The sequence below is a fragment of the Mytilus edulis genome, chromosome 13 (assembly GCF_963676685.1).
Source record: "Mytilus edulis chromosome 13, xbMytEdul2.2, whole genome shotgun sequence".
Classification (NCBI taxonomy): domain Eukaryota; kingdom Metazoa; phylum Mollusca; class Bivalvia; order Mytilida; family Mytilidae; genus Mytilus; species Mytilus edulis.
This window is the reverse complement of record NC_092356.1, coordinates 31,569,012-31,857,369: the sequence shown is the minus strand read 5'-3', so window position 1 is coordinate 31,857,369 and position 288,358 is coordinate 31,569,012. Positions and strand designations below refer to the sequence as shown.

At 32.2% G+C, this 288,358-nt stretch overlaps 8 protein-coding genes, 2 long non-coding RNA genes and 1 pseudogene across 18 annotated transcripts; 4 read left to right on the top strand and 7 right to left on the bottom strand.

Moving 5' to 3' along the window:
- Positions 1-57,702: 57,702 nt before the first annotated feature.
- LOC139499988 (TELO2-interacting protein 1 homolog) lies at positions 57,703-105,985 on the bottom strand. Of its 4 annotated transcripts, none has more exons than XM_071288667.1 (26): positions 105,880-105,985; positions 104,387-104,584; positions 101,849-101,988; positions 98,765-98,840; positions 97,903-98,054; positions 97,497-97,615; positions 96,362-96,455; positions 95,382-95,562; positions 94,258-94,466; positions 93,151-93,207; positions 92,510-92,641; positions 90,604-90,729; positions 89,273-89,389; positions 87,190-87,262; positions 86,306-86,501; positions 72,486-72,622; positions 70,982-71,147; positions 69,675-69,776; positions 69,164-69,376; positions 68,540-68,645; positions 67,433-67,515; positions 66,177-66,292; positions 65,450-65,537; positions 62,528-62,614; positions 59,663-59,785; positions 57,703-57,794 (listed from the first exon to the last, which is right to left on the bottom strand). In XM_071288667.1, coding segments are annotated over exons 1-26 (3,174 nt in total). In that variant the 5' UTR covers positions 105,882-105,985; the 3' UTR covers positions 57,703-57,713. The 4 variants fall into 4 exon arrangements, with proteins under 4 accessions (XP_071144768.1, XP_071144765.1, XP_071144769.1 ...); XM_071288664.1 differs by having other exon boundaries at positions 105,859-105,953; XM_071288668.1 differs by having other exon boundaries at positions 98,765-98,910; positions 105,880-105,947.
- LOC139499992 (uncharacterized) lies at positions 94,144-211,987 on the top strand. The gene is made up of 2 exons (XR_011658283.1): positions 94,144-94,181; positions 211,901-211,987. It is a non-coding gene; the product is annotated as an uncharacterized lncRNA (long non-coding RNA).
- LOC139501835 (uncharacterized) lies at positions 114,782-125,822 on the bottom strand. The gene is made up of 3 exons (XM_071291059.1): positions 124,952-125,822; positions 123,847-123,894; positions 114,782-115,676 (listed from the first exon to the last, which is right to left on the bottom strand). The coding sequence occupies exons 1-3, from the start codon at positions 125,694-125,696 to the stop codon at positions 114,916-114,918; spliced, it is 1,554 nt and encodes a 517-aa protein (XP_071147160.1). The 5' UTR covers positions 125,697-125,822; the 3' UTR covers positions 114,782-114,915.
- Positions 136,809-158,994, top strand: LOC139499989 (methylenetetrahydrofolate reductase (NADPH)-like). Its single transcript, XM_071288669.1, has 11 exons — positions 136,809-136,888; positions 144,328-144,551; positions 145,082-145,323; positions 145,885-146,001; positions 147,433-147,626; positions 150,765-151,331; positions 152,665-152,847; positions 154,241-154,339; positions 156,113-156,235; positions 156,949-157,166; positions 158,322-158,994. The coding sequence occupies exons 2-10, from the start codon at positions 144,346-144,348 to the stop codon at positions 157,162-157,164; spliced, it is 1,947 nt and encodes a 648-aa protein (XP_071144770.1). The 5' UTR covers positions 136,809-136,888; positions 144,328-144,345; the 3' UTR covers positions 157,165-157,166; positions 158,322-158,994.
- Positions 158,983-161,357, bottom strand: LOC139499991 (uncharacterized). The gene is made up of 2 exons (XR_011658282.1): positions 159,207-161,357; positions 158,983-159,036 (listed from the first exon to the last, which is right to left on the bottom strand). It is a non-coding gene; the product is annotated as an uncharacterized lncRNA (long non-coding RNA).
- Positions 179,738-186,771, bottom strand: LOC139500949 (skin secretory protein xP2-like). The gene is made up of 4 exons (XM_071289877.1): positions 186,706-186,771; positions 184,357-184,654; positions 181,526-181,600; positions 179,738-179,877 (listed from the first exon to the last, which is right to left on the bottom strand). The coding sequence occupies exons 1-4, from the start codon at positions 186,739-186,741 to the stop codon at positions 179,828-179,830; spliced, it is 459 nt and encodes a 152-aa protein (XP_071145978.1). The 5' UTR covers positions 186,742-186,771; the 3' UTR covers positions 179,738-179,827.
- A 583-nt stretch (positions 211,988-212,570) lies between the features above and the next one.
- On the bottom strand, positions 212,571-225,566 carry LOC139499990 (uncharacterized). The gene is made up of 4 exons (XM_071288670.1): positions 225,461-225,566; positions 220,560-221,171; positions 220,021-220,140; positions 212,571-216,077 (listed from the first exon to the last, which is right to left on the bottom strand). Exons 2-4 carry the CDS (start codon positions 221,049-221,051, stop codon positions 215,511-215,513), a joined length of 1,179 nt encoding a protein of 392 aa, XP_071144771.1. The 5' UTR covers positions 221,052-221,171; positions 225,461-225,566; the 3' UTR covers positions 212,571-215,510.
- Positions 225,567-225,575: 9 nt separating this feature from the next.
- Positions 225,576-253,156, top strand: LOC139499987 (cyclin N-terminal domain-containing protein 1-like). 4 transcript variants are annotated; one of them, XM_071288661.1, is made up of 9 exons: positions 225,576-225,694; positions 229,190-229,311; positions 229,789-229,968; positions 230,711-230,814; positions 237,631-237,796; positions 238,827-238,989; positions 241,582-241,726; positions 243,232-243,325; positions 246,739-253,156. In XM_071288661.1, exons 3-9 carry the CDS (start codon positions 229,828-229,830, stop codon positions 246,847-246,849), a joined length of 924 nt encoding a protein of 307 aa, XP_071144762.1. In that variant the 5' UTR covers positions 225,576-225,694; positions 229,190-229,311; positions 229,789-229,827; the 3' UTR covers positions 246,850-253,156. The 4 variants fall into 4 exon arrangements, with proteins under 4 accessions (XP_071144762.1, XP_071144764.1, XP_071144761.1 ...); XM_071288663.1 differs by having other exon boundaries at positions 225,628-225,694; positions 243,235-243,325; positions 246,739-246,981; XM_071288660.1 differs by having other exon boundaries at positions 225,629-225,797.
- A 7,273-nt stretch (positions 253,157-260,429) lies between these two features.
- Positions 260,430-266,715, bottom strand: LOC139500245 (methylenetetrahydrofolate reductase (NADPH)-like; annotated as a pseudogene).
- On the top strand, positions 263,674-278,733 carry LOC139499985 (cuticle protein 79-like). Of its 3 annotated transcripts, none has more exons than XM_071288659.1 (4): positions 263,674-263,772; positions 273,426-273,660; positions 276,413-276,493; positions 278,566-278,733. In XM_071288659.1, the coding sequence occupies exons 2-4, from the start codon at positions 273,426-273,428 to the stop codon at positions 278,643-278,645; spliced, it is 396 nt and encodes a 131-aa protein (XP_071144760.1). In that variant the 5' UTR covers positions 263,674-263,772; the 3' UTR covers positions 278,646-278,733. The 3 variants fall into 3 exon arrangements, with proteins under 3 accessions (XP_071144760.1, XP_071144759.1, XP_071144758.1); XM_071288658.1 differs by lacking the exon at positions 263,674-263,772 and adding an exon at positions 271,186-271,296 and having other exon boundaries at positions 278,569-278,733; XM_071288657.1 differs by lacking the exon at positions 263,674-263,772 and adding an exon at positions 271,186-271,296.
- A 577-nt stretch (positions 278,734-279,310) lies between these two features.
- Positions 279,311-280,095, bottom strand: LOC139500244 (uncharacterized). The gene is made up of 2 exons (XM_071288985.1): positions 280,082-280,095; positions 279,311-279,872 (listed from the first exon to the last, which is right to left on the bottom strand). The coding sequence occupies exons 1-2, from the start codon at positions 280,093-280,095 to the stop codon at positions 279,311-279,313; spliced, it is 576 nt and encodes a 191-aa protein (XP_071145086.1).
- Positions 280,096-288,358: the final 8,263 nt, after the last annotated feature.

The following is a 288,358-nucleotide window of genomic DNA, read 5'->3' as shown; positions in this document are numbered from 1 at the left end:
AAGTTCAGTCATTGCATTGAATAATGACTTTTACAATATTGACAAGGAGAACACTTCTGGTTGCCATTAGCTGGTTTAAATAGATTACATTGATGTCAAAACGAACCTTTAGAAACTATGAAGATTTCGCAATTGAAAACGTGCGCAACAAGAAAAAAACAATAGATTCGAATAAGCTTTATTTCCAATTCAATTTAAAAAGGGCGAAATATTCAAGATGGACAGTCAAACTAATAGATAGAAAATAAACTGACAATTCCATGGCTAACAAAGAAAAAGACAATCAGACAAATAAAGTACACGAGACACAACATTGAAAACTAAAGACTAAGCAAAAAATCGATCTCCAATTGCTTCTGTTGTCAATTAGGATATCAGAAAACGGGAATGATGCCAGATCGATTTTTAATAGGATTGCGCTATTTTTACAATCCCATATAATTAACTACCAAACAACTTGGTAGTTCATTCTAGTAATACGTCTTGCCCCAATCTAAGTATAATTTGCTTGTCAAATGATACATGACACGTCCAGGTATCTGATAATCTTTGTAAAAGTGCATTATGCAATTTAGGCGGGAAAAAAATGACATTGAAACAAACGCTCATAGTCCAACCAACTAGGTGCAATTTTAAAATATATACTTACACATCTCGCCATTGTGTTACTCTGCTCTTGTCAATTTTTGTATTCTTTTCTTTTCTTTTTACTTATATGCTTTGACATATGACATATGATTTTTTACATATTTGTTTGTTATATAGTGATTAAGTTCTAAACACAATATTGACCACCCCTGTCTTTAACAGAGGGACGAAAGATACCAAAGGGACAGTCAAACTCATAAATCTAAAACAAACTGACAACGCCATGGCTAAAAATAAAAAAGACAAACAGAAAAACAATAGTACACACGACACAACATAGAAAACTAAAGAATAAACAACACGAACCCCACCAAAAACTAGGGGTGATCTCAGGTGCTCCGGACGGGTAAGCAGATCCTGCTCCACATGTGGCACCCGTCGTGTCAGTTTTACCTATCAATTCTGTTTGTTTTGCTCACACATTGTTGTCAATACCGTCGTACATTTATAGGAGGTTTGGCTAGCTTTACAATCAGGTTCAATCCACGATTTTCAACTCAAGAAAATGCCTGTACCAAGTCAGGAATATGACAGTTATTTTCCATTTGTTTAATGTGTTTAAGAATTTAATTTTGCAATTTGATATAGGTCTATACGTCTTGAATTTTCCTTGGAGTTCGGTATTTTAGCTATTGTACCTTATATATTATTAAATGGCACGATGCAAATTTTATAATTAAAAATGAAAATGTAAAACGGAAAGTCCCTAATCAAATGGAAAAAATCTAAAGATTAAACGCATCAAACGATAGGATAGCAAATATCACTGTCCTGACTTGGTAGAGATATTTTCTTATGTAGAAAACGGCGGATAAAACCTGGTTTTTATGGCTAGCTAAACCTCTCATCTATATGACAGACGCATAAAATTACATTATATTGACAACGATGTGTGAACAAAACAAATATACAGATATCAAAATGTCAATAAAGCGATCTTTTGACTAAATATTAGTTAGCAAAAATTAATTGCATTTATGCATGAAGCCTTGGTTATCAAACAGTTTTCTATGACTATATCAACTATGATTATCATATCATTGATTTAAATTGTACGGATATAAAAGACTAAATAATGCTCAAAACTTAACTGCGTAATAAAAATATCATGGTAAAATGTCTAAATTAATTATGTATTGAAGTGCAAACACCCCCTGTCTTCACTTTGGGCAGTACAATTGTAAATTTCATATAATAAACAACTCAATGTAATTGCATGCGAGAAATACATTGTCAACATGTGTACCTATAATTATATATATTGTAATGTCTTCGTTGCATGTTAAATGTGCATAACGGTGTACTAGTATCTTATTTCGTCTTTTATATGTTTATTTCTATAATAATTTGTATTCACCAAAACTATGTTTATCGAAATTCATATAATAATGAAACTGTGTTACATCTGGTTGCAATCGAAAAACGAGACGAAAAAGGGGCGAAAAATTATTACCTTGAATTTGACAGTCGTAGGAAAATAATCGTACATTTCATGGCAGTAAAAAAAATCTGAGTCATAAACATATATCTAGGGTGTTTCAAAGCACCATTAATTTTTATTTGGTGTTCCTATAGAATGTTTTGGAAACTTGATTGTAGATGAGTACTTACGTTTGTACACAGGAAAAAAAGGGGTGAACTTTGATTAATTAACTTCCAGTGATGGTTACTTTCTTATATGCATAGAAATGTTATGTTAAATTTGTCTTTAGTTTTAGACAGAATGTAACGTTACTCGTGCCAAGTATTTCCTTCTTCAAAACAAAGACAAATCCTACAATTTTTTTAAAAATTGCAAATTCAACAAAGACTGATAGGGGAAATCAATCGTGGTATTACACCTTTAGTGGATACACATTTATATGTATTTGGCGCAATAGAAGTATAAAGGGATATTTTGATTCTCTAGTACAGGGAGGGCACCCTGCTGATGGACTGGTTTATCCCTGATGGTATAATAAGGTCATGAGTCTTTGGTTTATAACAAATATTTCCTAAATTTTCCATGAAATAGTAAGAAATATTTAGAAGGTAAGGTTTCGACTACCACTGACAAAGTTTACCTTGTGTCGTGTCGACTATCTCGGACAAAGTTTACCTTGTGTCGTGTCGACTACCACTGACAAAGTTTACCTTGTGTCGTGTCGACTACCACTGACAAAGTTTACCTTGTGTCGTGTCGACTATCTCGGACAAAGTTTACCTTGTGTCGTGTCGACTACCACTGACAAAGTTTACCTTGTGTCGTGTCGACTACCACTGACAAAGTTTACCTTGTGTCGTGTCGACTACCACTGACAAAGTTTACCTTGTGTCGTGTCGACTACCACTGACAAAGTTTACCTTGTGTCGTGTCGACTACCACTGACAAAGTTTACCTTGTGTCGTGTCGACTATCTCGGACAAAGTATACCTTAAGGAGGTAGACCTAGGTCAAGGGAAATAACTCTTAAAATCATTAGTACGTTTGTGTCAACCATTTTCATAGATATATTCTAAGCTTCTAGGTTACATAGATTATTTTCAATCTGTTTCAGGTAAATGCTTAAAATACATTGATAAACTTGACTTTTACAAACACTTAACTGATTTAAAGAGTTATCTCCCTGAACCAAGGTCTACTCTCTTAAGTGGTCTTGCCTACTGTGTTTGACCTTTGTTTGTATCCTCACATTTCTATATGTTAACAGCTTTCGAATTTCCGGTGTTAGCCTTATTTATCGAGTGTTTTTTTCTCAATTAATTATGCATTTCCATGTTTGTTAATATGTCTGTCTCAAATCAAGAATGCCGTGACTGGTTGTCTTTAACCGAATAAGTCCAAATAAACTTCACATCGTCCATACTTTAGGATCGATTTAGGAGTCAACATATCAATTTATCTTACCTCTCAAAGATTTATGGGTATGTGATTGGTTAATAGACAATACGTGGTGACTATATATATTTGGTATAGGGTGCCCTAAAAAATAACATGGTTAGTTACCATATAGGGTTAGCAACCATATGGGGTTAAAAAGGAGTTACTTCCCTTTCAAAACAAAAAAGAAATCTGAAAAGTTTAAACAGACGAAAAATTGATAATGAACGATTAAAATACATTCATAAAACAAATTTAAGAAGTAAGTTGTTTAACATGTTAAAACTAAGTATTGAAAACTTTATCATTTTGATAGGCCGATAGTCTTACTACCACATATGAAGACAGTCGGTAAGATAAATTCGTTACACGGTGTGCTAGTGACCTGATCCGATATATATGGGATCAGTAAATATCCTATGGGGATTCGAGCTTCGCTTTCACCCCATATGGAATTTACTGACTCTATATGTATCGTTTTAGGTCACTAATTAAACTCATCATAGATACCAGGACTAAATTTTGTATATACGCCAGACGCTCGTTTTGTCTTCAAAAGACTCATCAGTGACGCTCGAATCCAAAAAAGTTATAAGGGCCAAATAAAGTACGAACTTGAAGAGCATTAAGGACCAAAATTCCTAAAAGTTATGCCAAATACAGCTAAGGTGTTACTAATAATATTATGGTATACGTTTATAGACTTTAACCGATAAAGAGAATCTGACTAACATATATATAGCTCGTTTAATTTTCATAGAATTTTTACAAAATATTTACTTTGACCTGTTTACGATAATATAAATATTGAAATAGAAATTTGAACCACATAATTTTCAGGAATAATTTGGATATATAACAGTTTGACAAACACTTATTCTGATCATGTAGACGCTTATTAGTATGTGAATAAAACGTTCAACTGATTTTTCATGAGTGAACTCCCTTATGTGTTCTATACCCCTAATTGCCATTTCTTTGTGTGATTGTGTTTTGGATAGCTGTATTATTAACGCACAAGTATTTTCTTTCTTTCATTTACTTCATCTATTAGCCGAACAAATGAATTATGACTTCTACATTATTGATAAGGAGACGCTTTCTAGTTGTCATTAACTGGTTAAATCTGGTTTTTTTTTTCCTCTCTATCAAAACGAACATTTATAGAGAAACTTTAAAGCTTTTTACAAGGAAAAACACAAACAAAAGAAGATTTGACTGCTGTACCCCTATTTTTGACATTTTTACCTATTGTGTCTGTTTGTTTTGTTCACGCATCGGTGACAATATAATGGAATTTGATGCGACTTTCATAAAAGTGAGAGGTTTAGCTAGCTATGAAACCAGGTTCAATCCACCATTTTTCGACATTTGAAAATGCCTGTACCAAGTCAGGAATATGACAGTTCTTGTCCATTCGTTTTTGATGCGTTTTGTTATTTGATTTTGCCTTGTGATTATGGACTTTCCGAATTGATTTTCCTCTGAGTTCAGTATTTTTGTGATTTTACTCTTTTTTTTGAAAGACCTTTGTTACCAATGTTATTAGAAAATCTATCTTGCATTCCTCGCGATGCGAGTTCCATTTTTAACAAGATTGCGTTATTTTTACATTCCCATATAGTTAACAACCTGACAGGATGGCCGTTCATTCTAGTAGTACGTATTGCCGCCAACTAAAGTATGATATGCTTGTAAAAAATACACATGGCGCGTCCAAGTATCTGATTATTATTAAAACAACTTTGTACTTGATTGGCTTTATAAAGATTTTGATATGAGCGTCACTGATGAGTCTTATGTAGACGAAACGCGCGTCTGGCGTACTAAATAATAATCCTGGTACCTTTGATAACTATTTATACCACTGGGTCGATGCCACTGCTGGTGGACGTTTCTTCCCCGATGGTATCACCAGCCCAGTAGTCAATACTTCGGCGTTGACATGAATATCAATAATACGGTCATTTTTATAAATTTCCTGTTTGCAAAACTTTGAATTTACCGAAAAACTAAGGATTTTCTTATCTCAGGCATAGATTACCTTAGCCGTATTTGGCACATGTTTTGGAATTTTGAATCCTCAATGTTCTTCAACTTTGTTCTTTTTTTGGCTTTATAAATATTTTGATATGAGCGTCACTGGTGAGTCTTATGTAGACGAAACGTGCATCAGGCGTACTAAATTATAATTCTGGTTGATAACTATTGTTAATGTTCTTCTATCATAATTTTTTTTTATTTTAAAAAGTTGATTTTAACGTTTGACAGTTAATTCTTATAATACGTATCGCCACCACCTAAAGTATGATATGCTTGTTGAAAAAGACACATGGCGCTCCCAAGTATCTTATTGTTGTAAATATATTTTAATCATGACTTTTTTTTATTTTTGAAAGTTGATTTTTAACGTGCATGAAGCGAAAACAATTGCCTTTGAACCAAACGTCCATATTCAAAATCTATACATGGATATAAGAAGATGTGGTATGAGTGACAATGAGACAACTCTCCATCCAAGTAACAATTTATAAATGTAAACAATTATAGTCAAAGTATGGTTTTCCACACGGAGCCTTGGCTCACACCTAACAGCAAGCTACAAAGGGCCCAAAAATTACTAGTGTAAAACCATTCAAACGGGAAAACCAACGGTCTAATCTGTATATAACAAACCAGAAACAAAAAACACATATGAACCACATCAACAAAAGACAACTACTGAACATCAGATTTCTGAAATGGTTTACTTCCACCATGCCAGTCTGTTCCCAAATATTCATGGATTCGGATTGTGTTCCTAAAAGACGTCCAATCGGTAATTTTAAATTTCATATGGAGAATTTCTTTCTTATTATGTTAATTTGATTTTGATCTTATTTCTTCTTTAATATGTTATTTATTAAACTATGTTTTTCTTCTAAAAACCATAAATATCAAAATTCATATAATAAAACTGTCATATGCACGCACATTGGATACAGCTATAGTATACTTTTAAAACGCTTTAAAACTTGTTCTGTATGCTTAAAATTTGCATATAGTTACAAGGGCTTAAACAAAGTCGAACTATTTTATAAGATATCAAATTTATACCTGCTGTGACATGATAGACAATAAAAATAAAAATGTGTAAATTTCTCAATAAATTAAGTTCATGTGTTGTTGCATGCAGTCTTTATTATACACCCATTCAAACGGGAGGGATATTGAAGTTAACTTCTGTCCGTCCGTTCGTTCGTAAAACATTTTTTCGATTTCTATCTAAACAAATGAGAGCTAAATAACGATTAAATCCAAGTTTTTTATAAGTAAGCTTTTCCTTTTTTACCTACTTACACCTGTCGGTTATTCTATTCCTACTATATACTTATAGGTTATCGATGGGTTTTCCATTGAGTGTTTCTCTTCTACGATCTCATCGAAGGGCGACAGAAAATTGGATATGACCGTGAATCACTTTTTCGTTTGAAAGACTTTTGATAATCTGTTTATTGCTTTTTTGACCTGTGACATCGTGATGTTTAAATTGACAACGGCACGCTCAACATTAGTGATCACCTATAGTGTGTGATAACATTGTGTGAGGGAATTCGACGTTTGCTGTACCACTGTTCACTCCAACGCAATTTATGACAATACCACTGCATCAATCTGTATGATTATTTTTGCAGTGTTTTAGAAAATGATTTTACTTTGTTGTCGCGTATTATTTTTGAAACATTCAATGTTTTAAAAAGGCGAATTTTCTGTATAAAGTCAATAATTATGTTGACTTTTGAAGCCCAAACTTTTTACAGCCTTAAATACGCAAATAAAAGATCCAAAAACCATACCAATACAGAACGACATGTTTATGGAATTATAGCAAATCTTTTGGTTTACAAATTTTTATTCGTTATTGCAAAATAATGAACTTAAAATATCTGACATTTTCTCCCTACCCAGTTTAGGGATGTTTATGATGTGGACTGGTCATTGTTATTAATTCGTACGCAATTTGATTGGATTAACTTGTAATTAGTTTACCTTCAAACTTGTTTATTCTTTTCATACATGACTATTGATAATTTAAGAACGTGCATGCATGTGTACGGTAACTAAAATGACATTCAAACTGGACACTGGACGAGTCAATATTATGTTTTATCAATGAAAGTTAAGGTATGAAAGGTAAGAATTGCCACTTCTTCTATTTTCACAAAATTTTCCGACTACACAGTTGATAGATTATTTTTTAAAAGCCTATTGTGGAGATAAAAGAGAAAGTTAACAAATAAGACGTTTTGTTCCATTAAACAAGTCATTTTCTTAAGAGAAATGCCGAAATACATTTTACGCACAGCTACGGCAGGTAAAGTTATTATTTATCATAACAAAAAAAAGCATTATTCAGTCTCATTGGAATATGTTAATTACAATAACTCCCAAACTTAAGTAGTAGGTATATGAAGTCAAAATATGTCCGATCTGCCTATTTTTGGACATCAAAAGTCAATACGATCTTTTTAAAGTCAATTTCGTCTACCTCACAAAATCTTGTTAGGCACTATAAGCCCTCCATATATAATCTCAAGCGCGATATGGGAAATTATCTCAAAAAAGATCAAAGGAAAAATACACAAAATAACAATTAAAATATTCTTTACATTGATGCGCATGCTCAAAATTTTCTTCGGATAGTCTCTATCACTACACCAGAGCTTCTTGATAATTGTTGTTATGGATACAAACAATTTTTACACACATTGTTTTCTATCAATGTATACAAACAAATCGGATGAAAACCCTTAATTTTTATTTGAGCTGCTGATATATCAAAATCAGATTTTTCAGGAGAGCTACTTTCTTATAAAGTTATGGGATTTGTCTGTTTTTTGTTCAACCCAATCATGGGGCACACGTTGCATTCATCCTCTTTTTGCAATATTTAAAAGCAGATTAAATGCAGGTTGATGCAATTGATAAATACAAAACAAATATATGAAAAGTTTTCGATAACATGCATATGCACGTCTATAAGACTAGGCTACAAGTTAGAAGAAATTAAACAAAAAGGATCCTTTAGCTAATAATTATAAGAATCAATCTTATACTCCAATCTCGAGGTATTTTTATGAATGATTTACAACGTTTGACAGGGTTTAATAACCGCAAACGACCTAATAGCAATCAGTTATTCAAGGGACGTAATAGAATAAGCATTGTGACAAATAAATTGTACGAAAAAGTACTCTAAATCGTCGAATTTTAGTTACAGTACTACTAAATATTACAATGGCAAGATCAACGTTTTGTGAATTTTCAATTTAACACAAAGGTGATTTCTACCATTACAGATTAGCTAACAGATATTTGAACTCGATATCGCTGATTATCATTTGTCGTCCTTTAATCGACATAAACATATCAAACTCGCTAAATTACAAAACAATACATGTATATTTAAAATCTAGAAAATTTGTGTTAAAGATCCTAACGGGACATTGAAAACTCATAAGTTGAAAAAAACTGACAACGCCATGACAAACTCTCATATGGCCCTAAGCGCCACGCGAGTTATTTCCTTTATTTTAGATCAGATGTTTTTTTGTTTAGCTCTATTAAAATGTTTGTATATAAATAGCTATTAAGAATTAGATTTGAATTTTGTTTTTTAACGCCACTTTTAGGCTTTTTCGTGGCGGTGAGTTTTGTTTTTGGTGGAGGAAGCCAGAGTTTCCGGAGAAAACCACCAACCTTCGATAGGAAAACTGACGATCCTAGTCAATTAAGATTGGAGTCGAGTGCACCTGCACGAGCGGGGGTCGAACTCACAACCTTAGTGTTGACTGGCTAGTGATTACAGTAGTAACTACTTAGACCACTCCGCCACCGAGTCCCCCCACTATTAAGAATTAGGGATCATAAATCAGTTGTTCGCCACTTGTTTTAATATATAAGTTATAGTTGCTCCTAGATTGGCAAAGTTTCACACTGGGGGAAGGTTTCATTTTTCTAATCACTTCATTGAGTTATCTTCCTTAAAGCCAGGTAACTATAACTTGATAATAAGATATAAGTTAATCATGTAACTAATAATAGATGATATATCTTTTTGCATTACCTTTGACCTAACTAAGATCTTTGGACTTAAAACTAGTTTCATTAGAATGCATTGTTTTATGCTTTTTTATAATGTGTATTCAAATAGATTTAGGCGTTTTGAATAGCGGTAAACCACTTTCGCGTCTTAATTTGACAACCGTGGTTCAGAATTATGGGATGATATTTTGTATCCGGTTATAGAATTATTAATTGTGGAACAAACATCACGTATGATATTGTTAACGGACACAGAACATTCTCAAATTTCATTGCGTGAAAATATTTTTTTTTCATTAAATTTGTTTTAAGTTTTAATTTATTCAGAGAGGATTCACGGATGTAAATTGTACTTTCTAGAAAAATTATCGTTGAAAAAAAACTAACGGGGTCGAACACTGCGGTTGGATCGTGAAAGATCCGGTATAGGATAGTGAGTGCAATTGTGTGTAATTTTATTTCAAAATCTGTGAAATTTCTGTCATATTTCAAAAAGTGGAACGAATCAGCCAAAAAAGAAATATAAGTGTTATTTTACTTCCATAATAATACTGTGCCCTACGTTCAAAAACAAAAGCAGGACTTTTTAAGAAAACAGAAATGGCGACATCTTTACCAAAACGATACCTCTATTTTCAGATAGGACAAATCTACTGAAATAGAAACAAATGTGAAGCTGAATAAGTCATGCAAATTCAATATTTTGTCATACCAATTACAAATTTAATTTATCATGTGTTATGTAAAAAAAGATATGATAGTTTTCGTGGATTTCTTTTGCAAAAGCAAATAAGGTTCAACGGATCTTTCACCCCCCCTTTTTTCTACAAACAAAGTACGATACCCTATCTTTCACGACGAAAAGTTGATATTTGCTTTACAAATATTCCAAGTTGAAAAGGTTCAGTTTAAACTAAAACCAAATTTCTTTAACTAATTAAGACAGTTATATTGAACGATATAGTTCCTGGAAACGCATCTTATTGATAACAAATTTGAAAATCATCTTTGTTTATATTTTTCTTTCGATAAGGTCTCCTTCGCGATCCTCAACTAGATCTTTAACGATCCAATCGCTAAACTGGCCCACGATTACTAATTTGTTCACAATACTTTTTCTCGATATACCTACTGACAGCCGTAGGATTGAAAACAACCATAGATTCTGTTTTTATTTGAATCAATATCGCTGGCTAAATTTATTCGTACATTATTGCCCATACAGTTAAAAAAATTTGTAAAAGTGAACGGACGATGGACGCTGAACGACGACGAAGACGACGACGACGAAGACGACGACGACAGACGACAGACGACGGACAACAAGCAATGAGAAGACTACTCGGTCCATTAGTCCAGGTGAGCGAAAAAAGGTAAACGTTTGTACCTAAATTTACGACAAAGTCCAATTTGATTAAATAAGATAAATATAATAGACCTGATAGTGGAGTTTTCCTCCCTGGGGGCATCACCAGCCGTATAAATAACATTTTTGTATTGACATGAATTGATCTCTTCATCATTATAATTGAAATGTTTACAAAAGATTTTAATTTTTGGAATATTAATAACTTTCTTCCCAAGGAATATATCGGCGTATAATTGTATTTGTCATAATCTTTCGGAACTTTGGAGATTCAATGATCGCAAACACTTGTACAAAGTCCTCCGTTTGGTTTTTTTTATGTTTTTATTTTTATTAGAACTTTCTTGATGAATCTTTTGTAGGCGAAACGCGCATCGAGCGAACAAAATCCGGTTATCTATGAGGAGTTTATTGTTGATACAATGATAAACTGTCAACCCTCAAATAAATAAAGGCAACAATAGTTTAACGCTGTTAAAAAGTCATAAATAGACATGAAAATAGTTACAAAGTAATGAAAAGATTTTAATTTTACATCTATTTTCAGTAACTGTGTCATATCGGAACAAAGATGTTATTTAATGAAATTTGACAAGTATTTTAGTTCAGTTACAGATCATAATGGTGTCGATAAATATTTAGTTTTCATGTTACATGATTCATGAAAACCCATTTTCAAGTTTCGTTAATGATTTATCTTAACCTTGTACAAGCATGCTCCTATTTGTTTTGTAATGTTGTTTCGTTTGTGACTGTTGAACAGACCTTCTTTTGTAAAACGTCATAAAACAGTAAATATCAAAATCTTTGTACAAACGTGAATTTCTAAGACTATACGTAACTATTGCAGTAAAGGTAAAGCTTATTCTTACAGAGTTTTCCCGATATAAGTATATAAACTCGAATATTAATTCAAAAGTTAGTTTTTTTTCTTCTTAAATTTTTTGTGCATTAAACCAATAGACTGAAAAAAGTGATACAATCATAATATTGTATCTGTAACCATTGACAACCGGCTGAAATAAAACTAAGCACGAGTTCCAACAATTAACAGGTATACTGTAACAGGACGTTGTATGGTAGTGTCAAAAATTCAATAACAGGTAAGGATGCTTTTTCGTATTTTGCACATTTATAGTTTTATCAAACCATATATTTTGCATTTTCGTCATGTTCCACTTGCATTATATAGTTTATAAAGAAAAGAAGAAGAAAAGTGCGCAGTAAAAAAAAAATTAGAACTGCAAAAACCGTTTTTCATTAATTTTTATTTCTTATTATAATAATATATTTCACATTATTTTTTGTAAATGAATATATAAAAAAACTTTGCTTTAAAAATTAGTTGCAATCTTTATCAATACTAAGGAAGTCAAAATATATTTTTAATCTGTATTCATGCTCTCATCTTCAACGTTACTTACCAGAAATACTCTAAATTAAAGTTATTTGAAATTTAATTTCGATGTTGATAAACAATAAACACCTCAGAATAAACACTAACAAATATGGCTTTCACTTTGGAGGATATCGTTTCTGCATATTACATTTTTTGTTGAGTACCCATGTTTGACCAACTAGTACTTTCAGCAGTATCGAGTGTAAAAAGTAAAAAATCATTGTATAGAACATGTAGAAGTAAAAAAAAACGTTACAGTTTATGTCTACTATATAAAATAGGAAAATTCACAAATATTCTATAAAAGATAAATTTCTTTAATCTTTATAAATTAACTCAAAACTTCTTTGCATGTCAGTGTACAGTCAATATTTGATTTTTCGGTTCAATATCAGACAATCTTCCCGCTAGTAACTAAATTAATACATAAATGACTTCAGTAATCTTTACATCCGCCTCTGGGGGGATTGCCCCATAGTCGACATTACATAAAATTACAGTTTTAATGTGTTCGACTCAATCATTGACGTTAAGTGCTGCAGTTCTGACAGTCAATTTCCAGAAGGAACAGAAGAGCTTTAATTGCACAAAAATCGATTGATATTTTTGATACGTTTGCAGCTTGATCAGACAGATGCAGTCGCTGAAGCTTTAGTTGATTATTCATCATTTCCACGAATTTAGTAAAACTTCAGACTTCTAAGAAGGATCAATAATCTGTACTTTGCAGCGACACAGAAAATTAGGTTGACAGTAACTGAAGGCAAAAGAAGATTTACTGTTCACTGTCATGTGGTTCAAAATTAAATGTATAACAAAATCGGTTTCAACATGATTCCGGTGTTACGCAGGGTTTTCTGTAAAGTTAAATTCACATTAACATTCTTGGAATTCAGAAATTTGTCGGAGACTTGTAAATGACTAGAATCACGCATGCACTATATTAACCCACCATAGGGAACTACAGTTCATTGTAAGCTCTGATATAATTTTTTTCTTATATGATCAATACCTTTAAGTTCAAGTTTTGGTACACCAATTCAAAATTATAAAATTAATACAGTTGTGTCTAGTAATTTATAGTATGTTACATTAAAACTGCCTTGTACCAAGTCAGGAATATGGCAGTTGTTAACATTTCATGCGTTTTTGTGTATGTTGGCGTTTGTATTTGTTGCACTTCAGTGTTACTTTTGCTCCGTCTTTTATCTCTTATAGTTGATGTGTTTTCCGGTATTAATTTGCAACCGGGATTTGTTTTCACCCGAACGATTTATGTCTTTTGAACAGCATAACACTACTGTTGCCTGTATTTACCTTCTCAATTCAACCCGATGCTCTGCAAACCAACTAATTTTCGCGGGTAGAAGCGCTTAGCTCGAAATTAAGTATTCGCTAAAAAAAAGTTATTTTTCGGTAAGTTGGACATGAAAAAATTGTTTACGCATTCCCTTTGTATTACTGAAGTATGATAAATAAACGTAATCCTGTTTGTTAGTCTATCTGCGATCTGTCCGTCTGGCTCATGAAATTGTCATCTAATTTTCCCAAGAATTACGCTTCATATACTGAAACTTGGCAACATGCTTCGTATGAGCATACTCAACCATGTAATCAATTTTCACTAATTCACTTCCTAATTTCAAATACTTACTTCGGGTTCATCATTAATGAGCAAAAACTGAACGTTCATCTTTGTTTGTTTACGGTTTAACTCATATGTCAGAGTGTTTTTTTAAAGATAAGAATGTGAGTGAAAATAAAACGTAACCAACCTTAGTCACAATAATTATTAGTAAAACAATTGATTTCATGCCCGCGCTTGCCAACCAAGATGGCCGACATGGTTGGAAATAGTCACAGGGGTGAAACGCAAGCTTTTTCTTTTATTTTGAAAAAAAACGCTTTAAATCGAAAAAAATATGGATGAATTAGTTTGGTTTATATCAGCAGACAATTCATTTGTTTTTCTGCCTTTGTTATGTCTGTATCCGACATTGGTGCTTTTGTTTTTTTTATTAATAGTGCATCATGCGTTGCATAATTATTGAACACTTAATATTTGAACATGTTTAAGAGTTGCTTTCATATTTTGTGCACAATTTCCAACATTGTAAACATTATCATAATGACCTCAACATCATATAGCTGTATCATTTACATCTTGAAAATAATTAAACATGTGTTTGACAACAAAAACATGATTATATACGGTCTTATCTACACCCCCTGTGACTTATATTAGATTATATATAATTAAATTGACAAAGTGAATAAACAACCTTTTAAGTAATTTCAAACCTTTATATATAACTTGTTTGTTATGGTTTGTTACCATTTTGGTTTTTTAAAATTGATCTTTCAGCATTAAAGCGAACCAGAGCTGAAAACACATGTTACGGTTAACTGTATCAAATGACAATATATTGTGTATCATGCGATTTACATAATAAAAGTGTTTCTCGTTTCTCGTTTTTTATATAGATTAAACCGTTGTTTTCCCCGTTTGAATGGTTTTACACTAGTCATTTTTGGGGTCCTTTGTAGCTTGCTGTTTGGTAGGTGCCAAAGCTCCGAGTTAAAGTCCGTACTTTGACCTATAATGGTTTTCTTTGAAACGTTGTGACTTGGATGGAGAGTTGTCTCATTGGCACTCATCCAAAATCTTATTACAAGTATATCTATAAACGACAAATGCAAACCAACAGCGCTTATATAAAGTTTACTTGTTATGTCTAAAACAAGTTGGGATGAAATTTGAACATTTAAAAAACATTCAAATCCGTAGTAGATTACTTTTGATTTCGAACATTTAGATAACATTAACTGTGTCCTTCCCAAATTTGTTCCAAATACCAAAAAGTTTACATTTTCTTGATATTGACCTTATATTGTGTTATACTGCAACTTAAATTAATGAGGGCCCTCATGGGGTTTTTGATTATGTGATTACTTGGCCGTTTTTTTAATGATTATTTGATTATTAAGCCAAATATTTCATGATTATTTGATTACCTAGGACTGTATTTTTAGTTTATGATTATTTGATTACTAAAGATAAGCAAATATTTAATGATTATGTGATTATATTGGCAAAAAAATGGTGATTATGTGATTACTATGACCCCCCCCCCCCATGAGGGGCCTCATTAATACATTGATAGCTCTGTAGCTTGAAAATTTAATTACAAATAAATTATCATCTCTTAATGAACCTCTGATGGTAGAAAAAGTGATCCATGACGAAATTGAAATTGCACAAAATATAGCTGTGTTACTATATAAAGGAAATAAAAATAACTAGTTGTAGTATAAAATATACTATATATGTGTCTGTTTAAAGGGGCACTAGCTGCCAAATTCATGTTCACCGATTTGACTTATATTCTCATATTTTATTTATAACAATGTAAAACATTTTTCCAAACTATCAAAAGTATAAAATAAACAATTTACAGGACATGGTCTCAATAAGATGTAGCTTCGTTTCGTGTGAATTTTAGCCAAGACGCCATCTAATTAACTATCGAGTTGACCTTCTATGACCATATTAGTGATGTAAACATAAACATAGATATAAATAGAATTGGATTTCTATGGGTATTATAGAAAAAAAATTATGTCTATCGTCGTTTTTACCTTTATAAGAATGATTTTATGTGGATCGAATCAGTTAATCAAATTATTAACCTTTGTTTCACTTTCAATGTTGACATTCTTTTCCTTTAAATAACCGTACACGGACAATGCATGCGTTATTCTATCTCTTTCTACGGGGTTAAATTGGAGTTCACATGAATACGGATTTAATGAGGTCGAATTATTTACTTTCATTATCAATATTTATTAGCTTAATTTGACAAAATTGAACCATTTTAGCTGATAAAAGCAAATAAGTATTTCACTATTTCACTTTCATTAATGATTGAACAACAAAAATCATACTTTAGATTTTTTATATATCTCGTAGATAGTGCCCCTTTAACGTTTGTTTAAAACTCGGGGGGGGCCACTTGCTATATAATTAGTGGTAGGGATGAGCCGCTGGAATAGGTCACTTTTTCATGCTCTATGATATATGAAAAGGGTGAGAAATTCGGATGAAATATATCAATAGGTTGATATTATCACTTGCTTGATTATATCATAAGTATCTGAAATTAATCAGATGTCCGTATTTATTCTTGATGCGGTTAAACCACAGTCGTAAATGCATCAGTTATTTGTCAAACCAATTAAACTCTATTTATTCTGATGTGGTGTTTCCACTGATGCCAGTGATAGATGCAATAAATCCAACTATTTTGACATTTGCACCTAATTATCATTCAAGGGTTTGTATACATAAAACATGATAACAATTATTTAAAGAAATTCCATTGTGACAGCGTCCTTTACGAGGGAACGGCAATGAAACTGTTTCTCAGTTTTTAATTAATATTTAAACATGTTTAAATCAGTGAAGGTGTTACGCTCTGGGGTGATATTACATGTAATACCATCTATGATCTAACCAAATGTCTTTTATATGTATTGTTTTTTGGAATTGAAATATCTTTATAATGAAAGATGTAAAATGGGCAATAAGAAAAAAGTGTTTAAGATATATGACGAATTTATTGGAAAAGAAGGTGATTTTATTGCGACTATTTTGCTTCTTAACAAGAACGTAATGATGAGCGGTGAAAATATTGAAATATATCTATAGGTCTGTTTTTTGTTAATTAATATATGACAAGGTATATATTTTTGATTAACAAAATATATGAAAAGGGTGGGGTACTTGATGTCTCAGCTGCTCACCCCTACCAAAAAAAGTTTGAAGTGGCCCCCCCGAGGTTTAAAAAGTAGTCCTCTAAAAATACATTTAACTAGCGATTGTCGTTAACATTTAATAAGGTGTGCTTGTATCTTTATCATATAAATTATACGAAAATTATAGAATAAGATGATAGGAAATATCGTTCATGGTTCCATCTAGGACGATACACATAAGTATATGATTAAATTCATTAACGTTTTATCTACATGTCTTGTTTTCTCGTATCATTTGATTAAACGATTTGCTCGCATGATGGCCGAAATATAACGTTGTGAATAATCAAATTGAATTTGTAGGTCAACATACATTTTTAAACAACAGATAAATCCCTAAACAGTATATAAAACTATACCAAATGTTTTCACTATGTTCTCCATAATTATCCATAATTCGCCTTTTTCAGAATCTAAAGAACTTTTGATAATCTCAATGTTCGTACACAAAAACGAAAATAACGTTACGTCATTGGTTCAATCATTTATCAAATCATTTCCTTTAATGTAATTTTAATAAAGAGGGGCGAAAGATACCCGAGGGACCATGAGACTCATAGATCGAAAATAATATGACAACTTATGGCTAAAAGGAAAAAGACAAACAGACAAATAATAGTACACAAGACGCAACATAGATAGAAAACTAAAGACTTTGAAATTTTAACACTAGTAGAACATTTGATCAATAAACAATACAAATATAAAAAAGAAGATGTGGTGTGATCGCCAACTCTTCACAAGAGACCCAAATGACACAGAAATTCATCTTTGTATTTCATTTGGCACTTTAACTTTTATGTTTCGCGAGTCACTGCTGTGTCGTTTGTAAACGAAAAGCGAGTCTTGCGTTCACAATTACATGTTTGGTATCTTCAATAATTCGTTTTATACATTTATCTGCGCATTATTGCCTCGACATATAAACGTTTCTTCATTTAAATGTAAATGTTTTCAACGTTATTACAAGACAACCTAAATAACAACGTGTTGTTCTAAATATTTAAACCTTGCTCAAAAATCGGGATATTTTGGGGGTTTAATCCTTTTTTCAACTAATTCTGTAAAAACTGAAAACAGTTTTTTACTGAATTTCGGATAATTCTGTTCTTGTACTCTCTTAAACGCATTTTTAACTTGTGTGCATAATACTCTGTATGAAAACCATCCTTTATCAATAGAATCTTGGCATTTATACATACCCTTCACACACACACATATTTTTCTGTATACATGTCATAGATAATGAAAAACAATGCAGAAGGTTAAACAATTCTGGAAGTGATGTTATCATGCACTGTCGGACATAATAGGTGATACGTTACATCAATGTATTTATAACGATTTCATAATCTTACGTTGTTTGTATAACTATGAATTGTATAATAAAAGTGTCAAGCTAGTTGTAAAGTCTTTTGTTAAGCGTGTGAACTTAAAAGATATTTTTTTTTCAGTATGAAATGGAAAAAATTACTAATGTTAAACAAAATATACATCCGCTGACTAAACAAAGACTAGACTAAATCGACTCATAAAAAATGAGATAAATCTTAAATGCTGTATTTGATTAAACCTTTTTTAAGGAAATAAAATAATAGGACAAAACCGGGCGTGGTTATATCAAATGTTCCATTAGACTTGAAACACCTCTTTGCGAGATATTTGTGAATAACAAACTTAAGCTTAGTTGAAATAATAAAATTTGAAAAAACCTTCTTGTTATTATAACAGCTACAACTATTCAAACAAACTATAAGCTACGTTATGTGTTCTTGTGTATATTCAATATCTAGAATATGAGTTTGGTCATACAACTTGATCGATGTCAATCAAGTGTGACCAACTTTTTGAAGTATGTTTTGAACCAAAGATCCACCCTTTTCACGCGTAACATAGTAAAAGGTGCAAATTGATGTAAAATAAAAGCGTCCAATATGGGTCAGTAATGGATATTTGAAGATGGGGCTTTGTTAGTTTATGTCATTTTGTTTAGTTTCTTTTGTTATCTGTTCTGACATCGGAATTGGGCTTCTTCTGAACCGAGTTTTACTGTGGGTATTTCTGCGGGTTTCTTTATTCTACATTTGTTAGAGGTATATATAGGGAGAGGGTTGAAATCTCACAAAACATGTTTAACACCGCCGCAATTTTGTGCCTGTCCCAAGTCGGGAACCTCTGGCTTTTGTTAGTCTTGTATGGTTTTTTATATATTAGTTCATTTATATGTTTTTTGAGTTAAGTATGATATCCATTTTCGCTTAACTAGTACATTTTTATTAAGGGACAAGCTGAAGCCCACCTCCGGGTGCTGGATTTTCTTGTTGAAGACCCATTGGTTGACTTCCGCTGTTATCTGCTCTATGGTCCGGTTGTTGTTTCTCTGACATATTTCCCATTTCCATTTCCAATTTTATTCGATGTGCATATTAACCACTCTTTGATTATAGCTCACTTACGATAACAACTGGCATTTTTCTATGTAGAAAACAATGGACTAAACCAGGTTTTATACCTAGCTAAACCTCTCACCTGTATAACATTAAAAATTGTATAAATTAATTTATACATGGGTATTGACAGCGATGAAATGGGACGTTAAACTTAAACAAATTTTTGGGAGGTTGTCATCATCCAAAGTGTGCATCCTCGCTACATGTTCACAAAGTATATAAGAGTAGTAAAGCACCATTTATATTAAGAATTAAACGATGATATAAAAAATAAGAAATAAAACTTTATTAAAACATGCGAAGCGCTTTTCTTAATTACCCATCATTAGGAGCTCCAAAGCTCAATATATGAAACCCAAGGATGTATAAGAACCGAAACAATTGAAAAGCAATATGACCAAAAAGGATATAAGCATAATGGCCGAATCGAATTTAAGGTCAACTTTGCCTAAGGTAGTTGAAACCTTTACTTCTTCATAATTCGTTAATTTAGAAACAGTCAGTTTATGGAAAGGTTGTCATAAATCATGTTAGTACCGAAGTAGGATTAACTTCAAACTTCTATCTGAAATATTTTACGTATATTGTTTACAATAAAATGTTGATGTGGTGTTGAAATATAACGACGAAACGAGTCATATTTTTTGTTTGCTTTCCCATGACGTTACAGTCATCAATGACGTACTAGTACTTCGCAACACCTTGCTTTGACTTATAAAGTATGTGAATTGTCCTAGCTGTACAGGGTAAAATCAGTTCCCACAGAACTATAGGTTAAATTATGTAGAATTAAGGTTATATTTGTTTCTTGATTAAATACAGAGTCGTAAATTCAATTTGAAGAATGAGACTATTTATAATCAGAGCTTCTTAAAAGCAAATACTGCAGATTAAACATTCATTTCACTTGCAACTGAATGAGGTAGGATAATAATGTAAAAACAAACAAATATTGTTCTACAATGTTTGTTTTTTTTTCTTTTTCAGAGTTTTTGAAATACATTTAAGACTAATTAAACACAATTTTTTCACTTTCCTAACATAAACCATTGTAAAACAGAAACTATATTAATCAAAAATCAGCATTAACATTATGCAACAATTAACAGATTATATCTTAATGCTGGAAATTCAAAATTATTCACAAAAACATGAAACGAATGCAACCTGTTTTGAATGAAATGCTTCAAAATTTTATGCTGGAAATATATATCTAATCTATTTGAACATTGCTATACTACCTTTGTTTGTATTAATATTTTTTTAAATTTTATCATACAATTAGAAAAACGAGTGTGACATTTTGGCTGAATGTATTCGATTGATATGTGTTGTATGTATAGCAGGAAACGCTAGTCTTGTTGACCCACTTGGTCTAGCATACTTGTGTCTTTTTACCTTTATTGTCTTTTTACCTTTATTGTCTTTTTATGGCTTTGAACAGGGGTAACATGTGTTGTCTTAATTTTATTTGGCGTATGTACGTTTTCAGTAAATGAGTCTACATCATTTGGTTTCTGTTTGCACCTGTCCTTAGTCAGGAATCTGATGTTCTTTAGTTGTGGTTTGTTTAAGTGGTTCGTAAGTGTTTCTCGTTTTTAAATAGATTAGACCGTTGTTTTTCCCGTTTGAACAGTGTTACATTAGTATTTTTTGGGGGCCCTTTAAAGTTTGCTGTTCGGTGTGATCCAAGGCTCCATGTTGAAGACCGTACCTTGTCCTATAATGGTTCACTTTTATAAATTGTGACTTGGATGGAGATTTGTCTCATTGGCACCCATACCACATCGTCCTGTATCTATCAAAATACAAATTATAAGAAATTGTAAATCACATGTTATAAATTGAATGTAATGTTATCTTAAGGCATCTGAGGAACGAAGAATATGAGTGTTTGAAGTTTAAAACATAAGTCAGTATGACCTACATTTCGTTAGATGTTGTGCTATTGTCTTCAATTCGCCTTTTCACAATCGGGTTTTTGTTTGTGATAGCGTGCTTTAGTCCAAAAATGTATCCATATATAACAAGTAACGTGTTAACTTGTACATCATGTAGTTTCTGGTGGAGAGTTTTATCATCGGCAATCAACATATTCTTATATATTTATATGAATGATTGATTGTGACCCGGATCTATTTTCATTCAATCAATTTATGACTATTGAACAGTGGTACACTACTGTTGCCTCTATTGCAGATGCAAATCGAAATGAATAAAGCTTCAGATATATGTCACATAGTATCAGAAATCAGTCGGGCGTTAAACGGTTTCATGAAACGTTACATATAGGCCAGAATGATGTGTCTAAAGGGGAGGCTGAACTCCAAACGCTGAATCCACAAAACTTGTTCAATTATTATATGAGAACAATTCTCGGTTGTAAAATAATTATTTGGCTTTGTTATGATTATTTAGAGAGAAAAAATATAAGACTGATTCTTGATAGGTATTTTATTATGAACAAGTATGCATGTGAACGATACAATTTGTCAAGGAATACGAAAAGAAATGATTTCAAAAATAAGTGACTTGACAATGCTATAGGTATATTTCATCTTCGGTTTGAAATATAGTCCACGTATTCATAACAATAACATGTGAATATCGTCTTGAAATTCCCTGACTTAAAATGTCCGAAACCATTTGTCAATTGACCGACACATTATGTCAAAATTGACCGACGCAATGAGTCAGATTATAAGTATGATGTCGTACAACGCAAAATTAAATACTAGTCATTCACAACACATTATTAAGACTTTTTTAGGTATTTTTATTATGGCAGCTGGAAATTAAACCTCGATCGTAGTACTTCAGTCGCTCGAATTCCCACGGAACTATTGGTGCAATTATGTAGAATTGAGATTATAAATATATTTTGTTTAAATAAAATATCATAAATCTTTATTTGAAGAATGTTAATATTCATTAGTCAGATCTTCATAAAAGCAAATACTTCAGATCTAAGATAAAAAAAAAAAAAAAAAGTTTTCCCACTTTTAATTGAATAAGGTAGAAAAAATTGTTGAAGCAAACAAGCAACGTTCTACATTATTTCAGATTTGTGAAGTTGTTTTTAAGACTAAGACAAACAAATATTTCAATTTTCGTACAAGAATCAATCATAACAGCTTTCCCTTAGTTTTTGTCTATATTTTATTTTTTGTAATGGATTTATATAATTTGAACAGCGATAAACTTCTGGGCTAATTTCCATAAAACCATGTAAGATAAGATATCCAATCGTTGTTCTAATTCATGTTAGGACATCAAAGAAAACTGTCCGTTCGGAACAAATCTTCATTTAAGAAGATTTATAAATATCAGCCCCATTGCCGTAATTTAATGAGGTGTTTTTTCTCTAATTTTATTTTATTTTATAGGAAAATGAAGAAAGAAGTATACTACATTTTGGTTTTAAGCGTCCTATATTGTGCCCTCATTGCTGCCGGTGAAAATGATACTACTACAGATGGACCTACTACTGCAGGTTTGAATGTTTATCAGTTTTTGACATCCTAGTAGATTTAATAGATGAACGTCAACACAGGCCAAACAAAATTGGAGTACTTTGGCTCATTTTTAACCCATATATCACGAAACATTATATGCCGTCTGTTTTCTGCATCATACTTTTATACAATTTCACCCAAATAGAAAATGTAAAGAAATAATCTTAAATAGTATACGATTCAATATTGTGGATTAATTATTTATTGAGGTATACCAATTGTCGTAAATTTCTTGGGTAAATATTCTCCATTTTCACAACTCTGTTTTGTATCACCTTCTACGATAGTAAAAGAGGACATGTTGTCTGGTCTGTGGGTCCGTCGGCCCGTCGAGTATCATGTAAAAAAATGGTTTACGATAGTTTATGGTTACGTCAAAACTAAACTTATTCATCACTGTAAACAATTTAATGTTGTTTTTTCCTTAATTTAGGGTTTTGACTTGCATTTTGAGGTTTATCGAACATTGAAATATGATAGTGAAACAGGGGCATTTTGTCCTGTGCACACATATCGTTGTTCATAATGATTTTCAAAATGTGCAGTACATAAATAAATGAATTAAGTCTACTTTTAAGAGTATTTCACCATTTGATTGAAATCAAACGGATAAATACCGCTGATTAAGATTGAATTGAATCAAAAGAAAATATCTCCCTGTATGCAGACTATTTTTCTCATTCTAACCATGTAATAATTGTCTTACATACCTGATCTTCAAATCAAGAAATTTGGACAGTTTATTGATTTGACATTATAGCCTGTATTCGTGTTATCACTCTGTAAAATTGTATTAGACAACATTTTGATTTCCTGTACGTCATATTGGCATTTTGCTTGTATTACAATAATTGTGTCTTTTAATCTACAAACAAGCTGAGGATTTCCTATTTTGTCTCGGTATTGATTAGTCTATACGATAGATAACAAGGGCAATATATATTGTAAGGTTATAAACACTTCTTTTCGTTACAGTTTACCTTATATAAATTAAACAAACACTGTTTTAAATTGTGTGCCATAAAACGTTATTTGTAGCAATTAAGAAATTAGGAGAATTTAAATCAATGATGTTTAATCACTGTTATTTTAATTATTGTAAATTTACCATCTAGATTATACTAAAAACGCATATTGTTACAAAACATCGTTATATTCTTATCATTCATTTTGCTCCATGTCCTCAAATTGTGAATTCGAACAACAATCGTTTATAAGATGAACCTTTTCATTTTTTTATATATATAAAATGTAACATCTAAATTAGAGGTAGAAGTGCCGCCTTCTGAGAAAATTAAAAATATCAACGCATGTGATATAATGTTTGTAATGCTTTTTTTATCAGGAATTGCCTACATTTTCATTATAATAGAAAGCAAAAGACCATCATATACTGCATCTATATTCATTATTATATTAACTTTTTTTAATTTCTTATAGCTATGGACGATGCAAACAGCGGAAACAATACAGGTAAGAGTATATTATTTATAAGGGGTGGGGACATCTTCTATGAAATTTGAATTACAAAAATGAAAAAATCTGTTTTTAAAACTTAATTTTTATTTATTCTAATGCAGTGTTTCTTCATTTCTTTGAATCTTTTTCAGTAAAGCAAAAATACTGAATAAAATGCTTAATTTTGTTAAATTGCAAAGCAATGTATCTTTATCAGTTTTACAAAAATACTAAAAGAGGTAAACTACAAGGTGGCTTATTCAAATTTTTAAATCTGTCTTCTATCTACATTTCATAACACGTCAAACTAGACAGATGACTAATTAAAACTCTTTCTGTCACTACAGCTGGCAAATATTATTATTATACACAGAAAAAAACATTTTATTGCACAACAGTACGTTCCCGGCAATTTATAATCTGTGATGGTCTGTAATAGAAATGCACCGTGAACTCGCCTTTAAAATAATTTGCTATTTAGATCTTAAGATTTGTTCAAATGTAATTTTTCACGTTTTTGGTCTTTTGGAAAATGTTGTTTGTGCTGTATTTGGACGCCCCTACCAAGAGATGTGCTTAGCATGCACACGTATAAAAATTGCGGTTATTATCCAATGCAATCATAGGTTTGAACGTTGTTTTTATTTTATTCTTGTTTAGATCATAATTAGATGTATATATTTTATAAAAAAATATTTTTAATCTATATCTTATTACATTTTTTTTTTAAATTTTTTTTAGGGATTGGAAGTATACATGGATCACATAGCGGATACAACGCTTGGTATTTTCTGACAACAGTATCGATGGTCATTATGTTGTTGGTCAACCGTATGAATTTTTAAGGGAGCAGTTACATCAAATCATCATCATCTAAATGAACAAAATGAGCAGTAAATCCTATTTTATCTAGTGATAATATTACATTTTGACATCTGTGATACATATATACATATATTCTTTATACATTTCTATTATGAATTGGTTTTGAACTTTTGTATGATTTGACGACATCCTGAGAGTTAATGGCTTCATATATCTATGATCAACTCTATGACGGATACACATAAACGTGACCATCATCTTTAGAATAAAATTAGTGTTTTTTTTAATTGTTGTCTTACCTTTGTATGATAATATTATAGTTTTATTCAAGGTTCAGCATAATCTTACCTCCTATACATTTCTAGGAATATGAAACCAAGAAGCGACCGTATGTATTTAATACTTTGGTAGCAGGCGGGGCTTATTTCAATACACTGTTAGTAGAGTTGTTTCATCCCTTTGTTTAAACAGCACGGTTTTGAAGGGTAAAACAACAGACGAAGAAATTGATAATGAACGATTGCAATAAATTCATAAAAAGCATTTAAGGCTAACACGTTGTTCTCGTCGTCTTAATATGAACGGTATAATATTATTATGAATCAAACTTAGTAGAAAGATAGATCGACCTATCTGAATAGTCGACAAAAGAAATCAGCGGGGTCTAAAATATCCTGAGTTCACTATGAAATTTGAAGGTATAATTTTACAAATCATAACGTCATTATCCCAGATATTACTACAGCAATACGACGTGTGTCTAGTTTATTGTTTGACGCGGTTCTGTTTTTTTGCAAGATTATTAATTTTCAATTTTTATTGAGCCCGAATAATTTGTAAGTTTAGTTTTTAAAGTTCCCATGCCTACCTGTCCTTAGAATATCATATATCGTTTGCTTACATATTGCAAATTTCGAATTTCATTTTTTTTTTAATGCATAATTTTTACATACAAAATACTCTAAATACCCCAATAAGTGCTTATCATTTTGTTTTTCACCACTCAACTTATATGATTTAACGATTTCTACGACCACTTGATAGCAAAATCAACTTGAATTATAGCTGAACAAGATTCAAGTGGTTGAAATCGTTAATATTTGTCCACATTCAGATTTATGGAGCAATCCGATCAACTTCCAATATCATGTATTTAGGAACTTCAGTATATTGAAATATTCATATACGAATATCAATAAACAAGACAGATTCCGGGTTCATTTGTATTATTTTGTCTTGAGATCTATACATAAGTGCTTTGTTAATTGACCCTTTGCTGATAGTGTTAATAAATGGTGGTAATAATACCATCTTATACAATTCTACAATTCTAGTAATTGAACTTTTTTTGGCAATTTTGTCAAATATTATGTTTTTTGGTATAATTTCGTTTTATAATATTAACAAAATATAAAGGTTGAAAGGAATCTTCGTCATGAAAACGTATCTATATCTTGGATAAATGCACTGACTTATTTTTAAATACTATCTTACAATTACCTAGTGAACCAAAACAAATGATAGCTATTGTGGCTAGCCATTAAACCAGGTTTAAGCCACCTTTTGATCTCATGTACTGTACTAAGTCAGGAATGTGGTAGTTGTCACCAAATAGTCTGCTTCTATGTGTGTTGGCGTTTCTTTTTGTTGCTGTTTATTGTTTCTGTTATTCCTTTGTTTATCTCTAATAATTTATGAGTTTCCTATGGTTTAAGTGTGTAACCCGGATTAAGTTTGTAACCCGGATTTGATATCGTTTAATTAATTTATGACTGTTGAACAGAGGTATACTACTGTTGCTTTTAATGAGCAAGCTGATTGTTGACATAGACTTTATTGCCGATATGAATGGGACTTTGGTTTGTGTTCGTTTATGTTTCTTTTGTACTAATTTAATACTGATAAGTGTATATACAATATGTATATCATTCATATGAATATTTGCAGTTATTCAGAGCCTTGTGTTTTTGGTATTTAGTAAATGATTGTCTTTTTGACAACCAAACAACATGATATGTAAATATAAATAAACTCGTCATAGATACCAGGCTTAACATTTTGAACATCAAACGCTCATTTCCGTCTACAGCAGACTCATTCGAATAAAAAAAAAAAGGCCTAACAAAGAACGAATTTGAAGAGCGTTGAGGCCCAACCATTTCGAAATATTTTGTCATACCTGTCTCCGATTGTGACATAACAAAATGACTATACAGCGATTATTTTCTTAATTGAAGACAATCATGGTTAGGGTATCCATCCATGACACAAAATCAATAAATATTCAGCAAAAAAAAACATACAAAAAGCAAGGGAACACCAATTTGTCCGTAAGTAAACCAAGGCTGTAACATATGGCACAGGATAAGCTTAACCTTTATATATCACCCCTGGTTATGGGGGAGATTGTGTTGCTGACAGCTATTTGTCATTTCAATGTTTTTCGTTTTTGCCATGTTTTTGGCGATCTCTCTTCGTCGTTTGATTTTGAATCTCCCTTTGGTTTCTTTGGCTCCTCTGTCACTTTTTTTTTATACAATATCTCTTTATTCATCAAAAACAAAGTGTTATGTACTGTATTCCTGTATTCCTGTCGCGTAATGTTGTAATTTTTTAGCGTTTTGTTTTAACATTGCCATATAAGTAACCATAAAACCAGGTTCAACCCACCATTTTTTTCTACCATGTCAGGAATATGGCAGTTGTTATCAAATTTCGTTTTTATATATGATAGCGTTTGTTTTTGTCGCACTTCAGTGTTTCTGTTGTTCCGTTGTTTTCTTTAATTAGTTGATGTGTTTCTCTTGGTTTTAGTTCCTTTAAGGTAGATCGGGTGTTTAAATTTTCGCGAAACAAGTTGCGCATAGTGTTGTAAACTGTCGTAAAATTTATTACCTTGATCTATCTCCTAAATCTATGTATGAGATAAGAACATCGGTAATCTACTGTTGGCGATATGTACCTCTGATCTCCGTTAAAATCCACCATTTTCTTCATTTGAAAATGCCTGTACCGAGTCAGAAATATGATAGTTCTCGTCCATTCGTTTTTTATGTGTTTTGTCATTTGATTTTGCCATGTGATTATGGACTTTCCGATTGGATTTTCCTCTGAGTTCAGTATTTTTGTGATTTTACTTTTAAACGTTTCTGTCGCAGTTTTTCAGCATTTAAATGTCAAAGTTTTGTTTACTCATTAGGAAATGCCTGTACTAAGTCAGAAATATGACAGTTGTTTTCCATGCGTTTAATGTGTTTGAGCTTTTCATTTTGCCATTTGATAAGGGACTTTCCATTTAAAGATTTCCTTGACGTATATACTGCAAAATAGTCACTTATATTGACCAGGAGTATAATTAGTAATCTGTTTTTTTAATTATGTGACTGGCAAGTAACTCATGTGCAACTTCCTCAGGCAAAAAGTAAAATCACAAAAATACTGAACTCAGAGGAAAATAAATTCGGAAAGTCCATAATCACATGGCAAAATGATATAACAAAACGCATAAAAAACGAATGGACAAGAACTGTCATATTCCTGACTTAGTACAGGCATTTTCAAATGTAGAAATTGGTGGATTGAACCTGGTTTTATAGCTAGCTAAACCTCTCACTTGTATGACAATCGCATCAAATTCCATTATATTGTCACCGATTAATTCAAAGATTAATTTGACTAATATTATAGGTCCCTATTTGGTCATTTAGCTCTTCACGTGTTTCGGGTCTATACCATTCGGCAATCCTCGGTAGAATCCGGTACTCTCCTTCTAGATGAGTTGAGACGAATGGGGTCTATACACTATTGCCTTTCAACTTTTGGTTTTGAGTGATCTTTCAGGCAAAATTTACCATATTTGGATTGATTTAAAAATTATTTTTAAGTCATTTTTTGGTCATATATCTCTTCGAGAATTTAAATCTTCAAACATTCTTGGCTTCCGGATTTTGACTTTCGAACGTTCCCGAAGCGATAAATCATGAAAAGGATTTCGGATGAATCAAATTTATGAAGAGAAAACATTTGGAATATTGTATTCCTACTGCGTTTTTCTCATTAAGTGGAGATTGTAACACACACTTAGATTTAAATTTAGATTTACCTATTTATATATAATTCGTTTAAACCTTCGATTCATGTGTTTGAGCTTTTAATTTTGCGATTTAATTGTGTACTTTATGTTTTGAAATTTCTCCGCAGTGCAGTATTTTTTGTTATTTCACTTTTTAGCTAACTTTAAGATAAATCGAGATTATATGTGTTTTGTACAACCATGACTAAACATAACTTGGTTAAGGAAGTACATTTTTTTTTTATAAAACTGATAAAATCTTATACGATGCAATCATATAAAGTGCACATTAACTTTACATTACCATAGCATTTTAGTCACATGCATGATGTTACATAAAAGATATTTGTGTTAGTAAATCTATTGAAGCATGATTATTTGTGTCGTAAATATCATAACTGGTCTTTTAAATGTAAATGAAGAAAAATAAAAGTACTTTTTGCAAAATATATTCCTCTTTCCAATTCACTGACTAGAAACAGATTATTATATTTTATTGGTTAATCGACATTTAAAAAAAAAAGATATGCATGTAAATAGTTCTACTTAAAACCGAACCCTTTTCACAAGAATTGTCGATTTAAAACTTTTTAAGTTAAAGTTTTATTTTAGATTATTGGTATTTAAAATACGAAAAACTCAAATTAACTACTGTAATCTACACCAATGTGAAACATATATGAATAGCTTGTCATCATTTAAAACCTTGGTTCTAATCTCATGTTATGATGTCTACAGATATAACAAACACTCGTGTTAATTAAAAGGTTCATGTGAATCCTTTAGCTAAAATGGCTGCATTTTCACCCCAAAGTTTACTCTGAGATCAGACAAACCTAATTATCTGTAATAGCATAGCTACTCCAAATAAATAAAATCCAAGTACATGTTCTCTTTAAGAAATTAAAAAACTGAACTGGTTCTTATAGTGCTCTTTTTTTTCATTCCTCTTGAAGGTACAAAATCCATTTAAGTTTTAAATTTTCTAGAACATAAAATGCATATGAATTTTATTTATCTAGGGCATTTTAGCCATAGGGTCCGCAAGAACTTTAAAAGACTTCCAACACATAAGCATGGAATTAAAAATTTTGGAAAATTTAATTTATAAACTTTTTGCATTACAAAATCTAGAAAAGACTGAATTTAACAGCAAAGACTGTTTCGTGTCAACTTTGTTTACAGGAGTTGGTATACTGTACAAGTTTCGCCTCTCTTTTATAATTAAAAAAACTTCAATGAAATGAATTCTGTATATCCTGCCTGTATCGAGGGCTGGTAAATTTAAACTGCCACTTAAAAAAGGGGGTTGTGTTTAGTATGATTAACAGACTAGCTGCTGTTCAATGAGTTGTTGCAACGGTTCTCAGTGTACATAGAACGTGAAACTCTTCCTTAACCAGTTATCGGCATTAATTAACATCTCAGTTTCAACTGGGAGGACTGAGTTATTAAGTACCCTTCAATGACAAACGGACACTCCTCTGCATGTCTTTTACTACATGTCGTTGGAATCCAAGCGGCCGTAATCCTATACCCGCCATCCTTAAGGTTTCAAGTAGAGGACTTTTCTTGTTCATCTGTCTCTTACAGCTTCAAAATTGAGAACAATTGCACTTGTAGTTTCAGTGATTAAAACATAATGTCATTGTAAGAGTTCATCGACCGTAAAATGAAAAATAAAAGATTAAGAAGATGTATAATTGTCAATGACACAACTATATACACCAGAGACCAAATGATGGGGATGTAATTAATCAACTATAAGTCAGCATACGGTCTTCACAACAATTGACAAAATATAAATCGCGCAGTAAGCTATTAAAGGTCCCGATTAATATTTTATGTTTTTATGCTGTTATAATTGATTGTTATAATAACCATGTTCCTGCACATTACAAATTTGTAGAATTTACGCAGGAAAACCATTTATCATTAGAAAAAATTTATTAGGAATAAGTATTAAAATGCGTTGGAAAATACATGGTCACGTTTTACACGAAACACTGCATAGTTGGTCACGTATTCACATTGCACTCAAGAGATGTTCACGTTGTACACAAAAAATAGAAGCGTCAGTCACGTTCTACACAAAACACTGCAGAGTTGGTCACGTTTCATACAAAATACTTTATAGTTGATAACATTTTACACGAACGACTGTACAGTTCCAATTACGTATTGCACAAAACACTGTACAGTTCAGTTAACCAACAGGTGCCTGTTTTACAACCTTGACTGGCTGGAAAACACAGGCACTTGTCTCAGAGATTTTGGGTATATAGGATAAAAAGTAAAATCACAAAACTACTGAATTTAGAGGAAAATTCAAAACGGGAAGTCCCTAATCAAATGGCAAATTCAAATGATAAAACACCTCAAAGCATTGAGCGGTCTGCTAGTTGAGACTAAGGTCAAAATTATCCTGTCAACGATCTTATAATTCAATTTAGGCTCCCTTTTGTGCTACCAATTTTTTTAGTCTTGATGTTTTTGAATGGGTACTGTTTAGGAACATGCAATGTCTTGACTATGGTGGAATTTATTCCAGAAATAATAGGTATGCTCCCTTAAATCCGTAGCAATGTGTCTTTATTTCGTCAATGCATATGAAGATTAAGCAAACAAAGAGCCAAAAGAAACAAGAGCTTGTTTACACAATCATATTAAGCTTTTGATACTTATATTTGGAAAAAAACAAGGGGTTGTCACTATGGAACACCGTTAGATAACATAGAAATACATGTATAGTAGAAAAATGTGATAAGGCACAATCAATGCATACACTCAGTGGAGCAAAACACTATCAAGCATGCTATCAATAATAGAATAAAAACTATCCATACCGATCTGTGTCCACACGTGTTTACACAATAAATAAAATACCATACATGGATGTGTTTTATTATGTAAACTGTAATTGTATTCAACCCAAGGTGTAAACTTCGATAGACAAAGCTGATTGTTGGGGGTTGTTGATGCTTTTTTTATATTTTTTTGCAATGTGGTCATTTAAATTTTTATTAAGAATCAAGGTCAAAAGAGGGTAAATTTAATGAAACAAAAACACAATCTAATTAAAATGTGGATCTCTAATTTTGTTATGTATTATAACGAAATCCGAGATCTATATTCTAATTAGATTGACAAAAAAAATCATTTTTGAAAGTTAATGAACAAGAGTTTAATGAGGCATTTAACCAATATCTGATATTTACCATTTATTTTCTTATTTTAAGCAATTTATTGACTTGACTGAAAGAGATGATCTATTATCAACAAATTGAATGAGGATAACAGATAATAAATTTGGTGCATCCTCAGCGCTTTTCTGGATTTACCTTAAACAGGTGAGAAACAAATCCCAAAATTTGAAAGTCCTGCAAGGATGTCTAAATACGTATACCCTTGAGGAGCTGTTTGTCCAAAAAGACATAACATGAATGCTAGTTAGTTATTTCATGATGTTATGTTTGATTACGAGTGACGATTATTTGTACCAATTTTTACAAAAAAAATCACTTATGATTTTGTTTTTGACTTAGAAAAATATACATCAAAAACATGCCGGTTTTTTTTAAATCCTGAAATTTTGATAAATATTTTAACTGTATCGTATGCCCTTGAGCAAGGCATGTTATAAATCAGAGCGTCACTGTTCCATCAGAAACAGGCAGTTAATTAGCAGCGATATTGACCCAGTGCTAAAATTGAAAATAACAATTTAGATTCACTGTCATCATAGGCTGTGTATTTGTATGTTCTTGTCGAACTGTATTGAAATGAATACAATCAAGGATAGGATAGAAGATCATAGAAAACCATGCATTTGAAAGATTTCGTCAAACGTTTTTCAATGTATGCCATTTGACTACGGACTTTCCGTTTAGAGTTCGGTTATTTTTTGGTTATTTTACTTTTCAATGGAGATTCACTGCTACATTTCTAATTTGGTGAAGTTTATTTTTAACTATTACAGTAGATTGAACCAGGTTTAACACTGCACGCCAAGCATCCCCTTCTTGTATGAAAGACATGTCTCCAGTTTGCCTTTTTCTTCTTTGAGTTGACGAATCCTAACGGGTGTGACCGAAATACTCCTTAGGTCAACTATAGAATCCATTCATCAAAATGACATGGTATTCTTTTTTAGGCTCTAGTAAGTGCATAGACGTAGCCATATATTGCACACACTTTACATCTCCAGTAATGTTATTGCGTTTTGTATATCACGCACACCAAAAGAAACTGAAAAGGGGTGGTATAAAATAAAAAAGCTAAACACATGTACAATACGACAGCGAGTCTTATTTTAAACAACATATATTTTAGGACCAATCTTTGACAGAGATGGATGATAAATATATAAAAGAATATGTGTTATGATTGCCAATGAGACAACTCTCCACAAGAGACTAAATGACACAGAAATTGACAGCTATAGGCCACCGTACACGGCAAAGCCTTCAATATTGAGCAAGGGTAATTTGATTATTAAAACTACAAGTTAGAATAAGTAAAAATAGATATTAACAAACTGCAAAAAAAAAGGGAATGTCCATAAAAACTGACAAAATTCTGGTCGTTTCTTTTTGTTCTTTCATAGTTGTTCTTCCATTTCCCAAATAATTTGATTACTTCATGTATTGACATAGTTCCCTTCTGAATATGTTTTACAAAATGGTTTTTTTCTTTATGGTTTTTTTTTTTTTTTTGTGTGCACGTGTGTGTGCTTTAATTGTAGTTTGTATTTATATGTTGTTCATTTCTTGTAATTAGTATACTTGTGTTTAAAAATGTAAATCTTCAGTATATTGGAGGAAATAAAGAGAATCAATCAATTAATCAATCATAGTTCCCTCCTGAATATGTTTTATTATCGACCTGGATGGGGGTTCCTTTATTATCGACCTGGATGGGGTTCCTTTATTATCGACCTGGATGTGGATTCCTTTATTTCTTTATTCTCAATTTTTCTCTATTCTATGTTTTTTTTTAACATGATTCTCATATCTTTAAATTCCTGCACCACATTATTTTCTATTCTTTATTATTTTCAACTCATTTTTTTCTATTCTGTAATCTTTTTTGCCATTTATGTTGCGCTTTTTGTCCATAATTCGCTTGTCTGTAATACCCATCTAGACTCTCTGTAATGACATTAAGTATTATCTTTTTTTCTAATTAATATTCATATGTTGTATTCATTTACATTGATTTATAACCTTCTTATCGTTTATAGAAAACGAGAAGGGTTGCAATATACGTTCATCAAACGGTACCAGTTTAATGTTAAACTGCACTTGATGCTTAAATGCCTCGTTTGCAATGCTCGAGGTCAAACTATTTGAAAACCAGATCCTAAAAAAAAACGTAAAAGAGCTGGTAATATTTGAAAAGGAATATCTGTATTTGAATAAAGTGTATCCGATGAATAAAAGTGTTTTATTTACGCAGATGATTTATATAGAAGAATTGTGAATTGCTCGATCAAACGTGGACGAAGGACGCGTCATTTAACCTTCCAGGAAAAGGGTGTTATGGACAGAGTGGGAATTTTGCTTTGCTTCCAAACAGGCTCCCTCGAAGGACTTGTTATTAATGGTGTTAACGTGCTCAAAGCGTTAAAATATTTAAAAATAAATAGTGAGTCTTAAGCCTCGGTCACACCTTACTGGATAGCACGAACGGACTCCTAACAGATGAAAATAAAAGTTGTCCGTTGACAAAATTGTTATCCGTTGGGCGTCCGTTGATGTACCGACCGAATAAAACAGACGTGTAACGGATGCATAACAGACACACACCAGATATGCAACGTACGAGAAACGGAAACGTACCGGACAGAACGGATGTCGAACGTACACTCAACGGACGAGTACCGCATAAAACGTACACCTAACGGAAGCGTACCGGATAAAACGGATGAACAAGATATAATACATGTAAATCGCATAAATATTCAAAATGTTTCTGTGTAACTGGTTTTGGTTTAGTCTTCGAAATTCTGGCATGAATAAGAGCTGTTGATTGTGAAGACGTGCCTATACTCTAAGATCGATTATGAATAATAAGAATTCATGAACCTTAAGAAATCTGACATACCAATAATTGACGCGAAATTTTCAATTGGCATTTATCCGTTTCAGATCCGTTCATCATCCGTTTTATCCGTTATACGTCCGGTAGGAGTCCGTTTCTCATCCGTTCAACATCCGTTTTATCCGTTAAACGTCCAGTTGAAGTCCGTTGGTGAATTTATCTTCCAGACCACCAACGGATGTATAACTACGGACACGTAACGGATACAAAATGGAAACGAAACGGACGAGTACCGTACAAAACGGACGCCTAACGGACCTTCAACGGACATTTTATCCGTTGGACGTCCGTTCAAAGTTTTGAACATGCTCAAAATTTTCCACCGGACAAAACGGACGTCGACGGATAAAACGTACGCTTTAACGGACATGCAACGAATATGGACGGACGTCTAACGGATGAGAACGGACGTCTAACGGACATGAACGGATTGAAAAAAAGTTATCCGTTAAGCCTCGGTCACACCTTACCGGATAAGACGAACGGACACCTAACGGATGAAAATAAAAGTTGTCTGTTGACAAAATTGTTATCCGTTGGGAGTCCGTTGATGTACTGACCAACTAAAACGGACGCCTAACGAATGCATAACGGACATGCAACGGATGTGCAACGGACGAGAAACGGAGACGTACCGGACAGAACGGATGTCGAACGTACATCCAACGGACGAGTACCGCATAAAACGGACAACTTACGGAAGCGTACCGGATAAAACGGATAAACAAGATATACGAAAAAATTAAAGGCGACAATAATAATACATGTAAATCGCATTAATATTGAAAATGTTCTGTGTAACTGGTTTTGGTTTGTTCTTCAAAATGCCTCTAAATAGCAGTGTCTGACCTGAATAACAGCTGCTTGATTGTTAAGATGTGCCCTTATTCTAAGATCGATTATGAATAATAAGAATTCATGAACCTTAAGAAATCTAATTGGCATTTCTGACGAGAAATTTTCAATTGGCATGTATCCGTTTCAGATCCGTTCATCATCCGTTTTATCCGTTATACGTCCGGTAGACGTCCGTTTCACATTCGTTCAACATCCGTTTTATCCGTTAGACGTCCGTTAGAAGTCCGTTGGTGAATTTATCTGCCAGACCTCCAACGGATGTACTACGGACACGTAACGGATACAAAACGGAAACGAAACGGACGAGAACCGTACAAAACGGACGTCCAACGGACATTTTATCCGTTGGACGTCCGTTCAAAGTTTTGAACATGTTCAAAATTTTCCACCGGACAGAACGGACGTCGACGGATAAAACGTACGCTTAACGGACATGCAACGGATATGGACGGACGCCTAACGGATAAAAACGGACGTCTAACGGACATGAACGAATTGAAAAAAAGTTATCCGTTTAGGCGTCCGTTCGAGCTATCCGGTAAGGTGTGACCGAGGCTTTAGGCGTCCGTTCGACCTATCCGGTAAGGTGTGACCGAGGCTTAAGATTTAACGTCTCGTTTCAGACCGAAAGTAGTTGAACTGTTAATATCTATGATAGTTATTGGACATATTTCCACATGTAAAAACATTGACAAGATATTTGGAAACATGTCAAATTTCTTTTTTCCTTTTGATAATTAATTAAAACTTAAAAGACAATGTCGTTAACCAAACGTCGTTTGAAATTAGAAAATGAAAGCCTGATTTTGAAAAGATACATGATAGTTCAGTTTAAGAGCAATTTATTTCTTTGAGGAACATAATTAAACATGTATATAATAAGAAAAGAAAAAAAAGGCAAACTATTTATTTTATAATTTATGTAACACTTAATTTTTCCCTACATTTTATAACGTTTATCGGATTCGGGTATATATGGAAAGCATATTACAGCTTTATCAAATGATATCAATCTACAATTACGTTTTAATACTCTTTATTAATTAAAAAATTGCCAAAGTATGGCGTTTATTAACAAACTCTAATTGTGTATCAAAACATTACAATTTCGACAATCGATATCTTTTCGTTGATGCTCGAGTCGAAATATTTGAAAAGTCAAAAACAAAATATAAACGTTGAAGTCCTAATAAGCGTTAATAAGTGATGACTTCCACGTTATATGCCAAAGTATGGATTTTATTATATCACAAACTCTCTTTTTGATACATTACATTGCTATTTTAAGTACAAGCACAGCAACACAACCGCAATAAAACATCGATAATTATTGATTTGCTATTTGTCTGACTGAATTCAATTTATATTGAAACATGATACATGTAATATGAGAATATAGTTGGACAATTTTCGACAGTTCGTTTCGTATTTTATGGGCAACATAATCATGATAATAGGTGGTAACTTCCTAATCATTTGCGGGTGGAATATTTACAACGAGGATCTAAAGAGGAAGTCCTTCAATTCTGTATTCTTTATTTTTAAGGCTAAACCATTTTTCTCTATTCTTTAAAGTTTTGCCAATTATTCTACATTCTTTATTTTTTAACACCACATTATTGTCTATTTATATTTCTCGACCGTTCTTTTTTTCTGTCTACTCTTTATTTTTTGTCTGTAGTATTAGCCTATTAATATTCTCTATTCGATTATCTTATGCCAGGCAGAAATTTTACCTTAGCCGTATTTGGCACAACTTTTTGGAATTTTGGATCCTCAATGCTCTTCAACTTTGTATTTGTTTGGCTTTATAAATATTTTGATATGAGCGTCACTGATGAGTCTTATGTAGACGAAACGCGCGTCTGACGTACTAAATTATAATCCTGGTACCTTTGATAATTATTTACTGTAAACCCCATCCGAATCCTCTACAATAATTTCATTGATTGGAAAAACTGACACTGAAAAATATCAGACTAACAACAACTATAAAGATATATTCAAACTAGACAAGTAAAATAAGTTTTTCTTAAAGTATGCATTTAAATTTTTATTCTTCCTAAGGGAGCTACCATTTGATTTTTATGGGGGGGGGGGGGGGGGGGGGGGGGGGGGGCTAGGATGAAAAATTTTGTCCTGCATTTTTTTTAGTTGTAATCTCTGTCCTGCCTTTTTATTTTTCACTCTGTTCGGTCCTGCCTTCTTTTTTTTTAGTTTATCCTGACTTTTTTTTACCTAAATTGTCGTCCTGACTTTTTTTTTTTGCAAGTGTCTCATCCTGCCTTTTTTTTTTTACTCAAAACTCCTGTCCGGCCTATTTTTTTTTCAAATTACATCCTAGCCCCCCCATTTCATCCTAGCCCCCCACCCCCCACCCCCCATAAAAATCAAATGGTAGTTCCCTAACAACAACTATAAAGATATATTAAAACTAGACAAGTAAAATAAGTTATTCTTAAAAATAAAGTATGCATTTGAATTTTTATTCTTCCTATAACAAAGCTGCCAAGTCTGTATTTTGTTAGATGTTCTCTGCTTTGTATCGATCTGAAGACTTAAGCCCTTTTTCAACTGATTTTTATATAGTTTGTACTGTAACACCATATTTTCCCAAATAAGGGGGAAAGTTGGCACCAGCAAACGGTTGTCTATAATTACTTACATCCACATCATTTGAACTTTGATGGACAGTAGTCCAATTAGCAATCATACCACATCTCCAGTTTTTTTTATTAATATTAACGAACAACAGTACATAAAATCAAAGACTAAGCAACACTAACCACACTAAACATCGTAGTGATCTCAGGTGCCTATGAGGGTAAGCAGATTATTTATTTTCAATTGACCCTCGTTGTCAATTTCTAAATGTAAGTCAGGATTTGAGGCAGACTTTAAGACTGTATCTATTGTATCCTTTATTTCAAGTGCTATAGATAAATGGCTTCAAAATTACCACCAAACTTTGAATTATTTGGTGAGACCAATATTTTAATAATTCATGTTATCATTCTTTTATATTATATATTTGATCTGACATTTAAAAGTTTATTTATTTGTATTTTTTTTCAAAAATTTGTAGAACTCATTTTATTTTTCAGAAAATATCGTCTGTCAAAACGAAATGATTGGTTACAAGGCCAAACAATATAGCTACCTGCTCTCACCTTCGAATGCCGTCAACAACTACTTTATTATTCATTATAATATCAAAAGTCAAAACCTCATTGTAAGCCATGCCTTTGACACAATCTATCTTTTATTCTTATAATTATTGTTGTCGTTCGTGTAACAGGATGCTTAATTTCCAGACCTTTCCAAGAAGTGTCATAGTTCTGAATCAATGTATTTTAGATTATAGTCCTAATACTATCTGCCAAGAATCTGTAATTTATCAATCTCTTTGAGGGGAGAATGTTGTCGTAAAAGTATGTCTTTCAAGTCAATGTTTTATGCATCTCCTTGTGGAATTGAACTCGTAGTAATAAATGAGAATTTCATTATAGATAATGCAATATTGAAGCATTGCCAACTGTTTCTAAAGTTCATCATTTTGCTAATCGACAACCTATTGATAATAAGCCTGAATGATAGCCAGGATATGAATGCACTTTATTTGGTTTTGTTTGTACGGAGTAGAAGTATAGCCGGGAGGGACAGCGGTGGTATTTATTCGTCAATAAGCGACAATACTAACATCTTCTAAAACCACTTTTTATAATAAAATCCTTGACAAAACAGTTATGTTAGGTATTAGTACTTTATTATTATGTTTTAGAAATTGAACACAACTATCGAGTTGTTTTTTTCATAGAAAATTTAAAAAACTAAACAAAAATTCAGGTTATATAATTGTGTATACGTCAGACGCGTGTTTCGTCTACAAAGAATCACCAGTGCACTCGAATAAAAAAAGATAAAAGCCAAATTCAATACGAAGTTGACCAGCACTGAGGGTTAAAAAAAAATCAGAAAGTTTGTACAGTTACGAGGTAATTACTTACTTACTGCATTTTGGGTGCCTTTGTATATGGACAGCTACGGTAATCTGTTAAATAAAATATGTTCTGACGGAGAAAGTGTACATTTTACATGAGAGAGTAATTATACTCGCTAGATTTCGGAAAACAGGATTACAGTTAGAACCTCCAGGGTTTATGTGGGTTTTTTTTTTAAATAATCTGATTGATCGCGTCGAAAAACTAAATAAACTTGTTCGCGCTATGCTCGAAAAAAATTGTCTGACAGAGAGGATAAAAAAATACCCCCCCCCCCCCCGGCCTTTTTTGAATTTTAATGGTGACTCCCTAAGTGATCATACATGATTCCGAATTGAGTCCACAATAATCATAATATGTATGGCAGGGGCAGGGGAATCATTTTCATCCTGAATATGCAATGTACAAAACCACACTGTGTTGAAAAAAGGTAACCGATTTTTACTGCATAAGATGCTGAAATATCAATTGCAATGTTACGTGCAACCTATAGTGTTACATTTGTCAACTGCCGCCTGTGTTAGTAATTAAAAGTTATAATTTGTTGGTATTGATTTTGTGATCAGACAAAATTTCTTGTTGTTATTAGATTGTGTGCAAAATAATCAGCATGGCAACGTTATTTGTTTCTATGCACGATGCAGCAGTAATTCAAATATAAAAATTGTCACTACATGCATTAAAGTAATAAAATCAAACCTATATTAAAAGCAGCTTTCCTAACACACCCTATTAACGAACACGAAGTGTTGCTTTCCTAACACCCCCTGTTAAAGGAGGCAATAGTCAAACCTGATTAAAATTTAGGGAGCTACCATTTGATTTTTATGGGGGGGCTAGGATGAAAAATTTTGTCCTGCATTTTTTTTAGCTGTAATCTCTGTCCTGCCTTTTTATTTTTCACTCTAATCGGTCCTGCCTTCTTTTTTTTTTTAGTTTATCCTGACTTTTTTTTACCTAAATTGTCGTCCTGACTTTTTTTTTTGCAAGTGTCACATCCTGCCTTTTTTTTACTCAAAACTCCTGTCCTGCCTATTTTTTTCAAATTTCATCCTAGCCCCCCCCCCCCCCCTAAAAATCAAATGGTAGCTCCCTTACACGATTGAAAAATACATTGTATTGCAATTTGTTGCACACGATAGCCGAAACAATTATTTTGAAGAGCAATCGGGAACTAGCCACCTTCGCTAGTCTAAAGGAGGGAGCTGATCGTAACCCTTGGCTAGAGAAGATAGGAACTATAGCATAAGCAATTGCTTTAAATTGTAAACGGGAGTACATCTGTCATATCGATCGCCTTCGCTAGCCTAAATGAGGGAGCTGATCGTAACCCTTGGTTAGAGAAGATAGGAATTATAGCATAAGCAATTGCTTTAAATTGTAAACGGGAGTACATCCGCCATATCGATCGCCTATTAAGGTGATTTAAAAAATAGGCAGAATATATCGGAGAGACAAATTAGGACTCGTACATTTGTCTAAGAAAACGCCATATAACATGTTCAATATTTACATGGTACGATAATTTCTTTATACATCTCTACTTAAACCTTCATTAATGCTGAATTGATTTTTCCTCAAACTCAAATTTACAGTACTGTACATATCTTGTATATATGATATAGAAATTTTTAGCAAGTATTATGGCAGATTACAATGTTTTGTGTAACACGTTATAAACTCTTCAGTCACGTTTCATGTAAAATATGACAATATCTGTTGTTGTTTTTTTAAACTTGAAATGTTTTTATTATGTGTTTTGTGAAAAACGCGACCAGTTCTACCGTGTTTCGTTAAAAAAAACGCGACCATTTCTACAGGGTTTCGAGTGTAACGTGAACGTACTCTATCTAAAGTGATTGAATTCTTGTAAAACGTTGCCAAATCTAAAATGTTTCGTTTAAATGTGACCAACTAGTCGGCGGGTTGTGTAAAACTCCTTCAACTCTCGTTGTTTCGTGTAAAATGCTTTCAACTATACCGACCTGGTGAGGGATTTCCAGCCAGCCAAGGTTGTTTAACCATTCTTTGTGCAAAACGCTATTATAACTCTAAATTCGTTAGATTAAAATGTGACCAAATCTAGTGTTTTGTGTAATACGTGACTAACGATGCAGTGTTTTGTGTTTTACGTGACCAACTCTGAAGTGTTTTGTGTACATGACTATTTGCGTGTTTTTTTGTGTACAACATGACAAACACTATAGTGTTTTGTGTACAACGTGACCAACACTGTAGTGTTTTGTGTAAACGTGACCAACTATGCAGTGTTTTGTGTAAACGTGACCAACACTATAGTGTTTTGTGTACAACGTGACCAACACTGTAGTGTTTTGTGTAAACGTGACCAACTATGCAGTGTTTTGTGTAAACGTGACCAACACTGTAGTGTTTTGTGTAAACGTGACCAACTAAGCAGTGTTTTGTGTAAAACGTGACCAACACTGTAGTGTTTTGTGTAAACGTGACCAACTATGCAGTGTTTGTGTAAACGTGACCAACACTGTAGTGTTTTGTGTAAACGTGACCAACTAAGCAGTGTTTTGTGTAAAACGTGGCCAACACTGTAGTGTTTTGTGTAAACGTGACCAACTAAGCAGTGTTTTGTGTAAAACGTGACCAAGTCTAACGTGATATTCTCCAACGCATTTCAATACTAATTCCTAAAAATTCACTAAAACGTGACTGACGGCACGCTTCTATTTTTTGTGTACAACGTGAACATCTCTTGAGTGCAATGTGAATACGTGACCAACTATGCAGTGTTTCGTGTAAAACGTGACCATGTAATTTCAAACGCATTTTAATACTTATTCCTAATAAAAAAAAATTAATGATAAATGGCTTTCCTGCTTAAATTCTATAAAATTTGTAATGTGCAGGAACGGTGTTATTATAACAATCAATTATGACAGCATAAACCGCATTTCTAAAATATTAATCGGAATCTTTAAGCTGATGCCTCTTGTAAAAAGAGTGCAACGCTCTTTTCACGTTAAGAACTCGTGAAAAAACTATGTGAATTAAGTTTTTTATCCTTCATTGAACTTTTGATGTCGTCCCTAATACAAGACCTAACTATTGAATTAATTGTTAACTTGTTCTCGTACTGAACATGCATGCAATATTTGCCACTGGACGTTGAGCAATCATTAATCAATCAATCCATTGTTGAAGACCGTATGGTAACTTATAGTTGCTAAATTACATTCCCGTCATTTGATATCTGGTGTATATAGTGGTGTCATTGACAATTATGCCATATCTTCTAATTCTTATATTTGTTCATTTTACAGTCGATAAATTCGATCTATGACACAATGTAAATACAAAATCAATAAATTAAGGTTTTTTTTTGTTGTTCTGATACATACGGACCGGAAATAAGGTTGTTGTATTGTTGTTTCAATGCATACAGACCGTCGACTTTGTTTATATTATCAATATGTTTTATTGCATAGAACATTGACAAAGGATTGATTAGAAAATAACGTCTGTTCCCGTGTTACATTTTCATTGTACATGGTAATATCTTTAAGTAACAGCAATATAGTTTTATGTCAATTTTATTGACATTACATTTGCGAGACAGTAATAGCACCATACAATATTCGGATAGGTTAATGATTTTATATTTAGTTGCGGCACTGCGTTAACAAGGCAGAAGAACGTAAAACAAAGCTGAAAATGTCTTTATTTTGACAAAAACATCTGCTTTAACAAAAAAGTTATCTTTCCTTGAAGAAGGTCAACATTGGTTATATCCAATAAGGCAATTGTAATCGGTTTAAAACGTTTATCTCGATACCTGGTGCACTGGTGTCAGACCACAAGTTCAAAATTCCTATTTCTATCCAACCATTTTTATTCAATTTACACAGCATTCTAGATATTTTACCTTAATTTAACGTTCAAAGAAACCAGGTATATCCTGGTATATAATGCATTGTAAAATTGAGAATGGAAATGGGGAATGTGTCAAAGAGACAACAACCCGACCATAGAACAGACAACAACAGAAGGTCACCAATAGGTCTTCAATGCAGCGAGAAATTCCCGCAACCGGAGGCGTCCTTCAGCTGGCCCCTAAACAAATATATATACTAGTTCAGTGATAATGAGCACCATACTAAACTCCAAATTATACACAAGACACTTTAGCAATGTTCTACCAATTTTTAATGTCTTTTAATAAAATAAAAAAAAAGGCCGTTCGGAAGGCACCTTCTGTTGCAGTCTTGCATCTTGATTGACACGAAAAAATTGCACCTTGCTTGTAACGATAAAATTGAACCTTGCTTGTAACGATTTAACTGGTCACCTTACTCATTACGATAAAACTGGTTACCTTGATTGTTGATACAGACGGAGCACCTTGTTGTGAAATGATCACATTGCTTGTCACGATACTCCTGGGCTCCTTGCTCATTTCGATACAACTGGTCGCCTGGCTCGTTGATACAGATGAATGGTCACTTTGCTGGTTTCTATTCAACTGGGTACCTTGTTCTTTGTTTCTATTCAACTGAGCACCTTGTTGTTTGTTTCTATTCAACTGAGCCCCTTGTTGTTTGTTTCTATTCAACTGAGCACCTTATTGTTTGTTTCTATTCAACTGAGCACCTTAGTGTTTGTTTCTATTCAACTGAGTACCTAGTTGTTTGTTTCTATTCAACTGAGCACCTTGTTGTTTGTTTCTATTCAACTGAGCACCTTGTTCTTTGTTTCTATTCAACTGAGCACCTTGTTCTTTTTTTCTATTCAACGGAGCACCTTTTTGTTTGTTTCTATTCAACTGAGCACCTTGTTGTTTGTTTCTATTCAACTGAGCACCTTATTGTTTGTTTCTATTCAACTGAGTACCTTGTTCTTTGTTTCTATTCAACTGAGCACCTTAGTGTTTGTTTCTATTCAAATGAGCACATTGTTGTTTGTTTCTATTCAACTGAGCACATTGTTGTTTGTTTCTATTCAACTGAGCACCTTCTTGTTTGTTTCTATTCAAATGAGCACATTGTTGTTTGTTTCTATTCAACTGAGCACCTTAGTGTTTGTTTCTATTCAACTGAGCACCTTGTTGTTTGTTTCTATTCAACTGAGCACCTTGTTTGTTTCTATTCAACGGAGCACCTTGTTGTTTGTTTCTATTCAAATGAGCACATTGTTGTTTGTTTCTATTCAACTGAGTACCTTGTTGTTTGTTTCTATTCAACGGGGTACCTAGTTGTTTGTTTCTATTCAACTGAGCACCTTGTTGTTTGTTTCTATTCAACTGAGCACCTTGTTGTTTGTTTCTATTCAACTGAGCACCTTGTTGTTTGTTTCTATTCAACTGAGCACCTTGTTGTTTGTTTCTATTCAACTGAGCACCTTGTTTGTTTGTTTCTATTCAACTGAGTACCTTGTTGTTTGTTTCTATTCAACGGGGTACCTAGTTGTTTGTTTCTATTCAACTGAGCACCTTATTGTTTGTTTCTATTCAACGGAGCACCTTGTTGTGTTTTTTTCTATACAAATGGACATCTTGCCTGTTACTTTATACAACTGCGCATATCGCTTGTTCCGAAACAATTGGGCATCTTCATAGTTAGTATTAAATGAACTAATCATCGCTTCTTATAATGCAAATCTGCACCTTGCTTGTTGCTACAAATTGACACATTGTTTGTTTCAATTCAACTGAGTACCTTTCTTGGTGTGATAAATCTGGACACATTGCTTGAAAATATACAAATTTGGAAACTTGCGTGTTGCTACAACTAGAAGCCTTGCTCTTTTTCAATTCAGCTGAGCACCTTGCTTTTTTTATAAGACATTGTTTTTGTTAATATACAAATTTGGCACCTTGCTTAATTGGTACTATAAGAGCCGATGCTCCATTGTGCGAGAGTGTGACGTGTAGTACGTTGGCACAATATCTTTTAGGGATTCATAATGATGACTACTGGTATATGAAATCGGTGCAAGACCAAATTACTGCCCCTATCCAAAATACCCCCGTTTACAGTAGAAGTCGAAACTCCCACCCTTCATTACGGTCGACCCACATGCAAAATTTACCTATTGGACTTATTTGTTACTTTGTTATCGTCCTGAATGTGCATGAAACATTTGGCACTGGAGTTCTGTTGTTAAAAACAACCAATCAATCCTGAAACTTCAAAATATTCAAATATTAGAAAAATAACAGAAATGTAACTGAACACGATTTCCTCGATAAAATAATATAATAAAATTCGATAAATCATTCACTAATCAAAAGCGTTACAGGCTATATTTTGAAGTAATTATATATTCAATCAATTTATTGTTCTTTCTAAATTCAGTATCGTTTATTTGAATAAAGATGGCAATTCGTTTTTCACTATGTAGAGTTTAAACAAACATTTAGATGTTACCGAGATTACGTAATCGCTCAAAAGTCATTTATTTATTGCGTGCATATATTAATGACATTAATAACCATACCCATACCTAACCGACTTATAACAAATCCATCATTTATTGTAACCGTTTTTTTTAAATTTTATTTTGACCACAATAAAAAAAATAAAGGTTGCAGCAAGGATTTGTATAGAATTAAAGTTACTATACAAATCCTTGGTTGCAGTTTGTAAATAAAACTTTTACTCAAACCACGTTTTTTTTTGGAAAGATATATATAATATTCACAGATAACTTGATTTGTTAACGTATTGGTTTACTGATATGATTTCTAAGAGACATAACTTAGGATCGTTGCTAGTAGAAAAAAAGATAATGTTGCGGTTAAAATTGAATTCTGAAGTAGGCGCAGAGTTGAGGTATTGGTAGTATAGAATTTTAGTATAAGTTTAGAATCGAACAAGTTCCAGGCATATCAATGTTGAAAATATGCAGCAAAGCCATATGTTTTGACCTTTTAAAATAGAAGTGCGTATCAGTATTCCATTTTCGAATATAATTTTTACATAACTTCATAGTAAATGTGGCACAGTTTTAGCCGTTAAGGGAGTTCCTATGGGAAATTGCATTCTCTATATTTACAGAAATGCAACCTAAAGAAATAATAGAAAATTTCTCAATTGATTCTACAAATATATTAGGACTTGTAATGAAAAGAGTTGTTCGTTTTGAAGAAAGAAAATTAAGAAACACGACACCCACTTGCGTCTCAGTCCTATTGTGCTGACAAAATAACTTAATTATTTTTCATTGTAAATGTATCAATGTTAGTAAATCCTTATATTCTATAGAGTGTGTTTTTATTATATAAATATACACTTTCATATCTATGATGAGTCTATTTGAAACACAACTAAATTACCAACTGTTGACGTTTCGTATAATTTGATTCTGTTAACGTGCATGTTTAACAATTATTTTAAGCTGTACATGTATCATTATTCGAAATCTAATTAAAATATAAATCTCAGATTTCGTTATATGCTCATAAGAGTAAGCGAGTTACGATTAATATGAATTTTAATCAAATTGCTGTATTGGTAAGTCCTTACTTAAATTGTTTTTTTTATATATAAATCCTTTGAGATTAACTTAAATTACCAACTTTCGACATTTCCTGTTACTAGTAAGGCAGCAACCATTTGATTTTCTGGGGGGGGCTATGGTTTTTTTTGGAAAAAAAAGTTTGTTTCCAGTTTTTGGAGAAAAAAATAATTTGTTTTTGATTCTGAGAAAAAAAATTGTTTGTTTCACCCTCAGCTGCCACTATATGTAATGCTAAAATTGAAAGAAAAAAATTGTTTTCAACTTGTCGCGAAAAAAATAGATTGTTTTTCGCCGCAGGCGAAAAAAAAAGTTTGTACAGAAAAAAAAACCATAGCCCCCCCAGAAAATCAAATGGTTGCTGCCTAATTGATTTTTTTTTCTCAAATTTACTATATATTGACTTGGAATTACATCGTTATTTTCTTAACTATTTATATTGTTACTGCAGCCCATCCTGCATTCTGGTCGACTTTCTCGTTCTATGATGTATGGAGCATATTTCGCTGTCCGACGTCCAACGGCTGTTTTGCCAGACAACCACGACCTCAGCTTGTCTGGCAAAACAGTCGTTGGACGCCGGTCAGAGTAATTTCGGACTAGATATTATGAAAACAACAGTCTATCAAATATTCTAATGCAATTAATTGTAACAAGTCAACGGTTCTGATTGGATGACAGCAACCGTAAAATTCTCTATCTCCTTGTCTGTAACTAAGGAAGCCGACATTTTGAATTTCGGAATGTATTGACATGTTAAATCGATAAAAAAAAAATCAGAGTTACATTCACAAGTGCATGAAGCAATGATAGTACTTTTTTCATTTATTCTTAGCTTGAACTTTATTTCATCGTTCATTGAACAATATTTAGTTCTTGTGGTTGCATCCGATTTCTCAGATACTATAAGCAGGAGCACCAATATATCTGATGTTTGGTGTGATTGCAATTAAGGTGTTCATGTCTAATTAGCAGGTTTCGCATGACCTTGGACTTTATTTTATGGTTCATTGAACATGTTGTTTTTTTTTGTCCTTTTGATTTGTCTAATTTCTCAGATACTGTAGGCAAACGCAACACTATCTATATCTGATGTGTGATGTGATTGCAAGGTGTTCATGTTTAATTAGCAGGTTTCGCCTGACCTTGGCCTTTATTTCATGGTTCATTGAACAATGTTTTTTTTTGTCCTTGTGATTTGTCTAATTTCTCAGATACTATAAGCAAAAGCACCACTATATCTGATGTGTGGTGTGATTGTAAGGTGCTCATGTCCAATTATAAGGCTTCACCTGAACTTGACCTTTAAATTATTTCATGGTTCTTTGATCAATATTTTTTTAATCTTAGTGATTTGGTCAATTTCTCAGATACTATAAGCAAAAGCACCACTATATCTGATGTATGGTGTGATTGTAAAGTGTTCATGTCCAATTATTAGGTTTTACCTGACCATGACCTTTACTTCATGGTTCGTTAAATAATGTTAATTTTCATAGTTTTGTGAGTGAATCATATGATATCTTTAGAAAAATCGTTCAACAAAACCTTGGAATGATTAAAGGATGTACACGTCAGCCTGGCCTTGAACTCATTTTCATGGTTAGTTGGTAATTTTAAGTTTAAAGGGGTTTGTCTGTTTATCAGACATTATAATCAATAGGTCAACTATATTTTTAATGTACGTAATGATTGTAATGTGTACATGTCTGTCTGTCTGTCTTCATTATTTTTATTCTATTAAGAGCAGGTTAAAGATTTTAGCAAGTACTCTCATGTTAAAACATCTGTAGAGAAGTTCTTGTTAAATTGATAAACTACAACAAAGTCACTCAAACATAGTATGGTTTATATTAGGAAACATGTGATAATCCTCAAGTTCTTGCATGTTTCAGTAAATTTCCAAATCAGACTTTTGTACAGAATCTTTTATTATGTAATCCGTCTCATGTTCAAAAACTTCGACTATAACAAAAACTTCATGATTTATTTAAATATAATTGTGTAATGTGACGCAATTTTGCATGATACAATGGTCAAAGTTCACTAAAAAAGCTAGAGATAATTCTTTTCATCTTAGATGCTATAAAATATTATGCAATAGAAAGCATAAAATTGTTTACGTAAAATAATAGTTCCCCGTTATAACTTTACTAATGAAAACAGATAATTTGGGGATTTAAAGAAACATTCCATTAATATTTTATTTCCAATTAAGGCAAACTGGGCCAGACACATGACAAAATTATGCAATAGGACATAAAATTACTTACACATGACAAGTTTACGACATGCACATAGAAAAAGCTACGGGTTGAAAGAAGATATAAATGCATAATAAACCAGATAAACCAGATGCTCCGCAGGGCGCAGCTTTATACGACCGCAGAGGTTGAACCCTGAACGGTTGAGGCAAGTATGGACACAACATTCAAGCTGGATTCAGCTCTAAATTTGGATTGTGATTAAATAGTTGACACAGCATAGGTTTCGGACACAGAATGAATGTGGTCTTACTCTAATGAACTTTAAATATTTTTTTGCCTTTGAGCAATTCACTTTGCTGTTGAATATTAATCCTCTCAAAAAAATGTTTGAAGAAATTTTCTTTTTATTTATGAAATCTGAAATGAGAAAAATTTAACCCCCCCCCCCCCATTTTTTTTCACATCCCCCTTTCCCTTTTTCCAAAACTGATCTCAATTCAAATTTCTAATGGAGTTTGCAACAATAACTACTCATTTAAATACATCATAAAATATTAAAATGTAACAAAAGGTGCTTGTTATCACTGAATGGTAAAGATTGTTTTAATTTATCAGTTGCTAGTAAAAGTGAATATACATTGTATATTGTATAAAACAATGATTTAAGTTGATTCAACTACTATTCTGGACAAGGAAAGATAACTCCAATCAATTGAAAATTTCTTGCTATTGCACAATATTGTGCAATTAGATATTTCTTGCTATTGCACAATACTGTGCAATTGAAAATATTTGCTATTGCACAATACTGTGCAATTGAAGATTTCTTGCTATTGTTCAATACTGAGCAATTGAAAATTTCTTGCTATTGCACAATACTTAATATAATAATTTTGGATCCTGATTTGAACCAACTTGAAAACTGGGCCCATAATAAAAAATCTAAGTACATGTTTAGATTCAGCATATCAAAAAAGTCCAAAAATTCAATTTTTGTTAAAATCAAACTTAGTTTAATTTTGGACCCTTCGGACTTTAATGTAGACCAATTTGAAAACGGGACTTAAAATTAAGAATCTACAAACACAGTTAGATTCGGCATATCAAAGAACCCCAATTATTCATTTTTTGATGAAATCAAACAAAGTTCAATGTTGGACCCTTTGGGCCCCTTATTCCTAAACTGTTGGGACCAAAACACCCAAAATTAAACCCACCTTCCTTTAGTGGTCATAAACCTTGTTTAAATTTCATAGATTTCTATTCACTTATACTAAAGTTATGGTGCGAAAACCAAGAATAATGCTTACTTGGGCCCCTTTTTGGCCCCTAATTTCTAAACTGTTCAGACCTCAACTCCCAAAATCAATACCAACCTTCCTTTTGTGGTCATACACCTTGTGTCAAAATTTCATTGATTTCTATTAACTTATACTAAAGTTATTGTGCGAAAACCAAGAATAATGCTTATTTGGGTCCTTTTTTGGCCGCTAATTCCTAAACTGTTTGAACTAAAACTCCCAAAATCAATCCCAACTTTCCTTATGTGGTCATAAACCTTTTGTAAAAGAGAGGGACGAAAGATACCAAAGGGACAGTCAAACTCATAAATCTAAAACAAACTGACAACGCCATGGCTAAAAATGAAAAAGACAAACAGAAAAACAATAATACACATGACACAACATAGAAAACTAAAGAATAAACAACACGAACCCCACCAAAAACTAGGGGTGATCTCAGGTGCTCCGGAAGGGTAAGCAGATCCTGCTCCACATGTGGCACCCGTCGTATTGCTTATGTGATTACAAATCAGGTAAATAGTCTAATTCGGTAGGTCACATTCATGAAAGGGAAGGGGATTGTAGTTACGACGTAAAGGACATATCCGATATCATTTGTGAAACGGTTATTCCATAACGGTCAACCAACTCGTGATGGCGTCCGTAAAATTTACGAAGGGATGATTTCAACTTCACCATTTGGAACTCTTGGTTTCAAAGCTTCCTTGTGAGCAGTAACCCTCTATCAAGAAAATCATGATAGGAAATGCAAGCACGGGAATATCGTATCAATTGGGAGATATATACCCCGTATGCAGGTGCTGCTGGAATGTTGCTACTTAGAAATGGAAAGTTCACAATTGGAAAGCTGAAATCATCTCTTTTGTCGTAAAGTTTCGTTTTCAACCGACCCTAATTGTCAATTTCTAGATGTAAGTCAAGATATGAAGCCGACTTAACTGTATTCTGTAGTATCCTTTATCTCCAATTCGATGGGATAGATGCGTTCCACATAGTCACCAAATTTTGAATTGTTTAGTGAAAGAACGTCATCTATATAGCGGAAAGTAGAGTTAAAGGATATTGCTAACTTCTTATCTTTCTTCCTAAGAAGTTCCTGCATGAAGTCAGCCTCATAATAATAAAGAAACAAGTCGGCAAGTAGAGGGGCACAGTTTGTTCCCATTGGGATGCCGACAGTCTGTTGAAAAACACATCCTCCGAACGTACAAATATGTTGTCAACCAAGAAATCAAGCATCTTGATAATATCGGTTTCAGAGAATTTTTTGTTTGAATCAGAGTGATTCTTTACAAAGTATGATTTATTCCTCCCTAAGACAAGATACTTGTATCTACGTTGGCCATTCTTTTTTATGAAGCAAAGTAATACCAACTCTTTCAATTTGTCTTTTAGTTTGGAATGTGGAATACTTGTGTAAAGAGTAGAAAAGTCAAATGTTTTAATACTGTTACAAGATGAAAGGGAGTTAGATTGTATGTACTCTAAAAGATCTTTGGAATTTTTTAAGTATCCACATCTGATTCACGCCACCTCTAGAATAGGCAGTTTCACAATACTTATGAAGCCCGTCTTTGATTGCTGATAAAATAGATGTTAATAATTTAGAAAGAGGTTTAGTGGAGCACTTGGAAGACTCAGCAATATACCGTTGTTTATAAGGACACTTATGTAGTTTAGGTATCCAATACAGTGATGGAAGATCCAGTTCTTCATCTTTGGTTGAAATACCAAAGGAACAAAGAACAGACCTATGATTATCCAGGATTTCCTCTTTGGTAAATGTCGTGAGGGTATATGTTGAGTTTCCAAGTGAATTGTCTATACCTAATTCGTTTATCAAGCAATTAATGTAGTGACTTTTACAGACAAAAACGATGTTATTTGGGGCTTTGTCTGCGGGGACAACAACATATTTATCATGGAGGTCGGATAAGTGTTTAGCAACATTTGGGTCTTTAAAGATTGACGTAGCATGGGCATTGATGGACCCATTCAGTTTCTTGATTCTGATTTGTATTAACGACCTCACTGCCTTTATCCATTCGGATAGAGTGTCTACGTCTTCCTTTTCACGTTTAGCCCATTACCCTCTAAATGGTGATTTAAAAAAAAAATCACCATTTAAAGGGTAAAAATTTCATAGATTTCTATTTACTTAAACTAAAGTTATAGTGCGAAAACCAAGAAAATGCTTATTTGGGCCCTTTTTGGACCCTAATTCCTAAAATGTAAGGACCAAAACTCCCAAAATCAATCACAACCTTCCTTTTGTGGTCTAAACCTTGTGTTAAAATTTCATAGATTTCTATTCACTTTTACTAAAGTTAGAGTGCGAAAACTAAAAGTATTCCGACGACGATGACGCAGACGACGACGCCAACGTCATACCAATATACGACCAAAACATTTTCAATTTTTGCGGTCGTATAATAAAGTTTTACATTTTTTTATTACTACACTGAACATTTTACATTTCTTGATTGTGATGGTTCATTCTTCATGGACTATTTCCAAAACTTTACATCCTTCGTCAATCTGTTAAATTTATTTTACCAATTAGGTAAATTAGGTTTTAGTGCAAGAAAAACAATACAAATGTTCCAAGTCCATATTTGTTAGCCATACTTACATGTCTGTTGTTTTATGCTTAAGCATTGGATTGTCAAATTGGTTTTTTTCTCGCTCTTTTTTTTTCTGTGGCATTAATTGGTTGTTGTTGTTTATATCATATAAATTCTTCCAATACAGCTTTGTTAACTTTTTTTTGTAAATCTCCTCTAGCTGATCATTTTTGGTGTTTACAGTTTCTCTTGACCATTGACCTTTTTTGTAAATCAGTTCTTATACATTGATTTAAAAAAAAAAAATTTAAATCACCATTTAAATGGTAATAACTCCTATAAGGTGTAGTCTGACAGTTTTAGTGTAAATCTCAACATTCTGAATATTTCCCCTCTCTGTCAGATATTCAAAAGTGGTTTTCAAAATGGTACACACAAAAAAAGGCATTTTAACCATATGTACTATTTTTAACCATGTAGGCCATGTTGGTTGGAAAGCAGGATCATGAACATCTTTTTTTTAACTAGATACCTCAATGATGATTGTAGCCAAGTTCGGTTCAAATTGGTCCAGTTGTTTCAGAAAAGATATTTGTAAAGGAAATGGACACGACAACAAAGGATAACAGATTACAAGTGATGAGAAAGCTCACTATACCCTCTGTTGACATCCAGTGGCAAATGAAATGCATACTCAAGAGACCATGATTTAAAACACAACATGAAAATAAACTATGCCTTGAAGGCTTGGACTAAACCATCACTCTGTGCTTATTTTTTGGTTAAAGTGTAAGTTCACAGGGTAACAGTCAGAAGTTAGACATGTCACCGTATCTAAATACATTATTCACACTGTGAGTCAACCAGTCTTTTCTCCGCATAGAAGCACCAAACACCAACATTCAAGTCTTTGATTTGACCAAGATGAAAGCCATGACCTCCTGCACTCAAGGTGAGCACTCTACAAGACCACAGAAGTGGTTTGACAACTTAGTGCTTGACATATTGCAATAGATACCGGTCTACTGTTGAAGACTGTAAAGGTTTTGGAAGCTTTTGAGGTGATAGCTGACATTTTTAGGTCAATGAAACAGCAATAAGAATAACAAAAATGTGTTCATAGTACACGAATGCCCCACTCGCACTATAATTTTCCATGTTCAGTGGACCTTGAAATTGGGGTAAAAACTTTAATTTGGATTTAAATTAGAAAGTTAATATCATAGGGAACATGTGTACTAAGTTTCAAGTTGATGTGACTTTAATATAACTTTATCAAAAACTACCTTTACCTAAAAATTTTAACCAAAACTTTAACCTCAACTTCGCACTATCATTTTCTATGTTCAGTGGACCGTGAATTTGGGGTTAAAACTTAAATTTGGAATAAAATTAGAATGATCATATCATGGGGAACATGTGTACTAAGTTTCAAGTTGATGTGACTTTAAGTTCATCAAAAACTACCTTGACCAAAAACTTTTACCTGAAGCGGGACAAATGGACGCACTGACGTACCAACAGAGGCACAGACCAGAAAACATATAGCCCCTCTACTATCGTAGGTGGGGCATAAAAAATAACAACAAAAAATCTAAACGTTGATATTTAAACAGACTTATTAAGAAGGGATATAGTTACGATACTGTTGTCAGGTTATTAAAGATTGCATATTTTGGCTTTAATATTGAATCAGTTTTTTTAAACACATTCATTTTAAAACAAGTTGTTGGCATGATATGGGTTATGTTCTTCTCATATATTTTATGATGGTATAATACTAAACACCTAACAGGAGGGATTGTACTTGATATTCATATAATCAGTTTAATTGAGGTGTGGAACTTGAATGTCAGTAACTGCTAGTAGTCCTTTGTTAATGTTTGTATCATTGTCATTTTGTTTATTTCTTTTGTTACCTATTCTGACATTGGACTCCGACTTCTTTTGAACTGAGTTTTATTATACGTAGTGTTGTGTGTTTGCCTTTTCTACATTGGCTACAGGTATAGGGGGAGGGTTGAGATTTCCAAAAACATGTTAAACCCCACTGCATTTTTACACCTGTACCAAGTCAGGAGCCTCTGGCCTTTATTAGTCTTGTATGATTTTTAATTTCAGTTTCTTGGTTGTCTGCTCTATGGTCGAATTGTTGTCTCTTTGACACATTCCCCATTTCCATTCTCAATTTTACATATACATATATCTCCCAAATTCCTAATAAGATAAATGGGGAATGTTTCCATGGGATAGGACGATGACCCCGCTCACATATCATATAGAGTTATAAAGGGACATAACTGAAGTTCATTAAAAGTGCAACTATTTAATGTCAAACACCAAATAATACATCTATATTCATTGATCCTTATCCTCCAGAGTAACATCTATTAGTAACTGTGTTTTAGACAATAAATATATTTACAGGTGTCTCTGATTTTTCATTAAAAGCTGTTTTCTGAAGTCAAATATATGGTTAACAAGGGTCCTGTTTTAGCCCTTAAATGAAATTTTTTTATGATGTATAACTGCTGTTCTGAAATAAAAACATCAATGGTTTTATGACATTGCACAAAAATTGAAGTACCTTGAGTTAAAGACAATTCAAAACAAGCTTTTTGAGAGTAAACTAACTTGATCTATGGTGTAAAAGTCAATATCTTCAAGCATGACAAAAAAAAATGTGGAAAACTGATAATTTAAGTGAATTTCAAGTGAAGTCCAAGAACCATAATTCTGCACAAAATCATTAGACAGAAACAAAATTCAAACTTGGTCTGTTACTTGTCATGACAAAACTATCAGCCAATTATCCAATCAAAATCTTCAAGCATGAAGAAAAAAGTGTGGAAAACGGATTTGCCAGATTGGTGGATGGACAGACAGACAGACGGATGGAGTGGAGTGCAAACCTTGTCCCCTTCCACTTCATTGGTAGGGGACTAATAAGTATACATGTACCGGTACATGCAAAGTACTTGAAAACAGAAATTAAGTGTCTAGCAGATCCGAAAAGCGCACATACATTACTACTTTTCACTGTTAAAGAGATGACTATATATGAAGTTATTCTGTTAACTTGTATTGGAGAAAAGTGTCACAAATATTTTGAAGTTTATTATAAAACATTTTCAAAAATTCCAAGTATTGGCAAACAGGAAATACCCTGATAAGCAACTGCCAGATCCAAACAGTTTTCATACTTTACAACTTGTTACTTTTAAGTAGCTGACTAAATATGAAGTCATTCTATTTAGTATTTTCAATGAAAAACATGATGAAAATATTTACTGAAAAAATGAACAGGGGGAAAAGGTAATTGCAGGATAGCCGACTATTATAGGGTGGAATTGTAATTTTACCCAGCCAATCTAAAACAAGAGGCTGTCAGAGTGACAGCAAACCAGATTTTCCTAAAGAGGTCAAACCCTGAACTGTCACTTCATTTAAGCTTAAAACAGCTCTGAATTCGGATATTGATTGAATATTTGACACAGCATAGGTTTGTGACACAAAATGAATGTAGTCAAAGAACTGAAAAAATGGAGGAAAAAAAAATATCCCCAAATCAAGAATCATTTTTTTTTTAATATTTGGTTAAAAATCTCCATATGGAGCAACAAATTTTAGTAACCATGGCTACTGTACAATACAATTAAATGGCCTGATAAGGAAAGCAAATCAAATTCATAAAATATTATGTATTATCATATAAAGTAACAAATACAATCTTAACGTTGTCTGTGTACTCATTCCGGGACAGTGGTTGTGTCATAAACTGAAACAAAAATAAATAAAGTCATTATTAGAAACCAAGTCAATAAATTCAATTCAAAAATTAAGAATGCAAGAATGCAAGCTGGATTAATCTATCAACTACAAAAATAATTTACCGGTAGTTAACTGTTTTCTCCATTAAAATTTAATATTTTCAATTAGCTTTATTTAATTTCATGAATAATCAATAATGCGATTGTGAATACTAAATTGTTCAGGGACTGCTTTATATAGGAAATCAAATGTCACAGACATATTTATTGTATTGCATGACCCAATATAAAAATACTATCAACCTGTGAAAAAAAGGTTACCCTTGGGAATAAAGAAATGTAACCTTGTAAGAGAGGTTCAAATAGTTCTACAGGGGGACAAGAATAGGGTGATCAGACAATACAGAATACAGGTTTGTTGGTTTACTAGATGCAGTGGCGGTTCCAGGGGGGGGGGGGGGAGTGGAACCCCCCCTTTTGACAAATTTTGTTACAGTAATACATCTTTCTTAGTAAAGATTGGCTATTTAACCAGATGGTCAATATGTTCAGACTCCAAGCCATGGAAAATGCTTTTTTGTTTTATAAAATGATTGTCACAGATATATGTCACCCGTTTAGAGGATTCCATACATAGCTTCTGTAATGCTAAATTGACTTCTAACAAGTAGACAGGTTTAATAAGCAAAAAATGGATTTTTCTTTACATCCCTTGGTGTTTCACATGATCTTTAGTGAACTGACAGAAATTATAGCCGAATAGAACTTATTTTCTAGGCAGCAGTTTGGTTCAACATTTGATGGACATACCGTAAATGAAACATACCATTTCTTCTTTTTTTAATATTTTCTCTGAGAATGCTAACTTACTTTTACAGTTTCCAAGCTAGTATTTGATTGATTTTTGGTGTTTAATCCCACTTTTGGCACTACTGCCAGTCATTGCTGTATTAAATTTGTATTGGTGGAGGAAGCCAGAGCCAATCACAGACCTCTGGCAGGAAAATAATCCTAGTAAATTAAGATCAGTCATACCCGTGGCCAGGAGGGTTCCATCCCTGGAAACCTTTTCATGTTTACTCAAGTACATTGTCTAACATACATTTTTGTAAGCATTAATAAATACAATAGAATATTTTGTATATATCCAAGGTATAGTATGTTCATATCTAACGATAACAAAAATGTAAATCTAGAAATTATTGGCTGCATTTATTCATTTTAAACTGAATCACAATTTGAATTTTTGGGATATGGAGAAAAAATCCTGTTTATAAAAAATTTCAAAATGGAGAGTTTAAATCATTGCGTTTATAACCCTGTCCTATTTTTCGCAATAATTTGTGAATTTACAGTATACTGGGCATTCTATATTATTTGTTGGATACCAATTTTATGTTGATTTCGTGGGCAAATACAAACCATAAATTTAAAAATTTATCTAAAAAATGAATTTCCAAAAGGCTTATTATGAAATTTTTGTAAAACCACAAAATAAAGTGTCCACAAAATCACAATTTATCTTGAATCCACGAAAATTGGTATCCAGGAAAATAAATGAATTTGTACCTTGAGAGCACGCAATATGCAAGGAAATGGTAAAACATGAATGAAACTTACCTTATTCTGTGAGGAAGAAGAGTGAAATTTACCTTATTCTGTGAGCAAGATAAATAAAATTTACCTTATTCAGTGAGGAAGATGAGTGAAATTTACCTTATTCTGTGAGGAAGATGAATGAAATTTACCTTATTCTGTGAAGAAGAAGAGTGAAATTTACCTTATTCTGTGAGGAAGATGAATGAAATTTACCTTATTCTGTGAGGAAGCTGAATGAAATTTACCTTATTCTGTGAGGAAGATGAATATAACTTACCTTAACATTTTTCAAACAAGGACTTGGAGGGATGTACTCTACAGGACAGGCCATATCACACAACAATAACCACAATCTGTCTGGGTCTAATTTATAGAATGTACTACACAAGGAAATAGAAACCTGTAAAAATACCAAGTAAAAAATGTTTGAATTAGGAACATGCATTGTTGGGCTAAGCATACAGCAACTCATAATTCAAAATATTGTAAATTCAGATATTATTGTGAAGTTTTTATCAATGCGAATAACGCAACTAGGTGAGAATTGCAATGATAAGAATTCGCCTTCTGAAATCTGATACATATATCTGTTTGCTGATTTGCCTAAAATCGCAATAATCAGTCTTGCAATTTTGTCCATTCTTCAAAACATTGCAATAATTTCTGTATTTACAGTATCAGAAAACAGGAAGTAGTAGTCTGATACAATGCAACAAGAATACTAGTGATAAATGAAAACTGTGTGCACACAAATCTTGTCTTAGGATGAACTTCGGTAAAACATAGAATTTATAATTGAAACTACAAGTTAAAAGAGCATTTCCTCCATAATTACACCTTTTGACGCCTGTTTAATGCCTCCTCGCTCCTTATGGAGCATAGGGCTGCTACTGTCATATAAACTTAACATAAATTAACCAAAAAAACCCAAACATTGATCAATGAACCATGAAAATGATGTCAAGGTCAGATAAACATGATAAACAATGCCAGGCAGACATGTACAGCTAACAATTCTTCCATACAACAAATATAGTTGACCTATAGCTTATAGTTTAAGAAAAACAGACCAAAACACAAAAACTTTACACTGAGCAATGATCCGTGAGAATGAGGTCAAGGTCAAATAAAATATGTGCGACTGACATATAGATCATAAAATATTTACATACACCAAATATAGTTAGCCTATTGCTTATTGTATTAGAAAAATAGACCAAAACTCAAAAACTTAACTTTGACCACTGAACCATCAAAATGAGGTCAAGGTCAGATGACACCTACCAGCTAAACATGTACACCTTACAACCATTCCATACACCAAATATAGTAGACCAATCGCATACAGTATAAGCAAAACAGACCAAAACACAAAAACTTAACTATAACCACTGAACCATGAAAATGAGGTCAAGGTCAGATGACACCTGCCAGTTGGACATGTACAGCTTACAGTCCTTCCATACAATGAATATACTAGACCTATTGCTTATAGTATCTGAGATATGGACTTGACCACCAAAACTTAACCTTGTTCACTGATCCATGAAATGAGGTCAAGGTCAAGTGAAAACTGTCTGACGGGCTTGAGGACCTTGCAAGGTACGCACATACCAAATATAGTTATCCTACTACTTATAATAAGAGAGAACTTTACATTACAAAAAATTTTAACTTTTTTTTCAAGTAGTCGCTGAACCATGAAAATGAGGTCAAGGACATTTTACATGTGACTGACGGAAACTCCATAACATGAGGCCTCCATATACAAAGTATGAAGCATCCAGGTCTTCTACCTTCTAAAATATAAAGCTTTTAAGAAGTTAGCTAGCACCGCCGCAGCCGCCAGATCATTATCCCTACGTCGAGGCTCGACAAAAAAGTATCCATGGAGGAAAAGGTTAAGGAACAAAACAAGTTAAACTTATTGATGGGTTATGGACCTCCTAGCATGATATTCATTTTTTTAAGAATTGGGGGAACTGGCTGACTTAAAATTTTGGTAAATGACCTTTAATGAGCTACTGAAAACTTAATGAAAAGAGAAATGGGTGTTTTTGAGCAAAAATTTTTTATCCTGTAACATAGGAAATAATTTGCTTCATCAAGCGCAGCTGGATACAACCGCAAAGGTCCAACCCTGAACAGTTGGGGCAAAAATGGACACAATATTTGCACTTGATATAGGTCTGGATTTGGAACTGTTATTAAATATTAATAAAAAAAAGAGTAAAAATGAACCCCAAATTTTTGCTTTTGTGCAATACACTATGCTGTTGAGTATTGAACCTCCTTTGAAACTTTTTTTTGCAATGTTTGAAGAAGTATTGTTTGATTTCTGAAATCTGGAATGAAAAAAATTGCCCCCCCCCCTTTTTTCCAAAAATATGGTCATGATCTCAATTCATATTTCCAATAGAGTTTGCAACCATAATTTAAATACATCATAAAAGTCTAAAATAGATAATTTAAAAGCAGGTGTAAGGGAGGTAATCCAACACAAATTTGTTTTGGTATCATCTCCCTTACACTGCTTTTAAATTGTCCCTTAGCCAGGAAACCCTTGTTTTTCCTCTTTCAGTTAAGCCATAACCTCACCATCCCTGTGAGGTATGGGAACTTGTGGAATAATTTCAGAGAGATCCACACACCTTTCCACAAGTTATTGTCTAGAAACTAGAAAAAAATGCTTATTTGGGCCCTTTTATGGCCCCTTATTTCTAAACTGTTAGGACAATAACCCCCAAAATCAATGCCAACTTTCCTTTTGTTGCTATAAACCTTGCATTTAAATTTCATAGATTTCTATTTACTTTTCCTAAAGTTATTGTGCGAAAACAAAATGTCTTCAGATGACAACAAAAACATGATACCAAAAAACACATTTTTTTGTGTGATCATATAAAAATCAATGAATTCTGAACATCTGATGAAAATTCCTAAACCTCACCAAGGCACATGAACATATTTCATCCTTCAGAAGTATTTTGTTGGACTTTCTGTCAATCTTATAATGAGTTGATTTATGATTTCATTCATTTTTATATATATATATATGCATACATCAAGCTAATTGTTTAGGTCAGAAGATAAAACAAATTAAGAGGTTGAAGACTAGCTGGAATGACAACTGAAATTTTACCTGTTGTAATGTATGAGGCTGTCTGGCACTGAGGTATCTTGCACAAGTACACATCATCTCTTCCAAGTCATTACCACCAACCATTAACTGTAAAATATAATATCAAAGTTTTCAATAATTAAATATCAATATTCTACAGTTCTTTAATGCACAGAGAGTATGGCACTCTTTCAACACGGGTGACAAACTGACATCATATTTAATGTCCATATTCTGATTGGACACAGCTTGGAATATATAAATCCTGCATAGCAAAATAGATGCACCTGTTAGCATGGGTTTTACTACCAGTGGGAAGAAAGCATAAAAATTGCCATATTTCCAAACTCTAGTCACCAATGGAAATCGAAGTTGAATTCTGTTTTCAAGTGTACTTACAAAATCAACCCTCACCTTCTTTTAGGATCAACAAGAATGTGTCCAAAGTACATGGATGCCCCACTCACACTATCCTTTTCCATGTTCCATGGACCGTGAAATTGGGTAATTATCTAATTTGGCATTAAAATTAGAAATATCATATCATAAGCAACAAGTGTACTAAGTTTCAAGTTGATTGGACTTCAGCTTCATCAAAAACTACCTTGACCAAAAACTTTAACCTGAAACTCCCACTTTCATTTTCTATGTTCAGTGGACCATGAAATTGGGGTCAAAAGTCTAATTTGGCTTAAAAATTAGAAAGATCATCTCATAAGCAACAAGTGTACTAAGTTTCAAGTTGATTGGACTTCAGCTTCATCAAAAACTACCTTGACCAAAAACTTTAACCTGGACGGACGAACGGAACCACAGACAGACGGACGGACGAACGGAGCCACAGACCAGAAAACATAATGCCCCTCTACTATCGTAGGTTGGGCATAATTAAAAATCAAATATATATTACAATTGACCTTCAATTCCATGATTATAAGTCACTTTGCTATTCAAAGTCTATATTTTGTTATCTAATATAAAGTTAGCACAGGTTGTCTCAGTTAATACTTTAGAACTAGGAGATATATATATCACCTTATTTTATTATAAAATTACAAAGAAAACAAGAATGTGTCCATAGTACACGGATGCCCCACTCCCACTTTCATTTTCTATGTTCAGTGGACCGTCAAATTGGGGTCAAAACTTTAACTTGGAATTAAAATTAGAAATATCATATCATAGGGAACATGTGTACTAAGTTTCAAGTTGATGTAACTTTTAACTTCATCAAAAACTACCTTCACCAAAAACTTTAACCTGAACTTTGCACTATCATTTTCTATGTTCAGTGGACCATGAAATTGGGGTAAAAACTATAATTTGGCATTAAAATTAGAAAAATCATATCATGGGGAACATGTGTATTAAGTTTCACGTTGATTGGACTTCAGCTTCATCAAAAACTACCTCGACCAAAAACTTTAACCAGACGGACAAACGGAGGCACAGACAGACGGACGGAGGAACGGAGGCACAGACCAGAAAACTTAATGCCCCTCTACTATCGTAGGTGGGGCATAATAATAAGAGTGAAATATTGAATAAAACTGTGTGTAGATAGACAGTCCAAGTATACTAATCATATTGCAGATTATATTCACAACAAGAATGTGTCCATAGTACACGGATGCCCCACACACACTATCATTTTACATGTTCACTGGACCGTGAAATTGGGGTCAATACTGTAATTTGGCATTAAAATTAGAAAGATCATATCATAGTTTACATGTGTACTAAGTTTCAAGTTGATTGGACTTCAACTTCATCAAAAACTACCTTGACCAAAAACTTTAACCTGAGCTTCACACTATCTTTTTCTTTGTTTAGTGGACCATGAAATTGGGGTCAATACTTTAATTTGACATTAAAATTAGAAAGGTCATATCATAGGAAACATGTGTACTAAGTTTCAAATTGATTGGACTTCAACTTCATCAAAAACTACCTCGACCAAAAACTTTAACCTGAAGCGGGACGAACGAACAGACGAACGAACAGACGAACGAACGGATGAACGGAGGCACAGACCAGAAAACATAATGCCCCTCTACTATCGTAGGTGGGGCATAAAAATGGTCAGAATGAAAATTGAGTAATTTTTAAAATGTTTTATAACTTTGACCAGCCTGTGTTACTCACCTGGATTTGATATTGTTTTTAGATCATGTAAAATAGCGTTAAAATCATAATTATATAATATAGATTATAAGATATTAGATATGATTAGATACTGTTATAATAGTAACGATGATAATCAAAAACTGCAAAATTTCCTTAAAATTACTAATTCAGGGACAGCAACCAAACAACAGTGTTTCTGGTTCATCTGAAAATTTCAGTGCGGATAGATCTCAACCTAATAAACATTTTTACTCCGTCAGATTTGTTCTAAATGCTTAAGTTTCAAAGATATAAGCAAAAACTGCATTTTAACCCTATTTTCTATTTTAAGTCATGTCCGCTATCTTGGTTGGCGGGTGTGATAATCGGACACATATTTAAACAAGATACCTTAATGATGATTGTGGCTAAATTGGTTAAATTGGGCCCAATATTTTCAGGAGAGAAACATTTTTGTAAAAGTAAACAACAGCAAACACAGACGATAGAAGCAAAGTGATGAGAAAATATCATTTGGTCCTTCATGCTAGGTGAGCTACAAAGACAGTCCAATATACCACTTTTCAGTTTTGTCCTTCACTGGAAAGGTGTCAATTCTGCACCCCTTTTAGGTAATTCACCAGAAAAGGGGGATCGCCTATATCACTGCACTATTAAAGTTTTCCAAGGACTTTGTGAAGGTCATTATGCAGGATACAATAGAAAACTAGATGTGTCAAAGCGACAAAAATTTACGCCAAATGCAAGATTGATCTTCACTTTAACCAAAGTTTTGATGGAAATGCAACAAACTTGAAAGTGGTCTATTTTACTAACCTTATCACAGATTACACCAATATTGGTCAGTATGGAATGCTGTAGTTTGTATGCTACTGTATGTAGATAGGCTTTTCCAGTCTGGACACTAAAATGAAAATGTATTTTTTATAGAAGACACTACACTAGAGAAAAAGTGTTTATAGAATAATTTTCCTATATAATATCTGCTCTAGCCTACTGCATCATGACAAAACTGGTAAAACAAGTGAATTGGTGAGCTACTGCTCACTAATGATACCCCCAACGGCTAAACAGGAAGTTCTTGAGAGATGAATCTGAAAACGCATCACAAGGTACAGCTGACTTATACAAACCCTGAAACCAAATTTCAGAAATCCTTATGATGTAGTTCCTGGGAAAGGTGTGACAAAAAATATGTATGGACTAAGGGATGAACAGATAAACAGAGGTAAAACAACTTTTTTAAAGCGGGTATAAGCAGTAAAACAGTATACCCCCACTTTTTTAAAGGGGGGGTATAAATACATGGTGGCTGTTGCTGGGGAAGTGACAAAACAAATAAAAGTGTGAGTTTGTAATGCTTAGCATACATCTCACTTGTAATTCAAAGTTATCCATAGTATAACAAATATTTGAATAATATCAAACTGTACTTGTACATGTACATTTATACATGTAGGTTCTAAGAAATAGGAAAAATAAGTAACAGCATTAAAGACATTTGCTACTGAATCTATCTGATACTTATAGAAAATAAGATTACCTTATTTGAGCTTGTTTATCTAGGAAATGGATGAGTTTTGGGAAGACATCAGTCACATTTCTTCTCTTGATAAAATCACCGGTACATTCTGACATGATAACTAATGTCTCCAGGGCCTAAAATATAATCACTATATAGATAAGCATTTAAACTTTAAAAGCACAGGTGTTACTTCCCTTTGCAAAAACAAGCATGGGTGAAGGTTAATAACATTTATCAATATGTTTACAGGCTTATAAATTGTCATGGTCTGCTTTGAAGTTTGAAATATCAAAGATTGTGAAATAGTTATTAATCTTACCTCCTATACATTTCTAGGAATATTATTGGTTATTATCTCTGCTTCCCCAACAAAATTCCATACATTGGCCATTAAAATGAAATATCTTTTTTAATTCATCAGTGACTTATATTTTGTATTGGTTTATTCCACTAAGCTGTGCTTTAGCTTATTAACTGAGAGTTCTGATCAAAATCTTACAAAGACCTTTTTTCTTATTTCAATTTGAATTTCAACCCCTCAATTTCCATAGTACACGGATGCCCAATCTGCACTATCAATTTCTATGTTCAGTGGATTGTGAAAATGGTGTATAATCTCTATTTTAGCATTAAAATTAGAAAGATCATATCAAAGGGAACAGATTTACTTAGTTTCAAGTTGATTGAACTATAACTTCATCAAAAACTATCTCTACCTTAAAACTTTAACCTAATGCAGGACAGACGAACAAAAGGACAAACAGATGGACAGACAAACAGATGGATGGACAAACGGCGGCACAGACCAGAAAACATAATACCCATAAATGGGACATAAAAACAATTCACACAATATACTACTTTTGATGGCTATTTTTTCTTCATTTAAGCATAAATGAACATGGACGCCTTAAATACTTCAAAATTTTTAAAAACTGAAATTTGCTTTTACTGACATCAAGTTCCCTAGCCTCAAATATAAAGGTCAAAAGGATCAATGCATACAAGAAGTTTAAAGAATTTGCACTGTGGATTCGTCTATTTTTGTGGATTAGGGAAAACTTGCATGTTGTGGATATTTAATTTCGTGGTTTTGATCTTCATACAAGTCTATAGAATTTTAGTCATTCGTCGAACATTTGATTTCGTGGTTCACTTGTAATCAGTAAATACACGAAAATTGGTATCCCATAAAAATTAATGAATCCAAAGTATCTATTTCCAAAAACAGGAAAATGTTAAGTCAAGTATCATATTGAGTTGAATCTTCATACCCTTCTTATAACTAATTTTTCTTCATCTATAAACCTCTGTCTGTATGAAGGCCAAAGTTCATGAATTAAAGGCAACAGTTCATCTGAAAAATAAAGTAAAGCATGCTATATTAAAATTTTTAGCACAATGTCCATAATTTAAGAAAAATATCTGAAAATAACTGGTTCAATCCTTTTAATAACATTTTGTCCATGACTCAAAAGCATTTGTTCCCCTAATTTCTCCTGAGATTCTAAGAACAGTATCTTTTTAAATATTATTTGATCTGCACAATTTAAAGTAATGCAAAAAATCTATTCAGATTCATTTCAATCCAATGTAAAATGTTGTGAGTTGTCATCTTTGCCATAAATGGCAACTGAATTTTGCTCTACAGGTTACAAGAGCGTAATTATTCGTAATGCATTTTCCTTAGGTACCAGTGATGTTCCGTATTTTATTTCTGGAAGACTACACAAACTAGGAGTAAACACGTAGAAGTTCCTGTTTCTAGTTATACCAGTATTGCAAACAACCAAAACAAATATATATGGTGATGCCGCAAAAATTTACTTAAAATGCAGTTGAAAAAGATCGTCAATTTTTTTCACGTAATGAAAAAGGCATATTTTTTATGGCTCCGACGTGCAGAAATGGAAGATATTTTCTATACTTTGTAAGATGTGAATTTGATTTTCTAGTTTTTTAAAACCTAATTGGATAAACTTTCATTTAAAAGTATATCCAATCAGAAGCCATACAGTATTCTATTCTGAGCACCATCTTGAAAAAACTTGTTGGTAAACAAATAATTGTGTTCTTGACAGGTACAGTACATCAGTTTTACAGGAGTTGATTTTTTTTCACTGTTTACTTGTATCATTGTTTTTTTTTTTGTTAGAACGCATAAGGGTAAAATTGGTAAACAAATTTTCAATAAGGGCTAACTACTCGTACAAGAAGTTGCCTGAGGAAATATATTTAGACATTCTGAACATTGCTTATACCAGAAACAGTTAATATTTTCAGTACAAATGAAAAGGAACTCAAGATAGATCTGAACATTCTGAAAAAAAAATCCACATCAGATCTTCTGTAACAATTATGACTTATTTGCCTGTACATACCTGTGTGTGTCGATAAAGCTTGACAGGAATAGCCAATCGTATTCAATACCAGCAATCTCAGCCGAGGACTTTTGGAAGATAATAAGTGTTTACTTCTTGTCATAACCTGTCAAATAATTTAAAAGTTTCGTTGACAAAATAAAATGCAGAGGAAATACACTAAAAATAATTGTAAAAGTACAATTATTAAAAAAAAAATTCAATGCCTTTCCTTCCTCATGATTATAAAATAAGGAGATGTGGCTAGATTGCCAATAAGGCAACTATCAACAGAGTATAAATGAAGCTGATTTAGGCAACTCAGTGTTGCCTCAGGGCCATTACAACTATCCTTGGTCATTATCAATACCTTGGGCATGTTAAAGGGCCAATATAAAAAAAAGTCCATACATTAATACTAGAGTAATGTCTTAGTCATGGTCACTTTTTTTTTATGACATCAAATTATTAGCAAATTCAGAGGAAAACAAGCAAATTTGACATCATTATTGAATTTTGACCAAAAAGAAATGAGATCAACCAAACCCCACATGAATTATAAAATAATAATAACCTGGTCAAGGAAAGTATAAATCGGCTAAGATTGAGAGATATATCATATATAGTAGTAGATGCAAATTATACCTCTTTGACGACAACTACATGTTTGGGCAATGGAGGTTTTTTATCAGGGTCTGCACTATCATCCTCTTCTTCTTCCCGAGAAGGCTGATCATGTGACTCATCCACTTCCTCTTCCTGTCCTTCAGATACCCTCAGCGTTTTACAATATTCTAAGAGTTCATCCATTAAGCTCACACATTGGTTATGTGTTTTGGTTTCTTCAACTTTACATTTCTGTAAGGGATAACAAAAATCTTTTTTATCATAGTCTAACAATATCTATGGACCACTGAAAAAATAACCAACAGATCAAAGTTATTGTGTGTACTGAAGGGTATATATTGCTTCGATTTTACAATGTGAACTCATTAAATATAATTGTCAACACATTTAGACAAATTATATTTTTCAAATTTGAGTTATTTCCCCTTGATCATATTTGTACACAAGTAGTTGCCATATTTCACCTTTATAAAAACTAATCAATATTTATAAATTTTTGAATTTTCTGTTACTGTACAAAAAGTCCTACCAGACAAGGAAACCATCTGGACACAGCCTTGACCAGTTCATTCAATACTCCCATAAATAATGCTGCTTGGTCATCGTAATAATCATCTAAGGAGGATAACACCTACAAAAAAATATATAAATCTTTGTAAGAGATTCAAATAAAATGACCGCTTGAAACACAATTTAAAGCTTAAACTATGACAGATTCAATTTCAGATTTTTTTAAATAACTTTTTATCAGATAGAAAATAACCATTCCAGCAGACGATCTATGAAAATTTTAGTGTTGTTGTCTTTTGAGGCGACATAAAATACCAAAATGTAAAACCATTCGCAAAATTATGTCCCCTGTGTTTATATATTTATAAGTTTTCTGGTAGTCAGATATTTCTTATCAGTAAGGTGCTGTTGATTTATGTTATTTGGCTTAACCTATGATTTATATGCTACATATTTTTTTTCGCTGATCCACATAACTAATATGGCTTGAAATAACCAAAGTTTCATTTAGAGCTTCTGTGATTAGAGCTGTCTTGTCGGTATATCATTGGCAAGCCTTCAAAATAGTTTAAACTCGCCATATTCTGTAAGTGCCTGTCCCAAGTCAGGAGCATGTTATTCAGTGGTTGTCGTTTGTTGCTTTATATTATATTTGATTTTTGTTCATTATTTTGTACATAAATCAGGCCGTTAGTTATCTTGTTATACATTTGTCATCTCAGGGCATTTTATAGCTGACTATGCATTAGTTGGTTTTATTCATTGTTTAAGGCCATATGGTGACTTTATATTTTTAAATTTCTGTGTCATCATGTCTATTGTGGAGAGTTGTCTCATTGGCAGTCATACCACATCTTCATATCTATTGTGGAGAGATGTCTCATTGGCAGTCATATCACATCTTCATGTCTACTGTGGAGAGTTGTCTCATTGGCAGTCATACCACATCTTCATATATACTGTGGAGAGTTGTCTCATTGGCAGTCATACCACATCTTCATATCTACTGTGGAGAGTTGTCTCATTGGCAGTCATACCACATCTTCATATCTAATGTGGATTTTTTTTTTTCGTGGGTACTAATTTTCGTAAATTGAGGAAAACTTGTATATTCAGGGATATTTAATTTTGTGGTTTTGGCAAAGTCTGCATGAATTCCTTAAGAAAATTTGTAATTCGTTAAATAGTTAAATTTGTGGTTCATCGATACCCATGAAATCAAAGAAATTTGATATCCAACGAATATTAATGAAATCTACAGTATATTTCAATTACTTGTCTATTTCTTACCCAGTACTTTCGAGTAAGCCTCTAGAGTTTACTTACCTCCTGTATAGTATCATCAATCAATGGCAGTATTTCTACAGTACTGTACTGTAATATCACTTTTAACACCAGAGGACTCTGCTTATTTTGATCAAAGTGTCGAAGACGAAGCGATATAGCATTAACAAGATAATCAGCATTTTGCTTCAACAATTCATCTATTGACCTGTAAATTTTTATTTTGTTTTTAGAAGAAGAGTTAAGAAAATATTTCAATATATGACATTTAATGAGGGTTAAATCATTTTTCTATCCAACCATATATATAAAATCTGTTCTTTCCACCCAAAACTGAACAATATATACATAATTAAATTAAATCTTCTTTTTTCTTTTTTCCCTCCCCAAAAAAAAGCCTGATTTAAGTGATCATCTGTAATTTCATATTTACCCCCATCTACTGACAAAACAGACCTTACAATTTACTATTGATAAATAACGTTCAAAACATATCTTTAAACATAAAACTAAGTATCTCCAAACAATGTTCTTTTATTTTCATTATCTAATGTATTTTTTGTTATTTATTGTGGCAGCACAAAAAAATAAGTCAACTTAAATGAGTACAAACTGATTTTTCAAATTTGTTATGGTTTTCAATCTAATGTATCATTTGTAAACTTAACTTTTGCCAATTGCCAACAATTCGTACAATGATATTACTGCCTAATATTTTAAGCATACAGATGGTGATACATGTACTTAAAAATATTAGACAATGACAATTTGCATCAATTTACCAACGAAATGCAACTGTTGTATTCATGCAACCAAATGCACAACATGCAATAGTGTTTTATATACTACAAATAGAGTTTTATAAATTACTTTATGTTATTTCATATTCCAACCACAAAAAAAATATATTGTTTAGACAAATTATCAATTAAAGTTGAATTGCATTTTATAATTTGATAATGACTTCATCAGCTTGAAAATTCTTGTTGTTAAAAGTTAATATCATAAACAACAAGAATGTGTCCATAGTACATGGTACTCCCCCTATCATTTTCTATGTTTAGTAGACCGTGAAATTGCGGTCAAAACTCTAATTTGGCATTAAAATAAGATAGATCATATCATAGGGAACATGTGTACTAAGTTTCAAGTTGATTAGACTTCAACTACACTAAAAACTACCTTGACCAAAAACTTTAACCTGAAACTCCCACTTTCATTTTCTATGTTCAATGGACCATGAAATTGGGGTCAAAAGTCTAACTTGGCTTTAAAATTAGAAAAATCATATCATAAGCAACAAGTGTACTAAGTTTCACGTTGATTGGACATCATCAAAAACTACCTTGACCAAAAACTTTAACCTGAAGCGAGATGGACAAACCAACGGATGAACGAACGGACGGACGAACGAACGGACGGACGAACGGAGCCACAGACCAGAAAACATAATGCCCCTCTACTATCGTAGGTGGGGCATAAAAAACATAATGACCACAGGTGGAGCATAGAAATACCATTATTTTAAAAATACTATAGTACTTACCCATAGCTACAGACAGAACAAATATCACATAAACTTAAGTATGCTGTACTACTAATAAAAGCTGTTTCGTCTCCTAACTTCTCCAGTAATGGGTATAAAGTCTGGATTAAGAAAGGACAAAATCTCTTGCCAAGAACCTGCAAAAAAAATAAATTTACATAATGCTACATAAAAATTATTTAAAGAGTGGTTGCAGATTTCATTGTGAAAATTATAACAAATAGTATATCGAAAGATATAAGCAGAGGTAAGGGGACAGGTTTGTTGATTTTTGTCGAGCCTTCGACTTTTGTTAAAACAGACATAGCGATCCTACATCCGTTGGTGTCGGCAGCGTCCACAAATATTCACTCTGTGGTTAAAGATTTTGAAATTTTAATAACTTTCTTAAACTATCCTGGATTTCTAACAAACTTGGACAACTTGTTATGATGATAAGATAGTATCCAGAAGTAAATTTTGTAAAAAAAAAATCCACTTTTTCTGTATTTTACTTATAAATGGACTTAGTTTTTCTGCAGGAAACATTACATTTACTCTGTGGTTAAAGTTTTTCAAATTTTAATAACTTTCTTAAACTACCCTGGATTTCTACCAAACAAGGGACAAAAGCTTGTTTATGATCATTATATATATAGTCATACCTGCCAACTTTCACGATTTAGATGTGTATTACACGATTTTGACCCTTTGACACGATTGCACGATCGTGATCGTGAAAAACCCTCTAAAACACGATTTTGTGAAAATCTACACGAAAAAATATGATGGTTCCCGATTTTGAACTGTGTCCAAGGAAGACATTTGTGTTCAGCCAATCAAATTCTATGTTTCTCATGATCAAATTAATCAGCCAATCAAAAACGTTTTCTCTCAAGATAATTCTAACATCCTAGATTTTGAACTTGTGTTGATTTCCTCTGTGACCTTCAGTCACAGCAAACAGAGCTTAAAAGAGTATTTCAGCTTGCCAAGACATGCTGTATATGCCATACCCAAGACAACTCAAGCATGATAACCTGTAATTCTTGTAACAAATGGACTCATTACTCATGTACAAACTTACCACCTTATATCCTTTTTACTTTAAGCTCAACACAAAGAAAATACACGTGCCGAAAATGCGTTGTTATACCTGAAGATTTTATTCAAAAGTTGGAAAACAACAAAAATACATCGACCACCAACGCTTCATGTCAGACATCCATAGACAATCAACCGGATGGTTCATATCTAGACAGTGTAGCTAGCAGATTTCAAGAATCATTAGTTACATCAATCAATACATTAAATAGAGACTTACCTAATCGTGAAAGTGACTTGACAGCAACCATAGAGAAAGTAAACAACATAGAGCAAATTCTAAAAGAAAAACTTGCAACAATCATAACAATGTTAAGTCACTCAAATGAAGAAAGAGCACGAAGTGATGCTTCATTATTAGAAATGGGTAAAAAAGTAAAACAAACTTCTGTGAAGCTAGATCAAATTCAAAAAGACATTAAAGTACTTAATTCACTACAAGAGCCATCACTCTACGAGCTAGTAGAGAAAAGCTGTATGATGATCCCTATAATTAAGAATGCAACACAAGACTTACCAAAAGATAGGAAGAAAATGGACGTAGTCGTACAACAAGTTCAAAAATTAGGCAATCAAATCAAAACGTCATCTGAAGAACATAAAAGCAAACTTGAAGATATAAATGATACCATGCACGCGTTATCAGAAAATACAACTAAACCAATCTATGCATGCAAAGTTCAAAACAAATTTGAATTGTTAGAAAACGAAAAATTATGTACAAATATTGATGTTGAAAAGGTATCTGATAAAATATGTAATAGTGATGAAAATCTTTGTACCAATTTTAATGAAAAAAATGAACACAATGATACATTTACACCAGTAGTAAATTCGCCAAAGGGCAACACACAAAATAAAAATTCTGTAGGTAATTCACCAAAGGGCAACACACAAAACAGAATTTCAGGCCAAAGTAGTCAAACAACAAAAAACCCTGATCACACAAGGCAGAGTATAGATAAACAAACCAATAAAAGAGGTAGCATCAACAAACAAAACACACAAAAAAAGATTTTATTGTTAGGAAACTCTCACCTAAGACCAATTAGAACAAATGAGTTTATTAGAGGCTACTCAGTAAGAAAGCAGTTATGTTACACAATTGAAAAAACCAAATCATATATTAAATCTTGTACTGAGGTATTTGATTGTATAGCCTTGCACCTCTTCACAAATGATGTAAGAAACAAAGAAAACATGGAGAACGCCTGTGGAGAATTCGTTTCACTAGTTGATAGCATACATGTAAAATGGCCATCTGCTTCTATAGTAGTCTCATTGGGAATATGTCGAGGAGACTCTTATATCTTGAACCAAAAAATACAAGAATGCAATATAATCTTGCAGCATATATTCATGCATAAAAAGTACATACACCTTTGTGATAATTCTTCCTTGGGGTACAGAGGCAATGCAAACTATAGATTTCTAAATTTTGACAAGGTACACCTCAACTTTGAAGGAACCAAAGTGTTTGTCACAAACCTCAAATATGCATTATATAAAGCACTTAATATTAAGAGAAATAGAAACACTCAAGGTAGTTGGATATCAGATCAAAACAATTATGACTGGAATTATCCATACTTTAGATAATATGATTGAATAGGCACATATATGTAAAAATGTAACAAGACTTTAAATTGTTTATTATTTTTGCACTATTATAGATGTTTATATACTTATAGTTTCCTACATATACATGTACTTCTCTAGTTAAGAATTTAAGTACCATGGTCACTGTTTTTATGATCTGTATATGGATTATTATTTAATTTTTGTGAGATTAAAGACTCAAAACACTGGTGCAAATGATATGTGGTAATACAAAAGTTAAAAATATTGAAATCAGGACAGATAAAGTTAGTTAAAAAGACCATCATGACACTGACTTTTTATTTGTAAAACATGTTAAAAGATACATGAATGAGAACTAGATTTTAAAGAAAGAAAAAAAATTATTTTTTTTTTTTTTTTTTTTTATTATTAACTCTTCTCCTCTACAGAGAGAGTCTGTCTACAATATCTTCAGACATAAATATTGTGCAAGTCTATAAATTATAGAAATACATGTATGTACACACATGCAACAACTGATATATGTATACATTTCCTAAGAAAATGTACAATTTTTATGAATATAAACAAATGTATATGTACTTTATTTTATACATCACAAATCTCTGTAGTACACAGTTACATGCAACTCATATTTTTATGACTTATATTTACTGGTTTTAGTGTATGCTTATTCTATTGATCATTGTAAGCACACATGATTTATACAAAAAAAAACTTGAAAATTTCAACATGGAATATCAATGGTTATATTAGTAAGGGATTTAACAAATTTAAAGATGATATTTTTGTTGACAATCTTTTACAGCAAGACATTTTTTGCTTGCAAGAAACCCACTGTGATCTGGATAATTGTTTAGAACTTCCAAATTTTCAAAGACCGGTTCATCTTATAAGACCTAGAACCAAACCTAGTGGGAAAAGACATGGTGGCTTGTCAGTATATATACTTAATACAATAAGACCGGGTGTTAAATTTTTAGAACATGCCACAAATGATTTTATATGGTTAAAGTTAGACAGAACATTCTTCGGGTTTCAGGAAGATTTATACATTTGTTTTGTATACAATCCACCTGAAAATTCTTCCTACTATAGAAAATTGAATTACAATATTCTTGAAATGATTGAAAATGATATAGTAAAATATTCCCAATCAGGAAAAATCATGATAGCAGGAGATTTAAATGCAAGAACTGCTTGTGAAATTGATCATATCCAAATGGATTCAGACAAACATATTCCATTATTTGACAATTACAAATGTGATTCTAGTCTAATTCAAAGAAAAAGTAAAGATAGTTCTATTAACACTAGGGGCAGACAACTCCTATCTCTATGTATATCTTCATCATTGCGTATCCTTAATGGCAGAACAATGGGTGCACACACTTGCTTCCAACCTTTAGGAAGTAGTGTTGTCGATTATTTTTTAGCATCTGAGGAACTCTTACCAAATTTCACATATTTTCACACTCATAATTTTTTACCTGATTTCTCAGATCATTGTCAGATCTCATGCATGTTAAAATGCAACACAAAAATTTATGAAAGAAACTTAAATCTAGCTTTAATGCCAGATAAATATATATGGGATGATAACTCAGTCTCAGCATTTCAAGATGCCATAAATTCAAATGAAATCAAAAATTTTATTAGACAGTATAAAGATAAAATTTATGACCAAGATTCAATTAATAATGCCGCAGAAGATTTAAATAAGATTTTTCTAAAAGCCGCAGATTTATCACTAAAGAAAATTAATAGAAAACCAAAAAAAAGCAAGAAGAAGAAAATTAAAAAGAATAGAGAATGGCAAGATCAAGATATAATAAATTTAAAACAAAACTTATATCGAAAATACAAATTAATGCAAAATCACAACACAGATCCTTATGTACGAGGGTCCTTTTTTAAATGCCTGAAATCGTATCGAAAACAAAGAAGAGCAAAAATAAGAAAATTCAAACAAGACATCATGAATAAACTCGATAATTTATATGATCAAAATCCCAAAGCCTATTGGCAACTTCTAGATAAAATTAAAAATATCTCAAATAATAGTCAAAACAAATCTGAGAATACTATCGACCCATCTGAATGGCAAGAATACTTTCAAAAATTAAATAAGAATGAACAATATAGTGATGATTTGATTAAGAAGAAACTTGAATCATTCCATAATGAAAATGTTTTTAATGAACTTGACTACTTAATAACACCTGAGGAAATAGAAAAAGCAATAAAAAGTCTTAAGAATTCTAAATCGAGTGGATTCAGCATGATCTCGAATGAAATGATAAAATATAGCCAAACCATTTGTATCCCTCTAATACAAAAACTCTTTAATTTAGTATTTTCAAGTAGTATTTACCCAAAATTATGGGGCCAAGGCTTTATCACCCCCCTTCACAAGTCTGGATCTAATCATGATCCATCAAACTACAGGGGCATTACTATTGCAGATAACATAGGCAAGTTATTTAATTCAATTCTAAATAACAGGTTGACAAAATTTTTAAAAACTAGAAATATAATTAGAAGTGAGCAAATTGGTTTTACTAAAGGATGTCGCACAACAGACCATATGTATGTGTTAAATACCATCATTCAAAAATTTGTGAAAAATAATTCGAAGCCTCTATATGCATGCTTTGTAGATTTTAAGCGTGCATTTGATTCAGTTTCACATCTCCACCTTTTTTATAAACTTAAATGTATAGGTGTTGAAACAAAATTTTATGACATTATAAAATGTATGTATGAAAACACAGAAACTTGTGTAAAAATAGACCAACACAGGACAAACCTTTTTAAATCAAATATAGGAGTAAGACAAGGGGATAATCTCAGTCCCTGTCTCTTTAATATATATTTAAATGATTTGCCAACCTATTTTGACCAAACATGTGACCCAATCCCATTAAATACACATCCCTTAAATATTTTAATGTATGCTGATGATGTAGTTCTTTTATCATCATCAGAGCAAGGACTTCAAAATTGTGTTAACAAATTAAATAAATTTACAGTTGATTATAAAATGACAGTTAACACAAACTAGAGGCTCTAAAGAGCCTGTGTCGCTCACCTTGGTCTATGTGAATATTAAAGGAAGCAGATGGATTCATGACAAAATTGTGTTTTGGTGATGGTGATGTGTTTGTACATCTTACTTTACTGAACATTCTTGCTGCTTAAAATTATCTCTATCTATAATGAACTTGGCCCATTAGTTTCAGTTGAAAATGTTAGTAAAAATTTACAAATTTTATGAAAATTGTTAAAAATTGACTATAAAGAACAATAACTCCTAAGGGGGTCAATTGACCATTTCGGTCATGTTGACTTATTTGTAAATCTTACTTTGGTGAACATTATTGCTGTTTACAGTTTATCTCTATCTATAATAATATTCAAGATAATAACCAAAAAGAGCAAAATTTCCTTAAAATTACTAATTCAGGGCCAGCAACCCAACAAAAGGTTGTCCGATTCATCTAAAAATTTCAGAGCAGATAAATGTTGACCTGATTAACAATTTTACCCCATGTCAGATTTGCTCTAAATGCTTTGGGTTTTGAGTTATAAGCCAAAAACTGCATTTTACACCATGTTCTATTTTTAGCCATGGCGGCCATCTTGGTTGGATGGCCGGGTCACCGGACACATTTTTCAAACTACTAACCCAAAAGATCATTGTGGCCAAGTTTGGATTAATTTGGCCCAGTAGTTTCAGAGGAGAAGATTTTTGTAAAATATTACTAAGATTTATGAACTAGAGGCTCTAAAGAGCCTGTGTCGCTCACCTTGGTCTATGTGCATATTAAACAAAGGACACAAATGGATTCATGACAAAATTGTATTTTGGTGATGGTGATGTGTTTGAAGTTCTTACTTTACTGAACGATTTTGCTTCTTACAATTATATCTATAATGAACTTTGCCCATTAGTAACAGAGAACTATATTTGGTAAAAATTTACATATATTTACCAAATTAATGGAAATTGTTAAAAATTGACTATAAAGGGCAATAACTCCTTAAGGGGTCAATTGACCATTTAGGTCATGTTGACTTATTTGTAGATCTTACTTTGCTGAACATTATTGCTGTTTACAGTTTATCGCTATCTATAATAGTATTCAAGATAACCAAAAACGGCAAAATTTCTTTAAAAATTACCAATTGGAGGGCAGCAACCCAACAACCAGTTGTCCAATTCATCTGAAAAATTCAGGGCAGATAGATATTGACTTGATTAACAATTTAACTTCTTGTCAGATTTGCTCTAGATGCTTTGAATTCATAGTTATAAGCCAAAAACTGCATTTTACCCCTATGTTCTATTTTTAGCCGTGGCGGCCATCTTGGTTGAATGGCCAGGTCATCGGACACATTTTTCAAACTAGATACCCCAAAGATGATTGTGGCCTAGTAGTTTCAGTGGAGATTTTGTAAAAGATTACTTAGATTTATGAAAAATGGTTAAAGATTGACTATAAAGGGCAATAACTCCTAAAGGGGTCAACTGACCATTTTGGTCATGTTGACTTATTTGTAGATCTTACTTTGCTGAACATTATTGCTGTTTACAATTTATCTCTATCTATAATAATATTCAAGATAATAACCAAAAACAGCAAAATTTCCTCAAAATTACCAATTCAGGGGCAGCAACCCAACAACAGATTGACCGATTCATCTGAAAATTTCAGGGCAGATAGATCTTGACCTGATAAACATTTTTATCCCTTGTCAGATTTCCTCAAAATGCTTTGGTTTTTGAGTTATAAGCCAAAAACTGCATTTTACCCCTATGTTCTATTTTTAGCGGTGGCGGCCATCTTGGTTGGTTGACCAGGTCACGCCACACATTTTTTAAACTAGATACCCCAAAGATGATTGTGGCCAAGTTTGGATTAATTTGGCCCAGTAGTTTCAGAGGAGAAGATTTTTGTAAAAGATTAATTTAATTTATGAAAAATGGTTAAAATTGACTATAAAGGGCAATAACTCCTAAACGGGTCAACTGACCATTTTGGTCATGTAGACTTATTTGTAGATCTTACTTTGCTAAACATTATTGCTGTTTACAGTTTATCTCTATCTATAATAATATTCAAGATAATAACCAAAAACAGCAAAATTTCCTCAAAATTACCAATTCAGGGGCAGCAACCCAACAACCGATTGACTGATTCATCTGAAAATTTCAGGGCAGATAGATCTTGACCTGATAAACATTTTTATCCCGTCAGATTTCCTCAAAATGCTTTGGTTTTTGAGTTATAAGCCAAAAACTGCATTTTACCCCTTTGTTCTATTTTTAGCCGTAGCGGCCATCTTGATTGGTTGACCAGGTCACGCCACACATTTTTTAAACTAAATACCCCAAAGATGATTGTGGCCAAGTTTGGATTAATTTGGCCCAGTAGTTTCAGAGGAGAAGATTTTTGTAAAAGATTACTTAGATTAACGAAAAATGGTTAAAAATTGACTATAAAGGGCAATAACTCCTAAACGGGTCAACTGACCATTTTGGTCATGTTGACTTATTTGTAGATCTTACTTTGCTGAACATTATTGCTGTTTACAGTTTATCTCTATCTATAATAATATTCAAGATAATAACCAAAAACAGCAAAATTTCCTCAAAATTACCAATTCAGGGGCAGCAACCCAACAACCGATTGACCGATTCATCTGAAAATTTCAGGGCAGATAGATCTTGACCTGATAAACATTTTTACCCCATGTCAGATTTGCTCTAAATGCTTTGGTTTTTGAGTTATAAGCCAAAAACTGCATTTTACCCCTATGTTCTATTTTTAGCCGTGGCGGCCATCTTGGTTGGTTGACTGGGTCACGCCACACATTTTTTAAACTAGATACCCCAATGATGATTGTGGCCAAGTTTGGTTTGATTTGGCCAAGTAGTTTCAGAGGAGAAGATTTTTGTAAAAGTTAACGACGACGGACGACGACGGACGACGACGGACGACGACGGACGCCAAGTGATGAGAAAAGCTCACTTGGCCCTTCGGGCCAGGTGAGCTAAAAATGGTTAAAAATTGACTATAAAGGGCAATAACTCCTAAAGGGGTCAATTGACCATTTCGGTCATGTTGACTTATTTGTAAGTCTTACTTTGGTGAACATTATTGCTGTTTATAGTTTATCTCTATCTATTATTATATTCAAGATAATAACCAAAAAGAGCAAAATTTCCTTAAAATTACTAATTCAGGGCCAGCAACCCAAAATTCATCTAAAAATTTCAGAGCAGATAAATGTTGACCTGATAAACAATTTTTTCCCATGTCAGATTTGCTCTAAATGCTTTGGGTTTTGAGTTATAAGCCAAAAACTGCATTTTACACCATGTTCTATTTTTAGCCATGGCGGCCATCTTGGTTGGATGGCCGGGTCACCAGACACATTTTTCAAACTACTAACCCAAAAAATCATTGTGGCCAAGTTTGGATTAATTTGGCCCAGTAGTTTCAGAGGAGAAGATTTTTGTAAAATATTACTAAGATTTACGAAAAATGGTTAAAAATTGACTATAAAGGGCAATAACTCCTAAAGGGGTCAACTGACCATTTCAGTCATGTTGACTTATTTGTAAATCTTACTTTGCTGAACATTATTGCTGTTTATAGTTTATCTCTATCTATAATAATATTCAAGATAATAACCAAAAAGATCAAAATTTCCTTAAAATTACTAATTCAGGGCCAGCAACCCAACAACGGGTTGTCCGATTCATCTAAAAATTTCAGAGCAGATAAATTTTGACCTGATAAACAAATTTTTCCCATGTCAGATTTGCTCTAAATGCTTTGGGTTTTGAGTTATAAGCCAAAAACTGCATTTTACACCATGTTCTATTTTTAGCCATGGCGGCCATCTTGGTTGGATGGCCGGGTCACCGGACACATTTTTCAAACTACTAACCCAAAAGATCATTGTGGCCAAGTTTGGATTAATTTGGCCCAGTAGTTTCAGAGGAGAAGATTTTTGTAAAATATTACTAAGATTTACGAAAAATGGTTAAAAATTGACTATTAAGGGCAATAACTCCTAAAGGGGTCAACTGACCATTTCAGTCATGTTGACTTATTTGTAAATCTTACTTTGCTGAACATTATTGCTGTTTATAGTTTATCTCTATCTATAATAATATTCAAGATAATAACCAAAAACAGCAAAATTTCCTTAAAATTACTAATTCAGGGACAGCAACCCAACAACGGGTTATCCGATTCATCTGAAAATTTCAGGGCAGATAGATCTTCACCTGTTTAACAATTCTACCCCATGTCAGATTTGCTCTAAATGCTTTGGTTTTTGAGTTATAAGCCAAAAACTGCATTTTCCCCCTATGTTCTATTTTTAGCCATGGCGGCCATCTTGGATGGTTGGCCGGGTCACCGGACACATTTTTTAAACTACTAACCCAAAAGATCATTGTGGCCAAGTTTGGATTAATTTGGCCCAGTAGTTTCAGTGGAGAAGATTTTTGTAAAATATTACTAAGATTTATGAAAAATGGTTAAAAATTGCCTATAAAGGGCAATAACTCCTAAAGGGGTCAATTGACCATTTCGGTCATGTTGACTTATTTGTAAGTCTTACTTTGCTGAACATTATTGCTGTTTATAGTTTATCTCTATCTATAATAATATTCAAGATAATAACCAAAAACAGCAAAATTTCCTTAAAATTACTAATTCAGGGGCAGCAACCAAACAACGGGTTATCCGATTCATCTGAAAATTTCAGGGCAGATAGATCTTCACCTGTTTAACAATTCTACCCCATGTCAGATTTGCTCTAAATGCTTTGGTTTTTGAGTTATAAGCCAAAAACTGCATTTTACCCCTATGTTCTATTTTTAGCCATGGCGGCCATCTTGAATGGTTGGCCGGGTCACCGGACACATTTTTTAAACTAGATACCCCAATGATGATTGTTGCCAAGTTTGGTTTAATTTGGCCCAGTAGTTTCAGAGGAGAAGATTTTTGTAAAAGTTAACGACGGACGCCGGACGCCAAGTGATGAGAAAAGCTCACCTGGCCTTTTAGGCCAGGTGAGCTAAAAAGACCAAGGTTCTTGTATTTAACAAATCAGGAAGACTTAAAAATATTAAAATATCATTAGGAAACCAGACTTTAGAATGTGTACAGAACTACACATACTTAGGTATAAATTTTTCATCGTCTGGGAGTTTCCAAATAGCAAAGAAAGAACTTTATAACAAAGGAATTAAAGCATATTTCAAATTAAGGAAGACCTTTTCAGTGGAAAGCCCAAAACCTAGTACTTTATTACACATCTATAACCATACAATCCGACCAATCTTGTTGTATGGATCTGAAATTTGGGGTTATATACCACATAAGAAACAAATACATTTGGATAACTTTATATCAAAAGAAACTGATTATCTTGTACTAGAGAAAATTCATACTAAGCTTTGTAAATTTTCACTTGGAGTTAATATAAAAACATCAAATATGGCATGTAGAGGAGAATTAGGTTCACTACCTACACTGTATTATGTAATAATGAATATGGTAAAATATTGGATCCATCTTATGAAAGATATTGAACCTTCAAATATTATTCTAAGGGAAGCCATAAATCTATCTCATTCTATGGACAAACATAACCAGGAATCTTGGATAGGAAGCATTAAACATATATTTAAATTTCTAGACTTAGAATATCTATTTGTTAACCAGTCAAACTTTAAACAAAACCATATTCTAAAAAAAGTAAAAACATCTTTAACTATTAAATTTAAAGAAAGCTGGTTAGCTAGTTTAGAAAGCAATTCTGGGAAGTGTACTAATTTACAATCTGGTAATAAATTAAGAACTTACAGAAAATTTAAAAATATTTTTATGTTTGAACCATATTTAAAAATGAATTCAAAAAAAGACAGGCAAATAATCACAAGATTTAGAACTAGCTGTCATGATCTTGAAATCGAAAGAGGGAGGTATATTGGAATTAAAGCTGAAGACAGAAAGTGTAAGCTATGTAAGAACGCAGTTGAAGACGAACTACATTTTCTTTTAAAATGTCCTGTTCTAAAAGGTACTCGATCTCAACATCTATCTAATTTAAATTCAAAATTCAAAAATTTTTCAAGATTATCTGATGAAATGAAATTTGTTTGGATTCTTTCATCTGAAGATTTGTTTGTTACTTCAAACTTATCTAATTTATTGCACTCCCTTTTTGAAGAACGAAAGAAAATTATAGAAAATATTGTTGTTTGAAAAAGAAAAAAAAATAGAAGAAAAAAATATTTATAGATATATACATATATAGGAAATAAAATTGATCAGGAGTTGTCTCCCATAGACCTAGAACTATAAAGATTTATGTAATTTCTCCAGGTCACAGTGGCACCCATAACTATGTTTTGTCAATAACTTGATTTATATCAGGTTAATTAGTGTAAATGTGTATTCATGTGGTTTTGTTGTTTAAATGTACTTTAATCATTCTAATCATTTTCTGTGCTTTATTTTGTAATTCATTTGATTGTATAGCTCAAATTTTGGGCACCATGATTGGTTAATAAAATTATCTTATCTTATCTTATCCTCTGTTTTTTAAAATGGTGACCATGGCAAATGGTTTTTCATCTGCAAGGAGGTTCTTACACAGAATAAGAATAAAAGCATGGCTGATTGACAAACTTCAATGATGCAGTACTACCATAAAGATAATAAATAGTAGTTTATTCACTAATTTATTGATATTTCACTTGCTGTAGCAAATGATATGTATTTAATTAAAATACCAAATCATTTAATGTACTATTCTTTATTTTTCACACACATGGACAAAACAAAAAAAAAACACATGAGGAATCCCTTAAATGGGGGACTTCCCTTAGTCAAGGGGTCATTTTACTTCTGTGAAAAATAAAAATGAAAAAATGTAGATTTTTATTTAACTTAAAAATGGGAAATTCTGACATTATATTTAGAACTACTTTTCTAAATGTAGGGACTAATTATTTTGAAAAATAAAGAAGATATACTTGATATATTAGGCCATGAACATACCATAATACTTGGCCATATGTTGACCATATTATACCAGATAGATCATAATTAAGATGTATAATTCTTTGGGAAAAGTTACTTCAAATAATATGAATATCACTCAGAAAATGTGATCATTTTTAATTAAAAAGTGGTTTTTAATGTCCTTACATTGAGGGGATACCCCAAGGTGTTGTTCCCAACCTGATAAAGGTCTTTCTTTTTGCATAATTTTAAATTGAAAAAGTCAACAATTATTTAATATCCTTACACATGAAATTAATTCCTGGTCTTGCAGCTACATGTTCATCTTTTCTACTGATATATAATAACTAGAATCATGCAAATAAACTTTAGAAAAAGGCATGTAAGCTCATCTTACAAATATGACACTTTTTCTAGACCACAAAACAGCACATGCAAAATAGTCGTCGCAAAGAATTGTAACCTTTGAAATTGTTGTCGCGCACTAAAACCCCCATGGGCACTTTCAAAACTTGGCAGGTATGTATAGTATCCAGATTTTTTAATTTTTTTTTAAATTCCATTTTTTTCTGTATTTAACTTATAAATGGACTTAGTTTTTCTTCCAGTTAACATTACATTTAGTCTGCATTTAAAGTTTTTAAAACATTTATAAGATTCATAATCTATCCTGATTTTTTACCAAACTTGGACAGAACCTTCTTTCAATCAAAAGATAGTATCAAGAGGAATATTGTTATAAAATTTATTTCCTCATTTTTGTTGAGCCTGGGATTAACAGCAAAAGTAGGCAGGAAACTGGGTTCTGCGAAACCCTTACAAATTTTGTTTTAACTTCTGCCTCACTGTGTATGTGCCTGACCCAAGTCAGTAACCTGTAATTGAGTGGTTCTCGATTGAAGCTATATATCATACTTATTTATATTTATTATTTTGTACTAAAATCAGGCTATTCCTTTGTTATACTTCACATTGAAATGTTTAATATTTTGTCATGTTAGGGTATTCAAAATCTTACTGTGCGGTTAGGGTTTTGCTCATTGTTGAATACAATAAAGTTTTATTTTTACAATGATTAAATACTTAAACACATACACATACCTTGGCAAAATAGCCAATTCCCTCCAGGTACAAGCAAATCTGGATAATATTTCTGTTAAAACTGTTGACACTATTGTCATGTGACACAAGATTGATGGCAAGTAGGCGTGTCTCCGGTGTTGACATAGCACTATCATGTGATGCACTTGTGATTAAGTGAAAGTTAATAGGTGATAAATATTCCTCTATCAGCATCCTGAAAAATAAAATAATAAATGAAGAAAGCAACACAGATGTTGCCACCGCTTTCATAAAATATCCTAAAGGAAGTTTTATCATTGCGTTACCTATTCCTATACAAATTTTGCCAACTATAATATAGCAATAACTTCCTAATTAACAGTTAACCAAAATACATTTGTCTTTATTGATCAATGACTGTCAAGTTGCAATTTTGCATTTTACCATTGTAACTTTGTAGAACTCTTACAAGTGATTTTTAAATCAAGAACCTTTTCAGTGGTTGAACTTTAATTTATGGTTTATGAATTTTACCTTCCAAACATTTTCAGTGGTTGTTTTATGAAGGGACTGAGAGTTTATGACAAGTCTCTAATAGCTTTTGTTGAATTTATTCACATTTTTCTAGACTGGACAATTTACAGTTTTTATATATTGTGTGCCTTATGTTGAATCTATATGCTAACCTTTAGATGTCCTCAGATAATTTAGTGTCCTGTTGTTGTCTCTTATTAACATAACAATCCACATCTCCATTAATTTACCGGTAGTGTTTGGTCACTGTACCTTAACCAGATGTGTAAGTGTTCTCAGATTTGAAACGCTCCATCATACATGCATTTTTCCATTTCTAAAGAGGGATAACTGCTAACCTATTATGAAATGTACAAACTGATTCTTGTAAGACTAAGAATTTTACTTACTTAATTATTTCTTCAAGTACAGCTATTTTATGCTGAACTTCTTTGTCTTTTTTCTTTGTAATACCACGATGTACTAAAAAATAAATAAAACAAAAACTGTATTTTCAATCTTGTTTAAGGCTTTCCTTTTTTTTTTTAGCTAACATGGCTTGTGCTTTTTTCAAAGGTCTATAACTTATGCAATGTTTTCCTAAGAAATCTCATTCTAAGAGTAGAAAGGTCCTTTACAACCAATGTGAAACTATTTTCCTTTGTATAAATATAAAGAAATTAAGACTTACCTGCTAACCGATAAAATTTCAATCCCAAGCCATATTATGATGCAAATTTTTCTTATTTTTGTATAATAGAAAGAAAAATGTATTGTTTCTATAAAAATATATTTTACATGGTAAATTTTTTATTTTGCCTTGAGGCCACAATTAAAAATATTTTGGTTTGCCCAAACCCTACCCAAAGGTTGAGACAGTGGGTAGGTAGGTAGGCATTTTCTTTTTTTCCAAAAAGGAAATTGAAGTATCTGATGTTAATTAGTCTTCATGCCTATCTGATTAAAAAAAAACTTCTTCAAATCAGGACAATAAAAGAATTTGAGTAGGCAGCTTTTTTCTGGGTAGTGTTTGGGCAAACAAAACTATTTTTTTTTTATTTTGCCTTGATCTATTATGATCATTTTTTTTATCTCAAGCAACTCAACTGGTTTGGTTATTATAAGTGGAGTGAAATCATAAGCCTAGGTCAAATAGGGATGAACAAATTATCTTTGCTTTTTTCAACTCTAGGAAGTTTCTTCACTACATCTTATCTCAGGGCTCTCTACCCTTCAATGAAATTGTAGCTGAGAAAATCCTCCTTTAAACTAAAGATTATTTATAAATATCTGTTCATGGATCTACTTTGTATTGGCAAGTAACAATAAATCTTTAATATTTGTTGAAATTAGATTTAACAAGAGTTATCTCTCTTTAGATCTAAATTTGTTTACTTGACCAAGTATTAAAGATCACAAAGGTCCCCTGGAACTTATTCACAAAATTAAAGTGTTCCCCATCAGATATCAAATTTATATTTCTTTCAAAGATCTTCAATATCAAATGTCATTTTTAAGTTGAAATAAATCTGCAATATTGTTTCACCTGTATCTTAAATCAATAAGTTACATTTGTGGCCAGATTGTCAGGTATTTCATTAGGAATGTTTTAGGCCTTTGCAATAAATTAACCTGGATTATTTCACATTTTAATTCCTGAATGATACCAACATAAAGATTTTTCTGTGGTGTTGAACATGATGAAGACGATGACGATGGATAGCTTCCCATGGCTATTAAATGTATATTCAGGATGAGAACATGTCTATGTTATAATAATATCACCCTTACTTGTAACTAACATGCTGAGCTGGATTATTAACTTGTAAGTTCACCAGGTAACAGTTACATGCTGAGCTGGATTTTTAACTTGTAAGTTCACCAGGTACCAGTCCACAAGAAGACATGTACCCTACCTATTCTGAATTAGAGCTAAGATGCATGCTTAGTGGATTAGTAGCAAATACCAATTATAAAGTCTTTTGATTGATATAGCCAGTAATGGAACCCACAATCTCCTGCACTTGATCAAGGTACAAGAGACCACAGAGAAGGTTCATGGTTGAACCTGAGTGTTCAGTAAGGAAAAATGATAAAAATAGAAAATAAGAGTTAAAACAGAGAAATAAGAGGCTGAAGTCGGTCTCCAGGTACTGGATTTCTGGCTTTGTTGAAGATCCTTTTGGTGCCTATGGCTGTTTTTTTTTTAACTCTTTAATCAGGTTTGTTGTTTCTTTGAAACATTTCACATTTCCATTCTCTATTTATTATCAATCATTTCTAATATCTATTGTGCCATTATTCATTCAATTCTAATTCTCCTTCACAGCCTTCACGCTTTAGTTTTTTGAGTCCATAAGTTTTTTGAAAATTTAAGTTGGATTCTGTTGGCTTGTAGAGAAGTATTTTACATGCCTGAAAGCAATTTTACAGGCCAATGCCATAGAACTTGTGATTAAGTGTGAAGACTGCCTTCAAACTAGAGAACATTACCTCCATGGCCTGCTGCTCCCATAACCATTTCATTTAAGATCAGTGTAGCCTGCATCTTGTGAAGAATGGTGTCATGAAATATATCCAGGAAATGGTCTGTTATTAAATTTATATCACCTGCAGAAAAGAAATAAACAAGTAAAACTGTGAGCTACCCCCGCCCAAAATATAATAGTGTAAAAATATGTAAGTATTCAGCAAACAGAAAGTTGTTGAGTGATAAATTGAAAACACATCACAAGGTATAGCTAACTAATTTAAAACATGAAACCAAATTTCAGAAATCCTTATGATGTAGTTCCTGTGAAAGATGCGACTAAAAATATTCATGGTATGGATGGACGGACTGGCGGATGGATGGATGGACAGACAGATAGAGGTAAAACAGTATACCCCTTCTTATTTTTTTTAAGCAGGGGTATAATTAGAACTAAATAGTAAACATTCAGTTGCAGCTGAAATACTGTTAATTCTAAATAATTTCAAACTTAGATCTCGTTTCATATAAGTATCAATAGATTTAGAAAATTATGAAGTTCATTAGAAGTCTACTAGAAAGGGCTTAATATTTTAAAAAGTGATCTCCATAAATAGCTGTTTAATTGTTCAATCACGAAAAAGTTTTTTGGATTGTGCAGCTTTTTGATTAAAATTTTGCTTATTTACAGTATAGCAACCATGTCAATTTCTTATCTAAATCCCAAATCTGTTAAAGATTGTATCTATATTTCAGGATTTTACTTTCTATAGTTTGTACTTTAAACTTAAGTGAGACCTAAACAAAATCATTTCCTAACCTCCAATTCTAGAGAGTTGTATTTACCATGGGCTTCAAATCAGAGAAATGAATGAGGGTTTAGTGGATTTATCACCTGAGCTTGATACAATCTTTCATGGTTTTATGTTGGTATAGGAAAACAATAAATTTAAATGTTCAAATAAGTACAAATTAACTGTAAGCTTGAAAACAGACTAACACAAAACCACTAAATCAAATATCCATGAAATGTCATTTTTCTTAAATCCTCGAAAATTGGAACCTACGAAAATGGAGAAAACCAACAGTATACAAGAACCGCTTTTTCACAAGTTTCTTTTTAGGTAGGTTTCACAGTGTTTAACTGTCAGCTTAAACTCTCCATAAATCATCTCAGTGTTTAACTGTCAGCTTAAACTCTCCATAAATCATCTCAGTGTTTAACTGTCAGCTTAAACTCTCCATAAATCATCTCAGTGTTTAACTGTCAGCTTAAACTCTCCATAAATCATCTCAAAGTAATCTGATATATGTACACAGTATAAATATGAAATATGTTAAATATGAGAATTACCATAGTAACCCAATAATCTGCAAACATTTCTAAACTCATGGTATATCTTCTTATCATGGAAATGTCGGAAATATTTCTTTGGCTGTAATATATCTGGAATTTCTTTAGAATTGACAGCACTGGCGCCTGAAAGATAACAACTGAAAATATCAATCATAATTCAAAACCAGAACGTTCATGCACGGGTTTTCCTGTCTAATAACAGGACTTCTTCAACATAGTCAATCTATACCATGGATATGTGAAATTTTGTCTATAGAACTAGCCAGGATAAAACTTTACTCATCCAAAGTATTATTTTATATAAAACAAAGAAAAATTGTGTGCAATTTTTAAAAAGTTCATATTTAACAACAAGAGTGCACACGCTGAAATGTCTCGCCTTCTATACTAATCATTGATATTATGTTGATAGTCCTAAGTATAAAGCTAAGCTTTATTACAACTGTCACATAAACTTAACATTAACCAAGATAACTAAACAAAGACCAATGAACCTTGAAAAAGAGGTCCAGGTCAGATGAACCATGCCAGGCAGACAGGTACAGCTACAATGCTTCTATACAACATATATAGTTGACACATTACTTATAGTTTAAGAAAAATAGACCAAAACACAAAAACTTAACATTGTGCAATGAACCGTGAAAATGAGGTCACGGTTAAATAAAACCTGCTCGACTGACATAAAGATCATAAAATATTTCCATACACCAAATATAGTTGCCCTATATAGCATTAGATAAAAAGACCAAAACTCAAAAACTTAACTTTGACCACCGAACCATGAAATGAGGTCAAGGTCACATGACATCTGCCCGCTAGACATGCACTTAACAATCATTCCATACAACAAATATAGTAGACCTATTGCAAATGGTATGAGAAAAACAGACCAAAACACAAAAATTTAACTATAACCACTAAACCATGAAAATGAGGTCAAGGTCAGATGACACCTGCCAGTTGGACATGTACACCTTACAGTCCTTCCATACACTGAATATACTAGCCCTATTGCTTATAGTATCTGAGATATGGACTTGACCACCAAAACTTAACCTTGTTCACTGATCCATGAAATGAGGTCGAAAACTGTCTGACAGAAACGAGGACCTTGCAAGGTACGCACATATCAATTATAGTTATCCTATTACTTATAATAAGAGAGAATTCAACATTACAAAAAATTTGAACTTTTTTTTCAAGTGGTCACTGAACCATGAAAATGAGGTCAAGGACATTGGACATGTGACTGACGGAAACTTCGTAACATGAAGCATCTATATACAAAGTATGAAGTATCCAGGTCTTCCACCTTCTAAAATATAAAGCGTTTAAGAAATGAGCTAACGCTGCCGCCGTAGCCGCCGCCGTAGTCGCCGCCGGGTCACTATCCCTATGTCAAGCTTTCTGCAACAAAAGTTGCAGGCTCGACAAAAATTATAATAGCAGAAAATCATTGGTGGTATTACCAATGTTATTTCAACTGATCGGGCGGAGATTTAGTTTTAATTTGAATAAGGACAGTCTATTTGAAGATGTGTGTGATAAGGATGTTGACCGTTATAATTATAATTGATTTTTAATCACCTATCAGTGGCACCAAACTAATATACAAATGAACTGAGTGTATGATATGGGAAGAATAACTGGACACTTTATTGATGAGTTCATCTATAGATGGACTGGTGTTAAATACGCGAACCGGTTTAACCTCGCCCAGTCAAGTGAAATAAATCAATATTACACCTTGAACTTGTAGTATCTCTAATAATTGTGATATAATTTCTTCACATTCACATGAACTTTAATTTATCTGTCTCAACCATTTTTTCTTCAAGGATGAATCTCTCTTTGGAATGTGCATGCCTAAAAAGACCCAACCTAATTTACCCCTACTTACCGTGACCAATTAAATGTGTTCTTTCTTCTACAATTTTTACATCAGAACAGTCCAATTCTAACACCTGGATCAGAGACAATGACAATCTCTTTAAATGAGAGGAAGATCTGAGGAGACTGTTCACATTTGGACCTGAAATAAAAGTTTGATTTTAATCTTCTACCATAGATAAATCTCTAGAGAATATATATATATATATGAAGACAAAATATTATTGATTTTACAGCATTCAAGATATTGACAACTCATCCTAAATTAAGCATTATTAAATTGAATGAGTAGAAAGAATGCGTTCACTGTGTCATAATTTAGTATAAAGGCTGATCCAAACAAAAAGGTGTCCATACTACACTGATGCCCCTCTCGTACTATCATTTTCTATGTTCAGTGGACAATGAAATTTGGATCAAAACTCTAATTTGGTTCTTAAATGTAATAATAATATGCCTCCCCCTGGCCACCCATCAATGATTTTTTTTCTGTAAGTGTTGGTATCTTAAACATATACATTTTTGTACGTGCTGCAATTTTTTCATGAATCCATACAAAGATATTTTTTGTCATCAACAGTAAACGTTCAATTTAATTTAATTTTATAAACCTCAATAAAAAAACAAAACTGTTATAATTTCTATACATACCTAATAATGCTATGTATCCAGATAATAAAGACACAGTTCCCAACTTCTGACTTTCATCTGTAATGAATATGACAAGGGAAATAACTCATGATACCTTGAATTATGATAAGAGTAATAATGATTATCTCCCTTTCTGATTTACAATTTTTTTTTTTTAAATAAAAGAATTTATAGTGTCGTAAATTGTGTCACTAAATGCAATTCATAAACACAAAAAATAATTTGTAAACATTGAATAAAATTTTAATGTAGTAAAAAGTAAAAAATTAATCAGTCTTTGATAAATCTGAATCTGCATGCTGTCATGTGTTGGTTTTCCCGTTTGAATGGTTATACACTAGTAATTTTTGGGACCATTTATAGCTTGCTGTTCGGTTTGAGCCAAGGCTCTGTGTTGAAGGCTGTACTTTTGACCTATAATTGTTTACTTTTATAAATTGTTACTTGGATGGTGAGTTGTCTCATTGGCACTCATACCACATATTTCTATGGAAAGAAACAATCAGAGTTTTGAATTATGAAAACTAAACAAAGTCCCAGTTTCATCTGACCACCAGTAAAATAACTTATTCTGAAACAAGAATGTGTCCAAAGTACACGGATGCCCCACTCGCACTATCATTTTCCATGTTCAATGGACCGTGAAAATGGGTAAAAAATATAATTAGGCATTAAAATTAAAAAGATCATATCATAGGGAACATTTGTACTAAGTTTCAAGTTGATTGGACTTCAACTTCATCAAAAACTACCTTGACCAAAAACTTTAACCTGAAATTGCACTTTCATTTTCTATGTTCAGTGGACCGTGAAATAGGGGTCAAAAGTTAAATTTGTCTTTAAAATTAGAAAGATCATATCATAAGGAACATATGTACTAAGTTTCAAGTTGATTGGACTTCAGCTTCATTAAAAACTACCTTGACCAAAAACTTTAACCTGAAGCGGACAGACGGACGAACGAACGAACAGACGAACGGACGAACGAACGTACGCAGACCAGAAAACATAATGCCCCTCTACTATCGTAGGTGGGGCATAATAAAAATATATCCTTTTCATCTTATTTTCAATAATAATTTTTTTAAAATAGCATGTCAAACTAACCTGATGCCCTTATCAATCTTGGTAGCGACACTGTTAGCTGATGAAGATTCTCTTCTAACATCTCCACCAGGGGGCGACATTCATGCCCAAGATGAGAGCTACTGAATGATTCCAAAACCTTTCTACTGTAGAGAGCTACATGGGAATATTCGTCGCCAATAAGTCCGACTAAAACTTCTAGTATGGTTGGGATACAGTCCTTCAATGATCTGAAATAACATAAAAAGGGGAGACAAATAACACTGCAACTACAGCATTGATATTTTTTTTTGGTATCAGAACTATAGAAGAGTTCTTAGATAGTTGTTTGAATATGGAGGCTGAAAAATTGTATCAAGTGATATTTTCCAATGCATCCACCTAGTATTTCACACTAGCAAATAAATCACATGGCATGATTTAAAAAAGATTTCAACAAAAACATTTGACTTGCTTAAAATGTTTAAAACCTACTTTTAGATGACACCACCCATATATTGATGGTTTTATGCAAACAATGTATTGGTCACAACACTACATAGATTTCTATAGTTATCATGGAACTTCTATTAAATGTGTAAAATGAAATCAAACCAAGAAAAAAAACTATTTCGACAGAACTTAAGTATCGTAACCTTAAAAATGGTAATACAATATCATTATTAAGAGTTGAGTGAATATTTCTCTGGAATACATGGATGTTGAGCAACATAATGTCCCCCTATTGCCTTCCATTAATGAGCAAAACCCATTCCATATAGTCAATTATAAAAAATTCCGTCCTGACAACATGACTCTATATTTCTTATTACAGCAGAATGCATTGAGTGTGTAGGTAAAGGAAGAATCTTTACTTAGATAGCTGAACCCTAAAGTCATTATAAGGTTATGAATACAACGCTCCATTCCAAGTAGTCAAGTCCTACAGACAGATAGATTGGTTATCTGTCCGACTAGTCTACTCTAAAAGGAGGGTAGCTTACCTAACTTAATAATGTCTTCACGGTTCAGCTAGCAAGCAAGCTAACCAAAGATACTACCTTTACTTACACACTCAAAGCATTCTGCTATAACTGAGATAATTTTTCAAGCTTTTAAAATATTCAGTCTTTTCTGTTTATGAGGTCAATTTAGTCCAATCTTACTTTGAACAGTGTTCTAGTAGTCTGGCTGCCCATTCCACTATTGCCTGTCTAACCTTCCAACTTGAATGACTTTTGACCTTTGCTATCTGCTTGACAAGGACAGTGAACTTGGACCCAGTAAGCTCAACCCATTCTTTGTTCCTTTTCACTATGAGATTTTGTAATTTACCATCTAGTTTTGCTGAAAAGAGGTAAAGAAAAATTACAATGAAACCTTTTTAATCATTAAAGCTGCATCGGATAGAAATAGGCCTTATTCAAGTGCACATAAACATGTACATGTATACAATCATGATGGATTTAAGAACGCTCAAATACGAAAATAAAGAAAAATTCTGCTCTGTGTTCATTTATACTGTAAACCAACTTACTTTTGTGAGCGATTTATTTTCGTGACTTTCGCGAGAAGACAAATAACGCGAATATAAATCATCGCGAATAAGTAAATGTTTATTAATCTACATCAAGTAAATAAGAAAATCGTGAATTTTAAAAGCCGCAAAATGGACTAATATTGGTACAACGCGAAATAAAGTATCTGCGAAAATAAGTTGGTTTATAGTATTCTATCAACCTGAAATAAGTTAAAAGGTGTATTGATATTTATTTGCATAAGGTTGATTTATATATTACACAGCTAATTATGACATTTTCATTTGATGTACGGTTTATATAGAAATTTACATAGCTTAGATCAAGTTACTTCAAATTTTGTAGTGTTGTTATGATGGCTTTCAAGGGCAGTAAATAAGTAGGTATGTTAGGATAAGTGAAAGACAGCATCCTTTTGATTTTGATAATATTTCTTGTTTTGTCATTATGGAATTAAAGAACCTCCTCTTTAAAATCTATCAAAACTGTAACATTGATTTTTTATCCTAGCTCTTATTTTTTTTCAAAGTTCCTCAACAAAGACAACTACTTGATCAGTCTATCTGTGACATATAAAGAAACTATCAGTCTTAATTCTGTAATCATACAGTTTGGGTTTATACGACTCCTTATTTGAGCCTCTTCTATTAATTTGTCATCCATCACCATAGTTACAATACTCGCCCAGGTCTTCAGTGCAGTCTATAATATAATTTAAAAAATATAAATCAATATACAAAATGTATAGAACTTAGAAAGTATGTTGATCTGCAAAAAAAATACAGTGGTGGTCAAACCACAATAAACATTTTATCCACTTTATAAAGCTACAAAATGTAATAATAGTACTTATGGGCACTGAGGGGTAACATCCTTACTCTTTGCAATGTGAATTTTACTTAAACATTGTATTCCAAGTATAATCATATATTTAAACTAGAGTTATCTTCCTTTGTTATATTATAGTTCCTTTCTGTGTGTGTTACGTTTCGGTGTTGTGTCGTAGTTCACTTATATTTGATACGTTACCCTCAGTTTTAGTTTGTAACCCAGATTTGTTTTTTCTCTATCGATTTATGAATTTTGAACAGCGGTATACTACTGTTGCCTTTATTTGCTCATAATTGTACACATTTTTAAACAGTTTCATATATTGAAGAAAGTGGTAATTGAGCATTTTCTTGATAGAGAAATAGATAATAGAAAATTCTACTGGTTTCATAATAATGTATGATGGAGACTTACTTTCATGGCAATTTTTCTCAGTAAATGAAATTGGAACCTTTCATTTATTTAGGGGACCTCATTTAGGTACCCAAAAAAAATCTTTCCTAATTTCAAGGAACCCTTTGGTACAGATCAGGAATTGGCAAGAGGATGGCAACTAAAGTAAACACATGAAATACACTTTTCAGTAAATTTAAGAACTATTTAACATATTATTCTGATTTGAGGTCACTATTATCATTAAATAATGAACACAAAGGTAGCCAGAATTGCATTTAATATCATAGCAGTTTTAGATACTTATCTATGTTGAACGCTATGCCCCCCCCCCCCCCAAAAAAAATGACGTCATTAGTAATAACTTTCCTGTTGCAATTTTGAATTCTCTAGGAAGCATGAATTTTTAGGGATATTTAGATCTTTTTAGTGGCTCGGCTAGCTAAGCGTTCAATAGCTAATATCTAGGTAGTGCTATGATATTTAACACAACCACAATTATATCAAATAAATCCTTACTATTATGACAGTCTGTCCTTGTTTTGAATCTCCTGTGATCACCTGACACAAAGTAATTGACACACCAGGCAGGAATGAGGCAAAGGTGTCACCTAACATTGTCTTAACTTTGGAACAATCTGTAAAACAAAAACACATTTATTTAATCAAAACAAGATCATCACTGTAATTAGTAACATCAGAAGCTTTACCCTAATGATTCACTCACTACAATCACTTAATTGATGCTTTTTGTATCATTAATAAAAAGAGTTAAGGCTCTCACAGTTATATTATATAATTTTGAAATAATATTTATAGAAATAAGTAACATTTACCTTTATAAATTACCTTAATTTGAATAGGAACTATGTATACCATTGATGGCTAGAATTTTTTTCCAGTACATGTATTTTTCTTGACTTACATTTTCCATCAACTTGACTGATTTCTATCAAACACTCCATAGCTTTGATTTTCAGAGCTCTTGATTTCTCTTTTTCAGCCAAATTCAGGAGAATTGACACAGCATGTCCAAGAAATGGTAAACTCCATGGTGCATACAAACTCTGTATCATACTGTAAGAGATAAATAATTATATTTAACAAGAATGTGTCCATAGTACATGGATGCCCAACACACACTATCATTTTCTATGTTCAGTGGACCATGAAATTGGTTTAGGCATTTTTTTTGGCATTAGAATTATAAAGATCATATCATAGGGAACATGAGTACTAAGTTTCAAGTTGATTTAAATTCAACTTCATCAAAACTTTAACCTGAAGTGGGACAGACAAACAAACAGACGGACACACACATAAACATAAAAATATAATGCCCATAAAATATTTATATGCCTGTATCATACATTATTTTGAACATAAATTAGGCTGTTAGTTTTTCTTGTTTGAATTGTTTTAAATTTGTCATTTAAGTGCCTTTTATAGCTGACTATGCAGTATGGACTTTGGTCATTGTTGAAAGCCGTACGATGACCTATAGTTGTTATTTTCTGTGTCATTTGGTCTATTGTGAAGAGTTGTTTCATTGATTGGCAATCATACCACATCTTCTTATTTGTATACATGTGTTAAAAATTTCTACCTTTTAATCTGTATTTGTTAAAACATACCAAGTTATATACTATATAGTATACATGGTTCACTACCACACAATTTTAAAATAATTGTGTATGTCAACTTTTCCAAATTCTTGTCAAAAAATTTCAGTCAAAAATTTGTAATACATATATATTTATGAGCAGAAATTATAATTTGAGACGAACCTGTATTCTGATTTTCTTACAAGAACCATCAACGTTTGTACAATAACAGTCTTCAACTCTTCAGATAAAGGTTTCACTGTAAATAATCAGAATAATTATCAATGTCTGTTCCATAACAGTCTTCAACTATTCTGATAAAGGTTTCACTGTAAATAATCAGAATAATTATCAATGTCTCAACAATAACAGTCTTCAACTCTTCTAATAAGGGTTTCACTGTAAATAATAACTCTGAATTATAAACAAATTAAACAAATGGAGGATTCCTAAATATCAGCTTATTCTCTTGCAGTTTTACTTGAATAAGTTAATATTTGATCTGTTCCTTTACACAAATCAACTTAAATCACTTTTATGTAAAAAATATTATGCCAAGTTTACATGTATTTATAATACTAAAATTACGAGGTCCAATTTGTCAGCCGTCATCACGTAAAAACGAGGAATCAAAGAATTCAACTTTATATATAACTAATATAGTACAATGCTGTTGATTAAAAATTACACCACTCCAGACCCTTTTGTTTTCCACATAATTAATATTGCCAATAATTAAGAAGTTCCGGGTCGAATCCGATACCGATACCAATAGTATATTCACCTGTTACCTATTAACTTATCTGTATGTTCCGCATCTGACAGGCTCACCACCAAACGCTGTATTTAAGATTTTGCTATATACACGGGTCGTAATCACAGGGTTGACACAACTAAATTCAATCATTGTCACATTGTTCCTGATTGTAGTATTTTAATCAGTATGACTTTCTAAGATGACAATACAAATAATAAAAATCTGGACTTAAAATAAGGCGTATAGGTACAGCATGTACAGTTTTCAATTTGTTAGCCGGAATGGCGTCAAACAGCGAATCAAAGAATTCAACTTTATTTATAACTCATAAAGGACAATGCTGTTGATTAAAAAATACTCCTGTCCAGGCCATTTTGTTTTCCAAATAAATAATAGTACCAATAATTGATAAGTTCCAGGTCGACTGGTTCAAACAGAAAGATGTTGAAAGCAGAAAAAACTGTGCATCTTATAATTGGCATGACTTTATCAGATGACAATACCAATACTAAAATAAGGCTTACACATAGTTATATTCTTTAATTCAGTCACAGACCCGCGATATCACAGGTGTGTTCTAGTATAGTTTATGTGTGGACCTCTTTTATACCTACTCAAGACGTGTGGACTAAAAAAAAATCTTCTGATATATATGTCATGAATGGATCTTGATTGAATATAGATGCCCAAGATGGGCAAATTGAAAAAAATTCTTTGACAGTACTTATTCTCCTAGCTTCCTCCAGCCATAAAAACTAACCACCCCCATAAAGTCAACAGTTCTAAAAAATGCATTTAACACCAACAATCAATCATATAAAGGATATTTAACTACTGCTGATTTATTATTTTTCATGGGTATGGATAAATCACAAAGTTCAAGGTTGACAAAGTAGATATTTTCTCCAGGCCTGTATGCAGACTGACAAAACTATGAAATTAAATATTCACAAAAATACAATTTTTTCATCAATCCACGAAAATTGTTACCCACGTAAAATAAATAAAATAAATCTACAGTACCGGTAACTAGAATGAGACAATATCTCTCACATCTAAATCTACATTACCGGTAACTAGAATGAGACAATATCTCTCACATCTAAATCTACATTAGGGCTATTCCAGAAAAAAATGTATGGGGGGGTTGGAAGGCACATTATATTAATAATACATGGGTGATGGGAATCAGAGCAACTTTTCACACTATAATGCACTATAATACTCAATTACAATTGTCTGGGTGGCGGGTGCTGACAAAAACTGCCTTCCAACCCCCCATACATTTTTTTCTGGAATAGCCCTTACAGGTAACTAGAATGAGACAATATCTCTCACATCTAAATCTACATTACAGGTGACTAGAATGAGAAAATATCTCTCACATCTAAATCTACATTACAGGTAACTAGAATGAGACAATATCTCCTACATTACAGGTAACTAGAATGAGACAATATCTCCTACATTACAGGTAACTAGAATGAGACAATATCTCTCACATCTAAATCTACATTACCGGTAACTAGAATGAGACAATATCTCTCACATCGTAATCTACATTACCGGTAACTAGAATGAGACAATATCTCTCACATCTAAATCTACATTACAGGTAACTAGAATAAGACAATATCTCTCACATCTAAATCTACATTACAGGTAACTAGAATAAGACAATATCTCTCTCATCTAAATCTACATTACCGGTAACTAGAATGAGACAATATCTCTCACATCTAAATCTACATTACAGGTAACTAAAATGAGACAATATCTCTCACATCTAAATCTACATTACCGGTAACTAGAATGAGACAATATCTCTCTCATCTAAATCTACATTACAGGTAACTAGAATGAGACAATATCTCTCACATCTAAATCTACATTACAGGTAACTAAAATGAGACAATATCTCTCACATCTAAATCTACATTACCGGTAACTAGAATGAGACAATATCTCTCACATCTAAATCTACATTACCGGTTACTAGAATGAGACAATATCTCTCTCATCTAAATCTACATTACCGGTAACTAGAATGAGACAATATCTCTCTCATCTAAATCTACATTACCGGTAACTAGAATGAGACAATATCTCTCACATCTAAATCTACATTACCGGTAACTAGAATGAGACAATATCTCTCACATCTAAATCTACATTACAGGTAACTAGAATGAGACAATATCTCTCACATCTAAATCTACATTACCGGTAACTAGAATGAGACAATATCTCTCACATCTAAATCTACATTACCGGTAACTCGAATGAGACAATATCTCTCTCATCTAAATCTACATTACCGGTAACTAGAATGAGACAATATCTCTCACATCTAAATCTACATTACCGGTAACTCGAATGAGACAATATCTCTCTCATCTAAATCTACATTACCGGTAACTAGAATGAGACAATATCTCTCACATCTAAATCTACATTACAGGTAACTAGAATGAGACAATATCTCTCACATCTTTCAAATTGTTACTTACCCTTTCCTACTTCTGCAGGTGAACTTATAGTAAGACAACAAGTGTTAAATATATCCTGAAACATCTCCCATTGGCTAACTCTTGTCTGTGACAGGACTTTCTCAATACTGGTAAACACATCAACATACAATTCATCTGGACTGAAACAAAAAGAAAGAAATATAATTTACATATACATGATGCCTTTTGGTCAACTTAAAAGATGACAATTATTCTTAGAGGTGTAGTATGATTGCAGATAAGATAACTATCCAACAGAGTTCAAATGAAATAAATTTAAGCATCTGTAGGTCAGTGTACGTCTTTCAATAATGAGAAAACCCCTACTTTATTATAGTCATATATAATAGTCCCAAACATGACAAAATGTGAAACAATTGAAATGAAAAAACAAACAGGGTTACCTAAAATTACTTGCATGTATCATGGTTTTTAAAAGCTAGTTCAAACATTTCAAAATGGAGAATTAATATATCGTTGCTGTTATGCAAAAACCTTGTATCTCAATTTTTTGCGGAAATCTTTTTATTGATTATTTAGGATTAAATATGTATGTTCCACTGTAAGCGAAAATATCTGATCTTCTAACCAATCATTAACCCAAATTCTGACATGTGACGAAAAGTGTAGTTGGATTGGTGAGACATTTTGTTGTGCGAAAATATTGTATCTCAAAAGAAAAACTCATGGCACGGCAGCTGACATTATAACAGGTACAGTTTTATCAATTTTAGGTTCTCAAAGCTAATATAGCTTAGAAATAATGAAAAGCTTTGAAAATACAATATGGGTGTCTTGGTAATTGATTGGTTAGAAGATCAGATATTTTTGCATACAGTGGAACATACATGGGCGTTTTTCAATAAAAGCGTTCCTTTCAGACCTAAAAAAAAATGGAAAATCAACTAGTCTAAAATTTATTTTCAAGAGTTATTTTGAATACCTCTATTATAGACCTGCTAAACAAAAAGTGCAATCTTAAATACTCTTTAAAATGATATTATTTTCATAATTTGTGTACTGTTTCGTAGGGGACTTTTGTCCCCTACGAAACTGCTTCTAAACACACATATTTTTGCAATTTTAAATGTTTCCTATAGACATTCCAGTTTGTTTACGTTATATACTAGAAAAATCTCATTTTTTTCTGAATTGGAGAACCATTTTTTATTGATAAGGATTAGACAGTACTTCACATATGAAGGTACAACTCATGTTACGTAGTGGACATTTTGATGCGTTTCGTAGTTGACAAAACCGTTTCGTAGTGGACAAAAAGTTTCGTAGTTGACATCAACCCTATTCTATGTTAATAAAAACATAATAAAAATTACATGAAACTAACCTTTGTTATTTGCTTTGCACGAATATAATTGAAAAAAGAGTAAAAAAAGACTGCATGGTAGTGGTAGTGTCCACTACGAAACGTTTTTCTCTCAAACTTGTTTCGTAGGGGACCGTTTCGTAGGGGACGTATTCACATGTTTTATTTTTTTCTCACAACCCCAATATTGCAATAGTAACAAGACTGACTGTATTCATCAAAGCGTTATTAAGCTGTATACTGATATTTTTTTCATAATTTTAAAACCAGTTACTGAAGGAGATTTGACCCGTTTCGTAGTGGACATTTACAAAAATACGGTATCACTCTGGTCCATTTGATGTGCTCAATTTTTCTTACCAACAGTTTAATTGCCGTCATAAAAGCATCACTTCTTTTGTAAGACCCTAATGTTTATATCTCTTGCAAACAAAAAATTACATTGATTTTATAAAACTGTTAATAAGCAATTTTTAATGACTTCGTTTCGTAGTGGACATTGTGTTAGGGACACACCTAAAATAAAAAATCCTATGTTAAAAGCTGTTTATTAAAATATGTTGGCTCTAAACATACTTTTGAATTATTAAAGAACTTATATTAAGTAAAATTAATATTTATTTCTTCATTTTTTTACGATATTTGAGAGTATGAATGTTGAACAGGCGGTCTAGGGACATGCCATTTTGGTTGTTTTGGACCATTCAGGAATCAATATCTTATCAATCTCTCTAAAAAATAAACTGTTTCTTTGCTTACAATTGTTATATCTAATTCAATGTACTGACTGCACAAAAAAATACTTGCAAAGATCAAACACATTTTTTTAAAAGTGGCTGGGACAAGAAAGTACGTTTTTATTGAAAAACGCCCACATATTTAATTCTAAATAATCGATAAAAAGATTTCAGTTTTTGCTGCCTGGTGTAAAATTATCAAAACCTTAGATACAAGGTTTTTGCATAACAGCGAGGATATAAATCATGTTCTCCCAGACTTATGTCCTGGTTTTACATGACATTTGGGATCATTTATACATGTAGCTTGCTATTCTGTGTGAGCCAAGGCTCCATGTAGAAGACTATACTATGTCCTATAATGGTTTAATTTTACAAATTGTGACTTGGATGGAGAAATGTCTCATTGGCACTGATAATGCATCGTCTTATATCTATGGGCTTGTTCAAAGGACTGATAGAAGGTCATGAACTTACTATTTTTTGTCCTGTTTTAATATCAATCTGAAAGGAAACAGAAGGTATTCTTGTAAATCTTGTATAACTGTCCTGTCCACATTGGTCAGGGCTGTATTTATTGCTTGAACATTCACCCTTGAATGCTCTTTCGTCAGCTGGACACATAGTGGCCGTATTTTGTCAAAAACTTTCTTCCTTTCAGCGTTTGGACATGCCCTGAAAATATAAAAGGTGTACATAAAAATTATAAATCAAGACTGGAATAATGTTCAATAGTCATTGATAGTTGTAGCTTGGAAAAACATCAGGTCCGATATGCTTGCTAATTAGAAAACTCTTGGTTTAAGTTAGAAAATGTTTAGTTAATATATGTTCTGTTTATATAAAAAAAAATGCAAAAATTGCAAAGACAGGAGGAGCAAATATATTAAAACTGTTAATTTGATACAGGTAATAATATTTGTTTGCACCTGAAAACCCAATAGTTAAACTCACATTTGTGATGATTGCATAAACACACATAATAATTCATTTGTATTATCACTGTAGTAATAACAAACTGATCGTCCACAAATGCTAGTACAAATTCCAAAATTAGATTTTTGGTGTCTACATTCAGTGGTCAGTAAAGATTTCAGACCAAGACAAAGAGATTCCTGAACTTTCTGTTGCAGCAGCAGGTGTAAATTTTCTTTGGAGTGGTCAAATTTAAAGAGAAATACTGTGATCAATAACTATGGCAACTTTTCAAAATGTCCATGGGGGTTTTATGTGCAAGATGCATGACAATAAAATATGCACTTTCTTTTAGAAGATAAAAAAATCAACTGATTTTGACAAATCTCGTTTTATTTCCAAAAAATAACAGTAAAGATAATTATTTGAGACCTCTGAAGAATCCAATATATAAGGATATTTTGATGAATCACTGTAAAATTTGACACTAACAGTAGCCGAAAATGTCTGTTTGACGCCTGACGGTAAAGGGCATTACTAATACTACCCTCTTTTATCTGTGAGTCGCGCTGATTTGATTAAGAAATTACCAGTGGTAACAAGACATATCGGCACCCATTTTGGACATTTCAGTATCCGGACATTTCGGGACCAAGACAATCCGCCACCTCGTTTGGGTGTTGATATGTCTAGATTCTGATTTGTCTGGGTGCCGATTTGTCTTTCACGGGTGCTGATTTGTCTATGGTAGGTTTGTTCGGGTACTGATTTGTCTGGGTGCCGAACTGTCTAGTATTCCTTACCAGCATTAAGATTGTCAGTCAAAGTACTGAATATTCTTACTGTTTTAGTCTTAAAATTTGAAATAATTATAAAAGATAAGATATGCAAGAATAATTTTATAAAAATCATGTTGACGTTGTTGTTTGTTACGATTTCACGGTAGTGTCGCTTGCTCTCATTGACTATGACTTATTGCGTCTTTTTTGCTTGACAACACATTTGCTTGTGTTGTTTTAGCATGGAAGAAATACATTTCAAGCTGCTTTATATACATTTATGCTGTTGATTTGATGATAACTAGCTTCCCGCTTTCGACCCTGGGGGCCGACATCTTGAATTCAGTTGTAATAAGAAAATCGATCAGGAGACAGGCTATTTCCGGAATCGAACCACTATCAGCTTCTTTTTCTTATGGATACCTGAGGGAGGATAGGAGGGGTCTTGGTCCCGAAATCCCGGACTTGAAAAAACGAAATCCCGAGGTCCCGAATTTAAATAAAGCAAATCCCGACATCCCGAAATCCGAAAAAAAAAGGATTCCTGGATCCCGAAAGGGTCAATCCCGAAATCCCGAGCTTAAAAACACCCGATCCCGGAGTCCCGATAAAGGTCCTATTCCCCCTCATACCTCATACGGAAAGTACATGTGTTCCTTCCTGGATAAATTTACAAAGAATCAGATCACAACAAAACTTCCCAACCAACTTTGACTTTTGACTTGGTTGAAGTAACCTCAAACCTATATAAAGGGATGCCCCTCTCATTATTTTTAAATCATATATCCTCAAGGTATTTAATTTAATCAGAAAAAAGCTTCTTAATTCACGGTTTCCTACCCCAGACTCTATGTACGGGGACGATTTTTTTGGGAGAGGATATATATATTTTAGAATGAATAAATTGACCATGTTGACCTGCCTATAGTAGGAACTGAACAAAATAACTTTGCACAAGACAGAATGAAAATGAAGATTTGAAGATTCTGCAACACATACTAACTGAAACAATGTGTAGAAAAATAAGTGAAAATAAAATTTCGCGCGTGAAAACAAATTCGAATCACAATCGGTACTGAATAACAAATAAAATCAAATGATCAATCCAGACAATTTATAAACACCCCACCCAGAATATCAAGGTATTCCTTTACATATTGAAATTATACATACGTTCATCTATCAGTAGGACACGGACGAAAATGGGGGGGGGGGGGGGTCAAAAATTTTGCTTTGCGGTTGTTTCTTGATCACGAAAAAGGTTCTTTCCCAGTTTTGGAATACCTGCATATAGGTCCAAACAATCAGTGTCGTCCTGATCGAACATGCATGAAATATTTGCCACTGGACTCCAAGCAACTATCAATCAACAATCAGTTATGTCTAAAAGAATAACCAAAGATTGGTGAATACAAAATTAATATCGTGTTTAATATGATATCTCATAGGCATGAAAAAGCACAAAAATATACCAAGCCCATTTACATTTATCTGTAAAATATTGAACCACAAAACTATTTCCTGTTAGAGTCTGTCTCTTGATCACGAAGAAGTTTATGTTCGAGTTGTTTAAAAAAAAAGCAAATCTATGAAGGTTTGACTATAATGTATATTTTTGAATTCTTTACAAAATATCCAAACCAGGAATATATATAGATGTACTGTTCCCAGTCCAGTTTGAAACTAAATGTTGACGATCCAAACATTTTGCCAAATGACCATGAACTCTTTGATCGCTATATTTCATTCGAGCAGGCGAGGAAACAATTAACAACCTTCCTGTGTCTAAAGCACGAGAAAACTAGATATCTACGTAGAAGTTTCTGCCATAATTATATCAGTTAAGTCTTTTTCAAGTGATTTTTGTCCAGCCTGCGACTTTTGTCGCAGAGAGCTCGAAATTAGGATAGTGATCCGGCGGCAGCGGTTGCGTAAACTAACTTCTTAAAGGCTGTATATTTTAGAAGATGGAAGACCTAGCTGGATGATTTATACTTTGTATATAGATGCCTTGTGTAACGAAGTTTCCGTCTGTTACATGACCATTGTCCTTGACCTCTTTTTCATGGTTCAGTGACTACTTAAAAAAAGTTTTTAAAAAATTGTGATGTTAATTTGGTCCTATAATTACGAGTAGTAGGATAACTATATTTAGTATACATGTGCGTACCTTGAAAGGTCATCATGCCTGTCAGACAGTTTTCACTTGACCTCGACCTCATTTCACGGATCAGTGAAGAAGGTTAAGTTTTGGTGGTCAAGTTTTTGAGTTTTTGTCATATTTTTCTAATATCATATGCAATAGGGCAACACTATTTGGTATATGGAAATAATTTATGAACATCATCGTAACATGCAAGTTTCGCAGGCTTTATTTGACATTGACCTCATTTTAACGGTTCATTACTCAGTATTAAGTTCTTGTGTTTTGGTCTGTTTTTCTTAAACAATAAGCAAAATATAGGTCAACTTTATATGTTGTATGGAAGGATTATAAGCTGTATATGTCTGTCTGGAAGGTATCATTGACCTTGACCTCATTTTGATTGTTCATTTTTCAATTTTCATGGTTAAGTTTGTTTCTTAAATACTGTCAGCAATATTTAATTCATAGATTGACTGCAAAGGTGTACATGTCTGCCTCACATGGCTCATCTGACCTTGACCTCATTTTCATGGTTTATTGGTCAATGTTTAGTCTTCTTGGTTAAGTCTGTTTCTTGGAAACTATAAGCAATAAGTCAACTATATTTAACGTATTTAATGATTGTAAGGTTTACATGTATTTCTCGTTTGGTTTATTTGACCGTCACCTCATTTTTTGGATCGTGTGATAGTTTTAGTTAAGCTTTATATTAAGGACTATCAACATAATATTAATGGTTAGTAAAGAAGGCGAGACATTTCAGCGTGTGCACTCTTGTTATAGTTCGTTCTTATGTTGTTCTGTTACACTCTTGCCCCATGTTAAAAGGATGGATGGGATCCCGCTAACAAGTTAAATCTTGCCACATTCTGTATGTCTTTGCCTATCCCATGTCGGGATCCTGTAACTCAGTGGTTGTCGTTTGTTGCTGTGTTACATATTCAGTGTTTTTCATTCTTATTTTTTGTACATTAATTTAGGCCGTTAGTTTTCTCGTTTGAATTGTTATATATTAGTGATTTCGAGGCCATTTATAGCTGACTATGCGGTATGGGCTTTGCTCATTGTTGAAAGTCGTACGGTGACCTATAGTTGTTAATTTCTGTGTCCTTTGGTCTTTTGTGGAGAGTTGTCTCATTGGCAATCATACCACATCTTCCTTTTTATATATATATTCCAACAACAACAACAAAAAAGCAGGTATTTAAAAATCGTTATCTATTCATTAAGCTTTAAAATCAGTTGATAATATTTTCCTCATAAGCTGTGGGTGTTACTAGACAAAAATGAATGTTTAGATAATTTTCAACAGATCTATTTTTTTTTAGAATAATGTATATAAAACTGCAATTTAAGATTACTGATAATATCTATATACATGATATATATTAAAAATTTTACTTTGATATATAGTTTAAATATGAATGCAAGACAACCGTATAGTTAGACGCTCATACGACGTGATTTGACATTCTGCATGAGTGCATTGAATTGGCTATCATTTTCGATATATTATGTTTCAAAAAATATTCAGAGTTGCTCAAGCATTATTGATCGCATAATACACTAAAACAGATTTATTTCAATTACCTATACTAGTTTATTCTTACAAATGTATTCAATAACTGCACATGGTTCTGTATTTAAAATGCTCGTTGTGTTTCATCAAGGAATTGTATATTTTAAAAACAATTCCTTGATTTCATCTAACAATTCCAGTGGGATATTTATACAATTCAAAGAAACATGTGTTCGATCATTTTAACCATTTCAACACTTTAAATCTCGTCTGGTGTTATTCCAATACATTTCAGCTCCTTCCAGTGGCGGATCCAGAAATCAGTTTCATAAGTGGGGGCCCGCTCCCGTCACGCTTCAGTGATTCCCTATATAAGCAACCATTTTTTTTTCTCAAAGGGAGGACCGGACCATCTGCTCCCCCCCTAAATCCGCCTCTGCCTTCTACATCGAAGCAAAATTGAAGAAGGTCGCCCCTTCTTTTGGGATCGTTTAGACTTCTATTGGTCTCATTACTGCCCTTTTTTTATTGTTAAGTATCTCTGTGACCGAGTGGTACAAATAGTTCATCAATGGTGTTCATCATTACACTAGTAGCCTGCGAGCATTCAGGCTGTGAGTTAGAATACGCTCGAGGCAAGTCCATTTGATCTTGATTGACAAGGATGACCAATGATTTTTAGTTTTCCTGTTGAAGGTCATCTCCCGGCTTCCTCCATCAATAAAAACCGATCAGCATCGTGAAAAAAGTCAAGAGTAATGAAAGTGAAGCTTAACACCAACAATTTATCGAAAATTGTATAACCGCGCGTTAGAGCTAATTTCCTACTGCATGTAGAGTAAGACTTTGGTTAGCTTTCTTGCTTTGTTTTTATATTGTAAAATTATAATTGGGATAACGTCCAAACAAATTATATATAAAATGTACAGGGTTAACTATGCCTACATATATTATTTGAAGATGCCATGGTTTTATCACAAATCTTCAAGACTTGGGTAAACTTTTATACAAAGAATCCAAGCTAGCCAGCCAAAGTCTACTCTACAAGCATTAGGAAATTAGCTCTAACCAGAGACAAATCATAATACAGTTGTAATGTATGTCTCTTGTTTAACTGACAAACTACGTTTTGATTATGGATGTCACCAGGTTAATGTCCGCTCTATCAAAGAGATCTGGAGGTATAACTAGTTATGACAATTATTTGTGTAATTAATGCGTCTACAACAGTTACTTTGACTGGTTAATTTCTGCAACGCATTTGCACATTATTTGCAGCGAATATTCGTGGGCGTAGAATTTCAAAGAAAGTATTGAAGATAAGAATGATGTTAGCAAGGAATTTTATTTTATTATTGAAATCCTTGATGTTACCGCATCGTAATAGACTTACAAGTGTTTACACAAATCCATGGTTTAATAAAGCAGGTTTGTTTATAATTTGCCTGTACATAAAGATTAAAATGACCAAGTTTAATAATTCTTATGAATTTTTATTTGCTATCGTAAAGATAACAAACCCGTAGCTATACAATAGGCGTCCCTGGTGAAAAAGTTTAAAAGCGTCATTTGGTGAATGTATTGAATATACAAGGAAAAACTCAAGGATAATGACAATGTAACACGTCTGTTGCGTGACCTTCAAATTGAAGAAAACTAAAAAGATGAGGGTTGTTTTAAATATTTTTACTCTCAGACCCGCTCAGCTGAAAAGAATCTTCGGATTAAGGTTCTGCAGCTTCTTAATTTTATGTTATTTTCTCGGTTTTTTTTTAGTTCAATTTTTAATTTAATTAGGAACCAAACAATCAGGTGAGCTATGTTTTTCCCTCAGTTGGAGATATTTTTAAAACCATTTTAAAGAAAGCCTTTTTGTGTTTCAAATACACATAACTTTTCAACACATTTTTGCAATAAGCAAGCACTAGAATGTCTTGTTAGCACCGGCCCTTTTTGACACTTGAATTTGAATAACTATAGTATATGTTCTTCTAAATCAACCAAGAAGAGGACATAACTCCAAAGGTTAATTTCACAATGGACATGATGCTACTTCTGGTTCATGGTCAACGAACACTGGACCGTGGTAATGATTTATGGTTATATCCAGCCAACTCATGTAACTATACTCCTTATTTGAGCTGGTTTTTTTTATTTTAATTATCTATATTATAAATGTGTATTACATGTGCTTATCACTGCGTAAGTTGCCCATATTGGGTCCTCTATTTGAAATACAATTTATATCTTGCTTACTGCACGGTATAGAGTTTACTACATCCTTACAACGTATCTTGAGTGGATAATTGTTTCACTGGCAACAGCGGCGGATCCAGAATTTTCACAAGAGCGGGTCCGCTCCAGTCATGCTTCAGTGATTCCCTATATAATTTTCGCAAAAAACGGGTGAGCGTCGAAAAGTGCATTGGAACCTATTTTGTATATTCAACTCCTCCTACAGTTTACCAGCTCTTATGAAATTCTGGGGCGAGATATAGAACAGATAAATGGAAAGTGTGTTCCTGTTGTTATTGAATTGTTTAAGGATATCTCTATCCTAGTATGTTTCCAGACTGTTTATATCACGAGATACGGTATTTGTCAACATTTACAACAGTACAAAGTTTGTGGTATCTGTAACAGTTATCTACCAGATTCTGTAAGCTTCTCAGAAAGATTGCAAGCAAATTCAAGTTGTGCACATTCTATTAAGGAAATGTTTGTGAATTTTCAAGGGCTAAGTCATACCAGTTTTTTTAGTCCATTTCGAAATTGAATTATAGATTTCGGGGGCCTTTTATAGCTGACTGTGCGGTCTGGGCTTTTCTCATTGTTGAAGGCCGTAAGGTGACCTATAGTTGTTAATTCGTTCTATGTCATTTGGTCTCTTGTGGAGAGTTGTCTCATTGGCAATCATACCACATCTTCTTTTATATAGTGTCTTTACGACATACAAACTATTAAAATTGAAAAAAAGAATTTATCAAAAACTATCGAAGTACCCCCTAAATACCCTTCCATGGTCACATTTACATGTGGGAACATTAAGTTGATTTAAACTTCCACCAATAGATTTAAAGAAGACAAAAAGCGCGCAAATAACGTATGTGCATGCCCTAGAGGGGATCCGCTCCAGCCATTCCCTATGTATCAACCAGTCAATTTTTTCCAACAAATAGAGGGTCACCAGCTCCATAAATCCGCCTCTTTTCAAAGTACACTAAAACACATTTAATGTGATAAGGTAATAAGACAAAGGATTCTGTCAGTTATTGGAAACTGCCTAAAAAGTACTTAACTACAAACATCATTATTCTCTAATATTGCCCTACTGATTGTATGCATTGAACCATGCATGCCATGCAGGTACGAAGAGTGCCGAAAAATTCCACCTCACGAAATGAGGCCTAAAGTTATTTAATGAACATAAATTCAGTGTAGAAAATAAAACAAGAAAACAATATGTTCTTGTATTTGTTTCCTCATTTGCATAGGGGGGGGGGGGGGGAAAGTGGGGGTGGGGGGTCCTACTAGTATTGCCAAATTCTGTAAATCTAAAGTCCAAGTGGACACCTTTATATTAAGATATATAGGTAGAAAAATCCGAGACAAGTGTCTGTGTCTATGCTGTAGTTAAACTCCAAGCTTGAAGGATCACTTTAACCCAAGAGATCTCTTTACCTTCAGAATGACATCGAAGGTCGTCACACTTTCAGTCAACATGTACAAGTATTGTCTCCCGTGCATTGAGCTTGCATAATAAGATAAATAGTCAGCAAAATCGAGTGTAACGTCTTTCTCCTAAACAAGATACATACTTAAGATATATATACCCCTTTTGTAGATGCAAACGTCTTTGTATGGGAACTTCCCAACAAAGACTGAAGTGCATATAGATCAGGGAAATAAAATACTTTACTAGGAAGTGAACGGTGTCATTAAGTTCGCTCTGCAAGTTTCATTAAAATAATGTGTTATTAATGTATTTTTTTTGTGTTCTCATAAGATATACCTTTAACATGTTCAATGCGTTATTAATGTGTTTTCCAAAAAACTTCCGATTTTAGCACTGAATTTACATAATCCCAAATAACAGAAATAAATGTTAAGGACTATTGACAAGACTTCCATTTGAACCCCCTTTACCTGTGTATTAAGTTTACTTCGTCAACCAGGGGTTCAAAATTATAATAGAAATCTTTCCAAACTGTGAATAAACGTGTACTTTTTAAATCTACGTGTGCTAATTCTTCCTGCAAAGCATATTTAATACAGCTATATACATTGAATAAAGAGATTATCAATATATTTACACTATTGCTTGGTATTGAATATACATTGTAAGTTCAGAACAACCCGACCATAACAAATAAAAGATTGCAACACGATCTGTTATTGTTTCTTAACGCTAATTCACATTAATATAATATATATTATATATACATATTCAGATACTGTCTGTTGATCAAAATGTAAACCACTGGAGAAGATGATATGTTGATTTAGGACAGCGATTCAATTAAATTCAGATGTAGGTCCCTGATTTCGCTTCAAGATGAGCTTAAAACCATAGGTACTTAGGGACAGGCAAATCAGCGGTTACTGATACTAGAAATATATATATCAATGATAGTAAATGGCAAATACAAGTTATTTCTAGTATATTTATGTTCATAATAAACAGTAAAGAACGAAAATAATGGAAATTGACGGAAAACAACAAAAACAACGGATTTTGGAAAAAAGGCGGAGGGCAAAAAAAATGTCTTGTTCCCAGTTACCTATGCTTAGAACGTCTGTAGGTGCACATTTTGAATTCAGTCGCTTAATAAAGGTGAGAGGGGGTCCTGAATGCAATGGAAATATGGACATGTATATAGCTACTTTTGTGTCACTGAATTGAGGGGTGGAATGCAACCATTCAGGGCAAGGCTAGAAAACTTCAGACAAACTAACTGTACATGTATCAATATTTACTTAAAGAGCAAGAATGTATATATATCTTACTAAATATACAAATCCTTGCTATTTGGTCATTTTATCTAAAGTGCATATTTGTAGGGGCAGGGGGTTGTAAACAAGAAAACAAGCTCTAAATACAAAATTATAAAAAGATTTACTAATTTAATCTTAAAATATACATTGGTTAATATTTTCTAATTCCCAAAATCAAATTATAATAACTGTTAAGATCCATACAGAGATTTCACGAGAAATTTGAATGAGATATGATCACCGTGATTGAAACTCAATTTAATGACAATGATAAATTTTGAAGTAAAATTAAATGAAATTGGAATCACATCATAACATGTGTTTTTGAACCCTATATGGACCTAACGTGTCAAAATTAAAGTTTTTCAAGTCGAAATAACATGGTTATACATTTGTATCTTAGCTTGTTATGTCTATTATTTGTCGAACATAGGTTATTAGACGAACATGGTGTACCTTGTACATGTAAAAAGCTGGAGGCCACGACCCTTTGTTAAATTGTGATGGTTACGACAAAATTCTTATTGCTAATCATTCACGTATAATTTGTCATAAAAACTAACTTAGGTCATCAGAATGTTTTACAGATCATGCCCTTCCGCTTTCACATTTATAGACACATAATAGTTTTTTCTCCTTAATCCTATTTTGTTCAATTTTCAGTTTGTTGTTCATCTTGACCTTCGTCGTCCATTTCCGATGACCACAGAGTAAGATTGTCTCTAAGCAATTGCATGATTAACATACTGTCTTTCATTGTATCATCTCCTGAGCTGGTTTCGATTTCTCCTATAGCTTCATCAAACGCTGATTTAGCTAGTTCACAGGCTTTTTGGGGTTCATTCCTGATTTCATAATAAAATACAGAATAGTTTAATGCAAGTCCAAGTCTAATTGGATTTGTTGGACCCATGGATTCCTTGGCTTTTTGGAAGGCTTTTTCGTATGCATCACGTGATTTGTCAGCTAAATCGGACCGGTTTGCTTGTGCGGCAACTTCTACTTTATATCTGTAATAATCACCCTTCATTTTCTCATAAAATACTTTAGATTCATCAGATTCGGCCTTTTCAATTAGATTAGTATCCAATAAATTGATCACTTCATCGCAAATATCATTTAGTTCGGTTTCAATTTTCTCACGATATTTTGTTGATAACTTCAGTTTCTTTTCCTCTTCTTTCTTGTCAATAGCTTTCTGCTCCAACGATGCGACCACTCTCCACGCTGAACGACGAGTTCCGACGACATTCTTGTAAGCAACCGACAACAAGTTTCTTTCCTCGTCTGTCAATGGTTTGTCGCCGGATTCAACAATAGATTTCATTTCCTTAGACATATCGTCATATCGCTCAATTTGTTCGGCAATTTTTGCCTGTAGCAACCTTTCCTCTCGAGAACTCATTGTCGCTCCTGTTTAGTTTTGCGTAGAAACTCCAATAAAGCTTAAAAAGTTCAAGTTTGTTTGAAAACTATTCCAAAATGGCCGCAATCCTCAAGGAAATTTTTCTATAGTGAGTTCACACACACAAAAGGAACAATATTAGTCCTCTTTACACTATGTATGTAATCAAGCAGATCCAAGTCTATACAATCACTGGGACGAATTTCAACCGGTTTGTTAGGGTAGTTCAACGCATAACAAGATTGGTCACCCTGGATGAACCGCTGAGAGTTGACAGGCGGAGTCTTGTCTATAGTTTTACTATGGTCCGCTGGGAGGTGTTGTAAATATTTGTGGAATGTTAAATACAGGTAAATGAGGAACGTCACAGGTTTACCTGTCGTTTTTAAACGAACACCGATATTCTATATATATATTGATTTCTCATATTTATTACTAACAGTCTAAAATAACAATATCCTGAAATCATTTCTGTCGTTGTAACATGACACACGTTGACTTATTGACAGTTTGTCATAGGAAAAGAATTATTCACATCAATGTATGATTAATATTAGTCCAAGAAAATATCGAATAGTCCGCTTACGCTCTGCAATAATCATGGTTAGTGAGACGAATGCCGATGAATCAAACACACAAAAATATCGCGAAACGAGACACGCATATTAAACATTAATAGCATGTATTTTCATTGGGACTATTATACTTATTAGTATAATAGTCCCAGATTTTTATCATGTTATTTTGCACGTTAGGGGGCTACTTTTCGATTTTTTGGGGGGTCGGGGTGGAGGTCGGATGAAATTTATAAAACGGCATGTGGAAATACCTTTTCCGTGCAGTGTCGGATTTTGGTGTGGGTAAACATGGAGGGCGTTCGCCACACTTTGATAGGATAAATATCATTCAGTTTAAGAATAAAGCAAAAAAAAACAACTTTGTCTTGCTTAGCTCACCAGAAATTATTAACAATAACAGAAACTTACTAATCCTTTCTTTAACCCTGCTGCAGAAGTGCTGCACTTAACCTTTTTCTGAGCAGGCCAACTCTACTAAAACTTATGAATATTTCAATATGACTTTATGATAAATTTTGATATTTAAAAAAACAAACCTGAATAGATTCTTTTTCATACTTAAAACCAAATAATTTAGTGGTGACGTTTTACAACACTAATATGCCTATTTCTTTTCAATTTAATTACTAGTAAACTGAGATCCTTAATAACTGGGACTGATTAACGTAACGGTTTCCAGTCCCGTTAGTATAATAGTCCCAGTCAATAATAAACTGTGGTGTAACATGTTGGCAATAACACATATTTACACTTTTACGTCTCCAGACAAAAGACTTCTGAATCAATATGGTTGTAAAAATAATGGATTATTTTTAATTTCCAGGAAAATACCTATAAGCCCATTTTAACGACGTGGTTTATTTTAGAAATTCTACACGCGCAAACAGATCGAACAGACCTAAGTTATTATGATTGATGAACGAATGGTTTGGGTATATTTCAACCTAGGTTTGGTTCCATTAGATATTCATTATCTTTCGAGATATTCAAATGATGGCACTATTTTGTCATAAACCATGCATACCTTTTTGTAACCATGTTCAGGACTAGGAAAAAGCCGTGTCGTCCAGCTTTTTCTCTCTCTCTTACTTCTATGTTGTCAAATACCAGACATGACTTTTTACATCCCTGAATGTTCATGACTACTTCATTGTTAAAAATTATACCATCAAGTTAAATCTCCCTTCTACCGGCTCTCGTTTACTTTAATTAACTCTATAACATAATTATGTTTAGTTCCGAAGAAATGTATACATATAAGTTCACTCGTAACCCGTTATTATCATTTATGACTACAGCATACTCAGGTTTTGATGTTGAAGTGAGGAAGGGACTCATGAGAGTTAAAAGAACACATTTTGACCAAAACATGATAATGGTAATTATACCTACTAATTACATCAGTTTTCTCTTTATAAAAAAGGGGGGATAGGTTCGCCCGCCCATTTCTGAGTCCGCGCTTGGTCTAACAATTTAACAGACCTTACCATCGGACACCAAAGCACTTCAGATTGGTGTGGTTTTAAAATAGCACTTTTAGAAAGAAAAACATATTAACATTAGTAACATTATCGAACTAAACAAATCCTCGTTCTGAATATACATGAAATATTTGCCACTAGACGTTAAGCAATCAACAACATATCAAAGGATCAATAAACCCCAAGCTATAAAAATAAATATTTGATTAATGATAACAAAAGAATTTCAGTTTCATCATAAAATACCAAATAAGGAATCATCGAGTCGACCTGGCACTAAAAGTGTTAAAAACAACAAGTTTTGGAGAAACATTTACACTTGTATACATTTACCCCTTTGATGTATTTGTGTGCGAAACAAGACGGAAGAAGGAAGTCGTTTATGTTTAATAGTTTGACTATTATTATCCTGTACTATTCCCCATTATCGTTACTATACTACAACGTTTCGCTTGAGTAAGAAACATGTCCAAACGAGGCTAATATCTATAGTTTCATTCATACCCTAGGGTATATATGGCGGGCTCTCAGGCAAAACCTTATCTACGTTTTTGTTTACATGTTTACTGTTGTGAACCCATTTTGATACCCTTATAGAAATTAATATATACATATTGACTCAACAGCGGTGTTGGTATATTACAAACGGGATTTCCTATAGAAATTTAAGGTGTGGGCTAGATACAAATTAAATGTCGCTTAACTTTTATCTTCCGTCTATCAGTTTGAACGAAAATCGAAGCTGGATAATTTCTGATTAAAATGCGCATATTAAAAAGTGTGATGACTAAACAACTCTCGTCACTGGTCTTGACGATTTTTCATACCAAGATTTAAGTAACAGAGTCAGACGAGAGGGAGGGAGGTGTTCGGGCCTTCCATATGAAGCTTCAAATATGGTTAATGCATAAGTCTTTTTACATGCATGTCCCACTGTAAATGTTGCCTAGTTTGTGCCCCCCCCCCCCCTTTTCGCCACTTTCAAAATCTGTGATCCTGTCTTGCCTTTTTTCAAATTTTATGCAAGCCCTCCCCCTTTAAAATTCCAATGGTAGATCCCTAATACTAGTAACTTCAGTATTTTATCAAAAATTTCTCCACTGAGAATTGAAAATATACCAAACTCTCGTGTGTGACTATCAAAGACAAACGGCCAACGCCTTGTGTAAACAAAAAATGAACTACTCGTAGACAAAAAAAAACCCAATAGTATACAAAAAAAGATAGTAAACCCCCAAAAATGGGGTGATCTCTCAGGTGTTCATGTTGAGCAGTGATCGTGCTGTTTAGCATTGTGATATTATTCATCATTTGTGAAAACGATATTCCCTAACTATCAGACAACTCGTTACTTTAATATGGCGCCGGTAAAATTTTCGAAACGATTGACTTCAGCTTTACTACTTGGAAACCCGCAGCAGCATGGTGTAATCCATGGCTTCCTTGTAAGCAGAAATCCTCTATCATGCAATGAGCCATACACTTTATATGCAGGCGCTGTTGGAATCTTTTTAAATGGAAATGGAACGTTCACAAGCTGAAATCATCTGGGACTGTGTGACATTTTAATGATTACAAAAACTTCTTTTTTTTTTTAAAGTCCTTCAATTTATTTGAACTAATAATTATAAGCATTCTAATTGCACCTAGTTTTATCAACTTTTTGATTTTCCATATTGCGTAAAACAAGAACAGATGCATGGACAATGCCTCTCAAGCGTGAGATGAAGGTCATGGTCATTTGAAAGTTGCTTAGCAATTTTGTACTTTAGAAGAATTTTTATAATCGATTTACCAGGAAACAAACCTTACGACCAGATATGATATAAAGGCTGTATTTCTATGTAATACAAGATACGGAACGGGGTTGTACGATCAATAAAGTAATTTTATGATTTCAACACATAAATCAATTGATTAATAAAAATAAACTCATCAAAGATAGCTAATTTGTGAACAAAATCTATATCTTTCCAAGGATTATTAGCCCGGGGATCAACTCCGTGATCAGATAAAACATTTTTTTTTCATCAACTATCTCGAAGATCTGAGTTAATTTTTCCAAGACCTAATTGCACCAGTCCCGATCCTTCTAAGTATGATAATGTTATCCCCCCTAAACACACACCATTTTTGATTTTTTGAAATCCTAGATCCACAACTTAAAACTTTTCTTTAATATAAAGTCCTTATAACTTAATGCAGTATTATGAATCAATTTTATACTACCCACGGCGCTAGGGGCACGGATCCCCCTTTTTGGAAAAATAGAGGGTCAGTATATAACGATTATTCTAATGTCGTATGAATAAGAACCACATTTAATAGTGAAAACACGTTAGGATATTAAAGACCACTGACCAACAAACACATTAATAAAGAGGGAGTCCATGTCCCTAGCGTCTGCATAGGCGGATCCAGGGGGGGGGGGGCCTGGGTCCCCCCTTTTGTGGGAAAAATTTGGTTGATTATATAGGAAATCACTGAAGCATGACTGGAGCGGCCCACCCTTAGGAAAAGTTCTGGATCCGCCACTGGTCTGTATTGGAATACTGAGCTTCTTAATAATGTGCAACTATAAACAAGCGTATTACAGCATATAAAAAAAATCTTTAAATGATACATGTTTGTAGTGTTTAATGTCTATCGTTTTGTATTTTAGTAACAATAATTTTTTTTGGATTTTATACTAATAAAATTCTTATTCTTATCAGACAGCCATGAAAAGTATATATGTGTGGACCCATGAAAATGCACCAGTCAGATTTGTATTTACCTTCCATACACCAAATATGGTTGACATGTATATTGCTTATAGTATCTGAACAAGGGTGCACATGCTGAATTGCTCGCTTTCTTTACTACGAGAATCAAATGAACCTAACATGACCCAAGAAAATGAGGTCAGATAAACCAAATGAAAAATACATGTACACCTAACAATCATTTAAAACACCTTTTGCTTGTAGTTTCTAAGAAACAGACTTAACCAAGAAAACAAAGCTTGTAGTTTCTAAGAAACAGACTTAACCAAGAAAACAAAACATTGACCAATGAACCATGAAAATGATGTCAAGGTCAGATGAACCATGCCAGACAGACATCCTTTCCATACACAAAATATTGTTGACGTTTACAGACCAAAACACTGAGCAATGCACCATGAAATGAGGTCAAGGTAAAATAAAACCTGTGTGACTGACATGTGCATCATAATATATCCATACACCAAATAAAGTTGACCTATTGTATAATAGTATAAGATCCAAACTAAAAAACTTCAATTTGATCACTGAACCATGAAAATGAGGTACAGGTCAGATGACACCTGCCAATTAGACATGTACACCTTACAATTATTCCATACACCAAATATAGTAGACATATTACTTATAGTACCAGATGTATGGACTTGACCATGCAAACCTTGTTCACTAATCCATGAAATTAGGTCGAGGTCAAATGAACTGTCCGACTGACATGAGGACCTTCAAGGTACACTGTACAAATATAATTAATCTATTACTCATAAAGAAAGAATTTAACATTACAATACTTTTGTTCACGTAATCACTGTAATGAACATGAGGTCAAGGACAATGGGCATATGACAAACGATAACTTCGTAAAATAAGGCATCTATATACAAAGAATGAAGCATCCAGGTCTTCCACCTTCCTATAAGCTTTGAAGAAGTTAGCTGCCTCTGAATCACTATCCCTGTCGAGTTTTCTGCGACAGGAGTCACAGGCTTGACAAAAACGGACTTGAATACAATAACCAATAATTTGACTATGATCCTTGAAATTAGGTCAAGGTCAGATGAGGCCTGCCAGATTTCGACATTTTCATCTAACAATAATTTTTACACTAAATGTTGACATACTACTCTGTACTTTTAGTACCCTATGGCCAAGATATGGACTAATACTTCACCATGAAAGAGGTCATTGTCAATTGTTTGCAGTCCCCAGTGGTGGATCCAGAACTTTTCATAGGGGGGGGGGGGGGGGCTGACTTAAGGGGGGCCTGATCCAGTCATGCTTCAGTGATTCCCTATTTAGTCAACCAAATTTTTCCCACGAAAAGGCCCCCCCCCCCCACTCTTTTACTTGTGAAATCCACAAGATAAACAGAACTAGTTAGTTGTTTTTTCCGTTTAAATGGTATTACACTAGTCAATTTTTTGGGCCCTTTATAGCTTGCTGTTCCTCATGAACAAAGACTCCATTTGAAGACCATAATTTCGACCTAATATAATGGGTTTACTTTTACAAATTGTAACTTGGATGGAGAGTTGCACTTGAAGCAAAAACACTACCTTTAAAAATAAAATGCTTCGCTGAGCACACCCTGATACCACCACAGAGGTTGAACCCTGAACAGTTGGGGAAAATTTGGACACTAATTATATTCCAGTTTAATGCTGTCTAAATTTGGATTGTGATCAAATTTTTTATATAATTAAGGTTTCAAACACAAAATAAATGTAGTCAAAGATCTTACAAATCCGTTTGAATGGTTTTACACTAGTAATTTTTGGGGCCCTGTATAGTTTGCTGTTTGGTGTGAGCCAAGACTCAGTGTTAAAGACCGTACTTAGACCTATAATAGTTAACTTTTATAAATTTTTACTTGGATGGAAGTTGTCTCATTGGCACGCATACAACATGTCAAAGTTAAAGTATAAGACAAATAGACCACAAAATTTTTAACTTCTACTGAAAATGAGGTCAAGGTCAAATGATACCTGCAAGACTGGCCCATGAACAAGACTATGGTTGTTTGTCATAAGTTACCAAGAAAATAGCTGCCATGAACACACATCTCATTGTTCTGATGAGACTTAAAATATATGACACATTAATTTCTTTTTGCCAAAAAAAAAAAGACCTTCCTACCCAATGACTTGACTTTACCTTTCGGTAGCTATATAGGGTTTGGGCAAACCAAAATATTTCTAAATGTGACCCGACATGTTCACCTAACAATAATTCCATACACCAAATACAGATTAACATTCTTAGAAGCAGACCTCATAAAGTCATAATGTAACTTTATCCTTAATCACTGATCTATGAACCAAGGGTAATGTAAGATGAAACCTGTGTAAACAGACATATACATGTAGACCTTATACAGTTCAATCTTTTTAAAATAAGTTCACATCACTTGCTCCTCGATTTTTTATATGTCGCCGTGTGTAAATCGAGGAGCAAGTGATGTGAACTTATTTTAATAAGATTGTATACAGTTATCCAATTACTCATAATAAGCAGTAAATTCACATGACAAAACTTAACTTTTTTCAAGCATTTCCTAAAACATTACATGAAAATGAGGTCAAGGACAACTGAAAACTTCATTACATAAGGTACATGTTTCTATTTCCTGCTTTTTTGTTTGGGTTGTTGTCTCTTTGACATATTTCCCATTTTCATTCTCTATTTAATTAAAGTATGAAGCCTTCAGGTCTGCTTGAAACTTCCATCCCTTTCAAATTTAAATCTTAAAAAATACAAATAGTTTACACCACTGCCAGATTTTAATCTCTCTGCCTCCCATTCTGATACTTTCCCATGTTTCTTATAACATAGAAATGAAAACATAATTGTCAAGATTCAGTCAAAAATATGTTTCTATACATCATAAGTGACACACTCTTTCTTGAGAGGAAGATCTTATATTAAATAGACATACACGTCTTTGTCTGCTAATTATATAAGGAGATGAGTAAATGTCCAGCCTAGCTTTCAAACCAATACCATTAAAGCAGTCTGATAAAGGCATTTTTGAAAAGCACTATTTAAGTCGGTAAATACATGTAAGTGTACATGTGTGAACTTGAACTTAGTGAATACAACATGTGGTGACACAATTGTTGCAGTAAATGATTAGGCGAGGTTTTATTTATTTGTTGGTCTAAAGATGTGCATGCTGCTGCATTGACAAATTGAAAAAAATTATTCTGATATTTAATCCTGCTGTATCAACCATACCCCGTAACCCGTAATTTGTAGCCAGGGGGGTTCGGATGAAATCAAATAAGCACTGTTAAAGTCAACGTTTTGTTCAACTTGTGACTGTTAAAGTCGAGTTCATGAGTCCAACGAACCAACCCTCTTGGAAATTCCTGGCTACGGGCCTGTCAACCAAATTAATAATCCCTGAAATATGAATAAATAAATGTGGAATGTGCCCACTGGAAACAGATGATACCCCCTTTCATATCATATAAAGTTACAAAGGGACATACATGTACATGTAAGTCACGAAAACTGAAGAACAGGAAAAGTTACGCTACCCAAATTTGTACTTATTAATTGTCCTGAGTTTTGAGGTAATACATACATGTAAGTATTGTGGAAGTTTGAAACAGCTAAGGAATAATATTATGCACTAAAATTTAAGGAGTGTTTACAAAAAAAAGTTACTTGTAAGTACATTGTACACAGTATTATGTTTTGTAAAAAATGTTTGTTTATTTTTTTTTAAAGACCAACTGGAATCTTTCATATAAAAAGGCAGTAAACCAACAAATAAAGCCTGGCCTTACTTAAAAAATACAGGATTAGTTACACACGCCATAGATGAAGTAAGTGCCTTTGACAAATTATTTTAATAAAGTGATATTTTCTTCTGCTACCGATTGGCATCTTAAAAAAGATGACCTATATTTGGTATTATCATGATAATAAGCAAATTAATCTGACGAAATTAATTGTTCATATTCAATGGCAGGTACAAATTTATTACAGTATAACAAGAAAATATGTTTCTGACTGATCAAAGCTAATAATAACTATAAGTTACATAAAAGGCGTAAATAAGAATCATCACCTAACGAATACAAAATAAAACGCCATAAAATATTAAACATACAAATTCTTTAACTTTCCAGAAGACACATGAACAGTTTTTGTGGATATGTGTTTACGAATAAAAGAAGAGTAATGATGACTATGAAATAACTGGATTTGAACAGAAAGGCGTAACTGCTGCGTGTCCATGTCTCTGATCACAATAAGTGGCAGTATCTCTAGAGCACTTCATTACAATTAGCTAGTATATAAATTATGTTTTTAGGATATGCAACTTAACAGATACACTATTCTAGGTAAAAGAGTCGTCCTCGTATTGCTTTCACTCACAACTAAGTCCAAATTTTAATCAGTTGAGCAGCATTGTAAACTTAAAATGTAGCCTTAGTTTTTTTTTAACATTAGTTGTCTCCCTCTGTTTCTTGCTGGGCATCGGATGTCCATAGCGTAAGGTTGTCACGTAAAAGCTGCATTATAAGTGTACTGTCTTTGTAAGACTCCTGATCCAAATTGTCTAATTCAGCAATAGCAGCATCGAATGCCTCTTTCGCTAGATGGCAAGCTCTCTCTGGGGTATTCAAAATTTCGTAATAGAATACAGAGAAATTTAAGGCGAGACCTAATCTGCTAGGATGTGTTGGTGGCATTTTCTCCTTTGCACAATCCATAGCATCCATATAAGCCTTCTGAGAATTTTCTACGATACCTGGCCTAGCCTCTTCTGATGAATATTCAGCCATATATCTATAATAATCGCCCTTCATTTTCAAATAAAACACTCTGCTTTCATCTGAAGTAACATTTGCAAGGAGTTGTTTATCTAAAAGATCCAGAACCTCCTGGCAGATTTTATTAAGTTCATCTTCAAGTTTTACCCGAAATTGTTGTGCTAATTTATGCCTTGGTTGAGTACTCTCTGCTTTATTTTCTATCAGTGATACCATTCGCCAAGATGATCTTCGGGCACCTACCACATTCTTATATGCAACTGATAATAAATTTCTTTCTTCCACTGACAATTCCTTTTTTTCATCGTTCTCTAAATTCTCTGTTACCTTTTTCATGGCTTCTGCCATATCATCGAATCTCTCAGCCTGTTCGGCAATTTTGGCCCAATGCACTTGTTCTTCCCGGATATTTCCTGCCATACTCAACTTTTGGGATTCTTCACTTTTCAACAAAATTGCCACGGCAGCAAGCCGTTGTAGGTAAAATCTAGAGTAAAAATGGCGGCTGTAAATTCAAGATGGCGAAAGGTTAAGGTAAGTCACGTGACTTCATATGTTACCTTTCCATAAACGGACGAAAGAGGTGTCTTTCCGCTATGATGCGTGCATGCCTATCAAAGTGGATATGACCTGTCAACTGTATGGTTGTACGAGTTTCATATCACACGATCAAAATGTAACAAGGTCAACGACAACTTTCCGGATGTCCATTTGTCTAGTGAATGACTTAAAATATACTTTATATATATATGATCATATATGATTTACTCAAGGATTTGTATAATTTGTATCTTATATAATTTATACCAGAGACATATAATAGGCCTACTATTATAATAATAGTATTATATGTCTCTGTTTATACCATGAGCAATTGTTTATTGTGAGCCTAAACATTTTTAAAAGAGAAACCCTAAGATAAAGCTTTTTTTCAATCACACTTAATTTGAAAATCGTGTCCGTTGTAATACTTTATCAAATAAGAATATTTTTATTTCCAATTAAACTAAAGGGCCCTATATTAAAAGAGCTTTCATGACATTACATACAAGTACGTAAGATTAGACATAAATTAGAGACATATAACAAAAGTGCGTGATAAATGATGTAGTACATAAATATGTCTTATAAATAATAAAATTAAAATCCCAACCCGTGATTTACAACTAAATCGCAAAATTTTAACTGTTTTTTTTCTATTTCTATAACTCAATTCTATCATGTAATATTTTGTGCAGCTATTTAACAGGCATATGATACATTTCCATGGAAACTGCAGTCCGGCATTCATGCCATGAATTTTTATTGCTATATAGCTAATGGCTAGGTGTGTTCGACTGAATATAATGATCTATAATCTTAACGAATGGCCCTATACCCTGGCTGCTAAGGTCTGTGATTCTGTCTAGGTGGTACAGCTTTTCACTACGGCTATGGGCCAATAAAAAGGGACTGGTGAATGTGGCGTTTACACATCAACAAATAACATATCCAACATGTCTTGTATTTCCTGCTAAAAATGAAACTGATATCTGTGTAAAGAATAAGCCGCTTTCTAAACGTTAAAAATATATTTCCAATGACCAACATTATTGCGAATACCTCACGATGACGTGCAAAAGGAAACAAACCAGTAATCTTTCAGTGAAAAGCCTAACAATCATCAATCATGATTGGCGGATCCAGGGGGATGGGGGACCCCCTTTTATACGATCTGTTTTCGAACAGGGACATATGATTCGACCCCCCCCTTTTCTTGGTTTGGAACCCCTTTTAAGATGGCTGGATCCGCCCCTGTCGGTTGAACTATGAACTATTTTGCTGCTGGAAGAAGTTTGTTCAAAAGGTTCCAACAAAAAGCAAGTTTTATACACAAATTGACAAGACGAAGTATTATCACTAATATTATCTATCAGAATCTAATATAAAAGGATCGTCGAGCAAATTGAAAGTAGAGGTTCTATATTTATATACACACACATAACTCAGAAATGAGTCATCACTAACTTATCAGTATCAACCGAAAGCGTCTGAAAAATAGTAAGAAATGGGAGGATATTTTGAATTATTTAATTTGGAGTTGGCATACTTCTGAAAGTTCACTACAGTAAATAAAACCCTTCAATAATCTTATAGTCTGGTAAATAGTCAGTGCTCGCTCATATTCGCTAGTGAAGGGTTCACCCGGGTCCCCTCCTCTTTTTACGGCAAAAAAGGGGGGTTCCCAAAAAATTGTTTTGCATTCACTTTAAAAAGTAGGGGGATTACTCCCGACTCATGCGCCCATGAAGGCTATACAGTAATAACAGAAATACATTTGGTTTTCATGTCAGTCATATATTAAACTTAAGTTTGAGCAAATCGAATCCCACCAGAAACAATGTGAACTCCCTTTTCTATATATATATCTGTATGTATTTCTTTTGTTTTTCATAAATTTTTAGTCAAAATTCTTTAACATTTTTTACGTGTTCTTTTGTAAATCCATACGATATTACAATAACAGAAGGGTTTTTTTTTATGGTTTTATGGTGCCCCTCTTTTCTTTTTCCCCACGGTCGGTCATATGCATATTGACTTTCATGGACACCAGTCAAGTTCCTCTGTAATAGTGTAAATAATATTCCAATGTCGAGTTTTGGGTATCGAAAAGAAAATTGAATTCAAATTCAATTGGATAACTTTTATTTACACTTATAGTTGTTCTTGATTTTAGAGTGCTGTATTATAATCCCTGTATATTGAAAATTACCAAATGTTGAGAGTTAACCTTGTATTTCAAACATTGTAATACGCAGGCGGTCAATTTATTTTCGAGCAAATAGTTCAAAATATTTTTATGATTTTTCTTTGTTTGTTTTTATGGGTTGTCCTTTGTTCCGTGTTTTGATCACGTTGAATAATCTGGACTCGCAGAGTTCGATTTACACCCTGTTTTGTACATGTGGTATGCAAATAACAACCCATTGGCAGTATTTTTAAAACCTTATCAAGATTTGACACGATACAAGAGCGATAACTCTAATTTAAAATAAAACTAATATTTGGACAACAGATGTGCCAACTAATATACTTCGCTAAGCACTCACTTATCATTACTCTTTGTCAATGATTATGTTGTTACTTATAATTAACCTTTTTCTTCATATATTTAATCCATTTATTTATTATTACATCGTGTCGGACACTAAATGTCACCATATGTTATGAATAATGAATAATTATTTTATTATAGTGTCACATATTTGATCAGACAATATATATATATACAATAATTCATAATAAAAACAGAGATAAAATATCCAGCCTTAGAATAGACTTATGAGACACTTTTAAATACATCAGACAATTTTAAATACATCAGACAATTTTAAATACATCAGACAATTTTAAATTTATGTGTGCCTCGGATTTATATATATTTTTTTATATACAATTAAGTTACAATCAAAGACGTACAAGTTATACATAACCGAATATCTGGATTAATCACGGGAGAATTTTTTAGTCCCCTTTTTTCCAACATTTGTTATTTTTTGTTTTGTTTTTATTTCAATCATTTTCGCGTTTTCTGTGTCAATATGAAATAGGCTGTTAACTATCCGCAGCGGTCATCGACTGATAATACCAGTGACCGCTGCGGATAGTTAACTAGGAATTGATTATAAATATTAAATGTATGTAATTTTGTAAATTTAATACAGAAAAACTCGAAAATAATTGAGATAAAATAAATAAATAAATAACTGATTTGAAAAAAATGCCGCCATTGCTCTTTACTAAAGTACCTATGACATTAATGAGATAAAAAAAAATATTGGAGTCTCCGCTCATAAACTACCACGAAAATTTATGTGTTTAAATTTTTTCTTCTTCAATAAACGGACGAGGAGTGCACTCACGCGGATCACGGTACGTAGATAGTACACACTAATCCTACTTCCGAAACCCGGAAATTGTACTAAAAATTATGATAATCGGTACAATCTCTTATGGTTTCGACCTTATATTGCGGAGACAATTAAGCCTGACCATTCGATCACTCTTGAGTGTATTTCAATTATTATATAAAAAAAAGATGTGCCGTATGATTGCCAATGAGACAACTCTACACAAGAGACCAAATGACACAGAAATTAACAACTATAGGACACCGTACAGCCTTCAACAATAGGCAAAGTCCATACCGCATATTCAGCACAGTTTAAATGTCAAATTTGAAACAATTCAAACGAGAAAACAATAATGGCCTAATTTATGTACAGAAAAGATGAACGAAACACAAATATGTAACACATCAACAAACGACAACCACTGATTCAGAATTACAGGCTCCTGACTTGGGACAGGTACATATACATACAGAAACAGGCGGGGTTAAACATGTTAGTGGGATCCCAACCCCTAACCTTGAACAGTGGTGTAACAGTACAACATAAGAACGAAATATACAAATCAGTTGAAAAGGCTTAACTCGTCAGATGGATGCACTTAGAAATACATCTAACAAAAACAGAGTGCATGGACGTGGCCTTGTATATATCTCTAACAACAAAAAGACACCAAGTACAGATCTAAGAGTACTCGCAGTTATTGACAGCTAGTTCAAAGACACTAACAATTAATAAAAAAAAATCATGCATGACTGATAATAGAAGATAGAAGAAGATATTTTATTTTCCAATTATGGACCCAAAGGGCATAAACATTACAATACAATCATTTTCATTACAATACAATCATTTTCATTACAATACAAACAATGCGATAAAAAAAGATTAATAAAAACTATTTAAGCTCTTAAAGAATATGTAGACAAAGAATCTATAATATTTTTTTTAAATACAAGTCTAAGGCAGTTTAAAATATATATCTAAACTCTGGAAAGTTCCGTTATTATGTATCTTTCAACACGACATGTGCATTGTGTCTTAATCATATTGAATCACTTGTAATCATTTGTATGTAATTAATGTTGATTGTTCTGCTCCTTGTGGGCGCTTTGATTAGCAATAAAATATATTTGAATTTGAATTTGTGCAGCAAGCCAACATGCCGCGTTATGCGATGATTCTTTCTTCCGACAGTCTAACGATTTTAATAATAACATGCCATGCCGGCACACAGCATTGCTGCCACTTTCAATTAAATGATTGAAACATGTTAGGAGTGTTGTTTTCTGATTTTACCTTTTCTTCAGTGGCATTTTTCGACCGTGTAAGAAAGCAAGAAGAAGTAGTATGAATGCCAATAAGACAACTCTACACCAGAAACGAAATGATGTACAAGTTAGCAACTCAAAAGTTAGCAGCCAGGCCTTCCGGCAACAATGAACAAAACCAATACCGCATAGCAAGCCATATGGTAACTTATAATAACTTTATTAAGTACAAATTACACCAATGAGAGGGTCAATGGCACAACAATTACTTGTATTTACAACAATATTATGATGAGCGACATTTACATTTTCATCTTTGAACCAAAATACTAAATACACATCAACAGATAAACTCAAGTTTATAAATAGTCTCGAATGTGACAAATTTTAATTTTTTCAATCCAGAAAACTATACTGATAAATCTGATAAAAGTGATTTATGTTCAAAACAAAACATGCACTAGAAACAAAACAGATATACAGCAAGTGCAAATAAAAGACAACCACCGTGTCTACATTATATAATCTAACTCCCTAGCTACTGACGAAGGCATATGTTGACTCTTCAGCCATATTTGGTCCCTGACTGACCAATAAACCCCATAACAAAAACAAACTGACAAAAACAAAACCCAAAGAACAAGAACAAAACCAAAATCAAAAGAACAAGATCAAGATCAAAGAACAAAAACAAAACCAAAAAACAAAACCAAAAAACAAATACAACTTAACGAATGTCTTAAAAGCTGTATTTTCTCCATCATTAAAATCAACTTACGCATTTCGTATTTATATATGATAGGTCTATATACATATATAAATATACGAGTCTAAATTGAAAACTACGTCCAAACCTATGATTGCGTTGAATAAAAACCGCAATTATTATACGTGTGCATGTAAAAACAAATTTCGTTGTAGAAGGGTCTAAAAGAACCTCTAAAATACAGCACAAACAACATGTTCCAAAAGACCAAAAAAGTGAAAAAGTATATTTAAACAAAACGCATTTGACTAACAGGTCGAACAACTGATGCTCTTAAACCCTGCTGACTGCCATTAAAATTGATCACGTGATGTAACAAAATGCTATAAATATATAAGTACGTCTGAGCCAGTGACAATATATATGATATCTATACTAAGCATATTAACTTTTTTGATACTATAGCAAACAGTGATAAGATTACGGATCTTTACAGATCTTTATACGTTTGCACTTTAAATACAAAACAGGACAATATCTCTCGATCACATTTCAATTTCATAAACATTATTTGCTCCCTAGATTCCTACCTTTCAGCAAAGTTTAGGATAGTATGGTCGACATATAATACACAAAACAAAGACAACAATGAAAATAGAGTGTACAAGAAGATCCACTTAAATAGCACTGAAAAAATGGAAATGATTTGAGCGCATATTAAACTTCCGCGGTTCATGAAGTTAGATTCATAACAAACCTGACATAGTTTTATAATATAGTTAATTGCTACCTCAGTTTTATATTAATAAGAATTAAAATGTGCTTTGTTATTAAATGCAATATCAGTATTTAGTTCAAATATATAATCTTAAATTAATCCTAATTCTAATGACGTCATTTTTTCGTCATTTTTTCATTTTTTGATGCTCTGTTTTACTAATTCTAATGACGTCATTTTTTCGTCATTTTTTCGTCATTTTTCAGTTTCAAATAGGACGTCACTTGGCGTAGAGGTTTATACGTATTCGGATGTGTCTACTTTTGTGTTTCAAATGTCTGGTTATGTAAATGTATTTCAGTTGTTTCCTGTAATTAGTTAATACTTCAGCTTTATCATGTACATCTTTTGAATATTCATTTTATTAAATTTACTGTTTGCAAAAGTATAAATTACTCTAAATTATAGGGATTTTCTGGTAACTTAACGGAAAACCCTTGCCGTTTTTGGCACAACCTTTTTGATCTTTTGGTCCTCGATGCTGTTCAACTTTGTACTCGTTTCGGCTTTCAAACTTTTGTATCTGTGCGTCACACATAGGTCTTGTGTGGACAAAATACACTTCTGGCGTATTAAAATTTTGAACTTGTTGCCTTTTGTTGGCTGTTGTTCGTGTGGTTCTTTGTCTATTGTGTTCTCCAATTTATTTATATTGTAGTCCTGTGTTGTCATTTTGATGTTATATTTCACATGGCCATAAAAGTGCGAGGTTTGGCATGCCACAAAACCAGGTTCAACCCACCATTTTTTCCTTTAAAAATGCCCTGTACCAAGTCAGGAATATGGTCATTGTTATATTATAGTTCGTTTCTGTGTGTATTACATTATAACGTTGTGTCGTTTGTTTTCTCTTATTTTTGAGTGTAAATTCACATTGCGATAAGACGTGTCACGGTACTTGTCTATCCCAAATTCATGTATTTGGTTTTGATGTTATATATATATGTTATATTTGTTTTTCTCGTGGGATTTTGTCTATATGTGTTACATTTTAGTGTTATGTCGTTGTTCTCCTCTTATATTTAATGCGTTTCCCTCGGTTTTAGTTTGTTATCCCGATTTTGTTTTTTGTCCATGGATTTATGAGTTTTGAACAGCGGTATACTACTGTTGCCTTTATTCATACACAAGTTTCACAAATTAGCCAAGACGTCAGCAACTATTGTACTCATCTATCACCCCTGCTTTCAATTAATAGTCTTAATTCCATTGTCCAAGAGGATCCTTCTTTTGAAGAAATTTATATTCCTCATAGCATTCCACAACCATTTGACACGGTTCGTAGAAATATAATTCATTGTTTAATCTTTTGGTGTATGATATTTTAAAATTTTCCAAATAATTCAGTCATAAAATAAAATTCCCATCACGCGGCGTAAAGCAAATCACTTTTATCCGATATAATTTAATCTATACATGTATATACATTAATGGCCTAGTTATGAGACACCAGGATGCTTCTCATTATAAATTCCCTTTTATTTGCACATGATTCTGTTTACTATATAGAAAGGGAACAGGAGCGAAACTTCTTTTGGTCCGCTCCCCCCACCCCCACCCCCTTTCCCCGCTTTTTTCGTATTTTATTTTTATTATATTATATAAAAAAATGTAAAATGGTTTAGTTAAACTCAAAAACTACAATAGTATTGGACTAAAGTAGATGTGTTTGTTGCTTATCAGATTCGGACGGTAACCCCCCCCCCCCCCTTTTTCGGTTCACTGACTTCTATGCTGAGCTCCTATACCTCTGTTCTTCTTTTAACAAACTCACTCTACAGAAGGTAAAACATGGTTAAGGTGATGTTTGTCAGTTCCACTTGGAAACTAAAAGTAAAATTCAACTTATAGGCAAATGGTAAAACTACTGATATAATTGTTTCAAATGTAATGATACGAATTTAAATTTTATTGAACAATCACTACGTTTGAGCGGACCCCCATCCCGTGGTAAAGTGCACTGCCGAACCAAGAGAACACAACACAGTAATATGTATGACAAAAAATGACACATAAAAGTGGCACTGCACGCGTTTGTGTTACTGTTTATAACTTTTTTATGCCCCATTTATGGGCATTATGTTTTCTGGTCTGTGCATTCGTTCGTCCGTCTGTCTGTCTGTCCCGCTTCAGGTTAAAGTTTTTGGTCGAGGTAGTTTTTGATGAAGTTGAACTTGAAACTTAGTGCACATGTTACCTATGATATGATCTTTCTAATGTTAATGCCAAAGTTCCAATGACAACTAGAGGCTCAGGCTAGAGGGTTCACGAAGATTAACACATGAGCAGAGACATGTACATATGTCGTGTACAATTTGTGATTTTGTACAGGTTATGAAATGTACAAAAATGTTGTACATGTTATAATTTGTACAATGCAAAAATACAAGTTATAACATGTACAAAAGTACCTCATACATGTTATACATGTACAAAATATTGCTTTAAAATGGTTTTAACTTGTACAAAATTTGAAAATAAAGATATGTTTCTATTATAACAACACATGCCACTAACCTCAATGATATTTTAATTATTTTTTGTTATTGTTCATTCATGTTAGTATGATACCTTTTTGATACAGATAGTTATTGACCAGATAAATAGTTTTTATGATGACATAATACCTTAAAGACTTTTTAAATTCACATGATGTAAATAATTAAGATTATTCGGTATTGTTACCTGGTATAAAACAGAAGAAGACTTAGAAGCAATATTTGAAGCAAGTTCTGTATCTAATAACACTGACATTGACCCTTTTTACCGAGACAGAACATAATACAGACACTTAAATAGAAACTGAAAACAATTTCAGAGACGGATATTATTACTGACACAAACATTGAAACTGATGATTAATTGAATGGTCATGATTCAGCAGACACCAATGAACGAACAAATGAGTTAGAAACAGAAACAATGGTAATGAAGTGATGCGAACATGGTTATTGAGGAAGTATCAGCATGCCATCTACTGGTATACTTCCTCGAAAGAGGGTGCTTTCTAGTGGTGATATTCCTGCTGTCAATACCAGTGAGGGTTTATCTGAAATTTCAAATACTGACATCAAGCGTGCACGAAAGGTGACCCTCACTGGCCAGCAGGTACAAGCCCAAGCCTTGACAAAAAACTCAAAAACTAGATAAACTGTTCTCTCCTTAGGCGATAATGTTATCATTCACATTCAGTCCATTGATATGGGCCCTGCATATATGCGAAAACATAACAGGCTTGGTGATGAATGTGAATGGACATATCATAGTGGCGGCTACAAAATTGGAACTGAAGACTTAGTTGGACAAATAAAGGGATACTTGAGTATAGACCCGGTTCAATTTCTTGCAAATGCAACTTCAAATGTGTCTGAAGTCCCAATAAGTGATATGAGTGTTAGAGAGATGGTCCGTAAGATATCCTAATTAAGTGTGTGGGGGCAAAGATTTGTGCATTGTTAGTGTAAAAAAACAGTTGTAGGTCTGGCAGGTGTAAATGTATAAGAGTGAAAGTTTTATGCAACTCAAACGTGTCACATATCTCTGTCTTGTAGCAAAAAGTAATAAGAAACTTGTTTCTAAAATGTATGAAAATGAAGTATTTTATGCATGCTGTAAATAATGAACCTTATTTTGCATTTGATTATTGTTCTTTATTATTTGAAAAAAATTCAATCGTGTAAATATATTCTGTTTTATCATTTTTAAATTTTGTACAGGTTGAAACCGTTTTTAAGCAATATTTTGTACATGTTATAACATGTACGAGCCGGAGGTACTTTTGTACATGTTATAACTTGTATTTTGGCATTGTACAAATTATAGCATGTACAATTTTTTGGATATGTTATAACCTGTACAAAATTGCAACTTGTACACGACATATACATATCTATCTCTGATATGAGACAGCTTTGTAAATTAAAAGGGTTTGACGTGAATGAGAACAGTGGTACAGCACACACTCCTTGGGGAAATCAAGGACGTATGTTAGTTATACGTCCTTGGGGAAATGGACCCATGAGACATATACTTCCATAGGCACTCGTCTCAGATCCCCCCCCCCCCTATATACCTTTATGTAAAGGTATATACAGATTTATTATTTTTCTGAGACGAGTGCCTGTATAGAACCTATATGATATTCTACACATAATCACGTTGTCTCAGCCGGAATGATTATTATCATGTTTGATTTATATGATCTTAATGATAGACTCATAATACCCATGCAATTCTGTTAAGAGCATTTATGAACGCATACAATTAGTTGAAATGTTGAGAAAGATTTACAAGAATAAATATGACACAAAGAAAAATACTTATATATATTGAAAAAAAAGGATAATCATGATGTATTATATATATGTTACTGTATTAAATATGCTGCTATTGAAAAAAATCGCATGAGTAAAACCATAGATGTCTACATCTATGGTAAAACCAAATTAAATTAGGAAAAATAAGTTTTAACATTTAAAAGAACTATCGACCCCTATTTCTATTTCTCTTGCAAATTTTATAACCCCATTTATGAAATGTTTGGACATCTATTTTGAAAATTTCCCGCTTAAAAGTTTGTATGTTCGGGTGTTCTCTAGATGATGTAAAATCTACTTGCAAAGAAGCGTGTTTGCGCATTAGTTTCATGTTTATTTAAATAAATTATGCATTTATAAGAAAAGTTTTCAAAGTTAAAGCATTTTCGAAATTGAAATCAGATTTAAATGTCAATAAACACTGTTAAAATCCAAGCCGATAAAATCCGAAAAGTCCGAAGCCATTTAAAAATGGAGACGATTGTAAAACATAACATTGTCATGCATGATCGCACATTAATTCTGATTGGTTGACAATTTGTATAAATACCTAATTCAACAAATTTGCATTCTCTTCTAGTCTAAACGTTCGTGGTGTTTGCATGAAGGAATAAATCGGGAAATTTGATGACAGAAAGGTTTATTGTTGAGGTAATTTTATGAATTGAATAAAAGAAACACTTGTAACAGTATCCTAAATTAACTTCAGCTTTAATTAAACAATAGCATCAGTATAATATTATTTTATTATTGTTTTTTCCTTCAGCCACAGCATCCGTTTTGGTTTGTTTACAAACGGAAAATTGCAATTATGCAATAAGATTCGATGTATATAATTAGTCACCTTGTAACTAATAACGGTAACGGATCAGCAGTAAAATGCATGCTATATATTTTCTAAACTATAAAAAATTAATGTTAAAAAGAAATTTATGTTGCCTTTGTTGGATTCAAGTCGCCGGTATCAAATCAATACAAGCGGAACTCGAGAGAATCAGGATGTTATTAAAATAGATTATGTAATAGAAAACAAATGTCATTTTTATGCTTTTTTTGAAGAAAATATTTTGTAATGGGTATTTTTATAAATTTCCAAGGTAAGGAAATTGTTTGTCAAAATTAATTAAACATGTTTAGCACAATACAATTTAATTAAGGAGTTTTTTTATACCTTGTTATATTATTTAATCTGACCAGTGCAGGAAATCGGACGTTCAAACTTGTCAGTTTTCAACCTTTGTAGCCTTTTAGCAACAGTTGTCAGTTTGCCCCCCCCCCCCCCCCCCCCAAAAAAAAGATGATTTATAATTAGATCCATTGATTGTGTGTGTTAAAATTGTGTTAATCACTATTTTTTGTCAAAAAGGTATTTTAGTTATAGCTGAAATTGAGAAAGGATTGATTTATTAGATTTCAATTAAAATCTTAATCAATATATATATACACACATGTTTAAATTCCATTCAAAATTGATTCCCTGTTAGTTCAATCTTGTTTTTGTTTTTTTTAATTTCAACAAAAATGACTTTTTTTTTTTATTAAAATGTAATTTGTTATGTTGAATCTAGTGGTATTTAGATTTCTGATTTTAGGCAGAGTTGTCATTTTGGTCCATATTAAGGGGGTCTCATTGGGGGGTTCAGATCCCGGATCCCGCTTACTGTTTTGTCAGATTCCCGTATCCCGCTTACACTATGTACGTAAGCAATTCACATTTTTTTGTCATTTCCTGGGTCCCGCTAGACCTCATTTCCTGTTTTCCCGACACAATAATTTGACTTTCACGTGTCACGCTTACAAAAAATTGGCAATCCCGCGTCACGCTTAGACCCCAATGAAACCCACTATTAAGGTCCAAAGTGTCCAATAGTAACTTAACATAATTTTGATTTTGATAAAAAATGAATTCTTGTAATTCTTCAATATGTTGAATTTTAACATGAATTTAGATTTTTAAACGTCCATCTACAGAACATATTATGTTATACCATTTGTCTGCCATCAATATATTGGAAATATCAGTGGCGGATCCAGAACATTTCCTAAGGGGGGGCCCACTGACGGACCTAAGGGGGGGGGGGCCACTCCAGTCATGCTTCAATGATTCCCTATATAATCAACCAAATTTTTCCCACAAAAGGGGGGGCCATACCCCCCCCCCCCCCCCCTGGATCCGCCTATGCATATTTAACTCTAAAACAATTACCCATTTTGCATAAAACTTTGGTGAATTGTATATATCTATTGATCAATTGACATGAGCACACTTTCGTTTTTCCTAAATTTTAGATTTTCCGTTTCAGAGAAATGTTTTTTTTCCAGTTTTCCGACCATAACTCAAAAGTGTTTTTTAATTTGCAAGAAACTTTGGTCAATTGTTCTTATCGGACAGCACAAATATTTTGGGGTTCGTATAATGCTATGATTTCGTTCTCGGTCTGCATCGTAGCCCGATGACACATTTGGTTTCTGGACAATAACCTTAGTTTAAGGGCAAATGATACAGTTACAGGAGAGGTAATGACATTGCTAACGTAAATTGTTATTTTCGCGACGTCAAACTATGACTTATCGGGAAAAGATTCAGTTTTCAACTGATTTTTATCATTCAAACTTATTACACTTGAAAACGAGTTCATGGACCCCTCTTTTTAGCTCACCTGGCCCGAAGGGCCAAGTGAGCTTTTCTCATCACTTGGCGTCCGTCGTCCGTCGTCCGTCGTCCGTCGTCCGTCGTCCGTCGTCGTCGTCGTCGTTAACTTTTACAAAAATCTTCTCCTCTGAAACTACTGGGCCAAATCAAACCAAACTTGGCCACAATCATCATTGGGGTATCTAGTTTAAAAAATGTGTGGCGTGACCCGGTCAACCAACCAAGATGGCCGCCACGGCTAAAAATAGAACATAGGGGTAAAATGCAGTTTTTGGCTTATAACTCAAAAACCAAAGCATTTAGAGCAAATCTGACATGGAGTAAAAATGTTTATCAGGTCAAGATCTATCTGCCCTGAAATTTTCAGATGAATCGGTCAATCGGTTGTTGGGTTGCTGCCCCTGAATTGGTAATTTTGAGGAAATTTTGCTGTTTTTGGTTATTATCTTGAATATTATTATAGATAGAGATAAACTGTAAACAGCAATAATGTTCAGCAAAGTAAGATCTACAAATAAGTCAACATGACCAAAATGGTCAGTTGACCCGTTTAGGAGTTATTGCCCTTTATAGTCAATTTTTAACCATTTTTCGTAAATTAAAGTAATCTTTTACAAAAATCTTCTCCTCTGAAACCACTGGGCCAAATTAATTCAAACTTGGCCACAATCATCTTTGGGGTATCTAGTTTAAAAAATGTGTGGCGTGACCTGGTCAACCAACCAAGATGGCCGCCACCGCTAAAAATAGAACATAGGGGTAAAATGCAGTTTTTGGCTTATAACTCAAAAACCAAAGCATTTTGAGGAAATCTGACATGGGGATATAAATGTTTATCAGGTCAAGATCTATCTGCCCTGAAATTTTCAGATGAATCGGTCAATCGGTTGTTGGGTTGCTGCCCCTGAATTGGTAATTTTGAGGAAATTTTGCTGTTTTTTGTTATTATCTTGAATATTATTATAGATAGAGATAAATTGTAAACAGCTATAATGTTCAGCAAAGTAAGATCTACAAATAAGTCAACATGACCAAAATGGTCAGTTGACCCCTTTAGGAGTTATTGCCCTTTATAGTCAATTTTTAACCATTTTTCATAAATCTAAGTAATCTTTTACAAAATCTCCACTGAAACTACTAGGCCACAATCATCTTTGGGGTATCTAGTTTGAAAAATGTGTCCGATGACCTGGCCATTCAACCAAGATGGCCGCCACGGCTAAAAATAGAACATAGGGGGTAAAATGCAGTTTCTGGCTTATAACTATGAAACCAAAGCATCTAGAGCAAATCTGACAAGAAGTTAAATTGTTAATCAAGTCAATATCTATCTGCCCTGAATTTTTCAGATGAATTGGACAACTGGTTGTTGGGTTGCTGCCCTCCAATTGGTAATTTTTAAAGAAATTTTGCCGTTTTTGGTTATCTTGAATACTATTATAGATAGCGATAAACTGTAAACAGCAATAATGTTCAGCAAAGTAAGATCTACAAATAAGTCAACATGACCTAAATGGTCAATTGACCCCTTAAGGAGTTATTGCCCTTTATAGTCAATTTTTAACAATTTTCATTAATTTGGTAAATTTATGTAAATTTTTACCAAATATAGTTCTCTGTTACTAATGGGCAAAGTTCATTATAGATATAGTTGTAAGAAGCAAAATCATTCAGTAAAGTAAGAACTTCAAACACATCACCATCACCAAAATACAATTTTGTCATGAATCCATTTGTGTCCTTTGTTTAATATGCACATAGACCAAGGTGAGCGACACAGGCTCTTTAGAGCCTCTAGTTTAAAATGCCATTTGATTTGATTACGCGAGAAGATTATGTGTGCCAATTTTCATGAAAACGTAAATAGTGCAATTTTTATACGACCGCAAAATTTGAAAAATTTTTCGTCGTATATTGCTATCACGTTGGCGTCGGCGTCGGCGTCGTCGTCGTCGTCGTCGTCTGGCGTCCGAATACTTTTAGTTTTCGCACTCTAACTTTAGTAAAAGTGAATGGAAATCTATGAAATTTTAACACAAGGTTTATGACCACAAAAGGAAGGTTGGTATTGATTTTGGGAGTTTTGGTCCCAACATTTTAGGAATTAGGGGCCAAAAAGGGCCCAAATAAGCATTTTCTTGGTTTTCGCACAATAACTTTAGTATAAGTAAATAGAAATCAATGAAATTTTAGCACAAGGTTTATGACCACAAAAGGAAGGTTGGTATTGATTTTGGGAGATGAGGTCCCAACAGTTTAGGAATTGGGGGCCAAAAAGGGACCCAAATAAGCATTTTTCTTGGTTTTCGCACCATAACGTTAGTATAAGTAAATAGAAATCTATGAAATTTAAACACGAGGTTTATGACCATAAAAGGAAGGTTGGGTTTGATTTTGGGAGTTTTGGTCCTAACAGTTTAGGAATAAGGGGCCCAAAGGGTCCAAAATTGAAATTTGTGTGATTTCATCAAAAATTGAATAATTGGGGTTCTTTGATATGCCGAATCTAACTATGTATGTAGATTCTTAATTTTTGGTCCCGTTTTCAAATTGGTCTACATTAAGGTCCAAAGGGTCCAAAATTAAACTTAGTTTGATTTTAACAAAAATTGAATCCTTGGGGTTCTTTGATATGCTGAATTTAAAAATGTACTTAGATTTTTAATTATTGGCCTAGTTTTCAAGTTGGTCCAAATGGGGGTCCAAAATTAAACTTTGTTTGATTTCTTCAAAAATTGAATAAATGGGTTCTTTGATATGCCAAATCTAACTGTGTATGTAGATTCTTAATTTTTGGTCCAGTTTTCAAATTGGTCTACATTAAGGTCCAAAGGGTCCAAATTAAACTAAGTTTGATTTTAACAAAAATTAAATTCTTGGGCTTATTTGATATGCTTTATCTAAATATGTACTTTGATTTTTGATTATGGGCCCAGTTTTCAAGTTGGTCCAAATCAGGATTCCATATCAAGTATTGTGCAATAGCAAGAAATTTTCAATTGCACAGTATTGCACAATAGCAAGAAATATCTAATTGCACAATATTGTGCAATAGCAATTAATTTTCAATTGGAGTTATCTTTCTTTGTATAGAATAGTAGTTGATAATATATGTTGGAAATTTGCCAGACATGACTATGATGTCATTTTCTATTTTTATTTGCCAATAACTTTATGTAAATAACTTCATTGGAAATTTGCCAATATAAAATGTTGCTGATGAAGCTTTTTTTCCTTATCTTATCTAAAATGTTTTAGATAATGTATGTTGGAAATTTGCCAGACATGACTATGATGTCATTTTCTATTTTTATTTGCCAATAACTTTATGTAAATAACTTCATTGGAAATTTGCCAATATAAAATGTTGCTGATGAAGTTTTTTTTATTGTTTTATACAATAAACAATGTATATTCACTTTTACTACCAACCAATCTTTACCATTCAGTGATAACAAGCACTTTATTTTACATTTTAATATTTTATGATGTATTTAAAAGAGTAGTTATTGTTGCAAACTCCATTAGAAATTTGAATTGATATCAGTTTTGGAAAAAGGGAAACGGGGATGTGAAAAAAGGGGGGGGGGGTTAAATTTTTCTCATTTCAGATTTCATAAATAAAAAGAAAATTTCTTCAAACATTTTTTTGAGAGGATTAATATTCAACAGCATAGTGAATTGCTCAAAGGCAAAAAAAAACTTTTAAGTTCATTAGACCACATTCATTCTGTGTCAGAAACCTATGCTGTGTCAACTATTTAATTTTAGATTTAAATAAGAAGAAATCTTTAATTGATTTGTAAAATCTTGACATTTGTTTTGTGTAAAAAAACCCATGTAATGTCAAAAATTTGATCACAATCCAAATTCAGAGCTGTATCACGCTTGAATGTTTTGTCCATACTTGCCCCAACTGTTCAGGGTTCGACCTCTGCGGTCGTATAAAGCTGCGCCCTGCGGAGCACCTGGTTTTAAATTTGATAAATATACAGCAAAAAATTATGTTTTTTTCTACATTCATGAACATTTGATAAATATGAGTTATTACTGAATAAAAAAAATTATATTTAGGATACTTATAAAATACAGAAATTACAAATTATTTAACAAAAAACAATTGTGTTTATCTTTTAAAACAAAAAAAGTTGTCTTTCTTTTAAAAAGGAAAATACGGCCACAGATCCGAATTTTGAGCAAATATACAAAATTTCGACCTCATTTTACTCAAAAAGTAGCACATGAAGTTATATTTTTATGCCCCACCTACAATAGTAGAGGGGCATTATTTTTTCTGGTCTGTGGGTTAGTCCGTTTCAGGTTGAAGTTTTGGTCAAGGTAGTTTTTAATGAAGTTGAAGTCCAATCCAATTGATGCTTAGTACACATATTCCCTATGATATGATCTTTCTAATTTTAATGCCAAATTAGAATTATTACCCCAATTTCACGGTCTGCTGAACATAGAAAATGATAGTGCAAGTGGGACATTCGTGTACTTGGGACACATTCTTGTTTGTTAAATTTTTGATTTAATCAGGTAAAAAATAGTCTATATGGAAAAAATTTTCAAAGTGTAAATACGAGATAAAAACTATTGTATGTCCTTAAGGGACGACATCAAAAGTTCAATGTAGGATAAAAAACTTAATTCACATAGTTTTTTCTCTGACCCCCCCACCCCCGCCTCTTAACTTAATTTGGGAAAAATTGATTTTACCAATAGGGATATATGTAAAAATCGATTTTAGATATACAAAACTTGCAGAATTTTAACCCCCCCCCCACCCCCAAACTATTTGATTTAAGTTTTTTATCCTACATTGATCTTTTTATGTCATCCCTAAGTTGATGGAACTCTATGAAATTTTAACACAAGGTTGATAACCACATTTTGGGTTAGGGGCAATATCGTCCCATCAGTTTAAGAATTAAAGACCAAAAAGGGGCCCTAATAAACATTTTTCTAGTTTCCAGACTTGTTGAACATTGTATGGATCTCTCTGAAATTATACCTCAAGTTTCCATAACCACATATGGATGGTTAGGATGAGCTTTTGGTGGTTATGGCTCAACCATTTTCTATTTTAAGTTTTTCATGATGTATTTAAATGGGTAATTATGGTTGCAAATTCACAACAGCATAGTGGCTTGCTCAAAGCTCAAAAGGCTCAAAATATTATTATTTATAATAAATATAATAAATAAAAGGAATGGTTAATACTGAATTTCATAGCAGCCATTAAAATGCTGGTAAGGGGGTATTAGTCCCGCTATGAGTGTAGTTGTAGTTGCATTGTTGTCTTATTGATGTATACCCAACATAAATATAAATAGGTCAGCTGATCTTGGTAGATTTGCACATGGTTGTGTAGAATGCTTCATTTGATTTGAAAGTACTACATTTTTTGTAATTCATTTAATTTATTTTTTTTTAGGAAAAAAAGGATTAAAACATGCCAGAACTTCTTCAGAACGGGAATCATGAAAATGGCTCCTGTTCTAAGCAGCAGCAAATTTGTCGAGCACATTCACCTACTCTGACAGACTATGTACCTTTGAATGAAAGGGTGCTCAAACGCATTGAGTCTAAGGATCCATGGTACTCCCTGGAATTTTTCCCACCAAGAACAGAAAATGGGGCTATTAATTTGATTGGAAGGTAAGAAATAAATTTATCAGGTTTCCGGTCTAAGGTTTCCATTGCAGAAACAGGACATACATATGCATTTTTAGTTAAGTTTGATCGCATCACAGGATCAAGTCTTTTAGAATAATTTCATCTCTTACTTTATATTTCGATTGCATAAGAACAGATCTCAAGGTTTACAGCAGCTGGATAAGTTTTCATTATTAAACATATTTCAACTTGTGCTATAATCAATCAGAAATAAACTAAATTTGCACACAGACACGTACAAAAGTATAAATACACTATAGCAATAAGAAGCGATTATGTGCACCTTACATAATCTATAATCACATCATTCTTTTGTCTCTTAACCCTCCACAGAAATAGCTTTGCAACTACTGAAGAGAAGTATACCTTGTAAAAGTGATTAAATGCCACAAAAGATTTCTTATTCAAAAACAAAAAATCACAATTTTATAATCATTTTCACAAGTTGTAATTATCACTGCTGCTAATAACATTTTATACATGTACGCTTATCATGAAATTTGTTGATACAGGATTGAAAGGATGAATCGTGGAGGACCACTTTTTTGTGACATTACTTGGCATCCAGCAGGTGACCCAGGAAACACAGAAAAGCCAACAAGTTCAACATGTATGGCTGGTACAATGTTAAATTACTGTGGTGTAGATACCATGCTTCATATTACGTGTGGGAATCAAGACATTGAAGATATTAAAGAGAACCTGAACAAAGCCAAGGATCTAGGAATCAGAAATTTACTCGTTCTTAGAGGAGGTACTGTTCATTTTTTTTATTGCATCTCAAAAGATAATAAGTTTGATTGCTGATCCGGAAAGATTTTTGTTATTGTATAGATTACACAAAAAAAACACCACGTCAGTTTAGTGGAGAGTTTCTCTGGAAATATCGTCTCAACTTGTCCCTAAAAGAAGTAATTATTTCTTGGGATAAAGTTTTCAATAACTCCTATTATCTTTGCACATTACATTTTGTGATGTATATACATGTATATATTGCACACTTTCTTTAAGAAGGTGATTTATAAACAATTCCCAAGGAAAAAATATTTAAGATATTTGATAGCACTAATATTGAAAAAGTTGAAGAATAAAAAAAACCTTCAAAAGTTAAGTCATATCAGATCATCCATCTTTAGTTCATACATTTAAAAATAATACAATACAAATGATAAACCTTAGCATTGAACAATCATTACAATAATTTGATATTCACTAAGAGAAATATTAAGGTTATACGTAACCTATTTGGATAAAGAGTGACTTTTTCCAAGATTATTGAAATTTGTTAAAGGGAAATAACTCTTATTTTTCTTAGATCCCCCAGATGGTGGTGAATCATGGACATTCCAAAAAGGACGATTGAACTATGCCACTGACTTGGTGAAACTTGTAAGACAAGAGCATGGAGATTACTTTGTGATTTGTATAGCAGGTAATGTAGAAAAATTAGTAGTTTAAAAAAAAATAATACATCCATTAAAGGGGAGATAATTCATTCAGTTTTAGAGTTTTTCTCAGGTGGCAGAAACCAGTTATTTTACAATAAATCTTTAGAATTTCATGGATTTATGATTTTATTTTCTTGAAAATTCATTCAAGCTTATATACAAATAAAATGTATGGTTTCAAGGAACTAAGATGTGTGCGTGCTTATGTAAATATATAGAATACCTTTAAATTTGGGTGTCTGTCCAGCATGGAGATTTTAAAATTTATAAATGCATTGCAAATAAGGCAAAAAATGTGATGCTATGATACCAATCTAATCCTCACCTGCAAAATCCTGCTAAAAGCCAACAAGAATTTTAGCCAAAATTCAAGAGAGAAAGGATATTCAGTGAGATAGAGCCTTGTCCGAACCTATCCTTACCATCAAAATCTCAAGATATTTTTGTTTACATAAAACTGAATTTTTTCCCCACTTTGATTGGATGCCGTCAAGTGAGGAGACCACAATTTTGACATCTGATTGGACCTATATGTGAAGGAAATCCCCAACCTGTGTATGCAACTACTTACTTGTGTAGTACAATAGCCTAGAATTTACATTCATTTATTTTTTCAGTCCACATGATGCAATTATATACCTCAATACTTAACTATAACAAAATTTCTGCGTGGGACACATGTTCTGGTACACCAAAACTGGTACCTGCCACCTCATTCTTAAATTTGTGTAACTCATTGTCATAATGAGAAAAATTGAAACAGTTACTTCCCCTAAATTGAATTGATACAATTACATTCTGTAAATTCAGAAATAATTGCTAGGTTTTGATTATTGCACAATATGCGACTGGTTGGGCATCACAGTAGGAAGAACCCACATTCTGATGACTAAAACATAGATCTGTATGCATTTTTTTTTTCTTCAAAATTGTGATAATTAAACATGCATTTTTGTCCCTTCTTGAAAAATCGCAATAAAAAATGCAGGGAATAATTATTGAATTTACAGTAGTATTTCATCAGGATAGTCATAAAAAAGTTAACATTGGTAGAAAAAAGCAGACATGTATTTTATACTTTCTAACTTTGTTTGGTCAAGATTTATAACATAAGATTGATTTTACCACTATGTTTTGAAGATTAATGACTGGGTTCGGACCATGCAATACAAAACTATGAAGATGTGGTATGATTGCCAATGAGACAACCATCCATGAGAGAGCAAATGATGTGGATGTTAGAAACTCTAGGTCATGGTATGGCCTTCAACAATGAGCAAAACCCATACCAGATGACAAAAATAAGTGTAATATACAGCAACTAACGACAACCGCTGAATTACAGGCCAAATGCCTATGAAGAGTTTTCTATGAAGAAGAAGATAATAAAAAGATTTGTTTTTTGTTGATTTCAGGATATCCCACAGGGCACCCTGAATGTTCCAGCTATGAGGTGGACTTGAAATATTTAAAGGAAAAAGTTGATGCTGGTGCTGATTTCATTATTACTCAGTTGTTTTTCAAATCTGAAACTTTTCTGAAATATGTTGACGATTGTCGAAAAATTGGCATAAATTGTCCTATCATTCCAGGGATTTTGCCAATACAGGTAGGTTGAATTCAGAAGGGCTATTCCATTAAAATGTATGTGGGAGGGTAGAAAGGGTGGTTATTGGATGTGGGTCATGTGTCTTTTTTTTCAGTATGCGTCTATTATCAATTATTTAAAATTGTTTTGAGTCACAATATTTTGACAGTTTGAAATTATTTTTTTTTGGCTTTATTGGGTATAACATAATAATTTAGTCATAGCTGATTGAAAGAACAAGCTGAACAAGCATGAAATATTTGCCACTGGACTTTAAGCAACATCAATAAATCAAATTGGATCAGCTGTAATGCCAGTTAACATTAAACTTACCCTGTGGTTGAAGTTTTTAAAATTTTGATTACTTTCTTAAATTATACCCTTTTTTGTTGGGCCTGCGACTTACATCAAAAGTAGGGGAGACACAAGTTCCCTATAACCTTTACAAATTTTTATGTCCCATTTATGGGCATTATGTTTTCTGATCTGTGCGTCAGTTTGTCTGTTTGTCCATTCGTCCCGCTTCAGGTTAAAGTTTTTGATAGAGGTAGTTTTTGATGAAGTTAAAGAGTCCAGTCAACTTGAAACTTAGTATACATGTTCCTTATGATATGATATGCCAAATTAGAGTTTTTACCCCCTTTTCACAGTCCACTGAACATAGAAAATGATAATGCAGGGGCATCCATGTGCTTGGGACACATTCTTGTTTATAATTCACATAAGAATGATCTTAGCCTCCACTGACAACAACTAAAACTTACATGTAAATGTGATTTTATAAATAGATCAGTTTGGTATCAAGAAAATAATATGAAAATCAGGTAAATAAATAGATTGGCTAAAAAAGGAACTGCATCTCAATGGTTGATGGGCTTAGAAATCAATTATATCCTGCCATGTATTCAAGTATAATTTTATTTTGTTGTTTACTTAATCAGAAGCCTGTGTCTATTAAAGTACTATGGATTCATTCTTATTCATGTATGCTGGTTTTTTATTTTTTAAATGTATTTTGAGGGTATAGGTTGACAAATTAGTGTTCGGGCCTAAATTAATATATTGTTTGTTTCCCCAATCCCAACCCTGCCAAGCCAGGTGTGGGTCGGAAGGTAGGGAAATAATTTTATTTTTTCCAAAAAGCTTGAACAACATTGGACGATCCTGTAAGCCTGAAAATCGGAAATGAATAAAATAATATTTGACTTAAATTTGACAATAAAATTTTATGAGTAGCACTGTTTTTGCAGGGTCGGTTGGGATTGGGGAAACAAACAATATTTTATTTTAGGCCTCGACAAACAATTTTCTAAAAGGCCAGCTTTTATGCAGAATTTGTTTAAAGTAAAAAATCAAATATCCAAGAAAATACAATTTTTCTTTAATCTTTGAAAATTGAAACTGACTGAATTTAAAGAATCTGCAGTAAACAAGATTGCCTCCTTACTAAATGCTCTTCATAACTACTGATATATTGAAATGGTCCACAGTTCTCTGTTGTCAACTACCTTCATGGTTTTGCAGTACGAAGTTTTTTCTCAAGTGTAGGTCGTCTTAAGTTTAGTCCATGGTTTGTTTATTGTTGAGCCTTCGACTTGAGTCGAAAAAGCGAGACTAAGCGATCCTACATTCCGTCGGCGGCGGCGGCGGCGGCGTCCACAAATATTCACTCTGTGGTTAAAGTTTTTGAAATTTGAATAACTTTCTCAAACAATCCTGGATTTCTACCAAACTTGGACAGAAGCTTGTTTATGATCAAAAGATAGTATACAAAAGTAAATTTAAAAAAAAATAAAATTCCATTTTTTCCGTATTTTACTTATAAATGGACTTAGTTTTTCTGCCGGGAAATATTACATTCACTCTGTGGATGAAGTTTTTAAAATTTTAATAACTTTCTTAAACTATCCTGGGTTGGTACCAAACTTGGACAGAAGATTGTTTATGATCATAAGATAGTATCCAGAAGTAAATTTTGTAAAAAAAAAATCAATTTTTCTGTATTTTACTTTTAAATGGACTTAGATTTTCTGCCAGGAAACAATACATTCACTCTGTGGTTAAACTTTTTAAATTTTAATAACTTTCTTATACTATTTTGGATTTGTACCAAACTTGGACAGAAGCTTGTTTATGACCAAAAGCTAGTATCTAGAAGGAAATTTTGTAAAAAAATAAATCTATTTTTTTGTATTTTACTTTTAAAGTGACTTAGATTTGCTGCGAAACATGAACACATTCACTCTGTGGTTTAACTTTTTAAAATTTTAATATCTTTCTTATACTATTTTGGATTTGTACCAAACTTGGAAAGAAGCTTGTTTATGATCAAAAGCTAGTATCTAGAAGGAAATTTTGTTTTCTTCTAGTTAACATTACATTCAGTGTGCAGTTAAATTTTTTAAACATTTATTACATAATATAAACTATCCTGGATTTTTACCAAACTTGGACAGAATCTTCTTACAATCAAAAGATAGTATCAACAGGAATATTTCATTGATTTGTTTCCTCATTTTTGTTGAGCTTGCGATAAACAGAAAGAGTAGGCGAGACACTGGGTTCCGCGGAACCCTTACATATTTTATATTAGACTTTTAGTTCTTAATTTTGGGCTACTTAACATGCAGAATAATTTAGTAAGATTAAACTCTGATCACCTTCGAGTTGAAAACATGTCTCCAGTAGTGGTGAATGTTTCTTGTTGTCTGTTTCTTAATGAAGTAACATATTTAAAAACTAACTAACAGGTCTTAGATTTTATGTCAAATACGAATTACGAAATATAAAGTTGTTTCTTGGGTGCGCACATACTTTTCCAATCGAAAATATACTTAAAAATTTGATGAAAAACAAGGAAAAACACAAAATTTTACAAAATATGCAAATTAAGGCATGATTTGTTGCCATGGTAACTTGTTCAATGTCCAAAATTATTTAGTTTTTCTGAATACCTTCTACCTGAGATACTTTTCAGTAATTTAAAAATATGTATGATAACTTTTAAATTTGCAGTAATTTTTGGGCCAAATAAGGGCCTTATTGCCCCTACACCTTTCATACATCTAATGGCTATCTACAGTAGTCATTTATATTTCGAGTTCAAGAAATAATTTTAATAAATATTTTATAAAAGATTTGATATGATTTCATTTCTAGGCATACCAGTCATTACGACACATTGTGAAACTGTCTCGTTTAGAGGTACCGCAAGAGATAATAGATGCTATCAATCCAATCAAAGACAATGACGAAGCCATAAGAAATTATGGAATAGATCAGGCCACAACAATTTGTAAAGAATTATTGAACAGTGATAAAATTCATGGCTTACATTTCTACACACTAAATCGAGAAGTTGCTACAATAGATATTCTCAAAAGACTTGGTATGTGGCTTGAAGAACCTGCAAAACCTTTACCATTTAAACTCTCGGCCCATTATAACAGGACCAAGGAAGATGTGCGACCAATATTTTGGCGAATGAGACCCAATAGTTATGTTCATCGGACATCTAACTGGGATGAATTTCCAAACGGACGATGGGGTAATTCCTCGGCTGCATCATTTGGTGATATATCAGACTATTATTTGTTTTACTTGAAACATAAATCACCAAAAGAGGACATGCTAAAAATGTGGGGGTCAGAGCTTAAAAGTGAAGAAGACGTTTGGAGAGTATTTTACTCGTATATTACAGGAGAGCCCAACTCAGAAGGAGTAAAGGTAAATGGAGTCTTTGAATACACAGTGGTAGAGCAATGAAGATTCTTTTGGGGTTAATAGACAGTTATCTCTTTTTCCCTGTAACAGATATTTAGAAATAGGTTCTTTGAATATACAACAAGTGTATATTGAAATTGGATAAATTCAGTTGCTATCAAAAGATATCTGATTCCCACTCTTTTTAAATTTTAAAACCTTAATTTATTTTAGTAAGCAAAAAAAGATGTTTCCATTTAAAAGGGAAATAATGAGGGTCCGAATTTTGGAATATATATACATTGAGAAAGTAAAAAGTCAAATTTTGTTGGTTTCTTTTGAATTTCCTATTGTGACATCATGAAAAAGGTGACCTTTTCTGATGACGTCACATATTCAGAACACAACTTTCTGCAAATCTTTGAAAAGAATTAAAGGATTTAAATTTATAAGAGAATTATATATATCCCTTGCAGGGTGCAATCAAAAATTGATATAAATGGGTCAATATATGAATGCACATATGTAAGCCTTTATTCCACCCTTGACAAATTCTTTGTTGCCTATTCATGCCTTGTTAGTTTTTGGTAGGTAGGGAGGGATTTTTTTACATGTTAAATGTTTTTGACAAAAAAGTGATTAGGGAAAAAAATTGAAATGATTTGTGTCAGGAATTGTTTTGGGTAGACTATTTTAGAGTTGGGTATAAAAAAAACATCAAACAGTCTAAATTTTATTATTCAGTTGACTAATATTCCTTGCACAGTGCAAACAAATTTGGATATGAATGGGTCAATATATGATTGCACATACATAAGCCTTTATCATGCTTATTTAATGGTTTATTTACTTTAATTTTCATGAGCAGTTGTGTGACTAAGTTTGGCATATTTACCTGCAATACCAGAGGTGAGGCCTGGTCTAGTAACCACTCAACCATGTCTGTCCGTTCAAAACACATAGAGGGTACATAATTAATGTAAAGCTCCAACATTCATCCTACAACATTATTCAAACTTATAAAAACAGTAATCATAATTTTAGTCATTGAATGCTTTAGGATATTTTTGTGCCATGTTGAAATTAAGCTACAGATCACTGAAATTAAATTATATTGAATTAAAATGCACCAAAAAAATATTGCTTACATTATGTTTTATCTGGCTTTGATGCTATAAAAATGACAGATAAAACCATTCTTTTTTCTGTAATTATTTTTCAAACCACCACAGGAACTTTCATATTCATACATTAGTATATTTGTTTCATCTATGACAATTAACATTGTAGAATATTATTATTTGATAATTTATAGTGCTTCTGTTTTATATAATAATGTACATTTCCTTTTGAACAGGTGAAAAATATTCCATGGGTAGATGAAGAGCTTAATCCAGAAACATCTTTAATTCAAGAAAAGCTAGCAGCGGTAAATAAACGGGGTGTGATGACTATAAATTCTCAGCCTAATATCAATGCAGCACCCTCCACAGACCCTAATGTTGGATGGGGTAGTCCAGGAGGATATATTTTCCAGAAGGTATGCATGAAGTAATGATCTGTTTTACCCTGTAATAGCAGACATGCCAACCATCACGATTATTAGGGATTTCCCCCATGAAAGTTGTTGACTAGAATTTTGAATTCTTATCATGTAATTGAACATCTCAATTCAAACAAGCTTTCAATGAATTTTCGGTATTTAAGCACATACACACTTATTCAAACAGATAGTAGTAGATTAGGAACACTTATGACAATATTAAAGGAGCATAAGGTTGAGAATTTAGAAAAGTTGACAGAATTATCATTTAGGGACGACATCAAAAGATCAATGTAAGATAAAAAACTTAATTCAAATAGTTTTGGGGTGGGGGGTTGAACTGCTGCAAGATTTGGTTATCCGACATTGATTTTTACATATATCCATATGGGTCAATCAATTTTTCCCAAATTAAGTTAATAGAGGAGTAGGGGGGTCAGTGAAAAAACTATTTGAATTAAGTTTTTTTATCCTTCATTGAACTTTTGATGTCGTCCCTTAATCAGCAGTCAGAGCTCAGACATAAATAAGTCTGAATCTGCATTTGACTCATTGAGGTCTAAATTTGTAAGTTTTAGGATTTGTCTCCCTTTAATGCAAGACAAAATACGACTTTTATAAGTCAAATATTGTTAAGCAAGAAATAATTGATCAGAATCAAAAAGTTGCAAATATCGACTCTTACAAGTCGATAAGTGATCAAAATTGGTTAACTTCAAGACCCACGCATATTTATAAGGAGGTCATGCATCTAAATCAAATAATGACAACATTGAAGGACAATGCTTTGTCTTCTAAAGAAAAATATGAATGAGAGTCTAAAAAATCGGAGATAATGATAATTAACCTTACAATGCAACCACCTGGAACCACACTTAATGAGGTAAAACATCTGTGTTTAGTTAGGATGTTCAATTAGACAATTAAATAAAGATAGCTCAAGTCCTTGTGAACTCTCAGACAGGTTTTTGCTCTCATAGGTGGTGTAGTTTGGCCACCAAGTGAAATTAACGTTTTTCATCAACATAAATAGACCTAAACAAGTCTTTCATTTTCTGACTTAGATAAGTCTAAAATTGAAAACACATTTTTATGATAAATACATGTTTTGACTTCTTTAAGTCAAAAACAAAAATCGACTTGTTTATGTCTGAGCTCTGAAACCAACTTTAATTTAGTAGCCTATGTAATGATTAGTACTGTATTTAAACTCATTTCACTTGAAAGTATTATATACCTATACTAAGAGAAAGAAAAATTTCTTCATTATATTACTGGAAAAGTTTTCTAGTTATTTTATAATACATATCTTCCTAATGCTAATATTTATAAGAGTTTACTGTATTTTAAGTATCATGGTATGTTCTATACACACCCTTTTTCATTGCAGGCATATTTAGAATTCTTCACATCAGCTGAGAATGTAGCAGAGCTAAAGAAGATCCTGGAAGACTATCCATATGTCAACTATCACATTATAAACCACAACGTAAGTTTTCTTTTTGTCGAGATCAGGGAAAAAAATGGCTGTTGATTTTGGGCCTTTCACAGCATTCCTTACCATTCATAAAAAATAATTGGGTCTCTTTCACATGTTTTTGCTTTATTAAACATCTTTTGACTTTACAATTTTAAAATTCAATAAAAAATTTGTACCAATTATTTGCAGTCATGTGTCGTCCAAGATGGTGGAATACACTTATAAAAACCTTCATATAAGAATGTCAATTTACACTTGCAACTCGATTATTACAATACCAATTTCAATAGTTTGTCAATATGTCAAATTGTTCTGTCACTTTGTATTAGTTGAATATTCTATTATTTAAGAATTGAATGATTCTTTTTGTAAATTTATTTGGGTGTAAAAGCATTGACTGAGTACATTTTGTATGAAGCGCGATTGCTCTTCATTCTAAAAATGTGCTCATCGTCAACGCTTTTACAATCCTATAAATTTAAATAATAGAATTGTATACAAAAGGAATCATTCAATTTCTATTATTTATCTGTGTACTTTATTAAGAACCTTGTGTCATCATGAATGTTACATTTCATTTTGAAATGATTGTTAATTTCAGACCGACTTGAAATTGCTTTTAGCCAATAGAAAAAGCGTTTTATAATGCAACAAGTAATTTTTGTGGAGCCTGCAACTTTTGTTGCAGAAAGCTCGACATAGGGATAGTGATCCGGCGGCGGCGGCGGCGGTGTTAGCTAACTTCTTAAAAGCTTTATATTTTAGAAGGTGGAAGACCTGGATGCTTCATACTTTGTATATAGATGCCTCATGTTATGAAGTTTCCGTCAGTCACATGTCCAATGTCCTTGACCTCATTTTCATGGTTCAGTGACCACTTGAAAAAAAAGTTCAGATTTTTTGTAATGTTGAATTCTCTCTTATTATAAGTAATAGGATAACTATATTTGATATGTGCATACCTTGAAAAGTCCTCATGTCTGTCAGACAGTTTTCACTTGACCTCGACCTCATTTCATGGATCAGTGAACAAGGTTAAGTTTTGGTGGTCAAGTCCATATCTGAGATACTACAAGCAATAGGGCTAGTATATTTGGTGTATGGAAGGACTGTAAGGTGTACATGTCCAACTGGCAGGTGTCATCTGACCTTGACCTCATTTTCATGGTTCAGTGGTTATAGTTAAATTTTTGTGTTTTGGTCTGTTTTTCTCATACTATATGCAATAGGTCTACTATATTTGTTGTATGGAATGATTGTCAGGTGTACCTATCTAACGGGCAGATGTCATGTGACCTTGACCTCATTTTCATGGTTCAGTGGTCAAAGTTAAGTTTTTGAGTTTTGGTCTTTTTATCTAATACTATATGCCATAGGTCATCTATATTTGGTGTATGGAAATATTTTATGATCTTTATGTCAGTCGCGCAGGTTTTATTTGACCGTGACCTCATTTTCACGGTTCATTGCACAGTGTTAAGTTTTTGTGTTTTGGTCTATTTTTCTTAAACTATAAGTAATACGTGTCAACTATATATGTTGTATAGAAGCATTGTTAGCTGTACATGTCTGCCTGGCATGGTTCATCTGACCTTGACCTCATTTTCAAGGTTCATTGGTGTTTGTTTAGTTATCTTTGTTAATGTTAAGTTTATGTGACAGTTGTATTAAAGCTTAGCTTTATACTTAGGACTATCAACATAATATCAATGATTAGTATAGAAGGCAAGACATTTCAGCGTGTGCACTCTTGTATTAATAATACAAAATGTTCTGTTTTAGGGCCAGGATGTTGACACTAATTGTGACAGATCTTGTCCAATAGCTGTTACTTGGGGTGTGTTCCCTGGAAAGGAGATTGTTCAACCAACAGTGGTTGATCCAATTGCATTTCAGACGTGGAAGGTAAGAATATGGAATTAAATAAGAAGCTATGGTATGAGTGCCAATGAGACAACTCTCCAACCAAGTCACAATGTATAAAAGAATAACAATTGTAGGTCAGCGTAACTTTAACACAGAGACTTGGCTCTCACAGAACAGCAAGCTATAAAGGGGCCTAAAAATCACTAGTGTAAAACAATTAAACAGGAAAAACAATGGTCTGATCTATATAAAGTTCATAATATGCATTGCATGTTATGTTTTTGTAATCATTAAGTATTATTGGAATAAAATTTTGCTTTAAATGATGGAAAGTCGAGGAACATATGTAATTTGAAGCGAAGGAAGACAAAACCTCATGGTAAAGAATTGGTGGTCCTTGACTTGCAATTAAAAAATGTCCATTCATTAGTTCATTTGTCCAATTTTTTTTTTTACTCTTAATTTCACAGTATTCTGAACATAGAAAATGATAGTTTGTGTAGGGCATCCATTTACTATGGACGCATTCTTGTTGCTGCAGTGTAGCAGTTTTATCTTTATTATGGAAGTAGAAAAAAACCCAATATCATTGAGTTTTGAATATGAATTTGAAGAAATAAAATGAAATCTTTAAAGAAAAAATCCTTTATTTCATATAGAAACTATGATTTGACACGACAATTATGTTGGACACCTTCTATGCCATGCAATCAATGTTTGAACACTCTGTTCAATTTTCACATTTTTTGCAGGATGAAGCATTTGGACTTTGGAAAGAAACATGGGGTCGGTTATACCCAGAGGATTCTGACTCCCGGAAGATAATCAATCACATACATGATAGCCACTACCTTGTAAATCTAGTCGATAATGACTTCCCCAAGGAATCATGTCTTTGGGAGATTGTGGAGAGAATGTTAGAACAAGCAGGAAGTAAAATGGACACGACAGAAATAGCAATTAACTAAAGGTTTGTATCAATATAGATTTGGTATGTGCGTACCTTGCAAGGTCCTTATGCCTGTCAGACAGTTTTCATTTGACCTCCACCTCATTTCATGGATCAGTGAACAAGGATAAGTTTTGGTGGTCAAGTCCATATCTCAGATACTATAAGCAATAAGTCTAGTATATTCGGTGTATGGAAGGACTGTAAGGTGTATATGTCCAACTGGCAGGTGTCATCTGACCTTGACCTCATTTTCATGGTTCAGTGGTTATAGTTAAGTTTTTGTGTTTTGGTCAGTTTTTCTTATACTGTTTGCAATAGGTCTACTATATTTGTTGTATTGAATGATTGTAAGGTGTACATGTCTAACTGACAGATGTCATCTGACCTTGACCTGATTTTTTGAGTTTGGGTCTTTTTTCTAATACTATATGGGATAGGTTAACTATATTTGGTGTATGGATATATTTTATGATCAATCTGTCAGTCACATAGATTTTATTTGACCTTGACCTCATTTTCACGGTTCATTGCTCAGTGTTATTTTTTTGTTTTTAGTCTGTTTTTCTTAAACTATAAGCAATAGGTCAACTTTATTTGTTGTATGGAAGAATTATTGACTGTACATGCCTGTCTGGCATGGTTCATCTGACCTTTACCTCATTTTCCTAGTTCATTGGACAATGTTTAGATTTCTTGGTAAATGATTAGTTTTTGTAACAGTTGCAATAAAGCATATATTTAGGACTATCAATATGATATCAATGATTAGTAAAGAAGGCGATACATTTCAGCGTGTGCACTCTTGTTTTTTACTTTTTCTATGTTTAAAAATGACAAAGGCTCATGACTTGGGACAGGCGCAAAAAAGTTTCGGGGTTAAAACATATTTAGTGAGATTTCAACCCTCCCCCTATACATCTAGCCAATGTATAAAAACAAACGCAGCAAAAAGTGCAGTAAAACTCAGTTTTAAGTCTGTTTCAGTTCAGATACTAAGTGACTAACAGTTATTCAACAAGGTGCAATAATGCATTGGAAGGGGATATAGATGTCTCCTAAAATGTTGTGTATCATAAATGATATTTTAGTAGGTTTATCTAACCAATTTGATAATTAAGCTTATTTTTTCAATCGTATACAATCTATATTTAATTTATATTTTGTCCATTGTAGATGTTGATGATTGATGGAGGAATTTGAGAAAAAAATGAGAGAGACCAGACATTTTCTAATATTGTGGGTTTTTAATTTACAAGTGATTGTGATAGTGATAAACTTTTTATACCTTTCTGTAAAGTTTTTATTGACTTGTATACAGATACTTGATAGTTGTATTGTATATATTTACTAAAACATCTGAATATTCATGTAAACATCAGTTATATATTATATATTTACTTAAACAGGTGAATATAAACATCAGCATTCAAATATATTTTAAAATTTATATCAGAAAGAGACATAATGTTTAAAAGAATAATTATGGTTTTGCTTTCTCCAGATCCCTACAGAAGTTTTTAGGATAACCTATGTATTCATCTTAAATTAAAAATGAATCTGGAACAAAATTTTACAATTTGGGGTCATTGATAATAAAATTTAGTGTTTTTAATGATCAGAATATCAAACTTTCAGTAGGATTTGTATCTATATTTCGAGGTTACAAAGAACTTTTTTACAAGGCCTTATTTGTCAGAATTTGTTTAAAAAATTGTGTTTAGACTTCAAAATTATTTAAATATGACAAGATATAAGTGATATACAGAAAACTTGTTCAGTATTAGTGGTCTTGGAAGACTTGTTTTGACATTTGTAGCAAATCTTTTGTGAAAAAAAAAAAAAAAAATCAATGTACATGTGGGGTTCAAATTTTTTCAGTGTTTTCATGCTGTGGGGTTCATTCTCAGAATGTTATAATTATTGTAGTGTTTTTATTTTTTCATGATGAAAGATAAATCACAGATGTTGTTAAATTCATGTTTTGTTGGGTGCTTTCATATTAATCATACAATGACATTTGTAGCAAATCTTTTGTGAAAAAAAAAAAATTCAATGTACATGTGGGGTTCAAATTTTTTCAGTGTTTTCATGCTGTGGGGTTCATTCTAAGAATGTTATAATTATTGTAGTGTTTTTATTTTTTCATGATGAAAAATAAATCACAGATGTTGTTAAATTCATGTTTTGTTGGGTGCTTTCATATTAATCATACAATGCATTGGGTTTTCTTCTAGTGCCATAGGTTCCAAGAGACGACTTTTAATAAAAATTTTATCAACCAAATGATACCAGTGAATTACATTTGTAACTATCATATTTAGAGCTATGACAAAGAAAAATATGTCACAAGTTTTCAACATCTTGAGTATTCAACATGTATTTTGATCAACATGAAATTGGAAGTTATATTTGTTCATTGCTCTTTTAAAGAATGTCTCAATTTTGTTTATTAAAAAGGGGTGTTTGGCCTTCAACCTCCACACCGTCTATCTGTCACTAAGCAACTCGGAAGTAGTTGTTAGGTTGGTAAAATGTTGCATGATGATAATAATTAAATGATTAGAATTTGGTATAACTTGATTGTGTAACGATTAAATAGATTCAATGTTGTTAAACAATGACTTACTAGCTGAAATAGATGCAGTAATGATTATTTGTGCAGTACTTTGTATTTCAATCTAATTAAATTTAAATCTCTGCTCTCTTCAATTTTTTTTTGCTTGGTCGCCCACACAGCTTCCAAGCATAAAAAAATGAGCAAGTGCCTAGGTTTTATTTTAATTACATTGTTTGTATTATAAGATCTATTAAGTTTTACATAATAAATGTTTTACATTTCATTAAAAGATCTCTAGACTATAGTGTGGTTACACATGTTTATTATTGTATTGTGTTTTTGTGTATGTTTTTTTATGGGTGTTTGTAACTTATGAATATTTAAAAATGCACATTCGAGATTTTACCTGTATTGGGTAAAGATTAATAAATACATACTCACTTAAATCAAAATTTATTTTAGGGCAAGAATACAAATTGCATGGTTTGTTTGAGTCTTATTTTCATATGGTTACAATGCGAAATTGTAATTCATTGTTGTGGTTCATAAAATGTTATATAAACAAACTGAACAGACTTATAAAATGAACAAATTGCCAGACTTAAAGTTGAAAAGATTTGATGGAAATAACATTGTGAAATTTGTAAAAAATAGATCAAAATATAAAATTAATCAGTATTTTGACAAAAGTGATATTAATAGTAAATTATGAAACCTGTATACTCTCTAGGTTAATTTGATATTGTACTTTCAGAATGAAAAATAATAAGTTGTAAATAAGGGGATTTTATTATAAAGCAAACACTTTGTTTATGCCTTGTATTTATAAGTTTGCAGTATATTTGTTTTTATGGAATACCTTTACATGCTGCTTAAAATTTGGTGACATTCCTATGAGTTTATAGACAATAGATAAAAATATTGTTCATACTTGCTGGCGTCAGCCCAGTAACTTGATAAAGATATTATTGAGATGGAAAATAATTTGAAAATATAGTTTTAAATCTGAAAAATTCCATGTGTATTTTCAAAATAATAGTATTAAAAATTAACAATTAAAAAGCCACAATTTTTTTTTATCCATCTGAGGAAATTTGCAGATTTTTAGAAAACCACGAAATAAAATATCCATAAATATGCAAATTTTCCTCAATCCACGAAAATTGGAAAACACTTAAGGTGGTACCCAACACTTTCAGTAAAATTAATTTGGCTCGTTTAATTTTCATAAAATTTTGACAAAGTATTTACTTTGACCCTTTTACAAAAATTTAAAAAATTAAAATAATTTGAACCAAGCGTTTTATCAGAAAAATTACACTGGTTATATAGCAGATTGAAAAACACTAATATTGATCATTGAGAAGCTTAATCTTGCCTTCACAACACAATGTAATTAAAACGTTTAGCTGATATTACAGAGTTATCTCCCTGTAATGTTAGGTACCACCTTAAATAAATGAATCCACAGTAGGTGATTATGCTTTCTAAAATGATTAGCAGATATAAGGATAGATACAAGATTTTAGGGCTTACAATGTTTGTTAAAAATGGCTTTAAAAATGTTAATGATATATTTATATAGAAGATTTCTTTTACCACTTTTTATTTTAAGTGTATTATTTGTTGATGAAATAAATGTTATAATTACAGTATGTCTGCTTATTTTAATACCAACTCTTAGGAAAGGGCTATGTTGCAATCCCTTTGTCCATCTTGCCTTTGATCCAACATATTTTTTGTAAAAAGTACCTATGTCCCATTTTCATCAAGTATTTCAATGATAAACTGACATTTAAAGATGGACAAATTGTTCTTGAGTTACATATTACTTCAAAGCCTAAAGGACAAGGTTTATTTTTGAGGCATTTTTTTTGGTCCTGTTAATTCAGCAAAAATAGTGCAAAACATTGATATAGAATGGAGGTCATGCAAAGTGTTAAATCTGAAACGATGAAGAAATATTTTTGCCTGCCCTTAAAGTCGAAAAAGCAAGACTAGAAGTGCTGTTTCTGGCGAAGGCACCCACAATGTTTTAATTTGTGTTTCGGTCAGTTACTTCTGGCAGTTCAATGTATTTGGTTTGTAATTGCATTAGTATTGGCACATCTCATTTGCATAGAGATTATTTGAACTCACCACTTTAGTCATGGTCTAATGACTGAAACTTTTGCAGTTACACTTATAGTTTGTGATCAGGTCAATTTAATTGAAACAACTAGTGATGTGTCAATTGTATTTGGTATGCAGATGTGTTAGCATTGGCACATCTCAGTGGCGGATCCAGCCACTTTAAAAAGGGGGGTTCCCAACCCTGAGTAAAGGGGGGGTTCCAACTATATGCTCCCATTCAAATGCATTGATCGGCCAAAAAAAAGGGGGGTTCCAACCCCGGAACCCCCCCTCCTCTGGATCCGCCACTGCATCTCTTTTCCATGGAGATAACTTGGCTCTGTCTTGCATAGTTGCATAGTTTACATGTCATAGTTTTGCCATTTTAATTTTACGTGTCATAGTTTTGCCATTTTAATTTTACATGTCAGAGTTTTGCCATTTTAATTTTACATGTCAGAGTTTTGCCATTTTGATTTTACATGTCAGAGTTTTGCCATTTTAATTTTACATGTCAGAGTTTTGCCATTTTGATTTTACATGTCAGAGTTTTGCCATTTTAATTTTAAAATATACATTCTACTGTCAATATTACAAAAAGATGAAACAGTTTTGGCCTTTTATAGCTGACTATGCGGTATGGGCTTTGCTCATTGTTGAAGGCCGTACGGTGACCTGTAGTTGTTAATGTCTGTGTCATTTTGGTCTTTTGTGGATAGTTGACTCATTGGCAATCATACCACATCTTCTTTTTTATATTGTTATTATTGGCTTTAAACTAGCTATCAGTAATTGCAAGTATACTGAGATCTGTACTGAGTGTCTTCTTGTTGTTGGAATGTACAAGTACCTGGTCAGGTCCACTCTATGATTTTGTTATATGTTTTTCTATTTGTATCTATCTGATAAGTTAAGCCTTTTTTCGAATTTTTATAGTAATGCCCCGCGGTATTGTCACTTTTACTGTTCTAGAGTTATGGCTGTTTACAAAGGAAAAATTGCTGAATAATTTGTTTCTGTTCTCCAACTGAAGTTATCCTCAACCAAATGTTATGCGACTTATACACAATACTTATTACAACAAAACTCAGGTCATGTACTTTTGTTTTACTTTTACCGTTCTTCAGTTATGTCCTTTATAAGTTTATTTGATATGCAAGCAGGGGCATCATCTGTGTCCAATGGACACAATCCTTATTTATTCGTTCTTATACATGTACTGTTACACTACTGTCCCAAGTTAGAGGAGGGTTGAGATCCCACTTGGTCATTTGGTCTCTTGTGGAGAGTTATCTCATTGGCAATCATAACACATCTTCTTTTTATGGCCCCCGCAACGAAGTTGTCAGTGCCATACAGTTTTACCCCTGTCCGTAATTCCGTCATTTTTGCTATGTGAGTTAACCATGATAAGTTATAGATCAAGTTTAAGTTTTGTTTTGTTTGGCGAATTTTTGCTGAAATTACGGGCTTTGGACTTTGATAAATTGTTGAAAATCACAGTAATACGGACTTTTTTTCTTAACTCTTTCAGATATTGGAATGATTTTTGGCATGTGAGTTAACAAAAATGCGTTACAGATCAAGTTTAAGGTTTGTTCGGTTCCTCTAATTTTTGCCGAAATCACCGGCTATGATGGACTTTGATAAATTGTTGAAAATAACAGTCATACGAACTTTTTTTTCAAAACTCTTTCAGATATTGGAATGATTTTTGGCATGTGAGATAACAAAGATTAGTTACAGATCAAGTTTAAGTTTTGTTCTGCTCAGGTAATTTTTTGCTTAATTACAGGCTATGGACTTTGATAAATTGTTGAAAATCACAGTTATACTAATTTTTTTTCTGGTATGTGAGTTACTCATGATGAGTTACAGATCAAGTTTAAGTTTTGTTCCCCTCAGTTAAATTTTGCCACTTTTTAAACTTGTAAACTTTGAAAATTGTTAAAAATCATAGTTATACAAAGCCTCCACATTTTGAGCTGATTTTTGATATGTGAAACTACCATCATGTGTCCACATGTGTTATTGATATTGCAGATTTTTCATCTTTTTGAGACGGGGCCATTGGTGTTGCTTTGACACATCTAGTTTTTATATATAGTAATTTAATTATGATGCCTATTGATGAAAATGTTCTACCTTTTTCAAAAATGTATTCTTTAACATAACAAATAATTAAAATGTCACATTGTTTTAATCACAGATTGACACAGTAAAAGGATATAAGTTCCCTCCACTGTAATATCCAAAAACTAATATATAAACTGTATCACAGCAGTCAGAATAGAATGATTTACAATAACAACATAAGATTTTAGCATAACAAACCATGCACAAAGGAATGGTTAAATTATTGCATTTGTGATGAAATGGTTAAACTAGTACATATGTCAAGAAATGATTAAATTAGTGCATATGTGGTTAAATCATTGAATATGTCATGAAATGGTTAAATTAGTGCATATGTCAATAAATGGTTAAATTAGTTCATATGTCATGACATGGTTAATTTATTGCATATGTCCGGAAATAGTTAAAGTAGTGCATATGTCATGAAACATTGAAAAACTCCCTCCCCAAAAATTATAGGGAAAAAATTACTAACTATAGGGTTATCTTGAAATAACTACTGTAAATTCAGAAAGTATCGCAATGTTTTTCCGTTTAAATTTTTGATTCATTATTCATATCTTTGTTAGAAGGCTTGTATTTCAATATTTGCATACGATATGTCAATTAATCTAGATATCAACATTTAAACCTCCAAATCCTTCAAAGAAAAATAAATCATTAAATGGAGTTTTTCTGTTAATTTTTTTTACCGACAGCAAGATGAGATTTATATCTTAATATATTTGATTAAATATAATAACCAAACATAAGATTCTTAAAGTTAAAATCATTGCAAAGAAATGAAACCTTTACAAAGAATGAGTATCTAATTGTCAGGCTATTTAAATTATTGCAAGTTCATTTGTCTCTGACATTGTAATATTTTCTTTAAGGGTAAAATATTTTGTCAAGCTACCATAGTTGGCCGTGTATATCCCATATTTATGTATAGTATGCTCCCCTTTTCATCCCCTTGTACCAACTACATATTTTGGGTGAACAGTGCAGACTATACACGACCAAATACGGTAAACTAATCAATGATTGATTGACTCTTCAAGGAGAAATTAAAAAAAACCACAGAGAACAATTGGTATTGTATTTATACAAAGGGTCAGGTTAATTTGAAAACATTTAAAAAGGTACTAATTCTGGGGAAATACTTTAATTTCTTTTGCAATAATTGATACAATCAATCATGTATAAGAATCACCTCTTAACTTCAGTCTTTCCAATATTATTGTTTCTGTAATATGAATATATAAACATTTTACAATCCATTTTTTTACAATTCTAATGCAAAGTAAAAAATTTAGTAAAAAAAGCAATAGTTCATTCAATAATATCTACAAATTATCATATTTAAATCAAAATTATTTCAATAATGACAGTTCTTAAATGCACAGCAATCTAAACTTTAATATATAAGCTTACATCTAAATTTGGGCTGTTCAAAAACTTATTGGGTGGGGGATAGGAGGCACTAAAATTACAGTGTAATGTTGTTTTTTTGGCTTCTTCATACTTTTATAAGCCTCAATTCATTGTAAAATTAATTGTTATGTGAAAATTGTGGACAAAATTGCTTTTTAAAATTTCAATTTGGGAGACTCTATGGGGAAATCTTCCGCAAATAGTGACAGTTGGCAGGTATGCTACAATATCATATTGATAAAACTATATTTACTCCTCCTAGTCTGCTCATAACACTTTTACTGAGATCTAAGGATAATGTATTAAAGGACATTTAAGATAATTTTACATTTAATTCACAGCAAAACCCTATGATACATGTACTTTAAACAGAACTTTTAATTCACTGCAAATTAAAAATATATGATACCCCTGTTTAATAATCAGAATTTTCAGCATAAGTTAACATGGTTAAGGAACAAAATAAGTTACAAATATTAATAGGTTCTGGAGCTCCTTTATGAGACATTTCATTTAACCCTTTCAACGCTACACAAACAAATAGAAAAATGGCTGCTGCTGCATTTTTTTTGGTGTTCATTCATTAAAACAGTATTTTCCTTTTCAGACTGCTGTATCTTTTTTATTATATGAGATACAGAGAAAGTTATTGCATGAAAAATGCTCAGGAGAGCATGAACTGTAATGTTAGGCAATTATTTTAGTGAAATTTTTATCAGGTTACCTGCATTTTCAGGTAATTAACAGGTAAAAGGTGTAATTTATTACATTTGTGTTGAATTTTGAATAAAAACTACTTTTAGTCCTCATTTATTTTGTTGTTTTATCTGCCATATAAAAAAATTTCGTCCCCAATTACGGTAGAAAAATCAATAAAAAATTTTTTTTTTAAAATCGGGAAAATTTTCCCGAATTTTTCATTCTACTAATGAACTCAAAATCGTTTACTTTTTTTTTCAGATCTACTTCCTGTTCCGGTCTTGTTTGCATGAGACTTTGAATAAAATGTATATTTCAACATATCAACAAATAGAGGAAGGAATTCAACACCCAATCATTTTTAATAATTGTTTGATATGAAAAAAACTTTACCTGATAACAGCGTTTCTTTGTTTACATTGAATATGACGTCATAACTTAAATAACGTCACAACTAAGGTAGCAATACACGGTTAGAAGTTTAGTTTCGCATTATGGCCCCTGTGAATTTTTTAAATATGAAAGTTTTTGTACAATAAAATTGATTTTTAGATAATTGAAGAATAATATAGCCTTCTTAGTGGGTTTATATGAACATTTTGAATGTTTTATAGGCCATTTATATGATTGACAGTCCGTATTTTCCTATCCGTACCGTTCATAGGTCCATAAATTATTGTAGTGTTTATCAACAAAGATTTTGCGCTCGATCTTTTCAATTCAATTTTATGGAAAAACGAGCAGAAAAGCATATGTTTTTTTTTGGACCACTTGATAGATATAAACCTATGGATTCAGGAAAGGTATCACTGTAATTGATTGAAATTTTCCTTTAGACCAAATTTTGGAGACTTTTGCTATATTTTGTATCTAAGAAATGCAGATTGTTGCCATGGTTACCCCCAAGAGGGATTATATTTCACCCTTATGACCATTAGAAATGAAATCTTTGGAAGATTCTCTTTCTATAAGTATATACATGCATAACACACATATAAAGCCTTCTTTGTTAGACAGGAAGGGAAAGAGGGTGTTTAAAAATTATTAGTGTCAATTTTAAGTTTTTTTTCCTAACTGTGTATTGCTACCTAAATCCTTAACAACAGAACCAATATCGGAAACGTTACGATATTTTCTGATTCTTTTATCAACATGTTTGAATAGAACAAAAATCAATACAGACTTCTTCCCCATTCACAGGTAATGCCTGCCTCATATTAAAGAAGACACCAGTTGTCCGATTCCGTAGACCGTAGCGTATTGCACCATACACAATGTATTATGTAATCGTGGCACAAATAAACAGCTCCGTCCTAAAAAATTTCAGTCAATCTCCGTTCCCCCCCTTTTCTACGTCTCGTAATGATCGATCAAATCATATTTCCCACAAGAATTAAATGTAATAAACACATTGAGATAACAAGAAACCTTTTAACTAATCCTCGTTGTTAATTTTGCCATAGAAATGCTGAAATTTTTCCATATTTACAGCTTCGTTTCCGATTTCCGCCATTTGCATTTGTCAAAATATTTGTTTTTATTTTCCTTCTACTGCATGATTTTACTTTAAAAATTGCCGGGATTTCAAGCGCAAATGAGACCTTGTATATGCTAGACGAGGAAAAATTAGAGAGAACCCGAATGAAAACCGAATGATTTATTTGATTGAGATTTATTTGTGCCACGATTACATAATATATTCCCGTGCTTGCATTTCCTATCATGATTTTCCTGATAGAGGGTTGCTGCTCACAAGGAAGCTATTAAACCAAGAGTTCCAAATGGTGAAGTTGAAATCATTCCTTCTTAAATTTTACGGACGCCACCACGAGTTGGTTGACCGTTATGGAAAAACCGTTTCACAAATGAAATCGGATATGTTCCTTACGTCGTAACTACGACCCCCTTCCCTTTCATGAATGTGACCTACCGAATTAGACTATTTACCGGATTTGTTATCACATAAGCAACACAACGGGTGCCACATGTGGAGCAGGATCTGCTTACCCTTCCGGAGCACCTGAGATCACCCCTAGTTTTTTGGTGGGGTTCGTGTTGTTTATTCTTTAGTTTTCTATGTTGTGTCGTGTGTGCTGTTGTTTGTTTGTCTTTTTCATTTTTAGCCATGGCGTTGTCAGTTTGTTTTAGATATATGAGTTTGACTGCCCCTTTGGTATCTTTCGTCCCTTTTTTAAGAGTCCTGATGAAAAATCCTTTTTCATCGCGGCATGAATAGCAGTGGAGAATGGCGTACGTCATCGCGGCATATGCCGTGTATAGCGTTGAAAGGGTTAAAAAATGTCTGGGAAAAAACGGACCTAGACTTTTACCTTATATTTGCATTGGTATTATTTCAGTCTCAAATAAAAAGATCTAAAAAGAAAAGAAATCAAGAATCTACATAAATTTTGGAAAATGACCTTTTATCAGCTATTGAAGTCTTATATGAAAAGAAAAAATGGTGTTATTGGGCAAAATATTTTACTCTGTATTGTAGGAAAAAAAGCCAAGGAGTCCAAACATTTGACAAATATTCCTAAACCTCCCCTAAGTACATTCTTGATACTGATCTTTTTCTTAAGGACAAAGGGAGATAATTATTTACATCAAGAAGAGACAAAATAAAGCTAAATTGAGCTATTATGTAAGCTATAGAAAAATACAGTAAGAAACAACAATCATAAATACTCATGGCAACTAAGTTTACTTTCAGGTCATCTCAGCTCTTATTCAATAATAACAATTGGGACTTTCAGATCAGATCAACTCTTATTTGGCTATTATATAATGGTTAAAAGTTTCTATTATCAATCTAAATTTGGCTTTCACTTTTAAATAACCTATAGGTTTACTTGATCACATCAAACAGCCTTAGAGAGTCAATAAGGGAGATTAAGTGCACGGAAGGATATTTAATGAAAAGGAATTCATGATGAAACAAAAACAATTTTTAAATTTTGACAGTTACATATTTGCACATGACACAGAAAATAGCGGTATAGGAAATCTATGATATTTATCAGTAACCACCTCTTTTTATGTAGACATTGTAAGAAAAGAAGTTAATATATGAATTGGTCTAATCTATAAATACACATTTTCCAAAATTCATGAAAAATATGAAACCCATTTTTTTTTTTATAAAAGTATATTTATAAGGACTTGATTTAGTGTCCTTCATATTTCAATTAAAGCTCTTCTAAGTCAAATTTCATCTGTAAAAAATCAGAAGTGAATTTAGAAAATTCTCACAAACCAGTTTTTTTTTATAAAAGTATATTTATAAGGATTTGATTTAGTGTCCTACATATTTCATTAAAGCTCCCCTTAGTAAAATTTCATCTGTAAAACAATCAGAAGTGAATTCAGAAAATTCTCACAAAATTCATAATCATTCGTAAAAAAATGAATAGTTTATTCAGAGGCCATTGTTATATTATAGTTCGTTTCTGTGTGTGTAACATTTTAACGTTGTAATTCCGTTGTGTCGTTTGTTTTCTCTTATATTTGAGTGTGAATTCACATTACTATAAGACGTGTCACGGTACTTTTCTATCCCATATTCATGTATTTGGTTTTGATGTTATATTTGTTATTCTCATCGGATTTTGTATAATGCTTAGTCCGTTTCTGTGTATGTTACATTTTAATGTTGTGTCGTTGTTCTCCTCTTATATTTAATGCTTTTCCCTCAGTTTTAGTTTATTAGCCCATGTTTGTTTTTTGTCCATAGATTTACGAGTTTTGAACAGCGGCATACTACTGTTGCCTTTATTTATTCAATAGTTGTAATTGGCTTGTATTCAATAGTTGTAATAATCTTTGAATCGAATTTCAATGACTATCAGTTCTCGTAGATTTGTACTTTACGTCAATAGATATAAGTTTACATGAGACAACTCTATATCCATATTGTTGTCAGTCTTTTTTCTTTATGAGTGTCATCTAGATTTATTATTATGTGTTAGTATTTTGCATCATTTATCATAATATTACATATCTAAAAGAAACATTCGCTTTTATTTTCAGCTTTAAGTCTTATTTCAATGAGATGGTTTGATGATCTGTGTGTGAAATTAGTCCAGAACTAAAATTTCCCTTGCAGAAATTGACCAAGTTGTTAAAAATTACTCTTCAAAAATTTCGTTTGTCGTTTTGCAGACGAACTCGTATATTATGTTGCTATAAGTGAAACTCCCAGAATGTTATAAAATCGTGAATTTCTCAATGATGAACAAACGAAGAACCACAGAAGTTTATGCATGCGTATTGCTGTAAATAAAGGTGAAGTCATTCACCTGTAGGTTTTATGCACTATGTGTATTTCTTATCTGAAAGTGACACATTGGAAGTTGGCATGATGATTTATTTAAAAACCCTGCAGCAAAATGTTTCATAATTCACTGGTTTTCTTATTTCAAATTCATTTTTATTCTTGTATTTCAAAGAATGGTAACGATTACACATACAGTGTTGTTTATGTTGTTGCTACGAATTGTCATTGTATTTCGATTATCTGTGCTGTTTTTGACATCATAAAAAAAGATATAATTGTTCGCATAAGATATTGATTCATTTGGCTCAATATCCGTAATTCATAAAGGAAGCGGTTATAGTAGCCATTTTCTCAATTCCCATGTCAATATCATAATCATGGATATGTATGACGGCCCGTTTTCAAGCTATGATATTTTTAAAATCTGGGTAAACATTCGAGAAAAGAAATGAGATTAATTTTTCTGTAACTTGTCACACCATTTAAAGTCTTTTATGTTGTAGTTTCTTTATGCAGAAAATACCTATTTTACACAAAAAGATCTCTGGGTTTTACATTTCATATAGTCTTTACACCTAACATAAATTATATTATTGAAAAATGCTTGCTTTTTATGTTGTTTTTTTTTGGTTCCAGATGCCTTAGCATAAACAGTTTGCTTTTAATCATAACCTGTTGTTTTTAGTTAACAGTAGTAAATGGTAATTCGCCGTTTCAGAATCTAATGCATCATGGGTAATATTTTCAAAAGTGTACCCCAAAACGTCTTGATTGGTTAAAAATGTCATAAACAATGAAAATTTAACTAATGACGTGACGTTATTTTCATTTTGGGGTACGAACAATGAAATTACCCATAGTCCTTTAAATTCTGAAACGGCCAATTAGAGAGATTAATTATTGTCAAACATAATAGCGAGAGGCAAAAGATACCAAAGAATAAGAAAACCAATCCAAAATGAACTAACGACGCCATTGCTAAAAACGACTAAATAAAAAGTGACAAGCAATGGTACACAAAACACAACATTAAGAATTTCTTAAAAAGTCATTCGGTTCTTTTACTATAAAAAATGTGAAAAAAAAATTAGTTAAAGGACAATACCTCTTTTTCTATTGTTAATTTTCATTGTTGTACTAAAATGTTCTCTTATCCTCCTTACAGTGTATATTTTTAACTCGTTTGTGTTCCAAGTATCTGTAGTAAAGTCTTTGGGATTCGATGAAATTAATCAAGGATTTCGTTACTACAAATAATATCAAACCTTTACAAAAAGATTTCGTAGATACAAAAAAGTTTGCAGTATTTGAAGAAAACTTATAACAAACGGATAGCATAAAATGATTTTTTATGATGCTGTTTATGTAAATACGGTCCAGGTAAACAAATTAATCCTTCAAATAGTTGTCTTTTTTAAACGTTACCAATCAAATACTGCAATTAGATGTTTGAATATTTTTTCATAGGTATTGAAATTTTGCTATTTTCCTTCGAATATTCACGGTCCTACATTTACATAACTACACATATATCATATGATTTTTTATACTTTTAAGTGACGTATCTATGAAAAACAATCATTGGATATTAGATGTGCCCTGATTGATATGTTTGTCTGAGATCTATGATTAACAAGCTTTCAGTAATTGAAGGTACTCTAAGTTCTGTTCTTTATGTCTGTTGTTTTAATTGGCCGTTTCAGAATCTAAAGGACTATGGGAAATTAATTGTTCGTACCCCAAAATGAAAATAACGTCACAGCATTGGTTGAATTTTCATTGTTTTTGGACGTTTTCAACCAATCAAGACGTTTTGGTGTACACTTTTGAAAATATTACCCAGAATTCATTAATTCTGAAACGGTGAATTCTCTAGTTGGATGGATTTTTATTTCTATTAATCTGATGAGTTGATCAATTTATAAACTGGCTTTGATGTTGTGCTTTTATACCACTGTATCATGTTAGGATGATGGTTTGGAGTCAGCAAACATGTTCAACCCCTCCAGATTATGTTTGCCTGTCCCAAATCAGAACTCGTGAAATTCAGTGGTTGTCATTTGTTTCTGTATATAATATTTCTTTAAATCAGGACGTTAGTTTTATCATTTGATTTTATTTTACATCTGTCATTTATCGGCTTTTGATAGCTTGTTATATGTTACGAGATTTTCTCATTGATGAACGCCGCGCAGTGACCGATATATTCTGCGTATTTTTAGAAGATTTGTATTATTGACAACCATACCATATCTTCTTCTTTTTAAAACACAACTAAACAGTGAGACATGTGGTTTCAAGCAGTCACCAATGCGGTACTGTATTAGAAAACAAACCTAGTCCGTTTTCTGTCCGAAATAACTTTCAAAAGAGTGAATGGTTGAAAAAAAACCACGTATCATTTATTTATAAGTTTATATGTGTTTGTAAAAATATAACAAATATTATATGATATGCAAGGTTTGAAAGTTGGTTGATAATAAGATGATATACAGACAAGGTTTCTATATAAAATGTAAAGGTTATTTGTAATTTTACAAAAATCTCATGAAAATAGTTATCAAAGGTACGAGGATTATAATTTAATACGCCAGACGCGCGTTTCGTCTACATAAGACTCATCATCAGATCAAAATAGTTGTAAAGCTGAACAAGTACAAAGTTGAAGAGCATTGAGGACCCAAAATTCCAAATACGGCAAAGGGAATCTATTCCTGGTAAAAGAAAATCCTTAGTTTTTCGAACCAATTCAAAGTTTTGTAACAGGAAATTTAAAAAAAGACCATATAATAGATATTCATGTCAACACCGAAGTGGTGACTACTGGGCTGGTGATACACTCGGGAACGTCACGTCAACCAGCAGTAGCACGACCCAGTGGTGTAAATCAAAGGAACCAGGATTATAATTTAATATTCTAGACGCGCGTTTCGTCTACATAAGAAAAGATTGACGTTTTATAAAAAAAACACCAAAATCACACCCAGGTTTTGGTGGGGTTTGTTTGCCTAGTCTTTAGTTTTTTATGTTGTGTCTTCGATCTGTACTATTATTTGTCTGTTTGTCTTTCTATTTTTAGCTATGACTTTGTCAGTTTCTTTTCTATCTATGAGTTTTACTCTCCCTCTGTTACCCTTCGTCCCTCTGTTAAACCTGTCAATCCAACTTATTTTTAATGATGTACTTAAGTGAGGTTATGGAATGTTTGTCCGCTGTTCGAACTTCTTGTTGTCTTTCCCTACGATACAAGGTAAAATATTAAGCCAAATGACACAAAATTTGAGCAGAATCTTGATTCGCTTTCTTTTGGTTGAAGACGTTGACAATACCAATGTAAATATGAGGTGAATTTCTGAGTGAGTCTAATGCTCTTCCAGTTTATTGTATCACTATTATATTCTTGATTTAGTAATCTCACCTAAGTACATCCCTAAATATATATAGGAAGATGTGGTTTGAGTGCCAATGAGACAACTCTCCATCCAAATAACAATTTATAAAAGTAAACCATTATAGGTCAATGTACGGCCTTCAACACGGAGCCTTGGCTCACACCGAACAACAAGCTCTAAAGGGCCCTAAAATTACTAGTGTAAAACCATTCAAACGGAAAACCAACGGTCTAATCTATATAAAAAACGAAAAATGAGAAACACGTATAAATTACATAAACAAACGACAACTACTGTACATCAGATTCCTGAATTAGGACAGGTGCAAACATTTGCAGCGGGATTAAACGTTCAAATGGTACCAAACATTCTCCATTTTTCCGAAACAATAGTATAACATCACTACATAGAAAAACACACGATAGAATATCATTTGGAAGGTTTAACTCAATCAAAAAACGTAAATTAAGTTAATTTGTATAGTTTTATCAGTACTAACATTCATGTTTTTGTCACTAGTAAATGTATTTTAGTCATGAGTGATCATTTTGATATTAACATCATCTGAAAAGTCGGGAAAAAATATCTGTTAAGCCATGTAAAGGCTTAAGTCAATTTTCAGACTTATATTGTATCTATTGCAGTAATTTCACCTGTACAAGTAGGCAGTAATTCTATTTTAACATGCATTCGTACCAATATAGTTAAAATGGATTGCAAAACTTTAATTTTAGAAAAAAAACTAGGGATTGGTGCAACAAGAATAGATTTTCCTAAGCTATACATGACAAACACCTCCGGATTTTTTTGTTCTCAATACTGTTAAACTTTTTACTTTATTTTGGTGTTTTTTTTCAAACAGAAATATTCTCGATTCACTGATATATTTTTATAGCTATACAAGGCAAAACCCTTCGGAATTTTTTGTACTCAATGCTATAAAACGTTTTACTTTATTTGGTCTTTTTAAAAAGATACGATTCTCGATTTATACCTGCGTCACACATCAGCGTATAGCAGCGACGTACGCCAAGCGTGGTCAAAATCCATGTACGCTGCCAATGCATTAATAATTTTGGACGCATTCAAATCGTTAATCATATATGTATCGTGTTCACAACGAGCGTATGAGAAGCGTACATGTGCATTTATCGGGCGTTCAAGTAACGTATTATTTTATCAGTTGCTGTCAAACGTCGTAGCATTTAGTTCAGTTGTTCTCGTTGGTATCAACTGTTAAAAAGGCGTATTTGTCATTTAATTCCCTTAGTTTATATATATTTCGAAAAAAGCTTTGCATTGCCTGTTTCCAAATCTTCATAAAGGAACGTTTAGGAAACAAGCTACTAGTTTGTTCATGGACATACATAGTCATACAAAGTAACATCAACTGTAAACCAACTTATTTCGTCAATAGCTTATTTTGCCTTAACCCTTTAAGTACACTTCACTGCGATTTGATTTCCTGATTTTAAAATTTACCTGATGCCGTAAGATAGAGAAAAATCAAAAGTTTTACCAATTCGAGATGATTTATATTCGCGGTATTTTTCTCCTCTCGTAAGTTAGGGAAATAAATCACTTGCAAAAATAAGTTGGGTTACAGGAGTCATTCAGTTTCTTCTGGCATCTCATTAAGAAATCGCTTCATTCACTACGGTCTTTGGCTGTCAATAAACATTCGATCCGTTGTTCTATACAATGTAACACTACACTCAATATGTCATATAAAGTGAAGTATTGCTAAGCACATATGGAATGATTAGACAGATATGAGAATGATTAGACAGAAATGAGAATGATTAGACAGAAATGAGAATGATAAATGAGAATGATTAGACAGAAATAAGAATGATTAATGAGAATGATTAGACAGAAATGAGAATGATTAATGAGAATGATTAGACAGAAATGAGAATGATTAGACAGAAATGAGAATGATTAGACAGAAATGAGAATGATTAGACAGAAATGAGAATGATTAGACAGAAATGAGAATGATTGGACAGAAATGAGAATGATTAGACAGAAATGAGAATAAAAGACAGAAATACTTACCGAGTGACAATTCCAATCTTCCTTTATTCTGACCCTTATTCTCAAAGCTTACGCTTTATCACCCTTCTATCTCATTAGCGTATGGCTTGCATAATATAATTGAATCCCATTCATACACAGGGTTAGAGTTGCTACAATTCCCTTTCTATTATTTCTCTCTTACTAATTTATATGTTTACTGGTAAGTGCCAGCCTACTGATTGCCCTTGGAGAAAGCCTTCCTCCTGCAGATGTCAGTATAATTGTAATCTCCTAGTTATAGCAGTAAAATCATCAAAGGGGTAAAATTGAAAAAAAAAAGAAAAACATAATTAGGAAGGGACATGTAGCAAGTGTAACACAGGGTTAACTTACTGTAATTTAAAAAAAATAATGCGATGTCTTAATTATTGCAAAAAAATGCGATAGGGCTATAATCGCAATAATTTAAACTGGCATTTTAAAAAACATTATACGAATTAAACAGGATTTTTAACAATATCGCAAAAAAAATAAATCGCATTTTAGTACACAATGTCAAAATCGCAATAGTAAATGCACGCAATAATTTATGAATTTACAAAAGTTCAGTTGTTTGTTACCGGATTTGAAAGAAAGTCAACATTTATATGCATAGAAAATTGCTTCACAAAAGTAAACTAAATTAAAAACCAATTGTGCAGAGAACAATTGAAAGTCTTTCCACAACAAAGAAATTTGGATCAGAAGGTAGTTTCTTCATACTGATGATATAAATAATGGTTTAATTATCTTTTTGAGTGATGTAAGGGAGATAATATGCTACTTCCGGTCTCATATGATAGCTTCTTTCACACTGATTCCAAAAATATATAGTTTCTATATACTTTTGCATGTAGAATGGGAAATAATTCGTTACTTCCGGTTTGTTGGAAGTCATTTTTATTCTTCAGTAATCAGTTTATGTATCTATATGACAAAATATATGGATTCTGAGTACTTGTATGTGAAAAAACTGCAAAAAAAGCTACTTCCGGTTTTCTCAAGGTCACTTCCGGTAGCCATTTTTCAAGGTCATTTGTCACTTAACCTTTTGTATATGGTCAAATGTCTTTGTAATGAACTTACTTGAAGATATAATCAAATAACCTCATATCAAGACATTTCAGGGGCAACAACTCCTATAAGATGCCATTTATTTGTATAAGACTAAATGTAGCATATCTTCATTACAATTAAGCAGACATTTTGCACTTGTTCTTTTTTATGTATCTCTCAAAGTGAGGGAGAAAATGCAAAAACAAGCAAAAGTCACAATTAAGAATTTGACCTTGACCTTTGACCTTGACCTCATTTTCTAAGTTAAGACCTAAGGGACTCAAATAAAAACATTCCAGGGTTATACGGTTAACGGTTTATGAGTTAAAAAAACATACCGACAAATTTATTCTGTAAAGGTAGATAACTCCTATAAAATTTCATCGAATCGCTTCGATCCAAATTAGCCAAAAATTCCTGAGGATTTGACGAACAATGTGTAAAAAGAATTTTGTCGATATCTTTTTTTGTTACGAAGGAGATGCACACAGATGATAAACAGTGAATAGGGAGATAACTCTCACAAAGAAAATGGTTCGGCTTAGCAGGGTGAAATTTAAAAGCGCATAAACTATACAATACAATATGAAAAATATCTAAGCGACATATTGCGAAACAAACATTTATCGCAAGAACAAAATTTGGCGGAAAAAAAAAATAATAATCAGAAGAAAAACAATAAGTCTTTCCACAGAAAAGTGGAAAGACTTAATAAACTCATCATAGATACAAGGATTGCTTTATTAACGCCGTACGCGCGTTTCGTCTATAAAAGTCTCACCAGTAACGTTCGAATAAAAAAATGTTAAAATACCAAATATAGTACGAAGTTGGAGAGTATTGTGGACCACATATTTCTAAAAAAAAAAAAAATTGCCAAATACAGCTGAGGTTATCTATTACTGAGGTAGAAAAGCCTTAGTATTTTAAAAGTTTAAAGTTTTGTTAACAGTTAAAGTCAGTGGCCTAATACCCTGAAATCGCATACAATGAACATCCCATAATTGAACCACATTCACCATAAGTCAACAAATTGTTTTCTACCAGTAGGATAAGTAAGTTCTATTGCATCACAATTTTCAAAAAGACTTCGGCTTGTGACAAGGGCGTTCTGATGTGTAAACCTACACAAAATAGTCGATCAAAATGAGAGGCGTCAAATACAAAAGAAACATTCAAACTCTTTACATCTTCCTATATCTATTCGAAAATAAGCTCACAACGCCATGACTAAAAAAAAAAGAAACAGACAAACCTTACAAAACAAAACAAAACATATAAAACCAAAGAATGAGCAAGACGAACCCCCACCAAAAGCTAGGAATAGTCTGAGGTGCCACGGAAGGACAAGCAGATAAACCTCCACATGTGACACCTGTCGTGGTACCAATTTTTAACAAACCCAGTGATAAGTCTAATTCGGTCGGTCAAAAATCGGTAAGACAGGGGACGAGACTGCAGCTACAGCAATTGAACTGTGATGCTGCTTCACAGAAATTGGAAGCTGAAATTATCTCTTTTGTCGTAGTTTTTTTCTCCCGACCAATGCTACCCTTGAAATAAATAGTGTACGTGACTGTGTATGCATCGCCGTTTACAAAATGGATAAAACCCGTAATTAATCAAGAAATGTTACTACTTCAATATTCATAAACAACTGACGCAGCAAAAATATAGACTCTGTATTTTATGTCATATGTGTTATTGTGGTGTTTGTGTGAGGTTGTACTTACAATGTAGTATATATTATGGTTATGTTATGTCAAAAGTGCTATTGTTGTGTTTGTGTTAGGTTGTAGAAACATTGTATTATATATTATGGTTCGGGTAAAATGAATTTAAGAGATGAAACCAATCTTGCTATTCCTAGCTAATGTTCTAATTAAGTTATTCAGCAACAGATTAAAACCCATGTCTTTGCTAATTTGCATGCACAATTCCATTTTTTTACCATTAAGCAAAACTACTATTCCTATATATATTACTTAGTGTGTAACTCGAAACCAGGATATGTAGAATTTCTAAAATCTAATTGTTGGCCAGATAAAAATACCTTTATATTAGACACAACAACCATCCTGTTTCATTGCCACTTAATGCGTAAATCAAATATGTTCATTAAAAAAAAAAACACGGTCACAAATGCATTTTTACTGGCAGTGCAGAGCTGGTCCAGTAAACTGACATTTTTTTTTATCATTATTGATATCTATTTAAAAACAAAATTCAAATATTAAATCATAACCATTTCAAATATCTCGAAAACCTTGACTGCGAATTTTGTTGATCATTACTAGTGATAATTGAATCAGTAGTGATAACTGCATCAGTAGTTGTACCTGTAGCAGTAGTGGTAACTCGAACAGTAGTGGTAACTGCATCAGTGGTGAAAACTGCAAGAATAGTGGTACCTCCAGCAATAGTGGTTACTGCAGCAGTAACGGAAACTGCATCAGTGATGGTATTTGCAAGAGTAGTGGTACCTGCATCGACAATGGTAACTGCAGCAGTAATGGTTATTGCAGCAGTGGTGGTAAGTGCAGCAGTAATGGTAACTGCAGCAGAAATGTTTACTGCAGTAGTATTGGTAACTCAGCAGTACTGGTTACTGCATCAGTAATGGTAACTGGAGCAGATGTTTTTACAACTTCAGAAGTAGTAGAAACTGCAGCAGTAATGGTAACTGCAACAGACTTGGTAACTGCATCAGTAGTGGTACTTGGAGCAGTAGTTAAATAACAATAGGAGCAATGGTAACTGCAGCAGAAGTGTAACAACTGCAGGAGAAGTGGTTACTGCAGCAGTAGTGGTAACTCCAGTAGTAGTGGTAACTACTCTTTTAGAATTTTACACTATGTCATTTTATTTTGGCAGAAAAACAAGGCAATAATAAACACATCTTTATTGATTTATATTAACATAGAAAAGCACATGATTGGTCCACACAACATGTCTTTTTGCATATACACATCTAAGATTAGCCAGGCACAGTGACAGGAACCTGAACAACAACAACCTGAGCAGGAGCTGAAATAGAAAACCAATTCATAAATTGCGAAACATCAGTAATATAAAAAAGAAGATGTGGTATGATAGCCAATGAGACAACTATCCACAAGAGACCAACATGACACATACATTAACAACTATAGGTCACCGTTCGGCCTTTAACAATGAGCAAAGCCCATACCGCATAGTCAGCTATGAAAGGCCCCGATATGATAATGTAAAACAATTCTAACAAAAAAACTAAAACTAAAACTAATGTAATGCCGTTTTGCTTAATTTTATCGAAGCGTAATAAAAATTATATCCCCTATAAACTGAAGGATATTTTGTGTTTTGAATAATTTATGAGGGAAATATACAAGTGATTTTAGAAAAAGGTGAAACTACAAGTGACTTTAGAAAAAGGTAAGAAAACAAATATCAAAATGACATTGAAAGTAAACTGAATATTGACGTATATCAGCTAAACATCGCAATTTTTTACAATTTTTTAACTGGGGTTTCAATCTAAGGAAACAACAATAAAGACAAAATCTTTGAAATACGTGAATGGAATGTTTTTGTAAGCGAAACATTAGACTTGGTAAAATATGTCTTGGCAGAATCAAAGTGCTGTTGGTATCATAATTTACTAGTAATACTGGTTTTATGTCAGTTTTGAAATTAAAAATAGTATTTCTAATGTCTAAAGTGTTCATGTCATAAATTCTACTGGGAATATGTCGTCTTCTGAAACAAAATAAATCCGATGTGATTTAACAAAAAATAAAGGATTTCATTTTCCTAAATAAAATTATATTATTGACTTAGAAGAAGTTTAGGGGCGTACATTAGATCGTACGTGTATGAGAAAGACTTCGTGTATAAGGAAGACCACGTGTATGAGAAAGACCACGTGTATAAGGAAGACCACGTGTATGAGAAAGACCACGTGTATATATTTTTTCTAGGTGACGATCAAAATTAGGTATATAAAAAAAAACCATAGGTCTGCAAATGTATGAAATGGCTTCATTAAGAGGTTTCTCAATCATTTCATATTTTGCAAAATAATTAACCAATTTAAATGCAAATTTAATAACAATAATTTATTGATTTATAGCATGGCATGCATTAGTATGAATGTCAAGTATATTGATATTTTTTCAAAAACAATGGATAAAATGAAATGAAAAAAACCCAGTATGATGAAATGATCAAAATTCAAATGTTTTCAACTGGTTAATTTCAATAAATGAATTAACATTTGAATTATGTTTTCAATTCATCGTTACCTACATTATTATAGAATAAGATTGAGTTATGAACTATTTTAATAGAGTTGCCACCTTCCTTATAAACGGCTGTATACTAATATGCATTCAAGTGTGATAACAGTTATGAAAATGTGTGTAGCCGTCATCCTTAGGTATAAGTTTTAGTAGATTTCAGAAAGAAACATTGGCCTTATTTTCCCAAATGTATTTCACGTATTGACTTGTTTCAAATACTTCTTTTAAATGCTAGCTAGATGCACGTGGACCAAATAAGTTTAATATGACTTTCCCCGACGTGATCAAAATTGCTAGTCAGAGGCACGTTGGCCAAATAAGTTTAATATGCCCTTCCCCGATGTGATCACAAATTCTAGCAAGAGGCACGTGGATCAAATAAGTATAATATGTACCTGGTGCTGGTGCTGGTGCAGGTGCTGGTGCTGGTGCTGGTGCTGGTGGTGCTTGTGCTGCGCTCAAAGCCGCTACTGCAATAAAATAATAAATATGTTTGATATACTACTATGGCAAAATAATGCAATATAAAGCAAATTAGAAAAAGAGGAATAACAAAATACAACGCTAAAAATCAACGGAACAAGTGTAAAACAACTGCCTTATCTTGTCTTAGTACAGGTATTTTATTTTAATGATATGTTAAGTCTGGTTTTATACCTATCCAAACCTCCCAGTTGTTTAACATATGTTTATAGTTTCGTTATATTAATGTGTGTTAAATAAGATTCCAATCAAGGGCTGGAATAAAGCTCTCGTAGGACAAGGTTAGGTAAGTATTGAAAAAAGTAAATCACAAAAAATACTGAACTTAGAGGAAAATCAATTCGGAAATTCCATAATCACATGGCAAAATCAAATAACAAAAGGCATCAAACTGTCATATTCCTGACTTGGTACAGGCATTTTCAAATGTAGAAAATGGTGGATTAAACCTGGTTTTATAGCGCTAACCCTCTCACTTTGATGACAGTCTCATCAATATTTACATTGATGCGTTAACTAAACAGACACAATAAATAGAATAGTCAGAATATGGGTACATCAGTCATCATCGTATAACAATTTTAAAAGGAACAATTTTAATAACAGAACACAAAAACATCTATCTACAAACACATTCATTGATTTGTGTGTCTGACATCAGAAAATTTTATACGTCACATAGATTTGTCGTTCAATGTGCATACAAAAAATTTTAAAATTTACCTAGGCAATGTTAGCATACAGGGTTAAAAAATCAAAAGTATGTAAGAATAAATTTCAGAAATAGACCGAGATTTAAAATAGTCCAAAAGTTATATATAGAATTTATAAGAATCCACAAATAGTTAATTTCACTACGCGATTGAATGATTTAGACGTTTGTGGTTCAACGTATATTGTAATTCATAATAGAAATATATCATAATGACATAAAATAAAACAATATCATACTGACGGGATCTTTTAAAGTACAGAGTCACGTTATAAGAACCAAAGAAATACAAAAAGATGCATATACAAAACATACCACCAAAAAATGAAAGACCATACAAACACATTGACGAGATGTATAAGTACCGAGCCACGTCAAACGAATATCACATAAAACCATTCAACAGTAAAATTAATTGAACCGATTGACCATAGTTTACAATAGCATAGAGGTGAAAATGTCCGACGATGATTGTAAATTGTTTTTAAAAACGGTGATATTTTCATTTAATGTTTAACTGTAAATAGTTAAAAGTAAGTTGAAACTATAATTGATATGTTCTTAACAATCCTAAGGTTACTAAAAATATGCTTTTTTGTATCTCAAGTATTGTTTTACTATTAGCCTTGATAGAGGCAGTCAAAATCTATTACTTTGGGGAAAGTTTTTAGCGTATAATATGATTAAAGTATAGCTAGTTATATATCCTTTTGAAACAGACGTAAACTTTTTAATTCAGTAATTTGTTTTTTTTTTTAAATCAGAAGCTGAACTAAGCCAATTTTGGTAATTTTCTTTCTGTTCTTGCTACTCCAGAGAAAAGCATTTTTAGGTATCAAAGAATATAAAAAATATCGAAATTTTTTAAACCTGATGGTTTTCTTAATTTCTAGTGCATTGTTTACATTCCCGTTCTTGTTGCAAACCTGTGTCAATATTCGCAAGTTTCCTTCAATAACATAGTAATAAATAGTAGAAAATGATATCTTACCTTTTGAATATTTGGGAGAAGATATGTTTAAATAATTAGAAACATTAACACTAACCAAAAATAAAGACGTTTAAAAACTTTTGAGTGACTACAAACTGTATAAATATTTTTGTTTATATTATAATCATTATTATTATTATTATTTTATGCTTTTATCTAATTGTTTTTAAGTAATAAAAAATAAAAGTATTTTTTTCGTATGAACAACATAACAAAGATCAGTTTTCATCAACCAGAATATTACACATTTTATACATGGTTTTATTATCCATTAAAAGTTTAGAACATAGATGATAAAATCATTATCAAGTACTGTTGAAACCATAAATTAGAAAGTCAATTCGCCTTTTCAGAATCTAAAGGACTATGGGTAAACTCATTGTTCGTACCCCAAAATGTAAATAACGTTAATGCATTGGTTTAATTTCCATTGTTTGGAACGTTTTAAACCAATCACAATATTTGGTGTACGTTTTTGAAAATATTACCCAGAATGCATTAGATTCTGAAAAGGCGAATTAATATTATTGTGATTGTAAAACAATAACAGAAATTAGTGGACAATGTTATATCCAGCTGAATCACGCTTCCGGGTGGGGGATTTTCTCGCTGTGTTGAAGACCCATTTGAGGTCTTCGGCTGTTTCCTGGTTTTTTTGGTTGTTTTTTCTTTGACACATTCCCAATTTCAATTCTCGATTTTATTCATCATGTACTTTTCAAACAAAAATAATAAAATATCAATCCGTATAAATGTTTTTCAGCATACAATTCTACCAATAGTTAAACAGAACATGTCTTCATGATAAAACTTTCATTGCAGAGTTTAGCTATAACATAATTTATTTAAAAGTATCAACGAACGTAAAACAAGAAGTAGTAAATGTTTCCTGTACCAATTCAGGAATATGGCAGTTGTTATCCATTTGTTTGATGTGTTTGAGCTTTTGATTTTACCATTTGATTAGGGACTTTATATTTTGAATTTTTCTAGGAGTTCAGTATTTTTGTGATTTTACTTTTTTGTTTACTAGTACTTACAAATGAGTGGTAATGCTAACAGGGCACCTAGCGCACCACCAAGACCACCCATCATGCCACCGCCACCGCCAAATCCACCACCACCGCCTGATCCACCACCATTTTGGACAACAAAAATTTCACCACCATCATCATCATCATCATCATCATCATCATCAATTGGACCTGGAGGTGGAAATCCTGGTGGTGGAAATCCCGGAAATCCCGGTGGCGGAAATTGACAACTTACATTAACAGGACCATGTGTTAATCCAATGAAAACGGTAATGACAAGGATGGCTAGTTTGAAATGCTCCATCTATTTACAAAAAAAAGTACTTATACAATACAATGCAAGATAAGACCATTCAAAATAGATAAATGGTTACTTCACTAAAAATACACACGTAAAGTCGTAACTTTGCATTTATTTGTCGTTTTTGTGACATTGCATTAACATAAATCTAAAAATTAAACTATTAAAAAAATAGATATTATGTTCTTTGCAAAGCAATTCTGTGATTGTCGGTACAAATAAATTTGTGTAACTTTTTGGACACAATTTAAAATTTTCTATCACCAAAAAAACCCATTAGTCTTGAGAATGAAGATAAATTTATCTTGTATTTTCTTCTTTAAAAAAATCAAATGAATAAAAAAAAGGCAACAGTAGTATACCGCTGTTCAAAATTCATAAATCGATAGACAAAAAATAAATCCGGGTTACAAACTAAAACCGAGGGAAACGTATCAAATATAAGAGAACTACGACACAACACCGAAACGTAACACACACAGAAACGAACTATAATGTAACAATGGCCATTTTACTGACTTGGTATAGGGCATTTTATGAAAAAATGGTGGGTTGAACCTGTTTTTTTTGGCATGCCAAACCTCCTGCTTTAATGACAGTGTTAATTATAACATTACAATGACAACATTACACGACAGGGTTACAATAAATAAACAGATTAATAGGAGAAAATATAGGACGAGGAGAACAAACGAATAATAGCCATCCAAAGGTAACAGGTTAAAAATATGTTTATACACCAGACGTGCGCTACGTCCACACAAAACTATGCTCAGATGTAAAAAGTTTGCAAACCATAACAACTACCAAGTTGAAGATCGCCGAGGACCAAAAGTTCCAAAAAAGTTGGGAGGCCATGCAGGGTTATCCGCCTGGGACAAAAATATCATTATTATCAAGAATAAAACATAGTTTTGCAAACAGTAAATTTTATAAAATGACTATATCATAGATATTCATGATTAAACTTTAGTGGTGACTAGCTATAGGATAAAAAACGAATACATTACAAAATCACAGCCCTCTAAGCCATAGTCAATGCAACGCCCAAAGTGACGTCACATATAAATTTCTAAAACGTGTTCCGAAAATTAAGAGAATTAGGATGAAATTAAAGATTAGATTTGTATGACTCATTTAACTTATATTAATAACAGTGAACATTATAATACTAATTAATATTTAATTGAAGTAGTAATTAGATAGTTAATTGTATTATCTAGCTTTGTGGTTGTTTCTTCTGATCAAAAATCTTCTGATCAAAAATAAAATGAAGAAATAAAAAATAACTCTTCCGAAAAATCAAATGTTATACAATTACTGTCTTTTGATGAGATTAATATGCGTTTTTTTTGACTTTTGACAAATTATAATACCAATATGGAATACTATTCGATATTTGATTTCTCGGAAGAGTTATTCTTTATTTTTCATTCATTTGTTTTTAGTTGAATATTTTTCTGTCTTTGATTTCTTGGAAAAGTTATTTTTTGCTTCTTCATTTGATTTTTTTTTAAAGAAGAAAATACAAGATTGGTTTTATTTTAGTAGGTTTCTCTACATCAATTGGATTTTGAATAAAAACGCATATTCACCTGATAAAGTGTTATTCAGCGCGCTAAACGTCACGCGCTTTTACATGTAACGTTATGGTAAAATGTTTAATGTAAAATTTGTTTCGATATATGTTTGTCATTAAATACATTTGCTTCTCTCGGAATATGGAATAAAACAATAACTGTCTTTTGTTGGTCCCTTATTGAATATTTTTCAACAATCTATTAAAGATTTAGCTCTTCTCAATGCATTCAAAACCAGAAATAAGAAATAGATCATGTGTTCTTAAATTTCGTCTCACAACCTCAATCATAAAGATAATTTGGAAATAATAACTGAATGTTATCTTATTATTTTGTTTTGTTTATCGGTTTAGTATTTTATTATTAAGTCACAAAATTGATAGTGTTATCTAAATGAGATCTGTTCTTAGTTCTAATTTCATGTTCCATCCACCAAATTCAAAATTGCAAAATGCAGAAATACATTTGATTTACCTTGATTGTCTCCGGAAGTCCTGTCGAGTATGACATGCTTTCCCGGTATTTATATATGCTGTGATAAGGAAGTAAAGCCTACAAGATACTATAGAAGGTAATTTAACCTTGTAAATTTTAGAGGAAAACACGATGAATACAACTCTAAATGATTATATAATTTACGTTTTAGAAAGTCCATGTATAAGGGAAAACCATGTAATATTTTGTTTACATGTTCATTTATTCAGAACCGTGTTTGTAGACATAGAAGTTATTATCCGTGTTTGCGTACCAACATCGACTAAATAAAGGCAACAGTAGGATACCGCTGTTAAAAAAGGTCATTAATTGATTGAAAGCAAACAAATCCGCGTTACAAACTAAAACTGAGTGAACATATCAACTATGAAACAACGAAACACTGAAGTGCAACAAAAAACAAAACAACAATGCAACACACATAAAAACTAACTATCAAAACAACTGCTGTTTTCATGGCTTAGTGCAGGACATTTTAAGAAAAAAATGGTGGATTGACCCTTGTTTTGTGGCTAGCAAAACCTTGCGCTTTTATGGCAATATTAAATATAACACTATAATGACAACATCACATGACAGGGATTTTTCGATACCTAATGAAGGTTAATCAAGAAACATGAACACACACGAAAATGAATTATTGACGTAGGAAACAAACACCCCAAATGTTTTTTTCAAAGGTAACAACTCCGACTATAAGGATGAATTGACAATTGCGTTTGAGTTGACCTATGGGTATATAATAAGTAAAATAAAAAAATACTGAACTCCGTGAAAAGTTCTATATACAAAAGGTAAAATTATTTTATGTCTGTTTGTTTTTCACACATCGTTGTCAATATAATGGAATTTTATGCAACTGTCATGCAAGTGAAAGGTTAAGCTAGCTATAAAACCAGGTTTAATTCACCATTTTCTACATAAGAAAATGCCTGTACTAGGTCAGGAATATAACAGTTGTTTAAGATGTTTGAGCTTTTGATTTTGCCATTTGATCAGGGACTTCCTGTTATGATTGTTCCTCGGAGTTCAGTATTTCTGTTATTTTTTCAGCTTTGCTTACCAGTTTAAAGACTTGTATCCTCAAATGTACTGTAACTGAATGGCCTTGTATTCCATAGAATACTTGTATATTAAATTTAATTGAAAGATCCCGGCAAATGATGCAATTTGATTGCCTCTGGAAATGTCAGCCTATATACAAACAGATCATATTGATTTATATGAAGAATCAGTACATTCAATTATAATATAATAGTTATCTTCCGAGGTGATATAAGCTCATAGTTTATCTCGTGTATACGTAGTTAAGCAAAATGTTACTACCTTAACAGGATTTCTTAGTTAATTAAAGGGTTAAACAGATTCTAATGATAAAAAAAAATATGACAGCATGCACATCGTCATTAAAGTTATTGTCGTTTTACTTCTTCGTTTTTGCTTTTGGAATTTTCTGTCCAGTTCATTCAAATGATAAAATAATATTGAATGTATGCATGTTCTGATATATATACTGTATTGTTAGATATGTTGAATAGAGAAGACTTCATAAGTCTGCTCAACTTGTAACTTTTTTATTGTATTATATAACCAAATCTTATATGTTTGAATTCAACCTGCATATTCTATGCTACCAAACTCGTTATACTTAAGCGGTTAATTATGGTAGAATTCACACAACAGGTCAACCCCTACCTTCCCCTTTGATGGCATTACCAAAAAAAGTTAAATCACAAAAATACTGATTTCCGAGGAAAACAAAGACAGGAAAAGTCCCTAATCAAATGGCAAAATCATAAAACTGACTTGATAAAGGCATTTACTTATGTAGGAAATGGTGGATTAAACCTTGTTTTTAAGCTCGATCAACACCTAACTTGCATGACGGTCGTATCAAGTTCCATTATATTGACAACTTCGTGTGAACAAAACAAAGAGACTTAATAGGTAAAAATGTCAAAAATAGTTCAGCAGTCTAAATTGTGTTATAATCTCAATCACTAATAAAATCAAACAAATATGTAGCTAAGAAGCACAAAAAACATATAGACAAAGCACTTTAGCAAAAATGAAAGATAAGAATACAAAAATTCCCCATAGCACAATAACAGAATGACGGGAAAAGAGATGTAATCTTTTAAATCTACCTTATACCGTTATACACCGGAAAACGTAACAAAACATCATACTTACATAAAAAAAATAATAAAAAAACAAAAGTAAAAAATGGTCAATGATGTGGTCAACACGTAATATATCTCTTCCAATAACGTATTTAGTAATGAAATCAATAAATTGCAAAGAGAATCTAAATATGATAAAAGAGGGACGAAAGATACCAAAGGGACAGTCAAACTCATAAATCTAAAACAAACTGACAACGCCATGGCTAAAAATGAAAAAGACAAACAGAAAAACAATAGTACATGACACAACATAGAAAACTAAAGAATAAACAACACGAACCCCACCAAAAACTAGGGGTGATCTCAGGTGCTCCGGAAGGGTAAGCAGATCCTGCTCCACATGCGGCACCCGTCGTGTTGCTTATGTGATTACAAATCCGGTAAATAGTCTAATTCGGTAGGTCAAATTCATGAAAGGGAAGGGGATTGTAGTTACGACGTGAGGAACATATCCGATATCATCTGTGAAATGGTTATTCCATAACGGTCAACCAACTCGTGATGGCGTCCGTAAAATTTACGAAGGGATGATTTCAACTTCACCATTTGGAACTCTTGATTTAATAGCTTCCTTGTGAGCAGTAACCCTCTATCAAGAAAATCATGATAGGAAATGCAAGCACGGGAATATCGTATCAATTGAGAGATATATACCCCGTATGCAGGTGCTGCTGGAATGTTGCTACTTAGAAATGGAAAGTTCACAATTGGAAAGCTGAAATCATCTCTTTTGTCGTAAAGTTTTGTCTTCAACCGACCCTCATTGTCAATTTCTAGATGTAAGTCAAGATATGAAGCTGACTTAACTGTATCTGTAGTATCCTTTATCTCCAATTCGATGGGATAGATGCGTTCCACATAGTCACCAAATTTTGAATTGTTTAGTGAAAGAACGTCATCTATATAGCGGAAAGTAGAGTTAAAGGATATTGCTAACTTCTTATCTTTCTTCCTAAGAAGTTCCTGCATGAAGTCAGCCTCATAATAATAAAGAAACAAGTCAGCAAGTAGAGGGGCACAGTTTGTTCCCATTGGTATGCCGACAGTCTGTTGAAAAACACGTCCTCCGAACGTAACAAATATGTTGTCAATCAAGAAATCAAGCATCTTGATAATATCGGTTTCAGAGAATTTTTTGTTTGAATCAGAGTGATTCTTTACAAAGTAGGATTTATCCCTCCCTAAGACAAGATACTTGTATCTACGTTGGCCATTCTTTTTTATGAAGCAAAGTAATACCAACTCTTTTAATTTGTCTTTAAGTTTGGAATGTGGAATACTTGTGTAAAGAGTAGAGAAGTCAAATGTTTTAATACTGTTACAAGATGAAAGAGAGTTAGACGATAAAGATTCGTCATGAATTTAAATTATGAGTCGTGAAGACAGTTTTATCAAGATGTTTTCAATCGTCCTAAAAATCCTTTAAAAACTCATTCACCCTTGTATGAAGCAACGATTTGAATTTAACGAAAGATATATCTGTATGACAAACAAATTACTACACAAGGGTTTGCGATATCCCAAACTAGTCAAAACATTTACAGAATTATATAATCGGTTCAGGGACATCATTCGTTAATATTAAATTTACATGCTAATATGTTATACTTTCAGGTATTTCACATCCAATCTTTTATGATATTATTCAAAATAAAGCAAAACATTTTCGTCATTCACTTCAACACCTAGACTAACCTTTTAACAGACTTATTCATATAGTTACGATACTGTTGTGATACAAGATGACATATTTTGGAATTAAAATAGATTCACACATAGGGTCTTTGCATTGGCAAAAAACACATTTAATCTAAAAACCAGTTATTGGCATGTAATAAGTTATTTTCTTCTCATATATTTTATGATGGTATGACATGTAACCCTAAATGAATGCATGCGCTTGATATTAATATGATTAAAACATTATCTTTGATCAGAATAATCGAGATCGTGTGATGGCAACTGTTACTAGTCCTTAATTAATTTATATATCATTGTATTTTTGCTTAGTTTCTTCTGTTACCTTATTGGAAATTTGACTCGGACTTCTTTTAAACTGAGTTTTACTGTGGACATTGCTGTGTGTTTGGGTTTTTGTAATTGGCTAAAGGTAAAGGTAAGGTAAGGGTTCATATCCGACGGAACGTGTTAACCCCTGCCGCTTCTTTTTTACGCCTATCCCAAGTCAGGAGCCTGTACCTTTGTTAGTCTTCTATATTTTTTTTATTTTTTTTTATTTTAGCTCATTTATATATTTCAGATTTTTTTTTTGCTGAATTAGTACACATTATTGTTAAGGGGCCAGCTAAATCCCGCTTTCAGATGGGTGATTTTCTCGATGTGTCGAAGGTTCATTGGTGGCATTTGGCTGTCTCTAATCTTTGGTCGAGTTGCTTTCTCTGTGATACATTCAAAAGTTCCGTTCTCAATTTTAACGTGAATCATGCAGACAAGATATGTTATAAACATGTGCACCAGACATTTAGCTAGTGAATATGTTTGACAAACCAATGACAACTTCCAAATGGTACAAATAGTGCCTGAAAACATAGAGGTGATTTACTCTTCCTCAACTTACAGCAATACACATGCACCTATGAGATGTCTTTATTTAAGATATATTTACGCTCCGAAATAGACGATTTTACAACATTCTGCTTTCCGCTTCATAGTATACAAAGTTAGTCTACAAAATGACAAACGGAATTTTTAAAGTGTTCTTTTTTAAACAACTTGGTATATATAACTGCTTGTGCACATTAAGTCCAGCAGGATTACATCAGAAGTCAGTGATTTATAACATATTGTTGTTTTCATTGCTATTTCGGGCTATTTGTTTTCCCTTTTTTCTTATTCTTTATAAATTGTTTACTTTTCCTGAGGAGCCTATATTTTAAAATTTTATTTTGAATCTATATATATGTGCGTATGATGCAAATTTTTGTTGTAAATTACTGGTTAGTGCATTTTCAAATATCTTATTAATTATAGATACACAAAGAACCCTCTAAAATACATTATAAAGAAAGACTTGGAAATATCATTCGTATACCGTTACTGATAATTACAAAACGTTCACGAAAATTTGTCAAAATTGTTAATCAGTTTATGATGTATTAATCTATTATATCAATGACTTGATATTGTTATTTTTGTTCATTTTTGTTCATTGTCGAATCCTGTTTTTTTTGTATTTAACACCAAACTATTCTCTATTCTTTTTTTCTTTTTTGGGGGGAGAGGGGTGTCTTTTTCATTTTCTTTGTTCTCTTTATCATTAATCAATTAATCTCTGATATATACTAACCATTCAGACCCTCTGTAATGGATATTGAAAAGTTTATGTGCCATAAACAGCCAAGAGGAAAATACACGAAACATGACATTGACAAATTTAGTCTTCAAAGCATTCGTTCCGATAGAATGACGATTCTGAATCATACTCATATTGACAACGCAAATTCAATCATAGTCATGATGAAATTTGTTAGGAGTGTTGTTTCAAATTTTTTTCGAGGGCAGTAAAATTCATACAACAAATAGTTGCCATCTAGGTATATTTTTTAGCGTTCCGAAGCACCTGAGATCATCCCCAATTTTGGTTTGGTTCTTATTGCCCAGTCTTATCATTTCTAAGTTGTGTTTTTCTAATGTGACACCTTTGGACTCGGCCTTCAAACTTATGCATATGTCTTATTGAGTGCTTCATTTTCACGACGAATTGGCTAGAGAGACAACAATAGAATGCACCTACATAAAACTGGTTTTAACCAAGCATATAAATATATACCTGTTCCTAGTCGGACTTGTTTATTAACTGCTGTTCAGTGCCGTATGTCCGCATTAATTTCCCGGAGGAGTCGGGTATTTATGAATTGTGCGGTCTGTTTAACTGTTCAGTATTTTATTTACAGCTCCTGTGATTTTATTATATTCACAATTTTTTTTAAAACCTGTACGTTTTTTGTCTTTCAAAATCTTAGTATGAAGAGACATTAACTGTCGACATGTGGATTAAGTGCAAAAAAATGGTTCCGGTAAGGTTATTACCACAACTAAATCGACACATCTAGACTCGGACCATCAGGCCATTAGCCAGTATTCCTGGTAATTTGCACGGATATCATTTTAAATAGGGAATTGTTCTGGTTTTTTTTTTTGTAGAAACACATGTACATCCTTGTTAATGAAATGTGAGTAGTGTGACCATGCACGAGTGAAAGGTATATACAATGGATCAAAAGATATGTTATTTCTGAGAAAAGGACGGTTGACAATAGAGATGAAATCTTCACCTTTGTTATAAATTCTTGTTTGAACTACTCAATCCGTATCAAAGATAAGGGAAGGTTCATCATCTAAAGCAGATCTTTTATTATCGGCAGTATCCTTAATGTTTCGTTCACTAGTACATATGGGAAGTAAGTACTCATTGAACTGTTGTATATATGTAGGACTCTAAAGTGCGATGGGGACGCTAAAACTCTACGATCAAGCTAAAGTGCGATGGTCTGTTTCATCCATTTGAACACGCGAAAGTGCGTTTTTCCGAAAAAAAGTATCGACATAGGCACGTTAAACAGCATTATGACGAGAATGTTTGTCCAGATACAGGCTTTTTATTACACAAGAAAAGACGGAAAAGGGATAAAAATGATCACAATCTGATATATTTTTGGTCGTTCCTGGAGGAGGTTAATTTAATTGGTAAAATCGTCAAAAAAGAAATTTAATCAAAATAGCTGTGGTGCCAAAACGTTTTCTTTCTTACTTTCTGATCGAAAATTTTATATAAATACAATAAGGTTTGTTATTTCTGTTAACTAATGAATATACTAATACATCAACTAGACTGCAACCTAATGAATATGTAGTAGAGAATTGATAAGAAGTAGTGGATTCGTAAACGATAATCAACGAGCGACTCTAGTCGCGAGTTGATTATCGTTTTCGAATCCACTACTTCTTATCAATTCTCTAGCTTAACCCATTTCTAGTAAAACGACTGTCTGAATCATGATCTGACAATGAATCAACGGAGTCTCATGAAAATGATTTCGTATTTTGTCTTTTTTATTCTCTAATAGCTGGAAATGATTACATCCACACGGTTCACATTTATATTTAACTTAATATAAGTTCAATTTAACTTAAACGTATCTTCCCTTTTTATTACCAGATTTTATATTTTTAAATAATTATTTCATTCTATATTTAATCATTCCAAATAATCTGTATTGATTAGATTTTAGTATTTATACTTCATTCAAAAAGACATATAATTAATAAAATTGAGAATGGAAATGGGGAATGTGCCAAAGAGACAACAACCCGACCATAGAAAAAAAAACAACAGCAGAAGGTCACCAACAGGTCTTCAATGTAGCGAGAAATTTCCGCACCCGGAGGCGTCCTTCAGCTGGCCCCTAAACAAATATATAATATACGGAATTTTTTTAATCTTTTTTTGAAAGTTATTTTTTTTTAAATTACCAACATTTAGAAGCCTTTAATACTTACATATATATTATTTAGCAACCTCATGAGCAAGTCAATGTCGTCAAAATATTCCATTTGATTGAGTTCACAACACACATTCAAAATGACTAAACACATTTTAAATCTAATTGAAGTGTAAATGTCATAGTAACACACAAGACACCAGTTGATGATAAGATATATACTATGATTAGTCTTAAGGTTCATCATAACCTTTTGGCTAAAATGGCCGTATTTACACCCCAAATTTTACTCTGAGTACAGACTAACCTATACACCTGCAACAGTTTTAGGGGATGGCAGGAACTAGATATATAAATTTTATATGCATTTTATGTTTCAGAAAATTATAAACTTTTCTAGATTTTGCTATTCATTTTTTTTCGTTCCTGCAGAAGGTGCAAAAATTAACTAAGTAGTGAAAACGATGAGAAGCTCCCCTCATCTAATCAATGTTGTGAGTAGTATTGATTTAAATGGACAATAGCTAGACAATAGACACCTGTAAACAATAGGTGATTTAACAGGTTTAAACTGTGTAACTGAGTGGACCGTATCAAATGAAACTCGGGTGTTTGTTTATTTTGCTATCTTCTGCAGACTGGAACAAAATGAACATCAAAATCCAGGTAAGTTTTTAATTTTCTGAAACGTAGACTTCATATAACTTTTATATATCTAGTTCCTGCCATGCCTTAAAACTTTCCTTGATGTACCAGTTTGTCTGTACTCATAGTAATTTTGGAGGTGTAAACACGGCCATATTTTTCAATTCCTTATGATGAACCTTAATTGAAAAATCATATATAAATTTTGTGTAAACTGGTTCCCTTTCATTATGTTTTGATTATTGCAACGTTATTACATTTGGCATCCATCGACAATCAGTTAATAAACTAGTAATATTTTTGGTACTCATTCTGAAACCCAAGCAGAATTACTCTTGCTACAAATGTACAATATATATTTATGTCAATTTTGCAATGTTTCATGTAAGTTGTTCATAGCCGTGATCGTCTAGTCGTTGGCTCCGTAAGACATAATTGTGATATTAACAGTGCAAAGTTCAAACCTAGTATCCGCAATGATTTTTTGTAATGTTTTTCTCTACCAAAATATTGTTTTTAATCTAAGAGGTATCTATATTTCATTTTTACTTTAGAGTTGACGATTTTGTTTCTGGTTTTTGTTTCTGGTTTTACCATCAAAGAAGTAGTTTTACAGTAGCAGTCTATGGAAGAAGCGATTCGATATCAACGAGCCATATTGTCTTATATCAACGAGTTGCATTGTTGGAAATTTCAGACTAATGTCAGCATTTGTACGAAGAAAGGCAGATTTCTCAGCAAAAAGTAATGACTCTTTTCTTAAAACAGAGTGATATTAGGGCCTTTTTCTTGTACAATCAATATTTCTAAAAAAGTGTAAATATTTTTATCCAATTTTTATATACACCATTTAGTTTTTGGTGTGTGTAACAAGTTCCAGCAAATTCAATATGAAATTTAGCTACAGAAATTGCTTCCAGTGGGTTTCAAAGGGTCCAAAAAACCCAAAATTGCTTGTACGAAATTGAAAAACTAGTCTTTTTTAAATGCTGGTTTTAATACCCAGCGGAAATTATTATTTTTCTTTTGTTATTATAAATATATAGGTATCACTGAAGGTATGTATACACAAATACAGGGAATTATTAGATTTTATTAGCATTTTTTTTTACTTTTCATTTCGTACTTTAAAAAATGTCAACTACATAACACAAATGAAATAATGTTGCCAATAAACAACTGATTATATCCCTTGTAACTAAGGAAGTGTTCTCTACTTACTCTTCAACCTCTGATGACGTGCTTAAAGTTACAGGATGACATCATTGATTCATTTCATTATAGATTAGTTTTGGTGAGTACAAATTACTCCGTAATTTTATTCTATGTCAACTTTGTAACGGCAAAAACATTGATAAATTTTGGCATAAATATTTTTTTTTACATAAATCATTCAAAGTCTATAATACTGACTCTAATTCAATAAAAACCATTTATCTGGTAGTATTAGGGTCAAGAAAAACATTCAAAAACCACAAATAGGTCAACTGCATAACGGTCAACTACATAACGTTATGTAGTTGACAAAAAACGTTATGTAGTTGACAATGCTGAATTAAATTCACTTTAAAATATGTTTCTAAAAAGTGTTATTTTAACCATGTTAACTGTTTTGAAAAAAGTGTGATGATTTTTATGGAAATATATATCAAGCAAAATGTAAATATTATTAAAAAAAAATTAGGGACCGAAACTAAATCCGTTATGTAGTTGACATATGTCCCATACTTGTTTCTATGTTATTTTTTAAAATATTTTTGTAGTTGCATTTAAGATTGCATATTTTTATTTCAGGTTGTATTGTTGTTAAACTATTCAATTTCATATATTAAAGTTGAAAATTGAATATTTTTTTGTATTGTTATTTCACAACTGAAATATCCACATTTTTTGAAAATGACCCATTTAACACGGCATACGTCTGGTGTATAATTTCCATGAATTATTTTATGTAATAACAAGCAAGGTGTATTTAAACGAGAAAATTGAATTGTTGAATAAATGAAACATAAATGCACGATTTATCATTTGTAGATGTACACATTCTATAAATATCATGTAGCAACTTCAGTGGAATGCAATTGAGATGAATTCAAATGTTTGCTAAGCCAAAATCACCTATAAGTCAAAGATACTGCTATATTTTATTATATCAATGCTATATTTGTCTTATATCATAGCGATGATTTTTTAATATCAAAAATTTATGAATGCGATACTTTTCTAATATAACTGCTATAGTTTTCTAATATCAAATGAATACGATGACACGTCACAATGCATGTCAAGAAAACTGCAAAAATAATTCACAAACTTAGATCATGACCGGTTTAATGTTTTAGTATCAATATCACTAAAATTTCGTAACTGTAACAAAATTAACGCTTACATGAACTTATAATTTCGAAAATGTTGCTTGACCCTATTGATAGTTGAAAGTGTTAACAACCTGTTCAGTCTATTGTTTTCAATCACATGGTTAAACCGACTAATTCTATTTGAAGTGATGATGCAATGGCGGAATAATTTAAATGCGGTTGCAAATAGTCTACCGACCTATTAGATTCTAATATACTGGTCACACTGCTATAGCATATTCGCCTTGTTAATATCGAAATAGACAAAAAATATCATTATTTAAAAGAAATATTCAATCAAACAATCCAATCCAATACAGCTCCAAATTACAATGAATATTCAAATGGTAAAATAAATGATCCAAACAAATTAAAATGTACAAATGCTGATGTCCCGAACTTTGAAGATACAAACTGAGTAGCCTCAGACTATAAATTGGACGACTTTAGGTACAACGAAAATAAAAAATCTTGTCAAACAGAAAATGTATTTATTATTAACATAGAAAAAAATTATTGAGAATGAAAACTGTTCTTTTTTTTTTTTTTATATCAAAGACTTTTCCCGTTGGTAAATCGATATCTCTATGAACATAATCAGCTCACCGCGTGGACGCTCTTTTACATCGTGATGACCGTGAGGGCATTCCGATGTATTATTGCTACAGAGATTTGACTTTCGTTTTTGACTAGTAACCGATCGTATAAATACGCGATCATTTCTTAGTGCAAAATAACAATCCGTATCGCTTGTTATAAATTCATTTCTTCAATCAGTACTAAAAAAAATGTTAAGAACACAAAGAAATAAGATGTACATGTGTAAATGTCTTTTTACGTTAGTAATGTGTATATATCTTTTCTATATTTATAAATTTAGATCGTTTAGTTGGAGGACTGGAAAGTAGTTATTTATAAGGGGAAAATTTTTAAAGATTTATAGATATAAGATGGTGCATGAGTTCGAATGAGACAACTTTCCATCAAAGTAATAATTTGTTTAAAGTAAACCATTATAAATCAAAGTAGTACCTTAAATACGGAGCCTTGGCTCACAGCGAACACCACGCTATATAGGAACACAAACCTTACTAGTGTTAAACCATTCAAACAGGAAAACCAACGGTCTCATTTGTATGAAAAAGGAAATTCAAAAGTACAGGTCAGATTTTGTCAAATCAATCTGAACGAGGACATTATGATTCATCTTTGTCACAAGTTAGCTTCATTGTTATCAATAAAGAAAGTCTTCCATGCGTGCGTTGCGAGCATATCGGATATATTATTTTGGTGCGTTCATTATAAAATTTGCTAAATGTCATATATGTGAACAATCATTTTGATACTTAGCTATTTGATTACGACATTGTTCATAAAACCCTTATTTGATTAGTTTTGCTTCCAAACCCAATTGAGAAATTTGTAAAATGTTACCAAAAACAATTTGAATTTAAGCAATGGTCTTAAAACTGCTTATTTACATACAATACTACTAAGAAGTAAAATCACAAAAATACTGAACTCCGATGAAAATTCAACACAGAAAGTCCCTTATCAAATGGAAAAACCAAATGAATGGATAACAACTGTCATATTTCTGACTCGGTACTGGCATTTTCCAATTTTGAAAATGGTGGATAGAACTTGGTTTTATAGCGCTTAATCTCTCACGTGTATGACAGTCTCATCACATTCTGTCATATTTACAAAGATGCGTGAACAAAACAGACATAATAGGTAAAATTGTCAAAATATGGACACAGCAGTCTAATATTAATACTAATAAGTACTAATATTGATATAACAAAAACACCGCTATGATATTTTAAAAGTATCGCATTGCATATTTACAATTGATATTAGACAATATCGCTATGTGATATAAGAAAAGTTTTTATCGATACGCTTCTCCCATAGACTGAGTAGTAGCTTATCACACTTTATTCACATTAGAGTCGGTTAAATGTTAATGTATATTTCGACCATTTATAATCAAACAAAGACAAACTAAGTGATCATGGTATGATGACATTTTAATATTAAAACTAAAAGTAAGCATTAGCTTTGGTGAAAAGTGAAAGGCCTTGTACGGTAAACGTGTTAAGTATAATGTGTACATGGATGTTTATTTTATCAAGGAATTGTACTAATAAGTAAGATTTACAATTGCTTGATTTTATATTCACTCAATCACCTGTGTTTGTATATTTTATTAATTAACAGAAATACAGTTTATTGACATGCAATGACAGATATACGCTATAAGAGTGATATTTAAATAATAATTTATATCAGCACTCGTAGTCTAGTGGTATCATGCATAAACTCCAGACTCTACTGACGAAAATACGCTCGAGTTCGAATCGTTCATTAATCACTCGTGTTTGAGAGGATAACATATCGTAAGTTAAAAGTTTAAAATTATGATATAAGTTATCTTAAGTTAACATGGTGGTCAGTGGATTCTTGAAAAATAATCCGCTGTTAGAACAATAGACTGGCGTCAGAGAAATGGGTTAAATGTATAGAAGCATCATCATATGATTGTCAATAAGAATCAGACAACTCTGTCGTCAAGACCTAATGTCATTAATGAGTGCAACTTTATGCTAAAAGAGGGACGAAAGATACCAAAGTTAGAGTCAAACTCATAGATCGAAAATAAACTGACAACGCCATGGCTAAAAATAAAAAGTCAAACAGACAAATAATAGAATGACCTTTAACACGGAGCATTTGGCTTACACCGCATATCATTCTCTTAAGACCCAAAGGCTTCAAGCATCCAGTGTAAAACAACTCAAACGAGAAAAAACAACATGATTGAAATACAAAACAATAAACAAACAGCAAATATGATTTATACCAATAAACGACTTCCACTAAATTCCAGATATTAAGTATACTAACTGCTGCAATTATACCTTTTGAATAACTATCGTACTTTAAATAAAATATAAAATTATAAAGTATGAACTATCCATACTCCAAACATGCCAAATGTCGTTCATGTATGCATCTAATAAACATACAGCTTTCATTGTAAATCCTTGGCACATCGAATTATAAGTAATATAGGGTTATACATCGACCACTGAAAAACAATACAAATGAGAAAGACTGTGGCTTGATATATAAATAGAATCATTATGATAAACGTAAAAAGGAATAGGAACTGAGCAACTCACGAAAACCATTGTCTGAACCGCATTTCCGTTACAACAGCGTAAAAGTAAAATAAAAAAAATACTGAACTCCGAGGAAAATTCAATCGTTAGCGTGAAAATACCATCGCACTTTAGTAGGTTACCTGATTGCACTTAACGACCATCGAATTTTAGTGTCTGACACCATCGCACTTTGGAGTCCTTCATATATAATGTAAACAGATACTTTTCTAGATGATAATATACTTTCAAATGTGAATTACTTTGTGTCTATTACAGTTTTTGAAGAAAGATAGATACTACTTTGGAATTATATATAATTCAGAGGAAAAAAATGATAGTTAAAAGACTTGTTTGATTAAAAGATTCATCCCCAAATATTAAGTTTATAAAGACGAAAGAAGAAAAGCAAGTTAAAAAAAATATGGATATCCGAATCACAAAGGGAAGAAGCAGGTTGAAAAATATTTGACTTTCAAAATGATCATATGAAGAAAAAGCAACTTTAAGAAAACTGGAAAAATCTCATATTAGGAAAACATTATGATTAGAAAATAAAGATAATTTTGATAAGGCTAAGTAGTGTGTGAATATTCAAAGACAGAACAAATTTTCTAAGAAAAATAAATATTACAAAAGAAATATAACAAAAATACCAAACCCCGGGCAAAATTCAAAACGGAAATTAAGTCTCTAATCAATTTGTTAAATCAAAAGCTAAAACACATCAAACGAAAAGAAAATAACTGTCATATTCCTGAGTTTGTACAGGCATTTTCTTATTTTTTATGTTGAAAATGGTGGATTACACCTGGTTTCATATCTAGCTAAACCTCTCATTGATATGACATAAAATGATCATATGAAGCAAACGGAACTTTAAGAAAACTAAATAAAGCTCATAAAAAGAAAAATGATAATCTAATCAGGGCAAAACAAGGCAAAAAATTGCGGTAAAACATTATTATAAGAAAATAAACATAATTTGTTTTCTATTTTTTTCAATTAGGCTAAGTAGTGCGTGAAAATGCAAAGAGAGAACAATTTTCCAAATGAAAACAAAACATTACAAAGATTTTCAGCACAAAGATTACCAAAGGAACACAATTAATATCAAAATCCATCGGATAATTTAAATATTTATTCGAAGTTAATACAGAGTTCAATTGTTGATGTTTTTCACGAGTGCTGTATATAGATTATATATCTTTGTTTCAGGAATCATAGTTTTAGAACCTGAATCTTGATATTTAAGGAAGCTATATCTTTTATTATACATCTTCTAATTGTCAACGTTCTTTGTGGAATATATTTAGTTAAAATGAACAATAACCTAATGACACCTAAAGGTTTAGAAAAAGGATAAGATTTGAACAGTTTCGAAACCTGCTTTCTTTGTTGTATCGAACACAACAAAGTAGAAAACTCAAAATCTTTTGTTGGCAACATCCAGCTCCTTAGTTGGGCGAACATGTGTCATTCATTTCAAATAGATGCAATGGTAGACTTTTCCTTAATCTCTCTGCACATATCGTTAACTTGGATATGTATGAAAACTCGAAGCTTGACTATTTTCTCTTAGGTGGTTAAATTTTTGGGTACGAAGTGATATTAATGTTTTGTTAATTAAATAAAGGCAACAGTAGTATTCCGCTGTTCGAAAGTCATATATCGATTGAGAGAAAAAAACAAATCCGGGCTACAAACTAAAACTAAGGTAAACAACTCAACTACAAGAGGAAAACAACGGAACCACAAAACCACTGAAGCGCCACAAAGAACCAAACGACATGCAAAAAGTAAATCACAAAAATACTGAACTTTATAGAGGAAAATCTAATCTGAAATTCCATTATCACCTGGCAAAATCAATTAACAAAACACATAAAAAACGAATGGAAAAGAACTGTCATATTACTGACTTGGTACAGGCATTTTCAAATGTAGAAAATGGTGGATTAAACCTGGTTTTATAGCGCTAACCCTCTCACTTTGATGACAGTCTCATCAAATTTCCGTTATATTTACAATGATGCGTGAACTAAACAGACATAATAATCAAAATATAGGTACAGCAGTCATCATCGTGTAACAATTTAACAGAACACATAAATATCTATCTACAAACACATTCATTGATTCGCGTGTCTGACGTCAGAAAATTGTATACGTCACATATATTTGTCGTTCAATGTATATATAAACAATTTTCAAATTTCACATAGGCAATGTTAGCATATAGCAACAACTAGTGACGCTCAGTTTAAAATAGTAAAGAAGGCCAAACAATTACAAAGTTGAGGAGCATTGATGACCCCAAATTCTAAAACGTTGTGCCAAATACGGCTTAGGTTATCTATGCCTGGAATAAGAAAATCCTTAGTATTTAGAATAATTCTTATTTTTGAAAACAGTAAATCTAAAAATGACTACATAATTGATGTTCATGCCACAGAATATAAACGAACACGTAAAACAAAATGGGACAGCACATAAAACAGCACAAAAACACCATGCATTGTCACCAACTGGATACTCTACAAAAGTGACGTTACTGGTAAAAGTGAAGTCACAGATAAATTTCTAAATTTTTTTGATATAGTTCAAAATCATACTCAAAAAAGCGTTTTGTGGTAGAGTTTATCGAGGTAAAATAAATCTTTTTTTTACACATTAAGAGTTTTTGTAAAAATAAATCTTGCATACATTAAAAAACTACATAGTTCTTAGTATGGTTATCTGGTCTTCAAATTAGCACAAATAGTAATGCTCTGTCACTTGTTGAAAATTGAAACAAGTCCATCATCATGCTCTGATATTTTTATGTTTACGTACCATTTTGAGTACTTCAGTTGGATGAGCATTAGGGATATTGACTCAGTTAAGGGGCAGACAATGGAAACACATGTTAATTAAGTTCTGTAAAAAGATCAAATGACATGTTTTCGAGAGGTGATTCATCAGCAAGGTAACTTTCTTTACCGTAAAACTGTCTAAGAAGTTGGACAAAAAAGGCAACAGTTGTATACCGCTATTCAAAAGTCATAAATCGATTGAGAGTAAAACTAGCATAAGCACCACGAAGAGATTATTGTTATTGTCGGACGCAAAGCAAGGGCTTTACTATAACTCAAATTATATTTTAATTCGCAATTTTTACGAATACAAAAAAACGCAAATACAAGTGGTCTCGAATATTCAAAAATGGAAATCCCCCCAATATAAAAAAATAAAAAACAAAAGCGCAAGAATAAATAATCAGGAAGACGGTTTGAAAGAAATAATTACAAATAAACTCATCATAGATACCAGGATTAATTTTGACATTTACGCCAGACGCACGTTTCGTCTTCTAAAGACTCATCAGTGACGCTCGAATCAAAAAATGTTTAAAAGCAATACAAAGTATTCGAAAAAAAAAATTACTTGATTAACAGTTACTTGCATGTCGACATTCACAATGAAGGGTGATAGTACTATTAAAAAATAACATGGTTTTTCTCTTACTTGCCTGAAGGATATATTTGATTTATTTTTATATGTTTAAATACACGATGACATATCGATCTACTACATAAAATAACATAGTATTCACTCATACTTGCAAAAAAGATAACTTAAGTCATCAATAAAAATAAAAATATACCAGGTTTTATAAGAGTTCCCCGAAGGCTTATCTTCATCATTCCTGAAAACGGAAACGGATATTTTCTTGGACAGAATAACCGGCAGCATAAAGGTAAGGATACTTTATTATTAATGCAATATACAATTCTAAAGTTGGTTGATCGAACGTGCAATTGAAACTAAGAACATATTTATGCCCCATTTATGGGCATTATGTTTTCTGGTCTGTGTGTCCGTTCGTCCGTCCCGCTTCAGGTTAAAGTTTTTGGACGAGGTAGTTTTTGATGAGGTTAAAGTGCAATCAACTTGAAACTTAGTAAACATGTTCCTTATGATATGATCTTTCTAATTTTAATGCCAAATTAGAGATTTTATCCCATTTTCACGTTCCACTGAACATAGAAAATGATAGTGTGGATGGGGCATCCGTGTTCTTGGGACACATATTTTTTTTTTTTATCTAGATAGTTTTTTAGTAACAAAATTATAAATTCTGAAACACGATTCATACAATTTAGACAAAATCTTTTTATTCACATCCGAATTTATTTTTTATAATTGAAGAAAATTAATGGTGTATCTCTTCTTTTTCTTTCTTAGATAGTTAAAGAATAAGATATCACAGAAATGGAACGTTGAAAGCTATGCAATAAGTAACAAACAACTGTTATCAGTATTGTTGAAGCACGAGTTGAACATTTTTCGATATTTGAATTCTTGGATAAGTTATTCTCTTTTGTCTCTTTAAACTTGATAAAAGAGGAAAATGGAAGTAACTACTAGTATATGTTTTACTACGAAATCTCAATTTAGTCCTGGTATCTATGATGAGTTTATTTACTACGAAATCTCAATTTCTTTAAATGCTCTACACGGATTGTTTTCGTGCGATTATAATTTATTGAACAGTAATGAACAAAGGGAATTATGAATTAACTTTTAGACAATAACCATGATAACAATGCAAAAACGCACTCTTGCTGAACATAGGCAAATAGAGCTTAAATCCGTAAAAGTAATAGAGAAATAGTGCCTTTCAAATAGATCAAAGTCAGCGTATTAAGAAATCACCATGAGAAAGGAGAGATTATGCTTTTATTTTTGTCCTTTTTCTTAACTGCATATGCTTATCTTTCGTTAAAAATCACTTTACAGGGGAAAATGAAAAGTTCTTACTAATTCTTAAAGGGCTCAGGCTACATTATACCAATGATTTTAGTCAATAGTGTATCCTTGATACATATTTGTTTGGTTTTTGACCGTTGAACCCCTAATTTTGACATTTTGGCCTATTTTGTATGTTCGTTTTGTGTACACATCGTTGTAAGTAAAATGGAATTTTATGTAACTGTCATACAAGTAAGAGGTTTAGCTAGCTTTAAAACCAGATGAGTTCCACCATTTTTTTCAAATGAAAATGTCTGTTTCAAGTCAGGAATATGACACTTGTTATCCATTCGTTTGATGTGTTTGAGCTTTAGAATATGCCATTGGTAAGGGACTTTCCGTTTAGAAGTTTCCTCGGAGTGTGGTATTTTTGTGATTCTACTTTTTGTAAATTTTGGGACATAATTTTTATGGGTGAGATATCAAAACCATTACTGAAAAAACGCACCTCCTATTTTTAGATTGCAATGTGCACTTGTGATATGTAATGGCGTGTGCATTTCATAACTCATTATTAGAATGTGATTTATTAAAGCTGACTACTTTACTCAAAAATTATATTACAGTCACTGACAACTTATGAGTGATTTGCTCAAACACATCAACGAATGGAAACAAAATGTCATATTTCGGATTTGGTACAGACATTTTCGTATGCAGAAAAATCTTGAATTGAATCTGGATTTATAGCTAGCTTAACCTTTCACTTATATGACAGTGGCATAGAATTCTTTTGTATTGACAAGAATATGTGAGCAAAACAAACAAACATAAAAGGTAAAAATGCGCATAAAAAAGTTGAGGTTCAGTAGTCAACACTGTGTTACAACATTATAATCACTATAAAAACAAATAACTATTTCAACAAAGAAAAACAAAATGACGTATAGACACTAAATAGCCAAAGAACATATGTTCGAGTAACGGGATTTTGACTCGACTCGAGTGAAGAAAGTCGTGGGTTCACTCCTCGATTCGACCAGCGGCTACTTCACAATGCACACATATTATATTGAGAGCAGACTGGGTGGCTCGGATTCAAAATAATGTGTACAGTTTAGACGAAATAAAATGTTCCGATCATCGTAATGGTCCAGTTAAAAGCATTGATCATATCTATCACATAAACAGGTTTTCGTCCAGAATATTAAAATAATCTGCACATGGATGTTAAACAACAATCCATCCATAACCATTAATATCATCACCTCATTTTCACAATGCATCGTCATTTTTTTTTGTGTGATGAATTCAGTTAGTCAGCCAAAATTTTACATTGAGAGATTGTGTTATTATCTGACGCAAAAATCATCATCAAGGTGACAGAAATTACTGTTTGGTTTATTGGTAAGTAGGAAAGGAATTACAAACCGAATTGAAAGTTCACTGGAAGAGCTTGCTTAATTCACCTAAAAGATCAAAAGAACAAAAAGTAATTTATTTATTATTTTGATATGCTGTATTAATGCTTATGATTAGTTCATAGTAGACGCTGAGAAGAAGCGACATTTGTTTTGAGAAGATTAGATAGCCAATCTATGGGAGCGACATATAAAGCTGTAGTGGAAACCTTAAGCTGGAATGGGGTAATAATAGTTGACTCTCTGTGGAACGCACACACAAGTATGTTTAAGAATTCATTGTTCATTCTTTAGATCATTCGAATTATTACCACATTGTTGGCCGTTTGTAAACACATTATTGGCTGTTTGTTACTTCATTGTCGGCTGTTTGTTACTACATTGTTGGCTTCTGTTACTACATTGTTGACGTTACCACCTTGCTGTGTGTTTTACCACATTGTTGGTTGTTTGTTACCACATTGTTGGCTTCTGTTACTACATTGTTGACGTTACCACCTTGCTGTGTGTTTTACCACATTGTTGGTTGTTTGTTATCACATTGTTGGAGGCATGTTACTACATTGTGTACGGTTTTTTAACACATTGTTCGACTGTTTTACCCCACTGTTAGTTGTGTGTTACCACAATGTTGGCGGTCAGTTACTACATTGTTGACTGTTCCTCCCATTTTTTTGTATTGTAGTCCTATCATGTAAGGTTGTCATTTTAAAGTTATATTTAACATTGCCATAAAAGTGGGAGGTTTGGCATGCAACAAAACCAGGTTCAACCCACCATTTTGTTTTATTGAAATGTCCTGTACCAGTCAGGAAAATGGCCATTGTTATATTAAAGTTCGTTTCTGTGTGTATTACATTGTAATGTTGTGTTTCTGTTGTGTCGTAGTTTTCCTCTTATATTTGATGTGTTTCCTTCAGTTTTAGTTTGTAACCCGGATTGTATTTTTCTCAATCGATTTATGAATTTCGAACAGTGGTTTACTACTGATGCCTTTATTATCCTATTGTTGGTTGTGTGTTACCCCATTGTTGGTTGTTTGTTTTCACATTGTTTGTTTTTTGTTTTCACATTGTTTGTTATTTGTTACCAAATTGTTGACTGTTACCATATTGTTATCGGTTTGTTATCACATTGTTGACTGTTTGTTACCACATTTCTGGCTGTTTGTTACTACATTGTTGACTGTTTGTTCCCACATTGTTGACTGTTTGTTATTACATTGTTGACTGTTTGTTACCACATTGTTGACTGTTTTTTTCCACATTGTTTGGCTAGTTGTTACTACATTGTTGACTGTTTGTTACCACATTGTTGACTGTTTGTTAATACATTGTTGACTTTTGTTACTACATTGTTGACTGCTTGTTACTACATTGTTGGTTGTGTGTTACTACATTGTTGGCCGTTTGTTACCACATTGCTGACTGTTTGTAACCACATTGTTGTCTCTTTGTTGCCACATTGTTGGCTGTTTGTTACTACATTGTTAACTTTTTGTTACCACAATTTTGACGGTTTTTTACAACATTGCTGACAGTTTGTTACTACAGTGTTGACTGTTTGTTACTTCATTGTTGACTTTTGTTACTACATTGTTGACTGCTTCTGACCACATTGTTGGTTGTGTGTTATTACATTGTTGACTGTTTGTTACCACATTGTTGGCTAGTTGTTACTACATTGTTGACTGTTTGTTACCACATTATTGACTGTTTGTTAATACATTGTTGACTGTTTGTTACTTCATTGTTGACTTTTGTTACTACATTGTTGACTGCTTGTTACCACATTGTTGGTTGTGTGTTACTACATTGTTGGCTGTTTGTTACCACATTGCTGACTGTTTGTAACCACATAATTGTCTCTTTGTTACCACATTGTTGGCTGTTTGTTACTACAATGTTAACTTTTTGTTACCACAATTTTGACGGTTTTTTTACAACATTGCTGACAGTTTGTTACTACAGTGTTGACTGTTTGTTACCACATTGTTGGCTGTTTGTTACTACATTGTTGACTGTTTGTTACCACAATATTGACTGTTTTACCCAATTGTTGGCTGTTTGTTACTACATTGCTGACTGTTTTACCCTATTGTTGGCTGTTTGTTACTACATTGCTGACTGTTTGTTACCACAATATTGACTGTTTTACCCCATTGTTGGCTGTTTGTTACTACATTGCTGACTGTTTTACGACATTGTTGGTTGTTTGTTACTACATTGTTTGTTGTTCGTTACCACATACCATATACATGATACAGCAGGTTATTTTCGCAGATGTAAAATTTCACAATTTTCATTGAATAAGGTATACAAAATATTTTGGCGGTTATTTTTTTCCCCCGATTCTAAACTTTTATCAATACCTATACATGTTCATTTTTGTTCATTCCACGAAAAAAAGAAAAATTAACACCCCACCAAAATAACCCGCTATATGGTAGATGGTTGTTTTTTTACAACGTTGTTTGTTGTTTGTTTACACATTGCTGATCATTTGTAACCATATAGGTTGCTGATTATTACCACATTGTGGGCTGTTCATTTCCACATTGTTAGTGTTTTTTTCCACATTCAATTTGTTGGTTATTTGTTATCACATTGAAAGCATTTTTTACCACATAACCACATTCAATTTGTTGGTTTTTTGTTATCACATGATTAACCGTTTTTTTTTTGTGTTATAGGTGTCAGACCTCCAATTAAAAATCTCTATCTGCTCAACCAAATTTTTCAATTTTCACATGCTTCTAAATATTTTACCTCAAGTTTAACCTCATAGAAACCTGGTATAAACAGAATCTTACATGTATCACTCCTTGCCAATTTTCAACCTACCTTTAAAGTCTTCTAAGATAAAACTGACCTTTAGAACAACAGTACTACTAAAAAAAAACTGGTTTTCTGGAAATCTTAAATTAGTATACTATGGAGCGCATTAATCCTCAATTTTTAATGCAAACTCATAAAATTTGGCTCAAAAAGGTCTTAATATATTTCTCTTTCACCAAAAGTTTCATTTTTGCAAATTTGTTGGTTAGTTTAAGTAAATAATGACATCAAAAGCACTATTTTTGTCTAAGTAGGGCTACTTTTACACTTTAACATAAGTCTTAATTGGAGGCAGTGAATTGAAGGTTTGACACCTATAATTATATGTAGACCATGCTACGGACATGTTCTGTATGAAAACATTAAAAACACATATAATAATTAACTTTATTTTCTTAACAATAAAACTTAAACAAATTACTATATAAAAGAAATGCTTATCCATAATATATATTCAATTATGAAATGTATTCAAATCAAATTATAAAGGATAACTAAATAGCTTAGTAGCAAGTCCACATACATATTACAGTTACATTCATAATGATATAGTACTTACTGTATAAAAACATAGAGAGCAATCCATTAAAATAGCCCTCAGAACTCATGTGTACTAAGTTTCAAGTTGATCAGACTTGGGGTAAATGTAATTGTAATCATTAATCAGCTGTAATTGATTACAATTTTTCAAGTAATCAGTGTAATCATTAATCAGCCAAAAATCTGATTACATGTAATCTAATTTAATCAATTACTTTTCAAAATACCCTGTAAGCATGATTACTTTTTGATTACATTCTGATTACAATGAAAAAAAATCTAAAATTGTGTTTTGGTCATTAAATGAACCTTTTTGTTATTCATATTTGATAAATTTTAAACATACTAAAATTATTTGGTTACTTTAAGCATGTCTACTTCAGTAAAAAATAAACTGTGACAGTATTGAAAAGTCATCATTAGCCTAAACAGAGACATATAATACAATTATATATCTTTTATCTTGGTAAAAGATATTTTACATACATGTATATTCATCGTTTTATAATGATCTTCATATTAATATTTGATAATAACTGTTATATATTCAAGTAATACTTTTCTTTAACCCTGAATTATAATCTTTTGTTAAATTTTGTGATTTTTATCAACTTTGAATTGACAGGTAGGAGACTAATTAAGGTTTGTTTTTATTGCAATTACAAATTGAGTATAGCTGTAGGGAAATATATATGATAAAAGATAAATCAGACATGAACATTTATCTAATTAGCACAAACTAAATTAAAAGATGGACAAATATGTTGTTTAAATTTCTTTTGTATTTGGACTGGACATGTAAAATGCAATGATTTTTAGTACTTACATATTGTTTACAATTTGATTAAACACTTCTATTAAAATTTAATATAGTTTTAACTGGTAACTTTATTTCATCCATACTTAAACTTCCATAAACTGCAACTTGGAATACATATAAATTATGAAAGAGGTCAAAAGACAAACAAAAAACTCTTGATTATGATTTATCTTTATTAAATTTAATTCAAAATAATTCAGAGATCATTGGTGATAAAATGTAATGTATATATATGTAGTGAAATTTGGTGTTTATTTAAATAAATGAAGTTTAATTTAAAGTTATCATTTTATAATTGAACCAATTAAAATACTTTCTCAAAAATGCTATAGTGTTATTGAACGTTTATTCATTCACATTATTCAAAATGTTTTGTTTTTAAATTCATTGTAATCAGATGTAATCATGATTACTTTGCCAATGTAATCATTAATTTAATCAGATACTTTCAGAAATGATGTAATCATTAATTTAATTTAATCGTACAAATGACAAAGTAATTGTAATTTAATCAATTACATTGAAAGTAATCGGACCCATCTCTGAAGTTGATTGGACTTCAACTTCATCAAAAACTACCGTGACCAAAAACTTTAACCTGAAACTCCAACTTTCATTTATTATATTCAGTGAACCGTGAAAATGGGGTCAAAAGACTAATTTGGCTTTTAAATTAAAAAGATCATATCATAAGCAACAAGTGTACTAAGTTTCAAGTTGATTGGACTTCAGCTTCATCAAAAACTACCTTGACCAAAAACTTTAACCTGAAACTCCCACTTTCATTTCCTATGTTCAGTGGACCGTGAAATTTGGGTCAAAAGTCTAATTTGGCTTTAAAATTAGAAAGATCATATCATAAGCAACAAGTGTACTAAGTTTCAAGTTTATTAGACTTTAGGCTTCATCAAAAACTACCTTGACAAAAAACTTTAACCTGAACGGACGGACGCACAGACGAACGGAGCCACAGACCAGAAAACATATACCCCTCTACTATCGTAGGTGGGGCATAAAAACCAACAAGAATTCGACAAACGAAAGTGATATTGAGGTAATTTTCCATAAATATAATATTTCCAAGGGGCATAACTATTTTTAAAAAGTTGATCGCCCACCATTATAGAATATGTACAAGATACATGTATTGCTGATATTAACCTGTAGCATAAGTTTTATAAAGTTCTGGCAAGAATTGTAGCGTAAGAGTGTTAAACATAAATTATTTCATAACTTTTCTCTTCAAAATTATATTATTCAAAGTAAAGGTGTGACATCCTGCAAAGGTAATCAAGAGGGGTAATTAAGGATTAAGTATGGGTGTGTAGCAATTAAATAATGATGTCAAGTTTTGACAGGTGTTAAATTTTATAATCCCAGGCAAAAAAACAACATGATCGATGAAAAGATTATATAAGATTAAATAGTTTTAACATTTTGATTACAGCTTATTAATTTAGAGAAATGTTTGATCTCTTTTTTCTTTTGTTCCATAATATTCAAATTATTTTTGTTATATAATATATTAGCTTGGAGATACTTAGACAAATGTTGATTTTAACAGGGATCTTTTTATTAATAACTACTTTTATAAAATTATTTAATATTAATTACCTGATGAAAAGCTCTACTATTTCATTATTTTTCATGAAATAAATAAAACATTTTTAAAAAAAAATACATTTTAAGGGGATGGAAAGGGGGTGCGGACTGTACATAAATGCGTACTATACACGGTCAAATACAGTAGTTGTTCAGCTGGGATTTCAAAAACACCCCCAATTATTATATGAAAGTCTTGTGTTTATTAATACCCATATACTTATGGTCTTTCATCGCAAAAATCATAACCCATTCAAATATTTCTCAGGTCATCACATTTACAAATTTGAGCTTCTTTATTTGTTTCAAATCGATCAGACTGCACATAAATACAAAAATCTAATAAAAAAAATGAAAATTAATGACGATGACAGTCAGACCCATTTATATTTTACCATGGTGAAATTACAACACATTTATATATTTTATGTACAAACCAGGTGCTCCGCAGGGCGCAGCTTTTTATGACCCGAGCGGTTGAACCCTGAACAGTTGGGGCAAATTTGGTCACAATATTCAAGCTTGATTCTGTCTGAATTTGGATTGTGATCAAATTTTTGACATAATATAGGTTTTTGTCACAAAATTAATGTAATCAAAGATCTAACAAATCTATTGCACAATACTGTGTAATTGAAGATTTCTTCTTGAAACATTTCAAAATTTGAAATTTGAAAAATTTTGAAAAAAAAGGAAGCCCTTCATAAAATGGTAAACAAAAAACTTTTTGAAACCCCCTTGGAGAAATAACCCTTAAACTCAATGCCATGCTTTCCATTGCAGGCTGGAACCTTGTAGTACAATTTCAGAGAGATCCATACACTTTAACACAAGTTATTGTCATGATTGTTTGGGAACTAGAAACATGCTTCTTTTTGGCCCTTTTTTGGCCCCTAATTCCAACATAATTTGGGTAATTAATCCAAAACTTAATCCCAGCCTCCCCTTTGTTATATGGTACATTGTGGTACAATTTCAGAGAGATCTATACAATTACACATAAATTATTGTCTTGAAACTAGAAAAATGTGAGTTTTGACCCATTTTTGACCCTTAATTCCTAAACATTATTTTGTGAACTTTGGCCTCATAACCCCTAAAAATGAATCCAAACCTTCTACTTGTGGTTTTAAACATTGCAGTATGATTTTCAGAGCAATTGAAATACTTCTACACAAGTTATTATCCTGAAACTAGAAAAATGCTTGTTTTGGGCCCCTAATTCCTAATCAGTTGGGACCATCATCCCCAAAATCAATCCCAACCTTCCTTTTGTGATATTGAACCTTCTGAAAAAATTTCATGAAGATCTATACACTTAAACTAAAGTTATTATCCGGAAACCAATGTGTCTTCGGACGACGACAACGCAGACGACGACATCATACCATTATACGATCCTAAAATTTTTTTGGGGTCGTATAAAAAGGGACCCATTACAAGGGCATGTCTGTGATTATCTTCCAATATGAAATGATACCCCTGTGGTCAACTTTCATTAATTAATCTAATGAAATGCATATACCCCCATTCATACAACTACAAAACTTTTACATTATTTTGTACAAGTAAAAATTTGTTTTCTTTAAAATAACATGTAATTTCATATTCTACCTCAAGAAAACATTTTTTATTCCAATTACCATTTAAAGAATAATGCAATTTTATTGTTTTTATACTAATCAGCTTGGATATTAGCTTGCTGTAGCCGTAGGAGACTCCCTTGATATGTCTATTGTTGAATGTGGAATCCAAAACAAATAAAATTTTAAGACTGTATTTTGTTTTCCAGATGTAGCCATATAAGTTAAGATATTATTTTCTAAAGTAACTAACTAAAATTGGTCTATTCAGATTGATGATCCAATAAAACAAAATTGAAAGGAGACAGATTTGTAAAAGCAAATTGCTTGTTTCTGAATCCTTAATATTATTTCATTGTATGTTAATTTATCTGAATAAATTTTGTTTAAAAAAAACAAAAAAACTTTTAAATTTGAATTGAACAAGATTTGACATATATCAATATTGTACTAAGGGAAGTAATTAGCTTCTGTAAAATCCTATCTTCCCTTATTGCTCTTTCTTGTGCATGGACTGATCATTCATTATATGCCTTTAACCCCTAGGGGTATAAATGTGCATTTCACAGTAGTTTTCCATTCAGTAGATGTGTTTGAGCTTTTGATTTCGCTATTTTATAAAAGACTTTCTGTTTTGAGTTTCCCTTGGAGTTCAGTATTTTCTGTCATTATTCTATGAATGCTGTATTTTATCTATCATTCTAATGTCATCATAATTATTATATAAAATTTCAAACCTGCAAGGGTTCATGATTGGTATTAAGGAGTTTTAATATCTATTCTTATTTCTAAACAATGTAAATTGTTCGTTTCATATTGAGCAACAATCTTAAATAAAATACAAATATGCGAAAGAAATTAATCAGTTAATGTTTAAAATAGCTATCAGACATATCTTAATAATTTGTTCCTTCAATATTCCAATAAAAGGGTTTGTATTTCATTATAAATTAACTAATAATGTATAGTTGGGTTAGTTTTCATCATATAGTACATATTTATCAATTTTTGCAGAATTCAAAATTATCGAACATTCAATTAATATTGCTTGTTTTTTCAAGGTGTTTTTAATACATTTTTGCAGGTACCAGTTTTTGTGGATCATGGAAATTTGTATTTTCATGGATATTTGATTTCATGATTTGCAGAAGTCTGCAGCACATAAACCAATTGAAACTTTTTGTACTTTTTAAACATTTACATTTGTGTTTCACCTATACCTACAGAATCCACAAAAAATAAACTCGCACAAATAATAATGAATCCACAGTAGCTAGACCAACAACTTTCTAAAAACTGTTTTGAAATCTCTGTATACAAAAATGCACTTATACTTCTTTACTGAAATGTAATTACATCAAAGTACTTATTAAAGTATATACATTTTTTGATTATTTGAATCATAATTGAAAACTTCTACTTTTACATGTTTATGGAATTTGAACAAGTCTAGTTCTTTCTATATAATCTGTTGTGACATTATGTGAAACATACATTTGATAATTTTCTGTATTTTGTGGCACAACTATCTTCGGTACACCAAATACCCTTTCTTCTACAGCATACTCTTGTGAATGCTTAAATATTTTACCTAAAATCACATCAAATGCTGACATATCATATTTATGACACCCTGAATATTTAAATAACGGCTTTCGTTCATAATTGCATGCAGTGTTTTGTGCTCCTGTGGGGCTTATACATTCTTCAACAAGGGCGCATTTTACCCATGGCAACATTAATTCCTTGTGAATTTTTTCTGTATCGAACACAATTAATTGACTAGTCTTTGCTGACTCCTTGAAATAATAATCCTCTATTTTAACCTTGAAATGTTTTAACATTTTTGTATATGTGAGGGATGAGACAGGATCCTTAATTGTCCAGGCTACAAGTCCTAACGTCTGTGCCTTTTTTATTAAATGATTGATTTGACCGGTCAGTAACACTTCTGGTGGTTCTGCCCATAAAACCATTCCATAATCTCTTAAAATTTCCTAAAATAAAACAGAATAGTATGTTATCATTTCAAAGTAAGATACTTATATTATTACATGTATTAGCATCCATTCACAGTGCACTGATCACACTTTAAAATCAAAATCTCTCAGACTGAGAACATAATTTATTTTCGTGGGTACCTATTTTCGTGGATTGCAGAAATTTAGCTGTTTTATGCATATGTGATTTCGTGGTTATGCCAAAGTCTGCATACATCTTAATAGAAAATTTGTACTTCCTAAAACATTTAAACTGTTAGTTCACCTTTAACCACGAAAACTATGAAAATTGGTATCCAACAAATTAGAATTAATCTACAGTACATTGGATTTCTTTAAATCATATTTTAAACAAAGCTACTGTATGTGGGTACAAATTTTCATGAACTGAATAAAAAGTTTCATGGATATTTGATTTCAAGGTTTTGTTTATGTCTCTAGACAAGCCCATAGAAAATTTAAATGTGCGGTCCACCTACAAATGTATATCAACGAAATCCCAAACAGTTATTCCACAAATGATAATTAATCAATACATGTACATCAATAAGATGGCAACATAATGACACAAAAAGTAAATGTAAATTTAAAGTTCAAAAGACACCTGGTAGTTAACACTATGTTCATTATTCAGAAATTAATTCTCTATAAGAAGATAAACTTTTACCTATTAAAACATTAAAACCTGCTGCATTTGTTTGTACTTGTCCTAAATCAGGTATCTAATGTTCAATTATTGTCATTTGTTGATGTGGCTCATAAGTGTTTCTCGTTCTTTTTTTATATAGATTAGATCGTTGGTTTTCCCTGTTTCAATGGTTTTACACTTGTCATTTTTAGACCCTTTATAGCTTGCTGTTTTGTGTGAGCCAAGGCTCTGTGTTGAAGAAAGTACTTTGACTAAATGGTTTACTTTTAGAAATCATGACTTAGATGGATAGTTGTCTTATTTGCACTTATACCACACAGGGTTGGCAAAGTATTACCCGCCCGGGTTTTACTGGGCCCAGGTTTCCCCTGGCTGGGCAATACTCCCTGAAACGGGCAATATTGGGCAATATGATTTTTTAAGCTTATTTCAACACAAAATAGTAAAGACTTGTTGTAGTTTCATAGTATTATAGCTAAATATATACATTTTATACAGATAACCATTGAGAGTCATTTCTAAAAGATTAAAAATTCAATATTAAAGAATTACAATTTCATTCTCTTCTCCACATAAATTCTATGTAGGCAAAATACAAGATTTGCACATTTTAGGATTTCTTGTTAATTTCCAAGCATTGTTTCAATAATCTTAACACCTTATTGCAGTGTTTATGTGAATTGTAAATTAAATTGCTATATATGCAATCATGATTGCTAAATAAACACCCTACAGGGTCTTGTCATTAACTCTTATAGAAATGAAAAGACTGATTATTGTTATATAAACATATCTACATGTGTTTTAATCTGAATGGTTCATTCAACCTATGCCAACATTTTGAATTTAGGTATAAAATTGTGTGAAAAAATGTTGGCATAGGTTGAATAATTTGTTACAGATTAAGTGTTATAAAAACATAAATTAATTAGGGGCTAATCAATCTACAACCAGTTTAAACCTAGCGTTGATTTTTTACTCAATATACAATTTCTTTTACAAGAAATTGAAAGTGAAAATGTAGGTAATTGTGTGTGTTGAGGGTCTCTATTTCATAAAGGAATAAGTTTAAAATCAGTAAAATGAAATCATGGGGGGGAAAGGGATTTTATGAATTTTTATTTAAGGAACAATCATCAAGTCATAGGCTATTGAATATCTATGAGTGTCATTTTCATGAATAATATAGAAATATATGATAAAAATATTCATTTTTATGTAAAATAGATTCCTTCAAATACAATGGCATAGGCCTACACCACTATTGAAACTCATGAATTTCATAGATACTGACTCATGTAAAATATCTATTTTAAATGTTCACTATTAATTCCAACACATTCAGAGAATAAGACAAATTTCACTAATATGATTGCCTCAAAAGTCATACTATAAGTCATGAATTGATGCTGCATCTGCACAAGCAACTGGTGTCATGTTGTTATCCTTTAGTAAAAAAAACAAGACATAGCGATCCTACATTCCGTCGGCGTCGGCGGTGGCGGCGTCCACAAATATTCACTCTGTGGTTAAAGTTTTTGAAATTTTAATAATAACTTTCTTAAACTATTCTGGATTTCTACCAAACTTGGATAGAAGCTTGTTTATGATCATAAGATAGTATCCAGAAGGAAATTTTGTAAAACAAAAAATCCATTTTTTCCGTATTTTGCTTATAAAAGGACTAAGTTTTTCTGCCATTCGCTCTGTGGTTAAAGTTTTCAAAAAATTGAACAACTTTCTTCAACTATCCTGGATTTGTACCAAACTTGGACAGCATAAGATAGTATCCAGAAGTAAATTTTGTAAAAGAAAAAAATCATTTTTTTCAGTATTTTACTTATAAAAGGACTTAGTTTTTCTGCCAGGATACAATACATTCACACTATTGTCAAAGTTTTTAAAATTTTAATAACTTTCTTACACTATCCTGGATTTGTACCAAACTTGGACAGAAGCTCACAACTCAATATGTAATGAATAAAAACAAACACAGAGTACTTGAATTTTCTAAACTATCCGTAAAACAAAGTAAATAAATAGTGCAATGTCCAACTGGAAAGTTGCTGCCTATAAATGAACCAAAAAATCATTTTTCTTAATATTTATTTTAAATTTTATATTGCAAAATTAATTTGATTTAAAAAAAAGTTTCTGTTGAAGTATCTTATATTTGTATATTATGTTGCTTGTTAACGTATGTTTCATATTTAATACAACAAAACAATGAAAAAAAATTAAAAAAAAAAATTGTACAATAGTCACTTTTTTCTCAAGTATTGTTATGTGATTAATTTTCGAAATTTAGTCTTATTTCATTTTTATAATAATTTAATATTTATTTCAACTCAATTTTGCTAGTATCAAGGGTTCTATTTTACAATTTTTGTCTTTTTAGAATTTGTTTATAATTTCATTTTTTACTACAACACAATTTTGCAAATACTTTATTTTTGTTTGTGAATTTTTAAAGAGTAAAATTAATGCTTAAATATACTGACTGTATTTTACCTTTTATTAATTAATAATTGTTATAACAACACCCATTGTATTTTGTTTGTAGGCATAGGTTGAATATATTTTTATTAAATGTTGGCATAGGTTGAAGACACCATCTGAATAATTACCTATAAATTAGTTTTGTACATTTGTACATATATATAAATTTCAAAGTAATTTTTTTTACATGTACATGTAATCCTTAAATTCTTTAAACTAGTTATATATAGTTGAAAAAATATTTTTTATCAGAGTTGTAAGAATAATTCTTTCTCAGATGTATACACTTGTACTTTTGTACATGTATGTATCATAAGACTCTCAAACAAGTAAACTAATTATTTATAAATAAAAATAGGTTTATATATATCTTAAATGTATTGCATTTGTGTTTGATTACTGAATCCTCTTTAAAATTCAGGCCAGTATCTAATATTACCCAGTATTGCCCAGTATTACCCAGTAAAACCCAGTAAAACCCGGGTTTTCCCAGTATTTCCCACCGGGTTGGGCAATACTCATAAAACCCAGGTTTTTGCCAACACTGATACCACATCTTCTTATTATGGGCCTGATGGGTTATTTTTTGTTCTTCATGATTGGGGCATTTTCGCTATCATGATCTGTTTTTCTAGATTTTTTTTTATATATTTTCATAAAACCGGGATTGTGGAAATTTGTTTTCTGTGAATCGTGAATGACAACAAAAAAAACCTTGTGAATCGTGATGAGACCCCCTCCCCCCCAAATCAGGCCCCTCTCTTATGTCATTTCTATATTTAAAAGTCTCACCTGTATAATTATTGGTCTATAACTCTTTATTTCTAAGTCTTTTACATGTGAGGGATATTGTTCATATTCAAACTTCTTTAATATGCATTTCTTAATTGTCTCATTGCAGTACGTTTTCACCTGAAATATAATGTTGAATCATTGGTTATGGCCCTTGAATTATTGCAGTAAGTTTTCACCGGAAAATAATGTGGAATCAATGGTTATGGTCCTTAATTTCAGTACAAAATACAAAGAGTAAACAAAGAACATTTCTGTAGTGCATTGGTTCCGCTGTTCTAGATTAAAATGCATGGGGAAGGGGATGCATTCATATGAATAGATTGTGAAGATTGTAGTTTCTAAAGAATTTAGCATAAAGAATTAAAAGAAAATTAAAAATTTTTATTGATGGGAGTTTAGGGTCTTAAAATAATTTCTCCACCACCCATGCATTTATATCTAAAACAGTCCTAATTTAGAATATGATCCTGATTTTAATAGTCCAATTTTAAAAGCTTATTGAAAAGGGAGACAACTCCTATGCAGAACAGACTTACCAATAGACGTTGGTGGTAATTTATTCCAAGGTCATAAATCAAGATCATCTTTGATGGTAAATGTTTATGGCAAGATTTAATTAAGCGCATGCTTTCATCATAACGCCCAGGCTTGATTGCAGTTCCGATTGGCAAATTTTCAATATCTTTGTGTAAATTATTATACGAAATGGAATGAGTTTCATGAAAACCTAATTCTTCTAGCACATTAGGATCAATTTTGTACTCTTCATTATGGGAGGTCCTTATATTTTCTGGAATGTTTTTGATGTTATTGATTTGAATATGTGTTTGCGTAACAATAGTGTGAAGATGTGGTGATGGGTTGCTAAGCAACCAAAGTGACAATGTTGAAGCTCCAAGAAAAAGGACAAGAATATAGAAGTTTTTTGTCTTCATTTTATCTTGTATTTTACAATTTCTTCCAAAAGATTGAAGTTTTTGTTTTAAACTAGATTTCATAGGGAAATCTTTTTCTTCGTCCTCGGTCATCTGTGTTTTAGATATTGTTGAAAATCATCATCGTCTGTTCTCCTCATCTTGATGTTACAAACAAAATTTAAGCCAATGCAAACTGTTTATCTTCCTCAAGCCATTTTCTGATTTTTTTATCTGAAAATGTAAAAAAATAAATGCATGTAGTGACTATCAGTATATATATATATACAGTGTTCCAGCTAGGATTTGAAAATAGAGGGGCACGTTTTTAAAAAGGGCACTTTAGCGCGTTCTCACTGAAAAAAATCAAATACTTAATATTACCACATAAAGACATATTTTTAGCAAGCATGTAGCTAAGTTAAATAGCTATTATATATACAAGTTTAAAAATAATTTATTTAGAACATATAAGTTAAAATCAAACTGATAGCAATAATAGACATTACTATATATTCATTTCTCTTTCAGAACTACAGATTTTTTCAAAGAAGAGTTCAAATGCAAATAAATATTAAACAACAATGACAAATCTTCTGTTTTTCTTTTTGAAGAAGCTAAGGTTGTCACACATTGATCAAGATTTTTTTTCAAATTTAGTTTCATCACAGTTTAATTTTACAGTTAATATTTTTGTTAATGTCTGTGTTTTCAAGTTTGCCCTGAGACTTGTCTTTATCAATTTGACCTGAGAGAATATTTTCTCCACCTCTGCTGTACTGAGTGGTTGTATTATTGCAACACTGAATAGTTTTGCAACAAGATGGTACAAAGATAATAGGTTTTTATCCTAATGACAAGGTGAATGAAATAACTCTAGCAGACTAGGTAAGGAACGAACTACAAGTTCTGCTGATGACACAAGAGCTATAAAGTCCTGTTATTGAATAAGGAGAGTTTCAGGGTCCATGTCAAATGTATTTGCCAGAGCTTCTATCTCTGTATCATACATTGTTTCACTGTTGTCTGTTCAATTCAACAAGCATCTCCGTATATTTCATGTTGAGCGTATCTAATAAAATCAATTATATATGTTAGTGGCAATAAGTGAAATTAGGCATTAAGCTTAAATCCTAGGCAATATAACGCCTAGGCATTAAGTTATTGCCTGAAATTTTCAGGCATTAAGCTTATTTCCTGAAATTTGATGATGATTATTCATCCTATTGCCGAACATAATTTTAGGCAATAAGTAAACTCTGGAATTTTTGCATATTTGGTGATTTATTCTTGATAGAAAGACGATTCCTAATTATTTTTCTTATCTTACATGTATAAATATACATTCAATTGATAGATCTTCAAATTTAGTAAGCTTATTTAGTAATTTTAGCAGTACAAACGTACGAGAATTAACTCATACTTTTTTCATTTTTTTGTGGTACATGTATTACAAAATATCAAAAAGATTTAAAAAGAAGTGATTGTATCCTATTAAAAAGGGGGGAGATTTTATAGAATAATTATAATATTCATTTGAAAATGTATACACTTCACTAGTCGAACTGGTAAAAACGGTAGACAAAACTTTCAAATTTTAACAAAATGATTTTAACACAAATTTCTATCAAGTTTCCATTTTTTAAAATAACATATTTTATTAGTGATTTTATTTCCGGTTTCTTGTAGACAGTTGTCTCATTGGCAATCATACCACATCTTCTTCTTTTATATTTAGGATGAAACTGGATTTTTTGCATCGGTAAAATAATTTAAATTATATTTTTTTCTTTTCCTCATATTCATGATATTTAAACGTTTGTTAATTGCAGTAATAAAATAAAACAGTTGAAGTACTCAGTATTTATATGAAAGATGTACGAGAACTTTTATAATATCAAAATTATTTATTACCCTTTAATCTAAAACTGATATTTTTTTTTAATAATTAATCGGTTTTTAAGTTAAAGTTGTTTGATACAATTTTTTTTTTCATTTGCTATTTTCCTTTACGCTAATACTTAGGACAGCGGTTCGGACATTCTGTTGACTAAAAAAAAAAGAGTACATTTTATTGTCATAATTAAAAAAACTACTGTTAACGTCATTTGGCAAGAATTTTTACAGTTATTCGTCATGAAAGTACCCCTATTACGACCCTCCTGTATACATGTTCCAGACCATATGAGTATTGTGACTGTACGCCTACGGTCTGGACCGTATAGGTATACTCGTACGGTCGGACAGTATGAGTATATGCATATGGTCCAGTAGGAGCTGACCATACATGTTATTGGATCAAATTGATTAAATTTAAATAAACATTTATCACAATCTTTAGTGAGGGTGGTAAAGGGGGGGTGCTTGCACGGAAAAAACGTGAAATAAGACACAATTTCACGTTGAACGTGAAATAATTTCTGTAATGAACGTTGCACGAAAAATAAATACTTTTATGTGAACCTTTTATGACTGAATCACTGTCTTTTTGTATATATTAACTCTTTGTTTTACTTGATATTCCCGATTTAGTATACACATTTATGATTTAATTGGTTTACAGCTTTTAAAAAAGTATTTCTTGACGATCCCTGCCAAGTGTTTGAATTTTATTTGAAAATACCGAGCACGCAAAATAAGACTTTGAAAATCACGATGCACGATAAATTAAATAAGCAGAACACGTTGAACGGCACCCCTCTTGCACGACTGAACGTCAAATAAAAAAGTAAAAACATGTTGAACGTGAATTAAAAAACGGCGATCCCGTTGCACGAAAATAACCCTTTACCACCCTCTTTAGTTTTAGTTTTACAAATCGTTACTATTACAATTAGATGGATAAAACATGTAAAATGAACAAGCGAACACTTGAAATTAAATAGTTGAATTTAATTGTATATCTGAATCCTATTTTGGTACTCTCGCCCAAGGTAACAGTTGCTACCACAAGAAAATTAATATTTTTTTACATTTACATGTTTACAGTTCATGCATGTTCCTTTGCATTTGCATTTTTTGTAAAGTTGCTAAATATTTTAAAACAATTGTCCTCCCTCATTATGTTTACTTCCGATATCTTCAATTTCACTGATCATACATGTAATTCAATTAATGTATTATCGACAATTGCTAAATATAATACAAGAGATTAACATATTTTATTAACCTGATTTTTTTAAATAGTTAAAATAATTATATTAATTTGAGAGTTTTGTTGATCTGTTATATGCATTTGTATCTAATAAGCTTGAACAACTTCTTAATATTAATCAGACCGTACGTGTACGGTCCAGTATCCGGTCGTTCCGGCCCCAAACCGATCCGGCCCCAAGTCGATCCCGCCCCATAATAAAATATAAATATACTATATTGATTTTGGAGGAATTTGTGACAAATTTTAACAGTATAAATGGAATTTGCAAAAAGTGTCCGATGATGGATGACAAAAGGTAAGTGAAGTATTGGAGTACCAGTTAAAGAACTATTTTTAAATCGATACGAAAATGAGTGTTATTAAATTGTGTCTGTTTGTATAACATCTTCAACATATTTTAAAATATGAAGTTATTTTCCATGATAACTTTAACTTTGAATGTCATTGCGATTTTTATTTTATTTTATTTAGTTCACACACAGAATAGGCTAGCTAAATAATTATTTACAGTCCAATAGAACCTATAGAATTTAACTCATCATAATGACATGTTTAATCAAATCATTAGTCTATAATTGGTTTGTTTATTCAACAATTGTCTGATGATTGTGAACTAAGGTAATGACACTCGTAATCACTTTATTCAATCAAATCCTGAGTAATCAAAGTTATGTAAATGGATAACAAGGATTCATTTGTCTTCACATAATCTTTGTATTGAAACTGGGCATTATGTTGGTACTAATAGAAATGAAAGAAATTGTACTTTTTGTGATTTTGGAGTAATAGAGAATGAATTTCCAATTTGAGACTACTATGTGTTATAATAGTCTCAGCTCCAATGTAGTATATATACTGAATATTATAATTATACCCAATAATCTTGAATATTTAAGAATTACAATTAATATATATATATCTTAATTTTTATTCCTTATAAATATATTTTTTATTGGGGCTGGATCAACTTCACATATGGGCCGGATCGACGTGGGACGGATCGACTTGAGCCGGATCGACGTGGGGCCTGATCGACCTGAAAGCTACGGTCCAAATACTCATACCGGCTGGAACATACACACTAGTTACTCACTAGTCCAAATATTTATGATGTCTTGAAAGGCTAAAATATTTTTTTCTTTGACACCTACATTTGTAACGTCGCTGTATGTTGTCAAAGCAAAAAATAAAATAGCCTTTCAAGAACATAATTATTTGGACTATACTATATGTTGGAGAAGTGAAGGGTGGTCACTGCAAACACCTATATATGTTCATATGATACAGAGGATGGATCATGCTTGCTGTTATGTCATGTATAGAATGGCTTGATCCCGTCCTCAGAATAAGAGTTGAATAAACTTACTATTGATCTTCTTCTTTGCTAAAAGTCTTTAACCGATGTCCGCTCTGGTCACAGATCAGTATATCGCCGATGACAGATGACATCTGACCTAACAAGGGAGATAACTGATATGACCGGAAGTGAAGTTTGTTCGGAAGTTCGGGAAATGTTCTTCGGGATAAGGAGCGAGAGGAAAATCCGTCTGCTGAGAGTTCACGCTTGCTTTTCTCTCTGAATTTCAAGTTTTTCATTGAAGTATTGATCATTTTAAATGTGGTTTGTTCTTCTGCAGTCTCTAGAATTTAAGAGGTCATTTGTCATCTAACAAAATTTACACTGAGTTAACAAAAAACATAAAGTAAGCACTTCTCTATGAAAAAAAGGAAAAAAGACACCAATGGCAATGCAACTAAGCAAAGAATCATTTGACAAAGTTGGTTGCTAAAATCTCGAAAATTACTCTGAATACAAACATACAGATGTCCTTTTAGTCGTTCAATTATATAATGATTAGGCCTAAAAAAAATAATGTTGTGTTTCCGATCACCCCCTTGAAATTTTGAAGGGACGGTAGGTAGGGATTTTTTTTTTTTTTATAATATTATGCTTCATTGCTGTCTCGGTTTTGTTTAAATGCATGGACACTAGTTTGGGATTTAATAGAAAGAGATTGATTACCCACTTTAAAAATCTCCCCGAGATAAATTTTAGTTTACCCCTTTTAAAATCCCCCTGAAATAACTTTTAGTTTACCCCCTTTTAAAATACCCCTGAAAAAAAACTAAGTCCAAACCTAAAAAAATTTTTGGGCAGCACTTCCCCTAGGAAATTAGCTTTTTAAACCCAATTCCCCTATTTCAGGACCAAAAGTTTGGGATTGTCAGAGAAAGAAATTGAGAAGATGTGGGGCAGGTTCATTTATAGTAACATGAACCAAACATCATCCCAAACCTACAGATAGACAAATGTACACTGTACCTGGCAGGACACTTTCTTTTGGCAAAGCATCTGTGGCTTTTCATCAGAATGTCTAAAGCGTTGATTGGCTGACCAATTTCAGATGGATTAATATCATGTTCATTTTGAAGAAGGGTTTGGCATGAAAATTTGATAAATTTAATTCCAAAAGATTGCATTGTTCCAACAGTTGTGTTATTGTCATCAATCCCCAGTCATTTTTGCCAGTGGCCGAGCACAAAATTTGTGTTGTGTATTTTTTTTCATCAATGTTAGACATTGGATGAATTTTATTGCTAATGTCAAAAAAGGTGTTACTTTCTGTAAAATTAAGAAATTTTTTTTCTCCGTGAAATGGTCACACTTTCCGCGTTGAACATTGAATAGGACGCGTTGTGTTGCCATGTTCAAACACTGACAAACGAAAATAACTACTGCGCATGCTCCCACATATATAATTAGCCAAGAAGATTCCACTTTCCAGTACATTCTAAAAATCTAAAAATAAGCCTCGAGTTTAAAATTAGCGTTGTTTTCTCTTGGGGCGATAAAAAGATCGAGGGACTTAGAATTTTTTATTTTCTTTCAGAAAAAACGGTCGGTAGGTATACAAATTATTTTTTTTCCCACATCAGCTTTAAAAACTTTTGAGTTGGGGGTCTGAAGGACGGTCAGTGAGGTGACCGGAAACACAACATTTTTTTTTAGGCCTTATAATGTTTTGAGAGTGTTAAACTTATAGGGTTATTTTCATGCAACGATTTCGACCTTTTTATTTCATGTTTTTGAAGTTAATTTCTCGTTATATATTCTCGTGATTTTCACTGTGCATGCCTCGTGTTTCCCTTATCTATTTTCCTTTTTTTCGTGCCGTTAGTCTTTATTTCTCGTGAGTGTCCTGCATTTGATTAAAAAGTAAACTGAGATTAATTTAATTCAAATTCAGCCGGGATATTGTTTTACATTTCATTATGAATTCATTATCTCTTTCCCAGGTATTAATTTTTCTCTTCATTTATAGTCTAGCTTTTACTATGAATAATATTTGTTTTCAAATTAGATGTATACAGAGAGCACAAAAAAGGTGACCTTAGGTTAGCTAGGGTCCGCATGTCCATTTTTAGCATAAAAAATGACTGCATGTTCATCATATTTTCTGATTTTCTGATGCTTTTTTCCTAAATTTTTACGTTGTAACGATATATATATATATATATATATATATATGTTTATGATGCGCCCCATAGATTAGCACTGATGACATGTACACTATTACAAGAGCGCAATTATTCATAATGCATTTTCCACAGGGTACCGGTAACCACTGGTGTTCTGAATTTTTTTCCTCGAATACTACACAAACTAGGGAAAAACGGGTTGCAGTTCCTGTTACTAGAAATGACAGTGTTGCATAACAAACCAAAAAAAAAATAAAGAGGGTCAAGCGCCAAAAATTGACTTAAAATGCAGAACTTTGAAAAAGATTGTCTATTTTTTTTCGCTTAATAAAAAAGACATATTTTTAATGGCTCCGATGTGCAGAAATGGAAGATATTTTCTATACTTTGTAAAATGTGAATATGATTTTCTGCATTTTTTAAACCTAATTGGATAAGCTTTCGATTAAATGTAATTCCAATCCTGTATCATCCAATCAGAAGCTGTATCTAAGGATTCTATTCTGAGTACAAAATTTAATAATTGCGCTCTAGTAACTTTTATATGATGTCACTGTTTACAATTATACTTGTGTGCCTCAACTAGTGTTACTTCTTATTGCCCTCTCATGATAGGAATAACAATACATACGTTTTTATTTCTAGTGCTTTGCTTTTCCTGATTTTTATTTTTTGTGCATTTTTGCAATTTGTATTTCACATGTTTCTGTGTCTAGACTTCCCTTTTACCATCCTCCATTACAGCTGAGCCTATTGCATTGAGTGTGTAGGTAAATGTAATATCTTTGTTAGCTTGCTTGTTGGCTGAACAGTGAAGTCATTATTCATGTTATTAGGTAACTAAGATATACTATCTTCCTTTACAAGTAGTCTATAGTCCTACAGACAGATAGATTGGTAATCTGTCAGACTAGTGGTCTACTCTTAAAGGAGGGTACTTAAACTAACCTAATAATAACTGCATAGTTTAGACCATTTAGGTGGCTTAAGCAAAAATGTCTGGACTTTATAAACATTGTTAAAAAAGAGGGACGAAAGATACCAGAGGGACAGTCAAACTCATAAATCGACAATAAACTGACAACGCCACGGCTAAAAATGAAAAGGACAAACAGACAAACAATAGTACACATAACACTACATAGAAAACTAAAGAATAAACAACACGAACCCCACCAAAAACTAGGGGTGATCTCAGGTGCTCCGGAAGGGTAAGCAGATCCTGATCCACATGTGGCACCCGTTGTGTTGCTTATAAGATAACAAATCCGGTAAATAGTCTAATTCGGTAGGTCACATTTATGAAAGGGAAGGACACTGTAGTTACAATGTAAGGATTTTTTTTAAAACAGTGCTAATAAATCTAAAAATGTCACTAAAATGTGCTGGGGTATAGGTTTTGAAAATTTATGATAGATGGGGAGGCTGGACACAGATTTACTTTTTTGTCAAAAAGAATTTAAAAGGTGTAGCCTAAATTATTTTGCAAAAATTATTTTGCAAATGAACCATGGCAACCTACATTGATGACAAAATTAGATCATCAAGACTCTTTTTTACAGTAATAATTTACAACAGTCAAATAAAAATAATTTTATCATTTTAAATATTTTAGGTTTGCAAGGTTGAATATAATTCAGTTGCAGTTTGATGAACAGTACCAATAACCACATCTTTGAATAATTGATATAGATCATAGTGACTTCACTGTATCGAAAAGTGCTTTCAAAGTCTGAGGTATGTGAAAAGAAATTCAAGAAACACTTCACTGACAGTTATCTACAAATACTTTATATTCAGTTCAAGTCAGGTTAGAAAGTAACCTGGATAACAGACACCTTCTTTGATATTTTAAAAGAAATTTTGAAAATTTGAAAAAATAATATACTCATGAAATGGATGTTTTAATGATCATGAGCAATGAAGGGATGCATAATATCCAGGTGAGTGATTCAATCTCCTTGGAGCCTCTAGTTATGATTTTGTTCATAGATTCAACACAGTTATAAACCGACTAGATTTTATGAGCTAATTATTTGTGTGTAGTTTGGGAGTAGAAAAATAATTTGAATATAAATTGTGAACTTTTAGACATTAAGAAAATTAAAATAAATCAGCTGGAAATAAGTAAAAGTGCAATATAGTATCCATGAAAAATAAGTTGTTTACAGTTTCTCATTAACATAACTTTCAATGCAAGTTATCTTATTTCAGAAAATCGGTAGAACTTCTGTGTAACAAAGCAAAAATTGTATGGACAAAATATTTGGTACTCCAACAGAGCCACTTTTTAATGAAAAAAGTAATGGTATTTCACCTGATATTTTACAAGAATGGCTAACTTCTCTTGCTGTTTTGAATTCAAAGCATGTGGATGTATCGTTAAAGCATGAGGTAAGATTTTATCAATGGGGAAAACAACTGATTGATTTTTGGTGTTTTAATGCCTCTTTTAAGGGTCACTTTTGGGCTATTTCATGGCTTCTAGTTTTTATTGGTGGAGGAAGCCAGAGTGCTCAGAAATTCACCATCCTCAACACTTAATTAATCACTAAATTATTAATGAAAGAGTACAAAATTTGTTTATAAATTAAAAGAGAAGATAAATTTTGATGACTGTCTGATTTGATATTATGGAAAAAAAGGGAAAATGGAATATGAAACTAAAGCTTGTATAAATGGGCCCTCTTCAAACGTAGAACGAGTGTGGAAAAATAGATTCTTTACTGAAGTACAAAGCACTTCAAAGAAGTAGTTGACCCCAATGTATAAATATAAATTCAGGTGATCAATAAAATGTGAAATAGAATAGAGTGTGGAAAAATGAATATGTGTAAAAGAGTTAGCAACCCAACCAAAGAGCAAAAAACACTATAACAGACCAAGGCCACCTGTGGGTCTCCAGCTGGCCCCTATACAATAATGTACCTGACACTAAATCACCATTGTGGACAGAATGTAACAGAAAATACACATATTATTTTATTTGTTCTAAAGAAGTCATGGTGAGTTATGGGGTATTCATAGAAAACTTTTAAACTTACATAAAATCGTGAAATTGATATATGATATATTTGACGTTGTAAATAAACTGAATATTCCTAGTACTGTTCGCCAACGATAACTTCTCTTTCAGGGTCTGTTCAAAGCAGGCAAATCAGCTGAATTTGTTTTCCTTACATGTGAAAGACTCAAGCTGTCTGCTGATGCTAAGTATTGTGCAGTTGAATTGTTTGACAGGTTTGTTTTAGTATGAAAAGTAATGTAACTGTATTATCTCAAACAAAGGACAAAAATGAAATATTAACAAGGCCAAGTAAAAAAATTTGCGTGTTTCCTATTTGCCTGCCTACCCTATATTTTTAGCTTACCTTAAAGTTTTTTTTGTCATTTTTCAATAACCACTGTGAAAGTCAGACTCAATGTAAAAAAAATTGTAAAATATAAAAAAAATCCATATTGACCTACCCTATTTTTTTCAACGATGTAATGGGAAACACACTTATTATTTTATTTGGCCTAATTGTGTTTTCAGGACATTCTGCATACAGAAACATGTATCGGCTGTAAGAATGAGAGTTCTTATATGGCAATATTCACTTAAAATCTGAAAAAAGGGATGTGGTATGATTGTTAATGAGACAATTATCCATCAAAGTTCAAATAAAGTGGATGTAAGCAATTACAGTTGGATTATAATACCTTCTTATAAAAAGCAAGAATGATTCAAAGATTGATTCATGGGTGTTTTATGGTCAAGAGCAAACATCAAATAAAATTGAGAATGGAAATGGGGAATGTGTCAAAAAGACAACAACCCACCACAGTCAAGAGCAGACAACAACCGAAGGCCACCAATGGGTCTTCAATGCACTCCTGCACTAGGAGGAGTCCTTCAGCTGGCCCCTAAATAAATATATATATACTAGTTCTGTGATAATGGACGTCATACTAAACTCCAAATTATACACAAGAAACTAGAATTAAAAATTATACAAGACTTACAAAGACCAGAGACTCCTGACTTTATTTGTTTTTCAATAGTCAGGATTTTACACACCCCATTACACTACCACCTGACAATGGTATCAAGGGGTAAATACAGAATATATAAGAAAAAAATATAGCAATATATACAAAAAGAATCTCTGACTAATTAATTTTTAACAATAAAAATATTTTAGGTTACATATAAATTGTATTTGATTTATCTCTCCTCTCTCTCTCTCTGACTTACTCACATACAACACTAATACTTTCACTCATCTGTTTTGTTACAATATGTATCATGACTTACTTTTTAAAACAATTTTTTTAAAGAAATAAATTTGCTCATAATTTATAAATTATTTCTTTTCTCTAAACTAAACATAGATAATATGAAAACAACACTTAGTTAAATATTACATGTAAAGGAGACCAAAATTTTTCACAAAATTTGACTTTATCATTTTTCTTTGCAATATGATTTTCAAGAAATTGGTATTTCTTTATTTTATTCTTTAACTCAATCATATTTGGTTTTGTTTCATTTAATTTACATTTGTATATATAATTCTTTGTAATTATGATTAGCAGATTCAATAATAAACTTTCATGTTTGCAACCAAGAAACACATTCTCTTTGTTGAGATCAAAATTTACAAAAAAAAGTTTCACAATATTGAAAAAAGACTGCCACAATTGAAAAGTTATTGGGCATTCAAAAAACAGGTGTTCAATGGTTTCTTCTCCAAGTTTACAAAAAGTACATAACTTGGTATCTTTTAATTTGATTTTGTACAAAAAGGTATTCGTTGCTATAATTCTATGCAAAAATTTATATTGAAAGGTTCTTAAATAAGCATCTCTACAAGACTTTTTTGTTATCATGAAATACTCTGACCATTCTGTAGTATCAATAACTAACAGCTCTGCCCATTTCAAAAATTTAATTGTTGGTAGTTGAATAACTTCATCTACTAAGTTTTTATATACAAATTTGGCTTTCACATTACACCTGATTTTTTTTAAGAAAGTATCACCAGTGTTAGACTTATCTAAATCTTGATTTAGACAGTTATCTTTAAGGCATTTTTTCATAGCGTTAGGGATTTTTGATATCAAACCATAATATTTAATAAAATTGTTGGTTTGTACTTTTTCTTGAAATTGCTCAAATTTATAAAAAAATCATATTTTCACGATTAATAAGGTCACTTACTGACTGCACACCCCCCTTTTCCCATTGAATGTAATATGGGAAATCATCCAAAGAAGAAAAGTTCAAAATATATAAGGATAAAATGTCACTGACAGAAATCTCAGTAATAGGTTTTGCAGCGGAAAAGCATAGTAAAACATCCTTCCAGAAAGAATTTTTACATCTTTTAGCAATCTCAATCAGCTTTTCTTTCTGAAGATTTAAAACCCTTTCACCCCCATACTGCATAAGGTCTGTCAGTAACAACTGCTGCCAGCTACCGCTAGGGTTTGCCAGCAGTCTTTTTATCCAACTAATTTTCAAATAGATATTAAATGAATGAAGATGTACCATATTAAGTCCACCTTGTGAAATATTACCAACAAGTGTGTTTCGCTTAATTCTGTCTGGTTTTCCATTCCATATGAAATCATAAAATAATGAAGTGAGCTCTGTTAACCTGGAGTGTGATAGGTTTGGTAATGCAGTCAATAAATGGAACAACTTTGAAAGAGCAAGTGATTTAATTACTGTAATTTTTCCTAATAATGTGAGTTTTCGATGTTGCCATCTCTTCAGAATTGCAGAGACCTCTTTAATTTTCTTAGCAAAATTAATTTCTGTGATACAGCTTAAATCTAAAGAAAATTCAGTCCCCAAAAGTTTAAAATTTGAATGTGACCAATGAAGTTTTAAGTCTGGACATAAAATAAGATCAGAATATTTTTTACTTCCAACCCATAGTGCTTTTGTCTTTGAAGCATTTATTTTCAAACCTGAAATTTTATAAAAAGATTCAAAACATGAAAGTGTTTCCCTCAACGATATTTCCCTTCCATCTAACATAAGGAATGTGTCATCTGCGTACATGCTTAAAAGTGATTCATCATCATTGATAGTAATTCCCCTTATGTCAGGATTACCTTTTAATTTCAAAGATAATAATTCAACCCCAATTATAAATAAATAGGGAGAAAGAGGATCTCCTTGTCTGCAACCTCTTTCTAAATGAAAAAACTTAGACATGTGTCCATTATTTATAACACAACTTGATGCCCCTGAGTATAAAGTTTCAAACCATCTACATAAAGAAGGCCCAAAATTAAAGCTTTTCAAAGTATTTTTTAAAAATAACCATTCCAAGGAATCAAATGCCTTTTCAAAATCAACAAGTAATAAAAGACCTGTCTTATTATTTTCCTCAAGATAGTGCATCAAATCATATAAAAGGCGTGTGTTCTCACCCATAAATCTGTCTTTAATGAAACCTTTTTGTGTGTCACTTATGATAAATGGTAAAACGGGTTTAAGTCTATTAGCTATAACAGCAGAAGCTATTTTCATATCAGTATTCAAAAGACTAATAGGACGCCAGTTACTAATATACTGTCTGTCTTTTCCCTCTTTAGGAATGCAAGTTATTATACTTTGATACTGAAAATCAGAAAATTTACCCCCCGCATATCCAAAGTGAAGAAATCGAAAGACAAAAGGGCCAATATCTTTCCAAAAAAATTTATAAAAATCTGCAGAATACCCATCAGAACCAGGACTTTTACCATTTGTCATAAATTTTAAAGATTCAGCACATTCTTTAAAAGTTAAATTTCCTTCACAAAGATCACTTTGTTCTTCTGTAAGCTTAATGTTATGATTAAAAAATGATGTATCATTGCAATCTAATTTTTTGCTTGAGTACAAAGTTTTATAAAAATTTTGTTGTTCCATCAGAATTTTTGATTGCTCTGAAATATGCTGACCTTTATCATCAATAAGTTCTGTTATGGTTTTCTTAATAAAATTTTTCTTTTCTAATTTACAAAAATAATTTGTACACTTTTCACCATTCTTATGCCAGTTAGCTCGGGATCTAAGCAGCAAGCCTTCAACTTTCTTTTGTCTACAATTTTCTAGTTCAAGTTTTTTTTCAAATAAAGATTTTTGAACCTCATCATTTGGAGAATGATTCATAATACTTTCAAAATATAAAATATCATTTTCAAGTTTGAGAGTGACATTTTTTTCCTCTCTGGATTTATTAATGCTGTAATTTATTGACAAGGATCTAATCTTCATTTTTAATATTTCAAAAAATGTTTGATCATTACATGACAACTCAACAGAAAGAAGATTTTCCATATCACCTGACAGATGGTATTCCAAAATAGTATCATTAATACATGATTTAACCATTTTTATATAATCTGCATCTCTAAGTAACTGAGAGTTAAATTTCCAATAACTTTTGCCCCGTTTCTCTAAACAAGCTGAGAAGGTGAAAAGAATTGCCGAATGGTCTGTTCTATAACCAGGAATGATAATGGTATTCTTCATAAGTGAAAAAAGGTCTTCTGAAATTAAAAAATAATCAAGGCGACTTTGTTTTATTGGTGAGGACTGACGCCAGGTATATTTCCTATCTTCTGGATAGCATGTACGCCAAGGATCAAGTAGTTCAAAAACATCAATGATTTCATCAATTTTTTTTATGGGAGTTAGGGTTTCTATTATGTTTGATATTATATGTATCCATAAATTTATCTAATACAACATTCCAGTCACCACATAGTAAAACACTGGTGTTTTTAAAGATTAAAATATTCTGCATTATTGTGTCAAAGAATGAAGGTTCATCTGTATTATAACCATACAAACATGCAAAACTTAATCTTTGTGAAAAAATTGTTATATCTAAAATAATGTAACAACCATTATCATCAATAATAGAATTATGCACAACAAAATCCAGACCCTTTTTAAGCATAACAGAGACACCTGCACTTTTACTGTCTTTATGACTGACAAAGCATTTATTTCCCATTCATCCTCCCAGTATTTTTCAATGTCTTTATTGCTATGAGTTTCCTGAAAACACACTATGGAAGTATTTTTACTCCTAGCCCAATCAAAAACATCTGCCCTCTTTTTGGAGTTTGAAAAAAGACCCCTCACATTCATTGATAATATCGTTACATTATTATCCATGATTATATCTGAAGTGATGATTTATAAAACATATAAGCAAGTTCATAAGTACAAATATACAATTGTAACAAATATTAAAGACATACACAAACATACACACATAAGATGTCACATATTATTTTCTTCATTCAACATTGAATGTATAAACTAATTTACAGTATGGCATTATATAGTTATGAATAAATCTAGCAAAGGAATAGATGTTTTAAGGGGAGATAAGATTATATTAATTTCATAATAAATGTTAGAGTTATTTCCCCTATACTATATAGTGACAGTATAATTTATATTAATAAAAAAAAATAATAAAAAAATCTCTTATACTATTTACTATATATGTATCCAGGATTTTGTAATTTGGAGTTGACATGACACGCTTCAGCATTTCTATTTATACTGATAAAAACTGTACATTTTCCAAAAAATATTAACAAGTGTAACAGACTAATATGAAAACTAATTAATTTCCATCTTTTAATTTCTTTTTCATTTTTTCTTCTACATTGTCAAATAGATCAAATCTTATTCTGCTACTAGTTTCAGTTTTGGCATACACATTACAGTTATAAAACCATATATTTTCAAATTTTTCAGTGTTTTTAAGTCTTGCCATTAGTCCAAGATTGTGTTGTGATATGTCATCATGCAATTTCACTTCATTTTTCAGGGATCTTTTTTGTCGCATTATCCGTATTTTAGTTTCAGTATTTTTGACGTTAACTATGACAGGCTTCTGATAACCATCTTTCCCAGGTATTCTGTGGATGGCTAGTACATCACTGGGCTCAATATCTACTTTACAGTCACTCTTTAAAGTTTCAATAAATGCTTTTCTCAAATTCTCACCCCTTTTTTCAGGAAAGTTTAGCATTCTTATATTATGTTTTCGACTGTATTGTTCATTATAATTGGCTAACTTCAATGCATCAATAGATCTGTTATTATTGTCACCAACCTTTTCCACTAAGTTTTCAATAACTCTATCTTTTGCCCTGATTCTTTCCCTCAGATCCTCATTCTCAATCATCAATGTATCTAACTTATCAAGTTTTTATTTTACACTCAAACTTACTGGTGATCTTCTCTTCAAAATGATTTAATAATTTCTGGACAATGTTACTAACTAAAGTTTTTAAGTCCTTTTGTTGTACCAAATTAACCATAGCATTAGTAAGGTCAGTCTTTGTAACTGTGCCCTGAAGAGATTGTTTTATTTCACTTAAATCATTTTGAATACCAGTCAAATCAATACCTTCCACACTGTCATTTGCAACATCTGAATGGGATCGTTTGTTCTGCTTGGATGGTTTTTCCTTTACAGAGTCTTTAGAAGAATCATTGCTCCCAGGCTTTTTAGCTGCTAACATTGTTTGTATAGTTTTTGCTCCTTTACTGTCCCCAGGCATGGTGGTAATACAGACAACACTACTCAGAAAATCAATAAATTACAAATACTTTTCCAATTCAAAATATACAATTCCACTATAGTAAATCCATCTTTCAACAAAATGTGAAGTAAATCATATTTCTGTAAAGTTCATCAAATTCCAAACATCATGATATGATTTGCATAGATAAATTTCTTCAAAAACCAGCTTTAAATTGCCAAAAACTGCAGAGCTGAAAATCAACCCACTACTACATTGGCAACCATCTTAAGATGACTATCACAGACTCCTGACTTGGGACAGGCACAAAAATGTTGCGGGGTTGCATATTTATACAGAACACTAGGGTTGTTATCCTAAATTATCTTTGTTGCCAATAACATGACATGTTTTGTAGTCACATGACATGAAATAAGGTTTATAAAAGAATAAACTAATTATTCAACAACTTATTATTCTGAATATAGTTTCATAATAAAATTTGTGTTCTCTATTTTTCAGGTTTATGTTAAAGCATGTGAACGATTTATATTCGCATGTTCTCAAAACAAACAGTAAGAAACGGAAAAAAGACTGGAATCTTATTCTAGATAGAATCAAAAATCAAGTCACATTAAGACTGGTGTCATGTTGTCAAATTGCCAGTAAGCTCACATCACATTACAAGGTATTTACCAGTACTAAGTTAATTAGGTATTTACCGGTACATGTACTAAGTTAATTTACAGCTGATTTCAATAAGTGTGCAAGCAAAGGTAATATCTTTGGTTAGCTTGCTTACTAGCCGAACTGTTACGTCATTGTTAGGTTAGGTAAACTACCCTCCTTTAAGAGTAGACTAGTCCGACAGAAAACCAACCTATCTGTATAAAGGACTAAAATTGAGAAAGGAAATGGGGAATATGTCAAAGCGACAAGAGGAGGGTAATATACCTTACCTAACAATGACTTCACGGTTCAGCTAGCAAGCAAGCTAACCAAAGATATTACCTTTAGCTATACACTCATTGAAATCGGCTGTAAACAACTAGAGTGAATTTCTTAACTACATATTTGTTTGCATGGTTAAATAGTAGAAATGTAAGGGAAATTTTTATTTTTTTTATTTTTATTTTTTAATTTCATCTACGTGTGGTTGTCTCTTTTTCAAAATGCTTTCTCTGTGTACCATGTATGTTTTTAATGGAACAGCTCTTTGACACATTCCCAATTTCCATTCTCAATTTTATTTAAAACTCAATTCAACTAACACATTATTCTATTGTTCTACTGTGTGTTCAGCTTATACCTCAGAAGGTAATTGCTGAATAATAAAAAAACACAAATTCATTTATGCAACTATGTATGGTAAATTTCATTGGTATAGCTTTTGATTGAATTCTGTGAGTTATATGAACAATAAATTCCTATATAGTACTATTTTGTTTAAATGAAGACATGATTACAATTGTATCTTATGTTTATAGTTGCATTTTACGCTTTAGGCCAAACAAATAAGTATGTGTGTTTACTATTACATGCTAAATAAATAGGGTAGGTAGGTAGGAAATATATTGTTTTATTTATATTTATTACATTAAGACTTTAACAGTGCTTAATTAAAAATGGTAAAAAAAAACTTTAGGGTAGGTAGGGTATGGAAAACACATTCTTTTTTGATTGGCCTTAAAATTTGAAATCTTCTTATGCTCTGTCAGGTTGTCACTGCTTCAAAAGCAAGAAGATTTCTGAATGAAGGAGGACACAGATACACACAAGAGAGTATATTGCAGTCAGAACTAAGAATATTAAAAACTTTGGACTTTCAAGTAACAATACCTTCAACACTTGTATACATAGAAACAATTTTAGAGATACTTGGTAAGAATTATTTATTTAATTTGAGTGATTTTGTTTGAACAGAAAGCACTGAATTTATGTTTCAATTTTAAGGTGGAATCCGTAAAATATTGAGGTGTAAAATGGGAAACAAAATAAAGAATAGCTTTTAAATATGAAAGAAAACATTGAATAGCTTTGAAATGTGACACAAAATATTGAATAGCTTTAAATTTAAATTTGAACTAAAATATTGAATAGCTTTTAAATGTTAAAGAAAATATTAAATAGCTTTTAAATGTTATAGAAAATATTAAATAGCTTTTAAATGTTTAAGAAAATATAGAAAAGCAACTTTTAAGCTTCAAAATGTGATGCAAAAAAATAAATTTGAGGTGACATTACTTGCTCCAATATCAGATTATATTTCTTATGATAAAGAGTTCAAATAACTAAAAATGAACATATTTGTCCAAGAAATTTTTAAGTTAGAAACTTTTGATGAAATATTTGTTCTTATTGAAGTATTCACTCAGTGATGAGAGAGTGGTCATGGTGATTATCTACAGGTGCCAAAAATAACCGTTCAGTTTCAGTCACATATTTTCTATATTCAAGCTACTAGCTCAAACTCCAAAATTAAGCAACTGAATAAAAAGAGATGTGGGGTATATGAAAATCGAACTCAACCCAACAAGAAAAGTAACCAAAGACATCAGGGGCCAACATACACAAACAAACAAACAAAATAAAAAATGGGAGATAACTTTAGGGCAGCATCTTTTTCTTTAAAGGGAAGTAATTCTGCTTTATTGTTGTATTTAACTTCACTTTAACCCTTTCCTCCATTGAATTTTTTTTTTGCATACTTGATTCGCATAGGATTTTTTTAATAAAATGCTGAACATATGATTTAAAGTATTAAGGCATTGCGAAAAACAACTATTTCATCAAATAAATTTAAGTCGGTTATTCCTATGATATTCCTTTTCATATTGGATACAAATTTTATTAAGTCAATTGCAGACACTTTGTAGTCAAAGTGTTTCAACTGAGGTACTACACAGGCGTTAAAAGGGGTCATTATGGAGTTAGGGGGGTGGCGTCAAAAGGTGTCATTATGGAGGAAAGGGTTAATTAATGCAATATGGTTTTCGAAAATAATATCTTTTTAAAGCATTTAAAAAAGAATGATCTAGAGATTAACATAGTCTTTAACACTAAGAAGATGTTAGCAGCTTCTCTAGAAGACGCAAAACCTAAATTGGCCAGTGTTTAATAAAATTGTAAATGAATTAATCAAAGTTTCTAGCTTAACTTTGATATTGTTTGAAGATTTTATTAGGAAAATCATGGTTCTTTGATTATAACAGATTAATTATGATAATAGCAAGATATGGTGTGATTGCTAACGAGATCAAATGTTGTAGAAGTTAACAACTATAGGTCACTGTTTTGCTTTCATCCATGAGAAAAGTGAATATCATATATATAAAAGGCAAGAAATGACAAATAAAACAAGAAAACTAACAACCGATTACGAAACAATAAACCAAAAAAAAAAATGATATAAAGCTTCAAAGCACCAACACAGAATTACAGGCTCCTGACTTGGGACATGGCAGGTTAAACATGTTTGCTGAAGCGAAACGCTTCCTCTAGTATAGGAGAGTGGTGTAACAACATATGAACAACCTATAAAAATCAGTTGAGAGGGGCTTAACTTATAAAATTTACTACAAGCATACAAAAACAATTTTTAGGAATTCTGCATGAAATTTATTGTGAATGGTCCATTGACTACACCCTTAAAATTCCAAGAAAAATACATGCATTTAAAAATGGAATTGAAAAATTATATAGATGTATGATGATAGATCTCATTATAAAAATTCATGTATTTTCTTGTTTTAGTTGCAAATGCTTATAAACTGTAAATTGTGAAATGTTTGTGTTGTTTTTATGCTCCACCTAGGGGCATTATGTTTTTCAATCTGTGCGTCCATTCATTTGTCCATTTGTCTGTCCCACTTCAGGTTCAAGTTTTTTGGTAAAGTCAGTTTAAAGTTTTGGTCAAGGTACTTTTTGCTGAAGTTGAAGTCTAATCAACTCAAAACATAATACCCATGTTCCCTATGATATGATCTTTTGACCCCCAATTCACAGTACCATGGTCCACTGAACATAGTAAATGCTAGTGTGGGTGGAACATCCATGTACTATGAGCACATTCTTGTCATAACTATGAAAATAGCATTGCTATTGGGTTTCAAAATGTTAAAACTAACATCTAAATGTTGCTCACATTAATTGTCATCAGCATTTCCTAATATTTAAACTTAATTGATTTAAAGCAATGGAATTTACAGATCACTTTAAAACCAAAAAGCTGAATATTATTTTTTTAACAGATTTTTAAATTGAAATAAATGGGTAAGACAAAATGATAATATTTAAATGTAAAGTCATATTTATTTTTCTTTCATAATAATAATTCCTATTGCATGTTGTATTTTAATTATCAGCTTTGGAAAATGTTGCTGTAATAACCCTTTAATATTTAACTTATTGATCAATATTTATTTTGCATTTAAGTTAAAATATTAATTTTGAATCATACTTACTTTTTCACAGGTTACAATGAACCAGACACAGAAATTAAAGTATACTATGAAATTTCCCTCAAAGTATTGGAAATTGTCTACTTAAAGTTCTCTAATATATATAACAGCTTGTTCCAGATAATAGTACAGCATCAGACACCTTCACAGGACGAAGTGTAAGTTTAGATGTCCAATTTATGTTAACGATTGTTTGAGCTTTTGTCCTAATTTGTGTCAGAATTCGTTTATCTTTTCACACTGTCATTGTCTCCCCTGACAAACTCACTCAAAATTGGCAGAAAAACTAATATGTCATATGCCGTATAGCTGGGTTTTTTTTGTGAGTGTAAAATGTCGGGAGTTTCATTGAATAAGGTATACGAAATATTTTGGCGGTTATTATTTTGGATTTTTCAAAAATTTTATGAATACCTTTGTATGTGCACTTTTAAGTTGGCCAAATTTATTTTGGTGATTTTGTTATATCTACAAAAATAAGCGAAAATTAACAACCCGTGGACATAACCCTCTATATGATATATTACAATGGTCCGTCTTCTTTAGATCACTGAATGTTTCCATTGACAGAATCTACTAGGTCTCATTTCACAACAATTTTCTGGGGCGGATCCAGCCATTTTTGGAAAGTTTACTATAGCTTGCTATAGCTACTTTCCAAAGGTGTCGGCCTCAACCTCCAGTGAGACAGACTATCGCAATGTTCTGCTCCAAGATAATGTAGTACTAGTGTTCGAACTCTGATTCCGTTGGATATTTTGTGTTACTACTCTTTTGAAAAGATTACACCTTGAATAGAAATGGAATGAATGTTCACCGACAATTCAGATGAATTAAACTTCATTTTGAAATAAGTATCACAAACATTACTTTGCGGATCGGCCATTGGCTGAATAGAAAATCAAAAGAAATCTATGCGAGATAGCGTTTCATTCATGAATATTTCATGAATAAACATTTTCCCGCACTATTTTTTACTATGTACGATATTTACAACTGTTTATTATTGAATAAGTAAAAGCCAGAGTGTATCGAAAGAGTCCGGTATGGGAGAAAAAAACAAATTTAAATATAATAATCAGGTTTTATTATGCCTATATATATCGTTTGAAGATCTCAATCTTACATACAAATCTTTAGTAAACATTTATGCAAACAATGCAAGCAAGCCAACCAACCAAAGTCTTACTTTACAAGCATTATGAAATTAGCTTTAATACTTATTTCATATTTTGTTATATAAATAAAGAGATGTGGTAGGATTGCCAAAGAGACAACTATCCACCAAAGTTCATATGAAGAGGGTTTATGAAGCAATTATAGGCAACTGTACAGCCTTCAACAATGAGAAAAATCCATACTGTAAATAGTCAGCTACAAAATGCCCTGACATGAAAAATATGAAACAATTCAATTGAGAAAAACTACTGCCTTATTTATAACAAAACAATTTACCAAAAACTATTGTCTGCTCTTTGGTTGGGTTGTTGTCACTTTGACACATTCCCCATTTCCATTCTCAATTTTATTTTTATAATACATATGAACCAACAACCACTGAACTACAGGTTCCTGACTTGGCGTCAAGCACATAAAGAATGTGATGGGGTTAAAGTTGTTGTTATTTGTTTTTCACATCACTGAATAGATATTTCTATTTTAGTAGGTCATTATGTCAAGTCAAATCAGATAAATTACTGCTGGCAGTGTCTGTGATAGCAGCAGCTGTGTATGTTACAGGGTTCAAGTCTGATAAGGTAGTATTATGTGTTTTTGTTGCAAAATATGTAGTTGGCCATAAAACATAAAAAAATATACTCCAATAAAGAATTCTTTGTCAGTAAAAACGGATATATAATGTAGAACATAACTGAAGCGGATCAGAAGCCCGAAAAACTTGACAAGACTGAAACTTTTATACACCAACAAAACTAGCCTAAAAATACACTTTTATATACAAGAAGGAATATTAATACACAAACAAACAGACAAGCCAAATAATTAAAAATTACCCTAAATTTTTATTGCATTGATAGGAAAATGAATATTGTTTTTAGCTCACCTGGCCCACAGGGCCAAGTGAGCTTTTCCCATCACTTTGCGTCCGTCGTCGTTAACTTTTACAAAAATCTTCTCCTCTGAAATTACTGGGCCAAATTAAACCAAACTTAGCCACAATCATCATTGGGGTATTTAGTGTTAAAAATGTGTCCGGTGACCCGGCCAACCAACCAAGATGGCCGCCATGGCTAAAAATAGAACATAGGGGTAAAATGCAGTTTTTGGCTTATAACCCAAAAACCAAAGCATTTAGAGCAAATCTAACTGGGGTACAATTGTTTATCAGGTCAAGATCTATCTGCCCTGAAATTTTCAGATGAACCCCTTTAGGAGTTATTGCCCTTTATAGTAAATTTTTAACCATTTTTCGTAAATCTTAGTAATCTTTTACACAAATCTTCTCCTCTGAAACTACTAGGCCAAATTATTCCAAACTTGACCACAATCATCATTGGGGTATCTTGTTTAAAAAATGTGTGGCGTGACCCTGCCAACCAACCAAGATGGCCGCCATGGCTAAAAATAGAACATAGGGGTAAAATGTAGATTTTGGCTTATAACTCAAAAACCAAAGCATTTAGAGCAAATCTGACATGGGGTAAAATTGTTTATCAGGTCAAGATCTATCTGCTCTAAAATTTTCAGACAAATCAGACAACCCGTTGTTGGGTTGCTGCCCCTAAATTGATAATTTTGAGGAAATTTTGCAGTTTTTGCTTATTATCTTGTATATTATTATTGATAGAGAAAAACTGTAAACAGCAATAATGTTCAGCAAAGTAAGATCTACAAGTAAGTCAAATGACCAAAATTGTCAGTTAACCCATTAAGGAGTTATTGCCCTTTATAGTCAATTTTTAATCATTTTTCTAAAATTTTAGTATTCTTTTAAAAAAATCTTCTCCTCTGAAACTATTGGGCCAAATTTAAACAAACTTGGCCACAATCATCATTTGGGTATCTAGTTTTAAAAATGTGTGGTGTGACCCTGCCAACCAACCAAGATGGCCACTATGGCTAAAAATAGTACATAGGTGCAAAATGTAGATTTTGGCTTATATCTTTGAAACCAAAGCATTTAGAGCAAATCTAACAGGGGATAAAATGTTTATAGGTTCAAGATCTATCTTCCCTGAAATTTTCAGACAAAACAGATAACCTGTTGTTGGGTTGCTGACCCAGAATTAGTAATTTTAAGGAAATTTTGCAGTCTTTGGTTATTATCTTGAATATTATAATAGATAGAGATAAACTGTAAATAGCAATAATGTTCAGCAAAGTAAGATCTACAAATAAGTCAACATGAGCAAAATTGTCAGTTTACCCCTTAAGGAGTTATTGCCCTTTATAGTCATTTTTGAACAATTTTCATAATTTTTTGTAAATTTTTAGAATATATTTTCCACTGTAATTACTGGGCCAAGTTCATTATAGATAGAGATAATTGTAGCAAGAAGAATGTCCAGTAAAGTAAGATATACAAAAACATCATGATCACCAAAACACAATTTTGTCATGAATTTTTCTGTGTCCATTATTTAATATGCACATAGACCAAGGTGAGCGACACAGGCTCTTGAGAGCCTCTAGTTTTGTTGAGCCTTTGACTTTTGTCGAAAAAACGAGACATAGCGATCCTACATTCTATCGTCTGCAGTGTCCACAAACATTCACTCTGTGGTTTAATGTTTTTAAAATTTTAATGACTTTTTAAACATTCCCGGATTTATATCAAAACATGGATAGAAGCTTGTTTATGATCAAAAGCTAGTATCTAGAAAGAAATTTTGTTAAAATTTTGTTCTTGTTTTTTCAATATTTTACTTATAAATGGACTTAATTTTTCTTCGCAAGATAACATTACATACAGTCTGCAGCTAAAGTTTTTAAAACATTTATTAGATTCATAAACTATCCTGGATTTTTACCAAACTTGGACAGAATCTTCTTACATTCAAAAGATATTAAAGAGAGGAATATTTTTATTCATTTTTTTGCTCATTTTTGTTGAGCCTGCTTTTAACAGCAAAAGTAGGCGAGGATTTTGTTAAAATTTTGTTCTTGTTTTTTCAATATTTTACTTATAAATGGACTTAATTTTTCTTCGCAAGATAACATTACATACAGTCTGCAGCTAAAGTTTTTAAAACATTTATTAGATTCATAAACTATCCTGGATTTTTACCAAACTTGGACAGAATCTTCTTACATTCAAAAGATATTAAAGAGAGGAATATTTTTATTCATTTTTTTGCTCATTTTTGTTGAGCCTGCTTTTAACAGCAAAAGTAGGCGAGGATTTTGTTAAAATTTTGTTCTTGTTTTTTCAATATTTTACTTATAAATGGACTTAATTTTTCTTCGCAAGATAACATTACATACAGTCTGCAGCTAAAGTTTTTAAAACATTTATTAGATTCATAAACTATCCTGGATTTTTACCAAACTTGGACAGAATCTTCTTACATTCAAAAGATATTAAAGAGAGGAATATTTTTATTCATTTTTTTGCTCATTTTTGTTGAGCCTGCTTTTAACAGCAAAAGTAGGCGAGACACTGGGTTCCACGGAACCCTTACGATTTTTTTATCATTAGTTACCACTATCTTCTCAAATCAATTTCTGTGTGGAAGGATGCTTTAAATGACAAAGTGATTATATATGTATATACATTCTACCAAAGATACACAAGTTTTATGCTTTTACAAATTTTGCAAGAAAATTACATGTTTTTACCAGTATATGTTATTAATTTGGTTTTAACTTCTATGGTTTTCCTAATGTGCTGTTGATTCATTAATATTGTTGGTATACCAATTTTCCTGAGTTTTATAGGTATCCACAATTTTGAATATTCAAAAACGTACAAATTTCCATAGGCTTGCAATCAAGACTTTTGCACAACCATGCTATCAAATATGAAAGAAAAACAATTTTTCCTTGTTCCAAGACAACTGATCCCATGAAAATGAATGATTTCACAGTACTCCCAAAATGAACTATACTAATCAATAGTAACTTCTTGAAGGGTATGCAGCAATTGCCACTTATGTGCCATCTTTTTATGTTGATTAAACACATTTTATATATGTTCTCTCTTGTGTTGTAGATGATTGAATGTTTACATCTGATAACCAAGATACCATTAGAGGATATTGTTGACTTTGCTACAATCATTATACAAATGATAATTCCAAATGAACCTCTACCAGAGAGCTAACAACACAGATACAGTCTATAAACAAGGAACCAGATGCAGCAAGGAAAATCAACTTGATAAGCTATGATTATGAATTTTGTGAGAATTTTCTGAATTCACTTCTGATTGTTTTACAGATGAAATTTTACTAAGGGGAGCTTTAATGAAATATGTAGGACACTAAATCAAATCCTTATAAATATACTTTTATAAAAAAAAAACTGGTTTGTGAGAATTTTCTGAATTCACTTCTGATTTTTTACAGATGAAATTTGACTTAGAAGAGCTTTAATTGAAATATGAAGGACACTAAATCAAGTCCTTATAAATATACTTTTATAAAAAAAAAAAGGGTTTCATATTTTTCATGGATTTTGGAAAATGTGTATTTATAGATTAGACCAATTCATATATTAACTTCTTTTCTTACAATGTCTACATAAAAAGAGATGGTTACTGGTAAATATCATAGATTTCCTATACCGCTATTTTCTGTGTCATGTGCAAATATGTAACTGTCAAAATTTAAAAATTGTTTTTGTTTCATCATGAATTCCTTCTTTCATTAAATATCCTTCCATGCACTTAATCTCCCTTATTGACTCTCTAAGGCTGTTTGATGTGATCAAGTAAACCTATAGGTTATTTAAAAGTGAAAGCCAAATTTAGATTCATAATAGAAACTTTTAATCTTGATCTGATCTAAAAGTCCCAATTGTTATTATTGAATAAGAGCTGAGATGACCTGAAAGTAAACTTAGTTGCCATGAGTATTTATGATTGTTGTTTCTTACTGTATTTTTCTATAGCTTACATAATAGCTCAATTTAGCTTTATTTTGTCTCTTCTTGATGTAAATAATTATCTCCCTTTGTCCTTAAGAAAAAGATCAGTATCAAGAATGTACTTAGGTGAGGTTTAGGAATATTTGTCAAATGTTTGGACTCCTTGGCTTTTTTTCCTACAATACAGAGTAAAATATTTTGCCCAATAACACCATTTTTAGCTCACCTGGCCCGCAGGGCCAAGTGAGATTTTCTCATCACTTGGCGTCCGTCGTCGTCTGTCGTCCGTCGTCGTTAACTTTCACAAAAATTTTCTCCTCTGAAACTACTTGGCCAAATTTAACCAAATATGGCCAAAATCATAATAAGGGTATCAAGTTAAAAAATTGTGTTCGGTGACCCGGCCAACCAATCAAGATGGCCGCCATGGCTAAAAATAGAACATAGGGGTAAAATGCAGTTTTTGGCTTATAACTCAAAAACCAAAGCAATTAGAGCAAATCTGACAAGGTTAAATTGTTTATTAGGTCAAGATCTAACTGCCCTGAAATTTTCAGATGAATCGGACAACTCGTTATTTAGGTTGCTGCCCCTGAATTGGTAATTTTAAGGAAATTTTTGCTATTTTTTGTAATTTTCTTGAATATTATTATAGATAGAGATAAACTGTAAATAGATAAAATGTTCAGCAAAGTAAGATTTACAAACAAGTCAACAGGTCCAAAATGGTCAGTTGACCCCTTTAGGAGTTATTGCCCTTTATAGTCAATTTTTAACCATTTTTCGTAAATCTTAGTTATCTTTTACAAAAATCTTCTCCTCTGAAACTACTGGGCCAAATAAAATCAAACTTGGCCATAATCATCTTTGGGGTATATAGTTTAAAAATTGTGTCCAGTGACCCGGCCAACCAACCAAGATGGCCGCCATGGCTAAAAATAGAACATAGGGGTAAAATGCAGTTTTGGGCTTATAACTTAAAAACCAAAGTATTTAGAGCAAATCTGACAGTGGGAGAAATTGTTTATCAAGTCCAGATCTATCTGCTCTAAAATGTTCTGATGAATTGGACAACTGGTTGTTAGGTTGCTGCCTCTGAATTGGTAATTTTAAGGAAATTTTGCTGTTTTTGGTTATTATCTTAAATACTATTATAGATAGAGATAACCTGTAAACAGCAATAATGTTCAGAAAAGTAAGATTTACAAATAAGTCAACATGACAGAAATGGTCAGTTGACTCCCTAAGGAGTTATTGTCCATTATAGTCTATTTTTAAAATTTTTCATAAAGGAGTCAGTTCGGTAAGGGCCATATTTGGCCCCAATTATAAAGTTCATTGTTACAAGCCAATAAAGGTTTTAAGTTGCCTTAAATACATGTGAGAAAGTTAAACAGAACTGTTTTTGTCAAAGTTTAAGTCTAAGACGTTGATTTTTACATCCCAAAAAGGTCCAGATAAGGGATTTTGGTAAAATTTGACAAAATGAGATGGATTTTAACCAAATTAAGGACCAGGAAACATAGAGCGCAGGCATCGACAAACTTAATATTCAAATAAGACATGTGAAATGTCTTCACAAACATTATTTTAAAAGATCTTTGTTGTCGACGTATGTGCTCTATGTTTTCTGTCCAATAATCTATTGAAATTTACCTATTTTCATTGATTTTTTTCGTGAAAAATCAATATGAGTACAACTTGTGACGTCATAATGTAACGTAGAACGGTTTTCAACAAAATATCTTATTTCCAATCTAGTCACTATATTAGCTGTAATTTATTGTGATATTGGTCAATAAATCCGAATTTGAAATTTACGCTAAAAAAGGGGGCCATTTTAGGACCTTACTGAACATGCTCCTTTGTAAATTTTTACTAACATTTTCCACTGAAACTACTTGGCCAAATTAATTATAGATAGAGATAATTGTAAGCAGCAAGAATGTTCAGTAAAGTAAGATGTACAGACACATCACCATCACCAAAACACAATTTTGTCATGAATCTATCTGCGTCCTTTTTAATATTCACATATACCAAGGTGAGCGACACAGGCTCTTTAGAGCCTCTAGTTTCTTTTCATATAAGACTTCAATAGCTGATAAAAGGTCATTTTCCAAAATTTATGTAGATTCTTGATTTCTTTTCTTTTTATTTGAGACTGAAATAATACCAATGCAAATATAAGGTAAAAGTCTAGGTCCGTTTTTTCCCAGACATTTTTTAACCCTTTCAACGCTATACACGGCATATGCTGCGATGACGTACACCATTCTCCACTGCTATTCATGCCGCGATGAAAAAGGATTTTTCATCAGGACTCTTAAATCATTCGGTTTCATTCGGGTTCTCTCTAATTTTTCCTCGTCTAGGATATACAAGGTCTCATTTGCGCTTGAAATCCTGGCAATTTTTATAGTAAAATCATGCAGTAGAAGGAAAATAAAAACAAATATTTTGACAAATGTAAATGGCGGAAATCGGAAAAGAAGCTGTAAATATGGAAAAATTTCAGCATTTCTATGGCGAAATTAACAACAAGGATTAGTTAAAAGGTTTCTTGTTATCTCAATGTGTTTATTACATTTAATTCTTGTGGGAAATATGATTTGATCGATCATTACGAGACGTAGAAAAAGGGGGGGAAAACGGAGATTGACTGAAATTTTTTAGGACGGAGCTATTTATTTGTGCCACGATTACATAATACATTGTGTATGGTGCAATATGCTACGGTCTACGGAATCAGGCAACTGGTATCTTCTTTATTATATGGCAGATAAAACAACAAAATAAATGAAGACTAAAAGTAGTTTTTATTCAAAATTCAACACAAATGTAATAAATTACACCTTTTACCTGTTAATTACCTGAAAATGCAGGTATCCTGATGAAAATTTCACTAAAATAATTGCCTAACATTACAGTACATGCTCTCCTGAGCATTTTTCATGCAATAACTTTCTCTGTATCTCATATAATAAAAAAGATACAGCAGTCTGAAAAGGAAAATACTGTTTTAATGAATAAACACAAAAAAAATGCAGCAGCAGCAGCCATTTTTCTATTTTTTTGTGTAGCGTTGAAAGGGTTAAATGAAATGTCTCATAAAGGAGCTCCATAACCTATTAATATTTGTAACTTATTTCGTTCCTTAACTTATGCTGAAAATTCTGATTATTAAACAGGGGTATCATACATTTTTAATTTGCAGTGAATTAAAAGTTCTGTTTGAAGTACATGTATCATAGGGTTTTGCTGTGAATTAAATGTAAAATTATCTTAAATGTCCTTTAATACATTATTCTTAGATCTCAGTAAAAGTGTTATGAGCAGACTAGGAGGAGTAAGTATAGTTTTATCAATATGATAGTGTAGCATACCTGCCAACTGTCACTATTTGCGGAAAATTTCCCCCATGGAGGCTCCCAAATTGAAATTTTAAAAAGCAATTATGTCCACAATTTTAACATAACAATTAATTTTACAATGAATTGAGGCTTATAAAAGTATGAAGAAGCCAAAAAACAACATTACACTGTATTTGAAGGCCCCCTTGAAGTTTTTTAGGAGTATGGCAGCCATCTTGCACACAAAACCCCCATGGGTATTTTGAAAACTTGGCAGGTATGGTGTAGGCTTTTGATAATTGTATTGATAGACTTGTATTTATTTTTAAAAGTTTGAAACTTATTTTAACAGGACTTTTTACAATGTTTGGTATTTCAATGTCATCAATATTATATTGTTTTATTGAAAAGATGTGTTAAAGGCTGTTCCAGAAATAAAATCATGTTGGAATGTTTTAAGACCCCTGACCACATATAAAATATAAAAAAAAGATGTGATATGATTGCCAATGAGACAACTCTCCACAAGAGACCAAAATGACACAGAAATTAACAACTTTAGGTCACTGTACGGCAATGAGCAAAGCCCATACAGCGTAGTCAGCTATAAAAGGCCCAGAAATGACAATGTAAAACAATTCAAACAAGAAACTAACTAAATTTTTTTTTTATTTAATTTAATTAATTAATTTTAGTGCCTCCTATCCCCCACCCAATAAGTTTTTGAACAGCCCAAATTTAGATGTAAGCTTATATATTAAAGTTTAGATTGCTGTGCATTTAAGAACTGTCATTATTGAAATAATTTTGATTTAAATATGATAATTTGTAGATACATTGAATGAACTATTGTTTTTTTTACTAAATTTTTTATTTTGCATTAGAATTGTAAAAAATGTATTGTTACATGTTTATATATTCATATTACAGAAACAATAATATTGTAAAGACTGAAGTTTAGTGGTGATTCTTATACATGATTGATTGTATCAATTATTGCAAAAGAAATTAAAATATTTCCCCAGAATTATTACCTTTTTGTCGGGCTTTTTAAATGTTTTCAAATTAACCTGACCCTTTGTATAAATACAATACCAATTGTTCTCTGTGGTTTTTTAAATTTCTCCTTGAAGAGTCAATCAATCATTGATTAGTTTACTGTATTTGGTCATGTATAGTCTGCACTGTTCACCCAAAATATGTAGTTGGTACAAGGGGATGAAAAGGGGAGCATACTATACATAAATGTGGGATATACACGGCCAAATATGGTAGCTTGACAAAATAGTTTACCCTAAAAGAAAATATTACAATGTCAGAGACAAATAAACTTGCAATAATTTAAATAGCCTGACAATAAGATACTCATTCTTTGGAAAGGTTTCATTTCTTTTGAATGATTTTAACTTTAAGAATCTTATATTTGGTTATTATATTTAATCAAATATATTAAGATATAAATCTCATCTTGCTGTTGGTAAAAAATTTAACAGAAAAACTCCATTTAATGATTTATTTTTCTTTGAAGGATGGTTTAAATGTTGATATCTAGATTAATTGACATATCGTATGCAAATATTGAAATACAAGCTTTCTAACAAAGATATGAATAATGAATCAAAAATTTAAACGGAAAAACATTGCGATACTTTCTGAATTTACAGTAGTTATTTCAAGATAACCCTATAGTTAGTAATTTTTTCCCTATAATTTTTGGGGAGGGAGTTTTTCAATGTTTCATGACATATGCACTACTTTAACCATGTCAGGACATATGCACTAATTTAACCATGTCATGACATATGCACTAATTTAACCATTTCATGACATATGCACTTACTTAACCATTTATTGACATATGCACTAATTTAACCATTTCATGACATATGCAATGATTTAACCACATATGCACTAATTTAATCATTTCTTGACATATGCACTAGTTTAACCATTTCATCACAAATGCAATAATTTAATCATTCCTTTGTGCATGGTTTGTTATGCTAAAATCTTATGTTGTTATTGTAAATCATTCTATTCTGACTGCTGTGATACAGTTTATATATTAGTTTTTGGATATTACAGTGGAGGGAACTTATATCCTTTTACTGTGTCAATCTGTGATTAAAACAATGTGATATTTTAATTATTTGTTATGTTAAAGAATAAATTTTTGAAAAAGGTAGAAAATTTTCATCAATAGGCATCATAATTAAATACTATACATAAAAACTAGATGTGTCAAAGCAACACCAATGGCCACGTCTCAAAAAGATGAAAAATCTGCAATATCAATAACACATGTGGACACATGATGGTAGTTTCACATATCAAAAATCAGCTCAAAATGTGGAGGCGTTGTATAACTGTGATTTTTAACAATTTTCAAAGTTTACAAGTTTAAAAAGTGGCAAAATTTAACTGAGGGGAACAAAACGTAAACTTGATCTGTAACTCATCATGAGTAACTCACATACTAAAATCAGCCCAATATTTGAAAGCGTTTAGAAAAAGAATCTGTATAACTGATTTTCAACAATTTATCAAAGGCCATAGCCTTTAATTTCAGCAAAAAATTATCCCAGCAGAACAAAACTTCAACTTGATCTGTAACTAATCTTTGTTAACTTACATTCCAAAAATCATTCCAATATCTGAAAGAGTTTAGAAAAAAAGTCTGTATAACTGTGATTTTCAACAATTTATCAAAGGCCATAGCCTGTTATTTCAGCAAAAAATTATCCGAGCAGAACAAAACTTAAACTTGATCTGTAACTAACCTTTGTTAACTCACATGCCAAAAATCATTCCAATATCTGAAAGAGTTTAGAAAAAAAGTCTGTATAACTGTGATTTTCAACAATTTATCAAAGTCCATAGCCCGTAATTTCGGCAAAAAATTATCCGACCTTAAACTTGATCTGTAACTCATCTTTGTACTCAAATGCCAAAAATCATTCCAATATCTGAAAGAGTTTAGAAAAAAAGTCCGTATAACTTTGATTTTCAACAATTTATCAAAGTCCAAAGCCTGTAATTTTGGCAAAAATTAACGGAACAGAACAAAACTTAAACTTGATCTGTAAATCATCTTTGTTAACTCACATGCCAAAAATCATTCCAATATCTGAAAGAGTTTAGAAAAAAAGTCTGAATAACTGTGATTTTCAACAATTTATCAGTCCAAAGCTCGTAATTTCAGCAAAAATTAGCCGAACAAAACTTATCATGGTTAACTCACATAGCAAAAAACAGCCCAATATTTGAAGGCGTTTAGAAAAAAACTCCATATAATGGTTTGTTGGGGAATGACAGAATTACAGAATTTCGGACAAGGGTAAAACTGTATGGCACCGACAACTTCGTTGCGGGTCCATAAAAAGAAGATGAGATAACTCTCCACATTAGAGACCAAATGACCAAGCGGGATCCCAACCCTCCTCTAACCTGGGACAGTAGTGTAACAGTACATAAGAACGAATAAATAAGGATCGTGTCCATTGGACACAGATGATGCCCCTGCTTGCATATCAAATAAACTTATAAAGGGACATAACTGAAGAACAGTAAAAGTAAAAAAAAGTACATGACCTGAGTTTTGTGGTAATAAGTATTGTATATAAGTCTCATAACATTTGGTGGAGGACAACTTCAGTTGGAGAACAGAAACAAATTATTCAGCAATATTTCCATTTGTAAACAGGCATAACTCTAGAACAGTAAATAAAGGCAACAGTAGTATACCGCTGTTCAAAACTCATAAATCCAGGGACAAAAAACAAAATCGGGGTAACAAACTAAAACCGAGGGAAACGCATTAAATATAAGAGGAGAACAACGACATAACACCGAAACGTAACACAGACAGAAACGGACCAAGCATCAGACAAAACACCACGAGAATAACAAATATAACATGAAAACCAAATACATGAATTTGGGATAGACAAGTACCGTGCCACGTCTGATCTCAATATCTCAAAAAAAGTGACACTACCGCGGGGCATTACTATAAGAATCATTTGAAAAAAGGCTCAACTCATCAGATGGATACAAATAGAAATACATATAACAAAATCATAGAGTGGACCTGACCAGGTACTTGTACATTCCAACAACAAAAAGACACTCAGTACAGATCTGAGTGTACTTGCAGTTACTGATAGCTAGTACTGTTTTACCTTTTTGTAATATTGACAGTAGAATGTATATTTTAAAATTAAAATGGCAAAACTCTGACATGTAAACTATGCAAGACATACAGAGCCAAATTATCTCCATGGAAAAGAGATGTACCAAATGCTAACACATCTGCATACCAAATACAATTGACACACCACTAGTTGTTTCAATTAAATTGACCTGATCACAAACTATAAGTGTAAATTGCAAAAGTTTCAAAGTCATTAGACCATGACTAAAGTGGTGAGTTCAAACAATCTCTAAGCAAATGAGATGTGCCAATACTAATGCAATTGCAAACCAAATACATTGAACTGCCAGAAGTAACTGACCTAAACACAACTTAAACATTGTGGACGCCTTCGCCAGAAACAGCACTTCTAGTCTTGCTTTTTCGACTTTAAGGGCAGACAAAAACATTTCTTCATCGTTTCAGATTTAACACTTTGCATGACCTCCATTCTATATCACTGTTTTGCACTATTTTTGCTGAATTAACAGGACCAAAAAAAAAATGCCTCAAAAATGAACCTTGTCCTTTAGGCTTTGAAGTAATATGTAACTCAAGAACAATTTGTCCATCTTTAAATGTCAGTTTATCATTGAAATACTTGATGAAAATGGGACATAGGTACTTTTTACAAAAAATATGTTGGATCAAAGGCTAGATGGACAAAGGGATTGCAACATAGCCCTTTCCTAAGAGTTGGTATTAAAATAAGCAGACATACTGTAATTATAACATTTATTTCATCAACAAATAATACACTTAAAATAAAAAGTGGTAAAAGAAATCTTCTATATAAATATATCATTAACATTTTTAAAGCAATTTTTAACAAACATTGTAAGCCCTAAAATCTTGTATCTATCCTTATATCTGCTAATCATTTTATTTTTAATAAAAAATCATAATAAATAGATTCTTAAAGTTTTTAGAAAGCATAATCACTTACTGTGGATTCATTTATTTAAGTGTTTTCCAATTTTCGTGGATTGAGGAAAATTTGGATATTTATGGATATTTGATTTCGTGGTTTTCTGTAAATTTCATCAGATGGATAAAAAAAAATGTGGCTTTTTAATTGTTATTTTTTAATACTATTATTTTGAAAACACACAATGAATTTTTCAGATTTAAAACTATATTTTCAAATTATTTTCCATCTCAAAAAAATCTTTATCAAATTACTGGGCTGAGCCAGCAAGTATGAACAATATTTTTATCTATTTTCTATAAACTCATAGGAATGTCGCCAAATTCTAAGCAGCATGTATAGGTACATGTATTATATAAAAACAAATATACTGCAAACTTATAAATACAAGACAAGAACAACAAAGTGTTTGCTTTATAATAAAATCCCCATATTTACAACTTATTATTTTTCATTCTGAAAGTACAATATCAAATTAACATAAAGAGTATACAGCTAGGTTTCATAATTTACCATTAATATCACTTTTGTCAAAATACTGATTAATTTTATATTTTGATCTATTTTTTACAAATTTCACAATGTTATTTCCAACAAATCTTTTTATATTTAATTCTGGCAATTTCATTCATCTTGTAAGTTTGTTCAGTTTGTTTACATTTTATGAACCACAACAATGAATTACAATTTCGTATTGTAACCATGAAAATTAGACTCAAACAAACCATGCAATTTGTATTCTTGCCCCAAAATAAATTTTGATTTAAGTGAGTATGTATTTATTAATCTTTACCCGATACAGGTAGAATCTCGAATGTGCATTTTCAAATATTTATAAATTACAAAAACCCATAAAAAACATACACAAAAACACAATACAATAATAAACATGTGTAATCACACTATAGTCTAGAGATCTTTTAATGAAATGTAAAAAAAATATTATGTAAAACTTAATAGATCTTATAATGAAAACAATGTAATTAAAATAAAACCTCTGCACTTGCTAATTTTTTTATGCTTGGACGCTGTGTGGGCGACCAAGCAAAAAAAAAATTGAAGCGAGCAGAGATTTAAATTTAATTAGATTGAAATACAAAGTACTGCACAAATAATCATTAATTACTGCATCTATTTCAGCTAGTAAGTCATTATTTAACAACATTGAATCTATTTAATCATTACATAATCAATTTATACCAAATTCTAATCATTTAATTATTACCATCATGTAACATATTACCAACCTAACAACTACTTCCGAGTTGTTAGTGACAGATAGAATTAAATATATTATTTAAAAAAATAAATATTACTTCTAATTACATGTTGATCAAAATACATGTAGGATACTCAAGATGTTGAAAACTTGTGACATATTCTTTTTTGTCATAGTTCTTAATTTGATAATTACATATGTAATTCACTGGTATCATTTGGTTGATAAAATTTTGATTAAAAGTCGTCTCTTGGAACCTATGGCACTAGAAGGGAACACAATGCATTGTATGATTAATATGAAAGTACCCAACAAAACATGAATTTAACAACATCTGTGATTTATTTTTCATCATGAAAAAATAAAAACACTACAATAATTATAACACTCTTAGAATGAACCCCACAGCATGAAAACACTGAAAAAAGTTTGACCCCACATGTACATTGAATTTTTTTTTTCACAAAAGATTTGCTAACAATGTCAAAACAAGTCTTCCAAGATCACTAATTACATAATACTGAACAAGTTTTTCTGTATTTCACTTATATCTTGACATCTTTAATTAATCTTGAAGTCTTAACAAAGTTTTTAAAAACAAATTCTGATAAATAAAGCCTTGTAAAACTAGAGGCTCTAAAGAGCCTGTGTCGCTCACCTTGGTATATGTGAATATTAAACAAAAGAAACAGATGGATTCATGACAAAATTGTGTTTTGGTGATGGTGATGTGTTTGTACATCTTACTTTACTGAACATTCTTGGTGCTTACAATTATCTCTATCTATAATAAACTTGGCCCAATGAAAATTGTTAAAAATTGACTATAAAGGACATTAACTCCTTAGGGGGTCAATTGACCATTTCAGTCATGTTGACTTATTTGTCAATCTTACTTTGCTGAACATTATTCCTTTTACAGGTTATCTCTATCTATAATGGTATTCCAGATAATAACCAAAAACAGCAAAACTTCCTTAAAATTACCAATTTAGGGACAGCAACCCAACAACCAGTTGTCCGATTCATCATAAAATATAAGGCCAGATAGATCTTGACCTGATAAACAATTTTACCCTTCGTCAGATTTGCTCTAAATGCTTTGGTTTTTGAGTTATAAGCCAAAAACTGCATTTTACCCCTATGTTCTATTTTTAGCTGTGGCGGGCATCTTGGTTAAATGGCCGGGTCATTGGACACATTTTTCAAACAAGATACCCCAATGATGATTGTGGACAAGTTTGGATTAATTTGGCCCAGTAGTTTCAGAGGAGAAGATTTTTGTAAAAAATTACTAAGATTTAAGAAAAATGGTTAAAATTGACTGTAAAGGGCAATAACTCCTAAAGGGGTCAACTGACCATTTCGGTCATGTTGACTTATTTGTAAATCTTACTTTGCTGAACATTATTGCTGTTTACAGTTTATCTCTATCTATAATAATATTCAAGATAATAACCAAAACCAGTAAAATTTCCATAAAATTACCAATTCAGGGCAGCAACCCAAAAACGGGTTGTCCCATTCATCTGAAAATTTCAGGGCAGATAGATCTTGACCTGATTTTAACTCCTGTTAGATTTGCTCTAAATGCTTTGGTTTTTGAGTTATAAGCCAAAAACTGCATTTTTCCCCTATTTTCTATTTTTAGCCATGGCGGCCATCTTGGTTGGTTGGTCAGGTCATCGGACACATCTTTTTAAACTAGATACCCCAATGATGATTGTGGACAAGTTTGGATTAATATGGCCCAGTAGTTTCAAAGGAGAAGATTTTTGTAAAAGATTACTAAGATTTAGGAACAATGGTTCAAAATTAACTATAAAGGGCAATTACTCCTAAAGGGTTCAATTGACCATTTCGGTCATGTTGGCTTATTTGTAAATCTTACTTAGCTGAACATTATTGCTGTTTACAGTTTATCTCTATCTATAATAATATTCAAGATAATAACCAAAACCAGTAAAATTTCCATAAAATTACCAATTCAGGGGCAGCAACCAAACAACAGGTTGTCCGATTCATCTGAAAATTTCAGGGCAGATAGATCTTGACCTGATAAACGATTTAACCCCATGTCAGATTTGCTCTAAATGCTTTGGTTTTTGAGTTAAAAGCCAAAAACCACATTTAACCCTTATGTTCTATTTTTAGTCCTGGTGGCCATCTTGGTCGGTTGACCGGGTCACCGGACACATTTTTAAAACTAGATACCCCAATGATGATTGTGGCCAAGTTTGGTAAAATTTGGCCCAGTAGTTTCAGAGGAGAAGATTTTTGTAAAAGCGGACGACGGACGCCAAGTGATGATAAAAGCTCACTTGTCCCTTTGGGCCAGGTGAGCTAAAAAGTGCTTTGTAGCCTTGAAATATAAATACAAATCCTACGGAAAGTTTGATGTTCTGATCATTAAAAACACTAAATTTTATTACCAATAACCCCAAATTGTAAAATTTTGTTCCAGATTCATTTTTAATTATAGATAAATACATAGGTTATCCCAAAAACTTCTGTAGGGATCTGGAGAAAGCAAAACCATAATTATTCTTTTAAACATTATGTCTCTTTCTCATATAAATTTTAAAATATATTTGAAAGCTGATGTTTACATGAATATTCAGATGTTTTAGTAAATATATCGTCGCTGTTATGCAAGAACCTCGTATCTAAGGTTTTGATAATTTTACACCAGACAGAAAAAACTGAAATCTTTTTATCGATTATTTAGAATTAAATATGTATTTTCCACTGTATGCGAAAATATCTGATATTCTAACCAATCAATTACCAAGACGAGCAAAAATTTCTGCACCTATTATGTATTTTCAAAGCTTTTCATTATGTAATAGCTTTGAGAACCTAAAATTGTTAAAACTGTACCTGTGATAATGTCAGCTGCTGTGCCATGTGTTTTTCTTAGAGATACGATATTTTCGCACAACAAAATGTCTCATCAATCCGACTACACTTTTTCGTCACATGTCAGAATTTGGGTTAATGATTGGTTAGAAGATCAGATATTTTCGCATACAGTGGAACATACATATTTAACCCTAAATAATTGATAAAAAGATTTCCGCAAAAAATTGAGATACGAGGTTTTTGCATAACACCGACGATATACAATACAACTATCAACAATCTGTATACAAGTCAATAAAAACTTTACAGAAAGGTATAAAAAGTTTATCACAATCACAATCACTTGTGAATTAAAAACCCACAATATTAGAAAATGTCCGATCTGTCTCTGAATTTATTCTCCAATTCCTCTTTCAATCGTTTCATCTAAAATGGAAAAAATATCCATAATAAATAAATCATCTACGATTGAAAAAAATAATCAATTATTATTTTTTGTAATAGAAGCATAAAATATTGGTCAGATTGATATTTTTTTTTGTAAGAAACTACTTTCCAAAGATACATCCTTGCATCAAGATATATAATTGTAAGTCACTAATCTCCTCAGATCTAAATTTGCTTATCTATTTATATTAAAATAACTCTGTTTTCAGTCATCAAATGGCCTTGAAACATAGCAGGGGCAGCAGATCCAGCCAGTTTTAAAAAGGAGAGGGGTTCCAACCCCTGGAACCCTGTATCCGCTTCATTTTGCCATAGGTTAATCGTTCTAGATTTTAAACATAGAAAAATAAATAATACTGAACAGAAATTTTATCTCTATAAATACAAACCTTTAGTTAATTGCTATTTCTGTCGTGTCCATTTTGCTTCCTGCTTGTTCTAGCATTCTCTCAACAATCTCCCAAAGACAGGATTCCTTGGGAAAGTCATTATCAACTAGATTTACAAGGTAGTGGCTATCATGTATGTGATTAATTATCTTCCGGGAGTCAGAATCCTCTGGGTATAATCTACCCCATGTTTCCTTCCACAGTCCAAACGCTTCATCCTGCAAAAAATATGAAAATTTAACAGAGTTGTTTTTTAAATGATTGTATGGCATGGAAGGTGTCAAACATTATTGTGTTGTCAAATCATAGTTTTTATATGAAATAAAGGATTTTTTCCTTGAAGATTTCATTTTACTTCTTCAGATTCATATTTAAAACTCAATGATATTTGGTTTTTTTCTACTTCCATAATTGACAAAACGGCAAGCCTCACGTTTTAAATTTGAAAATTTAACCGTCTCTAGTGGATAAATATCCTATCACACTCAATGCAGTGGTAGAATCTGTATTTATAGAGATCAGACCGATGGTTTTCCTGTTTTAATTGATTAACACTAGTCATTTAGTGGCCCTTCATAGTTTGCTGTTCAGTGTGAGCCAAGACTGTGTTGAAGGACGTACTTGGACCTATAATAAAACTTTTTATACATTGTGACTTGGATGGAGAGTTGTCTCATTGGCACTCATAACATAGCTTCTTATTTATATCTATAGTGATTAATTCCATATTCTTACCTTCCACGTCTGAAATGCAATTGGATCAACCACTGTTGGCTGAACAATCTCCTTTCCAGGGAACACACCCCAAGTAACAGCTATTGGACAAGATCTGTCACAACTAGTGTCAACATCCTGGCCCTAAAACAGAACATTTTGTATTATTAATAAAATTACTTGTTTCATCATAATACGCTATTTCTATTGGCTAAAAGCAATTTCATGTCAGTCTGAAATTAACAATCATTTCAAAATGAAATGTAACATTCATGATGACACAAGGTTCTTAATAAAGTACACAGATAAATAATAGAAATTGAATGATTCCTTTTGTATACAATTATATTATTTAAATTTATAGGATTGTTAAAGCGTTGACGATGAGCACATTTTTAGAATGAAGAGCAATCTCGCGTCATACAAAATGTACTCAGTCAATGCTTTTACACCCAAATAAATTTACAAAACGAATAATTCAATTCTTAAATGATAGAATATTCAACTAAAAAGTGACAGAACAATTTGACATATTGACAAACTATTGAAATTGGTATTGTAATAATCGAGTGTCAAGTGTAAATTGACATTCTTAGATGAAGGTTTTTATAAGTGTATTCCACCATCTTGGACGACACATGACTGCAAATAATTGGTACAGATTTTTTATTGAATTTTAAAATTGTACAGTCAAAAGGTGTATTATAAAGCAAAAACATGTGAAAGAGACCCAATTATTTTTTATGAATGGTAAGGAATGATATGAAAGGCCCAAAATCAACAGCCATTTTTTCCCCATTTTGACAAAAAGAAAACTTACGTTGTGGTTTATAATGTGATAGTTGACATATGGATAGTCTTCCAGGATCTTCTTTAGCTCTGCTACATTCTCAGCTGATGTGAAGAATTCTAAATATGCCTGCAATGAAAAGGTGTGTGTATAGAACATATCATGATACTTAAAATACAGTAAACTCTTATAATTATTAGCATTAGGAAGATATGTATTATAAAACAACTAGAAAAATTTTCCAGTAATATAATGAAGAAATTCTTCTTTCTCTTAGTATGGGTATGTAATACTTTCAAGTGAAATGAGTTTAATTCAGTACTAATCATTACATAGGCTACTAAAATATACTTGGTTTCATTAAATGATAATTCTAAAATCTCAACCTTATGCTCCTTTTATATTGTCACAAGTGTTCCTAATCTACTACTATCTGTTTGAATAAGTGTGTATGTGCTTAAATACCGAAAATTAATTGAAAGCTTGTTTATATTGAGATGTTCAATTACATGAAAAGAATTTCAAAATTCTGGTCAACACCTTTTACTGGGGAAACCCTAATAATCGTGATGGTTGTCAAGTCTGCCATTACAGAGTAAAACAGATCACCACTTCATGCAAACCTTCTGAAAAATATATCCTCCTGGAGTACCACATCCAACATTAGGGTCTGTGGAGGGCGCAGCGTTGATATTAGGCTGATAATTTATAGTCATCACACCCCTTTTATTTACAACTGCTAGCTTTTCTTGAATGATGTTTCTGGATAAAGCTCTTCATCTACCCATGGGATATTTTTCACCTATATAAAACGAAATGTACATGTACATTATTATATAGCATTGGAAAATTCTCAAATAATAATTTCTACAATGTTATAAAATTGTCATAGATGCAACAAATATACTTATGTATGAATATCAAAGTTCCTGTGGTGGTTTGAAAAATAATTACAGAAAAAAGAATGGTTTTATCTGTCATTTTTATAGCATCAAAGCCAGATAAAACATAATGTAAGCAATATTTTTTTGGTGTGTTTTAAATCAATATAATTTAATTTCAGTGATCTGTAGTTTAATTTCCACATGTCACAAAAATATCCTCAAGGATTCAATGGCTAAAATTATGATTATTGTTTTTAAAGTTTGAATAATGTTGTAGGATGAATGTTGGAGCTTTGCATTAATTATGTACCCTCTATGTGTTTTGAACGGACGGACATGGTTTAATGGTTACTAGACCAGGCCTCACCTCTGGTATTGCAGGTAAATATGCCAAACTTATAGTCGCACAACTGCTCATGAAAATTAAAGTAAATAAACCATTAGATAAGCATGATAAAGGCTTATGTATGTGCAATCATATATTGACCCATTCATATCCAAATTTGTTTGCACTGTGCAAGGAATATTAGTCAACTGAATAATAAAATTTAGACTGTTTGATGTTGTTTTTATACCCAACTCTAAAATAGTCTACCCAAAACAATTCCTGACACAAATCATTTCAAATTTTTTCTTAAGATTTTCCCTAATCATTTTTTTGTCAAAAACATTTAACATGTAAAATAAATCCATCCCTACCTACCAAAAAATAACAAGGCATGAATAGGCAACAAAGAATTTGTCAAGGGTGGAATAAAGACTTACATATGTGCATTCATATATTGACCCATTTATATCAATTTTAGTTTGCACCCTGCAAGGGATATATATAATTCTCTTATAAATTTAAATCCTTTAATTCTTTTCAAAGATTTGCAGAAAGTTGTGTTCTGAATATGTGACGTCATCAGAAAAGGTCGCCTTCTTCATGATGTCACAATAGGAAATTCAAAAGAAACCAACAAAATTTGACTTTTTACTTTTTCAATAAAATTGAGAAAGGAAATGGGGAAGGTGTCAAAGCGACAACAACCCGACCATAGAGCAGACAACAGCCGAAGGCCACCAATGGGTCTTCAATGTATCGAAAATTCCCGCATCCGTAGGTGTCCCTCAACTGGCCCCTAAAAATATGTATACTAGTACAGTGATAATGGATGTCATACTAAACTCCGAATTATACATAAGAAACTAAAATTAAAAATCATACAAGACTAACAAAGGCCAGAGGCTTCTGACTTGGGACAGGCGCAAAATTGCGGCAGGGTTAAACATGTTTAGGAGATCTCAACCCTCCCCTATACCTCTAGCCAATGTAGAAAAGTAAACGCATAACAATACGCACATTAAAATTCAGTTCAAGAGAAGTCCGAGTCCGATGTCAAAAGATGTAACAAAAGAAAATAAATAAAATGACAATAATATATAAATAACAACAGACGACTAGCAGTTAACTGACATGCCAGCTCCAGACCTCAATTAAACTGATTGAAAGATTATGTCTTCATCATATGAATATCAGGCACAATATATTATTAGTTATCTAAGTTCATATCCGTAGATATGGATATTTTAACACCCTGATGTACCCCAGTATAGCCGAGGGGTGTACAGGGTACTGAAGGGTGTTAAAATATCCATATCTACGGATATGAACGTAGATAACGAATTTATCCCCGGTCTTAGTCCGAATCGGGCGAGTTTTATTGAAATTCGGGTACAAAGTGTAACGCGAAAACAACGTTTTTTTCATTATCTAAAAAAGTTTTATTGAAATTTGGAAATTTTACATATTTTTACGTGGTGTAGGGTACTACCTTTGGTAGAACCCTACAGGTAGTCAAATATAAGACGTTTTTAATACGGAGACCGAGAAATTTGATTGAGTCAAATTTGGCGCTCAATGTTGTGGGTGTTACGCCATAGATGGTGTGACGTCAACGTGGGTAATTTGCATAGCATGTCAGTAGTCCCATTCCTTGAAAATGTGACAGTCAAGTGATGCATTAAATGAAATGAGTGTAAATGATCGGCATAATAGGACAACATCGTTAGTGAATTAAATATTAAATTACAAACAGCACAGATTTCAATATTTTACAAGGAGCAATCATGGAACTAAGGAAAACTTGCGTGAAGTTTCCCGGGATAATGGTTAGCAATATCCGGGGATATGGCTTAGCAACACCCAGGGGCTATGGGTTTTGTAACGACGTGCATTAACCAATCAAAATCCTAGATATATACTAAACCGGGGATAAATATATATATTCCAAAATTCTGACACTCATTATTTCCCCTTTAAATGGAAACATCTTTTTTTGCTTACTAAAATAATTTAAGGTTTTAAAATTTAAAAAGAGTGGGAATCAGATATCATTTGATAGCAACTGAATTTATCCAATTTCAATATACATTTGTATTATAGAGCCTATGGCTAAACATCTGTTATAGGGAAAAAAGATAACTGTCTATTAACCCCAAAAGAATCTTCATTGCTCTACCACTGTGTATTTAAGGAATCCATTTACCTTTACTCCTTCTGAGTTGGGCTCTCCTGTAATATACGAGTAAAATACTCTCCAAACGTCTTCTTCACTTTTAAGCTCTGACCCCCACATATTTAGCATGTCCTCTTTTGGCGATTTATGTTTCAAGTAAGACAAATAATAGTCTGATATATCACCAAATGATGCAGCCGAGGAATTACCACACCGTCCGTTTGGAAATTCATCCCAGTTAGATGTCCGATGAACATAACTATTGGGTCTCATTCGCCAAAATATTAGTCGCACATCTTCCTTGGTCCTGTTATAATGGGCCGAGAGTTTAAATAGTAAAGGTTTTGCAGGTTCTTCAAGCCACATACCAAGTCTTTTGAGAATATCAATTGTTGCAACTTCTCGATTTAGTGTATAGAAATGTAGGCCATGAATTTGATCACTGTTCAATAATTCTTTACATATTGTTGTGGCCTGATCTATTCCATTATTTCTTATGGCTTCATCATTGTCTTTGATTGGATTGATAGCGTCTATAATTTCTTGCGGTACCTCTAAACGAGACAGTTTCACAATGTGTCGCAGTGACTGGTATGCCTAGAAATAAAATCATATTAACTTTTATTAAGATTCTTTCTTGAATTCAAAATATAAATGACTACAGTACTGTGGATTGATGGATAAAACTTAAACATCCACTGGCAAAAATTGCACACATTTCAGGTTGAAAACACATTTGAAGGATATGAATATCAAATTGGCAATGTAATTGTGTTTGACTTACAATCTTAGTTTCATTTAGTTTTTTAAGAGAGAATGCCATGAACCATCAAGCTTCCTCCCTAATATTGATTGAAACTACATTTTATGAAAAACCCATTGTTACTCCAGTTTTGGGTCAAATGAAACAATGTTAATATATATTATTGAAATGCAAAAACAACACATTAGTACTATTAAGATGGTCAATTTAGAATTGAAAAATATAAAAATAGAATTTTGAAGTTTCTGAGCCAAGCTTGATGTGTGACATTCCCTCATACTATATAAGAATTGCCGGGATTTTAAGCGCAAACGAGACCTTGTATATCCTCGATTAATTTGAAAATGCACTAACCAGTAATTTACAACACAAATTTGCATCATACGCACATATATATAGATTCAAAATTAAATTTTAAAATATAGGCTCTTCAGGAAAAGTAAAAAAATTATAAAGAATAAGAATAAAAGGGAAAATAAAAAGCCCGAAATAGCAATGAAAATAACAGTATGTTATAAATCACTGACTTCTGAGCTGGTGTAATCCTGCTGGACTTAATGTGCACAAGCAGTTATATATACCAAGTTGTTTAGAAAAGAACACTTTAAAAATTCCGTTTGTCATTTTGTAGACTAACTTTGTATACTATGAAGCGGAAAGCAGAATGTTGTGAAATCGTGTATTACGGAAAGATGAACGACCGAGGAAGCGTGAATTAATCTTAAATACAGACATCCAATATGTGCATGTGTATTGCTGTAAGTTAAGGAAGAGTCAATCAACTCTATGTTTTCAGGCACTATTTGTACCATTAATCTGAAGGTCACGATCTGGAAGTTGTCATTGGTTTGTCAAACATATACACTAGCTAAATGTCTAGTGAACATGTTAATAACATATCTTGTCTGCACGATTCATGTTAATACCTAAAATTGAGAACGGAAAATTTGAATGTATCACAGAGAAAGCAACTCGACCAAAGATTAGAGACAGCCAAATGCCACCAATAAACCTTCGACACATTGAGAAAATCACCCATCTGGAAGTGGGATTTAGCTGGCCCCTTAACAAAAATGTGTACTAATTCAGCAAAAAAAAAGTCTGAAATATATAAATGATCTATAATAAAAAAAATAAAACAAATATAGAAGACTAACAAAGGTCACAGGCTCCTGACTTTGGACAGGCGCCAAAAAAAAAGCGGCAGAGGTTAACACGTTCCATCAGATATGAACCCTCACCTTACCTTTACCTTTAGCCAATTAAAAAAACCCAAACACACAGCAATGTCCACAGTAAAACTCAGTTTAAAAGAAGTCCGAGTTAAATTTCCAATAAGGTAACAGAAGAAACTTAGCAAAAGGATAATGATATATAAATTAATTAAGGACTAGTAACAGTTGCCATCACACGATCTCGATTATTTTGATCAAAGATGATTTTTTAATCATATGAATATCAAGCGCATGCATTCATTTCGGGTTAAATAGCATACCATCATAAAATATATGAGAAGAAAATAACTTATATCATGCCAATAACTGGTTCTTAGATTAAATGTGTTTTTTGCCAATGCAAAGACCCTATGTGTAAATCTATTTTAATTCCAAAATATGTCATCTTTAATCACAACAGTATCGTAACTATATGAATAAGTCTGTTAAAAGGTTAATCTAGGTGTTGAGGTGAATGACGAAAATGTTTTGCTTTATTTTGAATAATATCATAAAAGATTGGATGTGAATTCAAAATACCTGAAAGTATAACATATCTCTGCATGTTAATATAATATTTACGTATGATGTCCCAGTACCAATTATATAATTCTGTAAATGTTTTTACTAGTTTGGGATATCGAAAACCCTTGTGTAGTAATTTGTTTGTCATACAGATATATCTTTCGTTAAATTCAAATACGTTGCTTCATACAAGGGTGACTGCGTTTTTAAAGGATTTTTAGGACGATTGACAACATCTTGATAAAACTGTCTTCACGACTCATAACTTAAATTCATGACGAATCTTTATCATATTTAGATTCTCTTTGCAATTTATTGATTTCATTACTAAATACGTTATTGGAAGAGATATATTACGTGTTGACCACATCATTGACCATTTTTTACTTTTTTTTTTTATTCTTTTGTTTTTTATGTAAGTATGATGTGTTGTTACGTTTTCCGGTCATTGTGTTATTGTGCTATGGGGAATTTTTGTATTCTTATCTTTCATTTTTGCTAAAGTGCTTTGTCTATATGTTTTTGTGCTTCTTAGCTACATATTTGTTTGATTTTATTAGTGATTGAGATTATAACACAATTTAGACTGCTGAACTATTTTTGACATTTTTACCTATTAAGTCTGTTTGTTTTGTTCACACGAAGTTGTCAATATAATGGAACTTGATACGACCGTCATGCAAGTTAGGGGTTTATCGAGCTTAAAAACAAGGTTTAATCCACCATTTCCTACATTAGTAAATGCCTTTATCAAGTCAGTTTTATGATTTTGCCATTTGATTAGGGACTTTCCCTGTCTTTGTTTTTCCTCGGAAATCAGTTTTTTTGTGATTTAACTTTTTTTGGTAATGCCATCAAAGGGGAAGGTAGGGGTTGACCTGTTGTGTGGAGTCTACCATAATTAACCGCTTAAGTATAACGAGTTTGGTAGCATAGAATATGCAGGTTGAATTCAAACATATAAGATTTGGTTATATAATACAATAAAAAGTTACAAGTTGAGCAGACTTATGAAGTCTTCTCTATTCAACATATCTAATAATACAGTATATATATCAGAACATGCATACATTCAATATTATTTTATCATTTGAATGAACTGGACAGAAAATTCCAAAAGCAAAAACGAAGAAGTAAAACGACAATAACTTTAATGACGATGTGCATGCTGTCATATTTTTTTTTATCATTAGAATCTGTTTAACCCTTTAATTAAGTAAAAATCCTGTTAAGGTAGTAACATTTTGCTTAACTACGTATACTCGAGATAAACAGTTTAAAAAAAATACTTAACAGACAATTATCTTCTGTAGATTTTGAAGTCTGATAGGATTGTTTGGAGACTCACTTTGTCTGAATATAAATATACATACATTAGGAAATGATCCGAACCATCACGTTACACACTGAAGTTTCAAGATGGCTAATACATGATATATAAGAATCTGCATTGAAAAAAGCAGAACATCAAAGTTGGGTAATTATGATGCTATATTTGAAACTTTCAAACTGAATCAGTTTCGACATATATTTTTTACCTTTTTAATTTTGAATTCTATATTCTTTTTGTATCAGGTTCGCATGTACAATATTATCTGGACGAAACTATGAGCTTATATCACCTCGGAAGATCCCTCATAACTATTATATTATAATTGAATGTACTGATTCTTTATATAAATTAATATGATCTGTTTGTATATAGGCTGACATTTCCAGAGGCAATCAAATTGCATCATTTCAATTAAATTTAATATAGAAGTATTCTATGGAATACAAGGCCATTCAGTTATAGTACATTGGAGGACACAAGTCGTTAAACTGGTAAGCAAAGCTGAAAACAATAACAGAAATATTGAACTCCGAGGAACAATCAAAACAGGAAGTCCCTGATCAAATGGCAAAATCAAAAGCTCAAACATATTAAACAACTGTTATATTCCTGACCTGGTACAGGCATTTTCTTATGTAGAAAATGGTGAATTAAACCTGGTTTTATAGCTAGCTTAACCTCTCACTTGCATGACAGTTGCATAAAATTCCATTATATTGACAACGATGTGTGAAAAACAAACAGACATAAAATAATTTTATCTTTTTGTATATAGAACTTTTCACGGAGTTCAGTATTTTTTTATTTTACTTATTATATACCCATAGGTCAACTCAAACGCAATTGTCAATTCATCCTTATAGTAGGAGTTGTTACCTTTGAAAAAACATTTGGGGTGTTTGTTTCCTACGTCAATAATTCATTTTCGTGTGTGTTCATGTTTCTTGATTAACCTTCATTAGGTATCGATAAATCCCTGTTATGTGATGTTGTCATTATAGTGTTATATTTAATATTGCCATAAAAGCGCAAGGTTTTGCTAGCCACAAAAAAAAAGGCTCAATCTACCATTTTGTCTTAAAATGTCCTGCACTAAGCCATGCAAACAGCAGTTGTTTCTGATAGTTAGTTTCTATGTGTGTTGCATTGTTGTTTTGTTTTTTGTTGCACTTCAGTGTTTCGTTGTTTCATAGTTGATATGTTCACTCAGTTTTAGTTTGTAACGCGAATTTGTTTGCTTTCAATCAATTAATGACCTTTTTTTAACAGCTGTATCCTACTGTTGCCTTTATTTAGTCGATGTTGGTACGCAAACACGGATAATAACTTCTATGTCTACAAACTCGATTCTGAATAAATGCACATGTAAACAAAATATTACATGGTTTTCCCTTTTTCTAAAACGTAAATTATATAATCATTTAGAGTTGTATTCATCGTGTTTTCCTATAAGATTGACAAGGTTAAATTACCTTCTATAGTATCCTGTAGGCTTTACTTCCTTATCACAGCATATATAAATACCGGGAACGCATGTCATACTCGACAGGACATCCGGAGACAATCAAGGTAAATCAAATGTATTTCTGCATTTTGCAATTTTGAATTTGGTGGATCGAACATGATATTAGAACTAAGAACAGATCTCATTAGATAACACTATCAATTCTGTGACTTAATAATAAAATACTAAACCTATAAACAAAAACAAAATTAATAAGATAACATTCAGTTATTATTTCCGAATTATCTTAATGATTGAGGTTGTGAGACGAAATTTAAGAACACATGATCTATTTCTTATGTCTGGTTTTGAATGCTTTGAGAAGAGCTAAGTCTTTAATAGATTGTTGAAAAATATTCAATAAGGGACCAACAAAAGACAGTTGTTGTTTTATTCCATATTCCGAGAGAAGAAAATGTATTTAATGACAAACATATATCGAAACAAATTTTACATGAAACATTTTACCATAACGTTGCATGTAAAAACGCGTGACGTTTACCGCGCTGAATAACACTTTATCAGGTGAATATGCGTTTTTATTCAAAATCCAATTGATGTAGAGAAACCTACTAAAATAATACCAATCTTGTATTTTCTTCTTTAAAAAAATCAAATGAAGAAGCAAAAAATAACTTTTCTAAGAAATCAAAGATCGAAAAATATTCAACTAAAAACAAATGAATGAAAAATAAAAGAATAACTCTTCCGAGAAATCAAATATCGAATAGTATTCCATATTGGTATTATTATTATGTCGGCCTGAGTGAATATAATTTTTCAAAAGTCAATAAAACCGCATATTAATTTCATCAAAAGACAGTAATTGTATAATATTTGATTTTTCGGAAGAGTTATTCTTTATTTTTCATTTATTTGTTTTTAGTTGAATATTTTTCAATCTTTGATTTCTTGCAAGAGTTATTTTTTGTTTCTTCATTTGATTTTTGATCAGAAGAAACAACCAGAAAACTAGATAATACAATTAACTATCTAATTACTACTTCAATTAAATATTAATTAGTATTATAATTTTCACTGTTATTAATATAAGTTAGATGAGTCATACAAATTAAAAAATGAATTTCATCCTAATTCTCTTAATTTTCGGAACACGTTTTAGAAATTTATATGTGACGTCACTTTGGGCGGTGCATTGACTATGGCTTAGAGGGCTGTGATTTTGTAATGTATTCGTTTTTTATCCTATAGCTAGTCACCACTTCAGTTCAATCATGTATATTTATGATATAGTCATTATATAAAATATACTGTTTGCAAAACTATGTATTGTTCTTGATAATAATGATATTTTTGTCCCAGGCGGATAACCCTGGCCTCCCAACTTTTTTGGAACTTTTGGTCCTCGGCGATCTTCAACTTGGTAGTTGTTATGGTTTGCAAACTTTTTACACCTGAGCATAGTTTTGTGTGGACTTAGCGCACGTCTGGTGTATAAACATATTTTTTAACCTGTTACCTTTGGATGGCTATTATTCGTTTGTTTTCCTCGTCCTATATTTTCTCCTATTAATCTGTTTATTTATTGTAACCCTGTCGTGTAATGTTGTCATTTTAATGTTATAATTAACACTGTCATTAAAGCAGGAGGTTTGGCATGCCAAAAAAAACAGGTTCAACCCACCATTTTTTCATAAAATGCCCTATACCAAGTCAGTAAAATGGCCATTGTTACATTAAAGTTCGTTTCTGTGTGTGTTACGTTTCGGTGTTGTGTCGTAGTTCTCTTATATTTGATACGTTTCCCTCAGTTTTAGTTTGTAACCCGGATTTGTTTTTTCTCTATCGATTTATGAATTTTGAACAGCGGTATACTACTGTTGCCCTTTTTTTTTTTATTCATTTGATTTTTTTAAAGAAGAAAATACAAGACAAATTTATCTTTATTCTCAAGACTAATGGGTTTTTTTGGTGATAGAAAATTTTAAATTGTGTCCAAAAAGTTACACAAATTTAGTTGTACCGACAATCACAGAATTGCTTTGCGAAGAACATAATATCTATTTTTTTAATAGTTTAATTTTTAGATTTATGTTAATGCAATGTCACAAAAACGACAAATAAATGCAAAGTTACGACTTTACGTGTGTATTTTTAGTAAAGTAACCATTTATCTATTTTGAATGGTCTTTATCTTGCATTGTATTGTATAAGTACTTTGTTTTGTAAATAGATGGAGCATTTCAAACTAGCCATCCTTGTCATAACCGTTTTCATTGGATTAACACATGGTCCTGTTAATGTAAGTTGTTTTGATGGTGGTGAAGACGTTGAATTTATAGTTGTCGAAGACGATGGTGGTGGATTTGGCGGTGGAGGTGGATTAGGCGGTGGCGGCGGCGGTGGCGGCGGCATGATGGGTGGTCTTGGTGGAGCGCTAGGTGCCCTGTTAGCATTACCCCTCCTTTGTAAGTACTAGTAAACAAAAAAGTAAAATCACAAAAATACTGAACTCCTAGAAAAATTCAAAATGGAAAGTCCCTAATCAAATGGTAAAATCAAAAGCTCAAACACATCAAACAAATGGATAACAACTGCCATATTCCTGAATTGGTACAGGAAACATTTACTACTTATTGTTTTACGTTCGTTGATACTTTTTAATAAATTATGTTATAGCTAAACTCTGCAATGAAAGTTTTATCATGAAGACATGTTCTGTTTAACTATTGTTAGAATTGTATGCTGAAAAACATTTATACGGATTGATATTTTATTATTTTTGTTTGAAAAGTATTTGATGAATAAAATTGAGAATTGAAATTGGGAATGTGTCAAAGAAAAAACAACCAAAAAAACCAGGAAACAGCCGAAGGCCTCAAATGGGTCTTCAACACTGCGAGAAAATCCCGCACCCGGAAGCGTGATTCAGCTGGATATAAAATTGTCCACTAATTTCTGTTATTGTTTTACAATCACAATAATGTTAATTCGCCTTTTCAGAATCTAATGCATTCTGGGTAATATTTTCAAAAACGTACACCAACTATTGTGATTGGTTTAAAACATTCCAAACAATGGAAATTAAACCAATGCATTAACGTTATTTTCATTTTGGTGTACGAACAATGAGATTACCCATAGTCCTTTAGATTCGGAAAAGGCGAATTGACTTTCTAAATGATGGTTTTAACAGTACTTGATAATGATTATCATGATGTCTACTGTCATACCATTTTATCATCTATGTTCTAAACTTTTAATGGATAATAAAACCATGTATAAAATGTGTAATATTCTGGTTGATGAAAACTGATCTTTGTTATGTTGTTCATACGAAAAAAATACTTTTATTTTTTATTACTTAAAAATAATTAGATAAAAGCATAAAATAATAATAATAATAATGATTATAATATAAACAAAAATATTTATACAGTTTGTAGTCACTCAAAAGTTTTTAAACGTCTTCATTTTTGGTTAGTGTTAATGTTTCTAATTATTTAAACATATCTTCTCCCAAATATTCAAAAGGTAAAATATCATTTTCTACTTTACAATTTCTACTATCTATTACTATGTTATCGAAGGAAACTTGCGAATATTGACACAGGTTTGCAACAAGAACGGGAATGTAAACAATGCACTAGAAATTAAGAAAACCATCAGGTTTAAAAAAATTTCGATATTTTTCATATTCTTTGATACCTAAAAAATGCTTTTCTCTGGAGTAGCAAGAACAGAAAGAAAATTACCAAAATTGGCTTAGTTTAGCTTCTGATTTAAAAAAAAACCAACAAATTACTGAATTAAAAAGTTTACGTCTGTTTCAAAAGGATATATAACTAGCTATATTTTAATCATAGTATACGCTAAAAACATTCCCCAAAGTAATAAATTTTGACTGCCTCTATCAAGGCTGATAGTAAAACAATACTTGAGATACAAAAGCATATTTTTAGTAACCTTAGGATTGTTAAGAACACATCAATTAAAGTTTCAACTTACTTTTTATTATTTTCAGTTAACCATTAAATGAAAATAATACCGTTTTTAAAAATCAATTTACAATCATCGTCGGACATTTTCACCTCTATGCTATTGTAAACTATGGTTAATCGGTTCAATTAATTTTACTGTTGAATGGTTTTATGTGATATTCGTTTGACGTGGCTCGGTACTTTCATTTTTTGGTGGTGTGTTTTGTATTTGCGACTTTTTGTATTTCTTTGGTTCTTATAACGTGACTCTGTACTTTAAAAGATCCCGTCAGTATGATATTGTTTTATTTTATGTCATTATGATATATTTCTTTTATGAATTACAATATACGTTGAACCACAAACGTCAAAATCATTCAATCGCGTAGTGAAATTAACTATTTGTGGATTCTTATAAATTCTATATATAACTTTTGGACTTGTTTAAATCTCAGTCTATTTCTGAAATTTATTCTTACATACTTTTGATTTTTTAACCCTGTATGCTAACATTGCCTAGGTAAATTTTAAAATTGTTTGTATGCACATTGAACGACAAATCTATGTGACGTATAAAATTTTCTGACGTCAGACACACAAATCAATGAATGTGTTTGTAGATAGATGTTTTTGTGTTCTGTTATTAAAATTGTTCCTTTTAAAATTGTTATACGATGATGACTGATGTACCCATATTCTGACTATTTTATTTATTGTGTCTGTTTAGTTAACGCATCAATGTAAATATTGATGAGACTGTCATCAAAGTGAGAGGGTTAGCGCTATAAAACCAGGTTTAATCCACCATTTTCTACATTTGAAAATGCCTGTACCAAGTCAGGAATATGACAGTTTGATGCGTTTTGTTATTTGATTTTGCCATGTGATTATGGAATTCCCGAATTGATTTTCCTCTAAGTTCAGTATTTTTGTGATTTTACTTTTTTTCAATACTTGCCTAACCTTGTCATACGAGAGCTTTATTCTAGCCCTTGATTGGAATCTTGTTTAACACAAATTAATATAACGAAACTATAAACATATGTTAAACAACTGGGAGGTTTGGATAGGTATAAAACCAGACTTGACATATTATTAAAATAAAAAACCTGTACTAAGACAAGAATATGGCAGTTGTTTTACACTTGTTCCGTTGATTTTTAGCGCTTTTTCTAATTTGCTTTATATTGCATTATTTTGCCATAGTAGTATATCAAACATATTTATTATTTTATTGCAGTTGCGGCTTTGAGCGCAGCACAAGCACCAGCAGCACCAGCAGCACCAGCACCAGCACCAGCACCAGCACCAGCAGCAGCAGGTACATATTATACTTATTTGATCCACGTGCCTCTTGCTAGAATTTGTGATCACATCGGGGAAGGGCATATTAAACTTACTTGTCCCTAGTGCCTCTGGCTAGCAATTTTGATCACGTCGGGGAAAGTCATATTAAACTTATTTGGTCTACGTGCATCTGACTAGCATTTAAAAGTAGTATTTGAAACAAGTCAATACGTGAAATACATTTGGGAAAATAAGGCCAATGTTTCTTTCTGAAATCTACTAAAACTTATACCTAATGATGACGGCAACACACATTTTCATAACTGTTATCACACTTGAATACATTTTAGTATACAGTCGTTTGTAAGGAAGGATGGCAATTCTATCAAAATAGTTCATAACTCAATCTTATTCTATAATAATGTAGGTAACGATGAATTGAAAACATAATTCAAATGTTAATTCATTTATTGAAATCAACCAGTTGAAAACATTTGAGTTTTGATCATTTCGTCATACTGGTTTTTTTTCATTTCATTTTATCCATTGTTTTTGAAAAAATATCAATATACTTGACATTCATACTAATGCATGCCATGCTATAAATCAATAAATTATTGTAATTACATTTGCATTTAAATTGGTTAATAATTTTGCAAAATATAAAATAATTGAGAAACCTCTTAATGAAGCCATTTCATACATTTGCAGACCTATGTTTTTTTTATATACCTAATTTGATCGTCACCTAGAAAAAAATTGTATTGCTTTTTTTTTTAAAGTTTTGCACTGACTTATAAGAACAGTCATTAAGAAAAAAAGAAAAATTACAAAAATAATGAACTCCGATGAGAATTCAAAACGAAACGTCCCGAATCCAATAACAAAATCAAGTGATAAAACACATCAAAGGAATAGACAACAATTGTCCTATTCCTGACTTGGTACAGGCATTTTCAAATGAAGAAAATGGTGAATTGAACCTTGTTTTAAAGCCCTAAACCTCTCAATTGTATGAAGGTGTGTTACAATCCAATTCATAATCAACACATAAATAGTTACATGAAAGGTTAAGCCACTGTTTGAAAAATGCTGAGACGAGAGATGGAAACTACATATTATATACACAAATATATATGAATAAACTCATCATAGATACCAGGACTAAATTTCATATGTATACCAGACGCGCGTTGCGTCTACAAAAAACTCCTCAGTGACGCTCGAATCCAAAAAAGTTACTGATTTTAAAATTTATTGAACTAAGGGTTCTTAGTGGTTGAATTGAAGTCAGTTTTATTTTGTCGCATCTGATTGAAGATCAATGAAATACGTCATTTCCTCAATAAAATTTATTTTTTCCTATTTGAAAACACTTGAAATGTGCTATCAAAATCTTTGCAAAGAATATATTTTTTATTTGTTTGGACAATTCGTGTGACAAATGTACATTTTTTCCAAAACAAGGAGAACATCATACAACATCCTTGTAAAAATAAGGAGATGTGGGATTATTATTAAAGAGACAACTATCCACCTAATTCCAAATGGAGTGCAATTATAGGAAACCGCACAGACTTCAACAATTACTATATCGTATATCGTATAGTCAGCTATAAAACGCCCAACAGGAAACATATGAAACAATGCAATTGAGAAAACTAACCACCTAATTTATAGAAAAACAATTTAAGAAAAAGAAATACATGAACCAACGTCAACTACAGGCTCCTGACAACCCGGTTCAGATGCATGCAAACAGACCTGCGAAATACAGTATTTGATTTAATATTGGCCGTTCTGCATACAACAGGTTCGTATGCAGGCAGACCTGAGAAATACAATGTATACATTAAATGTAGACTTTAGCACACACCATGTTCGTATGCTGACATAAAGAATTGTTTTACATTATCATATCGGGGCCTTTCATAGCTGACTATGCGGTATGGGCTTTGCTCATTGTTGAAGGCCGAACGGTGACCTATAGTTGTTAATGTATGTGTCATTTTGGTCTCTTGTGGATAGTTGTCTCATTGGCTATCATACCACATCTTCTTTTTTATATTACTGATATTTTGCAATTTATGAATTGGTTTTCTATTTCAGCTCCTGCTCAGATTGTTGTTCAGGTTCCTGTCCTTGTCACGACTCCCACACCTGCACCGCCTGCTGGCGGCCGCTAATCTTAGATGTGTATATGCAAAAAGACATGTTGTGTGGACCAATCATGTGCTTTTGTATGTTAATATAAATCAATAAAGATGTGTTAATTATTGCCTTGTTTTCTGCCAAAATAAAATGACATAGTGTAAAATTCTCAGAGAGTAGTTACCACTACTACTGGAGTTACCACTACTGCTGCAGTAACCACTACTGCTGCAGTAACCATAACTGCTGCAGTAACCACTTCTCCTGCAGTTATTACACTCCTGCTGCAGTTACCATTGCTCCTATTGTTATTTAACTACTGCTCCAAGTACCACTACTGATGCAGTTACCAAGTCTGCTGCAGTTATCATTACTGCTGCAGTTTCTACTACTCCTGAAGTTGTAAAAACTTCTGTTCCAGTTACCATTGCTGATGCAGTAACCAGTACTGCTGAGTTACCAATACTACTGCACTAAACATTTCTTCTGCAGTTACCATTACTGCTGCAGTTACCACTACTTTAGCATTTGTTAAAACTTCTACCCAGTTACCACTACTGCTGCAATTAGCACTACTGCTACAGTTAGCACTATTGATGCAGTTATCACTACTGCTATAGTTACCACTACTGCCACAGTAACCACTACTGCCACAGTAACCACTACTGCTGCAGTTACCATTTACTGCTGCATTTACAAATTATGCTACAGTTACTTCTTCTGCTGCAATTACAACTTCTGCTACTGTTACCACTACTGATGCAGTTATCACCACTGCTGCAGTAACCACTATTAGTACAGTTACTACTACTGCTACAGGTACAATTACTGATGCAGTTACCACTTCTGCTGCAGTTACCATTACTGCTGCAGTTTCTAGTACTACTGAAGTTGTGAAAACTTCTGCTCCATTTACCACTACTGATGCAGTAAACAGTACTGCTGAGTTACCAATACTGCTGCTGTAAACACTACTGATGCAGTTATCGTTACTGCTGCATTTACCAATTCTGTTACATTTACCATTACTGCTGCAGTTACCACAACTGTTGCAATAACCATTACTGCTCCAGTTACCATTGTCGATGCAGATACCACTACTCTTGCAGATACCATCACTAATGCAGTTTCCGTTACTGCTGTAGTAACCACTTTTTCTGGAGGTACCACTATTCTTGCAGTTTTCACCACTGATGCAGTTACCACTACTGTTCGAGTTACCACTACTGCTACAGGTACAACTACTGATGCAGTTATCACTACTGAATCAATTATCACTAGTAATGATCAACAAAATTCGCAGTCAAGGTTTTCGAGATATTTGAAATGGTTATGATTTAATATTTGAATTTTGTTTTTAAACAGATATCAATAATGATAAAAAATGTCAGTTTACTGGACCAGCTCTGCACTGCCAGTAAAAGTGCATTTGTGACCGTGTTTTTTTTTTAAATGAACATATTTGATTTACGCATTAAATGGCATTTTTACAGGATGGTTGTTGTGTCTAATATAAAGGTATTTTTATCTGGCCAACAATTAGATTTTAGAAATTCTACATATCCTTGTGTCGAGTTACACACTGAGTAATATATATAAGAATCGTAGTTTTGCTTAAAAGTAAAAAAAAAATGGAATTGTGCATGCAAATTAGCAAAGACATGGGTTTTAATCTGTTGCGGAATAACTTAATTAGAACATTAGCTAGGAATAGCAAGATTGGTTTCATCTCTTAAATTCATTTTATCCGAACCATAATATATAATACAATGTTTCTACAGCCTCACACAAACACAACAATAGCACTTTTGACATAACATAACCATAATATATATAATACATTGTAAGTACAACCTCACACAAACACCACAATAACACATATGACATAAAATACAGAGTCTATATGTTTGCTGCGTCAGTTGTTTATGAATATTGAAGTAGTAACATTTCTTGATTAATTACGGGTTTTATCCATTTTGTAAACGGCGATGCATACAAAGTCACGTACACATTTATTTCAAGGGTAGCATTGGTCGGCAGAAAAAACTACGACAAAAGAGGTTTATCTGCTTGCCCTTCCGAGGCACCTCAGACTATTCCTAGCTTTTGGTGGGGGTTCGTCTTGCTCATTCTTTGGTTTTATATGTTTTGTTTTGTTTTGTAAGGTTTGTCTGTTTCTTATTTTTTTTAGTCATGGCGTTGTGAGCTTTTTTTCGAAGAAGATGTGGAGAGTTTGAATGTTTCTTTTATATTTGACGCCTCTCATTTTGATCGGCTATTTTGTATAGGTTTACACATCAGAACGCCCTTGTCACAAGCCGAAGTCTTTTTGAAAATCGTGATGCAATAGAACTTACTTATCCTACTGACAGAAAACAATTTGTTGACCTATGGTGAATGTGGTTCAATTATGGGATGTTCATTGTATGCGATTTCAGGGTATAAGGCCACTGACTTTAACTGTTAACAAAACTTTAAACTTTTGAAATACTAAGGCTTTTCTACCTCAGTAATAGATAACCTCAGCTGTATTTGGCAATTTTTTTTTTAGAAATATGTGGTCCACAATACTCTCCAACTTCGTACTATATTTGGTATTTTAACATTTTTTTATTCGAACGTTACTGGTGAAACTTTTATAGACGAAACGCGCGTACGGCGTTAATAAAGCAATCCTTGTATCTATGATGAGTTTATTTATTTTACTTTTGTGAAGCAATTTTCTATGCATATAAATGTTGACTTTCTATCAAATCCGGTAACAAAGAACTGAACTTTTGTAAATTCATAAATTATTGCGTGCATTTACTATTGCGATTTTGACATTGTGTACTAAAATGCGATTCAGTTTTTTTGCGATATTGTTAAAAATCCTGTTTAATTCGTATAATTTTTTTTAAAAAGTAAAATAACAAAAATACTGAACTTAGAGGAAGATCAATTGGGAAAGTCCATAATCACATGGCAAAATCAAATAACAAAACGCATCAAAAACGAATGGACAAAAACTGTCATATTCCTGACTTGGTACAGGCATTTTCAAATGTAGAAAATGGTGGATTAAACCTGGTTCTATAGCGCTAACCCTCTCACTTTAATGACAGTCTCATCAATTTCCGATATTTTTACATTAATGCGTTAAATAAACCGACACAATAAATATAATAGTCAAAATATGGGTACATCAGTCATCATCGTTTAACAATTTTAAAAGGAACAATTTAACAGAACACAAAAACATCTACTATCTACGAACACATTTATTGAGTGTCTGACGTCAGAAAATTTTATACGTCACATAAATTTGTCGTTCAATGTGCGTACAAACAATTTTAAAATTTTCATGGGAATGTTAGCATACAGGGTTAAAAAATCAAAAGTATGTAAGAATAAATTTAAGAAATAGACCGAGATTTAAACTAGTCCAAAAGTTATATAATATAGAATTTATAAGAATCCAAAAATAGTTAATACCACTACGTGATTGAATGATTTTGACGTTTGTGGTTCAACGTATACCGTAATTCATAATAGAAATATATCCCAATGACATACAATAGAACAATATCATACTGACGGGATCTTTTAAAGTACAGAGTTACGTTATAAGAACAAAAGAAATACAAAAAGTCGCAAATACAAAACAAACCACAAAAAAACGAAAGCCACCACAAACACATTGACGAGACGCACAAGCACCGAGCCACGTGAAACGGATATCACACGAAACCATTCAACAGCAAAAGTAATATCAATAATAGAACAAAGACAAATGAAAGAACTATAAAACACGTTGTTAAGATGATAAACAACATCAGTACGAAGAATCTATACATCAAGACCATCGTGTATTATTTGAGAAGTTGATACGGAATATTTATCAACAAGGTTTTGGTACCTTCCGATGAACTTTTTTTAGAAAAAGAACGAGACGTTCTTTGACATACTCCTGTTTCATCAACTTTCTACTCAGACACTGATGACGTATTACAAAGTCTGAGTAGGAGCTGCAAGCTCTTGAATATCGAATTAGTTGGGAAATATATATCCCATATGCAGGTGAAGTTGGTATATTGCTACTAAGGTGGGGGAAATTTATGATTTCAAAATTAAAATCGTCTCGTTTGTCATAGATTCTGGTACTGAGATGACTGTGTAAGTCAAATTCGAGATATAAGTCTAAAAATGAGGCAGAGGAAGCCGTGTCTGTTGTTTCTTTAATCTCTAGTTCTGGGGGATATATTAATGGAACCCAATCAATGCCAGTTTAAATTATTGCGATTATAGCCCTATCGCATTTTTTTGCAATAATTAAAACATCGCATTATTTTTTTAAATTACAGTAAGTTAACCCTGTGTATGAATGGGATTCAATTATATTATGCAAGCCATACGTTAATGAGGTAGAAGGGTGATAAAGCGTAAGTTTTGAGAATAAGGGTCAGAATTAAGGAAGGTTGGAATTGTCACTCGGTAAGTATTTCTGTCTTTTATTCTCATTTCTGTCTAATCATTCTCATTAATCATTCTCATTTCTGTATAATCATTCTCATTTCTGTATAATCATTCTCATTAATCATTCTCATTTCTGTATAATCATTCTCATATCTGTCTAATCATTCTCATATCTGTCTAATCATTCTCATATCTGTTCCATATGTGCTTAGCAATACTTCACTTTATATGCCATATTGAGTGTAGTGTTACATTGTATAGAACAACGGACCGAATGTTTATTGACAGCCAAAGACCGTAGTGAATGAAGCGATGTCTTAATGAGTTGCCAGAAGAAACTGAATGACTACTGTAACCCAACTTATTTTTGCAAGTGATTTATTTCCCCAACTTACGAGAGGAGAAAAATACCGCGAATATAAATCATCTCGAATTGGTAAAACTTTTGATTTTTCTCTATCTTACGGCATCAATTAAATTTTAAAATCAGGAAATCAAATCGCAGTGAAGTGTACTTAAAGGGTTAAGGCAAAATAAACTATTGACGAAATAAGTTGGTTTACAGTTTATGTTACTTTGTATGACTATGTATGTCCATGAACAAACTAGTAGCTTGTTTCTTAAACGTTCCTTTATGAAGATTTGGAAACAGGCAATGCAAAGCTTTTTTTCGAAATATATATAAACTAAGGGAATTAAATGACAAATACGCCTTTTTAACAGTTGATACCAACGAGAACAACTGAACTAAATGCTACGACGTTTGACAGCAACTGATAAAATAATACGTTACTTGAACGCCCGATAAATGCACATGTAAGCTTCTCATACGCTCGTTGTGAACACGATACATATATGATTAACGATTTGAATGCGTCCAAAATTATTAATGCATTGGCAGCGTACATGGTACGCTTGGCGTACGTCGCTGCTATACGCTGATGTGTGACGCAGGTATAAATCGAGAATCGTATCTTTTTAAAAAGACCAAATAAAGTAAAACGTTTTATAGCATTGAGTACAAAAAATTCCGAAGGGTTTTGCCTTGTATAGCTATAAAAATATATCAGTGAATCGAGAATATATCTGTTTAAAAAAAACACCAAAAATAAAGTAAAAAGTTTAACAGTATTGAGAACAAAAAAATCCGGAGGTGTTTGTCATGTATAGCTTAGGAAAATCTATTCTTGTTGCACCAATCCCTAGTTTTTTTTCTAAAATTAAAGTTTTGCAATCCATTTTAACTATATTGGTACGAATGCATGTTAAAATAGAATTACTGCCTACTTGTACAGGTGAAATTACTGCAATAGATACAATATAAGTCTGAAAATTGACTTAAGGCAAGGTTTGCATAAAACCTGGATTTTTTTCTTAGTGATATTACACTAATATGATACATCATTTTGTTCAGGGAGGAGTACCCAATCATTTAATGAAAAAAAATCAAACATCGCCCGACAAGTTTTTTCATGTGAAAAGCTCAAAATTCCGATTTTTGACGATTTTTAGGGAAAATTGTATTTGAATTCTTCTGAAAAATATAATGTATGTGAGTGACTATAAAAAAAAAAACTGAACAAAACATGTATAAATAATTGTGGTCCATTCATTAATAATAAATTTTAATTAAAAAAATCATAAAAAGTTAATTTTTTGGTTAAAAAAAAAACCGTTGCCATGGCAACAAAAAGCCAAAAATATCCTTTTTCCGGGTCCACCGTTTTTGTAAAAAACTGTGAACTTTAGGATTTAACTGTTTGCATTATAATGAGCTAATAAAATTGGTATGTCCCCGAACTCGTTTTTACGGAAATGGGCGTTATGTGTTCATGTTGTCATTTTTGTAAAACACAAAAAATATTTTGTTTGTTGATCACCAAAGGAGAGAGTCATCTTTAATAGCATCTTTTTACAAAGAATCATTTTGTCTTGTAACACTTTGGGACTGACAAAAGTCAATGAGAGAAAACAGTGATCAACTTAGGGATGACATCAAAAGATCAATGTAGGATAAAAAAAAAACTGAATTCAAATAGTTTGGGGGGGGGGGGGGGATAAAAGTTGCTGCAAGTTTTTATTAATTTGACATCGATTTTACATATATCCATATTGGTCAATCAAATTTTTCCCAAATTAAGTTAAAAGGGGGCAGGGGGTCAGTGAACAAACTATGTGAATTAAGTTGGTTTTTTTTATCCTACATTGAACTTTTGTCGTCCCTTAACTTTTATGCCCACAACTATCAGTCGGAAGGGGAGGTGTTTAAATTTGGTCATACTTGTGTACTAATACATGTACAAGACTCTGAGTTTGAAGGAATGTGTCCATGGGACATTGATGATGCCCCCTCTTGCATAAATATAAACCATTATAAAGCATTACGTATAAATTTTATAACATTTGGTTGAAGCAAACTAAAGGTAGAGAACAGAAACGAAAAATTCAGAAAACGACCTCATAAAAATACTCCGAGCGTCGTCACTACTTTATTATGATCTCTTATATATATACGGAGAAAGACTAAAAACTAACTATTCGGATTTTATAGTGAGTCCGTGCATGTGTAGAATCACCTGTTACCATTGACTGATATGCATAGAAGTTTGTTTGATCAGGGGTTGTAAAATGTCCGGTGGCAAATACTTCAGGTATGTTCAGGACGACACAATATAATAGGTGTGTCTGAAAGACACATTTTTAATGCATCCATAAAAAAAAAATACGATTAGAAACATTCCGTCAGTTGTAAAAGTGATTGATAAAATAACATATATTTCGAATGATGTAAACGTGTGGGTTGTGTGCGTATTTGCGGATAAACCTTGCAAACTGTACATTTGAAAGACCAAGTCAACATTCTGTCATTCGTAAAAATTATGCAATAAAAATATCTGAGAATATATATATATGCATCCTCTATAAGTAAAACACATCAGTGGCGCATTATATATATTCCAACCATTTTAAACGAAATTGACTAAAAGTGTCACAAAAGATGTGCCGTTTTTCACTCAGTCCTGGGTTACTATAATTTGTATTAATTTATACTTTATAAAAAATCGGAAACGGCGTGCATCAGACTTACAAATTCAATGAAAGAGACAGCTTAACAGTCAGTGAAAAAATTATCGGGGTTCTTGAAGCAGAATAAACAACACTTCTGTCTTGTGAAAGGACAGGACGGGGACAAGCCATCAAAACAAAAGATATTAGATCGATTTCTGTTGAAATGAGCTTTCCATCCATTAGTTTTTTTTTAAGGTTTTACGGCGGGTGCCAAGAGAAAAGGGACGGGAGAAAGGAGAAATGTGTACCCTGTCCGACCCCTCATAAATCTAGAGCTGTTAAAGTGACGACATCAAAATTCAAATTTATTCTGTGTTTTTGTGGTAAAAAGCATTATGCATAAATTTTATATATCAGTTGGTTGAGGCAAACTAAAGTTAGAGAACGGAAACCAATTTTGTAAAAACGGACGTACATTCGGATGGACGTACAAACAGACAAGGATAAAACTCAATACCCCCTTGATACGGCGGGGGCATGAAAATGTACATTTATGAAATAAAATAAAATTCCGCGAAACTTTATGAATGGTTTTTGCACAAAGACGTTACGTGATGTCATATAAAAGAAAAATAACAAACTGAAGGTCATAACGTTACTTGTACGATTCAAATTTTGATAAAATTACATCAAAACGGCGATTTTGAGGTAGGTGTTGTTTTATTTTCGATAATATTGTAGTTATCGAACATTAGTTAATCAAAGCAATTCAAAATGGCGGATCCCTCCTTTTTTCAATTATTTGAATTCGAGTTATCTCCCTGTGTACGCAAACCTTACCTTAAGCCTTCACATGGCTTAACAGATATTTTTTCCCGACTTTTCATATGATGTTAATATCAAAATGATCACTCATGACTAAAATACATTGACTAGTGACAAAAACATGAATGTTAGTACTGATAAAACTATACAAATTAACTTAATTTACGTTTTTTGATTGAGTTAAACCTTCCAAATGATATTCTATTGTGTGTTTTTCTATGTTGTGATGTTATACTATTGTTTCGGAAAAATGGAGAAAGTTTTGTACCATTTGAACGTTTAATCCCGCTGCAAATGCTTGCACCTGTCCTAATTCAGGAATCTGATGTACAGTAGTTGTTGTTTGTTTAATATGTAATTTATACGTATTTCTCATTTTTCGTTTTTTATATAGATTAGACCGTTGGTTTTCCGTTTGAATGGTTTTACACTAGTAATTTTGGGGCCCTTTAAAGCTTGTTGTTCGGTGTGAGCCAAGGCTCCGTGTTGAAGGCCGTACATTGACCTATAATGGTTTACTTTTTGTTATTTGGATGGAAAGTTGTCTCATTGGCACTCAAACCACATCTTTCTATATATATTTAGGGATGTACTTAGGTTAGATTACTTAATCAAGAATATAATAGTGATACAATAAACTGGAAGAGCATTAGACTCACTCGGAAATTCACCTTATATTTACATTTGTATTGTCAACGTCTTCAACCAAAAGAAAGCGAATCAAGATTCTGCTCAAATTTTGTGTTATTTGGCTAAATATTTTACCTTGTATCGTAGGGAAAGAAAACAAGAAGTTCGAACAGCGGACAAACATTCCATAACCTCACTCATAAAAAATAAGTTGGATTGACAGGTTTAAAAGAGGGACGAAGGTTAACAGAGGGAGAGTAAAACTCATAGATAGAAAAGAGACTGACAAAGTAATAGATAAAAATAGAAAGACAAGCAGACAAATGATAGTACAGAAGACACAACATAAAAAACTAAAGACTAAGCAAACAAACTCCACCAAACCCTGGTTGTGATTTAGTTTTTATTTTTATAAAACGTCAATCTTTTCTTGTGTAGACGAAACGCGTCTGGCATATTAAATTATAATCCTGGTTCCTTTGATTTACACCACTGGGTCGTACAACTGCTGGTTGACGTGACGTCCCCGAGTGTATCACCAGCCCAGTAGTCAGCACTTCGGTGTTGACATGAATATCTATTATATGGTCATTTTTATAAATTTCCTGTTACAAAACTTTGAATTGGTTCGAAAAACTAAGGATTTTCTTTTACCAGGAATAGATTCCCTTTGCCGTATTTGTAATTTTGGGTCCTCAATGCTCTTCAACTTTGTACTTGTTTAGCTTTACGACTATTTTGATCTGATGATGAGTCTTATGTAGACGAAACGCGCGTCTGGCGTATTAAATTATAATCATGGTTTCTTTGATTTACATCACTGGGTCGT

What these genes read in the sequence shown, in the direction of transcription:
- LOC139499988 (XM_071288664.1), bottom strand. Translation starts at nt 105,881, where the DNA reads ATGTATATAAAGCAGCTTGAAAT. An exon ending in AAGATTGATAAGGGCATCAG is followed by an intron (nt 93,208 to 94,257) that starts GTTAGTTTGACA and finishes TATTCATTACAG; the next exon opens with ATGAAAGTCAGAAGTTGGGA. An exon ending in AGCTTTATCGACACACACAG is followed by an intron (nt 67,516 to 68,539) that starts GTATGTACAGGC and finishes TTTATTTTTCAG; the next exon opens with ATGAACTGTTGCCTTTAATT.
- LOC139501835 (XM_071291059.1), bottom strand. Translation starts at nt 125,696, where the DNA reads ATGGCAGGAAATATCCGGGAAGAACAAGTGCATTGGGCCAAAATTGCC. An exon ending in AGAAACAGAGGGAGACAACT is followed by an intron (nt 123,895 to 124,951) that starts AATGTTAAAAAA and finishes TTCATATTTCAG; the next exon opens with GGATTATTAATTTGGTTGAC. An exon ending in AGCCAGGAATTTCCAAGAGG is followed by an intron (nt 115,677 to 123,846) that starts GTTGGTTCGTTG and finishes AAAACTAAACAG; the next exon opens with GAGCGACAATGAGTTCTCGA.
- LOC139499989 (XM_071288669.1), top strand. Translation starts at nt 144,346, where the DNA reads ATGCCAGAACTTCTTCAGAACGGGAATCATGAAAATGGCTCCTGTTCT. An exon ending in CAGGGATTTTGCCAATACAG is followed by an intron (nt 147,627 to 150,764) that starts GTAGGTTGAATT and finishes TTTCATTTCTAG; the next exon opens with GCATACCAGTCATTACGACA. An exon ending in TTGCATTTCAGACGTGGAAG is followed by an intron (nt 156,236 to 156,948) that starts GTAAGAATATGG and finishes CATTTTTTGCAG; the next exon opens with GATGAAGCATTTGGACTTTG.
- LOC139500949 (XM_071289877.1), bottom strand. Translation starts at nt 186,741, where the DNA reads ATGTCATACTCGACAGGACTTCCGGAGACAATCAAG. An exon ending in GACTTCCGGAGACAATCAAG is followed by an intron (nt 184,655 to 186,705) that starts GTAAATCAAATG and finishes TTTTGTAAATAG; the next exon opens with ATGGAGCATTTCAAACTAGC. An exon ending in GTTAGCATTACCACTCATTT is followed by an intron (nt 181,601 to 184,356) that starts GTAAGTACTAGT and finishes ATTTTATTGCAG; the next exon opens with TAGCGGCTTTGAGCGCAGCA.
- LOC139499990 (XM_071288670.1), bottom strand. Translation starts at nt 221,051, where the DNA reads ATGACCGAGGACGAAGAAAAAGATTTCCCTATGAAATCTAGTTTAAAA. An exon ending in ATTACCACCAACGTCTATTG is followed by an intron (nt 220,141 to 220,559) that starts GTAAGTCTGTTC and finishes ATTATATTTCAG; the next exon opens with GTGAAAACGTACTGCAATGA. An exon ending in ATAGACCAATAATTATACAG is followed by an intron (nt 216,078 to 220,020) that starts GTGAGACTTTTA and finishes GTTTTATTTTAG; the next exon opens with GAAATTTTAAGAGATTATGG.
- LOC139499987 (XM_071288661.1), top strand. Translation starts at nt 229,828, where the DNA reads ATGGACAAAATATTTGGTACTCCAACAGAGCCACTTTTTAATGAAAAA. An exon ending in AGCTCACATCACATTACAAG is followed by an intron (nt 237,797 to 238,826) that starts GTATTTACCAGT and finishes ATGCTCTGTCAG; the next exon opens with GTTGTCACTGCTTCAAAAGC. An exon ending in AACAATTTTAGAGATACTTG is followed by an intron (nt 238,990 to 241,581) that starts GTAAGAATTATT and finishes ACTTTTTCACAG; the next exon opens with GTTACAATGAACCAGACACA.
- LOC139499985 (XM_071288657.1), top strand. Translation starts at nt 271,261, where the DNA reads ATGTCATACTCGACAGGACATCCGGAGACAATCAAG. An exon ending in GACATCCGGAGACAATCAAG is followed by an intron (nt 271,297 to 273,425) that starts GTAAATCAAATG and finishes TTTTGTAAATAG; the next exon opens with ATGGAGCATTTCAAACTAGC. An exon ending in GTTAGCATTACCCCTCCTTT is followed by an intron (nt 273,661 to 276,412) that starts GTAAGTACTAGT and finishes ATTTTATTGCAG; the next exon opens with TTGCGGCTTTGAGCGCAGCA.